The sequence below is a fragment of the Rhamphochromis longiceps genome, linkage group LG1, assembly GCF_057381845.1.
Source record: "Rhamphochromis longiceps isolate RC_006_pf linkage group LG1, R_longiceps_female_GT1.1, whole genome shotgun sequence".
NCBI lineage: Eukaryota > Metazoa > Chordata > Actinopteri > Cichliformes > Cichlidae > Rhamphochromis > Rhamphochromis longiceps.
Window position 1 is genome coordinate 43398901 of NC_140557.1, and position 249728 is coordinate 43648628.

At 41.6% G+C, this 249728-nt stretch overlaps 6 protein-coding genes and 1 long non-coding RNA gene across 14 annotated transcripts; 3 read left to right on the forward strand and 4 right to left on the reverse strand.

Annotated features, from left to right (window-relative positions):
- Window positions 1-42819: 42819 nt before the first annotated feature.
- Window positions 42820-59083, reverse strand: LOC146679301 (uncharacterized). 4 transcript variants are annotated; one of them, XM_085410348.1, is made up of 25 exons: window positions 58946-59083; window positions 56165-56964; window positions 53780-53841; window positions 53443-53481; window positions 52990-53334; window positions 52553-52779; window positions 52075-52176; window positions 51939-51973; window positions 51047-51199; window positions 50746-50874; window positions 50499-50537; window positions 49833-49958; window positions 49191-49317; window positions 48403-48573; window positions 48284-48318; window positions 47885-48049; window positions 47642-47776; window positions 46055-46093; window positions 45833-45973; window positions 45154-45233; window positions 45006-45029; window positions 44522-44775; window positions 43398-43514; window positions 43202-43323; window positions 42820-43110 (listed from the first exon to the last, which is right to left on the reverse strand). In XM_085410348.1, the coding sequence occupies exons 2-25, from the start codon at window positions 56681-56683 to the stop codon at window positions 43036-43038; spliced, it is 3261 nt and encodes a 1086-aa protein (XP_085266474.1). In that variant the 5' UTR covers window positions 56684-56964; window positions 58946-59083; the 3' UTR covers window positions 42820-43035. The 4 variants fall into 4 exon arrangements, with proteins under 4 accessions (XP_085266474.1, XP_085266457.1, XP_085266448.1 ...); XM_085410331.1 differs by having other exon boundaries at window positions 45006-45026; window positions 52075-52311; XM_085410322.1 differs by having other exon boundaries at window positions 52075-52311.
- Window positions 59084-63133: 4050 nt separating this feature from the next.
- Window positions 63134-65024, forward strand: LOC146679302 (serine/threonine-protein kinase pim-2-like). Its single transcript, XM_085410372.1, has 4 exons — window positions 63134-63395; window positions 64406-64586; window positions 64673-64843; window positions 64933-65024. The coding sequence occupies exons 1-4, from the start codon at window positions 63216-63218 to the stop codon at window positions 65022-65024; spliced, it is 624 nt and encodes a 207-aa protein (XP_085266498.1). The 5' UTR covers window positions 63134-63215.
- Window positions 65025-69894: 4870 nt separating this feature from the next.
- LOC146679303 (uncharacterized) lies at window positions 69895-73749 on the reverse strand. The gene is made up of 3 exons (XR_014912157.1): window positions 73556-73749; window positions 73051-73171; window positions 69895-72746 (listed from the first exon to the last, which is right to left on the reverse strand). It is a non-coding gene; the product is annotated as an uncharacterized LOC146679303 (long non-coding RNA).
- An 8571-nt stretch (window positions 73750-82320) lies between these two features.
- Window positions 82321-83731, reverse strand: LOC146679304 (uncharacterized). The gene has a single exon (XM_085410394.1). The coding sequence runs from the start codon at window positions 83219-83221 to the stop codon at window positions 82352-82354; it is 870 nt and encodes a 289-aa protein (XP_085266520.1). The 5' UTR covers window positions 83222-83731; the 3' UTR covers window positions 82321-82351.
- Window positions 83732-86688: 2957 nt separating this feature from the next.
- On the forward strand, window positions 86689-98799 carry LOC146679305 (TIMELESS-interacting protein-like). 2 transcript variants are annotated; one of them, XM_085410449.1, is made up of 8 exons: window positions 86689-86824; window positions 89371-89518; window positions 89975-90065; window positions 91500-91575; window positions 91884-92006; window positions 92093-92156; window positions 92954-93166; window positions 98202-98799. In XM_085410449.1, exons 2-8 carry the CDS (start codon window positions 89383-89385, stop codon window positions 98444-98446), a joined length of 948 nt encoding a protein of 315 aa, XP_085266575.1. In that variant the 5' UTR covers window positions 86689-86824; window positions 89371-89382; the 3' UTR covers window positions 98447-98799. The 2 variants fall into 2 exon arrangements, with proteins under 2 accessions (XP_085266575.1, XP_085266567.1); XM_085410441.1 differs by lacking the exon at window positions 86689-86824 and adding an exon at window positions 86961-87202.
- A 246-nt stretch (window positions 98800-99045) lies between these two features.
- dis3l (DIS3 like exosome 3'-5' exoribonuclease) lies at window positions 99046-129047 on the reverse strand. Of its 4 annotated transcripts, none has more exons than XM_085410406.1 (18): window positions 128820-129047; window positions 126948-127098; window positions 125259-125387; window positions 123257-123392; window positions 121680-121847; window positions 119920-119998; window positions 119636-119809; window positions 116702-116871; window positions 116007-116168; window positions 109751-109998; window positions 107639-107731; window positions 107268-107556; window positions 104579-104814; window positions 103240-103394; window positions 102886-103064; window positions 102650-102795; window positions 101824-101995; window positions 99046-100257 (listed from the first exon to the last, which is right to left on the reverse strand). In XM_085410406.1, exons 1-18 carry the CDS (start codon window positions 128947-128949, stop codon window positions 99940-99942), a joined length of 3135 nt encoding a protein of 1044 aa, XP_085266532.1. In that variant the 5' UTR covers window positions 128950-129047; the 3' UTR covers window positions 99046-99939. The 4 variants fall into 4 exon arrangements, with proteins under 4 accessions (XP_085266532.1, XP_085266541.1, XP_085266549.1 ...); XM_085410415.1 differs by having other exon boundaries at window positions 99052-100257; window positions 123257-123378; window positions 128820-128960; XM_085410423.1 differs by lacking the exons at window positions 123257-123392; window positions 128820-129047 and having other exon boundaries at window positions 99056-100257; window positions 126948-127086.
- Window positions 129048-131326: 2279 nt separating this feature from the next.
- On the forward strand, window positions 131327-243405 carry LOC146679307 (multiple epidermal growth factor-like domains protein 11). Its single transcript, XM_085407090.1, has 8 exons — window positions 131327-131450; window positions 131659-131978; window positions 193125-193230; window positions 200422-200565; window positions 201382-201483; window positions 207321-207421; window positions 240840-240932; window positions 243398-243405. Exons 4-8 carry the CDS (start codon window positions 200450-200452, stop codon window positions 243403-243405), a joined length of 420 nt encoding a protein of 139 aa, XP_085263216.1. The 5' UTR covers window positions 131327-131450; window positions 131659-131978; window positions 193125-193230; window positions 200422-200449.
- The last annotated feature ends 6323 nt before the right edge of the window (window positions 243406-249728 follow it).

The window sequence follows — 249728 nt, forward strand, 5'->3', positions numbered from 1 at the left end:
TAGTGTGTTATTGCAGAAGAAGCTTAATGTGTAGTTTGTAAAAACAATGGGGAAAAAAGGTGTCTGAAGAAGAAATGATAAATGTCCTTTTTTTTAAACATTCACTCGGCCGGCCGTTTGGCACATGACATGTGGCGGAGCACCCTGCTACAGAACTCCGCCAGTTCGAACCCCCCACGAACTCACCGCCACGGCCCTGCGCGGGGGGCGGGGGAAGCGCACTGGCGTTTCCTTTTTGCCTTTTCCTGCTCCAGCCAAGTCCTCCGCCCGTTCTACATCTCTCTCATTACCTTTTATTAGCCGAAAATCCCAATGAGGCTTACACTCATGCCTTTGCCTTTCACCACTTCCTTCATACGCTCTCTTTGCTTTTGGCCTTCCTCACTACACTAAGTAGGATTTTTTTAACGCTGTGTAGTGACTCTTGCTAAGTACATGTGAAGAGATGTTGAATAAAAAAACCTGAAAACAAAACATACTTTTCTTTTCTGTTTTATTGAAAGCACTTTCCAGAATTGTTTCCAATGAAGAAAGAAATAGGTAGGTTTGCATGTGTAATTAGTGTGTTATTGCAGAAGAAGCTTAATGTGTAGTTTGTAAAAACAATGGGGAAAAAAGGTGTCTGAAGAAGAAATGATAAATGTCCTTTTTTTTAAGCATTCACTCGGCCGGCCGTTTGGCACATGACATGTGGCGGAGCACCCTGCTACAGAACTCCGCCAGTTCGAACCCCCCACGAACTCACCGCCACGGCCCTGCGCGGGGGGCGGGGGAAGCGCACTGGCGTTTCCTTTTTGCCTTTTCCTGCTCCAGCCAAGTCCTCCGCCCGTTCTACATCTCTCTCATTACCTTTTATTAGCCGAAAATCCCAATGAGGCTTACACTCATGCCTTTGCCTTTCACCACTTCCTTCATACGCTCTCTTTGCTTTTGGCCTTCCTCACTACACTAAGTAGGATTTTTTTAACGCAGCCGAAAATCCCAATGAGGCTTACACTCATGCCTTTGCCTTTCACCACTTCCTTCATACGCTCTCTTTGCTTTTGGCCTTCCTCACTACACTAAGTAGGATTTTTTTAACGCTGTGTAGTGACTCTTGCTAAGTACATGTGAAGAGATGTTGAATAAAAAAACCTGAAAACAAAACATACTTTTCTTTTCTGTTTTATTGAAAGCACTTTCCAGAATTGTTTCCAATGAAGAAAGAAATAGGTAGGTTTGCATGTGTAATTAGTGTGTTATTGCAGAAGAAGCTTAATGTGTAGTTTGTAAAAACAATGGGGAAAAAAGGTGTCTGAAGAAGAAATGATAAATGTCCTTTTTTTTAAGCATTCACTCGGCCGGCCGTTTGGCACATGACATGTGGCGGAGCACCCTGCTACAGAACTCCGCCAGTTCGAACCCCCCACGAACTCACCGCCACGGCCCTGCGCGGGGGGCGGGGGAAGCGCACTGGCGTTTCCTTTTTGCCTTTTCCTGCTCCAGCCAAGTCCTCCGCCCGTTCTACATCTCTCTCATTACCTTTTATTAGCCGAAAATCCCAATGAGGCTTACACTCATGCCTTTGCCTTTCACCACTTCCTTCATACGCTCTCTTTGCTTTTGGCCTTCCTCACTACACTAAGTAGGATTTTTTTAACGCAGCCGAAAATCCCAATGAGGCTTACACTCATGCCTTTGCCTTTCACCACTTCCTTCATACGCTCTCTTTGCTTTTGGCCTTCCTCACTACACTAAGTAGGATTTTTTTAACGCTGTGTAGTGACTCTTGCTAAGTACATGTGAAGAGATGTTGAATAAAAAAACCTGAAAACAAAACATACTTTTCTTTTCTGTTTTATTGAAAGCACTTTCCAGAATTGTTTCCAATGAAGAAAGAAATAGGTAGGTTTGCATGTGTAATTAGTGTGTTATTGCAGAAGAAGCTTAATGTGTAGTTTGTAAAAACAATGGGGAAAAAAGGTGTCTGAAGAAGAAATGATAAATGTCCTTTTTTTTAAACATTCACTCGGCCGGCCGTTTGGCACATGACATGTGGCGGAGCACCCTGCTACAGAACTCCGCCAGTTCGAACCCCCCACGAACTCACCGCCACGGCCCTGCGCGGGGGGCGGGGGAAGCGCACTGGCGTTTCCTTTTTGCCTTTTCCTGCTCCAGCCAAGTCCTCCGCCCGTTCTACATCTCTCTCATTACCTTTTATTAGCCGAAAATCCCAATGAGGCTTACACTCATGCCTTTGCCTTTCACCACTTCCTTCATACGCTCTCTTTGCTTTTGGCCTTCCTCACTACACTAAGTAGGATTTTTTTAACGCAGCCGAAAATCCCAATGAGGCTTACACTCATGCCTTTGCCTTTCACCACTTCCTTCATACGCTCTCTTTGCTTTTGGCCTTCCTCACTACACTAAGTAGGATTTTTTTAACGCTGTGTAGTGACTCTTGCTAAGTACATGTGAAGAGATGTTGAATAAAAAAACCTGAAAACAAAACATACTTTTCTTTTCTGTTTTATTGAAAGCACTTTCCAGAATTGTTTCCAATGAAGAAAGAAATAGGTAGGTTTGCATGTGTAATTAGTGTGTTATTGCAGAAGAAGCTTAATGTGTAGTTTGTAAAAACAATGGGGAAAAAAGGTGTCTGAAGAAGAAATGATAAATGTCCTTTTTTTTAAACATTCACTCGGCCGGCCGTTTGGCACATGACATGTGGCGGAGCACCCTGCTACAGAACTCCGCCAGTTCGAACCCCCCACGAACTCACCGCCACGGCCCTGCGCGGGGGGCGGGGGAAGCGCACTGGCGTTTCCTTTTTGCCTTTTCCTGCTCCAGCCAAGTCCTCCGCCCGTTCTACATCTCTCTCATTACCTTTTATTAGCCGAAAATCCCAATGAGGCTTACACTCATGCCTTTGCCTTTCACCACTTCCTTCATACGCTCTCTTTGCTTTTGGCCTTCCTCACTACACTAAGTAGGATTTTTTTAACGCAGCCGAAAATCCCAATGAGGCTTACACTCATGCCTTTGCCTTTCACCACTTCCTTCATACGCTCTCTTTGCTTTTGGCCTTCCTCACTACACTAAGTAGGATTTTTTTAACGCTGTGTAGTGACTCTTGCTAAGTACATGTGAAGAGATGTTGAATAAAAAAACCTGAAAACAAAACATACTTTTCTTTTCTGTTTTATTGAAAGCACTTTCCAGAATTGTTTCCAATGAAGAAAGAAATAGGTAGGTTTGCATGTGTAATTAGTGTGTTATTGCAGAAGAAGCTTAATGTGTAGTTTGTAAAAACAATGGGGAAAAAAGGTGTCTGAAGAAGAAATGATAAATGTCCTTTTTTTTAAGCATTCACTCGGCCGGCCGTTTGGCACATGACATGTGGCGGAGCACCCTGCTACAGAACTCCGCCAGTTCGAACCCCCCACGAACTCACCGCCACGGCCCTGCGCGGGGGGCGGGGGAAGCGCACTGGCGTTTCCTTTTTGCCTTTTCCTGCTCCAGCCAAGTCCTCCGCCCGTTCTACATCTCTCTCATTACCTTTTATTAGCCGAAAATCCCAATGAGGCTTACACTCATGCCTTTGCCTTTCACCACTTCCTTCATACGCTCTCTTTGCTTTTGGCCTTCCTCACTACACTAAGTAGGATTTTTTTAACGCTGTGTAGTGACTCTTGCTAAGTACATGTGAAGAGATGTTGAATAAAAAAACCTGAAAACAAAACATACTTTTCTTTTCTGTTTTATTGAAAGCACTTTCCAGAATTGTTTCCAATGAAGAAAGAAATAGGTAGGTTTGCATGTGTAATTAGTGTGTTATTGCAGAAGAAGCTTAATGTGTAGTTTGTAAAAACAATGGGGAAAAAAGGTGTCTGAAGAAGAAATGATAAATGTCCTTTTTTTTAAACATTCACTCGGCCGGCCGTTTGGCACATGACATGTGGCGGAGCACCCTGCTACAGAACTCCGCCAGTTCGAACCCCCCACGAACTCACCGCCACGGCCCTGCGCGGGGGGCGGGGGAAGCGCACTGGCGTTTCCTTTTTGCCTTTTCCTGCTCCAGCCAAGTCCTCCGCCCGTTCTACATCTCTCTCATTACCTTTTATTAGCCGAAAATCCCAATGAGGCTTACACTCATGCCTTTGCCTTTCACCACTTCCTTCATACGCTCTCTTTGCTTTTGGCCTTCCTCACTACACTAAGTAGGATTTTTTTAACGCAGCCGAAAATCCCAATGAGGCTTACACTCATGCCTTTGCCTTTCACCACTTCCTTCATACGCTCTCTTTGCTTTTGGCCTTCCTCACTACACTAAGTAGGATTTTTTTAACGCTGTGTAGTGACTCTTGCTAAGTACATGTGAAGAGATGTTGAATAAAAAAACCTGAAAACAAAACATACTTTTCTTTTCTGTTTTATTGAAAGCACTTTCCAGAATTGTTTCCAATGAAGAAAGAAATAGGTAGGTTTGCATGTGTAATTAGTGTGTTATTGCAGAAGAAGCTTAATGTGTAGTTTGTAAAAACAATGGGGAAAAAAGGTGTCTGAAGAAGAAATGATAAATGTCCTTTTTTTTAAACATTCACTCGGCCGGCCGTTTGGCACATGACATGTGGCGGAGCACCCTGCTACAGAACTCCGCCAGTTCGAACCCCCCACGAACTCACCGCCACGGCCCTGCGCGGGGGGCGGGGGAAGCGCACTGGCGTTTCCTTTTTGCCTTTTCCTGCTCCAGCCAAGTCCTCCGCCCGTTCTACATCTCTCTCATTACCTTTTATTAGCCGAAAATCCCAATGAGGCTTACACTCATGCCTTTGCCTTTCACCACTTCCTTCATACGCTCTCTTTGCTTTTGGCCTTCCTCACTACACTAAGTAGGATTTTTTTAACGCAGCCGAAAATCCCAATGAGGCTTACACTCATGCCTTTGCCTTTCACCACTTCCTTCATACGCTCTCTTTGCTTTTGGCCTTCCTCACTACACTAAGTAGGATTTTTTTAACGCTGTGTAGTGACTCTTGCTAAGTACATGTGAAGAGATGTTGAATAAAAAAACCTGAAAACAAAACATACTTTTCTTTTCTGTTTTATTGAAAGCACTTTCCAGAATTGTTTCCAATGAAGAAAGAAATAGGTAGGTTTGCATGTGTAATTAGTGTGTTATTGCAGAAGAAGCTTAATGTGTAGTTTGTAAAAACAATGGGGAAAAAAGGTGTCTGAAGAAGAAATGATAAATGTCCTTTTTTTTAAACATTCACTCGGCCGGCCGTTTGGCACATGACATGTGGCGGAGCACCCTGCTACAGAACTCCGCCAGTTCGAACCCCCCACGAACTCACCGCCACGGCCCTGCGCGGGGGGCGGGGGAAGCGCACTGGCGTTTCCTTTTTGCCTTTTCCTGCTCCAGCCAAGTCCTCCGCCCGTTCTACATCTCTCTCATTACCTTTTATTAGCCGAAAATCCCAATGAGGCTTACACTCATGCCTTTGCCTTTCACCACTTCCTTCATACGCTCTCTTTGCTTTTGGCCTTCCTCACTACACTAAGTAGGATTTTTTTAACGCAGCCGAAAATCCCAATGAGGCTTACACTCATGCCTTTGCCTTTCACCACTTCCTTCATACGCTCTCTTTGCTTTTGGCCTTCCTCACTACACTAAGTAGGATTTTTTTAACGCTGTGTAGTGACTCTTGCTAAGTACATGTGAAGAGATGTTGAATAAAAAAACCTGAAAACAAAACATACTTTTCTTTTCTGTTTTATTGAAAGCACTTTCCAGAATTGTTTCCAATGAAGAAAGAAATAGGTAGGTTTGCATGTGTAATTAGTGTGTTATTGCAGAAGAAGCTTAATGTGTAGTTTGTAAAAACAATGGGGAAAAAAGGTGTCTGAAGAAGAAATGATAAATGTCCTTTTTTTTAAGCATTCACTCGGCCGGCCGTTTGGCACATGACATGTGGCGGAGCACCCTGCTACAGAACTCCGCCAGTTCGAACCCCCCACGAACTCACCGCCACGGCCCTGCGCGGGGGGCGGGGGAAGCGCACTGGCGTTTCCTTTTTGCCTTTTCCTGCTCCAGCCAAGTCCTCCGCCCGTTCTACATCTCTCTCATTACCTTTTATTAGCCGAAAATCCCAATGAGGCTTACACTCATGCCTTTGCCTTTCACCACTTCCTTCATACGCTCTCTTTGCTTTTGGCCTTCCTCACTACACTAAGTAGGATTTTTTTAACGCTGTGTAGTGACTCTTGCTAAGTACATGTGAAGAGATGTTGAATAAAAAAACCTGAAAACAAAACATACTTTTCTTTTCTGTTTTATTGAAAGCACTTTCCAGAATTGTTTCCAATGAAGAAAGAAATAGGTAGGTTTGCATGTGTAATTAGTGTGTTATTGCAGAAGAAGCTTAATGTGTAGTTTGTAAAAACAATGGGGAAAAAAGGTGTCTGAAGAAGAAATGATAAATGTCCTTTTTTTTAAACATTCACTTGGCCGGCCGTTTGGCACATGACATGTGGCGGAGCACCCTGCTACAGAACTCCGCCAGTTCGAACCCCCCACGAACTCACCGCCACGGCCCTGCGCGGGGGGCGGGGGAAGCGCACTGGCGTTTCCTTTTTGCCTTTTCCTGCTCCAGCCAAGTCCTCCGCCCGTTCTACATCTCTCTCATTACCTTTTATTAGCCGAAAATCCCAATGAGGCTTACACTCATGCCTTTGCCTTTCACCACTTCCTTCATACGCTCTCTTTGCTTTTGGCCTTCCTCACTACACTAAGTAGGATTTTTTTAACGCAGCCGAAAATCCCAATGAGGCTTACACTCATGCCTTTGCCTTTCACCACTTCCTTCATACGCTCTCTTTGCTTTTGGCCTTCCTCACTACACTAAGTAGGATTTTTTTAACGCTGTGTAGTGACTCTTGCTAAGTACATGTGAAGAGATGTTGAATAAAAAAACCTGAAAACAAAACATACTTTTCTTTTCTGTTTTATTGAAAGCACTTTCCAGAATTGTTTCCAATGAAGAAAGAAATAGGTAGGTTTGCATGTGTAATTAGTGTGTTATTGCAGAAGAAGCTTAATGTGTAGTTTGTAAAAACAATGGGGAAAAAAGGTGTCTGAAGAAGAAATGATAAATGTCCTTTTTTTTAAACATTCACTCGGCCGGCCGTTTGGCACATGACATGTGGCGGAGCACCCTGCTACAGAACTCCGCCAGTTCGAACCCCCCACGAACTCACCGCCACGGCCCTGCGCGGGGGGCGGGGGAAGCGCACTGGCGTTTCCTTTTTGCCTTTTCCTGCTCCAGCCAAGTCCTCCGCCCGTTCTACATCTCTCTCATTACCTTTTATTAGCCGAAAATCCCAATGAGGCTTACACTCATGCCTTTGCCTTTCACCACTTCCTTCATACGCTCTCTTTGCTTTTGGCCTTCCTCACTACACTAAGTAGGATTTTTTTAACGCAGCCGAAAATCCCAATGAGGCTTACACTCATGCCTTTGCCTTTCACCACTTCCTTCATACGCTCTCTTTGCTTTTGGCCTTCCTCACTACACTAAGTAGGATTTTTTTAACGCTGTGTAGTGACTCTTGCTAAGTACATGTGAAGAGATGTTGAATAAAAAAACCTGAAAACAAAACATACTTTTCTTTTCTGTTTTATTGAAAGCACTTTCCAGAATTGTTTCCAATGAAGAAAGAAATAGGTAGGTTTGCATGTGTAATTAGTGTGTTATTGCAGAAGAAGCTTAATGTGTAGTTTGTAAAAACAATGGGGAAAAAAGGTGTCTGAAGAAGAAATGATAAATGTCCTTTTTTTTAAACATTCACTCGGCCGGCCGTTTGGCACATGACATGTGGCGGAGCACCCTGCTACAGAACTCCGCCAGTTCGAACCCCCCACGAACTCACCGCCACGGCCCTGCGCGGGGGGCGGGGGAAGCGCACTGGCGTTTCCTTTTTGCCTTTTCCTGCTCCAGCCAAGTCCTCCGCCCGTTCTACATCTCTCTCATTACCTTTTATTAGCCGAAAATCCCAATGAGGCTTACACTCATGCCTTTGCCTTTCACCACTTCCTTCATACGCTCTCTTTGCTTTTGGCCTTCCTCACTACACTAAGTAGGATTTTTTTAACGCAGCCGAAAATCCCAATGAGGCTTACACTCATGCCTTTGCCTTTCACCACTTCCTTCATACGCTCTCTTTGCTTTTGGCCTTCCTCACTACACTAAGTAGGATTTTTTTAACGCTGTGTAGTGACTCTTGCTAAGTACATGTGAAGAGATGTTGAATAAAAAAACCTGAAAACAAAACATACTTTTCTTTTCTGTTTTATTGAAAGCACTTTCCAGAATTGTTTCCAATGAAGAAAGAAATAGGTAGGTTTGCATGTGTAATTAGTGTGTTATTGCAGAAGAAGCTTAATGTGTAGTTTGTAAAAACAATGGGGAAAAAAGGTGTCTGAAGAAGAAATGATAAATGTCCTTTTTTTTAAACATTCACTCGGCCGGCCGTTTGGCACATGACATGTGGCGGAGCACCCTGCTACAGAACTCCGCCAGTTCGAACCCCCCACGAACTCACCGCCACGGCCCTGCGCGGGGGAAGCGCACTGGCGTTTCCTTTTTGCCTTTTCCTGCTCCAGCCAAGTCCTCCGCCCGTTCTACATCTCTCTCATTACCTTTTATTAGCCGAAAATCCCAATGAGGCTTACACTCATGCCTTTGCCTTTCACCACTTCCTTCATACGCTCTCTTTGCTTTTGGCCTTCCTCACTACACTAAGTAGGATTTTTTTAACGCTGTGTAGTGACTCTTGCTAAGTACATGTGAAGAGATGTTGAATAAAAAAACCTGAAAACAAAACATACTTTTCTTTTCTGTTTTATTGAAAGCACTTTCCAGAATTGTTTCCAATGAAGAAAGAAATAGGTAGGTTTGCATGTGTAATTAGTGTGTTATTGCAGAAGAAGCTTAATGTGTAGTTTGTAAAAACAATGGGGAAAAAAGGTGTCTGAAGAAGAAATGATAAATGTCCTTTTTTTTAAGCATTCACTCGGCCGGCCGTTTGGCACATGACATGTGGCGGAGCACCCTGCTACAGAACTCCGCCAGTTCGAACCCCCCACGAACTCACCGCCACGGCCCTGCGCGGGGGGCGGGGGAAGCGCACTGGCGTTTCCTTTTTGCCTTTTCCTGCTCCAGCCAAGTCCTCCGCCCGTTCTACATCTCTCTCATTACCTTTTATTAGCCGAAAATCCCAATGAGGCTTACACTCATGCCTTTGCCTTTCACCACTTCCTTCATACGCTCTCTTTGCTTTTGGCCTTCCTCACTACACTAAGTAGGATTTTTTTAACGCTGTGTAGTGACTCTTGCTAAGTACATGTGAAGAGATGTTGAATAAAAAAACCTGAAAACAAAACATACTTTTCTTTTCTGTTTTATTGAAAGCACTTTCCAGAATTGTTTCCAATGAAGAAAGAAATAGGTAGGTTTGCATGTGTAATTAGTGTGTTATTGCAGAAGAAGCTTAATGTGTAGTTTGTAAAAACAATGGGGAAAAAAGGTGTCTGAAGAAGAAATGATAAATGTCCTTTTTTTTAAACATTCACTCGGCCGGCCGTTTGGCACATGACATGTGGCGGAGCACCCTGCTACAGAACTCCGCCAGTTCGAACCCCCCACGAACTCACCGCCACGGCCCTGCGCGGGGGGCGGGGGAAGCGCACTGGCGTTTCCTTTTTGCCTTTTCCTGCTCCAGCCAAGTCCTCCGCCCGTTCTACATCTCTCTCATTACCTTTTATTAGCCGAAAATCCCAATGAGGCTTACACTCATGCCTTTGCCTTTCACCACTTCCTTCATACGCTCTCTTTGCTTTTGGCCTTCCTCACTACACTAAGTAGGATTTTTTTAACGCAGCCGAAAATCCCAATGAGGCTTACACTCATGCCTTTGCCTTTCACCACTTCCTTCATACGCTCTCTTTGCTTTTGGCCTTCCTCACTACACTAAGTAGGATTTTTTTAACGCTGTGTAGTGACTCTTGCTAAGTACATGTGAAGAGATGTTGAATAAAAAAACCTGAAAACAAAACATACTTTTCTTTTCTGTTTTATTGAAAGCACTTTCCAGAATTGTTTCCAATGAAGAAAGAAATAGGTAGGTTTGCATGTGTAATTAGTGTGTTATTGCAGAAGAAGCTTAATGTGTAGTTTGTAAAAACAATGGGGAAAAAAGGTGTCTGAAGAAGAAATGATAAATGTCCTTTTTTTTAAACATTCACTCGGCCGGCCGTTTGGCACATGACATGTGGCGGAGCACCCTGCTACAGAACTCCGCCAGTTCGAACCCCCCACGAACTCACCGCCACGGCCCTGCGCGGGGGGCGGGGGAAGCGCACTGGCGTTTCCTTTTTGCCTTTTCCTGCTCCAGCCAAGTCCTCCGCCCGTTCTACATCTCTCTCATTACCTTTTATTAGCCGAAAATCCCAATGAGGCTTACACTCATGCCTTTGCCTTTCACCACTTCCTTCATACGCTCTCTTTGCTTTTGGCCTTCCTCACTACACTAAGTAGGATTTTTTTAACGCAGCCGAAAATCCCAATGAGGCTTACACTCATGCCTTTGCCTTTCACCACTTCCTTCATACGCTCTCTTTGCTTTTGGCCTTCCTCACTACACTAAGTAGGATTTTTTTAACGCTGTGTAGTGACTCTTGCTAAGTACATGTGAAGAGATGTTGAATAAAAAAACCTGAAAACAAAACATACTTTTCTTTTCTGTTTTATTGAAAGCACTTTCCAGAATTGTTTCCAATGAAGAAAGAAATAGGTAGGTTTGCATGTGTAATTAGTGTGTTATTGCAGAAGAAGCTTAATGTGTAGTTTGTAAAAACAATGGGGAAAAAAGGTGTCTGAAGAAGAAATGATAAATGTCCTTTTTTTTAAGCATTCACTCGGCCGGCCGTTTGGCACATGACATGTGGCGGAGCACCCTGCTACAGAACTCCGCCAGTTCGAACCCCCCACGAACTCACCGCCACGGCCCTGCGCGGGGGGCGGGGGAAGCGCACTGGCGTTTCCTTTTTGCCTTTTCCTGCTCCAGCCAAGTCCTCCGCCCGTTCTACATCTCTCTCATTACCTTTTATTAGCCGAAAATCCCAATGAGGCTTACACTCATGCCTTTGCCTTTCACCACTTCCTTCATACGCTCTCTTTGCTTTTGGCCTTCCTCACTACACTAAGTAGGATTTTTTTAACGCTGTGTAGTGACTCTTGCTAAGTACATGTGAAGAGATGTTGAATAAAAAAACCTGAAAACAAAACATACTTTTCTTTTCTGTTTTATTGAAAGCACTTTCCAGAATTGTTTCCAATGAAGAAAGAAATAGGTAGGTTTGCATGTGTAATTAGTGTGTTATTGCAGAAGAAGCTTAATGTGTAGTTTGTAAAAACAATGGGGAAAAAAGGTGTCTGAAGAAGAAATGATAAATGTCCTTTTTTTTAAGCATTCACTCGGCCGGCCGTTTGGCACATGACATGTGGCGGAGCACCCTGCTACAGAACTCCGCCAGTTCGAACCCCCCACGAACTCACCGCCACGGCCCTGCGCGGGGGGCGGGGGAAGCGCACTGGCGTTTCCTTTTTGCCTTTTCCTGCTCCAGCCAAGTCCTCCGCCCGTTCTACATCTCTCTCATTACCTTTTATTAGCCGAAAATCCCAATGAGGCTTACACTCATGCCTTTGCCTTTCACCACTTCCTTCATACGCTCTCTTTGCTTTTGGCCTTCCTCACTACACTAAGTAGGATTTTTTTAACGCTGTGTAGTGACTCTTGCTAAGTACATGTGAAGAGATGTTGAATACAAAAACCTGAAAACAAAACATACTTTTCTTTTCTGTTTTATTGAAAGCACTTTCCAGAATTGTTTCCAATGAAGAAAGAAATAGGTAGGTTTGCATGTGTAATTAGTGTGTTATTGCAGAAGAAGCTTAATGTGTAGTTTGTAAAAACAATGGGGAAAAAAGGTGTCTGAAGAAGAAATGATAAATGTCCTTTTTTTTAAACATTCACTCGGCCGGCCGTTTGGCACATGACATGTGGCGGAGCACCCTGCTACAGAACTCCGCCAGTTCGAACCCCCCACGAACTCACCGCCACGGCCCTGCGCGGGGGGCGGGGGAAGCGCACTGGCGTTTCCTTTTTGCCTTTTCCTGCTCCAGCCAAGTCCTCCGCCCGTTCTACATCTCTCTCATTACCTTTTATTAGCCGAAAATCCCAATGAGGCTTACACTCATGCCTTTGCCTTTCACCACTTCCTTCATACGCTCTCTTTGCTTTTGGCCTTCCTCACTACACTAAGTAGGATTTTTTTAACGCTGTGTAGTGACTCTTGCTAAGTACATGTGAAGAGATGTTGAATACAAAAACCTGAAAACAAAACATACTTTTCTTTTCTGTTTTATTGAAAGCACTTTCCAGAATTGTTTCCAATGAAGAAAGAAATAGGTAGGTTTGCATGTGTAATTAGTGTGTTATTGCAGAAGAAGCTTAATGTGTAGTTTGTAAAAACAATGGGGAAAAAAGGTGTCTGAAGAAGAAATGATAAATGTCCTTTTTTTTAAACATTCACTCGGCCGGCCGTTTGGCACATGACATGTGGCGGAGCACCCTGCTACAGAACTCCGCCAGTTCGAACCCCCCACGAACTCACCGCCACGGCCCTGCGCGGGGGGCGGGGGAAGCGCACTGGCGTTTCCTTTTTGCCTTTTCCTGCTCCAGCCAAGTCCTCCGCCCGTTCTACATCTCTCTCATTACCTTTTATTAGCCGAAAATCCCAATGAGGCTTACACTCATGCCTTTGCCTTTCACCACTTCCTTCATACGCTCTCTTTGCTTTTGGCCTTCCTCACTACACTAAGTAGGATTTTTTTAACGCAGCCGAAAATCCCAATGAGGCTTACACTCATGCCTTTGCCTTTCACCACTTCCTTCATACGCTCTCTTTGCTTTTGGCCTTCCTCACTACACTAAGTAGGATTTTTTTAACGCTGTGTAGTGACTCTTGCTAAGTACATGTGAAGAGATGTTGAATAAAAAAACCTGAAAACAAAACATACTTTTCTTTTCTGTTTTATTGAAAGCACTTTCCAGAATTGTTTCCAATGAAGAAAGAAATAGGTAGGTTTGCATGTGTAATTAGTGTGTTATTGCAGAAGAAGCTTAATGTGTAGTTTGTAAAAACAATGGGGAAAAAAGGTGTCTGAAGAAGAAATGATAAATGTCCTTTTTTTTAAGCATTCACTCGGCCGGCCGTTTGGCACATGACATGTGGCGGAGCACCCTGCTACAGAACTCCGCCAGTTCGAACCCCCCACGAACTCACCGCCACGGCCCTGCGCGGGGGGCGGGGGAAGCGCACTGGCGTTTCCTTTTTGCCTTTTCCTGCTCCAGCCAAGTCCTCCGCCCGTTCTACATCTCTCTCATTACCTTTTATTAGCCGAAAATCCCAATGAGGCTTACACTCATGCCTTTGCCTTTCACCACTTCCTTCATACGCTCTCTTTGCTTTTGGCCTTCCTCACTACACTAAGTAGGATTTTTTTAACGCAGCCGAAAATCCCAATGAGGCTTACACTCATGCCTTTGCCTTTCACCACTTCCTTCATACGCTCTCTTTGCTTTTGGCCTTCCTCACTACACTAAGTAGGATTTTTTTAACGCTGTGTAGTGACTCTTGCTAAGTACATGTGAAGAGATGTTGAATAAAAAAACCTGAAAACAAAACATACTTTTCTTTTCTGTTTTATTGAAAGCACTTTCCAGAATTGTTTCCAATGAAGAAAGAAATAGGTAGGTTTGCATGTGTAATTAGTGTGTTATTGCAGAAGAAGCTTAATGTGTAGTTTGTAAAAACAATGGGGAAAAAAGGTGTCTGAAGAAGAAATGATAAATGTCCTTTTTTTTAAACATTCACTCGGCCGGCCGTTTGGCACATGACATGTGGCGGAGCACCCTGCTACAGAACTCCGCCAGTTCGAACCCCCCACGAACTCACCGCCACGGCCCTGCGCGGGGGGCGGGGGAAGCGCACTGGCGTTTCCTTTTTGCCTTTTCCTGCTCCAGCCAAGTCCTCCGCCCGTTCTACATCTCTCTCATTACCTTTTATTAGCCGAAAATCCCAATGAGGCTTACACTCATGCCTTTGCCTTTCACCACTTCCTTCATACGCTCTCTTTGCTTTTGGCCTTCCTCACTACACTAAGTAGGATTTTTTTAACGCAGCCGAAAATCCCAATGAGGCTTACACTCATGCCTTTGCCTTTCACCACTTCCTTCATACGCTCTCTTTGCTTTTGGCCTTCCTCACTACACTAAGTAGGATTTTTTTAACGCTGTGTAGTGACTCTTGCTAAGTACATGTGAAGAGATGTTGAATAAAAAAACCTGAAAACAAAACATACTTTTCTTTTCTGTTTTATTGAAAGCACTTTCCAGAATTGTTTCCAATGAAGAAAGAAATAGGTAGGTTTGCATGTGTAATTAGTGTGTTATTGCAGAAGAAGCTTAATGTGTAGTTTGTAAAAACAATGGGGAAAAAAGGTGTCTGAAGAAGAAATGATAAATGTCCTTTTTTTTAAACATTCACTCGGCCGGCCGTTTGGCACATGACATGTGGCGGAGCACCCTGCTACAGAACTCCGCCAGTTCGAACCCCCCACGAACTCACCGCCACGGCCCTGCGCGGGGGGCGGGGGAAGCGCACTGGCGTTTCCTTTTTGCCTTTTCCTGCTCCAGCCAAGTCCTCCGCCCGTTCTACATCTCTCTCATTACCTTTTATTAGCCGAAAATCCCAATGAGGCTTACACTCATGCCTTTGCCTTTCACCACTTCCTTCATACGCTCTCTTTGCTTTTGGCCTTCCTCACTACACTAAGTAGGATTTTTTTAACGCAGCCGAAAATCCCAATGAGGCTTACACTCATGCCTTTGCCTTTCACCACTTCCTTCATACGCTCTCTTTGCTTTTGGCCTTCCTCACTACACTAAGTAGGATTTTTTTAACGCTGTGTAGTGACTCTTGCTAAGTACATGTGAAGAGATGTTGAATAAAAAAACCTGAAAACAAAACATACTTTTCTTTTCTGTTTTATTGAAAGCACTTTCCAGAATTGTTTCCAATGAAGAAAGAAATAGGTAGGTTTGCATGTGTAATTAGTGTGTTATTGCAGAAGAAGCTTAATGTGTAGTTTGTAAAAACAATGGGGAAAAAAGGTGTCTGAAGAAGAAATGATAAATGTCCTTTTTTTTAAGCATTCACTCGGCCGGCCGTTTGGCACATGACATGTGGCGGAGCACCCTGCTACAGAACTCCGCCAGTTCGAACCCCCCACGAACTCACCGCCACGGCCCTGCGCGGGGGGCGGGGGAAGCGCACTGGCGTTTCCTTTTTGCCTTTTCCTGCTCCAGCCAAGTCCTCCGCCCGTTCTACATCTCTCTCATTACCTTTTATTAGCCGAAAATCCCAATGAGGCTTACACTCATGCCTTTGCCTTTCACCACTTCCTTCATACGCTCTCTTTGCTTTTGGCCTTCCTCACTACACTAAGTAGGATTTTTTTAACGCTGTGTAGTGACTCTTGCTAAGTACATGTGAAGAGATGTTGAATAAAAAAACCTGAAAACAAAACATACTTTTCTTTTCTGTTTTATTGAAAGCACTTTCCAGAATTGTTTCCAATGAAGAAAGAAATAGGTAGGTTTGCATGTGTAATTAGTGTGTTATTGCAGAAGAAGCTTAATGTGTAGTTTGTAAAAACAATGGGGAAAAAAGGTGTCTGAAGAAGAAATGATAAATGTCCTTTTTTTTAAACATTCACTCGGCCGGCCGTTTGGCACATGACATGTGGCGGAGCACCCTGCTACAGAACTCCGCCAGTTCGAACCCCCCACGAACTCACCGCCACGGCCCTGCGCGGGGGGCGGGGGAAGCGCACTGGCGTTTCCTTTTTGCCTTTTCCTGCTCCAGCCAAGTCCTCCGCCCGTTCTACATCTCTCTCATTACCTTTTATTAGCCGAAAATCCCAATGAGGCTTACACTCATGCCTTTGCCTTTCACCACTTCCTTCATACGCTCTCTTTGCTTTTGGCCTTCCTCACTACACTAAGTAGGATTTTTTTAACGCAGCCGAAAATCCCAATGAGGCTTACACTCATGCCTTTGCCTTTCACCACTTCCTTCATACGCTCTCTTTGCTTTTGGCCTTCCTCACTACACTAAGTAGGATTTTTTTAACGCTGTGTAGTGACTCTTGCTAAGTACATGTGAAGAGATGTTGAATAAAAAAACCTGAAAACAAAACATACTTTTCTTTTCTGTTTTATTGAAAGCACTTTCCAGAATTGTTTCCAATGAAGAAAGAAATAGGTAGGTTTGCATGTGTAATTAGTGTGTTATTGCAGAAGAAGCTTAATGTGTAGTTTGTAAAAACAATGGGGAAAAAAGGTGTCTGAAGAAGAAATGATAAATGTCCTTTTTTTTAAACATTCACTCGGCCGGCCGTTTGGCACATGACATGTGGCGGAGCACCCTGCTACAGAACTCCGCCAGTTCGAACCCCCCACGAACTCACCGCCACGGCCCTGCGCGGGGGGCGGGGGAAGCGCACTGGCGTTTCCTTTTTGCCTTTTCCTGCTCCAGCCAAGTCCTCCGCCCGTTCTACATCTCTCTCATTACCTTTTATTAGCCGAAAATCCCAATGAGGCTTACACTCATGCCTTTGCCTTTCACCACTTCCTTCATACGCTCTCTTTGCTTTTGGCCTTCCTCACTACACTAAGTAGGATTTTTTTAACGCAGCCGAAAATCCCAATGAGGCTTACACTCATGCCTTTGCCTTTCACCACTTCCTTCATACGCTCTCTTTGCTTTTGGCCTTCCTCACTACACTAAGTAGGATTTTTTTAACGCTGTGTAGTGACTCTTGCTAAGTACATGTGAAGAGATGTTGAATAAAAAAACCTGAAAACAAAACATACTTTTCTTTTCTGTTTTATTGAAAGCACTTTCCAGAATTGTTTCCAATGAAGAAAGAAATAGGTAGGTTTGCATGTGTAATTAGTGTGTTATTGCAGAAGAAGCTTAATGTGTAGTTTGTAAAAACAATGGGGAAAAAAGGTGTCTGAAGAAGAAATGATAAATGTCCTTTTTTTTAAACATTCACTCGGCCGGCCGTTTGGCACATGACATGTGGCGGAGCACCCTGCTACAGAACTCCGCCAGTTCGAACCCCCCACGAACTCACCGCCACGGCCCTGCGCGGGGGGCGGGGGAAGCGCACTGGCGTTTCCTTTTTGCCTTTTCCTGCTCCAGCCAAGTCCTCCGCCCGTTCTACATCTCTCTCATTACCTTTTATTAGCCGAAAATCCCAATGAGGCTTACACTCATGCCTTTGCCTTTCACCACTTCCTTCATACGCTCTCTTTGCTTTTGGCCTTCCTCACTACACTAAGTAGGATTTTTTTAACGCAGCCGAAAATCCCAATGAGGCTTACACTCATGCCTTTGCCTTTCACCACTTCCTTCATACGCTCTCTTTGCTTTTGGCCTTCCTCACTACACTAAGTAGGATTTTTTTAACGCTGTGTAGTGACTCTTGCTAAGTACATGTGAAGAGATGTTGAATAAAAAAACCTGAAAACAAAACATACTTTTCTTTTCTGTTTTATTGAAAGCACTTTCCAGAATTGTTTCCAATGAAGAAAGAAATAGGTAGGTTTGCATGTGTAATTAGTGTGTTATTGCAGAAGAAGCTTAATGTGTAGTTTGTAAAAACAATGGGGAAAAAAGGTGTCTGAAGAAGAAATGATAAATGTCCTTTTTTTTAAGCATTCACTCGGCCGGCCGTTTGGCACATGACATGTGGCGGAGCACCCTGCTACAGAACTCCGCCAGTTCGAACCCCCCACGAACTCACCGCCACGGCCCTGCGCGGGGGGCGGGGGAAGCGCACTGGCGTTTCCTTTTTGCCTTTTCCTGCTCCAGCCAAGTCCTCCGCCCGTTCTACATCTCTCTCATTACCTTTTATTAGCCGAAAATCCCAATGAGGCTTACACTCATGCCTTTGCCTTTCACCACTTCCTTCATACGCTCTCTTTGCTTTTGGCCTTCCTCACTACACTAAGTAGGATTTTTTTAACGCTGTGTAGTGACTCTTGCTAAGTACATGTGAAGAGATGTTGAATAAAAAAACCTGAAAACAAAACATACTTTTCTTTTCTGTTTTATTGAAAGCACTTTCCAGAATTGTTTCCAATGAAGAAAGAAATAGGTAGGTTTGCATGTGTAATTAGTGTGTTATTGCAGAAGAAGCTTAATGTGTAGTTTGTAAAAACAATGGGGAAAAAAGGTGTCTGAAGAAGAAATGATAAATGTCCTTTTTTTTAAACATTCACTTGGCCGGCCGTTTGGCACATGACATGTGGCGGAGCACCCTGCTACAGAACTCCGCCAGTTCGAACCCCCCACGAACTCACCGCCACGGCCCTGCGCGGGGGGCGGGGGAAGCGCACTGGCGTTTCCTTTTTGCCTTTTCCTGCTCCAGCCAAGTCCTCCGCCCGTTCTACATCTCTCTCATTACCTTTTATTAGCCGAAAATCCCAATGAGGCTTACACTCATGCCTTTGCCTTTCACCACTTCCTTCATACGCTCTCTTTGCTTTTGGCCTTCCTCACTACACTAAGTAGGATTTTTTTAACGCAGCCGAAAATCCCAATGAGGCTTACACTCATGCCTTTGCCTTTCACCACTTCCTTCATACGCTCTCTTTGCTTTTGGCCTTCCTCACTACACTAAGTAGGATTTTTTTAACGCTGTGTAGTGACTCTTGCTAAGTACATGTGAAGAGATGTTGAATAAAAAAACCTGAAAACAAAACATACTTTTCTTTTCTGTTTTATTGAAAGCACTTTCCAGAATTGTTTCCAATGAAGAAAGAAATAGGTAGGTTTGCATGTGTAATTAGTGTGTTATTGCAGAAGAAGCTTAATGTGTAGTTTGTAAAAACAATGGGGAAAAAAGGTGTCTGAAGAAGAAATGATAAATGTCCTTTTTTTTAAACATTCACTCGGCCGGCCGTTTGGCACATGACATGTGGCGGAGCACCCTGCTACAGAACTCCGCCAGTTCGAACCCCCCACGAACTCACCGCCACGGCCCTGCGCGGGGGGCGGGGGAAGCGCACTGGCGTTTCCTTTTTGCCTTTTCCTGCTCCAGCCAAGTCCTCCGCCCGTTCTACATCTCTCTCATTACCTTTTATTAGCCGAAAATCCCAATGAGGCTTACACTCATGCCTTTGCCTTTCACCACTTCCTTCATACGCTCTCTTTGCTTTTGGCCTTCCTCACTACACTAAGTAGGATTTTTTTAACGCAGCCGAAAATCCCAATGAGGCTTACACTCATGCCTTTGCCTTTCACCACTTCCTTCATACGCTCTCTTTGCTTTTGGCCTTCCTCACTACACTAAGTAGGATTTTTTTAACGCTGTGTAGTGACTCTTGCTAAGTACATGTGAAGAGATGTTGAATAAAAAAACCTGAAAACAAAACATACTTTTCTTTTCTGTTTTATTGAAAGCACTTTCCAGAATTGTTTCCAATGAAGAAAGAAATAGGTAGGTTTGCATGTGTAATTAGTGTGTTATTGCAGAAGAAGCTTAATGTGTAGTTTGTAAAAACAATGGGGAAAAAAGGTGTCTGAAGAAGAAATGATAAATGTCCTTTTTTTTAAGCATTCACTCGGCCGGCCGTTTGGCACATGACATGTGGCGGAGCACCCTGCTACAGAACTCCGCCAGTTCGAACCCCCCACGAACTCACCGCCACGGCCCTGCGCGGGGGGCGGGGGAAGCGCACTGGCGTTTCCTTTTTGCCTTTTCCTGCTCCAGCCAAGTCCTCCGCCCGTTCTACATCTCTCTCATTACCTTTTATTAGCCGAAAATCCCAATGAGGCTTACACTCATGCCTTTGCCTTTCACCACTTCCTTCATACGCTCTCTTTGCTTTTGGCCTTCCTCACTACACTAAGTAGGATTTTTTTAACGCAGCCGAAAATCCCAATGAGGCTTACACTCATGCCTTTGCCTTTCACCACTTCCTTCATACGCTCTCTTTGCTTTTGGCCTTCCTCACTACACTAAGTAGGATTTTTTTAACGCTGTGTAGTGACTCTTGCTAAGTACATGTGAAGAGATGTTGAATAAAAAAACCTGAAAACAAAACATACTTTTCTTTTCTGTTTTATTGAAAGCACTTTCCAGAATTGTTTCCAATGAAGAAAGAAATAGGTAGGTTTGCATGTGTAATTAGTGTGTTATTGCAGAAGAAGCTTAATGTGTAGTTTGTAAAAACAATGGGGAAAAAAGGTGTCTGAAGAAGAAATGATAAATGTCCTTTTTTTTAAACATTCACTCGGCCGGCCGTTTGGCACATGACATGTGGCGGAGCACCCTGCTACAGAACTCCGCCAGTTCGAACCCCCCACGAACTCACCGCCACGGCCCTGCGCGGGGGGCGGGGGAAGCGCACTGGCGTTTCCTTTTTGCCTTTTCCTGCTCCAGCCAAGTCCTCCGCCCGTTCTACATCTCTCTCATTACCTTTTATTAGCCGAAAATCCCAATGAGGCTTACACTCATGCCTTTGCCTTTCACCACTTCCTTCATACGCTCTCTTTGCTTTTGGCCTTCCTCACTACACTAAGTAGGATTTTTTTAACGCAGCCGAAAATCCCAATGAGGCTTACACTCATGCCTTTGCCTTTCACCACTTCCTTCATACGCTCTCTTTGCTTTTGGCCTTCCTCACTACACTAAGTAGGATTTTTTTAACGCTGTGTAGTGACTCTTGCTAAGTACATGTGAAGAGATGTTGAATAAAAAAACCTGAAAACAAAACATACTTTTCTTTTCTGTTTTATTGAAAGCACTTTCCAGAATTGTTTCCAATGAAGAAAGAAATAGGTAGGTTTGCATGTGTAATTAGTGTGTTATTGCAGAAGAAGCTTAATGTGTAGTTTGTAAAAACAATGGGGAAAAAAGGTGTCTGAAGAAGAAATGATAAATGTCCTTTTTTTTAAACATTCACTCGGCCGGCCGTTTGGCACATGACATGTGGCGGAGCACCCTGCTACAGAACTCCGCCAGTTCGAACCCCCCACGAACTCACCGCCACGGCCCTGCGCGGGGGGCGGGGGAAGCGCACTGGCGTTTCCTTTTTGCCTTTTCCTGCTCCAGCCAAGTCCTCCGCCCGTTCTACATCTCTCTCATTACCTTTTATTAGCCGAAAATCCCAATGAGGCTTACACTCATGCCTTTGCCTTTCACCACTTCCTTCATACGCTCTCTTTGCTTTTGGCCTTCCTCACTACACTAAGTAGGATTTTTTTAACGCAGCCGAAAATCCCAATGAGGCTTACACTCATGCCTTTGCCTTTCACCACTTCCTTCATACGCTCTCTTTGCTTTTGGCCTTCCTCACTACACTAAGTAGGATTTTTTTAACGCTGTGTAGTGACTCTTGCTAAGTACATGTGAAGAGATGTTGAATAAAAAAACCTGAAAACAAAACATACTTTTCTTTTCTGTTTTATTGAAAGCACTTTCCAGAATTGTTTCCAATGAAGAAAGAAATAGGTAGGTTTGCATGTGTAATTAGTGTGTTATTGCAGAAGAAGCTTAATGTGTAGTTTGTAAAAACAATGGGGAAAAAAGGTGTCTGAAGAAGAAATGATAAATGTCCTTTTTTTTAAGCATTCACTCGGCCGGCCGTTTGGCACATGACATGTGGCGGAGCACCCTGCTACAGAACTCCGCCAGTTCGAACCCCCCACGAACTCACCGCCACGGCCCTGCGCGGGGGGCGGGGGAAGCGCACTGGCGTTTCCTTTTTGCCTTTTCCTGCTCCAGCCAAGTCCTCCGCCCGTTCTACATCTCTCTCATTACCTTTTATTAGCCGAAAATCCCAATGAGGCTTACACTCATGCCTTTGCCTTTCACCACTTCCTTCATACGCTCTCTTTGCTTTTGGCCTTCCTCACTACACTAAGTAGGATTTTTTTAACGCTGTGTAGTGACTCTTGCTAAGTACATGTGAAGAGATGTTGAATAAAAAAACCTGAAAACAAAACATACTTTTCTTTTCTGTTTTATTGAAAGCACTTTCCAGAATTGTTTCCAATGAAGAAAGAAATAGGTAGGTTTGCATGTGTAATTAGTGTGTTATTGCAGAAGAAGCTTAATGTGTAGTTTGTAAAAACAATGGGGAAAAAAGGTGTCTGAAGAAGAAATGATAAATGTCCTTTTTTTTAAACATTCACTTGGCCGGCCGTTTGGCACATGACATGTGGCGGAGCACCCTGCTACAGAACTCCGCCAGTTCGAACCCCCCACGAACTCACCGCCACGGCCCTGCGCGGGGGGCGGGGGAAGCGCACTGGCGTTTCCTTTTTGCCTTTTCCTGCTCCAGCCAAGTCCTCCGCCCGTTCTACATCTCTCTCATTACCTTTTATTAGCCGAAAATCCCAATGAGGCTTACACTCATGCCTTTGCCTTTCACCACTTCCTTCATACGCTCTCTTTGCTTTTGGCCTTCCTCACTACACTAAGTAGGATTTTTTTAACGCAGCCGAAAATCCCAATGAGGCTTACACTCATGCCTTTGCCTTTCACCACTTCCTTCATACGCTCTCTTTGCTTTTGGCCTTCCTCACTACACTAAGTAGGATTTTTTTAACGCTGTGTAGTGACTCTTGCTAAGTACATGTGAAGAGATGTTGAATAAAAAAACCTGAAAACAAAACATACTTTTCTTTTCTGTTTTATTGAAAGCACTTTCCAGAATTGTTTCCAATGAAGAAAGAAATAGGTAGGTTTGCATGTGTAATTAGTGTGTTATTGCAGAAGAAGCTTAATGTGTAGTTTGTAAAAACAATGGGGAAAAAAGGTGTCTGAAGAAGAAATGATAAATGTCCTTTTTTTTAAACATTCACTCGGCCGGCCGTTTGGCACATGACATGTGGCGGAGCACCCTGCTACAGAACTCCGCCAGTTCGAACCCCCCACGAACTCACCGCCACGGCCCTGCGCGGGGGGCGGGGGAAGCGCACTGGCGTTTCCTTTTTGCCTTTTCCTGCTCCAGCCAAGTCCTCCGCCCGTTCTACATCTCTCTCATTACCTTTTATTAGCCGAAAATCCCAATGAGGCTTACACTCATGCCTTTGCCTTTCACCACTTCCTTCATACGCTCTCTTTGCTTTTGGCCTTCCTCACTACACTAAGTAGGATTTTTTTAACGCAGCCGAAAATCCCAATGAGGCTTACACTCATGCCTTTGCCTTTCACCACTTCCTTCATACGCTCTCTTTGCTTTTGGCCTTCCTCACTACACTAAGTAGGATTTTTTTAACGCTGTGTAGTGACTCTTGCTAAGTACATGTGAAGAGATGTTGAATAAAAAAACCTGAAAACAAAACATACTTTTCTTTTCTGTTTTATTGAAAGCACTTTCCAGAATTGTTTCCAATGAAGAAAGAAATAGGTAGGTTTGCATGTGTAATTAGTGTGTTATTGCAGAAGAAGCTTAATGTGTAGTTTGTAAAAACAATGGGGAAAAAAGGTGTCTGAAGAAGAAATGATAAATGTCCTTTTTTTTAAACATTCACTCGGCCGGCCGTTTGGCACATGACATGTGGCGGAGCACCCTGCTACAGAACTCCGCCAGTTCGAACCCCCCACGAACTCACCGCCACGGCCCTGCGCGGGGGGCGGGGGAAGCGCACTGGCGTTTCCTTTTTGCCTTTTCCTGCTCCAGCCAAGTCCTCCGCCCGTTCTACATCTCTCTCATTACCTTTTATTAGCCGAAAATCCCAATGAGGCTTACACTCATGCCTTTGCCTTTCACCACTTCCTTCATACGCTCTCTTTGCTTTTGGCCTTCCTCACTACACTAAGTAGGATTTTTTTAACGCAGCCGAAAATCCCAATGAGGCTTACACTCATGCCTTTGCCTTTCACCACTTCCTTCATACGCTCTCTTTGCTTTTGGCCTTCCTCACTACACTAAGTAGGATTTTTTTAACGCTGTGTAGTGACTCTTGCTAAGTACATGTGAAGAGATGTTGAATAAAAAAACCTGAAAACAAAACATACTTTTCTTTTCTGTTTTATTGAAAGCACTTTCCAGAATTGTTTCCAATGAAGAAAGAAATAGGTAGGTTTGCATGTGTAATTAGTGTGTTATTGCAGAAGAAGCTTAATGTGTAGTTTGTAAAAACAATGGGGAAAAAAGGTGTCTGAAGAAGAAATGATAAATGTCCTTTTTTTTAAACATTCACTCGGCCGGCCGTTTGGCACATGACATGTGGCGGAGCACCCTGCTACAGAACTCCGCCAGTTCGAACCCCCCACGAACTCACCGCCACGGCCCTGCGCGGGGGGCGGGGGAAGCGCACTGGCGTTTCCTTTTTGCCTTTTCCTGCTCCAGCCAAGTCCTCCGCCCGTTCTACATCTCTCTCATTACCTTTTATTAGCCGAAAATCCCAATGAGGCTTACACTCATGCCTTTGCCTTTCACCACTTCCTTCATACGCTCTCTTTGCTTTTGGCCTTCCTCACTACACTAAGTAGGATTTTTTTAACGCTGTGTAGTGACTCTTGCTAAGTACATGTGAAGAGATGTTGAATAAAAAAACCTGAAAACAAAACATACTTTTCTTTTCTGTTTTATTGAAAGCACTTTCCAGAATTGTTTCCAATGAAGAAAGAAATAGGTAGGTTTGCATGTGTAATTAGTGTGTTATTGCAGAAGAAGCTTAATGTGTAGTTTGTAAAAACAATGGGGAAAAAAGGTGTCTGAAGAAGAAATGATAAATGTCCTTTTTTTTAAACATTCACTCGGCCGGCCGTTTGGCACATGACATGTGGCGGAGCACCCTGCTACAGAACTCCGCCAGTTCGAACCCCCCACGAACTCACCGCCACGGCCCTGCGCGGGGGGCGGGGGAAGCGCACTGGCGTTTCCTTTTTGCCTTTTCCTGCTCCAGCCAAGTCCTCCGCCCGTTCTACATCTCTCTCATTACCTTTTATTAGCCGAAAATCCCAATGAGGCTTACACTCATGCCTTTGCCTTTCACCACTTCCTTCATACGCTCTCTTTGCTTTTGGCCTTCCTCACTACACTAAGTAGGATTTTTTTAACGCTGTGTAGTGACTCTTGCTAAGTACATGTGAAGAGATGTTGAATAAAAAAACCTGAAAACAAAACATACTTTTCTTTTCTGTTTTATTGAAAGCACTTTCCAGAATTGTTTCCAATGAAGAAAGAAATAGGTAGGTTTGCATGTGTAATTAGTGTGTTATTGCAGAAGAAGCTTAATGTGTAGTTTGTAAAAACAATGGGGAAAAAAGGTGTCTGAAGAAGAAATGATAAATGTCCTTTTTTTTAAGCATTCACTCGGCCGGCCGTTTGGCACATGACATGTGGCGGAGCACCCTGCTACAGAACTCCGCCAGTTCGAACCCCCCACGAACTCACCGCCACGGCCCTGCGCGGGGGGCGGGGGAAGCGCACTGGCGTTTCCTTTTTGCCTTTTCCTGCTCCAGCCAAGTCCTCCGCCCGTTCTACATCTCTCTCATTACCTTTTATTAGCCGAAAATCCCAATGAGGCTTACACTCATGCCTTTGCCTTTCACCACTTCCTTCATACGCTCTCTTTGCTTTTGGCCTTCCTCACTACACTAAGTAGGATTTTTTTAACGCTGTGTAGTGACTCTTGCTAAGTACATGTGAAGAGATGTTGAATAAAAAAACCTGAAAACAAAACATACTTTTCTTTTCTGTTTTATTGAAAGCACTTTCCAGAATTGTTTCCAATGAAGAAAGAAATAGGTAGGTTTGCATGTGTAATTAGTGTGTTATTGCAGAAGAAGCTTAATGTGTAGTTTGTAAAAACAATGGGGAAAAAAGGTGTCTGAAGAAGAAATGATAAATGTCCTTTTTTTTAAACATTCACTCGGCCGGCCGTTTGGCACATGACATGTGGCGGAGCACCCTGCTACAGAACTCCGCCAGTTCGAACCCCCCACGAACTCACCGCCACGGCCCTGCGCGGGGGGCGGGGGAAGCGCACTGGCGTTTCCTTTTTGCCTTTTCCTGCTCCAGCCAAGTCCTCCGCCCGTTCTACATCTCTCTCATTACCTTTTATTAGCCGAAAATCCCAATGAGGCTTACACTCATGCCTTTGCCTTTCACCACTTCCTTCATACGCTCTCTTTGCTTTTGGCCTTCCTCACTACACTAAGTAGGATTTTTTTAACGCAGCCGAAAATCCCAATGAGGCTTACACTCATGCCTTTGCCTTTCACCACTTCCTTCATACGCTCTCTTTGCTTTTGGCCTTCCTCACTACACTAAGTAGGATTTTTTTAACGCTGTGTAGTGACTCTTGCTAAGTACATGTGAAGAGATGTTGAATAAAAAAACCTGAAAACAAAACATACTTTTCTTTTCTGTTTTATTGAAAGCACTTTCCAGAATTGTTTCCAATGAAGAAAGAAATAGGTAGGTTTGCATGTGTAATTAGTGTGTTATTGCAGAAGAAGCTTAATGTGTAGTTTGTAAAAACAATGGGGAAAAAAGGTGTCTGAAGAAGAAATGATAAATGTCCTTTTTTTTAAACATTCACTCGGCCGGCCGTTTGGCACATGACATGTGGCGGAGCACCCTGCTACAGAACTCCGCCAGTTCGAACCCCCCACGAACTCACCGCCACGGCCCTGCGCGGGGGGCGGGGGAAGCGCACTGGCGTTTCCTTTTTGCCTTTTCCTGCTCCAGCCAAGTCCTCCGCCCGTTCTACATCTCTCTCATTACCTTTTATTAGCCGAAAATCCCAATGAGGCTTACACTCATGCCTTTGCCTTTCACCACTTCCTTCATACGCTCTCTTTGCTTTTGGCCTTCCTCACTACACTAAGTAGGATTTTTTTAACGCAGCCGAAAATCCCAATGAGGCTTACACTCATGCCTTTGCCTTTCACCACTTCCTTCATACGCTCTCTTTGCTTTTGGCCTTCCTCACTACACTAAGTAGGATTTTTTTAACGCTGTGTAGTGACTCTTGCTAAGTACATGTGAAGAGATGTTGAATAAAAAAACCTGAAAACAAAACATACTTTTCTTTTCTGTTTTATTGAAAGCACTTTCCAGAATTGTTTCCAATGAAGAAAGAAATAGGTAGGTTTGCATGTGTAATTAGTGTGTTATTGCAGAAGAAGCTTAATGTGTAGTTTGTAAAAACAATGGGGAAAAAAGGTGTCTGAAGAAGAAATGATAAATGTCCTTTTTTTTAAGCATTCACTCGGCCGGCCGTTTGGCACATGACATGTGGCGGAGCACCCTGCTACAGAACTCCGCCAGTTCGAACCCCCCACGAACTCACCGCCACGGCCCTGCGCGGGGGGCGGGGGAAGCGCACTGGCGTTTCCTTTTTGCCTTTTCCTGCTCCAGCCAAGTCCTCCGCCCGTTCTACATCTCTCTCATTACCTTTTATTAGCCGAAAATCCCAATGAGGCTTACACTCATGCCTTTGCCTTTCACCACTTCCTTCATACGCTCTCTTTGCTTTTGGCCTTCCTCACTACACTAAGTAGGATTTTTTTAACGCTGTGTAGTGACTCTTGCTAAGTACATGTGAAGAGATGTTGAATAAAAAAACCTGAAAACAAAACATACTTTTCTTTTCTGTTTTATTGAAAGCACTTTCCAGAATTGTTTCCAATGAAGAAAGAAATAGGTAGGTTTGCATGTGTAATTAGTGTGTTATTGCAGAAGAAGCTTAATGTGTAGTTTGTAAAAACAATGGGGAAAAAAGGTGTCTGAAGAAGAAATGATAAATGTCCTTTTTTTTAAACATTCACTTGGCCGGCCGTTTGGCACATGACATGTGGCGGAGCACCCTGCTACAGAACTCCGCCAGTTCGAACCCCCCACGAACTCACCGCCACGGCCCTGCGCGGGGGGCGGGGGAAGCGCACTGGCGTTTCCTTTTTGCCTTTTCCTGCTCCAGCCAAGTCCTCCGCCCGTTCTACATCTCTCTCATTACCTTTTATTAGCCGAAAATCCCAATGAGGCTTACACTCATGCCTTTGCCTTTCACCACTTCCTTCATACGCTCTCTTTGCTTTTGGCCTTCCTCACTACACTAAGTAGGATTTTTTTAACGCAGCCGAAAATCCCAATGAGGCTTACACTCATGCCTTTGCCTTTCACCACTTCCTTCATACGCTCTCTTTGCTTTTGGCCTTCCTCACTACACTAAGTAGGATTTTTTTAACGCTGTGTAGTGACTCTTGCTAAGTACATGTGAAGAGATGTTGAATAAAAAAACCTGAAAACAAAACATACTTTTCTTTTCTGTTTTATTGAAAGCACTTTCCAGAATTGTTTCCAATGAAGAAAGAAATAGGTAGGTTTGCATGTGTAATTAGTGTGTTATTGCAGAAGAAGCTTAATGTGTAGTTTGTAAAAACAATGGGGAAAAAAGGTGTCTGAAGAAGAAATGATAAATGTCCTTTTTTTTAAACATTCACTCGGCCGGCCGTTTGGCACATGACATGTGGCGGAGCACCCTGCTACAGAACTCCGCCAGTTCGAACCCCCCACGAACTCACCGCCACGGCCCTGCGCGGGGGGCGGGGGAAGCGCACTGGCGTTTCCTTTTTGCCTTTTCCTGCTCCAGCCAAGTCCTCCGCCCGTTCTACATCTCTCTCATTACCTTTTATTAGCCGAAAATCCCAATGAGGCTTACACTCATGCCTTTGCCTTTCACCACTTCCTTCATACGCTCTCTTTGCTTTTGGCCTTCCTCACTACACTAAGTAGGATTTTTTTAACGCAGCCGAAAATCCCAATGAGGCTTACACTCATGCCTTTGCCTTTCACCACTTCCTTCATACGCTCTCTTTGCTTTTGGCCTTCCTCACTACACTAAGTAGGATTTTTTTAACGCTGTGTAGTGACTCTTGCTAAGTACATGTGAAGAGATGTTGAATAAAAAAACCTGAAAACAAAACATACTTTTCTTTTCTGTTTTATTGAAAGCACTTTCCAGAATTGTTTCCAATGAAGAAAGAAATAGGTAGGTTTGCATGTGTAATTAGTGTGTTATTGCAGAAGAAGCTTAATGTGTAGTTTGTAAAAACAATGGGGAAAAAAGGTGTCTGAAGAAGAAATGATAAATGTCCTTTTTTTTAAACATTCACTCGGCCGGCCGTTTGGCACATGACATGTGGCGGAGCACCCTGCTACAGAACTCCGCCAGTTCGAACCCCCCACGAACTCACCGCCACGGCCCTGCGCGGGGGGCGGGGGAAGCGCACTGGCGTTTCCTTTTTGCCTTTTCCTGCTCCAGCCAAGTCCTCCGCCCGTTCTACATCTCTCTCATTACCTTTTATTAGCCGAAAATCCCAATGAGGCTTACACTCATGCCTTTGCCTTTCACCACTTCCTTCATACGCTCTCTTTGCTTTTGGCCTTCCTCACTACACTAAGTAGGATTTTTTTAACGCAGCCGAAAATCCCAATGAGGCTTACACTCATGCCTTTGCCTTTCACCACTTCCTTCATACGCTCTCTTTGCTTTTGGCCTTCCTCACTACACTAAGTAGGATTTTTTTAACGCTGTGTAGTGACTCTTGCTAAGTACATGTGAAGAGATGTTGAATAAAAAAACCTGAAAACAAAACATACTTTTCTTTTCTGTTTTATTGAAAGCACTTTCCAGAATTGTTTCCAATGAAGAAAGAAATAGGTAGGTTTGCATGTGTAATTAGTGTGTTATTGCAGAAGAAGCTTAATGTGTAGTTTGTAAAAACAATGGGGAAAAAAGGTGTCTGAAGAAGAAATGATAAATGTCCTTTTTTTTAAACATTCACTCGGCCGGCCGTTTGGCACATGACATGTGGCGGAGCACCCTGCTACAGAACTCCGCCAGTTCGAACCCCCCACGAACTCACCGCCACGGCCCTGCGCGGGGGGCGGGGGAAGCGCACTGGCGTTTCCTTTTTGCCTTTTCCTGCTCCAGCCAAGTCCTCCGCCCGTTCTACATCTCTCTCATTACCTTTTATTAGCCGAAAATCCCAATGAGGCTTACACTCATGCCTTTGCCTTTCACCACTTCCTTCATACGCTCTCTTTGCTTTTGGCCTTCCTCACTACACTAAGTAGGATTTTTTTAACGCTGTGTAGTGACTCTTGCTAAGTACATGTGAAGAGATGTTGAATAAAAAAACCTGAAAACAAAACATACTTTTCTTTTCTGTTTTATTGAAAGCACTTTCCAGAATTGTTTCCAATGAAGAAAGAAATAGGTAGGTTTGCATGTGTAATTAGTGTGTTATTGCAGAAGAAGCTTAATGTGTAGTTTGTAAAAACAATGGGGAAAAAAGGTGTCTGAAGAAGAAATGATAAATGTCCTTTTTTTTAAGCATTCACTCGGCCGGCCGTTTGGCACATGACATGTGGCGGAGCACCCTGCTACAGAACTCCGCCAGTTCGAACCCCCCACGAACTCACCGCCACGGCCCTGCGCGGGGGGCGGGGGAAGCGCACTGGCGTTTCCTTTTTGCCTTTTCCTGCTCCAGCCAAGTCCTCCGCCCGTTCTACATCTCTCTCATTACCTTTTATTAGCCGAAAATCCCAATGAGGCTTACACTCATGCCTTTGCCTTTCACCACTTCCTTCATACGCTCTCTTTGCTTTTGGCCTTCCTCACTACACTAAGTAGGATTTTTTTAACGCTGTGTAGTGACTCTTGCTAAGTACATGTGAAGAGATGTTGAATAAAAAAACCTGAAAACAAAACATACTTTTCTTTTCTGTTTTATTGAAAGCACTTTCCAGAATTGTTTCCAATGAAGAAAGAAATAGGTAGGTTTGCATGTGTAATTAGTGTGTTATTGCAGAAGAAGCTTAATGTGTAGTTTGTAAAAACAATGGGGAAAAAAGGTGTCTGAAGAAGAAATGATAAATGTCCTTTTTTTTAAACATTCACTCGGCCGGCCGTTTGGCACATGACATGTGGCGGAGCACCCTGCTACAGAACTCCGCCAGTTCGAACCCCCCACGAACTCACCGCCACGGCCCTGCGCGGGGGGCGGGGGAAGCGCACTGGCGTTTCCTTTTTGCCTTTTCCTGCTCCAGCCAAGTCCTCCGCCCGTTCTACATCTCTCTCATTACCTTTTATTAGCCGAAAATCCCAATGAGGCTTACACTCATGCCTTTGCCTTTCACCACTTCCTTCATACGCTCTCTTTGCTTTTGGCCTTCCTCACTACACTAAGTAGGATTTTTTTAACGCAGCCGAAAATCCCAATGAGGCTTACACTCATGCCTTTGCCTTTCACCACTTCCTTCATACGCTCTCTTTGCTTTTGGCCTTCCTCACTACACTAAGTAGGATTTTTTTAACGCTGTGTAGTGACTCTTGCTAAGTACATGTGAAGAGATGTTGAATAAAAAAACCTGAAAACAAAACATACTTTTCTTTTCTGTTTTATTGAAAGCACTTTCCAGAATTGTTTCCAATGAAGAAAGAAATAGGTAGGTTTGCATGTGTAATTAGTGTGTTATTGCAGAAGAAGCTTAATGTGTAGTTTGTAAAAACAATGGGGAAAAAAGGTGTCTGAAGAAGAAATGATAAATGTCCTTTTTTTTAAACATTCACTCGGCCGGCCGTTTGGCACATGACATGTGGCGGAGCACCCTGCTACAGAACTCCGCCAGTTCGAACCCCCCACGAACTCACCGCCACGGCCCTGCGCGGGGGGCGGGGGAAGCGCACTGGCGTTTCCTTTTTGCCTTTTCCTGCTCCAGCCAAGTCCTCCGCCCGTTCTACATCTCTCTCATTACCTTTTATTAGCCGAAAATCCCAATGAGGCTTACACTCATGCCTTTGCCTTTCACCACTTCCTTCATACGCTCTCTTTGCTTTTGGCCTTCCTCACTACACTAAGTAGGATTTTTTTAACGCAGCCGAAAATCCCAATGAGGCTTACACTCATGCCTTTGCCTTTCACCACTTCCTTCATACGCTCTCTTTGCTTTTGGCCTTCCTCACTACACTAAGTAGGATTTTTTTAACGCTGTGTAGTGACTCTTGCTAAGTACATGTGAAGAGATGTTGAATAAAAAAACCTGAAAACAAAACATACTTTTCTTTTCTGTTTTATTGAAAGCACTTTCCAGAATTGTTTCCAATGAAGAAAGAAATAGGTAGGTTTGCATGTGTAATTAGTGTGTTATTGCAGAAGAAGCTTAATGTGTAGTTTGTAAAAACAATGGGGAAAAAAGGTGTCTGAAGAAGAAATGATAAATGTCCTTTTTTTTAAACATTCACTCGGCCGGCCGTTTGGCACATGACATGTGGCGGAGCACCCTGCTACAGAACTCCGCCAGTTCGAACCCCCCACGAACTCACCGCCACGGCCCTGCGCGGGGGGCGGGGGAAGCGCACTGGCGTTTCCTTTTTGCCTTTTCCTGCTCCAGCCAAGTCCTCCGCCCGTTCTACATCTCTCTCATTACCTTTTATTAGCCGAAAATCCCAATGAGGCTTACACTCATGCCTTTGCCTTTCACCACTTCCTTCATACGCTCTCTTTGCTTTTGGCCTTCCTCACTACACTAAGTAGGATTTTTTTAACGCAGCCGAAAATCCCAATGAGGCTTACACTCATGCCTTTGCCTTTCACCACTTCCTTCATACGCTCTCTTTGCTTTTGGCCTTCCTCACTACACTAAGTAGGATTTTTTTAACGCTGTGTAGTGACTCTTGCTAAGTACATGTGAAGAGATGTTGAATAAAAAAACCTGAAAACAAAACATACTTTTCTTTTCTGTTTTATTGAAAGCACTTTCCAGAATTGTTTCCAATGAAGAAAGAAATAGGTAGGTTTGCATGTGTAATTAGTGTGTTATTGCAGAAGAAGCTTAATGTGTAGTTTGTAAAAACAATGGGGAAAAAAGGTGTCTGAAGAAGAAATGATAAATGTCCTTTTTTTTAAACATTCACTCGGCCGGCCGTTTGGCACATGACATGTGGCGGAGCACCCTGCTACAGAACTCCGCCAGTTCGAACCCCCCACGAACTCACCGCCACGGCCCTGCGCGGGGGGCGGGGGAAGCGCACTGGCGTTTCCTTTTTGCCTTTTCCTGCTCCAGCCAAGTCCTCCGCCCGTTCTACATCTCTCTCATTACCTTTTATTAGCCGAAAATCCCAATGAGGCTTACACTCATGCCTTTGCCTTTCACCACTTCCTTCATACGCTCTCTTTGCTTTTGGCCTTCCTCACTACACTAAGTAGGATTTTTTTAACGCAGCCGAAAATCCCAATGAGGCTTACACTCATGCCTTTGCCTTTCACCACTTCCTTCATACGCTCTCTTTGCTTTTGGCCTTCCTCACTACACTAAGTAGGATTTTTTTAACGCTGTGTAGTGACTCTTGCTAAGTACATGTGAAGAGATGTTGAATAAAAAAACCTGAAAACAAAACATACTTTTCTTTTCTGTTTTATTGAAAGCACTTTCCAGAATTGTTTCCAATGAAGAAAGAAATAGGTAGGTTTGCATGTGTAATTAGTGTGTTATTGCAGAAGAAGCTTAATGTGTAGTTTGTAAAAACAATGGGGAAAAAAGGTGTCTGAAGAAGAAATGATAAATGTCCTTTTTTTTAAACATTCACTCGGCCGGCCGTTTGGCACATGACATGTGGCGGAGCACCCTGCTACAGAACTCCGCCAGTTCGAACCCCCCACGAACTCACCGCCACGGCCCTGCGCGGGGGGCGGGGGAAGCGCACTGGCGTTTCCTTTTTGCCTTTTCCTGCTCCAGCCAAGTCCTCCGCCCGTTCTACATCTCTCTCATTACCTTTTATTAGCCGAAAATCCCAATGAGGCTTACACTCATGCCTTTGCCTTTCACCACTTCCTTCATACGCTCTCTTTGCTTTTGGCCTTCCTCACTACACTAAGTAGGATTTTTTTAACGCTGTGTAGTGACTCTTGCTAAGTACATGTGAAGAGATGTTGAATAAAAAAACCTGAAAACAAAACATACTTTTCTTTTCTGTTTTATTGAAAGCACTTTCCAGAATTGTTTCCAATGAAGAAAGAAATAGGTAGGTTTGCATGTGTAATTAGTGTGTTATTGCAGAAGAAGCTTAATGTGTAGTTTGTAAAAACAATGGGGAAAAAAGGTGTCTGAAGAAGAAATGATAAATGTCCTTTTTTTTAAGCATTCACTCGGCCGGCCGTTTGGCACATGACATGTGGCGGAGCACCCTGCTACAGAACTCCGCCAGTTCGAACCCCCCACGAACTCACCGCCACGGCCCTGCGCGGGGGGCGGGGGAAGCGCACTGGCGTTTCCTTTTTGCCTTTTCCTGCTCCAGCCAAGTCCTCCGCCCGTTCTACATCTCTCTCATTACCTTTTATTAGCCGAAAATCCCAATGAGGCTTACACTCATGCCTTTGCCTTTCACCACTTCCTTCATACGCTCTCTTTGCTTTTGGCCTTCCTCACTACACTAAGTAGGATTTTTTTAACGCTGTGTAGTGACTCTTGCTAAGTACATGTGAAGAGATGTTGAATAAAAAAACCTGAAAACAAAACATACTTTTCTTTTCTGTTTTATTGAAAGCACTTTCCAGAATTGTTTCCAATGAAGAAAGAAATAGGTAGGTTTGCATGTGTAATTAGTGTGTTATTGCAGAAGAAGCTTAATGTGTAGTTTGTAAAAACAATGGGGAAAAAAGGTGTCTGAAGAAGAAATGATAAATGTCCTTTTTTTTAAACATTCACTCGGCCGGCCGTTTGGCACATGACATGTGGCGGAGCACCCTGCTACAGAACTCCGCCAGTTCGAACCCCCCACGAACTCACCGCCACGGCCCTGCGCGGGGGGCGGGGGAAGCGCACTGGCGTTTCCTTTTTGCCTTTTCCTGCTCCAGCCAAGTCCTCCGCCCGTTCTACATCTCTCTCATTACCTTTTATTAGCCGAAAATCCCAATGAGGCTTACACTCATGCCTTTGCCTTTCACCACTTCCTTCATACGCTCTCTTTGCTTTTGGCCTTCCTCACTACACTAAGTAGGATTTTTTTAACGCAGCCGAAAATCCCAATGAGGCTTACACTCATGCCTTTGCCTTTCACCACTTCCTTCATACGCTCTCTTTGCTTTTGGCCTTCCTCACTACACTAAGTAGGATTTTTTTAACGCTGTGTAGTGACTCTTGCTAAGTACATGTGAAGAGATGTTGAATAAAAAAACCTGAAAACAAAACATACTTTTCTTTTCTGTTTTATTGAAAGCACTTTCCAGAATTGTTTCCAATGAAGAAAGAAATAGGTAGGTTTGCATGTGTAATTAGTGTGTTATTGCAGAAGAAGCTTAATGTGTAGTTTGTAAAAACAATGGGGAAAAAAGGTGTCTGAAGAAGAAATGATAAATGTCCTTTTTTTTAAACATTCACTCGGCCGGCCGTTTGGCACATGACATGTGGCGGAGCACCCTGCTACAGAACTCCGCCAGTTCGAACCCCCCACGAACTCACCGCCACGGCCCTGCGCGGGGGGCGGGGGAAGCGCACTGGCGTTTCCTTTTTGCCTTTTCCTGCTCCAGCCAAGTCCTCCGCCCGTTCTACATCTCTCTCATTACCTTTTATTAGCCGAAAATCCCAATGAGGCTTACACTCATGCCTTTGCCTTTCACCACTTCCTTCATACGCTCTCTTTGCTTTTGGCCTTCCTCACTACACTAAGTAGGATTTTTTTAACGCAGCCGAAAATCCCAATGAGGCTTACACTCATGCCTTTGCCTTTCACCACTTCCTTCATACGCTCTCTTTGCTTTTGGCCTTCCTCACTACACTAAGTAGGATTTTTTTAACGCTGTGTAGTGACTCTTGCTAAGTACATGTGAAGAGATGTTGAATAAAAAAACCTGAAAACAAAACATACTTTTCTTTTCTGTTTTATTGAAAGCACTTTCCAGAATTGTTTCCAATGAAGAAAGAAATAGGTAGGTTTGCATGTGTAATTAGTGTGTTATTGCAGAAGAAGCTTAATGTGTAGTTTGTAAAAACAATGGGGAAAAAAGGTGTCTGAAGAAGAAATGATAAATGTCCTTTTTTTTAAACATTCACTCGGCCGGCCGTTTGGCACATGACATGTGGCGGAGCACCCTGCTACAGAACTCCGCCAGTTCGAACCCCCCACGAACTCACCGCCACGGCCCTGCGCGGGGGGCGGGGGAAGCGCACTGGCGTTTCCTTTTTGCCTTTTCCTGCTCCAGCCAAGTCCTCCGCCCGTTCTACATCTCTCTCATTACCTTTTATTAGCCGAAAATCCCAATGAGGCTTACACTCATGCCTTTGCCTTTCACCACTTCCTTCATACGCTCTCTTTGCTTTTGGCCTTCCTCACTACACTAAGTAGGATTTTTTTAACGCAGCCGAAAATCCCAATGAGGCTTACACTCATGCCTTTGCCTTTCACCACTTCCTTCATACGCTCTCTTTGCTTTTGGCCTTCCTCACTACACTAAGTAGGATTTTTTTAACGCTGTGTAGTGACTCTTGCTAAGTACATGTGAAGAGATGTTGAATAAAAAAACCTGAAAACAAAACATACTTTTCTTTTCTGTTTTATTGAAAGCACTTTCCAGAATTGTTTCCAATGAAGAAAGAAATAGGTAGGTTTGCATGTGTAATTAGTGTGTTATTGCAGAAGAAGCTTAATGTGTAGTTTGTAAAAACAATGGGGAAAAAAGGTGTCTGAAGAAGAAATGATAAATGTCCTTTTTTTTAAACATTCACTCGGCCGGCCGTTTGGCACATGACATGTGGCGGAGCACCCTGCTACAGAACTCCGCCAGTTCGAACCCCCCACGAACTCACCGCCACGGCCCTGCGCGGGGGGCGGGGGAAGCGCACTGGCGTTTCCTTTTTGCCTTTTCCTGCTCCAGCCAAGTCCTCCGCCCGTTCTACATCTCTCTCATTACCTTTTATTAGCCGAAAATCCCAATGAGGCTTACACTCATGCCTTTGCCTTTCACCACTTCCTTCATACGCTCTCTTTGCTTTTGGCCTTCCTCACTACACTAAGTAGGATTTTTTTAACGCAGCCGAAAATCCCAATGAGGCTTACACTCATGCCTTTGCCTTTCACCACTTCCTTCATACGCTCTCTTTGCTTTTGGCCTTCCTCACTACACTAAGTAGGATTTTTTTAACGCTGTGTAGTGACTCTTGCTAAGTACATGTGAAGAGATGTTGAATAAAAAAACCTGAAAACAAAACATACTTTTCTTTTCTGTTTTATTGAAAGCACTTTCCAGAATTGTTTCCAATGAAGAAAGAAATAGGTAGGTTTGCATGTGTAATTAGTGTGTTATTGCAGAAGAAGCTTAATGTGTAGTTTGTAAAAACAATGGGGAAAAAAGGTGTCTGAAGAAGAAATGATAAATGTCCTTTTTTTTAAACATTCACTCGGCCGGCCGTTTGGCACATGACATGTGGCGGAGCACCCTGCTACAGAACTCCGCCAGTTCGAACCCCCCACGAACTCACCGCCACGGCCCTGCGCGGGGGGCGGGGGAAGCGCACTGGCGTTTCCTTTTTGCCTTTTCCTGCTCCAGCCAAGTCCTCCGCCCGTTCTACATCTCTCTCATTACCTTTTATTAGCCGAAAATCCCAATGAGGCTTACACTCATGCCTTTGCCTTTCACCACTTCCTTCATACGCTCTCTTTGCTTTTGGCCTTCCTCACTACACTAAGTAGGATTTTTTTAACGCTGTGTAGTGACTCTTGCTAAGTACATGTGAAGAGATGTTGAATAAAAAAACCTGAAAACAAAACATACTTTTCTTTTCTGTTTTATTGAAAGCACTTTCCAGAATTGTTTCCAATGAAGAAAGAAATAGGTAGGTTTGCATGTGTAATTAGTGTGTTATTGCAGAAGAAGCTTAATGTGTAGTTTGTAAAAACAATGGGGAAAAAAGGTGTCTGAAGAAGAAATGATAAATGTCCTTTTTTTTAAGCATTCACTCGGCCGGCCGTTTGGCACATGACATGTGGCGGAGCACCCTGCTACAGAACTCCGCCAGTTCGAACCCCCCACGAACTCACCGCCACGGCCCTGCGCGGGGGGCGGGGGAAGCGCACTGGCGTTTCCTTTTTGCCTTTTCCTGCTCCAGCCAAGTCCTCCGCCCGTTCTACATCTCTCTCATTACCTTTTATTAGCCGAAAATCCCAATGAGGCTTACACTCATGCCTTTGCCTTTCACCACTTCCTTCATACGCTCTCTTTGCTTTTGGCCTTCCTCACTACACTAAGTAGGATTTTTTTAACGCTGTGTAGTGACTCTTGCTAAGTACATGTGAAGAGATGTTGAATAAAAAAACCTGAAAACAAAACATACTTTTCTTTTCTGTTTTATTGAAAGCACTTTCCAGAATTGTTTCCAATGAAGAAAGAAATAGGTAGGTTTGCATGTGTAATTAGTGTGTTATTGCAGAAGAAGCTTAATGTGTAGTTTGTAAAAACAATGGGGAAAAAAGGTGTCTGAAGAAGAAATGATAAATGTCCTTTTTTTTAAACATTCACTCGGCCGGCCGTTTGGCACATGACATGTGGCGGAGCACCCTGCTACAGAACTCCGCCAGTTCGAACCCCCCACGAACTCACCGCCACGGCCCTGCGCGGGGGGCGGGGGAAGCGCACTGGCGTTTCCTTTTTGCCTTTTCCTGCTCCAGCCAAGTCCTCCGCCCGTTCTACATCTCTCTCATTACCTTTTATTAGCCGAAAATCCCAATGAGGCTTACACTCATGCCTTTGCCTTTCACCACTTCCTTCATACGCTCTCTTTGCTTTTGGCCTTCCTCACTACACTAAGTAGGATTTTTTTAACGCAGCCGAAAATCCCAATGAGGCTTACACTCATGCCTTTGCCTTTCACCACTTCCTTCATACGCTCTCTTTGCTTTTGGCCTTCCTCACTACACTAAGTAGGATTTTTTTAACGCTGTGTAGTGACTCTTGCTAAGTACATGTGAAGAGATGTTGAATAAAAAAACCTGAAAACAAAACATACTTTTCTTTTCTGTTTTATTGAAAGCACTTTCCAGAATTGTTTCCAATGAAGAAAGAAATAGGTAGGTTTGCATGTGTAATTAGTGTGTTATTGCAGAAGAAGCTTAATGTGTAGTTTGTAAAAACAATGGGGAAAAAAGGTGTCTGAAGAAGAAATGATAAATGTCCTTTTTTTTAAACATTCACTCGGCCGGCCGTTTGGCACATGACATGTGGCGGAGCACCCTGCTACAGAACTCCGCCAGTTCGAACCCCCCACGAACTCACCGCCACGGCCCTGCGCGGGGGGCGGGGGAAGCGCACTGGCGTTTCCTTTTTGCCTTTTCCTGCTCCAGCCAAGTCCTCCGCCCGTTCTACATCTCTCTCATTACCTTTTATTAGCCGAAAATCCCAATGAGGCTTACACTCATGCCTTTGCCTTTCACCACTTCCTTCATACGCTCTCTTTGCTTTTGGCCTTCCTCACTACACTAAGTAGGATTTTTTTAACGCAGCCGAAAATCCCAATGAGGCTTACACTCATGCCTTTGCCTTTCACCACTTCCTTCATACGCTCTCTTTGCTTTTGGCCTTCCTCACTACACTAAGTAGGATTTTTTTAACGCTGTGTAGTGACTCTTGCTAAGTACATGTGAAGAGATGTTGAATAAAAAAACCTGAAAACAAAACATACTTTTCTTTTCTGTTTTATTGAAAGCACTTTCCAGAATTGTTTCCAATGAAGAAAGAAATAGGTAGGTTTGCATGTGTAATTAGTGTGTTATTGCAGAAGAAGCTTAATGTGTAGTTTGTAAAAACAATGGGGAAAAAAGGTGTCTGAAGAAGAAATGATAAATGTCCTTTTTTTTAAACATTCACTCGGCCGGCCGTTTGGCACATGACATGTGGCGGAGCACCCTGCTACAGAACTCCGCCAGTTCGAACCCCCCACGAACTCACCGCCACGGCCCTGCGCGGGGGGCGGGGGAAGCGCACTGGCGTTTCCTTTTTGCCTTTTCCTGCTCCAGCCAAGTCCTCCGCCCGTTCTACATCTCTCTCATTACCTTTTATTAGCCGAAAATCCCAATGAGGCTTACACTCATGCCTTTGCCTTTCACCACTTCCTTCATACGCTCTCTTTGCTTTTGGCCTTCCTCACTACACTAAGTAGGATTTTTTTAACGCAGCCGAAAATCCCAATGAGGCTTACACTCATGCCTTTGCCTTTCACCACTTCCTTCATACGCTCTCTTTGCTTTTGGCCTTCCTCACTACACTAAGTAGGATTTTTTTAACGCTGTGTAGTGACTCTTGCTAAGTACATGTGAAGAGATGTTGAATAAAAAAACCTGAAAACAAAACATACTTTTCTTTTCTGTTTTATTGAAAGCACTTTCCAGAATTGTTTCCAATGAAGAAAGAAATAGGTAGGTTTGCATGTGTAATTAGTGTGTTATTGCAGAAGAAGCTTAATGTGTAGTTTGTAAAAACAATGGGGAAAAAAGGTGTCTGAAGAAGAAATGATAAATGTCCTTTTTTTTAAGCATTCACTCGGCCGGCCGTTTGGCACATGACATGTGGCGGAGCACCCTGCTACAGAACTCCGCCAGTTCGAACCCCCCACGAACTCACCGCCACGGCCCTGCGCGGGGGGCGGGGGAAGCGCACTGGCGTTTCCTTTTTGCCTTTTCCTGCTCCAGCCAAGTCCTCCGCCCGTTCTACATCTCTCTCATTACCCTTTATTACCTTACACTCATGCCACACAAAGTACAATTGTTTACAATGAACTGTACATGCAACACAGCAGTTTTATGAATATTCAACAAGAGCAAGTTACATTTGGCCCTGGTTTGACAACCACACTGGGGCACATATTCACCAAAACACAGCACACCTTGACAATCTTATCAAGCAGTGCTGTCTTCATCCTCACATGATATGAGTAATCGGATTGGCATTGTAGAAAAATGACACGCGAAGCTGTCAAACACTCTATTTAAAAACTATTAAAATAAGATATTTCTGCTGATGAATACACTGAGCTGGGTTATAGTGCTGTGGCTTATGTTGAAATCTGCTGTGCTGTAGGGGAACAGGCTGTGTTGTCTTGTTGTGTGCATGTTTGAGTTGTGTTTCTTTTGAGATGGTATATTTTTTTCTTAACAGAAACAGACTGTGTCCAGGGTGAGAAGGGTCAGCTGTGATCTGAGCTGCACGCCCCAGTGTCCTGGAGGTGTACAGGTCCTGCAGAGATGGGAGTTTGCAGCCAATCACCTTCTCAGCAGAGCGCACAACGGTTGCCCGGGGCGGCATCGTGGTGGGGGGGCGGCATCACGGGCATCGGCGAAAAAAAAAAAAAAAAAAAAAAATTGCTCGTACTCATGCTGCCCCGACATCAGCCGGCGCATATTGGGAATGGTACAGGCACCGATCGGTTTTCTATCGCCCATTTGCTGGGAGTAAGGGCGCCCTCCGTTTGCGAGGTGCGCCTGCTGCTTCGCAAAATAAACACTGAAGCAGTTTCACAAAACTTAGCGAGCAGTTTGCTGACTGTAGCATGGGAGATGGGTGGTCTCGTAGGGTGTCTTGCATTGAAATCTGCTGCAATGACCCGGTTACTGCGTTCACCAGATATCAACACAATTTCGATCCGCTCCTAACATGTTAACCTCTTCGACATATCAATGGCTGTGAACAAAGAGAAACTTGTAAATAACTCATGAAAGGATAACCAAGCACACCATTGGGCAGAGAGAGTGTTCGCCCGTGGCGCCAAACAGGCTAGGACCGCCACTGTCCCTGATAGTGGCTCCAGCGTACCACACGGTGATGGAGTTGAGGATGGACTCGATGATTGCAGTGTAGAATTGCATCATCGCCCGTGTTGGCAGGTTGAATTTCTTCAGCTCCCTCAGGAAGCACATCCTCTGCTATGGCATCATGGCCTTGGACTCATTTTTACAACTTTTTAATAGGAAAAAAAGATTAATTTTAATTAAAAAATGTTTTGACATTTGTGAAAATGGAATTTTTCCTGTATTCATTTTTTTACATTTGTTTTGGTTTTTATTGCCTTTTGAGTCAAAAGTCTCCAGAGGCAGATGCTTGGTTTCCTGGTATTTCAAGACATTAATGCAATGGAAAGGGATTTAAAAAAAAGAAAGAAAGAAAGGAAACAGTGGAAAGTGAATCTCACATGAAGCGGAGGAGCTCAGAGTTCTCTCACTAGTCTAAATATCTTCAGAAGTGAGTGCAGATAGTAGTGGGAACATTTACTCAAGTACTTAAAATACATAAAGTCTGTGTTTCAGGTAGGTGTTTCCATGTTATACTAGATTCTGCTATTGTCATGGTTGGCTGTGTGGCAGGCGAGCAGAAGCGGTGGACGCAAAAATGCAGGACTCTTGGAGACGGGAATAAACTGAAAACGCAGCTTTATTGCTGGAAGAATGACTGACAAAATAAAACTTACAAAAGGAAAACAAGACTCTAAAGCGAGGTGCTGGAGGACTGGACATTACAAACACACAGCAGGTTGAAGGTACGACGCGACAGGGAGCCCAGGAAAACACAGGGCTTAAATACACAGGGGAGTAATTAGGGAATGGGCGGGCGGGCGGGCGGGCGGGAGGGAGGGAGACACAGCTGGGAGAAATCAGGCTAACGAGACAGGGGAGAGGTAAAACTGAACACACTGACATAAGACATGAACTTTCAAAGTAAAACAGGAAATAAGAAACAAATCACAAAACCGCAAACATATCCACAGTCATCCAGGACACACATACACACACATATACATATATATACACTCTGCACAGTTATGTGTTAAAAATACAGTAGATCAGGTCCATCAGTCAGAAACGGAGCCTGGAGACGTCTGAGACAAAGCTTTTGTAGCTCTTTGTCGACGTTCCTCATAATATTTCTAAAAAAAGGGAAAAGTGAGAAAACAAACATCGTTAGGCCAACAGTGTGATTTTGTGTGCTGAATCGTGTATATGTATGTGCGTGCGTACCTGCAGGTTGTCGTAGTGTTTCTGGCTGCAGCAGTGGAGTTCCTTGGCGGTCTTCTCATTCAGGCAGAAAACAGAGCAGATGTTACAGAAAAATCCTGATTTAGGGACCACAAACTCCTGACCTGCAGAGAAGCAGAAACAGGAAGATTAGACAAGTATTAACAACACATTTGAATTTAGAGTGTGTGTGTCTGACCGATGGGGCTGTTAGGGTTGAACTGAGGCAGTCTGAACTGTGCTACAACACACGGAGACTGAGAGCGAGATCGCTTTGCCTCAGCTCCGACAAGCTCCCTCCTGCGTTTAGCCACAACTGAAAATGAAAAGAGCGACACGTTAATCATCAACGAATCTGCTACAGGAGCCACTGGGTTTATAACATATTTAAACATTCAATTATAACTCAATAATAATTGAACAAATGATTTCGATTTACTTGAAAAGCTGAAACGTTCATCGGCCACTTTATTAGGTACACCTGTTTGACTGCTCATTAATGCGACTCTCTAATCAGCCAATCACATGGCAGCAACTTAGTGATTTAGGTATGTAGACATGGTCAGGTGACCTGCTGAAATTCAAACTGAGCATCAGAATGAAGAAGAAAAATAATTTAAGTCACTTAAACGTGGCATGTTTGCTGAGCTTAGCATTTCAAAAACTGCTGATGTGCTGGGATTTTCCCACAGAAGCATCTCTAGGGTTTACATAAAACCGTCTGAAACAGAAAATATCCAGTGAGTGGCAGTTCCCTGGAGGAAATGCATTTTTGAGTTTAGAGGAGAATGAAATAACTGCTTCACGCTGACCGGAAGGCCAGAGCAAGCCAAACAACCACTTATTACAATGCACAAGAGCATCTCTGAACGCACAGCACATCCAACACTGAAGCAGATGAGCTACAGCAGCAGAAGACCACACTGGGTTCGACTTCTCTAAGCTAAGAACGCAAAACTGAGGGTACAATTCACACAGGCTCAGCAACGCTGTAAAATAAAAACGCTGCCTGGTCTGTTGAATCTCAGTTTCTGCTGTGACATTAGGATGGTAGGGTCAGAAATCTTGGATCCATCCTGCCTTGTATCAAAATCTCAGGCTGGTGATGGTGTGGGACATAGTCATCGCACCAACGGAGCATTTCTTAAACACCACATATATAAAATATATTACTACCACCAGGCTGAATGTCTGTAGCACAGTGAGGAGCACAAATATGAGATCAGAGCCACAAAATATCACAACTTGTCTTTTTATATTCACTTTACTGTGTTTTGGCTGTCAGAGCGGTGTATTTTGCTGATTTAAAGCAGCTCTTTGTACCTTTAATGTCGGCCATGCTCCATCCATCATTCTCCTCTCCCTCCTGTGTCTCGTCATCAGGACACTTGGGCTCTGGCTGCTGTCCAGCAGGGGCGGCTGCAGCATCGGGCTGGGTCCCTGCTTCCTCCTCGGTCCTCTGGCTCTCCGCCTGGCAGTCACCTTTGGTCACTGCATCAGTCGATTCTGCGGTCTTCTTGGTTTTCATTTTGAGGTTGTCACCAGAGTCTTGCAGACGCTGTTTCAGGCTCTTCAAACTGAATTTGAAAGCAAAGATGCCAGTAGGTTACCACGAAAAGAGGTTTGTTGTCACAAAATGTTCATGTGAAATAAGAAATTCCATTTCAAATTCCTAATCTAGAGTTGCTTATATCTAAATCACATGCTGCTCTTTTTGCATCTTTGGGAACTGTTTACTACAGACGACCTTGAGGAGCGTATGGTATATTTGACTCTGCCACTAAAGCTGAAAAAGAAAGATACTCACGACTCAATACGTCCAGCTTTACTGCTATGAAGAGGAGAGAAAGAAGCACAAGGTCAGACAGACATGAAGACACTTTAAAGAAAATGAAGAAACACAGTGTAAAATAAATTTCCTCTTTTTCTCACTTCTGATCGTGGGACACACTTACCAAGCAGATAAATAGTCCTTGGTGACTTTGCTCTCCATCACCTGTGTTAATCCACCAGGTTCGGCCATCTCAATGCATATCTGAGAGAACAGAACGGATATTTGAGCAACACAGTGGTACTCAATGGGTGTGCTACAGGCACGATTTGTGTTGTACAGGGCGATAAAGAATTTGTCCTGGCGAGTTTCTTTACTGCCCTGTACGATAGTACAAGGCAAAGAAAAAAAAATCTTGGAGTTTTAAACTTGCAAATGGGAAATAAGTGCAAACATATTTCTATACTTTTGCAAAGTTTTGATTGAACAATAAAACCACTGAGCAAGAAACACTAAAAGAATAACTTAGCGCTGCCTCAAACTGCAGGGATCTCCCCTGCTCGATGGGCCAGGACAAAAGGCTGAACAGGTCATAAGATTACTACTTGGTTGAGAACTTGGTGCATTTCAGGCAGTCCTTCTTCACCAGTGTTTGCAAAGGCATGTGTAATTCAGATTGCCTGCCGCAGGGACTGTCTGTACATGGAATATTTAAACTTGCTCAACTCGTGTTAAAAAACCACAAAGTCTCCTTCAGACTCATTTAAAATGTTTCTCAATATGAAAAGAACAGCAGACACCATGACAAGCCTTGCAGCCTTCTGTAAAACATAAAACAGTTGCACGTGTTTATGAAATCGTACCCTGTTGGCAAGCGGCAAGAATCTGACAAAAGCAGCGATGGACGCCACCACTTCCATGATCATCATGACAAGGTCCACATTCACCTCGGAGACCTCCACACTCAGCAGCCGGTCCTCCAGAGACTCCGACTCTGGAACATGCTGAAAAACAACCAGCGTTAAGATCAGGGAGACCCGAGCCTGCTGCTTTTACAAGACAGATTTATGTGACTGCTGCCTTACAGTGGTGCTCCATTTCATCATGCTTCTATACATGCTCTCCTGTGAAAAGAGCAGAAGATGAAAGGGGATTACATCAATCGCTGATCCTCTGTTTGTACAATAAATATTGAATAACTCTCCTCCTGGTTAGAGTGTTTTTAATCTTCTATTGAGCACATTTAATAAGATAAATATTGGACTCCACTGTAAGTGAGAAGTGACTCGATCCTGGTTTGCATCTTTGTGGCAAAGGATTCATACTTCAGGACAGTAACGACACAACATATAACAAGGTTTTGCAGGAACTATTTGATGCTATTTGAGTCTCAGTGTCAGGTCTGACGGTGCCCCGACCGGCGCCCTGTGTGTATGTGTGTGTTTGTTCTCCTCTCTCTCGCTCTGTTTCTTCCTCTCCTGCTCCGCTGCGATTGGTACGCGGTCGCGTAGCAATGGGAGATCTCCGACCCGGAAGTGCTGCCGCTCTGAGCTGCTGTCCCACCTGCGACTGATTCCTCGCCAGCTGCTGCCAATCATCCACCGTCGTTGGCAGAGCTATTTAATGGTGTGGCTGAGTGACAGACAGCGCTGGAGTATTGCACCAAGCCTGGTAGTGACTCGAGCTCAGCAAGGGTAAAGCAAGTGTTTGATAGCGGAGGGAGGCTAATCGTGGCTGTTTTGCCTTTTGCCAGGAAGCGAACGAGGCGGAGAGACGGAAGGAGAGACGTCACTGATGCACGGGAGTTGTGTGGACACACGAGGAGAGACGGGGAGAGGAGCACTGAAGGGACTTGCACTATGGATAACTGTGGATTGGCTTCACTGTAAATAAAGACACTGTTCAACTTTAACGAGAGGTCCGCGTCTGGGTTCACTAACTCACCATCCTTAACACTCAGTGACTTTCCGCAACAGTTGTCAGACCTCAATTCCTCTTAACATGTAGCTGTGGAGAGAGCTCTCAGAAAGCTCCTGAATAGCTAGCCCACAAGGAAACTTGAGAGGGGAAACGCTGACGCTAGAAGGTTAGCAGCGACTGAAGTTTCAAAATAAGTAAGGGCATTACTTAATAGTCAGTAAAACACTCTGGAACCTATGTCTGGGTCTTTAAAGTTTACACGGGGCTGACTTCACAAGGAGCTCTGTGGAAATTTAAAGTGGTGGCGGAATGACGTGGGTTGTCGCCTACGAACAGAAAAGTGGATAAAGTTCATGCAGCTTTTGTGCTGCTGTTGCAAAAAGGAAGGAACAAATACAGACGAAGTAACAATAAATAGTTGATTTGAAATTCATGCATATTTTTAGTTTTTCCATTTCTTATTCAGATATTTATCAATGAGTGACTTATATGTATGTATATATTGTATATATTGTGCTATTCCTTACTTCTTGTATCTGTCTGTGTTACTGTTTGTACTGTAACCAATATATTTCCCCCAGGGATCAATAAAGTACTCTGAGTATTCTCATTCTAGTAATATTAGCCCAGAGAAGGATGATGCTGTGCTCACTCCTTAGAGGAGAAATCTGTTTTGATTGGGATCTGAATAGTTTGAGTGAAACAGGAGCATGCCCCCGATTTAACAGCCCCCGATTGCTCCATTTTCATACCTCACTTGTACCAGGAAGCATGTCTTGTAAAACAATGTGGATTCTGAGCGTCCACTCTCCAACAGTAACTGGATTTTTGAGGTAATCCCTGGCGAAATCGCAGCACGCATCCCAGCTGTTAAAAAACACAAAGGCCTGGAGGGGAAAAATGATGCAGAGGAAACATTCAATATCAATCATTAAATTGAATTCAATTTGCAAATGCAAATTTCTCTGTATCAGCCTGCTGGGTCTACTCCTCACCCTCCTCTGCAGTGATAAAACGATTATTTTGTAGTACAGAGTCTGAACAGTCTGATCAGGGACGTAACGCCACACCAGCTTGGTGACATCCTCCTGTCTGTAGTTTCCTTCTGGCAAACCGGTCAACATGATGGTGGAGAACGTAGAACCTTGAGATTGGGCTTTCTGCAAGACACAAGGTTCAAGAACCAAAGTTTATTCGAAGAGAAACTTTGCGGTACTTTTTAAAAAATATATTATTATTACTGAGCACATAGAGAAGACAAAATGAAACCAAGTTTAGCAGAAAAAAAGAAATGTGGTTTTTGAGGTGAGTATTTGGAAAAATGGACACCTCTTGGTATTTACTCAAGGATTCCTGTTTAACACATGAAACCTGGGTTTATAAGATGCACTCACCTCAATGTCATCAGGTTCACTGACAGTTAAATACTCTAGAAGTGTAAAACAGACACAGTTAGTAACAGTCAACACTTTATATCTGGAGGTTAATTTTAGTTTCCAGCTGTTTCTCTCACCTGGGATTGTGAACCAAGGAGAGACAGTGGGGAACACAAAGGGACTAGTTGTCATTGTGATCCAATATGGTGAAGTGCTGCGTTGTGGGATGGTAATATCTTCTGTTGGGACAGTTGCACCATCAACAGCAACCTCGCTGTCTGGCAAAGCTTTGTCTGGCAATCTTGGTGCTGCACAAGCAAAAATAAGTTTTGTTAAAAGTTTTGTGGGGGAAAGAAAAGGAAAAACGAGTGGTGCAAAACAGGTTTTTAATGTTTACAATGATCCAGTAATATCAATGTTTTGACTTTTATTTGAACTTTAAGCACCTTTACAGATACCCAAGGTATCATAGACATCAGAAAAACAACGATTAGTGGGTTAGATCAAATGCCAGACTGAAAAAGTGCAGTTTAAGTAATGGCTCTGGCTCATGTGTCTGGGGCAGAGACAAGCAGAAGGAAATTGACCACTGATGGAGCAAAGATTTCTGGAGGGGCCAGAAAAGAGGTCAGAGAGATAATAAGGCAAATGAGCATCAAAGGATTTGTGGGAACCAGAATCACAGTGTTAGTGGATAAAAGTTGAGGGAATGTGTCACAATGATTGATTGTGAACAACAATAAATCAGCAGTTTTGTCTGCACTTTATCCACAGCCCAGGGGAGACCTGAAAAATTTATTCATGAGTGTTTCACAAACAGAAAGCGAAAGAAAGGTCTTACCAGATGACCTTCCATTAACTTAACCCATCTTTTTGTTTCCGTTTAAATCATATTTGTTTAAAATCCCATTTAAAAAACACTTACGCAGTGAGGTACATCCACACTGTGGTATTTTCAGCCTTGACAATTTGTGGCCGGTGGGCCGTTTTAGAAGGCTGTACCAAACGCCAAGGCGATCAGCATCACGAAGAGACTGAAATTCGATAAACACCTGAAACACAAGAAAGAAAATGTATTCTGAACATTTTACCTTCACATTGTAAATGTTAGAAAACAAGTGCTAAGCACACGTGGAAAGAGTGAACTAAGTACAGCTTTATTGTGGAGTTCACTGGATTCAAGAGTCAGAAATCCTGGCTCAATGATGCACTGGAGCCATGCTCAACATGACCCCTGCACTAATGCTGTAATGTGATAAATACTAGTGCGCATGAGCATATGAAGAATTGCTCAGCGAGCAGCTTATCGGCAGTCTCTCTTTACTATCGCTATAGTTTTGCAGTTGTGCTTTCCTCAAGATAAGTAGCATCCAAATCTAGACACATTATCTCTTTTGAAGGATGGATTTATGAAGGTTGGTGCACGTCCTTTAGTTTGGTGTGCAAGCGGTTAATCTGTCAATTTTTCTGTATGGTTAAGATTACACTTACACAAGCACATATCTCACACAGCCTTTCACAGACTTCTAACACATGCACTTGTTGGCATTTATGAGTGTGTTTATACCTTGTTGAGAAGAGGCAGGTAGTTTCTTACACAATCCATTTTTTTCAAAGCTTCTCTGAGATGCCGGGACTCGCCTGGCGAAATGTTCCTGATGTAGATTAATCGTGCTCCATTGTCAGTCACTTGCTGCATCGAGAAAACCGGGTTAACGTGAAAAAACAACAACCCCACAAACAGTATGACATTCCAAACATTCTTATACTACAGCTCCAAGATCAAGGCCATAAGTTTGCACTTATATTCACACAGCAGGTATGCACCCTGGCAGCTATCTTCATTTTCCAAACAATTTATAATTGCAGCTCTCGCTGTTTTTGATAACACTGGTTGAAAAAGTATTTAAACTAATGTACACACAGTGCCGTGGAAAACGCATTTGGCTCGTTCCCAATTTCCTAATTTTTTGCACAAGTTTCAAATCGTTAAACAAATGTTTAAAAAAAATACAAAATGCATTTTTAAATGAGGATTTCATTTATTCCAGGAAAAGAGTTCTCCAAACCTTTCCTAGCCCTGTGTGAATATCTGAAAAAACGGGTATGTCCCCATTTTTCAAGGTGTTTTGACTTGGATGTGAGTGCTTCCAGTTATGACTTTATACTCTGACCAATAAATCTAAAGGTATTCGAGTGCAGTCTTTGTTTCTGAGATATGTGCGTTACTTACATAGCATAGCCGTTTCATCAGAGACTTATAAAACTCAAGCTGAAAGAAAAAAAACAGTTCAAAATCATTACATCACTTCGGATTCGGTTCGATTTATTTCAGCTTAAAGGTATTTTTTTCTACAAAAAGAAATATTTTTTACATTTATAATCACACTTTAAATAAACAAGCAGAAACAAATATTTTCAAATAATTGTAATAACATCTGTCACAACAGTAGATTGCATTATCTACACACAGTGCTTACCGGCGTCATTAAAATGTTGCCCTTCTCAACCTGCAGTCGAAGTTTAGACCCACTGAGAATAAAATCGTGATTTTCTGATGCTAGCACGATGTTTTTAGCTGCCACTGCTGTCGGCATGAGGGCAAAAGCCTGAAGGAAAAACAAACAACCAAACACTGATTTTTACTGAATAACCATGAAGACAGGCACTCACAAAATATGTATTAACTAACTAAATGTTAGTTAGGTCGTCTTAGAAAAGAGATTTAGAGCGCCATTAAAATGAAGGTCATAACCCAGCCCAATGCAAACTGGTGCTTACCATGCGTGCCTGTGGTATAACGTAGATCGTGTCGTCGTAATACTCAAATCGGTGTCGAGTGAGCAGACCGGCGATGTCCTCCTCTGCGTAACAGCCATCGTGATACTCTGGCAGGTTGCTTATTAACAGCACCTTGTAATCAAGCGAAACAAGCTGTGCAAACGAAAAGAATTTCAGGATCAGTTCACAATTGCAATGGAAGAAATTCCAGACAGAAATCTGAAAAATGCAAACATTAACTTATAAACCTCACTTTGAGCACTGTCTACAACTATGAACACAATCAGGTACCTATTACAAAATGTTTCTGATGCTAATTTTCCTTTACTTCTTTTTTTCTTTCTTTGTTTCACGTAGTGCAGCTCTACCTTGACTCACTGACAAAAAAGGCAGTAAGAGTCAGCTATGAAAGTACTTTTCATTTAAGGTGGATCCATAAACAGTGATAACTGATTCCCAAAAGGCAATGTGTAAACAGCACTATTGCACATGTCAAACTTGGGAAGGAAAAACCTTTTTAAGCACTCAAAACCACCATGTCCTGGATGACTGTGCATATAATTTGAACATGTTAAACTAGCTTTTCAATAAAGGAGTTTTAGTATGTGTTAGTACATGAGATAATTGTTTTATTACAATACTAAATTGGTAACCAAGAATGGTGCAATTCTATTGGTGTCTATACTGACTACAAAATCTCTGGTATTGCGACATCCCTAGTGAATTTTTAACATTTTTCTACATTTACACCTACTTGAGCGTCACCTGACAATGAGATATAACCCAACTACAAACTTGTAAAACAAACTGAACTATTTCAGATCAAAACTTAACCACTTTGATAAAGCATGTTTTTCTTACAGGTATAATTGAAGTGTTTTTTTAATGTTACCTTTGAATTGGGAAGTTTGACTGTCTTGAGACAACCTGTGAAGTGCAGAGCAAAAGAAAAACCAAAAAATAATTATGAAATAGAAAATATCTTCACATTGAGAAATCTTTCATACAGATCTTTGGGGATTTCTTACGGATTCTTTCTGGACGCAGTTGCTCTTGTATCCGCTCCCAAAATGTTGGGTGGGTAACAGCGACCGGCTGATCCTTTGAGATCTTCTCTGCAGTCACAGAGTCTTGGAATAAAGGAAATGTAGTTGATGATGATGTTGATGGGGACGACTTCATCTTGACTAGCTCAGCCAGCAGGGCAGGAGCCAAAGTTTTGACGACAGTCTCCAGGTCAGACTGGTTTGATAAGGACTGGAGAGCTAAAAGGCCACAGGTGCAAAAGAGATTCACACTTTGGTGGGTGCCAAGTCTCGAAAATCATCTACCGTTTCTGAAAGTTTTATAATAGTAGAAAAAACTATGCTGACATTTCTGGTGGCACTGGTCTTTATTTATCCTTTACATTAGTAAAGTTAAGGTTGTGAGGGGGGAGGAGAACTTTGATCTTAGAAAAACTAATGAGTACATACAAAAAAATAAAACATGAAGCAATTTTCAAACCTGATGTTTCCAGCAGTTTCTTTGCCAAGATCTTTGAGCTGCTTGACTTCTTTCGCCTCGGAGATGACCTCTCAGTCGACGATCGCCTCTCCCAGCTTTTCCTCGGTGATGAACGTTTCTCATCTCTTCTTCTCAGTGAGGATCGTCTCTCGCGGCACCTTGAGCGTGATCGATATCGTGAAGAGGAAGGACGGTCATACCACGAGGAGTCAGAATGAGACCGGGACCTGAAAAAAGTATGGATCAAAGAACTTAATAACTCAGAAACATCTCAAAGCACACACCCAGCATGGATACAAAAGGTAAATGCTGTCCACCAATTAAGTTTTTTCAAGTTGATATTTTTATATATATGTTATATTTCACCCTTTAACAATCCACTGGAGAGCTAAATCTTCTTGATTGATCCTAGTTCTCAAAATGTTTGTTGGACAGACCTGCGATTGCGTCTGGACCTGTACAGAGATCGTGATTGGCTTCTGTGTCTCTCCCTTCGGCGGCTGCGTGATTGAGAACAGGAATGACTGTTCCTCCTATTCTGCAAGTCACGGTGGCGACGTGGGCTGCCGGAGCGGGAATGGCTGCTTCGCCTGTCCCTGCTACGCTCCGAGTCACGATGAGTGCGGGGTCTGCGAGAGCGGGAAAGCCTTCTTCGCCTGTCGCTGCTTTGCTCCGAGTCACGATGACTGCGGGGGCTGCAGGAACGGGAACGACTCTCATGTCTGGTTTTCTTCTGGGAAGTCTCAGCAGACGTTGCGGGAGAGGGCTTGGCACCTGACGCACTAACAAGTGCATTAAAAAGAAAAGCACAGTTAAATGAAAGAAAATGAAAGGCTCCAATGCTGGCATGTTTTTTTATTCGCCAAATGACTTCAAATGAAGATATTTACCCTCGCGGTGATGCTATTTCACCGTTCCACTCTGGGTATCTGTGGAAAAACACAGGTACATTTTTGTCAGATGTTGCCAGGTAGAATGTCCTTAAAAATATATTATTGTTCATTAATTCAAAAACTTAGAAATGTATTCAGCCTTTTAACAATAAATCATCAAGGTGCTTTACAGGAACGCAACAAATATGACAAAGAAAAATGAAAAAATACAAATGAACAGTTCTTAGGAAGCTATCCTAGCATTACAACCCCGACATCATTTCGGCACAACCATGGTTGCGCTGCCCCAAAGATATCGGTTCATAATCACGAAGTACAGAGAAGAAAGACTGACTGCTTTCGCAGAAGTTTGCAGTTCTCGATGTGAAGGCTGGTATTCTGGTGGGAGACCCAATCCTAGTGGTCACAACAAAAAACAAACATTTAGACCAGATTCATTATTATCAGGAGCAATGTTTGTCATTGACATCACTTGCTGATAAAAAGGTCACTAAACTTTGCAGTGGCCTTAAAAAAAATCTTAAAATATTAACAGTTAGTCCTTCACTGAACAGAGAAGCATTATAACATTAGCCAGGAGCCTGGATTGCACTTAGAAACCTTCATGGGCCAAAAACAAAACAGGAACAAATAAGCATGACACATTATACCTCTCCTGGGATACAATTTTAAAGATGAAATTATTTAGTATATATGGAAAACACAAGTCAAACATCTGACTACAAACAACCAAAACAAAAGGGTCATCTTAGGCTCTGGATTCTGGACTCTCAGGCTTAGGGCTGGGTTTTTATAATCGATTCATCGATTAAAATTGATTCTGGCTTGGATAACGTAAAATCGATTCATTAAAATCCTGAATCGATTTTTTAATATAAATTTATTTTGCCCAAAATGCCAGAATCTCAGGTGACATCTCACAAAATTTCAAGAACCACCAAACAGTTAAGACAGTAAATGAGAGCAGGAACACGGCTTCTGCACATAGACTTAAACACACAGCGCGACCCGCGGATCAGAATCAGTGAGATGTCGCCTTTCTCACGGTCGGGGCTGAAAGCCGACAGCTCGCTGATTCTGATCTGTCGGCGGGTCCGCGCTGTGTGTTCACGCCCTTTATGAGCCGATTCTAAAGCTGTTAGTTTGATCTCTCTCCAAACAATATTGACCGAACCAGCAGCAAAAGAAGATCCAAACGCTTCACATAAACATCATCATGAATTCACTCTGACTTTTACTGTTTTGCTTCCACCGCGATGCACAGCTCTCTCTCTCTCTCTGTACTTCAAGAACAGTTTCCCTTTCTTCATTATTCGCTTGCTTGTTACGCACAAGTCTAACGCTGTTTACAGGCTGTCGGCCGCTGTTTTTTTCCCTTTTACATTCTTCCGAAAAGAAAACCTCATTTCTGCTGTTCAATACTGAACAAATTAAAACTTTTTAAAATTATTCAAAATGTAAAACGCTTAACTGTGTCTCTAATAAAACCGCTGTAACGTCAGAGGTGATGTTCATATGTTGATTAATGGTTTTCTTTCATTTTTGATGTACTGCAGAACATTTTTATAAAATCCCAGGCCAGGAAAATCACCTTCATGTTTTTCTGTGTTTTATCTTCAGCTACTTTGACACAAAAGCATCTGCTGTGACGCTTACACCTGTGATAAAGTCTTGCGTGTGTCAGCTTCCTTTTGATTGATACAAAAATATGTAAATGTACTGATCTGAATTATAATATTTCTGACTGTCAAAATTTCCCAGATTTAAATCGAATCGAATTAAATCGAATCGTGGATCGAATCGATTCGGGACCTTGTGAATCGGAATTGAATCGATTCTAGAAATCAGTGACGATACCCAGCCCTACTCAGGCTCTTCTTATGGCATCAAAATTTCCCAAGGTTCCAAGAAGGTCGTCTCAGGAGAGGCCAAGTTTGGATTAGGACAAAATGCACCACCAAACACTAACTTAAAGTATGAGCAAAGAAAATTAGTATAACACAAAAACAAGGTGCCTACTGATATAAAATAAAGGACCAAACACACTATTGTTCACTCTAGTGACAAAAGACAAAAAGGGGAACTTTTACATTCAGCAACAGTTCCAGGAAAAGCAAAGCTGAATGAGCACTGTGGAACAGTAGCCCAAGGACAGAGACAAATGAAAAAACAGCCCTCTTCCAACATTTTCTGATGCACAGGTTCTTCATGCTTGCAGATTCTTCCTCATCACGTCATCTGAGGCCTTGGCTCCATTGTTAGCAAATGCCTTGAATGTCTTCGCATGGGTTTACATCAAGTCAAAAGACATTAAATCTATCAATTGCAAGTACAGACCACTGAAGTTTCTGAAGGTCTCTTTGAAGTAGTTTTTTAAATTACAACATCTGGTAGACATATAGTTAAGTTTAGTCTGGACTGTAATCCTTCAAAAGTTCTGTTACAGAATACTGAATTGCAGAAATATGGGAAAATGTGTCCAAATGTTTGCAGTCCAAGTTGGTAGTCTTCCTACAGTCATCATTATGCAGTAATAGTGAATAAAACAAACCAAATAAACTTTAAAGTAGCATCCATGAAGCTTTTTCAAAACCAAAATCCTATAATCGCATTCAAAGTCAAATAATTAAAAACAATCCCAAAACAAAACAAAAAACATTGCGTTTCAAATAAATAAAAACTGACTGAAAGCAAAAACATCGAACAATCTTCGACTTACCTTCATCTGATTACATTCCTTGTTACATAGAGAGCAGGTATGCGGAAAGACCCTAGGTGAAGTGGCAGTGTAGTCTTGCATCTGGGCCAGCACTGGGATATCCTCTGTCACTTGTAAGGTAAAAGGCAGGTTGTCAGGAGTGATCTGATCTTCAGAGTATGAGATTGGATGTTCCAGGTCCTCTTTTTCAAGTCCAAATTGCATAAGGATGTTCACAGCTGTTTCTGAAGTAGACTCTGCAGAGCCCACAGGTTTGGACTTCTTTATGTCCTCTTCCATTGAAGTCTTACTCCCTTCTGGCCTGCAGCTCATTGGCATAGTTAGCAGTGATGGGATTGTTCCTCCAGATTTTGCAGGAGACGCAGATGAAACTCCAGAAGAGCTAAAGCTGGACCCAGGCCCAAGATGAGGAGGTGTCTTATGAGAGTCTCTCTCTGCCTGCATACTCGACTGTCCATAGCGCCCCTGGGCTGAACTTTGTTTCCCAGAGGCATAGGGGTTATATAAGGGATGGGACATGGTGTTAGCAACCTTCAGAAGGTTTAGTAGACTGATGGCTGCAGCTGTCAGGAAAGGGGGGTGTTGTAGATATAAATGGGGCGCGTGTATTGGTTCGGCCACCAATAGCAATGGCGTTATTTATCTGTGTCAACGCAAGGCGGGCTTTCAGCTGAGCCAGCCGCAAGCATGCAGCTTGCTGTCCGATCAGTAAAGAGCTCCCTGGGAGCCTACCATGTAGGGGGCTCTGTTTGTACCCTGGTGCAGGAGAAGGGGTGTAACGCTTCGATGGCAATGGAAAGCTGGAAAGTTAAAAATAAAGAAAACAAAGAAAACAGGTTAATGAGTTGTACTGGGCCTCAGAATCTTGGAAAGATGAAATCCACACAGATGGACCTGGACTGGTGCAAACTGCCATAAGTCATGAACACATCCTCCTACCCCCTAAACATGATCGCAACAAGCAGGATTCACTGCACTGTTAATGTTAGCTATGTTATATTGCTGCCTCTGTTCGGTGGTGTCGAGCCAAACGGACTTTAACGTGTGTTTGAACGAGCTGACGGTTCACTCGTTAAGCTGAAAGAAAGATGCTTTAATCACAGCAGTCACACATGTGTCCACTGTACCATCTGGGAACTCTTCTTGTGTAGCACTCGTAATAACACAAACACTAAATCCTCCTTCTCTGGTGCTGTTGTGTAGCAGTGTGTACACCTGAGACTGTCACCTGTCTGTCTGTCCTGCACTCTCTCTGTTTCTTTCTCTCTGATTGTGGAATAAAAGTATGAACGTGTGTTTATAAGTTACACTTGTGTCTGAATCCTGCAGCTTATCGCACATTTCATTTCCATGTGTGACAACTGCAAGTGTCCAGAGTGAGGACAGACTGAGGGACCCACTGCTGCACATCATCTGTGAGGCTTTGCACCGCTGATGATCCACCAGGACAAACTCAGCAGTGTGTGAGGAAGAGGAGGAGGAAGAGCCAGCAGCAGCTGACAGATGGAGAGAATAGACAGACTGTTCCCTGTTTGTGAAGGACTGCTAGGAAAGTTTAACATAACTGTCTGTGCTGAATCAGTCTTATTAGGTAATGTTCAAATAATGTTATCATCCCAGTGTTTTCAGTGTGAGAGAAAGTACTCAGGGCCTTCAAGTTACACACTATGAAAGGCAGCAACAAGTTCAATGTTCAGAAACCTAAAGTATGTATCAGCAGCAGAATGGAGCTAAAAATAAATGTTTGTTTCAGTTCTATGAAGCTTTGAGGATTTTGGATCAGTAGCACTGCTGTGTTTGTTGCATCATATTGCTGTAATTGTTTATATGCTTTATATATTCTGAGCTAAGTTGATCTATAGTGTTACATCATATTCTATAAGGATGTTATGTGTTTGTAGACTTTCTGCCCAGTTTGACCCATTTAGCAGAAGTCAGCCTGTTTAAGGCTCTGATATCTATTCTGTATGACTTAAAGCAGTTATGACATGGTCTGATTTTCTCACCCAATAAAGGAATATTTCATGTATCAGTCTACTCTTCATTCTATCAGACACAGTTACCACAGCTCGCACATTTTCTTTTTACACATATATGTAAGCATTGAGCCAAATTTAGTAATGCCAGCATATTAAACGAACAATATTTGTCTTTTCTATATGATACATCTATATACACACTGTCAAACATACTTGTCTTTGAGTGAAGATTTAAGGAGATAGGAAATATAAATAATTGTAACTTGAATCTTATGGCGTTATTTTTGTGCCACTATTCTGAGCGCAAGTAAAAAGAATTTGAGCATAGTGGCACTAAAATAACGCCATAGAATCTTTACTGAAGCTCAGTATTTGACACAGAGTTCGAACTCACTGCTGTGATAACTAATAATGATTAAGATAATAACTATCATATTGGCCATATTATATTTACATTACCAAAGTAAGATGACTTTAGTCTCATGAACAACATGAGCTAATTGTTATTTACTAGCTAATCTTAAAATGACTGTTCAGTACAAAAATGAAGCCCAACAATCATGTTTTACACTCGTGTGGTCTCAGCCTCAGATACTTATCACATCACACAAAGCTCATGTAGAAACAAATGAACAAAATATGTTCTACTCCGTTTCTGTCAAACAAAGCTGTATGAAACGTTTCCCGCTTTTAGTATAACGGTTGATAGGCAACCTGGGCAGCGCGAGGGAGGCTAGACCGTCCCATTTCACAAGCCTACAAGCCTGTTTTTGTTTTCTTTACAACAACTCGGTGTACATACCGTGCTTTATATGTGTGTAATCCCTTTCTTCTGGTGTGCTCAAATGTATACTCGCAAAAAACTTCTTGCAATCTACAACTTTGCTAACGGAAAGTAAACGCTAAACGGTAGCCAGGTGACCCAGCGCAACGATTTCCGTTTCAATGGGCTGCCTTCAAAATAAAAGCACGAACGGAAACGGCAAATTTCAAGATACTGTAGTAATTCCACTAAAGCATATTATTAATGTTTTTGCTTTTATTCCACTTGTTTTGTAGTGTATTGCATTTATAAAATGAGGTTGCTGTTGTAAAATGTGTGACTTTGGGATATCCTTTAAGTGTGTGAGCTCTCAAGATTATGTTGCTGTCATTAGAAGGACCACATTGTGTGATTATTTCACCAAGTGTCTGAATAAAATTTGACCAACTAATTTAGTTTGTGTGGCTATTTCTGTGTGTATAGGTTAATAAAATGATTAGGTTCCATTCAGTAATCCAAATCAAGTGAGTAAACTTTGGAAATAAATCAGGAGAGGATACATACACATAATTCGGTAGTAGAACGACTTTTAGCAGCTATATCTTGAAGTAATCATTTTCTGTATGGCTTTATCATCTCACATAACTGTGGAGGACATTAGGCCCCTCTTTTAACAAAAGAAACTGTTTATTGGGCTTGATTGCTATTTAAAAGTCGGTGCTATAGTTCGGATATTTTTTCTTTTCTTGTTGCATTACACAGTTTTACTAAAGTAAATGACTCATTGTCTTGATACATGCTCAATCATCCAGGTAAGTACACTGAAAAAAAGGGATTGGCCAGCTCTTGGATTTACGTAAGCATCTTGCGTGTATTTAACACAATTGCCTCATGCTTTAAAGTTAAGTGTAACTACATAGTGTAGAAACTACATGATATGCAGAGAGGCTAGATTAAATTGTTTATATCATGTTCAAGTGAAGTAAGTCAATAATATATCAATGTTAAATCCCACGACACTGCACGGGTTTCAGACTCGCGCTCTTTAGATCGTGGTTTCAGGAAGGCATCCATCTCAGTCAAGTCGAGCAGCCACCTCTACTGTTTTTTACCAAAAAAAGTAAGTTGGGTGGTTGTTACATTAAAAAAGTCTAACTTGTAATTTGAACACAATAATTTCATGTTTCTATGAACGTAATTAAATCATGAAGAATCTGTACGAAATTCAACAACTTAATTTGTTCTTGTTGAGATGAGCTGATACAATCTAGTGAGAGTGGTTAGTTGCTGAACTCATGAAATTCACAAGATCGCACAAGATTTCAAACTGCAGGAGTTATAAGAGGCACTACACACGCACCACGTGCATGCTATTGCTATTGCTATTTATTGTGTATTATTACAAAACAAAACAATTCTGCATCAAATACAGGAAATCATAGCTTTCCTACATTTCCTAGATTGTTGGCATGGTGGTTAGTGCTGTTGCAAATGGTTGTTTGTTTCTATGTGATAGACTGGTCAGCTGTCCAGGGTGTACCGTGCCTTGTAACCTATCACTTCAGGGTTATTTCCCAGCCCTCCTGCAACCAGGATAAAGATAGAAGGATGGTAGTTGTTGAAGACCCATTCAATTTTTATGGTAACCAGGATCTAGACTTTGTTGAACATTATGTAATATGAAGACAGCATGTAGTATTTAAGTGACCAAGTAGTATTGGGGTAAAAGTTATTGAATACTGTTGAAATAAAATGACAAAATTGTGAAGGATTAAAATATTCCAAGAGCTCAACTTACTTCATCTGAACATGTTTCAATCGCATTTTATGAACACAAAATGCACAGGTTTATTGAATATGAAAAAGTTGTGTTGATTTAACTCAGTTGTTTAAGTTTCTGCCAAAGCAAAACATTTGTGTGCAACCAATGTCCATTATTGAATCAAATAAATCCAACATGGCCTTTTTTTCAGTGTACATCCCCAAAAGTGGATTTTGTTCATCTGGACATAGCGTTTTCAGTGGGAAGAACCTTTTTGTCACTCAGCCAAGTGACTCCTGCAGTGCAAAAAACCGACTCATTAAAACATACTAATTACAACAGCTAATATTCATGCTTTAACATTCCCACATCTTAACATATCTTAAAATATAAGTAAAGTTATTTTTATTTATAGCATTAAACATAACTGACATTTTGGTGCATAGCAAAACTGTCAGTCATACAGTCATAGAGCATGGTTAGCACCCTCATGACTTACCATATTTGCAATGGGCAATTAAAAATGGTACACTCATACTTTTTTGAGGTATAGTAAATATGCTTCAATTGATAGTCATTAATTAAGAGCTGTTAGTGACACTGAGTTAGTCATGACTATGCTTTCTGTGTTTTTTCCCTCCCCTTTTGGTATCCTGTTCCTGCTGGATGAGCCACTTCATGATAATCCTCATCTGATGACTCCGCTGCCTGGTAGATTCTCCTTGCTGCAGGTGTATGCTTCTGCCAGCTGGATGCTGTTACTGGATAGTACACCGTTCCAATGGAGCGGTAGGAACAAATTGAAACACACTAAAAGAAAAGGGTTATTGTTTAAAATTGTGTTTTAATAAATGTGTTAATGTTAATTAAGTGTTCATTGTGTGCTGGAGGTCCTACTGGTCCTATGGTGGAGCAGCTACTACCTCTCCTTTAAGAAACTAGCCTCTGATGGGATACAGATATTTGGGACACATTTCAATTCTTGTAAGGGTTTAAAAAATACACAAACTTGGAAGAGTTGGCTGGATTTGTACAAAATGAGATGGCTGGCAATGGAAAGATGCAATTCGATTGTTACATGTTTAACCCTTTAAAGCCGGTCGGAGCAGGCACGCTCTGTTTTGCGTAACTATTTTTAAATCCCTGTAGAACCGGGAACCGCATAAGCTAGCGCAATAATATTTTTTGCATATGAAACCAGAGGAGTTGTACTTACATCTTATGCCATCAGCTTGTCCTAGGTCACGGTTTCCTTCCACATATAGCTTTGCAAAAATTGCATAAAAAGCGCTTGCAGTAAACATAATATTCCAGAAACACGCTTTGCCGATCCGATCAGCTGTTCGTATTCCAGATGTATTTCATTTTCAATCAAGATGGCAGAGCTGTAATCTTGCTCTAAAATTATATATTGTAATATGAAAATTGTAAAGTTACTTAACCTGTGAGTCCTTGGTAAAGACATTCTCTTCAAAGTGAACGCTGCAAAGATGAGATGCAAGTTTCAAGTACAGTACAAAACATGTAGTTAAGATGATGGTTTTTAATTAGCTGCTGTAAAACAATGTAATAATAAATAAATGCAACATGACATTAACTGCTTTTTAGGTAAGTACTTTATGTACTTTTGGAGAACTGTTAGATCATCCATGTTTTCTACAGTCATTGGTTTGCTGGACAAAGTGGCCCACCCGAGGGGTCCCCTGCCATTGACCAGCAAGCCACCCTGGCTGAGGATCATCTGGTTGCCAGGGCAGAAGGAGCAGAGCATGCCAGGCAGTCATGGAGGTACAGCACTCTAATAAGGTGTCAAGGGGGTATACACCAGGCCTTGGTGGACACGGGCTGCACACAGCTCCTGGTTCACCAAACCCCGCTTTGCCCCGGGACATTATTGGTGTTGCAGTGGGTGGAGGTTACATGTGTACATGGGGGCATTCACAGACAAAACACATGGAATAAAGGCTGCAGTCACTGCCAAAAAGTCAGTGGCTGAACAGAAACGTAAGTAGCAAGCAGCTTAGCTTTTATATTCAGGTGAAGAGCAAAATGAACATTTAGGGTACAGCAGAGAGTAATTTGTGTGACAGCTGTAGTAAAACCCAATTTGTGTTTGTCTGTTTAGGAGACTTCCAAGCGAGATACGTGGAGGAGCACCGGCTTGGAGAAGGAGGATGCGGAGCAGTGTTTGCTGGCTACCGCATAAAGGATCATTTACCAGTAAGTGTTCAGATGGTGGTAGTGAGACAGGCAGTAATGCAGATAAGGGATAATATCGTAAGCTGAGACGTGTGCTGTTTTACACCTTTAATTATGTCATACTGAGGAAATGCTCATCAATGCCCTGTGTCTTTTAGGTGGCCATCAAACACATCCCAAAGGGGAAAGTGTACTGCAAAGTGAAGGTAAATGTGCAAGACTTGCATTGTTTTTACATTAGTGGATTGCATGCAGCGTTCACCTGTGGAACGTCTGTGCCTCATCATCCACTTTGTTAAAATATTTCAGGATGACAACGGGAAGAATCTGTCGGTGGAAGTTGCCATCATGCTGAAGCTTGCAGCTGAAGCAGATGGATCAGTGGAAACATCAGCCCCAGTGTCTCTGTTGGAGTGGTTTGACTTTGGCAGAGAGCTGATCCTGGTGATGGAGAGACCTGTCCCCGCTGTGGACCTGGATAAATACATAGAAGAAAATGGAGGATTTTTGCCAGAGGACAAGGCCAAGGCAAGTTGACTTGCCTTGGAAGAGTCTTAGACTGTACATCATTCAATCAAAGCACAGAGTATTAGAGAAACATTAACCCATTGATTGATTATTGTCTTTTTCATCGTTTCCAGGTAGGGCTGGGCTATATCACACCGTTCACGGTAATACCGGTGTAATTTTGGGCAACGATAGGAAAATGAAATATGGCGATAGAATATGGGTAAAACGCGCATGTGCAGTGCCTTTGTTTACATATGCACATGGCGGTGACGCAGAAAGAGAAGAGCAAAAGTGGATCGTTGAATGAAACGGATGAACCAGAACTGGTTTGTAAAATGCTGCAGCTTCAGTGGTGTGGAACTGGTTTAGCTTTCGTCCGTCAGATACACAACAAAGCACAATTTTTGGTAGCGCATGCTAGCAGGCCGTCGTTATTACCGTGTTGTATGGAAAATACGGCACACTTAAAATCAATCCTTTGATTTTTCTGAAAGTCGACAGAGCCCCTTATAATCCCGTGCGCCTTATGTATGAACTCTGGTTGTGTTTACTGACCTCGAAACGGTTTTATGTGCACGGCGACTTTGCTAAGCTACAAAGCCGCACCGCTCGATGGATTGTCGGAGCATTACGGCTATCGTAGGCAGGCGCCTCGCGGAGTGATACGTACTGCACCTCAACATGATATTACCGTATTGTGTGTGTATAACCTCTTTTTAAGTTTTGTGGATATTATACATGGTTATGCTGAGGATATGTCGGCCAGTTTCCACTGGAAATGCCTTTTGGTTAAACTGTCAGCGAGGAATTTGCACTGTTACATTTTTATATAACTTTAATGGACATAAAAAAACAGCTGCTTGTTTAAGTGAAAATACATTGATGGGGTTTTTTGCACTAATAAAGTTGTGGAGTTGTAAAGTATTTTGTCTAGTGTCAGTTATATCGTCAGTTATATCGTTATCACAACTTTTCAAATGTATATCGTGATGAATATTTTTGGTCATATCGCCCTGCTCTATTTCCAGGTCATTCTGAAGCAGCTGGTTGATGCTGCGAAGCACCTGGAGGATAAACACATCTTTCACCGGGACATCAAGAGTGAGAACATTCTAATTGAGACCGGCTCAGATGTACCGCGTGTTCGTATCATCGACTTTGGACTCAGCTGCTTTTTTAAGGAGCGGTCGCAGTACCGCCTCTTCTATGGTAACATATTCTGCTCTTGCTCTTCACAGATGTCACAGTTTTCGCCTTTTGTTTTAGAAGAAATTGCAATTGTGTCTGTTTATTAGGTACAGAAATGTACTCCCCTCCCGAGTGGTACGGGCGCAGTTGCTACAGGTGTGGACCCACCACGGTATGGCAAATGGGAGTGGTTCTGTACGAAGCGCTTCATGCGGGGGACTTTGACACCACGAGCTTCCTCAAAAAGCGCCTGAAATTCAAAAGACATCTGTCCAAAAGTAAGAAAACGTCACACTTCAAGACTGACTGATGGCTTGGACCACTGGAACTATCATCTTCATGTTTTTTCTCTTTCCTTTCTTTCCAGACTGCCGGGATTTCTTGGACGCGTGTTTAACCAAAGTCCCGGAGACGCGGCCGACGCTGGAGGACCTACAGCATCACACTTGGCTGAGATAAGCCTATCACACACACACACAAACACACACAATTCAGACGTTATCATTTATGTGTGATGTATGAATTACCTTTCTTTTTTTCAGGAAATAATTTTTTTAATTGGCCCACTTTAAATTTCAGTGTTTTGGAATTCCTGTAACCCCCCCAGCCATCCCAGGAAAGGGGATCTCTCTTTGAATGGGCTTTCCCGAGGTTTCTTCCCGTCAATCTGGCCCCCCCAGGGGAGTTTTTCCTCGTCTTCATAGAGAGCTTGGGCTGGCTCAGGAGCTCCATCAAAACTGTCTTTATTTAATTACTCAAATGTAATCATATACTTTAAAGTAATCAAATAAAAAACAGTAAAAATCTAAGACTTGAAGTAAACTTCCATTAAAATAAAACTTGTTTAATTCATCTTTGCTGAGGATACTGTGTTATTACTATTTCAAGGATTATGTCAGAACCGGTGCCATTATGGCACCGGATACTGGTACCCATCCCTACCCATCACTAGGGAACAGAACAAACCAGACATCAATTACAACAAAAATGACACTGACCCAGCCAGCATGACTCGTCTGCCTTCAGAAATGTTTAGCAATATTACGAACTGGGTGATATGCCTTAAAGTAGCTTGTCATGTGTTCAGCATTGTCACAGGCTACATTTTAATTAAAACCACAATCTAGTAATGTTCTGTCTTTAACCTTCCTAATTTGTTTTTTGTCCTAACCTAACACTAAACTGCCAGTGAAAACAAAAGTTACATAAATAAAGAAAATTACGGTCTCACACAGGAGTCAAACCCTAGTTTCTAAATGATGTCAGTAATAGGAAATTCTATCTTTAAAAGAACCCAAATTGTTACACCACTTTGTCAGCCTCGCTGGCGTCAAGAATCATTAGTATGATGCTAAAGCTTTAGTAGAAGTTGCACATCAGTTGGTGTCCCCGCCCCTTATCCCCCTTAAAATCCTAACTTGAAGATGCAGAATTTGCTTCCTAGTAATATGGATGTCATTCATGAAGGTAATACCCAAGCAAATAGCAATTTTATTATGATCTGTGCTGCAGTTGTAAGACCGGGCACTCGAATCTTTCCTAAAACCCTCTCCCCACTCCCTACTGACATTGTCGTGATGTTACTGCTTTCTCACTGCAGTCATGCAATTTATTCTATAAAAAGCTCTTACGGTGTGTTCACACCGAACGCGATAGACGCGAACAGAGCGTCAGGTTTACATGTAAAGTCAATGGAAAAGCGCGATGACCCGCGATTGCGGCTCCCGCGAAAATTCGGAAGCAGATTTGTGTCGCCAAAACGCCAAAACGCCTGAAACGCGCGTCAGTCTAGCGCGTTTGGAGCGTTTGACTCGCGAATAAAACCACGTGCGTGACTTTTTGTGTTGCATTTTGTGCATACGTGCGTTACGCGTCTACCTGGAGTTGGAAAAATCTGAACTCCAGCGTCAAATCGTGCCGCGACAACCAATCAGGAGCCTGGTGACGTGGCTGTGACCTAGGTCAAAGGGGCAGATCCAGCCAAAGCCCTTCATTCTTCAATGGAAGGAAGGCTAATCAACGCCGTAGCAAACAACCTGGAGCTGTACGACACCAGCTGCTTTCTGGACCGAGACAGGAATATAAAGGACCGAGCTTGGAGGAAGATATGTGAAGGGCAACCTGGTTCATTCATTTCTCTTAAGTTTTCTCTTAAGTTTTCGCTGACCCGGGGAAGCCGCACAAAAGCTAGCAAGCCACCGCTATTTTCCCACTGACGTACAAATACCGTTCTGCTTTTATGCATGTTGTCATATAGGAATATATTTTCTTTATTAATAAGCAGCACACAGTGGTCCCGCTGTCACTGCTTCGCTTTTCCGCTGATTTTCTTTTTCTTTTCTTTTTTTTGCACCGTACAGCATTGCATTCTGCAGCCTGATTGACAAATCTGCTCCGTGTCGTGTCTCCTGCGCTTGCCAAATTTATCATGTTTGGTTTTGATAACCATCACGTCCAATAGAAAAAACAGCACAAAAACACCCATAACTATGAGCCTCATTCGGAAATAGACACCTGCACCGCGAGGGAAAAGGGCGCACGAAAGTGGCGGGCAGATGAAGACAAAACGCGGCATAATAATACTTTTACGTTTTGCAATCTACAAAGGTTTGCACTTTGAGAATCAATTGTGAGAACTGTGACCAGGGGCTAGTTATTCTGAGAACCCCTGCTGCAATAAAGGAGGGACCACTGTATATACTTTCTCTGATTATATTCAACCTGTTAGCATTTAATACTGTATTGATAGAGCCAACTGGTTCTGCAGCAGAGCATCCCCTGTTGCTTCTCCTGGCTCCCCAGTCCCTGAGCTCCTGCTGCTGCACCCACAGGTATGTACAGCAAGCACTGATACCTTTTTAGTCGGTGGGATTGCCTTGTGATCACCTTTACTAAATATCTACAACCAATCTGATTATATCCTGTTTTTGTTTTTTTTCACTGTTGAAATTAAAATCTAGTAGCAGCCTTCTCATTTCTTTGTGTTTTGTGCTGTTTTACAGGCCCACAGAGGAGGACGGCTCCGAGGCAGATGAGGGACGGGTCCCAGGACGGTCCATCGGCGGTGGAGCTGGCCACCCTGGAGTCCCTGAAGAGACCACACCAGTCTCCAATGGAGCATTTCCTCCTCAGCCTTGTTCCTGCTCTGGAGAGCAGCTGGTCCTTTTTATTCCTGTCTCTCTGTAAATACTTATATTTTATATATTTATGTTTAATGTTTTTCTGTTTGAGAATTTTAATATTATTTCAAATAAATTTTTATAATGACTGATGTCTCAGTTCTACTACACAGCAAATGTTGGCACACGACTTGACACATGTAGAAGTTATTTCATATTATACTAATGACAAAATATACTAATACAGTGGGATGCAAAAGTTTGGGCAACCTTGTTAATAGACATTATTTTCCTGTATATGCAATAAATATTTAGTGTATATCAAAGTGTGTGTCTCCTATATGATATATGGGGTGCCTTTGTCTGGACGTGCTTCCCATCCAGAGCTGCACAGCACAGAGGGAAGTTCCAGCGCTCCTGGAATCCCTCTGTGATGGAGCGCCAGTCTCCAGGTGAAGGCGCAGCCATGAAGTCGTCCACTAGAAAGTCCCAGATGGCCGTCGCTATTTTCGACGTCGCAAACATTTTCTTAATATGACAGCAGTATGTGTGACGGCTGTGGAAGCATGCACTCGAGACAACCGCAAATCAAAGAAAACGCGCCTTTATTTACAAAATGACGCTGCGCTGTAGGTGCTGTAGGTGTAGTCACTCACACGTGAACCCGTGCACGATTCCCCACAGATAAACAGGGCCAGTGTGGCCCAGTGGCAACGTTATCCTGAGCTGCTTTATAGTGCAAACAAATCCGGTCTAGACATTTTCCTGCACCCACCTGACTTCATTGCTCCACAGCATGATTGGATCATGTGACTGCAACGCATCCATCAGCAGCATGAGGTCACACGTGATTCTAATCTATAGCTGCCCCCACCCAAAACAGTAATAACACTACTGTGTTGCTGAATGTGTGGATCCCATGGTTACAAACGTGCACGAGGTGCTGTGTGTTTAATACCTGAACACTGTCTGTTTGCTAACACGTGACCTGAAATGTATCTCAAATGAAACTTTGAAGGCTCTGAAAATGACTTTTTTCTTTGTTTTAGGGTGAAAATGATCCTTTAACTCACGATAAGCTTTGTTAGATATATTAAGATTCTAAAGTTGGGTAATGTATTGAGTAACTCTGACCTTTGTGTTGGAATCACACACCTGCTCTCACTGTGAATCAAATGACAACAAAGTTTATTACCTATGGAAAATAAACTCTCTCCCTCCATGTTGTAACATCCAGTGCACTTTACTGACAGCTGTTTACACAGAGATTAAATTACAGTTATAAAATTCTTTGTAATTCACATTTTACACATAACCCAGTTTCTCGTTTTGTGAAATATAACGCATGCTTCTGAATAAACTGGAAAGTTATGTGACAGGAGTAACACTGAGTTTGGCCTCTGCTGCTGAACTCATCTGCTTCAGGGTTTAACATCTGGACGTCTGCACACCTTTGTTGTAACAAGTGCTGAGTTACTCTTTTCTTCCTATTTTCCATCAGCTTCTGAAATACGTCCTCATCCTGATGCTTGGTTTGAACTTCAGCGTGCCATCTTAACCGTGCCTAAATGCACAGACCTGCGTCTCTGTGATCAGCTGATGAGATATTTGTGTTCGCGTGCAGGTGAACAGGTGTGTGTCACGGGAGACCCAGCGTTTTTAGTTCTTTGTGGTTTTTGTGTTATTGTACTTATGTGTGTGATTTATTCTATGGTTTCTAGTTTCGATCCCTTGCCCTTCATGTTTCTCTGTGTCCCCTCTGTTCTTAGAGTCCTCTGCACAGCAAAATCGCCAGTGTTAAATTGACACTGTGAGTGTTAAATTTAACACTAGAAAAGTGTCTATATGTGTCCACTCTTTTGAGTGTTAAATTAACACTTTTCAAAGTGTTATATTTTTAACAACGAGCTAGTGTTATTTTAACACTGCACAGAGTTAAAAATTAACACTGAGTAACACTGACCAGTGTCAAAAATATTCTACACTGGTGTTAAGTGTTAAAAATTAACACCGAATAGTGTTGGTGGTACTTTACACTAGCCCTGGTGTTAAAAAATTCAACTCTGAATAGTGTTAATTTTCTAACACTAACACTAGTGTCAGTCAAATCATTAATACCACCAGATTACAATAAACTCCCATTAATCTCTGATATCTCTACTGCTACAATTAACCCCCAACATCCACCCATTACAAAGAAATACAAGACATTAACGTTCCAAAATACTTTGTATTCAGATACACCACAAGTAAACAAGTCATACAAAATTACAGTATGGGACAATGTACATTTTGTCATCAGTGCCATTTGAAAATTGCCTATCATAAGGTCTATAGTACACCAGATCATCTACAGAGATCAGTGCAAAGACATCTAATCCATCCTCAATAACAAATGCATTTAAGTGATCATTGAAATATACTGTTGAGACCTTACAAGTTAGAAGATAAGTATTGAAATCGCTAACAATTATACTGACAATCTTACTGAACAAAGGCATCTCATTTTCAACACCAGAACAAACATACATCCCAACTTGATATTCTGTACCATAACTTTTGACCCAGGAAGTTGTAGAAACAATAGAAGAAACATCAAACATTTTATTCAGTGCTTCACTGCCTTTTAAGCTGCTGGCCAAGACTTCATTAATGGGGCCGAACTGTAATCTTTTAAAATAAAAATTTTCAAAATGAAAGGCTAATTGATTCTGATGTTTTTTTACTAGTGTTTTTGTGATATTTTTAAAGTTCTTTACAGATCTTTTGAAGAACTTGTGCTTTGCTTCAAATCTCATGCACCACATATGTATGAGTGGCCCAATTTTTCTAATGCAGCGTGGGTAATGGATCATTAGGTGGTGCTTTGGAATCAAATTCCGTTCTGGAAAGAGAGATTTGAAAGCCTTGTGATGATCGGCAATCAGATGTTTCAAATAGCAAGTCATGCCATGAGTTATAATGGGTGAAAAAACAATGTTCACAATTTGAACTAACAAAAGTAGCAAGTTCCAATGTCCATCATTTCTGCAAACGATATCTCCAAAAATCAATGGGCTATTCCGCAAAAGACACCATGACTGCACAGCATTAAGCCCAAGATCTTTGCTGTTGTCATCCAGTTTTAGCCCACCTGGCCTGTTCCTTCTCTGTGCATATCCGTAGTTAAAGCTTATAATTCTCTGTGACAATGAATTCAAGGATATCAAAGAGGTCTTAATCAAGTACTGAAACACAAGCTTTAACTCATACTGCACCACTCCCTCTAGTAGATCATGCATTATGTCTACAGCATAGTTGTCTGAAATATGGAACAGCCGAAGTGAATTGAGTAAACAATTTCTTTTTACACCAAATGTTGAGGCCAAAGCAGGATTTTGTTGAATGGCACCACAGTGTTTGTAATGAAGTTCTTTGGAACGCAGTGTTAAGCCTACATGATCTTCACTAAAAACTGACTGCAACTCTGTCTTATCAGTTAAACAAAATCTACAACAATAGTTTGCACTAAATGATTCAACAAAACCAAAAATGCTATGTAAAGCCAAGTTGTCACCTGTAATCTGAAAAAGCGAACCTCTCACAGGTGTGGCTGAAAAGGGCACTTGCATTCCTTCAGTCTCTAAAATCTTTAGATCATCAACAAGTGGCTTTAGGATAGGATCAAACCCATATTTTTTTAAGTCTTCTGAATGAAAAAGGGCTACAAGATGAATGTTCATCACCACAGAATTTAACTCTGGTGGCAAATTTCTCAAAACAAAATAAATACAACCAAGTTTGTGCACCCCCTTTTTTGAGCCTAAAGGATTAGCAGTTTCAAAATCGTCATAGTAGAGCTGGATCTGGAGAGCATGTTCTTGTTGTGAGAATAAACTGTGATTTTTGAAGTAGGAGCCGTCATTTAAATCTCTGTACAATCCCTCCATGTTTAGTTTTTTTTTCTGGAAACTGCTACAAAGTTCACTGTTTCGAAACATAGATGAAAGGGATCCCATGATAGGAACGTACATGAATTTATCATTGACAGGAACTTGCCTGTATGTCCCTGTTGTTCTATCTTTGCGTACATCAAAACGCACACCAAGAACATGCTCTATGGGTTCAACTATTTTCCATTTTTGCTCAAAATATCTTATCCTTTTAGATTCTGTGTTAAGACATGAAAATGGATTTTCAAGCTGATCAAAGCAATCCTCAACTTTTTCTAAGGTTTCTCTTGATGTATCAGTTGACAAACAGTCGACAACAGATTGTTTTGCATGTGCATGGATGTCATTAACCAGTTCCTCCAATGAACCAACTAAACACTGTACAGTACTTTCAGGAACTCCTGATGATTGTACTTGAGCAATAACAGAGCTGCACATGTTCAGTATTTGCCTTTTTTCAACTGGAACCGGTGTAGTTATTGTCATGGGATGAGCCACATTTACAGGCTGTGAAACAGAGGTTCCATCGTTAGGTACAGGCTCAAAATTGTTGATGACCTCAGAGTGAACGCAGTCTCCATGTGCTCGGAATAAGTGCCGCTTGTAACCAGAGTACGTGTGAAAGATAAATGAACATCCAGGCTCTCCACAGGTCAAACGTAAAAACTTTCCTGGGTACAAACCATGCTGGAACTTCAAATGTCTAAATAACACTGAGCAACTTGTGTGGTGTATCTTGCAAATGTAACAGATGAACATTTCCAGTCAAAGTGCTGAATAGTGGATATCTTTAAACCGTACAGTGAAGACTTCCTCTTGTTTCATTGACCCGAGGACTGTCCTTCACGCTGCCAACATCAATGCCATACACTTGATGGTCTGGATGAATGTGTAGAAGTTGTCCAATGCCTTATCAAAGGACACGGCAAATTAAAAAATGTGCCTTGAAAAGTTTTGCCTTGTCAAAACCTGCATCTCCCATCTGTGTCACACAGGGAATGACCTTTTGATCTAGGACAATGTAGAAACTTTGGGTAGAAACTTTGGATGATGTTCTTTCTTTCTCCAACCCACAGGACGAATGGCTGAGTGGGGCCAGCCTTAAGAAAAGCCTCTGTGCTACCTCCCACCTGAGGGAGAGAAAGAAACCAAGTGATTCACATTAAACAAAATTGATAATCTGATGTTGAGGCATTGCTGTTTGAAATTATGACAATATTAAAATGTTTCACTCCGCGCGCACAATTATTTTTGTTTCAATGTGTACATTTAGTTTTAATAGAAACAATGACATGTCAGTCCTGCAACACCAAGCTTGTCTGGGATAGATACATCTGCTGCAGGTTGGATCACCTTGCCATCTTAAAATATCAGCCGTTGATAATTTGCATCTGTTCTCATCAAAAGAGAAATATACAATTCTAAAAAGCATACCTTGATGAATTTCATTAGGTGGTGAGCAGCATCTGATGTGCTAATCTTTGAAGACGTCCTTCCCTTAGATGATGGAGTGAAGTGAAGCAGCAAAAGAGGGCAGCCGCCTCGCAGTCCCAAACTACAGAATAGAAATTAAGATCATCACAATTACTGTCATTTAAAGGACCACAGCAGTCATTTTTCCACGTTATGTAATACCATGATGACATTTTAGACACCTGATAATTTTTCTAATAAGGCAGTTTTCCAGCGCCTTGGTATAAAAATTCATTTCTAGAGACTTAAAATCTTCTGGCCACCAAGTGAAGTAGATATCGAGTCATAACAATAGTAAGATTATGTAACTTTTTTTGTGTTCAAACTACATTAAATGTCATTTCAGGTTTAACATGTTTGTAAGCTTGTTTTCATACCATACAGAAATGAGTGATATATTGTGTTGTGGGAATTAAGCAAATGCTGTAAAGGCATGCAAAATCTACCATTTCCAACTTACACTTACCAGCCTCGTTAGAGTAACGCTGTGCAGAAATGAGCAGCTCATCCAATTCTGTACTCTGGGACAGATTTTTGCAATCTTTGATGATCCTTGGCTTGAAGAATGTTGGCCACTTTGCAAGGAACTTACCAGACACTTCCTCCCCAAAAAACAGCATTGTGAAGTCTTGGTCAATCTTAAACACAAAGTGTAACAACAGAAACAACACATTAACAAGAAAACAAACAAAGGAACCACAAAGCAGTCATTAAATTATTTTATGCCTTACCAAGCCAGGAGTATCCAGAAATCTTGGGAAAAGGTCCAGGACAGTAGAAGCTATGGCAGGTTCTTGAACCACTTTTTGCCTATGTTGAAATGTCACCTTCATGTTGTCTTTGACATGTTTCATGTCAGTTGAGTGCCTCTTCCTTGCATTTATCACCTGACAACGGCCTCACATTTGAACACAAGTTGCGAAGAGTCTTGGGGCTGTCTTGAAAAGCTGACTTTGATTAGTTCATCTCTTCTCGGGAACCAGCATATCACCACCTGCCAAGAGTAAAATAAGGTCCAGCATATAACACCATTTCTTTGCAAAATATCTAGCATGTCTAGTCCCTTTAGACTGAGTTAAAATAAATTTTGTTAAGAAAAACATCCTTGGTCCATTTTTTAAGTAGTACAAGCTGTGTAACATGACTGCAATACAGTATTTTCTCAACTATCACAGGGGTTAGTAGGAACCATATTTCTATTTTATTGTTTTTTATATATTTTAAGCGATAAAAACCCTCCCCACAAATATTCCTGACAATGTAGCGTTTGGTTTGTTCGTTTTTAAATTTCAAATATTGTATAACAAGACAAAACTGCAAATATGAACGCATCCCCCCCTCTCCCTCTTAACTAACCGATGCCTTTAATTGAACTACCAAATTAACACAATGGTCCTCTCTTTCTGGTCAGACACTTTGCAGCACTTCTGCTGTAATTTTATTCATATTTAACAAAATAAAAATGCAGAAATAAGTGTACACATTAGTTTTTGACTCTCACTGAACTAACAAAGCCAATCCCTCCACATGTTTGTACTCTCTTGTTACCTCGGCCAGGTCCGCGGCTCTGAACCGTGGTAATGACACCTCTGGCCAATACGCTGGGTTGTCGGGCTTGTAGCTTTACTGTCAGCGAACACAGTGTACAGTCGAATCTTAACAGCTTTCTTACAAGCAGGCACTCATTTTGGCGGCAGTGGTTATTATTATATTTACATGCTCTCTTCTTCCATTTCTCATCGGTAACAGCTCTTACTTTCTCCCTCTCTCGCGCTCAAACACACAACGGGAGGGGCAGTTCCACACGTTCTCCCCGCAGCACGGACTACACTACCCATGAGGGCCGGTAACACTCTGCCCTCATTGCCTTTATATTAAATCATTTTTGGCTAATGACAAAAAAAAGTCACTTTAAGGGCCAAATTGCATTATACTTCTTCACCTCACCTGACGTGGGCCACGAGTGGCCTCTGGGCCGCGAGTTTGAGACCACTGACCCTAAGGCTTTGGCAGTTTAATTCGAAAATAAATAAAAGGCATTTAATAAAAACTGTGAAATATATTAACATGTAATATTCATTACAGTCTGCCAATAGCCAGATTATGCTAAATGAATATTAGGAAAGAAACTGGTACTTTGCAGAGTTCTAGCTAGCAGTAGCCCAGCTTAACAAAAACCGTTAAAATTCAAATATGACACTTAAAGATGATGTATTTTGATATAAATACTATTTCTTTTACTAGTTATCATGTTACTTGTTCTAACATCAATCTAAAACTTAATATTTAACCGAATAAAACTTACCGCATCAGCAAGAAAAAATGGCGACCGAAGATTCTGGATTGTGAAGCTCCACAGGAAATGAAGGTGTGGTCTAATTTAACACCCACAGTGTTAAAATGCAGTAACGACTAAAATCTACACTTACACTTTTCAGGAATCAACTCCCGATGTGTTATTTTAACTCGATTAAGTGTTGAACTAACTCGGAACTCTGTTGAAATCTACTAACACTGAAAAATCAACACTGGCATTTTTGCTGTGTGCCTTATGGTTTATGTCTCTGTGTTTCTTAGTTGCTGTCTCCACTGTGTCAAGTTCGCGTCTCTGTGTGATCCTTCCTGTTTTACTTTGTAGGTCCGTGTCTTATGTAAATGTGTCCTGCTTTGCTTGTCTCGTCAGTCCTGATTTCTCCCAGCTGTGCCCTCCTTCTGTGTCTCATTCCCCTCGTTACTTCCCAGTGTATTTAAACCCTGTGTTTCTCTGAGTCAGTGTCGTGTCGTCCCTCATGCTGTGTGTGATTCTCCCCGTGTCTTCTGGTATGTGTTACAATTAGCTAGTGATGGCCAAATGAAGCTTTCCGAAGCACTGAAGCTTGTATTGAAAAACGGTTCATTACTCGAAGCTTTTCAACACAGTCCTCTCCGGTGACATCTGGTGGTGAAAATTTTGAAGAGCAGCTTGAATCTGCAAAATAAAACGGACTGCTCAATCATCGCTGCTCACTCAAGAGTGGAGTTCTCTCTGATATTGGGCCACCGTTCCGTTGCTTTGAACATGTAATTGGTTTTGTTTTCTCGATTGGGGGGCTGAAAAAAATGTAATGCGTATTTGCGTAATACATTTTGATCAATAAACTTTCCCTATTTAAACATGCACTATGGTGTGGCCTTTCTTTGCTCATAACTCCTTGATGTTGGTAAATACAATAAGTGAGCAATATATATAATATACATATGAGAATGCACAGCACATTATGGAGTATGCCCCTGCTGTGAAGTCCTGCCTCCATCTACTTGTCGTTTAATCACTGGACAGCTGGACAGGTTCATACAAAATATTAGATTAGGCCAATTGTCCTATACATATTTTTGACCTAGGGGTGGGATTGATTGTGAACTGGAAAGGGAAAATGCTTAGGGAGCTGAGTACGGCTGCATCGTCACTGATTTGTAGAATCATTTTTGATTCGATACAGGATCCGATTCAATTTGATTGGAATCTGGAAAGTTTTGCCTCAGTCAGAAATATTACAATTCTGATCATTTAACAGTATATATCCATAATTTCGTATCTATTAAAAGAAAGCTGACACATGTGAGACTTAATTAGAGATGTAAACAGAGAGTTATGAAACCTGCAGCTGCAGAAGCCAGCGGAAAAAAAAAAGAGGCAAACACAGCGCGGACCCGACGACGCACCAAAATCTGACTCTGACGCGTCGGGTCCGCGCTCTGTGTTCACGTTTGTATGCAGAATCCGTAAACCTGCTCCCAGTTACTGTTTTAGCTGTATGGTGTATAATTCACTTCCTTATATCCGTTTGAATCAGGTACCGAAGCAGTTACGTGCGTAATGAAGCTTCGGACGTCACTGGTCACGTGACTTTTGCCAAACGAAGCAAGCCTCGACACAGTGCTTCTGAACCAGTGTGTTGTTTTTTTCGACACACGCTCCGGAGCGTCAGCTTCAAGCGGGCCATCACTACAATTAGCTCTTCCCAGTTTAGTTTTGCATTGCTTTGGTATCACTGTTATCGTTTGTCACCTGTCAGCAATAAAGCTGCATTTTGAGTTCAGTCCTGTTTTCCTGTGAGTTTGTGTTTGGGTCCTATTTTCCTGCCTGCCACACACCGTTACATGACAGAGTGTACAGGAACACGGCTCGTTTATTCTGCATCTACTTCATTGCCACATTTTGTCAATATTTTCAGTTTGTTTGTTTTTTTCTTGCTTAAAAACGATGGACGTAATCTGTTACATGTGCTTTTTTATGTGATGATTACTGTTACTTGAATACTTGCATCATTGCATTGCGAGCATTGTTAAGCTAAAACCCTAAAAAAGTTCAAGCAGTGGCTGCAAAGGGACTTGTCTTTGAAAGGTAGAGTGTTACTTACTAAAGCTGAAGGGATATCCCGATGAACATATGCTGCTCTCTCCTTACACCTGGATAAGAAAATTAGTAAAGATATTGACCGTATGCTCTTTAATTTTATATGGAAAAACCGTACGCATTATATTAGAAAAACTGTTGTGATGAATAAGTACGAATCAGGTGGGCTTAACGTCTTAGACTTTTCTACTTTAAATAACACTTTCAAAATTAATTGGGCCAAACATTTTCTGATAAGTGATAGCAGAGCTGTACGTTTTAATTTGTTTCCAAACCCCCGCAGTCAGGACATGCTATATTGTATTTAGATAGAAGCTAGCGAGCTAACTCCCTGCTAACTTCTAACTCCGTTAAATATCATAAATTCCGTTTTCATGGATGCCTGGATGCTAAACTCAATTGTTACACCTGGTAGAGCAGAACGCTGATCATTTTATTAAAGATGAAAGACTTTAGACAGTTTTTCAACTCTCAGTAATGCTGAGTGATCGTTTGATATATGGACCTGCAGCGGAGTTTAGACCCAGACACGGCTAGTGACGTCAGACTGAACAACCGGATAGCCAAACTGTTGTCTGTTCCACTTTTTGTTCACTTTTTCTTGCTGAGCCTGAGAGAGCACATGCCTGTAAGTAGTTGCTATCTGTTTTGTAAGCTTTCCCGCGATAGTTTTGTGTAGCAGTTTAGAGGTTTGTGTGGAAAACTTTCTTTTGTGAGGAAAAACGGCCGCGATGCTAACACGTTAGCCCGTCTATGGGATTTCCCATGTAATGTTAGCATTAAGCTAATCGCTAAATGCGTGGGCCTAATAACCAGTGAAAGGGTTTGGATAAGTTTGTGTTTATGTGTTATATACATTGTAGTGCATGGCTTAATGTTTGATGTTGTAAAGAAAATGCAATTTTATTTTTGTTTCTGTACCAGTTTTACAGTGCTTCAACAGTAAACATCTAAAACGTATCCGCTGACTCCTGGATGTTTATTGTGGACCTGTTAGCTATCTGCCAAGCTAGAAACCAGCTTCACACCCTAGTGAGGGCAGAATAGTTTAAATGCACTCACTGTATTGGTACACGGGTGTGGGGCGTGACTCATGGGTGTGTTAGGTGATAAATGTGGTTGCACTCACCTGTTCACGGCACCTGATGTTAATGAGCAGAAAGGTAGGGTGAGCATGAGGCAAAACCTTCTGTTGACTGCAGCTTGAGCGCAGCTTGAATCATTTTGATGCACTTTTTGACTGCAACTTGATGGTTTATGTATACTTATTCACTAAGTTATGCAATAGGCCAATGTTGAAATTTGGCATAGTAAATGGTGCAGTTATTTGTGCAGTCTGTGCATTTGTTTAATGGTTTGAGCCCGTGTGCCGATTTGTATAGTGGACACTTGTATGTGGAATAAAAGTAGCAAATAGTACAGAGGTGTATCTCATGTGTTTACTGTTGCGCGTCATCTGTGTCCTCATGTTTAGCCTGCCGCGGCCGTTGGTTGGAGGAGCCGCAATAGTTTGGAAAGGAAGGAAGCAGTAAGGTCAGTTTCCATTCTGGGTTTTCAGCATTAATAAAGAAACCTGCAACAAGGTGAGTAATGTTTGAGGTCCAAAAGAAATCAACACAGACATTTTTACAGTGCTTTTCTACTCTACCTGAACATTCAAAGCGCTCTATACAGGTTGCCTCATTCACACCTGTTCATAGAAGCCCTTTTTCTGTGCTTTCTATCTAACATTCACACACATTCATACTCTGATGAATGCATCAGAGAGTGACTTGGGGTTAATGTCTTGCCCAAGGACAGTTAGCATGCAGTCTGGAGCAGCCAGGGATCGACCCAAAAACCATCTGATTAGTAGATGACCTGCTCCACCTCCTGAGCCACAGCCGCCCCTTTTAGAGGTAAAGAATGATTTAGAAAGTAAGTACAGTAATTTTTTGAGGTGATTTGATTAAAAAAAAAAAAAATCATTTTTGCTTCTAATTACATAATTAAGGTGTAATTACATCTTCCAACAAATTGATACATAAACGTATCATTTATCTACTAAAAATACATAGGAGCTGGCGTCATGTTGTGGAAGCTGCCATCTTGCCCCACCATCATACACTGGCTGAGATGGGCATCGCTGCTGCGCCTTTTCATGTTTTATGTAAGTGGATTTATACATTACTTTGAATTTAAAGATGTCAAATAGCTCTTTCACACTACATTTGACCATTTCACATTTGTACATGTATATTTTGGTGATCTCTTTCTCAGTATGTTTTTCTTCTTATGGAAATAAGCTAAGATTAAACTGGTTAATGTTAGGCTCCAGTGTCCTAAAAAAATCACACCTTTCCCCTGATAAACAAATTGATTGGATTCTCACATTGTGTGGGAATTGATTATCAATTACAACTTCAATAAGCCACTTCAAAGAAAGTTTCACCTGCGTGGGCAGCAACAGAAAGTCCAGATGTGGAAACAGAAGGTTTCCACATTAAAATATTGATATTTTAATCATTTTGGGTGAAATTGTAGTTTTTCATTAACAGGAACACAGTGGAAAGAAACTATCATTCAGATTGTCTACATTGGAAAGAACTACTCCCTCTTCCGCCTTTTATAGTCATGTGTGAAACACGGCTGTATAAATGTGTGGCAGCCTGTGGCGCGCGCACTCACAACAATGGCTGAGCGTAACTGGAGTCATGTGCGCACGTATTTTACATCCACAAACAGCCGAGACGTGGTTTGCGATACATGTGGCAAGAAAGTGAGGTGTTGTGGCAACACCACTAACCTCGTCAAACACCTCAGAGTAAATCATATCACAGAATATGACGAGCTTACGTTGAGGCGAACTGAAGAGGAGAAGGACGGGTGCTGCTAGGGTGAGACAGACGTCTCTCACGGAGTCCTTTAGTGCTGCAGGCAGGCAAGGTGTTCACATAGTGCACAACTTCAGGTTTGTATTTCTATATGATGAACTCTGCATTATTACGTGATAAGAACAAGTAATCTGATGTCCTGTAATGATTATGACGCTATAATTTGAGATACAATAAAAGAGTAAAGTTTTTGTACAAAGTATCGGATCAGCATCATCGATGCCACCCTGAATTTTACTTGGTATCGGATCGGAAAGGAAATCAGTGGTATCGCACATCACTAGTGATCAAACGTCAGGCCAAGCTGGAACTGATTCCTGTCTTCTGTGACTTCTACAACACTGTCCAATAGAGACACATGAATGAAATGCAGCGTCATTAAAAACACTGACGATCTTTATTTAAAAATGTAATATATTTACATCTGAATAAACTTTTAGGCATTACGCTGACGGACGGATGGATGGACCATGAATGCTTCCTCATCCTTCTTGTCATGCACCATGGAAGTGTCTGAGGGGCTTTTCCACTTGGAATCGGGATACTGTGTCCACACTTCAGAGGTGGAGTTTCCAGCATCTCACCTGGGCCTCATCTGCAAACAATCAGCAGGAGGGCTTCTTAAACCAGCGCTGCCTGCTACTCCTCGCCAGTTTGTTCTGCCATCTCCAGTGGTAACTAGGCTTCCCCTCTGCTCCAGTTCTGGCATGCTGCTTCCCTGTGTTCCCCCTTGTTTTCCCTGTGTTTAGGTCTCCTCTGCCAACATACTCATCCTACCCTCAAACTCCCTTACCCGTCCAGCAACTTCTTCTCCCTCTGTTGCAGAATTCCCGTTGGATTGTTCCCATCAGGAGCCAGGTGTTCAGTCTCTCGATAGCTTTTCCTCTGGTTCCTGCTCTCTGCTGACACTCCTAGCTCGAGCCACGTTCTCCATTCCCTCTCTTTAAACAAAGTCTCATAAATAGTTTAACCCTGTGCATTGAATCTGCATTTGGGTCTAAGCTTTCTATGGAGGCAAGAAATCATCACAGTGACATCTATTCAATTTTTAATTCAATTTTAATAATAATAATAATAATGATGCATTTATAGCACTTTTCGGGACCCCTCAAAGCGCTTTACAATTTTATTTATAGAGCGCCAAATGACAGCAACAGTCACTTCAAGGCGCTTTATATTGTAAGGTATACTTACAAAGAAAGCCCCAACAATCATATGACCCCCTATGAGCAAGCACTTTGGCGACAGTGGGAAGGAAAAACTCCCTTTTAACAGGAAGAAACCTCCGGCAGAACCAGGCTCAGGGAGGGGCGGCCATCTGCTGCGACCGGTTGGGGAGGGGCAAGGAAAACAGGATAAAGACATGCTGTGGAAGAGAACCAGAGGTTAATAACAAGTACCATTCAGTGCAGAGAGGTCTATTAAACATAGTGGGTGAAGAAGAAGCACCCAGTGCATCATGGGAATCCCCCAGCAGCCTAATGCTGGGCATACACTGTGCGATTTTTGGCCCATTTTGAGCCGATTTTTCAGTCGTGCGACCGTTTTGGAGGTCGTCCCGAGTTTGGCCTTGATCGTGTGTCGTGCATCGTCTACATAACGAGGGTAACGAGAAGCGATTAAAACCTCACGACCAGCTCCCGATTGATGATCGGGAGCTGGTCGTAAGAAATCGTAAGAAAATCAAACCTGTTTGAAATCCTGTGGGTCGTCCTGAGGGTGTCACCACAGCGTCTCACACGCGCAAACGCAGAAATGAGAGCGAAGAGACGGAGTAGAACGGTGGTGCGGCGTGTGACCGGGACACAAGCGATGGAGGCACAAACTTCTCACCCCTGCGAGTCAAGCGTACAGTTTGAGCAGGAGCTGAATAACGCGACTGAAAGAAATCGCACAGTGTATGCCCAGCTTATTGAAGCATGGAGGATTCAGGGTCACCTGAGTAGGCCATCAGCCTACTAAAAGGATACTGAAGAAACCCGTCGAAATAGTGTTAGTCTTCATCACTGCTGCTGCTGGACTCATTTGAACACCTCTGAAATTTGCATGCCGGCAAGTATTCCTCTTCTTCCTCAAAGTCCTCTCGGGAACGCTTCCTCGAGCCTCCAGCTTCATGGTTGTCAAGCTCTTCGTGCACATCTTCAAAAAGTTCATCACTGCTGCTCTCAGAGTGGTCGCACACAGTTGAGCTGGTCCCCGAATCAGAGTGTGCAAGCCTGGATTTTTTGCTATTACGACCTTCTTCGTCAACATCTTCCTCTCTGGACCTTTTCGTGGATCCACCAGGCTGCGGTGCTTCTTCTGTTACCTGCTGATTGATGTCCTCATCGGCAATATTACCAACATGAGGACAGCCCTCGCTATCAGTGTCAGAGGCAGAGAAGAAGTCAGAGTCATCATCGCTCCATCTGATTCTTTTGTTTGGTTCCACATCTTCTTCATCCAGCTCTCTAGACCTCCTCCTGGAAACACCTGGCTGAGGGTCCTCTTCTGGGATGTACTGGTGAACATCTACACGGTCTTCAAATGCCTCCTCATTTTCAATGCCACCAACAACCACAGCATTACGATCCTGGTGCTGTTCATTGTTGTCAGCATTGGCATTATTGTCCCTCACATTAATATTTTGAGCGTTGACATTGTCGTCATCGTCATCGTCATCGCTACCGTAGAAGTCATCATATTGTCCCAGTGCTGAAGCTATTAGCTCATGCAGAAACCAACGAATATCACGGAGAGCGAGATACAGATTGTTCACGAAGCCTCCATTAACTGGTTCATTAGCAGGTTGCTGATCTCCATTTGCAAACCTTTGTGGGTTAACCTGTTGGCCTGCAAGATCATTAAATCTTTTAATTAACATCCACAACTATCTGCTGAAAATCAGTTTTTCATCAATTTCTAGACTGAGGACATGTGCTTACCGTTTTGGTTATTTTGTGGTCCGTCTCCACTTGCACTCATTTTGACTACAAGGAACACAAAACAACAATGATCAGTAAACCTCAACTAAGAATGTTCAGAGAATTTGCTTTTTTTGTGATGACTTTAGGCTGCGTCCGAACGTACACGCCTATGTTTGAAAACGCACGTTTTCCTTTTTCGTTTAAAAGAAATCCAGTCCACATGTGCAGTTTTGAAAAAACATCTCCTTCCACATCTAAACGCTAAAAACAAAGTGAAACGCTGTCAAGAACACGCCAAATCTTACAGCATACATAAATGTCATTTTTTTAAAATGACATTTATTCCAAACCGACGTCAGGATTTGGGTTGGGAGAGCGTCTGTGTTGAATGTAGAAGCCACGTCTGATGCCTCTGTGTTTCTAAATGGAGGCACAGTAACTGTGTGTGTATATGTAAGTGTGTCAAAACTGCAGATACTAAGATGAACAGACACAGTATGTTGTCTACAGCTGCCATTGTAGAAACTGATCTCATGTAAACACTAACGTGGCCACAGCGTCAACAGCGGCGCACACTTTTGACATTACCTGAGTAAATGTCCGTTTTCCTCGTCCACACCTAAACACAAAAACGTCGTTTTTAAAAATCTCACCTTTCAGTGACTCAATCTGCTGTTTAGGTGTGGAAGAAAGGCCCAAATGCAGAGACAAAGCTGCGCTTTCAGAAATGTGGACGCAGCCTCAGGTTCTCAGAAATTCTAATAGTTTGTTTGAGAACAAGACTTAAGTCTTCTCTATTTTCCTAAATGAACAAAATAGTCTCAGAAATAATCGTGTTAAAAAGAGCTTCTGTCACTCTGAGATATGATTAAGAACATTTTCTCATTTATGTACATTTGTTTTCCTGAATAATAGATCCACATCATCCTCTCTATGATGGAAAATATAGTCTAGTCTTGCACAATGTAAAGTACATAAATACTGTCCTGGCAGGCAGGAAAATCAGGCTTTATATATTTAAGTAAATGCTCTTAAGTTTATAAAGTGAAATTTGAGCTTACTTGAGTTCTTGGTAAATTACAGAGCAGTTAATCCTCAGGGAAACGTCGAAATGTCACTAAATAGTGGTCTGCTTTCATACGGTTGCAGTGTCTCTTCAGTTTTGTGTTCATATGCTGATGTTTTCATTCAAAACATGCTTAAATGCTGTGATGTCACTTTAGCAGCAAAGACTGTGGAATGTGCAGAGATTCTTTTTACATTTGCTCAGAGTTTGATATCTTTTAAATGGAGACAAAACAAAACAGACAGAAGTGAATCTAAAAGACTAAAGCAGTCAAAGTGTTATTATTTTCATTTATTCTGATAGTTCCTGTAAAGTTCTACTCTAAGAGATTCATCTCGGCCTTCATGCAGGATTAAAGCTCAATAATGAGGACACACACACAAAATATAAAACATTTCTTTATGGTTGTTAGGCAAAGTTATCAAAGCATATATCCACTAATATGCTCTCATTCTTGCTCTGCTCCCTAATTTTTCCCTGGAGGCATCGCTATGGCAACAAAACAACAAGCTGTTTCCAGAGCTTAATATTGAACATGTCTTTGTTATAAACTTTATTTGTACAAATGTGTGATGTTGATGTGCACAACGTGGGATTTAGACCTCGGAGGGTTAATCAACAAATCACGAAAAATTAGCTTTAAATTTGTGTTCATGACGGTGCAGATTTCTGACATTTTGTGTACTTTAAGCATTTAACAATTTGATTGTTTTCTAATAAAAACTGTGTGAAACTCAAGTTAGACCTGTGTTTGTAAATGAACCGCCCATGTTGTGTAGCTTTCTGGATTTTATACTTGTTGGGCTACATATTTATTTACTATACAGTAGATAGAATCTAAACTCACATGTTTTGTGTAAGTAAATAGTTTAATCATGTGGGCTACAGACAGTAATCAAGCTATGGACTATATTGAAATGAGAAACGTGCACACTTACTGCATTTGAATCATTTTAACCATATGTAACCAGCTGCATGTCATGGTCCCGGGACTTCTACCTGGTTTTTTGTGTGTCTTGTATTGTTGTTGTTTGATGTCAGTTTTAGGGTCCCTCGGTTGTTCTGTTAAGATGTTGCTTATTTGATTTCCCCTCGTGACTTCACCCCCTGTGTGTCCCCTCTGTGTATCTGCCAGTCCCCATGCCTCGTTTCTCCTCCTCGTGTTTTATTCCATGTTTTCCCAGCCCGCTATGTCTGTGACCTCCATATTACTTTGTGCAGCTACGTATCATAAAGGTGCCTGTTATCCTGCTGCGACGTGTCTGTGGACTTGCTTTCCACGGATTTTTCCTCTTTTGATTTGGCCTCACCTGTGGTTCTCAGCATCCTTTCATAGCAGGTGTCCTGCCCTTGGTCCAAGGTGCGCCCCTGCAGTGTTGAAACTGTTTTCTCACGATGTTTGCAACCCTACAACCCGTCCTACTCTGTAGTAGAATCAGTGACATTTGACCGTCCTGTTGCTCCCGTTGAATTTTATATAGCATATTTAAAATGTAAAACTTAAAATTGTCCGTAGCCTGCGGACAAATGTACATCTTTTATTAGATGAACACGTGGTTTGGTTATTTGCCTTGTGGTGAAAACGCACTGAGAGAGGACTTTTTATTAGTGATCTTAACAGTATTTTTTTTCATATTAATGTAATTTGTTCATCTAATTGAATATAATCTATTTGTGTATGATTGTCAGTCCAAAGAGGGACAGAGGAAAGAGGGGAACGTGAGGAGAAAGTACAAGGTCAGGAAGAACCAGGTAAGCAAACAGACAGGGAGCAGTGACAGGCACAACGGAAACCGTTTAACTGCTTGAGAGAGTTGACTACCAAAAAGTGATAGACAGATGTGCCAGTCAAGGTGAGGCGACATAGGTGAAAATAAAATGTAAAAAAATCTACAGAGCCATAGTAGTATCTGCAGTAAAGATCTTTTCATCCATTGTACCATAGGCAAAGTTGCAAAACAGTGATGTCATGTATCATGACGAGGACCCAGGCACAGAGAGACTTGATGAAGTTAAGAATCTTGTGATTTAATAAAGAAATTTGCAGACTTGCACAGACATGGGGCGAGGACAACAGACGATGAGGACAGCGAGGTACAGGGGTTTAAATGCACCGAGGAGACAGACAGAGGACGACTGGAGACATGTAGGGATGCAGGGACTGACGAGACGGGGAAGACGTCTCATCGTGATGAGTAAAGTTGATCTTGCCTGGTTGGGCAGCTCTCTGGGTGCTCAGCACCCCCAAAGCTCTGATCCTAGAATCGCCCCTGGGTGAAAGCTATCAGGCCATATTTCATTTTTCAGGCGAAATTGTTTGACAGAATTTGACTTGTCCATTTGGTGGCGCTAATGCACCATGTTGCTGTTTGCTGAGCGCTAATAACAACCACGAGGAAGGAGGCGTTCATTCGTTCCTGTGGAGGGAAAAAAGGCGCATCTCAGCGGCTGAAGCTGAAAGTTGTCGTGTTTCTCTGTCGACTGCTCATAACAGGTATGACAATAACGTTTCCTTTCATTTTAAACAGAGCTGCTGTGTCATGTTCTTGTCACACTTTAGAGCTCCTTCATCTGACAGCAGTTAGCTTACATTATTCATAGCTTACCCAAAGTCTCTCAGTTTGGTTCTGTCTAAACTGTAGCCGCTAACATCATGGTGTCCTGCTGCTGCGGCTCTGACCGTGAAATCCTGCAGAGCCGAGCGGTTTGGGTCCGATCAGCAGCCTGTTTAGTTTGCCACCTTCCTGTGGCTGCGCCTGCGAGCTACTGACGTGTCCGCTTCACGGACGACCCCATTAAGGGCCCAGACGAAGTGATACCTGCCCGATATCCGTGCTCTCTGTTTATTAATAAAAGCCAAACTTCATTAATGGTAAGTGACAGAGATCTGATGAGTTCTTGCTGGTTTGTATCCACAGGAGGATACAAGCAGCTGCTTCTGTTTGCAGTCACCGTGCACCAGTGTTGTTTAATTGTGTCAGTGTTCATTTTTAAACACGTTTTTTAAATCAAATGTTTATGTATACATCAAGATTAATGTTCCAAACAAATGACACTGTACAGCAAATACATACATAGACATGTGCAGCAAAAGGAATCCGAGAAGATGTTTAACTTCTAAATGTTTAAATTGTTTGTTTTATATCCAAAGTCTGTCAGTTTGTCATTCCCTGTTATTGCTGCTGACTAATCACTCAAAGTGACACAACATGACCGTGGGTCTGATTTTTCTGGTAAACTTGTTTAGCAGCCCACTGGAGACGGATACCCTGTTCTTTGAACTTTAATACTGGACAGAAAATCGTCTCCTTCCAGAAACAAAGGGTAGCATTAGAACTTGTGTGAACAGCAAAACAATGTAGAAGATTTCCTTTTGTGTCTGTGTTGTGTCTAGGGCTGCCACGATTTGTCGACTAGTCACGATTACGTCGACTATCAAAATCGTCGACGACTGATTTAATAGTCGACGCGTCGTTTGAAGCTTTGTAAGATCTCAAAAGACGCAGGAATAAGTAGCAGGATTTAAGAGTGTAATAACGGACTGAAACAGAAGATGGCAGCACTGCATGTACAAGGATGCCAGCTGCCGTTAAACCCCGAAGAAGAAGAACCAGGCTGTGTCCCAGAATTCATAGCGCGGCCCAGCTCAGTTTCCAACAATGGCGGCAGCTAGTTAGTTTTAATATTACTCTTATTTTGTGACCCAGAAAGAATAATAAACGTTTAACATATTTTCAGCCGAGAATGTAGCTGTGTAAACCTCAAATATCGGCTCAGTTTATCAGGACACCACATATTTTCAAAAGCGCTCCGACGTTTTCGGAGACGTCTGTTACCCACTAGCTCGATAGCGAGCCGGGGGCTAGGTCACTAGCACGGTGAGAACACCGGACTCCCGGCAAATTGTTTTCAAACCCACCGCCGTCTTTCGCTACTCAGGTTAAATATATATGAGTCACTTAGATAAATTAAAAATGTTGTTGTTTGGCTTTTTTTTTTTTTTTAGTATTTTATTTGTTCCTGAGTAAATCGGTTTGGCTGAGATTAAAGTTATAGTTTTTACACAGCTGAATAAACGTCAAGCAGACAACTGATTATCAGAAGTGTGAGATGCTGGAGAATATACTCCGTTGTCCTGTTATAGTTTAGATAGCAAGGAGTTTATTAAACTTCACCGAAACAATCTGCAAATTTCATTAAAATTGAATAAACTATCATCTTGTCTTTATTTTTAGTTAGCACCTTAAAAGCTTAAAGCTGTAAGCTAATGATAGTTATATAAGAGCAGATGCTGCTGGTGCAATAAGCTGTAGTTTTACGTCCAGTGGATGATGATCTGATTAGTCGACTAATCGCATAAATAATCGGTGACTAGTCGACTATCAAAATAATCGTTTGTGGCAGCCCTAGTTGTGTCACATCATTTTGGCTCAAGAGTTTACTTTATTGCTATGTTTGTTTTTTGCTATTTTATTACTACATTTGTATTGTGCAGCACTTCGGTCTGCCAGGTGTGTTTTTAAAGTGTATAAATGATGATGACGATGATGCTTACGGAACAGCTGAAAGACTTTAAAACAAACCTGTTACTTTAATGATATTTCTGTGGTACTACAGAGTCCAAAAGAAGTATCGCAGTAATAATTCATCCAAATTGTAACTTTTAAATGTCATTATCAGCTCAAAGGTTCACAACCAGTTCATCCCTGATAGAATGTAAATATATACAAATCTATAAATTGTATTATGTATATAACTGTGAAACAAACATAATGGACCATTAATGTATCATAATAGTACATTTCTGAATTTGGGGTATAATTCCAGGTGGGATGAGTGTCTGTACAGCTCCTCCTGTTGATGTAAAAAAAGAAAAAAGTAAATGCCAGTTTTTTAGGTTTTCATGTTGATGTTGTAACACAGTAAAGAATTACTCTTACAGAAATAAATGTCATTTTTTCAACTTGCAGTTAAATTCATGTAACTTAATGCTGATGCTGTTGACGACTGGGGCTCACACCTCTTTTACTTTGTCTCCAGGACCGACTCACCATGGTTGACCCACAGGAAAATAGCCCACAGGACATTCCTGACTATGACGGCATAGAGGATGAAGCTTTCCCCCCACTCCCACCACCACACTCCCCAGGCCGGGGAGGCCAGGAGGAAGGAGACCCTTTTGCAGATGGTAGATGCTGCTGTGCTCTTACAGGATTACTATGAGGTCTTTAAGATGTGATGATTCAGAACTTTGTATTTTAAATTCATGGTTTAATGAAGAATCATAGAAAAATAAGATTCAGGAAAAAAGGCTAATGTGGGAGAAATACAACCTCTCATAGTCCTTCCACAAAGCTTTTTGGAACAGCTTGATAATAATGAATTTGTTAGTTCAGCCTAGAATTAACAAATGCATGAACTGGTTTTTCAGCATCTCTCTGAGACTGGATGTTTCTAACAATAACAACACATGTTTTTGTTTGCGTGAGCAAATGAAACCTATCAGATACTGTTCAAACCAGCACATTTCTTCTGTAACCTCCAGTCTATAATTTGTCTGGATTTAAAGATAAGCTTGAAGTTTGCCACGCTGCCAACAGAATGAGTTAGAAACACATCCTGTTGTCATGTGTTTTCAATGCAGGAGATGAAGGTGAGGTATCACAGCTGGCTGATGTCCCTACTGCTAAAAGGAGAGGCGTGAAGAGACCCCAACCCAAGCTGGACTCCCACAGGTAGCAAAGACATTTATATCACGACAGAGGGTTGAAATGCATTAAAATGCGCATTTAAATAGGAATTTGATGTCATCTTGTGTGAGCTGGGACACAAGGAGGCCAAAATCATTGATTGACGTGTGCAGACTGTCAGTGTTGCAGCCAGGTTGAACACGAGTCTGTGACTGCACTGGTTTTTATCACCGTTTCACTAATAATCGTGCACAGAGGCTCAGAGACACACTGACACACAGAGTTGTTGCAAATGTTTGAAAACGTAAGTTTGTGGAAAGAACTTTGCACAAAAAAAGTGATGTGATATTATCTGAGTGGCGACACCTGTCGTTTCGCAGAGTACTGCAGCGTCTTCTTACGCTTTAGCGGCGGGTACAAATGACTGCATCTGTGTGATGATGGTGCAGCTTCACTCTGCCAGTCATTTAAAGAAGAAAGACTCTAATACCATTGTTGTTTTCATCATTTGGATGGGCAAAATTCCCAGACTGAAAATTGTCAGAGCGTTGGAGACATCCCTGGATGTGTGTGAGAAAGATGTTTCCAGTCTCTGTACACCTATAGTGTGAACCTGGTTAGTATTGCCAACCATAAGTCAGGCTCGTTCCCAGTAGTCTCCCAGTGGGTGTCCCAGTGGCACTCCTCTGTTACTGTTCTGTTCACAATGTTCCTGGACAGAACTAAGTTATACTAAATCAAAGGATGTTAAATAAGCTTTTAAGTAAGAACGTCGATTATACTTAGGATAAAACTTGCAAGCTGTATTAAAGAAAAACATAGATTTTCATTTGATAAAATATTCAAATTAATTGCAACTTTGCTATATAGATATATAGATATCTAGATATAGATATATAGATATAGATATCTAGATATAGATATATAGATATAGATATCTAGATATAGATATAGATATAGATATCTAGATATATAGATAGATATAGATATAGATATCTAGATATATAGATATATATATATATATATATATAGATATCTAGATATAGATATATAGAGATATATATATATATATATATATATATATATATATATATATATATATATATATATATATATATATATATATATAAAATAAATAAAATCGCATAAATAATGCGATGGAGAAATTTGACTATTTCTCATTATACTGCCTTATGTACAAACAGGTGGGAAAAGAAAGGTTGTGGGCACCCTGAAAACCAAACACCCTACCCCCCCAACAAGCTACTGCCTTCTGAACATGGTACATCTGAAGGCACTGACATTTCCATTCAGAGGGTCTGTCTGTGTTGGCCCTGTGACAGGCTGGCGACCTGGCTGCTGGGATAGGCTTCAGCCATCCACGATCCTGAATTGGATAAGCCAAATACGCCTGGATGTGCTGCTAACCCTGCTTGTAATCCATTAATGGTTTAACTTAGTCTTAATATTTTTTCCCAGGCTGATATCAGATCGAGGGCTTCCAGCTCTGGGCACTCTCTTTGACAATATCCAGTTCAAAGGCAAAGGACACGAGGTAGGATATGATAACATCTGTCCCACCAATTACCAGATGTGAATGAACATTGGTTTTTGAGCTAAATCTGTTTGGCCTGTCAGCTTTTAATTAGATGTCCTAAATTTGGTTTGAGACTAAAAGGTCAAAAGTTGCCCTTTCTGTCGTGGTCAAAAATGAGTGAGGGGAACCAGAGGTTGGTTTACCAAATTAAGATGTCTTTTGTTCCAATGACTGGAAGTCATTTTTTAGTGGGAAGAAGAAGCGTCCTATCACACACAGCCCTCTTTCATATCACTACTCACTGTTTTTGATGTTTGCCCCATTAGGCTGCAGACCTGCGGCTGCTGATGCAGAAGATGGAGAACTGGGCCCACAGGTTGTACCCCAAATTGCAATTTGAAGATTTTATTGACAAAGTGGAAAGGCTCGGCAGCAAAAAGGAAGTGCAGGTGAGAGGAAGCAGTAGAATATTTCCTGCAAGCGTGTGGGATTCCTAATGTTCAGAATTTGTAATTTTTTACTCATTCTTCTATAGACATGTCTTAAACGAATACGACTGGACATGCCCCTGACACATGAAGATTTTACAAGTACAGATGGTAAGAAGAAAAATCATTACTGATGGGGATACGGTGGACTAGGGCTGTGCGATATGACCAGAGTCTCATCTCCCGATATAAGAATTCTATCGTCCGATAACGATATAAATCACAAAAATGTAACATTTTCTGTCAATTCTGTGAATCTCGACTTGCGTGAAGTGTTTCCAGCTGCGCGTCATGTAGCTGGAGTCGAGTGTTTTAACGATGCATGAAACGATACATTTTTAGACATGAGTTGTAACGGCGCCGTTTTCTTTGAGTATTTATTACACGGCGTGCTGCGGGGGAAAGCCTGTTCTAACGTTTGAGTCTAAGGTTTATTTTTTAGCACCTGGCAGCTCTGTTTTACTTCTCACCCGTAAACACTCTGCTCTTTCACGTGATTCCGTTTATTTTGAAAAGCCTCAACAGGATCCTGAGCTTTATTCTGAAAGGTTTATGTGGAACATAAACAAGCGGACACGCGATGGTTTTACCGTCGTTGTTGCTAACGACAACGCATAAAAACAGGCGCTTGTCCGTCCGTAGTGTGGTTATATTATATATAAGAGAAAAAGAGAACTTTACTACAGTGACATCAGAACCATGAAGAAATATTGCCGTAAACAGTTTATTTTGCGACACCACGAAACAAACGATAGCGTAAAATGAAATAGACGTTTTTATATCGTCAAACCGTATATATCGTTGTATCGAACAGCCCTACGGTGGATTCACACCTGCAGGTGCACATAGGAAATACTTGCCATATTCCACAGGACTTAATTATCAGCACTGCTTGAAATTGTGTTCAGGTGCTGGTGACGAAGAGGTACAACGTGAACTGGAAACATTTGGGGATCCTGATCTGTTCAGCAGAGAGAGTTTTATTAATGCTCCCCAAGGGCAGATTGCCGAAGCCCTCGCTCCCCCACCTACTCCCTCTCTGACCGAAGAGCAGCAGAAACGCATTGAGCTGAACAGACAGCGGGCCCTGGAAAAGAGGCTCGCACGCCAGCAGCAAATTGGTAAGAATGGCAAAAATGTATCATACAGCTGGGACACAATATAACAGAAATAATTAATGATTCTGCTACAAAACATCCAGCGAAGGTTCATAAGGATCATCTAGCTTCATTGGTGTATTAACTTTATATGAAAATACAAAAAGCAAAACATTGAATGTACAGTATATTGCCAAAAGTGTTTGCTCATCTGCCCCCACACTCATATGAACTCGAGTGACATCCCATTCACGACGTCCGCCTGTGCAGCTATATCAGCTTCAACTCTTCTGGGAGTGTTTATGGGAGTTTATGACCATTTGTAAGGTCAGACACTGATGTTGAAGGCCTGGCTCCAAGTCTCTGCTCTCATTCATCCCAGTGGTGTTCTGGTCAGGACTCCCATGCCAGAGTTCATGTCTTTGTGGACCTTGCTTTGTGCACTGGTGCCCAGTCATGCTGGAACAGGAAGAAGCCATCCCCAAACTGTTCCCTTAAAGTCGGGAGCCAAAATGTCTTTGTATGCTGAAGCATTAAGAGTTCCTTTCACTGGAACGAAGAGACTGAGCCCAACTTCTGAAAAACAACCCCGCACCGAAATCCCCCTGCCACCAAACCTGGAGCTCTGTTGTCCTGGCAACTGCTAAGTTGACTTGTCTATCGGCTTTCCAGATTGAGAACTGTGATCCGTCGCTCCATAGACTGCATCTCTCCTGTTCTAGAGTCCAGTGGCGGCGTGCTTTACACCGCTGTGTCCCATTGCTTTGCGTTGCACTCTGTGATGTAAGGCTTGGACTACAGCTGCTCGGCCATGGAAATGGATTCCACGAAGCTCTGTGCACTGTTCTTTAGCTAATCTGGAGACCACGTGAAGTTTGGAGCGATGGACTCCACAGAAAATTAGCAACCTCTGTGCGCCTCAGTATCCACTGACCCCCACTCTGGGATTTTACGTGATCCACCACTTGATGGCTGAGTTGCTGTCGTTCCCAAACACTTCCACTTAGTAGCAGCAGTCTGCATGCCTAGGTGCTTGATTCTATACAGCTGTGGAAGTTACTGGATCACCTGAATTCAATGATTTGGATGATGGGTGGTGAGTGAATACTCCTTACAATATAGTGAAGTGGATCTAGTGTATATATCCACCAGAAACCCTGAAGGTCGAGTGACGAGTTCCCGTATTGCACAGTTCGTCCAAACCACCAGAGATTCCTCACATTAGTGTGGAGTTTGGTAATAAGAGGCAAAGCATGTAGAAAACATTGATTTCTTTACTGCCTGTCTGATGTCAGCTTCAATTAGGCGTAGTATTTTTGTTTTTGCCTTACACTTGTGATCCAAACTGTTTTTACTTCCTCTTTAGTTAAAGCGGAGCCAGCTGTCTGCGATCTATTGTCTACAAATCTTTAACAGTGACATTAAATCGTTCTTCAGGGTCCTCATTTACCGCAGAAATGATGTAATGTGATTTAAATGAGACCCATAGAAAAGAAAATGACCTGTTGATCGGTCTCTATTATGAGCCTTCACCCATAAAAATGTTTACAGTTTATAACACTAGATGGTGATATGAGACCGTTTCCATTGTATTACCCGAGCATGATTTACTCATCGACTTTAAACTTTCACATTTTAGTCATTAGTCCTCCTTAAGAGGAGCCAATCCACCCCCCCCCCCCTTTTTTTTTTCTGTCCAGTATAGAAACTAAACAGCTGACATCGTTCGGGTAGTGTAGCTTCCAGAGATCTGAAGTTAACGTGAACTCTGGAGGGCAGTCAAAAGCTTAATTTTTTATAATGCAACATACTATTATTTACATACATATTATTTTAATAAGCAGTTTCAGGGTTCGTGCTGTTTTAATGAGTGTTCGATGGAAAACGACAGAGGTGGGACCAAGTCATTGTTTTGCAAGTCTCAAGTAAGTCTCAAGTCTTTATCCTCAAGTCTCAAGTCAAGTCTCAAGTAATGTCAGGCAAGTCAGAGTCGAGTCTCAAGTCACTGGTGTAAAAGTCCAAGTAAAGTCACAAGTCTGAAACTTTGAATTTCAAGTCCTTTCGAGTCTTTAAAAAAAAAAAAAAAAAAAAGTATGTTGCAGTTATGCTAAATGTAAATATTAGACCATGTAATTTTTAAATCTGTGTTTTTCTCAACACATGACAAAATAGTGAACTTAGAAAATATACACAAATTGTGAAATTGCACCTCTTTAAAATGCAGCTCAATTAAACCTAGCTCCAAGAATAATTTTCACCGACAGTTCTGAGATAAGCTGCATGTTATTCTTGGATGCGGTTGTAGGACCGGTGTTGTGCCAAAAAGTGATTGTCTGCCAAAAACTGATTTCCGGTATTTGCCAAAAAGCGATTGCTCATATTTAAAGTGCTATAAGTAACTTGTTGGGCTATAATATGTTAAACATATGTCAAATGCATCCCTTATGGATGACATAAAGTCATCTTGAGCCACAAACAACATTCGTGTAGCAAGATACAAGCCGCAATCAGTTTTTGGCAGCGACTTTTATATAACCTTTATTTATGCAGTAAAAAAAATCTCATTAACATTAAAAATGTATTTTGTAAGAGTAAGTTGCCCAACAGGACAGCAGAAATGGCAGCAAATATTACAATAGTTCTGTAAAAATATTTTAAGTGGGGATAAAGGACCGGATTGGTTATAATGTAAGTACAAGTTGTAAAGATACTTAAAAAACAGATAATTTTTTAATTCTTTATGTAACCCCTTTGTATCCCCTGTTCACCGAAGTCTATTTACGAACATACGTAAAGATATTACACATAAAAAATACACAGAAACACTGGAAATCAGTTTTTGGCAGACAATCACTTTTTGGCACAACACCGGCTTTAAAATCGCATGACAAAAATATCATATACATTAAAAAAACTGCATCACCAACGTAGCCTGGACAACATTTGCTAGTTAGATGAAGTCAGCTATCTCATCGTAGCATATTTATATGCATATTTATAATTATACGGTTCTTGTGAGCGCATACACTCGTGAAGTTTAGTAACTTCCGGTCACTGCAACAAGCCCAGGTACAGTTTACCGACGGATGGGTACAGGACCTTGAAATGCACCGTGTAGAAAGTAAAGACCATCGTACGTATCATAAGTTTACCAGTCTCACAAATCGTCTTCATAAATACACATTCGTTATCCGTTTATTAATATAACCTTTGAGCTTAACGGTAATTAATTAGTAGTGGAAATAATTTCTGGTAGCATCACAGAAATGTAGCAGTGACAATAATACTGTATGCTGTAATCGTACTGGGCAATTAGTGATACAAAACAACTGTTTTATCCTGTGAATAAAAGCATATGTTTTTGTCAATGTACCATAATAACAGAAGCGAAACGCAATATTGTGTCAGGACAATTCACTATTTATGTACAATAAATAAAGGAGCATAGCGCGACAATTTCTGTTCAGCGCCAGACTTGCTTGTAACCTATATCACCAATTATGTTATGAAAATGACGCATTAACTACAACAGCAGACTGACCTTTGTGTAAATGTTTGGAGCAGACTAACCTGTGAGCTGGAGTGTTCTGGGACGTTATATTTGCTCTTTGAATGGCTGCAATCCAGGCCACCCGTCGCGTCTTTGTTACTTCGGAAACATGGCTCGAACAATTTCTCTTCAACGACGTAATCCGATAACAACCGATCTCTTTACCCGTCGGCTTCCCGTGGCTGTCATGCGACCGGCTATTGCAGTTAATAATACAACAGCTTCTTGACATTTTTGTGTTTCTTTTTATCGCTGTATAACTGATTTTAATTGAAAGCCTGCGTGCGCTAGTACCGCTTGCCACGAGTTCCCAGAATCCTTTGCGGTTCTACCCGTGAATGACGTCACATTTTCAATCTCTATATAATATGCATGTTAAATTTTATATTTGGGGTAAAATATCAAGTCTTTTCAAGTAAACCGGTTCAAGTCCAATTCAAGTCCCAAGTCATTGGTGTAAAAGTCCAAGTCAAGTTACAAGTCTTAGAATATTTTTTCAAGTCAAGTCTAAAGTCATAAAATTAATGACTCGAGTCTGACTCGAGTCCAAGTCATGTGACTCGAGTCCACACCTCTGGAAAACGACACTGAAGGAATTTGTACTCTTGAGTCACATGACAGTAAATAATTTCGAGTATGTGTACATAACACAGGCTAATGTTTAAAACTATGATTATTATTTTGCTAGCTATCAAACTTGCTGGAGAAATGATTGAAATGCACTGAGTGTGATAGAGTACGGCAGTGCTAGCACAGCAGTTAGTTATGGCATGGTGATTTATGCAGTGTGCTTTAAACTTGGCTAACATTACTTAGCAGTAGCAGTAATATTAGTGACTTCACTCAAGTGAAAGCTTTAATCGTTAGTCCGACACTTAACTAGTGTTTCATTTTTGGTGGTGTGGGTGCTTCACTAGTTAAAGTACCAAACATCTGTCTCCTGTTGTTGTGTCCCGTAGGAAAGAAGCATCAATATCTGATGAGCAGACTTGTTCATTTGTGCAGATTTCTTCTTTTGTGTGGTTGTTTTTTCCAAGTGGAGATGAGCATCTCTAACAAGTTGATTTGTTCACATTTGCACATCTGCATTTTTGAGAGAAATGAGTTTTTTGAGTTTGTGCACTATATGCATATAAGACAACCATTTCCTTTTTCAGTATTTTTGTGTGGTGCATTTTTCTCTGTTTTAACAAAAGAGGAACAAAGAACATTTAAGTCAACCTAAGACGATTTGTTTTAATTTTTACATGGTCTTACTGAGGTGATGCAAAGTGGAACATGCAATCTGTTTTTTTTGGTAATGTGCTGGAAAAGCTTGATAATGGACCTTGAAAGTGCTTAAAGTGCTTAAAGTGCTTAAATTTGACCCTGAACAATGAGTTTGAACCCTGCAGTTTACAGTTTCATTTTTCATTATCTCAGCTTTGCCTGTCTTTTATAAATCGTAGTAGACTGAGTGTGTCTGTGTTGACTGAAACCATCACTGTTTCTAATTCTCAACCCTTTCAGGCCCTTCAGCCTCTCAGACTGCTGACATGTTAGGAGACAAACCTCCAGCTGCATCCTCACCAAATGTCATCAAAGGTTCTACTGATGGAGATGAAACTGTAGAAGATCCTGACCTCGAGCCTTCCAACAACACCTCCACGCAACAAACCAGCCCGCTTCCCCCCAAAGACTCTGAGCCCGCTGAGGCTGAGACCGGCCTCAGCCCTGAGCAACAGCTCAGCAACGACTGTGTAGAGGGGGATTAAAGTTCACGTGCAGCAGTTTCTGCTGAAAAGCTTTGGCAGTGAGCAGATTTAAAGGTTTCCCAATGTTCGTGCCTGCTCATTCGAGTAATGTTGTGCATTTCTGGTGGTTTATATCTTGAGCACATGTTCCTACTGTGACGTCAGCTTTGGGTTAGCAAAGACATTTATAATCAATGGAAATAAATGTTTTTCTTATTTTTAAAAGTCCAAATCCTAAACGTATTTACCATGTGTTGGTATCTAATGTTACAGAAAAATATTTGAACTGATCCACAGTTCCTGCTCTGATGCATCTTCTTTCTCCAGTTTCACTATTGGCAGAATTTTGGTTGCAAACATGTTTCTATAAAAGGCCTCTGTGTGTGTGTAGTATGTGAGCTGTCAACTGACCATCACCCTCTTCCAAGCATTAAGTGCTCGTTCAATTATGAACAGTTCTTTCTTAAGCTACTGCAGGGACATGAAACGCAACACGATGAAGTGGCTCCATCTGCGCTAATGAAAACACCATTTTTAATTACAGGCCACTGCACACATATTGAAATAGTTATGTACAGTTCATAGTTCTAGAAAACAATCTTAAAATCCACAAACCAAAAAACGGTTCTGATTATTTACCAGTTCAAACAATAAAAAGGTCCTTGGTGTTGGTGTCTTCTATACAGGCTCTTGATATACAAACTATAAGATAAATACATCCTAGTTTTATACATCACTTCCAATACAACCAACCTCAGGTGTGTTCATTACTCTACGGGTTTATTTTAAAGTCTGCTAATGAGTGACATGAAGTTTTATCAGTCCGGTGACCTGTCCAGGGCGGAGCCTGCCTCTCACCCTATGACAGCTGGGACAGATTCCAGGACGTGCAGAAGAAAATGGACGAGTGGACGTTTTATCATCTCCAGAACAATACTCGTGCTGGGTTTTGTATGAAGTGGTCACAGGTAGTACAATATGTGTGAACTCACCAAAAATGGTTCTATAACACAAGACATTTAATTTACACAAGACATTGATCCCACCAGTGAGATATTGAGATCACTGGTGCTGAGAGAAAAGCCTTTTGTTACCAGACTTCTTTAACCTGCTGCAGTTGACTAGTTTCCTGCAGGATTGAACCACATTTGCAGTGAGTACTAGGTCTTGTCAAAGTAACTGCTGACACTTCACTGGCATTAACACGTTCCCTATCCTCCTTACAACTAAGTTTAACTTGATGTGATTTTAAAAACTAACTTTTACAAAACGTATCCACTGATTCGGTTTGACTCTGGTTTCTAAAAAGATGGCGGGACATGTTTTTACTTAATATTGTGTTTGCTTTCCTGTGACTTCACACACTCGTGTGGTTTGTCCACACACAATCTGGAGCTACAAGAATGACCTGGATGACTCAGCACGAGTGATCTTCAATGATCACCGTTCTGTTAGCGCACAGCGTGCAGTTCTCACAAGTGTCTGCTTGGAGGTAAAGCTGGGCTACAGCGTTTCTATGCTGTTGTTGCCGGGAGGCGTGAAGCCCTTTCCAGATCCATCAGAGCCAACTCTCTGATTTCTTCCAGAATAGAGTACAGACTGGGAGTTTTGCTCTGACGAAACTCTCTTTCCTCTTTGGAGAGTTTGGGGCGCCGGGCTGTCTTCTCCTGAGCCAGCGCCTCTTCATTCTGACGCACCACCTCTTTGACCAGCTGACTGCGGCCCTGAGGGCTGGGCTGCTGGGACTTGGCACTGTGGTGAGGCTTGTTGCTGATGACCTCGAGGTTTAGACGGTCAGCGTGGCAAGTTGAAGAGTGGACAGAAATACGAACCTGAAGAGAGCAGAGAACGTAAGTCACAGTATTCCTCAGTTCGATCACTACACAGTAATGGCACCTACTGAAAATAGTCTAATGGAATGCTATGCAAAGACAGGCCCACTTAAGGTTTGTGACGTAATATATAACAGCAGTCCTCTCAGCACTGTGCGCAGCGTCACAGCTAAGTAGACAGTGGTGTAGAGTGGAGAAGTTTCCGACTGTGCCACAATTTTGTTCATAAATAGGATAAATTGGATACGTATGTTACACACACGTATCCAATGTAACAAACGTTCATCCATCCGTACACGAACTTTCTTTACTGTGCTTTCTAACATTCACACGACGTGGAGACTGGAGCAGAGGGGGAGAAAAACATTCATTAACACTGTGACCTCGGTCAAGTGTCACAGTGAGGTTGTTGTTTTGTTGATTTGTTTGTTGAATATCATCATCATCTCTTTGTTTGATATGATCATAGCTTGACAGCAGTCAATGCTGTGGTGGACAACTTGTGTTTGGGCTAATGTTTCTTTCTATCTTGTTTTGGCCACATGTGTCATCCATCATCATCCATCAGTAAGCTATGTTGTTAGCATTGCCTTTGCCCTTTGGCATTTATGACCCCAGGATAAGTCCATGAAAGAAAGAAAAGATGTTGATAACAGTGGAAGCAGCAGTACTCTGTCACTTTTTCATGTCTTAAAGCCAAAGATGTGAGAATAACACACTGTTACTTCAGTTTCTTTTTGTTAGCTAACCTTAGGGTAATGTTTCCTGCTCTTTTTGCTTAAATCACATGCACTTATTCCTCACAATCATCGTGTGTAACATGCCTGAACTTAATATAACTTGACGCCAGTGATGGGCAGCAACGCATAATTAGATTACTTTTTTCAAGTAACGAGTAAAGTAAGGGATTACTGTTGCAAAAAAGGTAATTAGATTACTGTTACTGTCCCGTAAACACGCTGCTCTACTGTGTTACTAAACCGTGAGTTTGTTTGCAAGAGTGTCTCATGACAATGACATAAGTGCATGCGACGTTTGTGGTAACAAACGTGTGCAGAGCAACAATGGATCATTTATCGAGTGCGAGAGAGAGAGTGCGACCGTGCAGCGTTTAAAGGCGTTTATGTGAAAACAATTACCGCCCACTGTCATTTTTTATCTCCCTTTACAAAAAGGTTTGTGTAGAAACGCCACAAACTGGAAGCATTACATTTCTTGTCTTGGAGGAGAGCCCCCCCCCCCACACTTATGTTTTTGTTTTCATATAATATTTAAAAACAATAAACTGAATAACTTTAAATGATTTATTTTCAGGAATCATTTTCGTCTCATTCATCTTACTGACGTTTTGTTACCTTGAGATTAGCTAACAAAGCAGCAACCACACAACACTTTATCACAACAAGATCATAAAACGTCTCTTAATGTTGGACCACAAAAGATCCAGTAGTCGTATGAACCTGTGATTCATATACACTCATGCATATATATTTGGAATCGTCGCCTTTAGGCGCTGCATTGCTGGAAACCTTCTAAAATGATTGATTAGCGTTTTCTGTGACTTACGGTGATGTGGTCAAACAGTTTGAAGGTGGAGGTGCCACAGCTGGAGGTGGTGGTAATGCGGTCCGGGTATTTTCGCACAGTGCCACCCTGCCAATCACAGCTGCCGTCCTGTCCCGCTACCACCACCAGGCCCTCTTTGTTCTTCAGATACACAGGCCCCCTCACACCATACCTGTGAACAACATGGCTGTGGTCAGAGGCAGCCTTACTTACTCAGTGATATTACTCAACCTGCTTTGTGCCCTGTGATTTTAATCATTACATGGATTCTACAGCCTTCTCAAAATGACCACAGGTTACATTTTAATAAACTGTTAATATTGCATATCCCTGTAACACCACAAGCATGGAGAACACTGATGTTATTAAATTACACTTTCCTTGCAATAAACAAGCAGCAACCTCCAGAGGTTAGCTAAGCTAACGTAGAAGTGCCACAAACACAAGGCTGGCTCCAAAGCACCGTCCCTCCCCACAGACTCAACTTCAGCAATGCAATTAACTTATTTAAAGCCTGCTAGAGAAAAGATTCGGGGTTTTAGCCGATTTTCCCTGCTCACAATAAATGTTTAAGGAATTAGTTTAGTAAATTTAAAACTCATTTTGAGGTTTTTTAAGAGAAAATAAAACTAGCGTGTATACTGTTAAATATACATTGATTAGCGTGCAATTACATCTTCCAACAAATTCATTCATTGTCATAAACTTTGAATTCGTCTATTAAAAATACACGAGTGGTTGGCCGTCTGTGAGCTGCTGTACAGCTCCATTAAACAAAGGAAAAGAAGAAGACTGCAGAACAAAACACAGGACTGAAGGTTCTTACTCTGGGATAAACACCAAGACACCGTTGTCTCGAATGGAGTAGACAACAGCGTCAGCCACACAGCACGGGTCTGTCTGAGGGTCTCGTTCTCTGAAAAACAGACACTGAAACAGTGCTGTGGATCGCATTTGGGCTGCCTGTGCTGCCTGCAAATGAAACACAGACGTCAGCACAGCTTCTGTTAATAGAGTAAGAGGTGAATCATTGAAAAACACAAACAATAAAACACCCCTGACCCTGTTCTTGCTGTTGACATGGTGAGCCATTTCCTCCACTTCTTTGTTACTGGCTGGTGCTTTACCAGATACAACGCCCCTCTGCATGTGCAGGGCTGCGGTAAGAAGGCGGTGCACGACAATGTCTGCGTACCGACGGATGGGTGAGGTAAAGTGTGTGTAGCGATCCAGAGCCAGACCTACGACAACGAAGCAAATATCAGCACGTTAGCCTTCTTTCTAGTTCTCAGTCGAATAATTCTTCACAAACAACAGACGTTGGACAAGTGTGTGCAGACGTGTGATGGATGGACTGACCCACAGTCACACTGAAACTCTAGTGCAGCCAATAAAAGCTGTGCAGCGGTATCGTACCATAATGGTAGTATTGGTCTTGAGGATGAGCACCAGTGGAGAAGTACAGAGCCTGTGACATAGCAGTGGTGGCCATCATTCTGAACAACCTGTTCACCAAGGGGTCCTGTGGGTCCACAGCTCGGTCCAGTGAGGCAGCTAAAGCCTTGTTGGACCTGAAGGAACAGAGCCAGAAACCAGGGATGAGTGAGGCCTCTCATCTCAGCAGTCAGTGACACAAAGCTACTTGCATCACCATGTCTCTTGTCCTGGGACCGGTTCTGCTGTTGGTTTAACCCCCCCCCCCCCACAATCCTCCAACCGCACATTCATATTTTGTTTTCAAACTCCATTGCAGTTCAATCCACGCCTCAGATCCTCAGACCTTTTGTAAACAGTTAAACAAATAAAAGTTAACTGTAATAGATTACAGGTTGTAATTAAATAAATCACTGCCTCTTTTAAAAAACAGAAAAACAAACCATCTTTAATTATTTGAGTTGTTTGTTTTGTTCCCGTGTGAGAATATTCAACACTGCTCTCTGTGCAAAACGGGTTTAAAAGCATAAACAGCTGTGGGATCCTGTTTGTCCGGGATTTGAACCGGGGAACAAACTGCGGCAGGATCAGCGTTGTGCCGAGGTCGGCATCGCCGACAGCATGTGTTCCCCCTGCGTGGCGAGCGTTCGCTGGGCACGGAGTGTGGATCCAGGTTACGCCGCCTCCATTACAAACAGTCAGACGTGGAAGTAGTGATGTTTTAGTTTTGTAAAAAAGTGAAACCTGAGTGTCGTTACATTACCATTCAGTTTAAGGGTTACAACAGAAAATGAAATATTTATTGTCCTCTCGTGGTATCAGACGGGATTATTTTAACAAACGAAGGACATTTTGCCTGATAATTATATTTATCCTGTAACTTTACTGTGTAAAGAGCTAAAACCTCCAAAGTTTCAGGAGTAGTTAGTCGTTATAAGAAGTGTTTGTGAACTGAAAATCAAGAATGTGGGATCCTGTTTGTCCGTGATTTGGACAGCCCAGCGTGTGCTCCCGACGCAGGGGAAACTAATTCTGTCGGGGAGACCGACCTTGCCACGACAGCTGTTGTGAAGCTGAAGCCAAAGGCAAGATATGCTTCATCATATGTTCTAGTCTTTGGTTTGGAAGCATATTTGGCTTCAACCTCAACCTGAGCTGAAGGAACATGTCTTCTTCTTGTCTGACTGCTCATGTGACACCTGAGTGTGTCCCCGTGTTATCAAACATTTCAGGTTCACACACTTGTGTGTCTGAACATGATGTGCGTTGGACTACAATATGCATTTCCTCAGTTTCTATACTGAACAGTCAAAAACATTACCTGGTGTCAATGGTGAAACCTTTGGCCTTTGCAGTGTCCACCAGCTGGTTGAATAGCTCCTGTTGTGGTGGTGGGTGACACCTTAGAAGGGCCTGGTTGGGGAAAGCTTCCTGGATCTTGCGGGCCACCCAGTGGTTGGCGTAAATCATGCACTCTGCCACGGTCTCATGGACCTCCAGGGGCTGACGAGGGACCAGGGCCGTAATGTTCCTCTCCTCATCCAGCTGGGCACCCACCTGAAAAGGGAAAATGCTTCTAACGTGACTTCAATGAAAAAGAATATGAAAATGCATCAGTGGGCCACATTTTACTACAGTTTACTTTAACTCAGTTGAACATGCACCATTCCACCGGAACAAATGCTGCACGGAGAACCAAATGTGAATGAATCTCAACCTGAAAACAGTCTACTGTCTTTCCTACGTTCAGCTCTCTATCATACCAGTAAGAACACATATCCCTAACAGGCACACAGCTCTGCTCATGGGCACAGAAACTCCACCGATCTGCTGTTCATGCTTTTTGTTTATAGTGGACAGCCAATCAGAGTTTAAGTTAGCTCAAAGGAAATGTGCCTTAAAGAGAGAACAAAACTTTTCTCAGACTAAGGATGAACTGAGGGGACCCAAAGCACTTCAGCAGGAACCAAAAGAAGCCAGAAAGTTTGGATTTGAACACAGTTTTGGCCGTTTTATATAATAGATCAAGATGAAACATCTGTTGTCCTTATCCTTCAGGACAACAGATGTTTCACCAGCGGTCAATAATCCAGCTTTGTCAAGACAAGAACTTGATTTTTGGGTGGCAGCTCAATCATTAAACACACTTTTAGAAATATATTGGTTTTTCCACTATCCCAGAAGCAACCCGAGAGAATCATTTTTACTTCATATCAATATTCTGTGTGCGTACAGCCATAACAGGAATGCAATAACTGAATAATAAATAAATCCAAGACATCCTATTAGAGAGCATCTTATAGAACAACAGGAATTGTCCATATGAGGTTTTAACAGATGGCCGACCAGCCGCTGTAGATAAATGGCTGTGATCTAATGTGAAAACTGTCAGTGGTTTCACAGTGGAGTGCTTGGTTTCTTTATTCCAATATTCTCACTGAAATGACTTTCTGATAAAATGTTTTCTGCTGAGGAACGTGTTCTGCTTAGACGCCTGATTTTAAAAATAACGTCTCTATTAGACCGTACTATAATTTATTATCGATGAAAAGAAATATATGGTATCCATCTGTAATTCAGTAAATAACACAGCAAAAAACCAAACTAAACATAAAGACCTGGAAGACTCCTGCGTCTAAATTCATTCAGTTATTGTACTGAGTCCTGAACATGTTAGAAATATGGTATCTAAGCAGATTCTTACTCTGGATGGCATTACCTTGGCCTCCAGTAACACTGTGAGGAACCTTGGAGTCATGTTTGACCAGGACATGTCGTTCAACGCACATATTAAACAAATATGTAAGACTGCTTTCTTCCATTTGTGCAACATCTCTAAAATTAGAAATATCCTGTCTCAGACTGACGCTGAAAAACTAGTTTATGCATTTATTACTTCCAGGCTGGACGACTGTAATTCATTATTATCAGGATGTCCAAAAAACTCCCTGAAAAGCCTTCAGCTAATCCAAAATGCTGCAGCAAGAGTCCTGACAGGGACTAGAAAGAGAGAGCATATTTCTCCTGTTTTGGCTTCCCTTCATTGGCTTCCTGTTAAATCCAGAATTGAATTCAAAATCCTGCTCCTCACATACAAGGTCTTAAATAATCAGGCCCCATCTTATCTTAATGACCTTGTAGTACCATATCACCCTATTAGAGCGCTTCGCTCTCGCTCTGCAGGCCTACTTGTTGTTCCTAGAGTATTTAAAAGTAGAATGGGAGGCAGAGCCTTCAGTTTTCAGGCCCCTCTTCTGTGGAACCAGCTTCCAGTTTGGATTCAGGAGACAGACACTATCTCTACTTTCAAGATTAGGCTTCAAACTTTCCTTTTTGCTGAAGCATATAGTTAGGGCTGGACCAGGTGACCCTGAATCCTCCCTTAGTTATGCTGCAATAGACCGTGGCAGCTGGGGGATTCTCATGATGACGCCGAACATCATCATCACCTCTTTGTCATCATTATCACTGACTACATGTTTATAGACCAATCTCCATTTAATCATTAGTTATCATTAATCCCTGGCCCTTTTCCACAGGTGTCTTTTGACCTGATTTCCTCCCCTCGGCTGTATGAAGTGTTTCGGGGTGACTGATACTGAATTTTCTAACCATGATGTCATCTGACAAAATGACCAAACACAGAGGTTAAGTCAAACTTTCACTTAGACAGAAGCTTAGAAGGGAGAATCTTCTGCAGCTGAAATGTGCGAGAAAGATAGTGGTTCCAGTTTTTAATGTGCAGAATGGATTTCTCTCCACTGAAGCTATGTGCACGGTTTACTTTGTTTGATTCACTTCAGATTCATTGAATCATTTTGTGTCGTATGTTAGACGTCAGTAGTGACGATGTGTTAGGGTTAGACACTCAGCTATAACATGCTTACGCTTTCAATTAAGAACATGAACCTTAAATGTTTGCAGTCTTTATTTATATAATCTTACTGTTAAGTACACACATTACCAAAACACACAAAATACTCTATGAAGATACAAGAAACCAATCATACCTCCACTCCTTCCAGCTCCAGCGCTCCTCCTCTGTCCCTCTTTGCCCGAAGATGTCTGGCTACATGTGTGAGCATCTCAAGTGCCTCAGTGAGTTGAGCTAGCTTAGAACCCTTTTCCTGAGGACCCAGGTTGGCCAGTTCCGCTACCTCAACCTGTTCTCCGTTGAGGAGCGCCTGAGCCAGCTCGTAGTGGAGCTGATAGGAGGAGCGGATGAGTGTACGACCATACCAGACCTCTTGGACTTCAAGGGATTCTGCGTCAAGCTCCCAAAGCACGCTCATTGCATACCTGAATTTGAAAGTGTCAGTTACACAACTAGCATGCATTTTAAGCATATGAAAATGAAACGTGTGATGGGAAGTCTACTAACCTGTCAGCACCTCCCAGCAGTGAGCAAAGGTCTGCGCTGAGAATAGCAGGCAGCATGTCATACCTGCGGTCTGCCAGGTAGTAGGTTGTAGCCCTTAAGAAGTGACATAATAAATATAAAAAGGCAATGAGATCAAAGCAGCAGCTTTATCATCTTCTTTCTAATCAAAAGTGAGACATAATTTGAAAATAAGTACTAAATATTCAGAGTTTGTTCCACCTTTGTCATTTTCATCCTTCTGTTTATTAATAAGTCAGGAAGGATGAAATAAATAAGCAAAATGTTTTTCTTATGATTTAATAAATATTCCCCATTTTCTGAAATAGAATTTAAGGCTTCAAACCACAATCATGAGATTTTAATTTACTTCTTTAAAGTGTGGAGGCGAGCTGGACAGGTGGGTGATCTGCACGCTGCTTTGTGGACAGCTATGAAATGTAAAATGGAATTTTAGAGTAAGTCAGAGAGAAAGCAGAGGACCAAAACTACATTAAAAATCACAACATAAAAAATATATAGTAAGATTTCAGTATTATTTTATAAGTGCACGTTGTTAACAGTCTACACGGAGTTTCTCTCCTCACTCGGCTCTCAATCATCTTCTGTACATGCTGCTGCTGCTGCTGCTGCTGCCTTTAAAAAACGACATGCACTTCATGGACCTTCTTACTAATTTATCTGCAGACTACACTTTATCAGATACATTTTATTAGCACTGGGTTAGACACTTCTGCCTTCTGAACACTCCTTTCTTCACTTCCAAGACTCAACAAGGTGCTGAAAGAATTCCGTAGAGATTTTGGATTATAGCGAGATTACACCGAGATGACAGCAGAATGCATTTGCTGCAGATCTGTCGGCCGTTCAGCTGTGACACAAATTTTTTTGGGCTGCTTCCCTGTCACATGGTGTCATCGCTGCATGTTCCCAGGAAGGAAAATTTGTGGAGATCAAGTGCAAGCATTACTTTTGCAGCCCCGACCTTCACTTCATTTACTGCAGATATTTTAAACTCAGTTTTATTCATTTGTACAATACAGCACAAAATAAATAAATAAATCAGAACATGTGCATATATCTGGACATAAACACAGATGAATATCTTCTTGTTCTATTACTGTGGTTCAACTGTCTTGTATCATCATCCTCTTTATTAATAAGATGCACTGAAAGCCAATTATAGACAAACCATTAACATCAGGTACTCAAGGTCACATGCCATCATGTGACCTCCGGTGTTTTCCTGACACCCGTAACTGTACAAAGGGGATCTGAAAACAAATGATGTGTGACACACTGTTCTTTACTTCTACCACTCAGTAGAATAAAACTAATTTAGTTGGAAGCGGACTCATTTTTCCTTTTTTTGCTGCATGACCTTCTGGTTGAATGTTGTGTACAAGTATGGCTGCCATGTCCCGTAGTAATATATGTTTATGAAGGCCACAGTGAAAATCACTCAGGCTTTCCCACAGCGGAAACATTCCCCTGTCCTGTTAATGGCATCGTACTCAAAATGAGCACAAGTTCTTCGTAACAACATGGACCACTGTGTTCTGTGTGTAGCAGTTCTCTACTGTGAGAACCCCAACCACCTTTTAGCACGACCAGCATTCGTCCATTCGCACACATATTCATACAGCGCGTTAGTCTATACCTTTAAGCATTTTCTCTCACATGCACACTCACACTAACGGATGCATCCAGGGAAATTTGGGGGTTAAGTATTTTGTGCAAGGTGACTTTAACATGAAGCCCGAAGGCACCAGGGATTGAACCAACAACGTGCTGACCATTGGTTCAATTCCTGGTGCCAGTGATACTTTCAAAGCCATCATGGACCCTGTGAAGTCCTTCTACATGTGATTAAATGATAGACATTTAAGGCTTAATGCTTCACATCAGACACGAGCCTTATTTAAGGTGGCCCTCTGTGTTATTTATAATTGCGCTACAAGGCATGCTGCTGATGCAACATTAATTCAGGCAACAACTTTCTTGCCTCTTTGTACTTCTGAAAGTTCCTCTGAACACTTATGCAAGATGCTGTAATTTTCTTTTATCCTTTTATATCCCACCTACTCTACCCAACCACTCCAACCAGTTCCTCACCTTGAACGTGCCTCCAAGTCTGTGAGCGAACCCTCTTTGACAAAGTGAGTGACATCAGCAATGTGAACTCCCAGCTCCAGCCTTCTGTTGGGGAGCTTGTGTACAGACAGCGTGTCGTCTACATCTTCACAGCCGCGTGGATCGATGCTGAACACCAGGCGACTGTCCCTAAGATCCCGCCGCTCTGCCACCTCAGAGGGGTCTACCGTCCACGGCTTCTCCAGAGAGTTGACCGGCATCTCTCTCAGCTGATGGCAGACGGACAGGCACAGCTAAACAGCCGCATAGTCTTTTGAACTTTTCACATTTTGTTATGATTCTATACAAAACATTAATAATAATAATAATAATAATAATAATAATAATAATACATTTTATTAAGCGCCTTTCAAAACACTCAAGGACACTTTACACAAAGACAAAGCAAAACACTGTTTCACTTTCAGTTGCTCCCTTGTCACAAGGGGTCACCACACCTGATAGCTCAGCATCTTTTGATACGGCAGAGTTTTATACCAGATGCCCTTCCAGGCACAACCCTGATTTGTATCTCCGGTTGCAATCGAACCAGTGACATTTTGCCTGCAAGCCAGTGTGTAAACCACTGATGAAAAAAGGAAAGAATGAACTATTCCACATATTTAATGATTCTTTAATATTTTGTTGATTTGATAATAATAATAATAATAATGGATTGGATTTATATAGCGCTTTCCAAGGCACCCAAAGCGCTTTACAATGCCACTATTCATTCACACACTGGTGGAGGCAGCTACAGTTGTAGCCACAGCTGCCCTGGGGCAGACTGACAGAAGCCAGGCTGCCATATCGCACCATCGGCCCCTCTGGACAACAATAGCTATATTGCAATCTTTAAAACCTTTGGTTACTATGGTAACTCTCTGATAACCAAGCACTCTCTGATGTGACCAATCACAGAAGCTCTACTGCCACCCCCTTTATAACATAAAAAGTTATGAATGATGTTCCAGTCTATGATAGTGGACTCATCTGTGCTTGTCCTTTGTTACAGCCCATTGCAACCCTTACACTCCTTACAGTGGAAATGCAGTTGTCTTCAGGTGTTGCCTAGGTTTAACTGCCGATTGTCTACACCTGGTGAGGTGTGGCTAAAGGCGTTCCTGAAGTGGTCTAGTCCAATCACCTTCTCCAGGCCAATCAGCATTCATGCTGTGTCCTCGGTTATTCTTCCTTGTACACGCCTCATCTCATCACTCATGCTCCATTCAACCATTCCACCACCAGCTTCCAGGCTCTCGGGGCTCCTGCTCTAATCCTTTTCACAGACGGGGTTCTGTTCCGCTGAGATAGGCCATCTGAGTCTAACGGCAAATCACCTGTTTAAATTCTGTTCATCAGTAAATCAATTTCATTCTTTCAAATAACCTCTCCTTATTAAAATATCTGTACTGTATTTAGTGATGAACAATTGTTAAACTCTGGTGTTTGCTCCCATAATTTCCCTTTTATTTTGACGCTCTCTGCTCTTTCCTCTTTCACCTGATCTCTGACTGCGATTGTTTGGAGGTGAAAACCAAACATCACCTGGGTTTCAGAAAACCAGAGTTACCCTGGTAAGCAACCATTCTCTGTATCTCACTATGGGAGATATAATCTACTTCCAGGTTGTAAGTTCTTTATCCTTAACAAGTTATGGAGCAGGGTAAGCCCACACTAAGGACTGAGTGTGCCAGTGAGGATGCAATAATATCAAAAACGCATAACCTAACAAATGTAATAGATGGTCCTCTGGTGAACTGTGAAGGTCACACTCTCAGTAGCCTTCAACAGCCACACAGACAGATGCACTCAACAAAACAGGAACACACAGATGCTTCAATCTATGCAAAGGAGTGCAAGACACAGAAAAGCGCTATATATGGCTACATTTTCAGCAATTTACCGTTTAAAAGTGGGCCCTGCATAAACAGGATGTGGACCAATTGGTGCATTCCCAAAGTAAATGTGATACGAAAGAGTAGCTAAATGCAGTTTAATAAATGGAAAATAATCCTCTCTTATTTAGCTAATCCTGAAGGAAACATAACACATGTGGAACAGAGTTAGGAATGGGTACCGGCAATGTTCCCTCGAAGCTGTGTGTGTGCACAATTGCGCACTGCTGGCACGGTCTCTGCGCACAGAAAATCTGCGTTGCGCACAAAAAAAAAAAATCTAACCTGAATTGAAATTAAAATCAATACTTTAACAAGTCTGTTTTGCAGTGTTAGTCAGTGACTGGCTGCTCCCGTATGGGATCCAGCCAGTAATGCGATTCACATTCGTATATACGCAGCTAATCAATGTCGTTGACAGGCTCTGACAGCGTCCTTATGTGCCGACACCGGTGTTTTAGCGAGCAAAGCGGCGTGGCGACGTTTAGTGTGTGTCAGAACAATGAGGCGACTGCTGAGTGTTACAGGTGTTACAGCAGTGACACATCTGCTGCTGTCAGGCCTGCAGGTATCAGGCTGTTGTTCTCCTTCATCTCATAGTTGACAGAAATTATTTTTGGAGTGGCACAAATAATTTGTGTGGCATCAGATTTGATGCAATTTGATGATTGTTCTCTAAATAATTTAAAATGTTTATTTAAAAAAACGCCTTGGCTGCATTTTTAGGTAAACAGCTGCAAAAAACTTTGTTGTTTGCATAACTCAGTAACTTTTTTGAAGAAGTAACTATATAATTAATTACCCAACATTGGTCATTATTTACTGTATTTTGCAGACAGAGTTACAGACTCTCTCCCAGACCACAGACTCATCATACAAGTCAGAGCTTTATGAAAAAAAAACAAAAGAAACTTGTGTTTTCAAAATTGGAGTTCAAGTTATTTTTACTTCCAATAGTGTTAACATACTACACAGGTCATGAACAAGATTTTTTTGTTTTGTTTTTTTAAATTTTCATTGTAAGTGGGCTAAAATAGTTAATTAAAAGTAGTCTAACATAAATGTAAATGCTGTAATTTGATTATTTTAATAAACCATGTAACTTGCATGGATTCGATGCTGGCGTCACCACAGTGCACACGTCTGCTGTTGCTCACAGTGGTCCAAGGGATCGCTCAGGGAGTTTGTGCGTTTGCTCAGACACATGAAAAATTAGAGGGAACATTGGGTGCGGGTATACCGGATACGGGTGGCTTTTTTTTTTCTTGAGCTGTGATACACTTTGGATTCTAGCCAATCATTTTACGTTTCCGAGGATAGTAGGCGGGTCCAGGTACGTATGTTCTTTGAGAGCAGAGCTACAGATTAAATGTCCAAGGCAAAGCGGTCAAAAGTCTGGCTGTACTTCACAGCAAAATATGCAAACTCAGCAGCAACAAGTGCTTTAAGGTGATACTGTGATACTGTGCAAAGGAAGTAACACCTCGAATCCGATGAAACACCTGGCAACGCAATAGCGTTTTTTTAAAAGCAGAGAAATGCATCGTATTTGATAGCTTGCTGCGAGACTTCACACCGAGCACATCTGCTGCGGGTGGGTTGCCTGTTATTGGACCTGGAGTTAGCAACATCCCCCAAAAACCCGAAGAGGAGAGTCCTGGCCCCTAGCCCTGCCAGTGTAGCAGAAATGATGAGGATGATGATGCAGCCGCAGCCGTTCTTCTCTGCGTGAGGAGCTTAATGTTGTTCGTGTGTAATTTACGTTGAGTAGGCTAAACACGTTATTACATTAATGCATGTAAGGTGAACTAGCAAACACCGTCGTAGTTACATGCGACTGTCTTCTTGTTTGATAGAGTGATACCATACATGCCCTGTAGCTGCAGAAAAAGCTAACACCGTTATCTTTTTACAAAAAAAACAAACAGCTAAACATGTTTTCCATTATTCACCGGTTCCAAACAAAGTAGGTATGTTGTATCAAAAGAAAAGGCTAACTTGGTTATCATTTTGCAGAAAAAAGAGACTGCTAAAAATAAAAACATAAGAGGTTTTTGGACAAAGTTTGTGTTCTCCATTCTTTAAGCAATTCAATTCAATTCAATTTTATTTATATAGCACCAAATCACAACAAAAGTCGCCTCAAGGCGCTTCATAGATACAGAGAAAAACCCAACAATCATATGACCCCCTATGAGCAGCACTTTGGCAACAGTGGGAAGGAAAAACTCCTGTTTAACAGGAAGAAACCTCCGGCAGAACCAGGCTCAGGGAGGGGCGGGGCCATCTGCTGCGACCGGTTGGGGTGAGAGAAGGAAGCAACGGTTAGAGCACCATTTAAGCACCCGCACAGTTTCAAAAGTACCGGTATCGGATAAAACCTAAACGATACCCATCCCTAAACAGAGTATAGATAAGGAATCTCTCAAATACTTCATAAAATGAGCATGTAGAAAGTGATCTAGCATTCTGAATGTTCACAATGACTCTCAGAGAGAGACCTGCTTCATTTTAAATCAGCCACTCGTGTGCCACGCCCAGAGTGCTGACCATTTGGGATGTGGAAGAAAAAAATCACGCCAAGTCAATGTTCAAAGGCAATGGTCATGGCCAGTAGTGGAACAGAAAAGCTAGTTCTGCCATCAATGGCCTGATGGGCCAGTATGGGATCTATAAAAATGAGAGACAGCTACTCCTCCCTCACCCCACTCAGTATCACTGGTATGAGGTTGAGAAGGGGAAAATGCATACAGGTGCCCTTATCAAGCAGGTGGCCAATGTCCTGAAAGAGCTTAGCCAAGTAAGCTGACAGTAGAGTGACCACATTAAGGGTTATTATGGACCGAGCTGTCAACTTGCAAACCTTTTGGTCATATAAGTCTGTGAAGGTTCTCAGTCATCCAGGTCATCGTAGTCTAAGGAGCTTGGAAAGAAAAGCGTCCAAACTTCTATAAGTTCCTTGAAGACGTTTCACCTGTCAGAAGCTTCTTCAGGTCTAGGAGTAACTGGTGGAAAGAAAGGCTGTTGGCTCTTTTAAAGGGACAGTACCTAACCACTGGTACAGATATGTTGATGACACATGGGTCAAAATCAAAACCCAGGAAGTAGAATCCTTCACTGTTTACATCAACGCTGTGGATAAAAACAAAGCTCACCAGGGAAGACACAAAGGATAACAGTATGCCATTCCTGGACTTTGCCGTGCGCATTAAAGAGAACGGAAACCTCAACATGAAGTTTACTGGAAGCCCACACACACGGACCAGTACCTCCTGTTTGACTCCCATCACCCTCTGGAACACAAACTTTGAGTAATCAGGACCCTACACCACCGGGCAGAACATGTTCCCTCTAAGCCTGAAGGAAAAAAGAGGGAACACACACATGTAAAGGAAGCACTTAAAATGAGACAAGACTCAGCTGTCAGAAGACATAGTTTGAAAGAGAAGTAAAAGAGGCATCTATGTCCACTGTGAGCGACCATCTTTGAACAGAGGCAGCGGCTTACGACACCAACTGTCTGCCATCTATAATCCAGTTTTGAGATCCCTTCCCAGACGCTTCCACTCACATCCTGGGCCATCTGACCTCAGGAAATCACATGATAGGGTGGGGCTAGGATTCACAGTGGGTTCACCCGAATACTTGGCTGATTGTGACCCACACCCATTTTCACACCTTGGCTCGTGTGATTAGGTAGAGGATCATTAGGGGGTCCATCTCTCCTGGGGGACACTCCCATAGGGCTTAAAATCTGGGACTCTGCACCAGTTTCTCTTAGAACTGAAGAAACCTCTCAGATGAGAGGTGAAACATCTTCAAGAAAAAGTCCAGACTCTTTTTTTCCCCAAGCTTTTGGTATATGGAGCTGCTAGGGTTCTTTCACTGCTTGGTGATTTGGTAATAATGTTTTAATAATGTCCAGCTGTTTTTGGACAATTCTGAAGCTTATTAATCCTTAACAATCAAAAACCTACATCCAAAGTACAACCAGAGCTGGGAATTAGTAACAAAAACATATTTTCTGAAATTACTTAACTTACTAGAATCCTGCAAGTTTTATCACACAGGATGAAGCAAATTACTCACCAAAGTATTTCCAAACTGTGTAGATGGGTATTTGCCACCATTTGCGTCAATTATGGTTGAATTTAACTGTTTAATTGCAATTTATAGACATCAAAAAAAATCACATTTTATCATAATATTTATATTCACAATAATTGCTGATGGGTTCACAACAGCTAAATACGAAAGGTGAAACATACTATATAGGCTTGTGGAATTTGCCTTTTAGAGATGTAAAAACTTGAATTTATCTCTAACGTAGGTGCTCTCACCTGTGCGTCTGAGAAAGGAAGAATATGGATGCAGTTCTCTAGGAGGATGGTCTGGACCTCAGTCTCAAGCTCTCCAGCTCGACCCAAAACCCGTACACTATGGCCGTTGGGATAGAATGACGTGCTTTCCCATGAATCAATGCGCACCACAACTCTGTGGTCCTAGGTGAGGATGAGAAGACAGGGATAGAAATGAGACAGCACTTAGTAAACACTGGTCACACTATGAGACAAAAGCATAATGCTATAGTAACACTAGAGACTGGAGCGCAAACAAGATCGGTGTTGCTATGTGCAATGAATTTGCAATATTGTTGGCTTTGAAATGCTTCTTTGGAAGACGGGGACTAATTCTGCAACTACTCTCAGTCAGTTACTTTTATTTAAAGGGTGCAAAACACCAATCAAATGGTGATAAGATGGTCTGGAGATAGAGTCCTGCTTTTCAAGGCAATCACCTTGAAAGCGTTCATCCAGAGGTTGACAGTGTTGTATTCTCAACCTTTGATCGACCAGTTGGTTGCCGTAACTACTTGTAATTGAACGCCGAATGCAAAATATTCACTGCAATCACTGGAAAAGCAGCGTTTTTTCTTTGTTACAAGGCAGGTGCCATCCTATTTTTACTCATGTGACTAAGCCATAATGTACATCATGAAAATAAAATCAACCTATAGATGTAAGTCAAGTCAGACCTGCAGAGCTTCAGCCTGTTGAGTACTGATGCGGATTTTAGGAATACGCTGGTCCCAAGGTATGGTCAGTATCCGCTGGGAATTCCTGCTCTGGGACTGAATCCCATCCCTAGTGGGGAAAGTTACCACGTAGTCTCTCCAGTTCCTCTGCAGGATCCCTACAATACGACCTGTGGGGTTAAATGTCAGACATCAGTACAGAGAGACATTTATGGAGTAAGTGAGGATGGACTCGATGATTGCAGTGTAGAATTGCATCATCGTCCGTGTTGGCAGGTTGAATTTCTTCAGCTGCCTCAGGAAGTACATCCTCTGCTGAGCCTTCTTTATGACGGAGGTGACGGAGGCTCCCACTTCAGGTCCTGGGTGATGGTGGTACCCAGGAAGCGGAATGAGTCCACAGAGGTGATGGGGGTGTCAGTCAGGATGATGGGGGGGAGTGGAGCTGTGTGCTTCCTGAAGCCCACAATAATCTCCACTGTCTTCTGGGCATTCAGCACCAGGTTGTTGTGGCTGCACCAGGACACCAGACGTTCAACCTCCCTCCTGTAGGCAGACTCATCCCTGTCCGAGATGAGTCCAATAGCGGTGGTGTCATCTGCAAACTTGATTAGCTTGACAGACTGGTGGGTGGAGGTGCAGCAGTTAGTGTACAGGGAGAAGAGCAGAGGAGAAAGAACGCAGCACTGGGGGGAGCCGGTATATACATATGTACTACATAATTACATATGTGTTCATTCATAGTTTTGATGCCTTCAGTGAGAATCTACTATGTAGAAGTACCAGGCCATGACAGAAAAACCACTAAAAAACAGGCGTGTCCACACTTTTGACTGGTAGGGGCTTCAGGTGTGCTTAGTGAATACCTCAGGCACCAGAAACCCAAGAAAGAGGAGCAAGAAGAGGAACCATCATGGAAGGACAGGATCCTGCACAGTACCACCAACAGATAAAAGAACTAGCTCACATCCAGAAATCCTACCAGTGGCTGGACTGGACTGAAATAGAGCACAGAGGCACTAATAATGGCAGCACATGAAGCCATAAGTACAAGATCCATAGAGGCTGGGGTCTACCAGACCAGTCAGTCAAGACCCCAGATACAAGCGTAAAGATGCCCCTGAGACAATCCAGCACATAACAACAGGGTGCAAGATGCTAGCAGACATACATGGAACGCCATAACCAAGTGGCCGGCATAGTATAAAGGGAATATCTGTGCCGAGTATGGCCTGGAAGTCCCGAGGTCAAAACAGGAGACGCCCCTTAGTGTGATGGAGAATGACCGAGCTAAGATGCTTCGGGGCTTCCAGATACAGACGGACAAAATGGTGGTGGCTAATCGGACATAGTGGTGGTGAACAAGCAGAGGAAGACGGCTGTAGTGACAGATTTAGCAATCATCAGGAACATCAGGACGAAGGAACATGAGAAGCTAGAGTACCAAGGGCTCAGAGAAGAGCTTGAGAAGATGTGGAGGTGACGGTAACGGTGGTCCCCGTGGTAACCTGAGCACTCGGTGCGGTGACTCCCAAGCTAGGCGAGTGTTTCCAGCAGATCCCGGGAACAACATCTGAGATCTCTGTCCAGAAGAGCGCAGTCCTGGGAACAGCAGAGATGCTGCGCAGGACCCTCAAGCTCCCAGGCCTCTGGTAGAGGACCTGAGCTTGAAGGATTGACCGCCCGCAGGGGGGGGAAGTTTTTTGTCCTTAGGACCTCGTGTGTAAAAATAATAACAATAAGAAGGGTTAACAATGGTCAATTGCCTCCAGTTAGATTAAAATGTATTTTATGTGTTGCATATTTTTTATGTAAAAACACAGGGTGTTCCCATTAGCCAAATTAAAAGTGTGACAAGCTAAAACAGTATTTTTGCACCTGAACTATCCCTCCCTGTTCTAGGTCTGCCACAGCTGAAAAGATTATTGATTATTTGTGCGAGTCCACGTGTATAGTTGCAGGAGTGTTCCTCGCCTTTTGAATACTGGGCCCTGAGTTGTGTGCTTAATTAATTAGTGTTTTTCTTTCTTTCTCTCTTTTGTCATTTGCGAGGTTACACTGGCAAACTTACGGGGCCCCGTCTGTCTCTGTTCTGTTGTGTTTGGTAAAGGGAACTGTATGTTAGTGGAAGCTCAGGATGCGTTCCCTGCCATTTGTGTCTCCTAGACTTAAAACTTTCTTTTGTATTGGACGAAAGAAAAGGTGTCAGACGTAAAAAAAATTCTACAGAAGATGAACAATATCTGCCATGTCATTAAAAAGCAGGAAAAACCAGCAAAGACGTGACACAGAACCTGAGAGATGCATTTGGCCCTTGAGTTGTTCGACGAAACTTCATCGTTATTTGAATCTCTGGAAATGTGGCTGTCAAGAAGCTATTCCCTGACGAATGGAACCATGGAGAAGAGGTTCAGTTGTGCCAAATTACACCAGAACTGTAATAAAAATCAGTAGCAACTTTAAAAAAAGTTTAATTGTGAATGCCTGTCCAGAAAATAGCTTCCAAATGTTATTTCACCCAAATATGTTCTTATAATGTTGCTTCATGCAGGTGATATAAACAAGAATGGTGAATGGACTAATTCTTATACAGCTCTTTTCTACTCTCACCCAATCACCCCATTCACACAAGCACTTCCTTCTATGCGTTTAAGTGCTTACTAAGCAACATTCACACTCACTATACTCCAATGGATGCATCGGAGAGCAACTTGGGGTTAGTATCTTTCCCAAAGATACTCGGCTTGCAGACTCGGGGAGCCACGGATCGAACCATTCATGTGGTTCGATCAAGATGCTTCATTGTTTTCATTACTTATTTGTGAGATATCCTGAACATATTTTAGGCAAATCAGACAGAAAATATAATACACAAAATATCATTAAATACAAAAATAAATCAAATGTGAATGAATGGAGTACAAACATTCCCACCTGTTGGCAGAGGTGTACTCTCATTGTCCTCTCCAGTTTTTTCATCCCCATCAGTCAGGGCTGTGTCCCTCCCTCTCCACTCGTTCTTGGGCAACAACTCCACCACAACCTCGTCCCCATGCACCGCTCTGTTTCGATTTTTTCGACCATACACAAGCACATCCCAAGTCAGATCTAAGATGGATAGGGGGGGGTCAAAGTCGGGAGAAGAGATCAGAAACGTCTAGCAAATATAAGTTTAATGTGTCTGTTCCACCTGTTTTGAAAATGTAAGGCGTTTTCACCTGTGCTCTTGGTTGAGAAGTTCTTCGGCCTGACGAAAGCCTCGTTCTGTGCCCGATGCTTGTTAACATTCAGTGTACCCTAGTAAAAAGGAATGAAACAAGACATTTACTCTTCTGCCACTGAGGTTGTGTTAAACAATCTGGTGAAAAACTCCACTGCCTTCTCTTTGTGACATCTCCATACCTGCTCAGGTACAGTTGGGGAAATAATTATCACTGCTGAATTTGTAGGTTTCCTCAGTTACAAAGAAAGAACAATTATTCATGTTATTTCTTTAATGTTAGTTTCATTTAATGGAGAGCGATAGAATATCAACCAAAAACTGTCTGTGAAGGTTCTCAGTCGTCCAGGTCATCGTAGTCAAAGGAGCTTGCAAAGAAAAGCGTCTGGACTTCTTTAAGTTGCTTGAAGACGTTTCACCTCTCATCCGAGAAGCTTCTTCAGTTCTAAGGTCAAATGGTGGAGAGTCCCAGATATAAACCCAGTGGGAGTTTCCCCCCACAGAGGGACAAAAGGACCCCCTGATGATCCTCTAATCACCTGAGCCAAGGTGGGAAACTGGGCGTGGGTCCCAATCAGCCAGAGTTTCGGGTGTGTTCATTGTGAAACCTGGCCCCACCTTATCATGCGAATTCCTGAGGTCAGATGGCCCAGGATGTGAGTGGGCGTTGAGGCGTCTGGGAAGGGATCTCAAAACTGGATTATAGATGGCAGAGAGTTGGTGTCGTAAGCCCCGCCTCTGTTCAAAGATGGTCGCTCACAGTGGACATAGATGCTTCTTTCACTCCTCTTTCAAACCATCTGTCCTCTCTGTCCAAAATGTGAACATTGGCATCCTCGAAAGAGTGACCTTTGACCTTTAGACGCAGATGTCCATCTGCCTCAGGAAACTCTTTCTCCCCATCGTCACCCTCTGACTACTCCACTTGATACCAAGAAAAGTCTTACCACTGGCAACAAAGGTCTCTACCCCAAATACTAAGCCATGTTTTGCTTGGGGACTCACTGAAAATAACTTGCCAATCCCTTTATGACTTTTTAAAATAATAATAATAATAATAATAATAATGATGTGTTTTTTCTGTCTCTCTCCTTTAAAATTAAACTGCAAGAAAACTTAGAGACAGTTCATATCTTCTTCATTCAATAACAGTCCTGCTCTTCATCTCATTTTCTTTATTCGTCAGCCCCTCAAATACTCCTACCTCCTCAGCACACTCCCTACACTCATCAGTGTATTTCGTTAGTATAGATTAGTATATGTATTAAAGGTACCTGCAGTTTCTCTGAAAAATGAACAGGCTTAAAGCTACTAAAATATTTAAACTTTGTTCCTGCAGTTGTTTTAAACTCGTGTTTTAAAGAGAGATCCGGTATACTTAAAACAGGAGTTAGAGAATTGTGGATCAATATGTTTGTCATTGCACAAGATGATCAGATCTTTAGCATGAATGCTCACCTCTGTTTTCTACACACACACATCACTGATCACATCACATGCTCACAGAGACACATTCACATACACACACATCACATGTTCACTCTTGCAGAGACACACGTTCACATGTGCGTGTCTTATCTGTCGCATCATTAATGTTGATGTTTGTGTGACCACTGAAGTTAATAAAAGGGCTTTGAGGGAAGGCTGGAGTTGGGCTAAGATCAGATGAAGAGCTTCTCCCCTTGCAGCAAGTAAAAGAAAGCGCTGAGTCAGCGGGGTTTGAGCGTTAGACCCAACAACAGGTTGGTACATTTTTACCTGAATGTAACGTTCAGACTTTATACCAGCCTCCAGGACTTCAGCGGGAAGATGTTCGGGAAACTCTTTCTCCCCATCGTCGCCCTCTGTCTCTTGTTGTGCCTGAGAAATGGAGCTAAACAGTTCATGGGCTGCCTGCAGATCTGACCAGAAGCTTTGCAAATAATCCTGGCAAAGGAAAAACACACAGGTCAAGAAATAAATTACTTCAGTTGGCCTTCTTAGTTCCAGTAACATCCCTTCAAGGGCCTAAGTTTTGGATGCTCTTCCACTTAACCTTATCAGGTTCGAGAAAGAGAAATAGAGTAAAATCTTTCAAATTCACCTCAAATCAACAGCCAGATGCTTAAACCTTTTGATACAGTTAGACGTCCTCAGTATTAGTATTACAATAATAGTTAAATAGATATAAGAACTGGTTTCAGAATAAATAAAGCGAGTTTTTGGAATGGGCTTCCCAAAGCAACAACCTCAACCCTGTTGTTAATTGTTGGACCGTGCTTAAACGCCACGACCGTTTTAGGAAACCAACCAATTTAAATGAATTCTACCAATTCTGGTTGAAAATCTCTGTTTTCAGTGACCGAAAACGCCGTTTACGTGTGGACGAAAGGCGCAAACACAATACCCGGGTACGTATGTTTGGATAAAAATATACAAATCTGGCAGCAATGTATCAAAAATGTATCACAATAGAAAGCGATGTAATATTAATTTCACGGCTACTAGCATGTACTGCTCTTTTTCCTTTAAATAAACATCAGACTTGATATCAGTCCTTATTGAGCAATGAGTTTACTCTCTGACCGACTCGTGTTTGCGGCGTTCCAAACACGTTGCCAAGAGGGAAGATGCAGAGTACCTGTGAAGCCAAACATATAATATCAATACCCATAACATGGCTAAAGGCTGTTTCTAACCTCTCTTCTTTACTTTAACTGTCATTTATTGACCATTTTAAATGGCGATACCAGTGTATCGACAAATAGGTAAAAAGTGTAACTGTTTTTTTCTGACAGAGCTCGGATCAATCAGTGCAATTACAAACAAGGCTGTGACCTTCACCTTTAGCGAAATTCTCATTTACATACTAGTTTAATAGTTTTCTGACTCATTGTCACTGTGTTTTATACAACCACAGCATGCTTGCTAGGCTGACATGAATTGAAAAACAAAGTGCAGCTCTCCGTATGTAAACAGACTAAATGCCACATATATTTACATTTTGTCACTTAACCAAGAAATCATGTGTAATGACCGAAAGTTTGACAACAACCACCAATTTCACTTCTAAGTGAGACTGTTCTAATACTGCTGCCAAAAATGTAAGTGTTTCAAAAACCCATGCCTGCTACATGCTACAATAGTCCCACTGAAGATTAGTGAAATAATACAGACCAACCAACTGTTCCATCATATAGGCTCCAACACAACGACTTTAACACAAAGAGCTGACTTTCAGTTTTAGGTGTTCAAACCACGTGTTTCTCTAAATGCATGATGATAAATCCCTGTAAGGTGGCTACATATAAGAAGCCGATATAGAGTAGATGGTATTATAAAGGTATTTCATATACCTGGACGGAGATGACGTACACTCCAGACGTCAGGCTGCTGAACTGAGCTACGGCCTCAGGATCCTCAGTGATCATCACTATATTCATCATTCCTGCCAGGTGGTTGTAGTACCACACTGCAGCTGAGTACACACACCTACACACACACACACACACACACACACACACACACACACACACACACACACACACACATTAAATGAACTCACAAGTTTAGCATAAGATGCATGAAAGCAAATTGCCCGCTAAAGCAATAATCTTTAACATATCCCACTAAGTTTTTGCTGTTTTGTAGGTGGAAGTTATGATTTCACACTACTTGTAATTCAAATGGTGCTTCCACAGAAAGAATATAAAAAATAAATAATTGAGTGCCTTATCTATATAATAAACACATTTCATGAGAACACACTGCACTTCTAGCTTCATTTTTTGGCACAACATAAAAGTTTGTCAGATCGTGATTAACATTACAACCAAGTCTCTATTATTGTGGCTGTGGCTGTAGCTCAGGTGGCAGAGCAGGTCAGTCACTAACCAGAAGGTCGGTGGTTCGATCCCAGGCTGCCTCCTGGCTGCATGCCAAATATCCTTGGGCAAGATACTAACCCTGTGTTTGCCTACTGGTGGTGGTCAGAGGGCCCGGTGGCGCCAGTGTCCGGCAGCCTCGCCTCTGTCAGTGCGCCCCAGGGCAGCTGTGGCTACAATGTAGCTTGCCGTCACCAGTGTGTGAATGTGTGTGTGAATGACTGAATGTAGTGTAAAGCGCTTTGGGGTCCTTAGGGACTGAGTAAAGCGCTATACAAATGCAGGCCATTTACCATTAAAAACACTCATTAAATCCTTTTGGTGCTTTTCTCTATTAAACTGGTATAAATATTAATCACTTTTAAGCTGCCATTCACAAGTCCTCCTGACTTCTTTGTTCCTGCACTTGTTTTCTACCTGAAGTGGAGGAAAAACATTTTTGAAAATGTTAAAATGACCCCTTTACCCATTGAACCCCTATTGGGACAAAACACTATGAATGCTCGATTGACATCTTAGCCAGTACGTGTGCTCTAAGTGCCATATGCATCTGCACCGCTGGCCTGTTGCACAATTTGAAAGAAAGTTCAAATGTAATGTTTACATTTTTAAATCTCCCAGATGAATTTTGCACACGTGTGAACTATACATTTATGTCACTTTCACAAAATATTTTTTAAACCCAGAGACTTAACATTTTTAGAAACACAATTTCCTTTCAAGAGTTGCTGAGCAGAAGTAGTCAGCAGGTGCAGTCAAAGACATTTTGTGTGATTGGATGATTATCAGGATGTCCTAAAAGCATCATTTGAAAAACCTTCAGTTAATCCAGTCCAAAGAACAAAAGAACATATTTCTCCCATACTGGCTTCCCTGTTAAATCCAGAATTTAATTTAAAATCTTCTTACACAGAAAAGTCTTGAATAATCAAACCCCTTTTACACACCCACTTTACTCTCAGGCTGCGGGCTTATTTGTGGGGTTTACAAAAGTAGAATGGGAGGCAGAGCATCAGCCTTCATGCCCTTTTTTGTAGAACCAGCTTCCTATTTGCACACGGGAGACTGATGCCCTCTCACTATTAAGATTAGGATTAAAACTTTCCTTTTTGATTTATAGTTAGGGCTGGATTGAGTGACCCTGAATCCTCCCTTAGTTACGCTGCAATAGGCAAGATTGGGGACTTCCCATGGTGCAAGTATTTCATCTTTACTGAAGAACTGAATATGTTTTATTAGCATAATCTCCATTATAATTAATGAGATTTACAAATTTCACCTAGTGAAACATGTAACGTCACACTTTGACCCAGAAAAACAAAATGAAGTCAAAGAAGTATAAGTAGAAGAAAAAACATGACAAAGAGGAAAAAATGAGAAAGGAAAAGACTCTATAGACTCTATTTCTATGCTACATGTGCTGCAGCAACTTGACTGTACACTTCAGTGAGTGTGGTAAATAATGAGCACTGACCTGGTCTGCCATTTTTCCTGGCTCTCGCCCTTCTCTCGTGGACAGTAAGAGTACTTCTGAAATTCATTGGCAAACAGCACGCAGTCGTGTCGAGGGTCTTTGACAAGGGTTTGCAGCCGCTTGTAATATCTGCACAAACGCACATTACAAAAACAAGTACATTCAATAAAATCATAAATTACACTCAAGAAAGCCTCTCATTAGTTTGGGAGAATGGTGGGGATGTTAGGAGAACGTTAACCCTGAAGCACGAGGGAGAAAAAATAGACCAACGTATGTTGACTTTTCCTAACATAATTTATGTTCCTTTGTTCATTTTGGCTCATTTTTTAAATTCACTCTTGTTTGTAAAAATCAAAATAAAACAAAGACTTGTCTGTCAGATAATATGCATTAGACCTAAACATAAGATCCTGATCTGAAATTATTGAAAGAGGATGACACCTGGCTTTGTTATCCTTTGAGTTTCACAATAAAAGCCCAGTTGGTGAACTAAAGCAGCAGATTGCTTTTTTCTGAAACATGTTGACTATGTGTGAACACTATACTGCACTAACTTTAACGTGGCACATTTCAGAGTACATGTAGTAGCTGTTTCACACTAAAAATGAACACTTGTACTGATCAAACAGATGAAATAAGAAATAAAGGCCTACAAATGCCCCGATCACTAGTTGAGTTAATATAGATGATGTATAGAAAATTCAGCGATTCTGCAAAGGTGAAACTGCAAAGAGAGTCCACGATGAAGCTTTTTTCTCTTTGCTGTGTACGTTAAAGTCAATGGAAAACAGTAAGTAGTGATTCAGTATGACAACTCTGTATGTTTCACCAGATGTCCACCTAACACTATCAAAGTGAAGCCTCATCACATTAATGATGCAACACTCTAAAATGGCTGTGTGAGCACAAATCAGGAATAAACTGGACTGAAACCCGAGTTCACGTGGGACTTCTTATTTACAGTGCTCATCAAGTTTGTCCAAAGCGCTCCTGCATGTTTATGCTGGACACATATTTCAAGTCACAGGCTGCGTCTCTTTCAGCTTTGTCAGCAGAGCTCTGATATAATGAGGCTGACCCCTGGTCAATGTCTACAGACATGTGTAGCTAGGTTAAGCTGGGCACACAGCTAACAGCTTGATTATGAATGCAACTCAACATTTCAAACAGAAATTCAAAAAGAGCATCAGAATGGGGAGGAAAGTCGTTTAAAAGACTTTGAGCACGGCTGGTTACTGGTTGCAGATGAGCTACTCTGAGCATTTCAGGAAGCAGGTGCCGTGTTTGGGGATAGTTAACAACGCAGACAAGTTGCATTCATTTTAATGACATCACCACTAACTGCATTTTAAGACATGCAGTTAGTGGTGACAGGTTAATTGGAAACACTAAATTGCCCATAGGTGTGAATGCAGAAATGCGAGTGTGAATGGTTGTGTTAGTCCTGTGAGACTGGCTGACACATACCCAGGAGGGATGGATCAGCATTTACTGATTTCAGTGGTCAATGTGTTCTTCAACATTACATGACTGTTCAAAACCTACATGATGAAGAACTGAAACAGTTTCCATGTAACAAAGCCACAAATAACAAAAAAGAACATCAGTACTGGCCTGTTTCCTTCCCAGTAAACTCCCCCCCCCCAAAAAAAAAAACAAAAACAAAAAAACCCCAAACAATTGTACCTGCGATTCTTGCTCTGTAGAGCCTGGCAAGCAGTCTGGGTGAAGATGATGCCCTGCAGCTCTCTGAACTCCAAGATCTCCAGGTAGTCGACCACGACAGCAACATCAGGCACCACATAGTGGGTCAAATCTCCGGGCAGCAGCTTTCCATCTGTTTGGGAAGATCAATGTTCAGCGATAAAGGCTTCTTTCTACAGCTCTTTATTTGCTTGATTTCCTATTGGAAATTTTATCAACTGTGCTAAAAGACACTTAAAAGCATCCTTCTTTTACATTTGCTTGTTTCCTACTAAACGTTGCACAGATGACAGGAATCGACGTACATCCAGAGAAATGCGTTTAAATATTTTCCAAAATGTCCCATATAAAGAGTTTATTGTGCTTACACATCACTCTCTTTGAAATACTTGTTTTTACTTTATTTGCACACCAGATGTTCATCAGCATATTATATGGCAAAAACTAAATTTATTGTTACTTTGATATATTTCAGTACCAGTTATTGTAATGCAGTCTATCTTGATTATGACCCATCATATTAACAGTGAGCAGCCTCGCAGCAGTTTTCCAGGCTTTCTAAAAGTCTTTCTTTGGACACTTGATGGTTTTTCATTCACAGTTATTATACCAAACATTTTCATTTAGTTTTAATTTGTTAAGCCTAACCTATGAATCATTCATTAAAAAAAACACCTAACTCGAGGGATGAACCAGGGTTATATCTAGACATTATAACACAGCAAAAATAAATAAATAAATTGCATCTTTTTCCAATTTCTTTAGCTGAATCTATGAAAAATGCCACAGATAATGCAGTCTGACATTCATAAAATAGTATTTTTCACCAACAGGCTGATATCTGCAGCACTATTAGCCTAAAACTTGATATAAACATAAACCTGGCACGTCTTATACAATGGATTTCTTTTTAGGTCTTCAGATATTTCAATAAATTGTTGCACCTATTTTCTATTTTCCAAGCAAAATGCAAAGACATGAGGTGTTGCTCACAATGTTTTCAGGGCGCTGTATAACCTACAAACACAAGGAAGATCTGTATTAAGATGAAGTCAATATACACAATATACACAGAAAAAAACCTTTTGAACTCGTATTGATATTTCATAAAAGTGCTGATCATTCTCATCTCAAACACTAAACTCTCACTTGCATGTTCTCATTAAATATATCTGGTTTAACAACTACTACGAACACTTTATTGAACTTACGATAGCACTGTTGGTTGTGTCAACTTGATTAATATTACACCAGTTCACCTGTCTCTTATCAGCCCCACTCCATGCATTACATGCATATGAAGATGTGCACTTACATTAAGACTGAGAGCAGTGAAAGAAGAAACTGTCATAACCATAAAGCACAGATCAATAACGATTCTGAGCTAAAATTAACTAGTGCAAGTACATTTAGGGAAAACAAAAACATGCTTTTTCAGGAAAGGAATCTTTGAGTGCATCCTGACTGCCTCTAAAGAGTTTCTTCCTCACAGTGAGGAATATCGCATAACATTGTTCTGCCCACACAAGCTACCGATCTGATACCTTTTGGTTTTATATCTTAGACAAAGTCAGACTGGTGCACCCTTGCCTCTTATCTGTGCACAGGTTTCCCATTTAACTGTCATACGAGGTAATTCTAGCTTTGGGTCATACTGTATGCACTTTGCTATTTCACGATTCATGTTACAGTGAAGCAAAGTATAATATAATAAAAATTACGTTATTTTCCTCATGTGATTGTGTACAGCCCCAAACCCCTACCTGCCAGCACTGCGTTAACAGCAACGTTAGATTCTTCTATAGCAGTAAACAAAGAGCAGTTTTTGTGAATGTGACATTTTGCTGATTTTACCATTTACACAGTCGGCCTGACACAGTGAGCTGCAGCAGGGGACCCGCTCTCTCAGATAGTGTTCCCGGACCACTCGGAGCTTCCGCCCCACGCAGCTTTTCAAATGCAGCACTCTCTCCGTTTTAATCATCGTCCACACTCACTAATGAGCCACATACAGCTGCCGGCGCTCGCTAACTTGCTGTTCAGCCAAGACGCGGGAAGACACGGTTGTAAACATTCACGGCAAAGTTCAGCAAAATACGGAAGGAAAGGCACGACCGCTGACGTCATGACGCCCAAGCAGTACCGCGTCTTGCTGCGTTCAAGTGCTGTCGGACGCTCACTCAGGCCAGTAATGGGAATTCGTCTTTTTTGATGACCTCGGTACTGACTCGGATCAGCGATATAAGAGCCAACACTTATATCAACTCTCAAGGCTCCCAAGCTGCATTACCCTTTATCCAAATGAAGCAACGTTAAAGCCTTTAATTCATCTTCATGTTGGCAGTTAGAGTCAAATCTAATCTGAGCTGCTCCCGTGTCTGTATGTTTTCATTTGGCAGTTTTACGCCCAGTGCCCTTCCTGACACAACTATACTACAATACTACCATAAAAGTAATTATAGTAAACCTTACGATTTCCACAAATTTAAACAAAACTACATTAATATCAAAGCATCAAGGAATACTACAGATGTGTATAAAGGCTTCATTTATATTGCACAGTTTCAGTGTTTTAGTGCTAAAACAGTAAATGTTACAATTTTGGTGCTACTTTAATCTCTATGTCATTTAAATGTACTACCAAAGTAAAAGAAAAGTTCTTAAAACATATGAGAGAGACAGAATGTGTATTAAAGATGAATATAGCAGCCGTGACATGGTCATGTCACCCACGAGTCTGTAGATTAGAGTTTGAGGGACTTTTTGTTTGTATGGTTTTATTTGTTTGTTTGTTTTTAATTTAACATATGACACATGGTGGATTTCAAATATGAGGACACTGCATGCATGACTGAGACTGTCAGTCACAATTGCCTGTTTTATACTTAATTAATGGAACCATGATATACAAAAGCATCACTGGCTTCACTTTTCACTATAGTGAGGTTCCAAACTGAAAAAGGGAGCTGAGTGTTTTTGGTCTTGCAGTCTTGGCATTTTGATACCAAACTACAAGCCAAGAGTAAATGCATAGACAGTAAAATTCCCAGAATGGGTGCAGCAGCCAACGACTGGCCAGAAACACCAGAGGAGCGAAACACCAGCTCTTGGTAGACAGAGCAGTCACCCAAGAGTAAGACCAGACTAACCATTCTGTTTACTGGATTGCCTGGATGACCACAAGAAAGCTTATGACTCAATGCCCCACACATGAATCCTGGAATGCCTAGAACTGTACAAGATCAGCAGGACCCTAGAGCCTTCATTAGGAACTCAATGGGGATGTGGCAAACAACAGTAGAGGCTAACTCCAATAGCAAAGTCACCATCAAATGCTGGATTCACCAAGGAAATGCTCTTTCTCCATGGAGAATGGAGCAGTGGTCATTTCCTCTACATGGATGACACCAAGCTGTATGCCAGGTGTGAACTGCCATAGTCCTGCCGAGTCACCTGAATGGTAATAACAAGATCCAGGATATCAACACCTTTGCCCTGCTGGGATAATAAGCAGGCCAAAGGAGGCGATAGAAGCCACCATGCATGGAGGGTTTCACCCCGAGGCTGTACGCTAAACAAAAGGAAGGCAGCCGGTGATTAGTGAGTGTGAGAACCACGCTCCATATGAGACAACAAACATCCACGAGTACATCAGGAAGATAGTCACAACTCACTGCGTGCTTAGCGAATACCTCAGGCAGCAGAAACCCAAGAAAGAAGAGGAGCAAGACAAGGAACCATCATGGAAGGACAGGCCCCTCCCAGAGACCGACGGACAAACCAACCGAACATAGTAGTGGTGGACAAGCAGAGGAAGATGGTTGTAGTGACCGATGTAGCGACATTTTACTGTTGGTAAGATGCTCCTTTTCTCTGAGTTGTTTCAAGTCAAGTCAAGTATTTATTTATTGTCATTGTCAAAGAACAATGAAATTGCGTTTGGGGCTTCCGTGCAACCCGTAAAAAAAAAAAAAAAAAAAAAACCCTTAAAACCCAAGTGTAAATATTTAACCCAGTGTGACTTCAGTGCAATGAGACAATCCTTAGCAACAACATGAGAACAAGACAGGTAATGTTCATAGGACATTCAGACAAAGACCTGAGAAACATGACAAAATGCAACAATGCAACCCGTTCAATATTATTGTACTGTGAGATATGATGGTTGTCTATTTAAGAAAGGGGGGGGGGCAGGGGGGGAATCACTGCTAATCACTTCATCCCTTGTCTTCTGCAATGTCTCCACAGGTCAGAGTGGCTGCAGACGCTGGGGGGCAACAGAAGCACCAGACCATGTGTGTTCAAGGTGTAGGCAGTCAGCATGTGTTTTCTGGGATTACTGGGTAATAGAAGTGGGACACTCTCAAGTGGTCTGGCAGAGACTACTGTGTACCAGTAATAGGCCAGGCATTGGCTTTCCACCAGACCCTGGGCCACCAAAACGTGGTTTGACCTGAGGCATTGCTGGAAGCAAAGTGGGTAGAGGTCAGGTATATTTTTTACTTTACTTTTCTTTACTTTTTGGAGTAATGACCCTGACACTGATCACAACAAAGAAGGGAAATACCTTAAACTTCTATTTGTAACGAGGTGTTTTCATGCTGTTTTATTGCTACTTTTGCTAGAAGCACTTGTTATTATCAGCTAATAGTAAATATTTAGATAACTATAGACGTTATAATACTTTTGACAGGTTTCTTCCTGGAGTGCAGGAAGATGCAGGAGGCTGTTGCAGCTCAAAAGGAATATTTGAAGTTGATCCAATGTGTGTTGTTAAACAGCGGAGGAAGTTGTTGTTAAGCAATGCAAAGTAGCAGGCGAAGTGGGGCATTCCTCTCGCTGCCGCTGCTGCTCTTTGGCTGTGCTGTGAAGAGGAGCTGCAGCAGAGCACCAGCACAGATTCTGCGCTCAAGTTGAGAAGTGCTCCGACACAGATGCTGAGGACTTAACTCGAGTTCATGGACCGGCATCGTTTGAAAAAGTCTGTTTTAAAATGACGCATCCCCGCTAAAGGTAAGCACTAAAAATGATTTTATCATTTTTTTCTACACGCACAGCTATTCGTTTAAGGGGGATATCGAAAAATCACTATTCAGCAGGAAGCAGTTTGTAATGATATTTCCTAATATCAATAATCTCTCTCTCTCTCTATCTCTATCTATCTCTCTCCATATATATATATATATATATATATATATATATATATATATATATATATATATATATATGTGTGTGTGTGTGTGTGTGTGTGTGTGTGTGTGTGTGTGTGTGTGTGTGTCTGTATGTATGTATATATGTGCTACATGAGCACTTTTGAACCAAATTTTGAACCAAATAAGCACAATAAGCTCTTGCTATTTCTTGCGATTTCATGATTTAATAACTGTTGTCTTTCTGGCGATAATATGAGGCTGGCTTCCCCCAAAAGTTAGTTTCATAACTCATTTTTGAGCGGTCCTGCTGTCCCGTCCCTGTACGGTTTGGCCCTGTTTACCGCAAGTCGGCTCTTTGTTAATCTCCCCACTTTTCTGTTCAGTTTACAAGCGCCACGGCTAAACTTCACATCGCTTAACAGAAACACAGTCGACTCTTTTACACGTGGATGTAGTTCACAAATTAAGCAGCTGATTGATCAATTACTGAACCATTGCAGTCAGCTCCTGTTGGTGTTAAAAGGGTGTGACTGTGCACTGAGACGGTCCTCAGCAGTCCGTGTTTCATTAATTGGGCAACAGAATGATTATTGCTGTTGTTGTACATCCACCGAATCCGCCTGAGGAGTGAAAGCACGCAAAGTTTAACGAGCTTGCAGCGCTAGATGGCGATCTTGAGCAAGACACATAAACCTGGAGATGTTCCACGAGGCTTTGTGTGTGCGGAGGTTGCGTGTCTTTGAACGTTACATCCACTGGTTGAAAGAAATAGAATATTTGCATTCGGTGACGATGTAAAGTTCAAAGTCAGTAGAGAGAGAGATATATCAATTTAGAGCCTCACAAAGAACATGCAAGTTCTTAAGAGAGACGCTTTTCAATTTCTGTTTTGTGTTCTCCTTTCAAGTTGTTAACATTTATTGCGCAGCTGTAGTGCTATGCAATATGTCACGGTTGGCATTTGTCACAAACATGCCCTTGCAATAATAGTAATGCAGCTTTTGACGACTCCCGGGCTCTTACTTTAATTAAATGAGTTTTACTTTTTAAGATGAGGCTGTGTGGGTGGCATCGACAGTTCAAGACCATAAGTCCTCAGAACCATGTGCAGGTCAGGGCTGCACCACTAGCACTGCTTTGGCAAGATGATAAGGTTGTAAGAAATCCAAAATGCATTTATCTGAGAAAAACAAAGTAAACGAGAGCGATGTCAGGTGGCTGCAGTCTCACTTAGGAATAGACCTCAGTGTCAGGAGCTTGTCAGGCTTGTGAGTTGCATCAGTGTTTGACAGAAAGGAGAGAGCAGTGTGATGTGCAGATATAGTCCCAGTTGTCTTCGGGCTAGATAATGTTCTGAAATTTGCGATTTAAGTGATCAATTCACGCAACGCTGAATTTAAAAAGAAATAACAAAAAGTTAAGAGAAAAAAAATGAATATAAGAAAAAATATATGAGCAAAGAGAGAACAGGTTCTTATTATATCAAACACCTGTCAATTCACATTGCCAAGAGAAAAAGTGCACATTAAATAAACAATGATAAAAAAAAATCTCATGATTTCTGTTAGATTCAAATAAAACACACAAATGAAAAAAAGCCCAGAGGTCTTGTTTTTCTTTTCATGGATTACATTTTTCCAGTGCAAAGCTTGACAAAATTCATTTATCAAGTTCCCCCTCCCTCAAACAAAAAGAAAATAATTCCTGTTTGTTGCTCATCAAGCAGAAATCTATTCACTTCACTCGAATTCAGTTTCAGTGCCAAATCAGAAGGCGCTTTACATTGTATGATGATATATTTTAACTTGGCAGATGTAACACATTTTTCCACATTAACTAAAACTTGCAGCTATGTAGTAACAGTACATACGGATTTCCTCTGATTTCAGTTTCCAAATTCTGAATATTGACTTGTAAATAATAGAATGTGAAAAAAGGGGGTGGGAATAGAAAAAGTGTAAACTTCATCCCAATCCTCTTCGAGCACGAACCTTGTGTAGATATAGATATTTTCATATTATCTATCTATCTATCTATCTATCTATCTATCTATCTATCTATCTATCTATCTATCTATCTATCTATCTATCTATCTATCTATCTATCTATCTATCTATCTATCTATCTATCTATCTATCTATCTATCTATCTATCGCAGTCATCATATAATATGAACTCTGATGTGCTTTTACAAAACATCTAATTTTTTCTGTTTAGATCAAAGATTATTCTAAATTTCAAATAATGTGATGCACTTTAGTTTGAAGGCTGTTGTGGGTTCATTATTTTATAGCTTTTCTCAAATCATAGCAAAACCACGTTCAACAACTGGATCACTATTCTACTTTTCTGTCTGAGTATAAATACTTTGGAAGAGATGGTTCAAAGCCAAGCCTGTTTTAAGTAGAGCCAAAGCATTACAGTGGTATTTACTGTACTATGAACAAGTATTTCCCCCTTCCTTATCTCTTTTGGCATTTTTTTTATATTTGTCATACCTAAATGTTTCACAACATCAAAGAAATGTTATTACTAAACAAAGATAACCCAAGTAAAAAATAAAGTGCAGATTCTGAATTGTGTTTTAATTTATTAAGGGAAAAAAAAGCTATCCAAACCTACCTGATCTTATGTGTAAATGCATTGGAAGTAAGTTTTGGAACGCTGAGCTCACTTTCACCAGTAACACCCACACCCGATTATTGCCACACCAGCTGAATCAAGAAATCACTTGAAACCTGTCTGACAAAGTGAAGTCGGCTAAAAGGTTGCTAAAAGCATCTCGTGCTACAATCTGAAGAATCGACTAAGAAAGAAAGTCACTGACTATGATGAGAGCCATCATCCAGAAATTTAGAAATCTTGGAGCAGTGGGAACCTTGCCAGGAGTTGCTGGTCTACCATGACTACTCTGTGATAGACAACTCATCCAGGAGATTACAAAAGAACACAACAACAGAAAGATGACTGCTTCGGCTGTATTAATAGGAGTCACTGATTGAGAATCTGTTCTTCAGCTCATACCAAACAACACTTTGACTACTCCATAGGCCGCATCTTAATAGTCCCTCAGCACTGCTGCACTTGTGATTTAGTCCATAATTCCAGTGTTTAAAGAATAACAGGCTGTTGAGGGTACCGAAGTGTGTCGCCAGTAGAAAATAGTTCCTGTAGGCCAGATACCCTCCCATGCATACAAACCAAATAGTCCGCTGTGCCTTGCAATCACAATCACAGCCATTAAATACCTGAGTTGGTACAGAGTATACAGCAGGAAAATCAGAGGAAGCAGAGTGCTGTTCCTCTGGACAAGTGGAAGATTTTTTTTTTCTTGCCCCTACAATTCAATGATGTGTGTGCATCGTGTTGAAAGTACTGTTTGTCAGTCTACTAGCACATTAAACCAGACTTTCCATTTCCATTCCTATTTTGGCACAAAATGCTTTTTATATTCATGCTCATTTTGAGAAAGGGAGAAAATACATTTACATCATCTAGCACGTCAAGCAATGTTTGAAAAAGATAAACGGTTTGGGCAGGAAGAAAGTTCGAGTTTATGCACAAATGTCAAATTCAAAAGCTAGGCAGTGTTGTCCGTTTCTTTCATGCCAGCAAAAAGCCAGTTTCCTGTTACTTTATTTTGTATACTAACATTATTAGTATGACCAGATAAATCAGCGAGATTATTGGTGGGATGCTGCCATGTCCCTGAATTACTGTTGTGTATTTACTAGGTAATAAATTTGGCAGCAGGAGGCTGTTAAATGCTGACTTTCACCTAAGAGCTGCTGGTGGTTGGCATCTGATGTGATCTCTCCATCTTACTGTGGACAGACCATGATACTGTGCTGCAGCAGCTGATTTTCCAGTTTGCTGACCCCTTTCTCTAGGGAATCCTACATATTCTGTCAGATCAATACATGTAATCAGTGCTGATAAATGGGAGAACGCTAGCTGTTGTTCCTCAAGGACATGTCATATTGGACTTCCAGCTCTTGTGGCCTGAGCTTCTTATGCTGGTTATTAGAAAAAAGATGCAGGAAAATGTAATAGCAAGTAGTGTTATATATGGTATTAGAATAACTGGTTGATTGCTAAAAGGTTTGTGTGTGGGTGTAGGGGGACGCTATGAATTATGGAGAGAATTTGTCTAAGAGTTTGAGCTCTGTTCTCTCAGGATGAGGCAACGGCAAAACATCAGCCATGCAATTCAAATAGCTCATAAGGTGGAGGTAAAAAGGAGAGACCATTAAGGCCAGCAGCCCATCGGCTCTCAGCGTCCTATTCATCGTGCAACAAAGGCCGAGTAAGCAGGAAGAAAAGCAACATGAAACATTTTTAAGTGGTTCTGCCTAGTGGGCACTTTAGAGTGGACAGGAGGGAGGGCGATGAGGCTGGCCATTACAAAGCATCATGAATTCTGTCCTTAGGGCAAATGCACGAGTAACACATTATAGACAAAACAGATGGAGGGCTCCCACGTGAAGGGAGAGAAAGAGAGCAGCGTCGTACGAGTGCAGGACAGGATAGGTCGCTAAGGTTTCAGGGGTTGCTGTGACCTGGCAAATTGACACATGCTTTGAAAAATGGAACCAGTGTGTAGTTTGTGTTAGCTGAGGGCATGCAAAGGCTTTCTTGGAGAGGAGGCTCTTTTCACCAGCTTGTGATGGAAGCCACGATAGATACAGCGCATCCCAAAAGTTTCCACAGTGCTTCACTTGTTCCAAATTTTAGTCGTGGTTTTGATTAGAACCATTCTGGTTTTGATTCAGATTCCTCATTCCTCATTCAGTTAAAAGAGCAAGGACAATTCAAATGAAGACAGGGTATGGAATAGCCATGACCAAATGTACCATGTTTCACTCGATAATGTTTGAGTAGTGACACTTTTGATGACTCCTCATGTTTGCAAAGTTTACACTGCCATCTCATCACCTGTGACCTAAAAAATTGTGAGAAAATATGTCTCACAGTATGAAGATGACAGAATGGTGTATAACCATATTTACACAGTTTTTGTATGATTAACTGATTGAATAACCAATACTCACTACCAATTCAGGTGGAGGATACAACCTACAAATAAGTCAACATGGAACAAAGTACAATACTTAACCACATTGAAATAATCTGAATCACATCACCATGCTGTATAAATAAAAAGATAGTATGGTGACACTAGATGACAGGCCATGAACACATCAATATATTTACCGAACTGAAAAATTCTCAAAATTTAGATTTGGCATTTGTATGACCCACCACAAAACCAGTATAAATATTTAGGTGGTATCACCATCCACTACTCAGCTTGTATAAAACAATATCATATCATTCCAAAATTTAACACATCAAGTCCTCTGAGTAAAATTACCTGCTTTACTTTGTAGTTGATGCAGATTTTTTTCTCCTGGTGGTGAAGATGGTGCTGAAAAAATACAAATCAAAACTTTATCATTACAAAACATGTCACTGAGTAATCTGCCATAACATCAATCTCTTATAAGAAATTTTAGCTTGGATTGAAATAAACATTTATTTATGTAAATTGGGAGTAACTATACTGGAAATGATGGTACTTTTGGCTTGACCCAAAGGACCAAAGCTTTTTTTTTTCATTATTTTCTGGGATCTGAAAGGAAGTAGGGCCCAGAGTCTAAATTTACTTAAGGCCCCATAGTACTTTGGACCGGCCCTGGATGAGGTAATCTGCTGACCCGGGCGGTCCTCTCAGCGTTCTCTCAAAAACTGGCCCTGTTCGGGACAAAGCTGAAAGCAGCGTCTTATATGCTCTGAAAGACCCCACATAGAACAAGAAAGCCTAAGCAGCATGGTTGCTGCTATGAACTGTTCCACGGGCAGATCTTCTTAGTTACCAAAGCCATTGATGACGTCTGTTCATCTCCTGAACAACCTGACAGAGTGAGTCAGGCCGCGTGACTACCGCAGCTCCCGCACCGCGACTCAACAGGGCCATTTTCTAGAAATGTCTGAGCACACCTGCTTTCACGTGGTTCCTAAAATGCCCCCGATTAAACGGTCAGGTCGCTGGTACCGGGACATTCCGGTCAACTTACCAGGAACGCAGATAGCGACTCAGAACGTAAAAGGATAAAAGGGCGCGGTTTCCCGCCGCCTTGACTGGAAGACGGGTTGAAAACTTAAATTAACGTGCACAAACACGCTGCGAAAAGTGAGCCACCATGACAAACGCTTTCTTCAGAACATGTTATAAAAGAACGGTGTGGATAAAGACAGCTAATGTAAGAATGGTCACTTACCTGAAAACGTTACCAAGTCTGCAGTGGATGTGTGTCTGTCTCGTTCAACGTGCAGAAAATCTCCCATGAGGCCATGCTCCTCGCGCGCGGTACATGCCAAAGGTCATTAGTCTTACTCAAAGTTTTAAGTTAGTATTGGGGGACAAAATTATATTGATTTTGAACCATTAATAATTAAAGTTAAAGACAATGATAAGTATGAATACCAGTGTCTCAGTTATTTTGAGTACTTTCTATGAGATATATTGAGTAGATTTAAATAATGCACCCTGTGTTTCAAATACAGAATTTTTTCTTTTAAATAAACTTGAACAAAAGAGCTCAGTTCAACTCAAAAACTGGTGTTGAACATTTAAGCATTCTTTTCAGTATTTTCAACTCAAGATAACACTTTTGTGATTTTCAAAGATTTAATCAAGGTCATCTAACTTAGAATTATAATGATATTTACTAAGCCCCTGAATAATTTTTTAGGGTGAATGTTGATATGCACACCTTTTCATAATGAAAGCCACTTTTGAACGTGTTGCTCCTCCTTTGGCCTGGATGACTTTGATCAGCCGTCTAACCGAGCCATGAAAGTGTGCTGGAAGAAAAAATCATCTGAACAAAAAAAATATTTTAAAATACATTTACTGGTTACAAAGAAATTCATTTAAAAATGGTAAATGGCCTGTAATTGTATAGCGCTTTACTTGGTCCTAAGGACCCCAAAGCGCTTTACACAACCAGTCATCCACACATTCACACACTGGTGATGGCAGCTACATTGTAGCCACAGCCACCCTGGGGCGCACTGACAGAGGCGAGGCTGCCGGACACTGGCGCCACCGGGCCCTCTGACCACCACCAGTAGGCAACGGGTGAAGCGTCTTGCCCAAGGACACAACGACCGAGACTGTCCAAGCCGGGGCTCAAACCGGCAACCTTCCGATTACAAGGCGAACGCCCAACTCTTGAGCCACAATCAGTAAATACTCACCAATCATTCACAAAAATGAAAAAACATTGACATTTAACTTCAATCTGCATTACTACCTCTTCCTGTTGGAACAGTGCAGACCACCTTAAAATCCTCTATGCCAGGTTCTTCATTCACCACCTCCTGACGCCTGTAGGCAAATGTACGAGCCATTTTTGTCTCCAGTGTCATTGTTTCTCCTTTTGATTGCTGTCAGCAGTTCAAGTCTCCTTTTCCATTCCTTCTTGTGTTTCTCCCAAAGGAAAGGATGGATAAAAGTTTGCTTCAGCTCTTCTTGTCTGTGAAGGTTCTCAGTCATCCAGGTCATCGTAGTCAAAGGAGCTTGCAAAGAAAAGCGTCTGGACTTCTTTAAGTTGCTTGAAGACGTTTCACCTCTCATCCGAGAAGCTTCTTCAGTTCTAAGGTCAAATGGTGGAGAGTCCCAGATATAAACCTAGTGGGAGTTTCCCCCCACAGAGGGACAAAAGGACCCCCTGATGATCCTCTAATCCCCTGAGCCAAGGTGGGAAACTGGGTGTGGGTCCCCCAGTTAGTGGGTTACTCCCACTAACCCCCCACAGAGGGACAAAAGGACCCCCTGATGATCCTCTAATCCCCTGAGCCAAGGTGTGAAACTGGGTGTGGGTCCCCCAGTTAGTGGGTTACTCCCACTAACCCCCCACAGAGGGACAAAAGGACCCCCTGATGATCCTCTAATCGCCTGAGCCAAGGTGGGAAACTGGGTGTGGGTCCCCCAGTTTCACACCTTGGCTCAGGCGATTAGAGGATCATCAGGGGGTCCTTTTGTCCCTCTGTGGGGGGTCACTCCCACTAGGTTTATATCTGGGACTCTCCACCATTTGACCTTAGAACTGAAGAAGCTTCTCGGATGAGAGGTGAAACGTCTTCAAGCAACTTAAAGAAGTCCAGACGCTTTTCTTTGCAAGCTCCTTTGACTCAGCTCTTCTTGGTTTCTTTATTTTTGCTGCAGGAAAAACAGAAGCTCTAGCTTTGGATTTAACCGAGTTCACAGACTCTGGACATCCCTGTGATTTCAGCAGTCCTGTAGTTTCCCATTTTGTACTTCAGCCTCTGTTTCCACGCAGTCTAATTGTTTTTTTTTTACTAATCCCAGACTTAAATGCATTACAAGTGTCAGAATTTTTTCTGTATTTATCACTTTTGTGTTTTCATAAATATTTGTTTTATAAGCACAGTCCTTGAATACACATGTGACAGTTTCCTTATTCTTCAGATGTTGAAATATATGTTGAAAGAAATTCTCTCTCATTGGAAAGTTGATTATAATCACAAAGGGAGCATGTGACTCTGGTTAGGCCTTTGGTAACTGGTTGTTGATTTGGATGATTTCTTGATAAATGGCTCAGTAAGACATTCCAGGTCTTGAATCAAGATGCACAACTTAAAGTGCATGGATACGAATGGCCCCGTCCATTATGTCTGTGACTTAGTTTGTTCTGCTCGAGCAATTCAGATCTCCCGGAAAACCTCTTGCAGTCTGTGTATCTCCACATGAAGTGCAACACTAGGAGGATAAGAGAGGGACTTTGTTACCTGTATGTTGATGAATTTGAACGCATCCTGGGAAAAATACAATCATGAAACAAATACAGAGAATACTGTGACAACCCTAGAACCATGAAACATTTAAGACGTGTGTCTTCAGGCTTGTTTATATATATAGCTTCAGAATGCATTTTTACCACAACTATTTCATTATTTAATACCCTAGTCAAAAGTTTTATGCTCGGTAATTTTAAAAAAAGCTATCAGAATGACTAATTTTAAATCAATGTCTTATATTATTCCTATTGCAGGTGATTGTTTTACATATGTGCACTCATTTGATGGTCAGAAAGGACCATAAAATGAGATTTAGGAGGTAAAACAAACACTCATTGGACATTAATCCATTCCCCACCACATAATCTGAGGTTGGGTTGCGAGGACAGCAGGCTAAGCAGAGAGGCCTGTACTTCCCTCTTGCCAGCCACCTCCCTACCTGGAGGAATCCTGAAGAGTTCCCAGGCGTGGCCTCAATTTGCATTTTAAAAATTTCTTTCTAAATTATTGGTAGATAAGCCTCACAATGTTACGCTATTCCTTTATAAAGCAAACATGGCTCACCTTAGATTGTTTGATGAAGAGAAGGGAAGAGAGGGGGAGGGTACATATCCATATTTTTATATCTATGTATCAAAACAAAGCTGACACTTGTGAGACTTCGTCAGAGGTGTGAGCATCACAGCAGATGCCGTTTTGCTAAAGTAACTGAGCATGAAACAGAGAAAAACATGAAGGAGATTTTCCTGGCCTGGCTTTTTATAGTAGATGATCCATGAATCAACACATGAACATTACCTGATGCTGCCGAAGCGAAGCAGAGCAAAATTACAGAGGTTTCGAACGATCTGCGCTGTGTTTACGTCTTTGTGTGGAATCCACTTACCTGCTCTCATTTGCTGTTTTAGCTGTTGGGCGGTTGTTGAAATAGTTTTGTGAGCTTTAACCTGAGATTCTGTTGTTTCTGGCAAAATACCTTTATATTTAAAGATCAATCCGGGATTTAATGAATCAATATCGTATTATTCAAACTACAATTGATTAGAATTGGGAAATCCAGTCTTTTTTTTAAACCCACCCCTACTGAGCTACTAGTTGTCAGCCTAGATGCTGGGTATCGAAGTTTCCAGAGTTCCCACATCCGATGTGACTCCCTCCGCTGGGGTTACTTCCAACAGCACCCGGTTCTTATCTCGTGTCCACTTATGTCTTCTTGTTCCAGTAGCCCACTCCTCATCAGAGTGTCCTGGTTCCTCAACACCTGACGCGGACCTTGTTAATCTGGATGTTAAGATCATGACAATAGTAGCTCTGAAAGCAGGAGTAACTTTAAAAATCGAACCATTTCTAAATTGTGTTTCAGCTCATTTCACTAAATATATTTGTTAGTAAATACGTTGTTGCGTAGTTGTTGTGTTTGAGGTGTCTGGAGCTTAATGGCTGGATCATGAACCATAATGATCTCAGTTCAGAGCTGCCATTATAGCCTGTTTTGTGGCTTTTCTTTATCTCTGCTCCCCAATGTCTTTTTAAAAAATTTTTTAATTATCCAGTGAAAGCATCATGCGTTCTGCTTTATGTAGATGATAGTTGATCATTAGCCGGGGTCACTTTGGACAGCACTCTAAAAAGAGCATCTCCTTAATTTACATTTAAATCATGTAATGCAGTTTTCATGAAGAATTTCTCAACACAGTAGTTGCCATTAATGAATAAAGGAACGTACCGATTACTATGTGCTGTGGTGCTTTGAAAGCACCTTGATATTATTTATAAAGTGAATATCTGACAGAACTTTGTTGATATATTTGCTTTCTTTTGCTTTAATGTTAGCAGCAGGGCTGCCAAAACATACTAATTGTGACTGACAATCTTCAGAGGTTTAAAATGCTTGTGGGTCTGCAAACATAGATGTGCAATCATTTAATAAGGATGGTGATAACGTCCTGGCAGCATTAAAGGGTTTGCTTAGATTAAGTTACAGATTAATGGTTTTCTTTGAACGTAAGATCTAATTTGTGCAATTAGCTTGTTGTACTTTTGAAAAGAAGATTGTAATACTACGAAACCATAAACATTTTATATTATAAATATATTATATAACATATAAACTTGCTTTTATTAAAACCTGAAAATAGTAGTCATGTGTCTGTTAGGTCATCAGGAATCGACAGGATTTACAGTTCCTGTCACCAAAGCAGAGCCTCCTCCATTCCCCATAAAGGACAATGTTAAAACAGCTCCCAAATTTCAGCTGAAAACCAAAGTGGCAGGCTGTCATTACACTGTCACCACGTCCATATAATAAACTCTGTTAACATGAAAGTTGAGTATTTTGGGGACTGGAAGTTGCCGTTGTTCACGGTGAAAGATTTTTTTCGATATGACTTATGGATTCACATTGAGCTTCTTTCAGGTCTTTTTCTCTCGTACTGCATTTATCTGAGCACTTTTTTCCCCCGGTTCCGGGTCGCTAACTTTAGTCTTTAATCCTAACTTTAATGCTCTTTTCGTTGTTGTATTTCGCCGTCTACTCGGTATACAGTGGGGCAAAAAAGTATTTAGTCAGCCACCGATTGTGCAAGTTCCCCCACTTAAAATGATGACAGAGGTCAGTAATTTGCACCAGAGGTACACTTCAACTGTGAGAGACAGAATGTGAAAAAAAAAATCCATGAATCCACATGGTAGGATTTGTAAAGAATTTATTGGTAAATCAGGGTGGAAAATAAGTATTTGGTCAATAACAAAAATACAACTCAATACTTTGTAACATAACCTTTGTTGGCAATAACAGAGGTCAAACGTTTACTATAGGTCTTTACCAGGTTTGCACACACAGTAGCTGGTATTTTGGCCCATTCCTCCATGCAGATCTTCTCGAGAGCAGTGATGTTTTGGGGCTGTCGCCGAGCAACACGGACTTTCAACTCCCGCCACAGATTTTCTATGGGGTTGAGGTCTGGAGACTGGCTAGGCCACTCCAGGACTTTCAAATGCTTCTTACGGAGCCACTCCTTTGTTGCCCGGGCGGTGTGTTTCGGATCATTGTCATGTTGGAAGACCCAGCCTCGTTTCATCTTCAAAGTTCTCACTGATGGAAGGAGGTTTTGGCTCAAAATCTCACGATACATGGCCCCATTCATTCTGTCCTTAACACGGATCAGTCGTCCTGTCCCCTTGGCAGAAAAACAGCCCCATAGCATGATGTTTCCACCCCCATGCTTCACAGTAGGTATGGTGTTCTTGGGATGCAACTCCGTATTCTTCTTCCTCCAAACACGACGAGTTGAGTTTATACCAAAAAGTTCTACTTTGGTTTCATCTGACCACATGACATTCTCCCAATCCTCTGCTGTATCATCCATGTGCTCTCTGGCAAACTTCAGACGGGCCTGGACATGCACTGGCTTCAGCAGCGGAACACGTCTGGCACTGCGGGATTTGATTCCCTGCCGTTGTAGTGTGTTACTGATGGTGACCTTTGTTACTTTGGTCCCAGCTCTCTGCAGGTCATTCACCAGGTCCCCCCGTGTGGTTCTGGGATCTTTGCTCACCGTTCTCATGATCATTTTGACCCCACGGGATGAGATCTTGCGTGGAGCCCCAGATCGAGGGAGATTATCAGTGGTCTTGTATGTCTTCCATTTTCTGATGATTGCTCCCACAGTTGATTTTTTTCACACCAAGCTGCTTGCCTATTGTAGATTCACCCTTCCCAGTCTGGTGCAGGTCTACAATACTTTTCCTGGTGTCCTTCCAAAGCTCTTTGGTCTTGGCCATGGCGGAGTTTGGAGTCTGACTGTTTGAGGCTGTGGACAGGTGTCTTTTATACAGATGATGAGTTCAAACAGGTGCCATTCATACAGGTAACGAGTGGGGGACAGAAAAGCTTCTTACAGAAGACGTTACAGGTCTGTGAGAGCCAGAGATTTTCCTTGTTTGAGGTGACCAAATACTTATTTTCCACCCTGATTTACAAATAAATTCTTTATAAATCCTACCATGTGGATTCATGGATTTTTTTTTCACATTCTGTCTCTCACAGTTGAAGTGTACCTCTGGTGCAAATTACTGACCTCTGTCATCATTTTAAGTGGGGGAACTTGCACAATCGGTGGCTGACTAAATACTTTTTTGCCCCACTGTATTTGTATTCTTTTCTTTTTCCTCATTTTTGTGACTTTTCGGACTTGTTTTCAACACTCGACATGACCCCAAGGCTCACCTACACCAGGGACTCCCTCATCCAGCTGCGGCCACAGCAGCAGCCCAGCCTCCGGCTTTTCCGCTCCGACACGGAAATCAAAAAAACTCACAATAACAAGGTAACCAGGAGGGGATTAAAGAAGAGTGGGGTGAGAGCCAGAGTAAAGAGGGAGACACACAAACAACGAGCGCTCCCATCCATTTTCCTCGCTAATGTGCGGTCTCTCCGCTCCAAGCTGGACCAGCTGCAAGCCTGCGTCAATCACCTGCATGAGTACAGAACTGCCGCCGTTCTGGCATTCACGGAATCGTGGTTAAACAACAGCGACGACGACAGCGCGCTGCACATTGATGGCTTTTCACCACCTCTTCGTCTGGACAGAGACTGCGAACGCACCGGGAAGCAACATGGCGGCGGCGTGTGTCTGTATGTAAACAACAGCTGGTGCTCTACAGTCACTGTGAGGCTGTGCACGACAGACATCGAGCTCCTGGCTGTTTCCCTGCGCCCCTACTACCTCCCCAGAGATTTCCCACAGCTTTTCATCATCTTGGTTTACATCCGTTCAAAGCCACTGACTGGGACAGCCTTCTGTCTCCTTCTGATGACATTGACGAACAAGTCAACACGGTGACATCATACATCTCCTTCTGTGTTGACAACATTATCCCCTCAAAAGCAGTCTCCATCTACCCCAACAACAAACCCTGCATCACCAAGGAACTCAAGGAAATCCTTAATAAAAAAAAGAGGATTTTCTTCACCGGCTCTGCTCTGGACAAAAAGGAGGTCAACAGGGAGGTGAAGAGGGCCATAAAAACTGCTAAACTGGAGTATACCACAGGGGACCTCCACTCAGCCTGGCAGGACCTCAAAACCATGGCCTCTGTGAATACTGCGGTCACCACCCCCAGAACCATCCAGGTGGAGGGCAGCAACCCCTCCTCCCTCCCTGACGACCTCAACGCGTTCTACACCAGGTTTGAGACGGACAACATGGCCCAGCTTGAGGAGTCCAGATTCTCACCGAAACCTGGCAGCTCTGCACTCACCTTCAGGACGGAGAACGTGCTGAGAGCCCTCAGGAGGACCAGGGAGAGGAGCTCACCCGGCCTTGACAACATCAGCAGTCGAGTTCTGAGGCCCTGTGCAGGGCAACTAGGAAGTGTGTTCCGACTCTATTTCAACACTCAATCGACAGTCACACCGTCCCCCAGCTGTGGAAACACTCCACAGTCATCCCCATCCCCAAAAGAAACAACACAAAGTCTCTGAATGTGTTAGGTGCGGCTGTGTGCAGACAGGAAAAGGACCCAAGGTGCAGACTCCAGAGACAGATGTAAACTCAAAAACCGTTTTAATGTTAAACTCAAATATAACATAACTGGAAACGATCAAAAAATAAACTAATACCGGAGGACAGACAGAACACACAGCTTGGTAAACGGTAGATCGCGACACAGACACAGAGAAACACTGGGCTTAAATACACAGAGGGAGCAATCAGGGAATGAGTAACAGGAGGGAAACACAGCTGGGGCAAATCAGAACTGACGAGACCAAAGAAGCGTAAACTGAACACACTGAGAAAAGACGGAGACCTTCAAAGTAAAACAGGAAACACATAACACAGACTGAACAAAGACACAGACTCACATGCAGGCACTACAAAGGGAACAGAGACGTGGGAACAGGGCAGACACAAACACTGACTGAACACGGGGATATAGGAACTTAAGATACACATAGACGCGAACTAGACAAGGGGATGCAGGTGATAGGGGAGACAGAGCAACTAAAGAAGACAGAGACCTAAGCCATAAGACAGAACTCAAAGAAACCAAAAACTAGACAGTATAAATAATATCATAAACTCAAAAACCCTGGGTCGACGACCCAGGCATCCTAACAGAATGATCTTCGTCCTGTGGCCCTCACCTCCCTGGTGATGAAGGCCATGGAGAAGATCATAAAACAGTACATCGTAAGAGCAACTGACCCCCTGATGGACCCACTCCAGTGTGCTTACCGTGCACGCAGACGTGTCGATGATGCAAAAATCTTCATCTTGGACTCCATCTACAAACATCTGGAGCTCCCTGACTGCTCCACCAGACTTCTGTTTGCTGATTTCTCTTTTTTTTTTTTTTTTTTTTTTTAAATGACATCAGAAACAGCAGTATGCGACATTACGTGATGGCAGAGCTTCAGTTCATCCTTTGTCATTTTTTTTTTTTTTTTTTTTTTAATAAATAGGACAGGGGGAATGAATGAGAGAGAGAGGGGGAGAGAAAGAAAGAAAACCAAAGGGGAGAAGAGACGGTGAGAAGGGGGGGGAAGAGAGAGAGAAAAAAAAAAACTCCTGGGTCACCTGTATGGAGAAAAAAAAAAAAAAAAAACAAACAAACAAAAACAAACAGAGGAGACAGCAAACAACAAAGAGCAACATAATAATAGAGAAAACAAAGCACCATCACAATAAACTAGCTAGTCATAGATATCAGTATTTACTAAGTAATAAACGATATTGTGCAGCACGCAAGATAGACAGCGCACAGTGTGCTTTGAGGCAGCAGCCAAGAAAGCTTTAGTCCGCGTCTGTGAATACCCATGTGTGCATACCTGTGTGGATCAGCATGCTTGCATTCCAAAGGTTTCTCCATGTAATGATCTGCTAGGGAGTGTGGGGGGGGCCACAGCCCCGTCCTCCAGGGTGTGAAGCGGGTATGGTTTGCTGATTTCTCACCAGCGTTCAACACTCTGCAGCCTCATATCCCGGCCTCTAAACTTTCCACCCAATTTCACCTGATGATCAGCCTGTGGATATTGGACTTTTTGGCCAACAGGATTCAGAAAGTTCGGGTCAACAACTCTCTCTCCGGTCTCTGTTCCACCTCCACTGGCTCCCCCCAGGGCTGTGTGCTCTCCCCCCTGCTCTTCATCCTCTACACCAATGACTGCAGATCCACACAGCCTAACTGTCACCTGGTGAAATATGCTGACGACACAGTTCTCCTGTCACTGCTGTCAGGCCCCTCACAACATCACGGGCCCGCTCTGCAGGAGTTTGTAGAGTGGTGTGACAGCTCCAAACTTGAACTGAACGTGAGCAAAACCAAAGAGATGGTGGTGACCTTCTCCAGTAGGCAGAGAGATCTGGCTGCTTCAGTCACCACCACCATCCACGGGAAGCCAGTGGAGATAGTTGAGGAGTACAAATACCTGGGAACCATCTTTGACAACCTCCTGCAATTCTCTGCCAACACTGAGGAGGTTCTCAGGAGGTGCCACCAACGGCTATACCTCCTTAGGAAACTCAACTCCTTTGGAGTCAGCACAGCCATCATGATGACTTTTTACTACGCCTTCCTGGAAAGCATCATGACCTTCTCCATCACCTGCACACTGCATCAGTGTGCTCTAAAATCATCGGCCTGCCTGTCAGAACTCTGGCACAGGTTTTCAGCCAACAGGCCCTCAGACAGGCAGCCGAAATCATCAACGACCCCTCTCACATTCTTCACTGCTGCATTTCCTGCAGGACTGACAGGAGGAGCGCCACCTTTGTCCCCAAAACCACTCTGCTTTTTAACTCCAGCCGATAAGAACATTTCCCACACCAGAATCACTCTTCTCTTCTTATACCACCGACACTTTATTCACCTTTCAGTCACTTTAATTTTAAAACTGTAATTTTAAAACTGTATATTCTGTGTATTTATTATCTCACTCTCATTGCCTGTTCTTATTGTCCTTATCTTCAACGTTATGCTGCTCTGTTGTTTGTTAATTGCCCTTTGGGGATAAATAAAGTCTTCTGATTCATTTTGATGAGCTTCAGCTCCAAGTTTTGCTTTTTTTTTTGTCTAGAAGGAATTTCAGCAAATTAAGTTTAGATACTTATTTTAGGTACTTGGGCTTTATTGAGCACATTTTTAGTTTTTGGTACTCTTGCTTTTTTACATGTAAGCTGGCTGATATTTACGCATATTCAACAAGTTCACTTTTGAATATTTCACATATTTTTAAGCATTTCAGGCAAAATCTTCAAATTTTCACCTTCACATTCACGTTGCATTTTCACTAGGAAATGCTTACTCTAGTTCTTCTTATAATTTAATTTTGTCATGGTTAATGTTATCATTCTCATTCAGTTTTATCACTTTGGGTTTTTCTGTTCCTCTTGCATTTCCTCATATTTAGTCTCTAGTTCCTGTTTTATTTTGATAGTGTTTTACCTCTACTGTTTAGCTTTACTTCCTCCCTTGCCTCATTGTGTCGGTCATCAACGTCTGTATTAGTTTGCCCGCAGCAGTCTGCACTTCCCTCCTTAACTTGTGTGTTTAAGTAGCCTCAGGTTATCAGCGTTCTGTTGATGTGATGTCTGTTGTTTGTTGCTGGTACTTTAATTGTGTGTTTGGTTTTCTTTGGATTTGTTTTACCACCATTGAAGGTGAGCTCTTTGTTTATTCAGTCTGTCTTTAGAGTCTGCATTTGGGTCTTTATCCACCTGCACATAATGATAAAAGCTTCTTGAGGGAACTGTTGTTGTGATTTGGCTCTATATGAATAACATTGAATTGAATAATAGAAATGCACAAATCTGAACATGTCTAAAGACTTAGGTGTTCAGAAATCCACTCCAAAGTAGCTGATGTGCTGGAAACAGCACAGCAAAGGCACAAGATGTATTTTAGCAACAGCAACACACCTGGAGAAATGTCTACAGATTTCTGTATCCGTATTTCTTGACCAAAACAAATAACAGTGATGTTGAAAGCAGCATTGTGTAATGTCTTAGTTTCCTACAGTTTTAATATATTTTTAATTGATTGTTGAAAACAACTGTCTTTAATTTATTAGACAGCAATTGCTTGAAAGAATTATCAGCGCTGCTTACTTTCCATCGCATTGCTGTCCTTTGAAACCTCAGCTGCATTTTCTATTCTATTCATTAGGTAGGAAATTAAATTGACCATAACCTTAGCTTAGGAAGGCCTTGTCAAGCTCTGCCACAATCCTGTCAGATGGCTCAGTTTATTCGTCTACATCCAATTACCAAATCTCATACAGAGTGAACTGGTTGATGTGGAAAAAAGAATGCTATCAATATTTTTAAGCCCAAAGACCATATCATCTCTGTTTTCTATGATGCATAATACAAAAATGTAGTTGCTTAGATCGTTCTTTATAAGCAGCTTGTTTCAGGAGAATTTAGTGAAACCATTGTTTATGTTTCTTTTGGATGTTTAAAATAAGAATTTCCCTGGGTAACCTTGTCACTGAAGTTTTTATATTTCTTTGAAGTGGGTTATAAGAGTTTATGATCCACAGTTGATGTGTTACCTGCAGTAGATGACTGCAGGCCACACCCCAGATGATTATTAGCACCTACAGTACAATGCACTCAGAACATGTTGACCATATTAGCTGCTGTCAAACTGCTTTTTTCCAAAAACAAAGTGAAGGTATTGCACTATACTGTGTTACTGTGTAAATTTGGTGTTTTATTAGTTTAAAGCATTAAACAACCAATCCTTGTCCACCGTCAAACAAAACTCTTTGCCAAAGTCAAAAGCATTTGTTGCCGTGTGCAATTCTAACATTAACACAGACTTCAAGTTATTATTCTTGTTCAACTAGCACCCTGTCACTTGCATGAACACTATTGATTTATTTTACAGTTCAGGAATTAAAATATCAAAATAGAGAGTAAAAATGCCAACACGTTATCACTAATCAACAATAAACAAAATGTCCATGTTTTTGCAAATTTTATACAAAGAGGTTTTCCTGTTTGGCTTCTAATTTCATTACTTCATCATTTCTGTTCCCCTTTTTCTTGTTCTTGTTCTGTTTGTTCTGTTTTAGGCTTGAACAAGTGTATAAAAGTCAGGTACAATGTCTACTGGACAGGTGATTGTCACCGAGTCACTGAATCCAATGCAGTTGCTGAACTGATCATCAGTGTGTCCACCTCTATAATAGCAGAGGTTTTGTCAGCTTGCTGATCTTAAGCATGCAAATGTTTAATGCAAAAATCTTCCCGAGAGTGGATGTCAGAGCAAATTCTCTCCAAGGTCAGACTGTCTAATGCTCAGACATATTGCAAAAATCCCAAGAGCTACCTCTCAGAATCTACAGGCCTCAGTTGGCAAGTTAAATATGTCATGACCCTCCCACTCAAGAGAGCCATGGCCTGCTATTATTGACTGGCTGGTGTTTGATTTCAGCCAGGCACCCCTAATACTGCAAGGTCTGGAGCTGTCTCTGTTTGAAAGGTTCTGAATCCTATGAGTATTACCCAGCATATGTGTGAGGGGCTACTAGCCCTGCTATGTAGGGGTAGAAGGGCGCACAGGCTGCCTTGAACGACTAGCGGGTGGTGGGATCTAAGTCCGTACCCCCCTCTAGCGCGATTGACCCGGACACTTACTTCAGTAAGAATGGGGTTAGTTACCTGGCAACAGTAGGCACAAAAGGAGGACTCCAGGCCCGGACCTGCAATGATAGCAGCGCCTGCACACGGAATACTAGCACGGTCCCACTTAACTCCGTCGTCCTGTGCCTAACCAAATAACTCGGGTGCCCCTACTCCAAGGCAACCTGGGTCGGACAAAAGCATTCAACAACGACTTTTTAAACCACGTGGCTCTTTTTATTTATCTGGAGAGCCCTCAAAAAAACCAAACTTGGTTAACAATGTCCACAGGGCCCTGGAGAGCAAAGGGAAAACAGCAAGGAGCCTCCCCAGGACCAAAGAAATGAAAGAAATAAAATGAGGTAAAATAAATCAAAACAGACTGGTGAGACCCAGAGTTGGGAGTCCTCGACTCCACACAACCCACCCTAGTCACAGGAAAAACACTCACAACACAGCAGAACAGTAAAAGTTAACACAGCAAATATTCTGTCTAAAATGGTCGACACAGTCTCATCACATCATTTACAATGTCCGACACACCAAAGGAACATTTTCAGTCTTTACAGTTCACTCCAGTAAATTGTCTCTGGGGTGGGACGGACAGATAGTTCTAGGGGTATGTGTCATTAACCGGAGTTGCAGTCTGTTAGGCTGTCCAGAACTTCCACAGCCGGAATAGAATGTTCATTCTCTGGTCCACATCAAAGCAAGGAAATAAAACACAGAAACTGTACCTTTGCCCCTCCTGAAATGGAGCGTAATGAACCCACGGGTAGGTGAAACTTTTACACACAGCCAGCTGAAGCAGGGTGAACAACCGGAGCGTCGTCTGGGTGGCAGGGTACTCCAAACACCGCCGACATCGGGGCCCAAGATGGCGGTCCCGCGGGCTAACGGAGCTACGGCAGTCCCCAGGCCGTGCGAAGTGAGGCCGCCCAATTCCTCTCCCGGAAACTCGCTGGTCCTTCGGCAGACAGCCAGCCGTGCTGTCTCGCTTTCTAAACGTTCTTGTCGCCAAACTCTACTGGCAACGCCGGGAAACTGAGGCCGATTGGAGGGGAGCGGCCGCTAGCCTTAGCTCTCGATTAGCCCCTCTGCTAGCGCTATCTCCGCCGACACTTCGCCCCGACGTTACACCCGTAAGGCCGCTGTAGCCGGAGTCAGAGTGCATACACGGACGGAAACCCAGCCTAGACTCGCTGCGGTACCGTATACTGTCTCGCTAACCTCCCGTTTATACTTTGTTCGGGTCTCTTCCTGACCGCGGCCCTTTCCTAGCGTCTCTTCTCATCCGGACACGTGTGCTTTTTTTTTTGCTCCGCTCGTCTTCTCTCCCACTGCGCATGTCCGTCTTCTTCACGCTACGTCACTCCCTCTTGGCTGCTTCAGGCTGTAAACAACCCCGTGACCGTTTTCTAAGGGTTGTAAATATGTGCCCTCACATATGCTTTAGCAAAAAGGAAAGTTTTAAGCCTAATCTTGAAAGTAGAGATAGTGTCTGTCTCCTGAATCCAAACTGGAAGCTGGTTCCACAGAAGAGGGGCCTGAAAACTGAAGGCTCCTCCTCCCATTCTACTTTTAAATACTCTAGGAACAACAAGTAGGCCTGCAGAGCGAGAGCGAAGTGCTCTAATAGGGTGATATGGTACTACAAGGTCATTAAGATAAGATGGGGCCTGATTATTTAAGACCTTGTATGTGAGGAGCAGGATTTTGAATTCAATTCTGGATTTAACAGGAAGCCAATGAAGGGAAGCCAAAACAGGAGAAATCTGCTCTCTCTTTCTAGTCCCTGTCAGGACTCTTGCTGCAGCATTTTGGATTAGCTGAAGGCTTTTCAGCGAGTTTTTTGGACATCCTGATAATAATGAATTACAGTCGTCCAGCCTGGAAGTAATAAATGCATGAACTAGTTTTTCAGCGTCACTCTGAGACAGGATATTTCTAATTTTAGAGATGTTGCACAAATGGAAGAAAGCAGTCTTACATATTTGTTTAATATGTGCGTTGAAGGACATGTCCTGGTCAAAAATGACTCCAAGGTTCACAGCGTTACTGGAGGCCAAGGTAATGCCATCCAGAGTAAGAATCTGGTTAGATACCATATTTCTAAGCTTTTCAGGGCCGAGTACAATAACCTCAGTTTGATCTGAATTAAGAAGCAGAAAGTTAGCGGCCATCCAGGTCTTTATGTCTTTAAGACATTCCTGCAGTTTAACTCATTGGTGTGTGTTATCTGGCTTCATGGACAGATAGAGCTGGGTGTCATCTGAATAGCAGTGAAAATGTATGCTATGTCTTCTAATGATGCTGCCTAAGGGAAGCATGTATAATGTAAACAGAATTGGTCCTAGCACTGAACCCTGTGGAACTCCATAATTAACCTCAGTGTGTGAAGAGGACTCTCCATTTACATGCACAAACTGGAGTCTATTAGATAGATATGATACAAACCACTGCAGCACAGTACCTGTAATACCTACAGCATGTTCTAATCGCTCTAATAGGATATTATGGTCGACAGTATCGAACGCTGCACTGAGGTCTAGCAGGACAAGCACAGAGATGAGTCCACTGTCAGAGGCCATAAGAAGATCATTTGTAACCTTCACTAAAGCTGTTTCTGTGCTGTGATGAGCTCTCAAACCTGACTGAAACTCTTCAAATAAGCCTCTGCAGATGATCTGTTAGATGTTTGAGATGAAAGGAAGGTTGGAGATTGGCCTATAATTAACTAAGACTGCTGGGTCTAGAGATGCTTTTTGAGTAACAGTTTAACTACAGCCTGTGGTACAAAGCCTATTATTAGAGATAGGTTGATGATATTGAAGATTGATGATGAATTGTGAGATGTTCTGGCTTTACAGAGACCTTTTTTTATATAGAGCAGCAAACTATTTTTCCAGTCTAAATGATGATCTTCTAAATTTATGACATGCCATTTCCTCTCCAGCTTACGACTTATCTGCTTTACGTGTGTGTGTTTGAGAATTATACCAGGGAGTCAAGTACTTCTGAATTGAGGCTCTCTTTTTAACAGGAGCTACAGTATCCAGAGTCATATGTAGTGAAGAGGTAAAATTATTAACAAGATAATCGACCTACTGTTATGAAATCTATTTCTACTGCTGTGTAATCCATTATTGTAAATTTTAATGTTATTAGGAAATGATTAGACAAGAGAAGACTTTCAAGTAACACTGTTAAATGTTCAGTTTCTACGCCATATGTTAAAAGATGATAATATCAATAATAATAATAATAATAATAATAATAATAATAATAATAATAATAATCAGTTGAATTATACTTATCTAATGAACCTGCTTTGAGATAATGCTGATTTTGTTCTGATCTTTGAGAGACGAGAGGTTGGGGAGAGAACAGACACGTCATATACAATAAGAAACTCTTATCTCTGTGCTCCGTGCTGATATAATCCAACAGGAGAGCAGCATCCCCTGGAAATTCAACCCCTCAGGAATATAGCTGAAATCCAAATCTTCTCAAAATTATAATCCACAGGAAAACAGTGGAAATCCAAATCCTCTTGAATGACTCTAACATGGCGAAAAAAGCCCAACAATATCAAACCAAATTATAAGTCCAGGCTTTGGACAGCTGTTGATCTCTCGCTTTCTCCGGAGCTCATCTTCTGAGATGACGTCTGGCTGCTGCTATAACACAGTTTTTCCCGTGTGAGATCAATAAAGTATCTATCTATCTATCTATCTATCTATCTATCTATCTATCTATCTATCTATCTATCTATCTATCTATCTATCTATCTATCTATCTATCTATCTATCTATCTATCTATCTATCTATCTATCTATCTAATCATTCTAGATGTATAGAAATCCACATGTCTGCTGGCAGATTTACAGCTGCAGCCTTCTGGACGTCTTCCTTTGTTGTTTAATGCTTATACCAACACCAGCATCATATATATACAACACATGCCTGTCTTGTTGGAGGAGTCTAGGCTCATTTTTGACCACTGTGAAAAGTTCAGAATCTTTAACAGTCATGTGAAGTCTCATCACGTTTCCTGGTGCCTACACAGATGCAACATTATTTCAACAAGTACACTGCCACAGTGAGGGGCATTGTTTTAACGAGTGGAGGGGTACATTCAATTCAATTCAACTCAATTTCAATTTTATTTATATAGCGCCAAATCTCAACAACAGTCGCCTCAAGGCGCTTTATATTGCACTGTAGATCGTACTATAATAGATACAGAGAAAAACCCAACAATCATATGACCCCCTATGAGCAAACCCTTTGGTGACAGTGGGAAGGAAAAACTCCCTTTTAACAGGAAGAAACCTCCGGCAGAACCAGGCTCAGGGAGGGGCGGGGCCATCTGCTGTGATTGGCTGGGGTGAGAGAAGGAAGACAGGATAAAGACATGCTGTGGAAGAGAGACAGAGGCTAATAACAAGTATGATTCAATACAGAGAGGTCTGTGAACACATAGTGAGTGGCATGTGAGGTGGCTGTTATTCATTCTAAGGCCATGCACAGTAGTGCTCCAACATACAAGTTGTTCTTGTTACTGTAACATAGCTCTCTCTGTGACATTTTACTTTCATCAGTAGCGTTGTTAGCATAATGTCTATAGCAGTTCTTTTGTATGACATGTACAAGTAGTAGTATGTTTTGTGAATATTATCGAGGTTTGACAGAAAAAAAAGCTTCTTTTCTCTTAAAAAAAAGTTGAGAGCACTGCTTGGATTTGCAAAATTGCATCTGAATAAACCATTAGACTTCTGGACCAATGTCCTTTGTGTGGGCCACACCAAAGTTGAGGTGTTTTTGGTGAAAGCCAAACTAAGCACATACTAACTGTCGAGCACAGTGGTGGAGTTGTGAGGATTTGGCTTGTTTTGTAACCACAGGATCTGGACACCTTGCAGTAATCATGTTGACCAAGGCCTTGTCTCGTTCTAAAGCTTGGCTGAAATTGGGTCACGCAGCAGGACAGTGATTCCAGGCACACTAGCAAATCAATGACTCAAAGTCCAGACTGCCACTTGGCTGACATGCAAAGAATCGTACATGAAAAATGCTTTCAAACTTCAACGAGCTCAAGCAACATTGTAAAGAAGAGGATCCAAAAGTCCTCCACAGTGATGTGACAGACTGAAATTGCTGACAAAGGTAGTTCTAAAAACTTTTGGTGTACAGTTGTCCCTCGCTATAACGCAGTTCACCTTTCTTGGCCTCGCCGTTTCACAGATTTTTGTGTGTGCAATTTTGCATGCTTTTTTTAAAAACAGCGCATTGTGTTCTGTGATCTGATCAGCTGTAGAGCATTGTCAATTAGTCTCCTCCGTGCCGTGTCTCCTGTTCAGTACACACTGTTCCAAAAAATAGTAATGTCAAAGTATCGTACTGTATATTTTACAGTTTTGTACTGTCTTTCTAGAATATCATTAAATTTACATAAGTAGGCTGTGATTTTACATGTCAAAGGTAAAATAACATAACATCACTGTATATATACTAAAACACAATTTACTTGTTTTTTAAATATATTTTTTTGTACATATGCATATTTAGATGTATGTATCATAATTTCACAAATATTTGTCTGTTATGTGAGAGAATGATCTGTTAAATTCAAATGTAATACTATGGAAAATTAATGAGAATAATCAATAATTAAAGGAGTATTTGAATTATAATTTTGCTGAAAATTTCACGTCATCTAGGTCTGATTCAATAATTCAGAGGTAACAAGTATATTAAATATAATTAATAGGAATAAAAACTAACAAAAACATGTAAAACATTGCACGGCCACACTGTGCTAATTATATATTTCAAAAAATAAATGTAGAGGTAGGAATTGCAATTAATATAAATCTCAAAGTATTCACAACATTCCTGAACAGAAATAGGCCTCTGCACCTGGGGTGAGGGTGTGGCCATGAAAACAATGTGACATGCCATTGGATGTTGGGACACATAATAACATGACGCTAAGCATCGGCCAATGAATGTGAACTAACAACCACAAGGTTGCGGGTATGGCTGCACTGTAGGAAAAAATCCTAATATAAAAGTATTTTACTGTATTTTACAGTTTTGTTCTGTTCTTCTAGACCAGGGTCTGCAACCTTTTACACCCAAAGAGCCAGTTGGACTCGGTTTCCACGCAAAAGAAAACACTGGGAGCCGCAAATACTTTTTGACATCTAAAATGAAGATAACACTGTATATATTGTTTTTTTACCTTTATGCTTTGTGTGAACAACTAAGGTGTGTTGCTTATGAAATCCTTGAAGTGCTACAGAGAAAATTACATTTTATTTATGTAATGAACACATTTTGAACTCTTAAAGAAATATAACAAACGCAAAGACACCCAGCTGAACTAAAATGATCCGTGTAGCAAACAAAGCTGCTGTGAGCCGCCACCCTCATATCGCCTTTGGGCTTTTGGAGCCTTGACCTGACTTTTAAAAAATAATTGGAAAAAAAGCTCTATGCTGCTAAAAGATGAAAAATAGATATTTACAAAATTCTGCATAAATATGTATTTTACCTGGTTAATGTGTGTTGCGGGGCGTGGTCTGCAGCGCCGCTGCAGGGGAGGCGGACGCACCTGAGCGGGACCCGCAATCACGCCTCGCCACTTTTACGTCTGTGCTCTCTATGCTGTTGTTGGTTTGTGTCTGGCTGCTCCTGAACCTCTGCGCACAGCGTCTGCAGGTCGGGGCTGTACGAAGTCACTTTCATCTTTACGCAGGACTGTAAGCTGTCGTCTGTGAGGCGTGAGCGTGTTTGTCTTTAACATAGTTCACGGTGGAGCTGCTGACATAATGTGGATCCGAAGATCCATAACTGGCCTACCTGGGGTCGAAAGTCTCGATAAATTCACGGCGTTTCGTACACCGGCTGTGTGACGCTTATTTTGAGCGATGAAAAAATAATAGAATATAATTTTATTTTTATATTTCAATATCACAATAATCTTCCAGTTTAGAACTACAAGTTAAAAAGAACTAACATAAATAAAATACACTTCAGCTAAATACTTCTAATTTAATTTCCCAAACCACGCGGAGCCGCACTATAAGCACTAAAGAGCCGCAGGTTGCCGCCCTCTGTTCTAGAATATCATTAAAGTTACGTAAATAGACTGATTTCACATTTCAAATGTAAATTAACGTTAAATCACTGTAATGTAATAAACATAAATTTCATGATTATTAAATGTATCTGTCTGTGCATATGCATATTTAGATTGTTAAAATACATTCACAAATGTATCATAATTTCACAAATATCTGTCCTTATTTCAAAGATCGAACTGTTGAATTCAAATGTAATGCTATGGAAAAGTATATAACATGATTCCTATAAGCTTGTGTTACATCACATCAGTATTATTATCATTGCTATTTAGGGCGATCGTGGCTCAAGAGTTGGCAGTTCGCCTTGTGATCAGAAGGCTGCCTGTTTGCGCCCCGGCTCGGACGCTCTCGGTCGTTGTGTCCGTGGTGAAGACTCTTCACCTACTGGTGAGGGGCCGATGGTGCGATATGGCAGCCTCGCCTCTGTCCCAGGGCATGCAATCCATTATTATTTAAACCAACTGTTAACTGTATATTTCTGTACATTTACGTATTCACCTTGTTTATAGGTAATTTCATTGTTTGATCACGTTAAAATGTTCCTAATTTAATGTCTAAACGCACTTGGAAAAGGCAGAATCCCATGTAAAATTAGTGCAACAAACTGTATTTTCATTACTGAAAATTACTGTATTTTCATGGGAAAGTTATTTTCTGTTATTTTACGGTAGTATTTTGGCGCCCCAGCTGCCGGAATATTACCGTTTTTTTTAAGATCTTTTTTTTTAACAGTGCAGAACGCGTTCAGTTTGTCAAATTTACCTAAATCTTCGATCACTAGCAGTGTGACTCTGAAGTGCTGTACTGTATGTTTGTAAGTTTTCTTCCCAACAAACACAACAATGTGGTTTAAACTTTTTGCACCGTCAAAGGCAGCTGCGTTAGCACCCAAAAGGCAGAGGAAGATGCTAACGATCGCACAAAGTTGGACTTCTGGACATGCTAAAGGAAGGTAGAGGTTACCGCATTTGTCAGATTATAAGGCGCATCAAGTGAAACAAAGTCAAACTTTTTAGTCAAACCACATTGATTCATTAATGTTGAATTGTCTCACAGCTGCTCTGTTCCCATGTTCTGCACCTGAAAACAGGGTTTGATCTTTGGTTTCATTCTATAATACTGGACTTATTTTTCTATGAAGGTGTTTAAACAAGAGAGAAAAGTATGAAAATGTTCATGCCTGTATGAGAAAAGTGTATAAAGTGTGTAGTGAGGGGTTTTCCAGCCTTAAAACATCTAGAATCATTGTAAAAATAAAGTTGGCTACTTCGCGGGTTTTACCTATCGCTGGTTATTTTTAAAACGTAACTCTGTTTTTTACAGGGCTCTCAACACTTTCTTTTTCACTGTATGTATGTTTTGAAATAACATCAGTGTACTGTAAAACATGCTGGGTCTCATGTAATCAGTGTTAAATTGTTGACACTTGTAGTTGCCTGCTCTCTTCTATCTAGAGGTCTTACTGCTCCCTCTGGTTTTCCGTGCACGCAAGACATGGTGCTGTGCTCTACCATAGCAGAAACATCTAAATATAAATTAAATAGGCTGGAAATGAATAACTCTTCTATAGTTGACTATAGTGATCTTAACTGATGATTATTTTTTATTCATATTTAGCTTCTTTTTTGACGTTTGTTTTAACAGCCTGCAGCTACATATGTGATCTGGATGAAAGGCAGACTATATCTCTCACTACATATGGGTGGTGCTGAAACTTGAAGCTGCGCTTTCAAATACTGGATAATCTTTCCAAAAAATTAAGACAAAGCCAAATTTTAACATGAGGCCAAGACAAGTACTTTGTAAACTCCTGCCATATGCTTTGACAGCAGAGCCATTCAGAAAGTTTAAACTGAGATAGAGCTGAAAACTCTGCAGTGATTCTGTGAGTAAATTCAGCGATACGCACATTATTATGCAGAAAGTGCATTTCCCATTAAAAAAATCCCACAGTCTGTCTGAACTTGACCTAACTCTTGTCTTTCCATCACAGGACACACGCACACAAAATAACTTCAGGGTTTTCTTTAATCCCAGTGCCCTCCATTCATTTCTGTGACGATCAATTATTAGCCAGTTTATCTCAAGTGGACCGTCCTTCGCAGGGCTGTGTGTGACTTTTTACAAATAGTGCTGATATGCCTTCTTATGTGTGCAGCTCACCCAGAGGAATATCACCACTAGACTGCAGTCTCTTGGCTTAACTCCTTTTACTGTCTGTCAATAGGCAGAAAGGAGTGGACCACCTCTGAACACCGAACTTCATAGCACAGGTCTGGGCGGGTGCTTAGAGGGAATTACAAAGTTTAGCAAAATTGTGCTGATAGGGAAAAACTACAACTCATGGAAAGTGTAGACCTGGCCAATTGGCCTTTAAATTTTTGGACAAACACCTGACCCTTTCTGATATTGCACCTTGAAATAATGGTGATATTAAATCAGATATTTCAAGCGTTTGCTTTGCCCTCTATGATGAATGGGACAACTTTTCATGGTGTATTGTCGTTATGCTGCCAGCCTGCCTGGCAGCATAAACACCTGAGATTATGAATATGATAACTCAAGAACATGACAGCATAGAGTTTTCAAATTGATATCACAGGTGCATCTACTAAAACTGAATTTGAATCTTTACCTAAGAGGTCAAGTTTTCTTAAAATCTTGTAAATGCAATAACTTGTTAATGAGGGAACGTAGGATCTTGAAATTGATACATAGGTGCATCTAATACAGAGGGTTTACAACATGTTGCAAACCACTGATTTTGCACAAACCAGCAAGAAAAGATTTGACATTGGCCCGGCACAAAAACAGGATCTGTCTGTAAAAGCTTGAAAGGTTTTAAACGAATTCTGCTTCATACATTTTCTTTGGGCAGCATTTGAACAACAAGTAACAATGAAAATGGTAAACAAAATGATCTTCACATCCAGCTGTGAACTACAATCATGAAACCAAAACCCAGGATTAAACCTGGAATTGGCTCAGGAATCCTAAATCCTTCTTCATACTACAGGCCTCGGTGTTTTGAAGCCAACAGGAAATACTTGAAAGATATTTGTCATCAGTTTATTGCTGTTTACTGGGAGAGAGAACAGTTGAACCCATGTAGCTCTTTTTAGTGCAGTGGGGTTTCCTTGAGAATCTCTATATTTTGCTGCTGCTGTCGTGCTCCCCCCAAAACCTTCTTCCACTTTGTTTCCAAATGTTTGGTCTTTTAAAGGTTCTTGAACAGAGCTTTCTCTAGCCCACTTTGCCATAAGGCAGGAGCAGCAAATGCTTTCCCCCTCCACTCTGCCAAAGTGCTGTTGCTTACTGAGAGCAGCCACAGGGTGTTCCTTGCCTACTAGATCCCTTTGCACTCACACTCAGATTTTGAGGATAGCTTGCTCAAGGCAGACTTTAACATATTCTTCACATTTTTATTGTAGCCCTTACAGTACTGTGAGGATACTGGGGCCTTTTTGTTGTAATAGAGGCTTATTACCTTTTAATTATAAAGTAATATTTATGTAACATAAATGTAACCATCTTATGTGAACAGTTGTTATAGGATGGACATGATAAACATATGTTTACAGGTAGTAAGCTTTAAAATTTAAAGTTATATCCACAGTTAGACCTTCTGACAAAGAAGGATATTTTAGGTTGGTTCAATTCCAGTGTAATCATATCCTAATATGCTTAAGCATCAAACAATATTAGATTATTATTATGAGGTTACTGTCACAAGCCAGTATATTCAAAATGTGTAGATATGAGCATTTTATCGCTTGGATGTTAACACCAGTTACCAGTAAATTACCTGTACTATGCAAATAGCTGACCCTGCACAGGTCACCAATCTGCCGCAGGACCAGTGCATACAGACTGTCAACAATTCATGCTCATATGCACACCTATATGCAGTTTAGAACCAAAACTTATCCTAAAGTCATGCTTGTTTGTGGACTGTGGGAGGAAAAGAAAACCCACGGGGAAAACATGCAAATCCCGCAGACTGGATTAGACTAGATTACTGTACAGGGACAGGGTTAACCACTGCACCACCCTGCCACCCCCGAATTAATTGTATTTTACTCTGATATCACTAGTTGAATCAGTGGTAATAACTTTCTATAACCCTATTATTGCCCTGTCCCCATCTTATTCCAATTTTATTACTGCACTAAATTTGGTTTGGGGCAGTAGTTGCACATGGGGAAAGCATGCAGCAGGCAGCGGACATTATTATTCTCTGAATAATTACCTGTGCTGGTCTTACACTGGTTCAGTCAGACATTTCAAAGATTCAATGCCAGGAATCTGCAAGAGTAAAGACAAAACTTTAGGGCTGGAGTGCATGTGCCAAAACACATAATTTTACCAACCCTCAGTCAAGTCAATGTAATGAGGGTGATGTAGGTGCAGACCACAGGAGGATCATGCAGACCACTCTCTTTGTGTCGGTCACTAACCAAAAACGAGTCTCTACCCAGCTCCGTTCAGTCGACCACGAGCCAGAAGATAATAATCAACGTGTAAATTAGCACATAAAACAAAGACATTGTGTCACAGTTAATTTTCAGATGATGTTTGCCTTCACAACAAAACTAAGACATGTCGAGGATAGACCAATTACAAAACTGCCATCCTTCATCACTAATGAAATTCTGATTAGGGTAGAAATATGACACCTGTTAAGTTTAGACATGTTGAACTCCTTTAGTGTTGCCTTTGGGACTGTTGATCCAAGATCTGAAACAACAGAGCATGGGTCCAAAAATGCCTCGTATCCAACCATATAACATTTTACCTGCTATTTTATTCTCATACTGGCAATAAAGCCAACACTTGGAGATGGCTAATTCTGCAAGTTTATGGTTTGGGTTTCCAAAAAAATTCTTTCTTACCATTTTGCCCTGCAAATACAATAAATTGTATGATGATTAAAACAAATGAGGAAAATTATTTCTTAGATTTTTTTATACTGTCTTCCATGTCTCCTCCCTTAGTTCTTTAGACCTGAGCTGACCGCTGTCATGTGTTGGGGTCTGGCTGTTTGCAAATGTAGCAAACTGTAAAACCAAAAGCAAGCAACCAAAACAATAAACAGAGCACCGAGTCCTGCGATGGAAAGCTAACGTAAGCAACAAAAACACAACAACAACACTGAGATGAGTTTATTTTATGCTAGGTCAGCCCAAACACAACCCAGTGCATGAGGTCAAATTAGTGATTATTTATTATTATTTATTATTATTTATATAGCGCCAAATCACAACAAAAGTCGCCTCAAGGCGCTTCATAGATACAGAGAAAAGCCCAACAATCATATGACCCCCTATGAGCAGCACTTTGGCGACAGTGGGAAGGAAAAACTCTCTTTTAACAGGAAGAAACCTCCGGCAGAACCAGGCTCAGGGAGGGGCGGGGCCATCTGCTGTGATTGGTTGGGGTGAGAGAAGGAAGACAGGATAAAGACATGCTGTGGAAGAGAGACAGAGGTTAATAACAGATATGATTCAGTGCAGAGAGGTCTATTAATACATAGTGAGTGAGAAAAGGAAAAACTCAATGCATCATGGGAATCCCCCGGCAGCCTACGTCCATTGCAGCATAACTAAGGGAGGATTCAGGGTCACCTGGTCCAGCCCTAACTATATGCTTTAGCAAAAAGGAAAGTTTGAAGCCTAATCTTGAAAGTAGAGATAGTGTCTGTCTCCTGAATCCAAACTGGAAGCTGGTTCCACAGAAGAGGGGCCTGAAAACTGAAGGCTCTGCCTCCCATTCTACTTTTAAATACTCTAGGAACAACAAGTAGGCCTGCAGAGCGAGAGCGAAGTGCTCTAATAGGGTGATATGGTGCTACAAGGTCATTAAGATAAGATGGGGCCTGATTATTTAAGACCTTGTATGTGAGGAGCAGGATTTTGAATCCTGGATTTAACAGGAAGCCAATGAAGGGAAGCCAAAACAGGAGCGAGTTTTTTGGACTTCCTGATAATAAAGAATTACAGTCGTCCAGCCTTGAAGTAATACATGCATGAACTAGTTTTTCAGCGTCACTCTGAGACAGGATATTTCTAATCTAAGTTTTTACATTCACTTTTAAATGTAAAAACTGAACTTGTAATTTTTATCTTAACTCCAACTTAGACTCAACAGTCCAAGGCCTCTGTGCTGTTTGCTTGAAAACAATTTAGTGCTTTGTGTTAGATTTGTATTGTTGATTGTCATTTATGCTTAGAAATATCTACTCATATATGCTTAGAGTTGTATAATCAATGTCATGTTGGTAGAGGTTTGATCCTTAATAGTCTGCAAAGACTTTGTGTCTGTTTTAGGCTAAGTGCCTTTTGTTTAGATGAACTGCTGGACTTCCAGGGAAGTCGTTTATGGGGTCACACACTGACACCCCCCCCCCCCCCCCCCCCACACACACACACACACACACACACTTACACAACGCACAAGCAAGGTACTCTTTGTTTGTATGTAGACGTCATATGTTAATGAACCTATGCATATTCATGCATATTCATGTAACCTCAATAAAGAGGAGTGTTACGGGGGCGCGGACGAGAGCGACTGGGGTCAAGCGAAGGAGCGGCGCTTGTCGTGGTTCTCTCCCTCATGCATGGGTAACACTAAGAACTTTGGCTGCTTGGTGTTTAATGCTTTTTGCTGTGTAACTGAATTGTCTTGAACGTTCCAGCGAATGGGTTTAAGCTACAAATCCTCACTTTGAAACGTAAAAAAGAGGATTAGACTCTCGTTATTCCTCATTGTAAAGAAGAATTGAAGTGGGCTATAGTAAGCAAGCTTTGTTATTTTCATGGTCAAATGTGTTACCAAGCATTTGGAACAACAGCAGGATGCTGTTTGGGCTTTAATAACTGTTTTATGTTGCATGTTGAGTGGAATGAATGCATTAGACTTCTTTCACCCTTCACCTAAATTGTGCATTATTATTTGCAAAATGCAGATTTACTGCAGATGTTAAAACGGTTTTATTTTTATAAAGCTGCAATCGTTTAAAGGTCCATAACATATGATTCCTTATTCTATATCCTTTTTATGCATGGCATCCTCTGCAGTGAATGTTTATTCAAATTTCTACCAAAACTGCATTATTGAAAAAAGTAGCCAGGGGTAATTCCTAAACCTACAACATAAGCAGCAGGGAGGATTTGGGGTCACGTGATCTAAACGCTTTAGCAAAAAAAAGAAAGTTTTAAGCCTAATCTTAAATGTAGAGGGGGTGTCTATCTCCTGAATCCAAACTGGGAGCAGGCTCCATAGAAGAGCTGCCTGAAAGCCTCTGCTGGCCTTTCTACTTTTAAATAGCCTAGAAACCACGAGCAAACCAACCGTCCAAGAGTGAACTGCTCTATTGGGCTGATACAGTACTATCAGGTCGGTAATATAAGACATCGTCTGATTGTTTTGTAGACCTTGTATGTGAGGAGCAGAATTTTGAATTCAATTCTGGCCAATGAAGGGAAGCCAATACAGGAGAAATCTGCTCTCTCTTTCTAGTCCCTGTCAGGACTCTTGCTGCAGCATTTTGGATTAGCTGAAGGCTTTTCAGGGAGTTTTTTGGACTTCCTGATAATAATGAATTACAGTCGTCCAGCCTGGAAGTAATAAATGCATGAACTACTTTTTCAGCGTCACTCTCAGACAGGATATTTCTAATTTTAGAGATTTGTGCAAATGCAAGAAAGCAGTCTTACATATTTGTTTAATATGTGCATTGAAGGACGTGTCCTGGTCAAAAATGACTCCAAGGTTCCTCACAGCGTTACTGGAGGCCAAGGTAATGCCATCCAGAGTAAGAATCTGGTTAGATACCATATTTCTAAGCTTTTCAGGGCCGATTACAATAACCTCAGTTTGATCTGAATTAAGAAGCAGAAAGTTCGCGGCCATCCAGGTCTTTATGTCTTTAAGACATTCCTGCAGTTTAACTCATTGGTGTGTGTTATCTGGCTTCATGGACAGATAGAGCTGGGTGTCATCTGCATAGCAGTGTAAATGTATGCTATGTCTTCTAATGATGCTGCCTAAGGGAAGCATGTATAATGTAAACAGAATTGGTCCTAGCACTGAACCCTGTGGAACTCCATAATTAACCTCAGTGTGTGAAGAGGACTCTCCATTTACATGCACAAACTGGAGTCTATTAGATAGATATGATACAAACCACTGCAGCACAGTACCTGTAATACCTACAGCATGTTCTAATCGCTCTAATAGGATATTATGGTCGACAGTATCGAACGCTGCACTGAGGTCTAGCAGGACAAGCACAGAGATGAGTCCACTGTCAAAGGCCATAAGAAGATCATTTGTAACCTTCACTAAAGCTGTTTCTGTGCTGTGATGAGCTCTGAAACCTGACTGAAACTCTTCAAATAAGCCTCTGCAGATGATCTGTTAGCTGTTTGACAACTACTCTTTCAAGGATGTTTGATATGAAAGGAAGGTTGGAGATTGGCCTATAATTAGCTAAGACTGCTGGGTGAAGTGATGGCTTTTTAATTACTGCTACCCTAAAGGTATGTGGTACACATACCTTTAGGGTACCGTAGCATATTAAGAAAGATACGCTGACGATATTTAAAACTGAAGCATTAATTAATGTTGGGAGCTCTTCGACCGATCTGTAGGAATCAGGTCTAAAAGACCAAATAAATACTCAAAATGAATTTCATCAATTGATTACTGGTGTAATGCTAAATGAGTGTATTGTGATTGTGCCTTTTGTGATGACTTGTTGGGCAAGATTTGTGTCTAAAAGTGCTAAATTTGACCTCTAGGCCATGTTAGGTTATAATCAGCTGGGGAAGTTCCAAAGTGGTATTCTACAAGAACTCAAAGTCAAATAGCTTTACGATATACTATGCAGCTTTACATAAAATCTATATGATAAGATACATTCCTGATTGAACCTTTAAAGCTTTGTGCTTAATCAGCACCATACTTATGCTTCTAATCAATGTTAACGTTGGTAGGGTGGGGACCAGCCTGTCTGACTGATTAGAGAGAGTGAGCTGTGTGATCTATGGGTCTCTGGGTTTCACAAATACCTCACAGTGGCTCAGTTGCCTGACAGGCTTCACTCATGATTCACACAGCTGGCATTGCAGCACTCCTGTGGGAAAAGTTCCTGCTGGGATGTCAAGTGTTTGCATCAGTTGTTTGTACTTGCAGACCTTGATGAAAGCCTTCATCGCCTTCACCTCCTTCTCTATAGCTTTTGACATAAATACCTTTTAAGTCTGGGATGCGTGCTCTGATTTAAATACAGTAGCATAACAAAGAAGGTGGAACTTGCAGTGTAGAGCGCTTGCGCTGATGGTCTCTGAGATTTTATCACTTTATGTTCTGGGCCATATGCGATAGACACAGGTGATATCAGTCACTGTTGCCAGCCTTTGCCAAATGTGTCGTTCTGATTTAAGTTGCCCACGCCTCTTTCAGTCCACTTCAGTAATTTTGGTCAAGAGAGAGTCTCCATAATAGAAAAGCAGAAACTGGGGCACCCGTGTTTCTGCAACTCCTTATTGTGTATGTGTGAGACTAAGACCACATCAACTATTTATGATCTGCAGACCGCAACCTCATTCAGGCATACGTTCAAAAGAAAAGTAAGCAGCAGTCATTATACAGCTTGTGCTCATTATACAGTATTGTACATTGATCCTGTTTTCATTTGCGAGATGTGTACTAGTTTGTATATAAATTAACACTGCGAGATACTTGGAAAGATTGGATGTTTTCATTAATGCATCATACTGATCATGCTCAATATGTCATCTGCAGAAGCAGGTCAATTATTGAGGGGATTTTTTTCTCTCGTCATGATGGTAGGGGTGATGGTACAAACTGTCTGTTTGCACTTCAGTTTGAGTTTTCTTATATTTCTCTTGCTTTAACCTGTAAAAATTAGATTGTTTGGAACAGCATAGAAATGATCTGTGCTGCCTCTCCAGTTGGAAACATATTATATGAGTGATTTATTTGCAATATACCTGCAGACCTCAAATTTGTAAAAGCAGGATATAAAACATGAGGCCAAAGGATGCAAATGTGTGAACATTTTAAATTGTAGGTAACTGTGACATATGATGTGAAGGCAGTGGTGGTAATCACATCACACTGAGTGAGTACAGGATGGGCAAAGCTGATTTGCTCAGCTGATTAAATGTTGGAAGTTCAAGGACTTAAAAGACCTTCAAGTGTTCACAAAGTTTGCTGCAAAATGGACAGAGCTGGACACGCTGCACTTCAGATTTGTAATAATTCACCCTGTGTGACACTCACAAACTGACTTTAGATGCAAAAGTTATTCATGAGAAGAAAACATTGCTTTAAGACTGGTTCAAGACAAAACAATACGTTTGAATGGAAAAACTGAAAGACTGGCCCAAATTCGTTGTGTTGACATGCAGAACTGTGACCAACCTGAGTGTCGGTAAAATCACCGGAAAAAGCATCAAACTGGGAGCAGAAGAAGGAGATGGCACTGTGTCATGATGATACTGTAGCTTCCCACAGGAACCATTACTGGTGTACAGCACTTGCCATCAGTTGTACAAACACTGTTATGTTGAATGGGCTTAATTGAGCATATGAAGAGAAGATAAGCTGCAAAAATCATCTATAAATATCCACCTTCAGTCAGAGCCTCTTTCATCGTGCAGAGCTACACTTGCTTTAAAACACTAAAGCATTTAGACATCTCTTAGTATTTTGGTTAAAACTAGACAATGTTTTAATGCTTTAATGTGTTTTGGTACATTTAAATATTGAGGCTTTGTCTGTGCAGGCTGTTTTACAGAATGTGGGTCTGTTTGTCCTTCTCAGCGCACTGTTGTCTCGTGGGGATACTCTTTTTCCAAATGGTAGAAAATCTGTACCCCACTTAAGGCTGGTGTAAACAGTGACTTCTCTATGCATTTTTTAGATATTTACATATATATGAAATTTTGCTAAATAGACTGGTTCTTTTATAGCGCTTTCTACTCTATCAAAGCGCTTTACACAACTTGTTCATTCAACAATTTGCACAAGCATTTTTTGTGCTTCCTATCTAACATTCACACACATTTATACTCCGATGGATGCATCAGAGAGCAACTTTGGGTTAGTATCTTGGCCAAGGATATTTGGCATGCAGACTGGAGCAAACTGGGATTGAACCACCAACCTTCTGGTTACCTTCTGGTTAGTAGGTGACCTGTGATCTGCAGTTTAATTTTAACACATATATCTGCACACCTAACATTACATACAACATACTTCAGTTGAACTGTATCCCCATACAAAAGCATGACGGAAACGGTAACTGTGCTATTGTACACTAATCTTTCAGATTGACCAAAGCGTCAAATGTTCAGTGGCTAGAGACTATTTTTGAAAATCCGGTTGCTTAGTAAAGGAGGAGCTGAAACACTAATGCAAGTGAGATATTTGACTTGTGATTTTATAATATAAAGAACTCACAAAGCATTAAAAAAGTTATTTGGCTCATTTAACCCTCGTGTTGTCCTGGGGGTCATTTTTAACCCCAGAGGACAAAAGGAGTATGGCAATCAGGAGGACATTACAAGGGTTAATAGTTCAATATCCAAAGACTCTTTTTTTCTGACAACAGGTTTACACACTTTATAATGCAGTGGACAGTGAACCAGCAGCACGGTGATGCATTTCTCAGCACCGCTGCCTCACACACAATTACTGCAGCTTCCACCCAGTAAGATACATGTAAGGTTAACTGGTTCTAAATTGTTGGATGTGGCAAACTGTGTATAGAATAAAGCACTGCATGAACATGCAGCTAAATGGGACTTGTGGTATAATCTTGTGTTTTTGAGTTTTGCTTTCACTTACTGGTTTCATTTGAACTAATTTTAGGTTTAGGGAGAAAAACAAATCAGATTAAATTCAAACGGATAGCTAAAATCACATGGCAAATCCTTTCATGAGTCCTACACCACTGATGATACTAGAATCTACCTGTAATATCAAGTTTTTTCTGCTCTTGCTCTTGACGAAGGCGGTCGCACTTATCTCCTCTCCTCCTCTCCCTCAGCTTCCCTGCTTAGCCTCTTATGTCCTTGTCTAGTCTCGTGTTTTTTGTATTACTTTTCCCTGGAACACTCTCTCACAGTCTGTTCTCTAAAACCTAAAAGAGGAATTATGGATTGGATCAACTGGTCCCTAAATGCAATTGACACCCCTTTCTCATCGAGAAGTTTGGGCTCGGGTGAGCCTGAGTGCTGAAGATATCTACCCATTTGGAACCATGGTAACAGGGTTCTTGCTGATCGGAGCTGGCTTGGCCCTGACTTATCGAAGAATTAAGGAAGCGGAACCAGCTGTTCAAACCCCCACAAGGCTGCCCGCTGGGATTGGAACGATGGGATGAGGCGTGAGTTTCTCAAAATGGGCTCATTGAGTCAGTCCGGATAAGATCTTGGAGAAGCTACGGCTGCTGTGAATACTCAGAATAAGATCTCTGACTGCAGACTGGATACATCTCGGAAGGGCTCGCTTGGAATAACATCTCTGGGTGCCAATTGGATGACATCTCGGGGAGGCACACTGCCGTGAGTTCTCAGAATCGGCTCCTTGAGCACAAGAAATGACAACGTCACAGAACGCAAGTATGGCGAAGCTCGCGGCTCTTCAACGGGAGATTGAGAGACCAGTGTTGGACTGTAGAACTGCTTTGAAATTCATATGAGCTGTTCGCACTAAAGTAAAAAGCACCATCACTTCATGCGGATACCCCCTTTGGCGCCAGCTGCGGTCTCAAGGCTGGAGCCGAACAAAAACTCCCTGATAACGACTGTGTTGAGTCTGTTCCTTCCCATTCCATGCAAGGCCACCTGGGTTGGCTGGAAGACTGTTTACTTAGCCTGGCAGGGCGAAGGACACTGTCTCAGCTGAACTCTGGACACGCACACACATACATATACACTGATATGCACACACTCATCCCCCCTCCCTTTCCAAACGCCTTCGACGCTTGTTCCCTTCCGATGCTGACGGGGATCAAGGAGACCAGCGCACGCAGGCCCGGATGTGCTGTCTACACTGGCTGTCTCTCACCCTTTACCCCCCCTGTTGCTTGTCATGTGTTTCTTTGGTGTATTAAGAGTTTTTTCATGTGCAGAGGTGTTTTTTTCTGTTCTCAAACTGATCTCCCTGCTGGAGCTCAGTCTGGGGGGAGTTATTTTTTTCTCCTTATCTTTCATGTGGTGCATTTTCCATTGTTATACCTCTGACCTGTCTTCCCCATGTGATGTTTGTGTAATGTATGTATGGTCGGAGGGTAAGATGGCGCCGCCACTGCGTGCAATAGGTCGGCAGCCTTATGAAATTTCCCCTTGTGGGACTAATAAAGGTATATCAATATCAATATCAATGTCTAGTTTAGACACTAACATGTGCCTACTGAAATCTGTCAGATTACCCGGTGTGCTAATCAGTATGTGACTACATCTTTGGCCAAATGTGTCTGAGAGCAGTCTGGTTGATTCTGTTTCATTTTAGTCCAGACTAAGCGATGTCTGGACAATCTAGCAGCAGCGACATGTCAAAATAGCATCTTACATTCAAGCATTCTTAATTGCACAGTTTACCCTAAGCGAAACATTGTAATGATGACATGATCATTGCCAGCATGTTGCAATGTGCATTTAGCTCAAAGCTGTCAGTTCAATTCAGTTTTATTTATATGACACCAAATCACAAATAATAGTCACCTCAACCAACTATATTCTATTATTGACACTCAAGAACAAGCATAGTGGGAAGGAAAAAAAACTCCTTTTTTAAGAGGAAGAAGCATCCAGCAGAGCTGTGATCGGGAGTGAGGAAGAAGAAGAGTAGCAGTGATAAATAACTAGTGATTAAATCCTGTCAGCACAGCTCACATTGTTGCCTCACAGCAAGAAGGTACTGAGTTCAATTCCAGCATCAGGCCGGGGTCTTTCTGTGTGGAGTCTGCATGTTCTCCCTGTGTTTGCCTGGATTCTCCCCGGGTAGTCTGGCTTCCTCTCACAGTCCAAAGACATGCAGTTAGTGGGGTTAGGTTAATTGAAAACACTAAATAGGTGTGAGTGTGGTTGTCCATGAGTTAGCCCTGCGACAGACTGGTGACCTGTCCAGACCTTAAGCCCAATCTTAAAAGTAGAAAGGGCTTAATAGACTGAAGAGTCCTCTACTGGCCAGTCAGCCTGACTTCATAGAGGAGGTGGATGAGAGGAAGATGTTAGTCAAGCTAAACTGTCTAAAACATACATGTGAATGCATTATTTCTCCCACTCACACCCTCTGTATTTATATATACAGTATACATAGTATAGTATTTTGCCTTCTTTATACACCTTTTTTCTTATTTAATATTTTATTTGTTATTTTTCTGATTCATTCTTTCTTTCTGACCCTTGTGCTTCAGTAACAGTGAATGATGTTGCGAGGGCAGGCTTTATTTGTAACATAATTAAAAACGGTGCCGCCTTATTAAGAATGTGAAGAAGAGCAGAGCAGCGTAAAACCTGAGACAGTGTTTATGTTTTCTGTCAAGAATTCTATTTGAAGACGAGTGTGAGAAATGACACTGGCAGAGTCTCCGAACCTTGTCAGCTGCTGTCAGTGTAGAACATTTTACCGGCTGTATTTATGCAGCTTCACTAGCAGAATTTCTCGAATGTGATGGAGCAGGTTATCTCAGTGTTACGGTGCCAATTTAGGGCATTGTGATGTTTTATTGTGTTGCATTTTACATAGATGACAGAGGCTTTTCACTCACTGTTCTGATTCTGCCCTGCATGCTGTTCTTTCTAAGAAGCTATTACTCCGTTGTCCTTGATACTGAAAGTGAGCTACAAACAATGGCTTTCCTATGACTTATTATACACTAAATTAAAGTAAATGTCCCAAAGACCAAATGAACTGGGAGGATTATATAAATGACTCCGGTAAATTCTGCTGTGATTCTTTTCTTCTTTTTCTTTGGTCACTTTAGGGGTCAGCCAGAAACATGGATGTATAATAAAAATATATAAATTATTCACAAGCTCTTGAGGTTGTGAAGTTTACTTGACATATTCAGTAATGTGCATACATTCTTATATTTGTACATTTATTTATTCTTATAATTCTCATATTCCTATTCTTATATTTTGCTTTGTTTCTTATGTTTCTTGTATTTTGCACACGTCTGTTGCTTGTGAAGCTTGCACACAAGAAATTCACTCACATGCTGAACCAGTGTCCCAGTAATGTGACGTGACAATAAAAGGGATTTGATTGGATCAAAAACCTCAGACAATGTCACACAGGTGTGTGTGTGTGTGTGTGTGTGTGTGTGTGTGTGTGTGTGTGTGTGTGTGTGTGTGTGTGTGTGTGTGTGTGTGTGTGTGCGCGCGCGCGCGCGCGGGCGGGCGCTTACTACCAATAAGGAAAGAGGGCGAAAAAGTGCAACTGATACTTAAATATTGATACTGCAGAAAATGTGTTGTGCTTCCTTTCTATTTGGATATGATCAATAACAGGTTACTGGCTTCCTTTGTTACAAGCCTCTAGTTTAAGCCTCTACTCACTAGTTTAAGCTTTGACAGAGCTAAAATTCTCAGTTTATGCTGAAGTGTTTTTAAATCTCACTGCAGCCTGTGATGTCTGTGACCCGAAACATTCGACTCCAGGGTCGTTCTTTTGGCCCTGCAGTTTTGGAAGTGTTACCAGCTGTTTCAGCCAGTAACTGTTTCAGCCAAAGGATAAAACCTCAGCCTATGAAAAGACGTTTTGGGGTATTTTTTTTCTGAAAATCTTGCTGCCATAATTAAACATACTCACTGATTCCTTCATTGATGAAACCTTCATCAAGATGCAGTGATGTAAAATAATAGCCTGGTATATTATCTTGAGAAGTTCTTATGAGGTCAAGAAGGATATCGCTGAAGCGGTCATTTGCTGGATGTCTTTGGAACTTTGTTCGTGGGATTTGTCTACCCCTCAAGTAATTTTGCTCATTAGAGGATCACCAGAGGGATGGATATATTCCTCATGTTGTTGATTGTGTGACCTATAGAGATTTCTGTGCTGTTGTTCAGCCTGTTTAGCAAGTTTAATAAGAGCTAATATTTGAAATCCATTTGCAGTGAAATGCAAGAACCCCTTAATCAACAAAAGCAGCGGCTTTTAAAGATAGAAGGGACTTAAAGTGATCAATTTATTGACCGGGCTCCATCACCATCAATACCACCCCCTCCATCCTTAGCTCCCCTTCGTCTATAGGTAACCATTGATCAAGGCGAGATGAAGGGTGATTGGGTGGATTAGGGTGATTTCACAGATTGATGCATTGCCAGTTTAGCATTTAGCACTTAAAGGCACAGCGACAGAGGAAGAGGACGGGCTGCGTAGGTCACTTTAGTTACCACACACCACCTCCACCATCATAGTAAAAGCTGTGTATTATTTTTTAAACTACAGCTTGGTGAGACAGTCCGTGCAGAGCTGGAGCAAACTGCTAACAGTGCTGATTAGTAAAAATGCCCAACTAATAATATTATTATCAACAAACAAGTCTTATCTCTTTTCTGAACAGAAGTTTCTAGTTGTGAAATACGTTTCATGCTCGTATTGATTTTGAATATTTGTCTCCTCCAAGGATGTTAGGTTGTGTCATTTAGGTAGCTGACAGTAGTTTAGCTTTTTAATTCTTGCTGCTGTTGCAACATAAAAGCATCTCTTCTCTAGTAGTAAACTGCGTGCTGCTCTGCCATCATTTGACTTTAAATTACCAAGTACCAGTGGTCTCCAAAGAGCCCTTGAAGACCGCTGACTGGTCTTTTTTCACTGTCAGGAAACTGTAAGTTTCAATCACAGGGGAGCTGTGGCAGTCCACAGAAGAAGACCCAGAAGAAGACACAGTAAGCGGTGTGGAAAAATACAACAAGCGAGCTTTACTTAAAGATTAACACGTAAAAAGAACAGGGTATTTAAACAAAGCATAGAGTCAGGCAATGGCAGAAATAGTTTATCATGGGAAATTCAGAAAAGACAGAAACACCTAGAAAACATTGAGACAAACTCATCTCCTACTCAGGGGTCCAACTCTGTCTTTACTCTCACTTGGAGCTGAAAAAACAGCCTTTATTTAGGAGCAGGCTTTGACCACAGCTTCTGGACGAACTCTCTTTGTGTTGAGAGAATTAAACTTCATCCCAAAATTTTTTGGTGGCATGTGAACTTTAATTTTAAAGTATTCAATGTAAATTTACAGTTTAAAGTCAAATACAATGGTTGGCATGTGACACATGTTTTTACTTTTATTTGCTCAAAGAAATTCTATTTCAAAAAACCCTACAAGGTCTCTCTCTATCAGTTAGTATGCTTTTTCCACTTTTACATCACGAGTCCACAAAACATTTTGAACACTTGAGTTGTCAGAGACACACACAGACCTGTCCTAGATTCAACACTGAGCGTAGCCTGATCCTGGTTTGAGAATCTTGAGCTGTGTTTGTGCTTTTTGCTTCTTGCTTGCAGCCTCATAAAATCCACATGAATCCATGTGAGTGCAGTGCAGCGCACATTGCACTGTAGCTATACACTGTAAAAAAAATATTCTGTGCATTTATTTTAGTTTTAAATGTAGATAAAATATTGTGTATTTTAACACATGTTCTACATTAAAATAAAATTAGTAGCAATAATAATAATAGTAATAACTTTTTTATCATCATTTGTATTGAGGCAACCCCTCCCATGAGTGATATGGATAGAGATATCCGTCTAGGTCAGGGGTCGGCAACCTGCGGCTCTTTAGTGCTTATAGTGCGGCTCCGCGTGGTTTGGGAAATTAAATTAGAAGTATTTAGCTGAAGTGTATTTTATTTATGTTAGTTCTTTTTTAACTTGTAGTTCTAAACTGGAAGATTATTGTGATATTGAAATATAAAAATAAAGTTATATTCTATTATTTTTTCATCGCTCAAATAAGCGTCACACTTGCGGAAGCCGGTGTACGAAACGCCGTGCATTTATCGGGACTTTCGACCCCAGGTAGGCCAGTTATGGATCTTCGGATCCACATTATGTCAGCAGCTCCACCGTGAACTATGTTAAAGACAAACACGCTCACGCCTCACAGACGACAGCTTACAGTCCTGTAAAGATGAAAGTGACTTCGTACAGCCCCGACCTGCAGACGCTGTGCGCAGAGGTTCAGGAGCAGAAGTATCGTTGTAAACATATCACGGCAGACCCGACGATGTTTGCATGAACACGCTTTTCAGCATCTCTTTATTGACCACCACGCCCCGCCACATACATTAACCAGGTAAAATACATATTTATGCAGAATTTTGCAAATATCTATTTTTCATCTTTTAGCAGCATAGAGCTTTTTTTCAATTACTTTTTAAAAGTCAGGTGAAGGCTCCAAAAGCCCAGAGGAGATATGAGGGTGGCGGCTCACAGCAGCTTTTGTTTGCTACACGGATCATTTTAGTTCAGCTTTCCTTTTGTTATATTTCTTTAAGAGTTCAAAATGTGTTCATTACATAAATAAAATGTCATTTTCTCACTTCAAGGATTTCATAAGCAGAACACCTTAGTTGTTCACAAAGCATAAAGGTAAAAAACAATATATACAGTGTTATCTTGATTTTAAATGTCAAAAAGTATTTGCGGCTCCCAGTGTTTTCTTTTGCGTGGAAACCGAGTCCAACTGGCTCTTTGGGTGTAAAAGGTTGCAGACCCTGGTCTAGTTACTAATAATCAGTGACTAAATATGGACTTTACATTATATTTTACACATCACCAATAAAAACAGTAAAACAGTGGGAGTTTGCAAACAGGAAGTTTGTGCATGTTTTTTAAAACTGCATTTTATTGTGCAGCAACTTTTGCATATGCGTTTGTGATCTGCCATGAAGTGTAGAATGAAAGGCATAAAAATGCATTTAGAAACCAGAAGCTTGAACTAAAACCTAACTGTGCAGAATACCCACAGAGAGCAAAATAAAACAGCAAATTCCAAACTTTTTTGGAGAACAGGGAGCACACAAGAGGACATTAAAGAATAACCTTAAACAGAACAAAGGAAATGATACAAAGGACGCAAAACTAAATGCAAGGCACAGGAGACAAATGACTACGAAAGATAACAAAACAACACAGGCAGCGAGAATCATTAAAATCTGGAACACCCAGAGATAATAAAGTAATAGCAATGATAACAATTAACAGTGAAGGACCAGGAGCGAACACTGAGGAAGGAACATTAAGTCTATGTTAACTCGAGCAGCGGCCCCCAACCTTTTTTCTGCCACGGACCGGTTTATGTCCGACAATATTTTCACGGACCGGCCTTTAAGGTGTCGCGGATAAATACAACAAAACAAATTCAGTACCGGTACCAAAATAAGAAGATGTATTCATTACACACGGGAAAAGACCCAGGGAAACCGAGTTAACGATAAAAAATAGTAACGTTAAAAACCCTGAGAACCGTTAATTTCACATATATGTACATATATATATATATATATATATATATATATATATATATGTACATGCAGGCCCGTGAGTAGTTTAGTACTGGGCTCGGGTGTGAAATTAACGGTTCTCAGGGTTTTTTACGTGAGAACCGTTAAAAACCGTTACTTGTTCCAGTATATATATATATATATACTGGAACAAGAAGGCATCGGTGGGCAAGGGACGAAAACAGGGCGTTGTTGGAATGCTACTACGCAAGTAACCCCGGCGGAAGGGGCTACATGAATAGGATGAGGGACCTATGGATTCTTCGATACCCAACATCCACAATGACGGCGAAACAACTAGTAGCTCAGTGTTCCAACATTCGAAAGAAGGGACTGCTCTCACAGCTAGAGATTGACGAGGTACAACACAAATGCTACTGATAGGTTTGTAGCTTGAACCTATCCGCTGGAACGTTGAGGACAATTCCTGTTAAAAGGGAGTTTTTCCTTCCCACTGTCGCCAAAGTGCTTGCTCATAGGGGGTCATATGATTGTTGGGTTTTTCTCTGTATCTATGAAGCGCCTTGAGGCGACTTTTGTCGTGATTTGGCGCTATATAAATAAAATTGAATTGAATTGAATTGAATATAATTACACTGCAAAGCAAGACACCAGTAGGCAAAGTTCTTCATGTTTCTCGTGCACGGGAGAGACCGGACAAAGCGCCGTTCCTTCGGCTGACCCCAGTTGCTCTCGTCCGTTCTCCCGTACCACTGTTCTTTTATTGAGGTTGCATGAATATGCATCGGTTCATTAACATATGACGTCTACATACACACAAAGAGTACCTTGCCTGTGTGTGTGTGTGTGTGTGTGTGTGTGTGTGTGTGTGTGTGTGTGTGTGTGTGTGTGTGTGTGTGTGTGTGAGAGATCCAGATGTGACCCTGTGAAGACTCCCCAAAGCTGGTGCCAGGAGTCTAGCGGTCCATCTGAACAAAAGGCTCTTATACTTAAACAGATATACGTGTGCTTGCTATACCATAAATCAATAAGAAAAGATACGACCTCTCCTAGGAGGTGTGATCTACGCCGGAACACTCTGTAGAGGGAGTGAACGCACTCCCCCTTCATGCTACACAGAGCTGTTACAGACCTCCTAGGATGAGACATTCTTTCAATCTACAAATGATTATACACCTCTAAGCATATATGGTTAAATATTTCTAAGCATAAATGACAATCAACAATACAAATCTAACAGCTACGGCAAGGAGGAGTCAGGACGCCAGGTCAGGGGGGAGATATCATCACCCCCACCCGAGATTGGGCACATAGCCCCAAGTGCGATAGGAGAAGGATCGTTGAGTGCGAGAGGAACTGACCTGAAAAATAGGATCATGGCCAAGCTTGAAACCTGGATCCCCCGTAGCCGGTTACCAAGATTACGTGAAGTACCCTCAGAAGGTCTGCTAGATGATGTTAATGCAGCACTACGGGCAATACCTACAACCACGATTACCGACACTAACAAGCTGATCTACAATACGGCAGCAGTGATCAGTGAGATGCTTGGCTACAAGTTGAACAGCGACAAGGGGCAGTACCCTCCATGGAGAAGGAGGCTAGAGGGCAAGATCAAAGTAGCACGGAGGGAGGTTAGCCAACTAACGGAGTTGCAGAAAGGTGCGACAAATAAGGTGCCTAAGAAATACAGCAAGCTGTCCATACCTGAGGCCTTGGAAACTGCCAAGCAAAGACACACAGCCTTGGCCAGCCGCTTGAGGAGGTACACCAGAGAGATAGAAGGCAGGAGAATAAACCAGCTGTTCTCCACAGAACCAGCAAAGGTGTACTCTCAGTGGCAAGGGAACAATAAGAGAACAGCACCACCAAGGCTGGAGACGGAGCAATACTGGAAGAGCATATGGGAGAAGGATGCAACCCATAACGGCAATGCTCAGTGGCTAGTGGATCTGAGGGCAGACCACAGCGACCTCCCTGAACAGGGTCCAGTAACCATCAATCAGCCGAGACTGCAAGACCAGACTGACCAACCTGTGCACTGCCTGGATTGATTACAAGAAGGCCTATGACTCAATGCCCCACAGCTGGATACTGGAATGCCTAGAATTGTACAAGATCAATGGGACCCTAAGAGCCTTCATCAGGAACTCAATGGGGATGTGGCGTACAACACTAGAGGCCAACTCCAAGCCCATAGCACAAGTCACCATCAAGTGCGGGATCTACCAAGGAGATGCTCTGTCCCCACTGCTGTTCTGCATAGGCCTGAACCCCCTCAGTGAGATCATTAACAAGACTGGCTACGGATACCGACTACGGAACGGAGCAGTTGTCAGCCACCTCCTGTACATGGATGACATCAAGCTGTATGCCAAGAGTGAACGAGACATCGATTCACTGATCCACACTACCAGGCTATACAGCAATGACATTGGAATGTCGTTCGGACTGGAGAAGTGTAGTCGGATGGTAACAAAGAGAGGGAAGGTAGTCAGAACTGAGGGGATTGAACTACCAGAAGGCAACATTGCAGACATAGAGGACAGTTACAAGTACTTGGGGATCCCACAGGCGAATGGGAACCATGAAGAGGCCGCTAGAAAAGCTGCAACCACCAAGTACCTGCAGAGGGTCAGGCAAGTCCTGAGGAGTCAGCTGAATGGTAAGAACAAGATCCGGGCCATCAACACATACGCCCTGCCCGTGATCAGGTACCCTGCTGGGGTAATAGGCTGGCCAAAGGAGGAGATAGAAGCCACTGACATAAAGACAAGAAAGCTCCTTACCATGCATGGAGGGTTTCACCCCAAGTCCAGCACCCTGAGGCTGTACGCTAAGCGGAAGGAAGGGGGCCAGGGACTGGTGAGTGTCAGCACCACAGTCCAGGATGAGACAACGAACATCCAAGAATACATTGGGAAGATGGCCCCAACTGACCGAGTGCTCAGTGAATACCTCAGGCAGCAGAAACCCAAGAAAGAGGAGGGAGACGAGGAACCATCATGGAAGGACAGGCCCCTGCACGGTATGTACCACCGGCAGATAGAGGAGGTGGCTGATATCCAGAAATCCTACCAGTGGCTGGACAAAGCTGGACTGAAAGACAGCACAGAGGCACTAATCATGGCAGCACAAGAACAAGCTCTGAGTACAAGATCCATAGAGGCTGGGGTCTATCACACCAGGCAAGACCCCAGGTGCAGGCTGTGTAAAGATGCCCCAGAGACAATCCAGCACATAACAGCAGGGTGCAAGATGCTAGCAGGCAAGGCATACATGGAACGCCATAAACAAGTGGCCGGCATAGTGTACAGGAACATCTGTGCCGAGTATAACCTGGAAGTCCCGAGGTCAAAATGGGAGATGCCCCCAAGGGTGGTGGAGAATGACCGAGCTAAGATCCTGTGGAACTTCCAGATACAGACGGACAAAATGGTGGTGGCTAACCAACCGGACATAGTGGTGGTAGACAAACAGAAGAAGACGGCCGTAGTGATCGATGTAGCGGTTCCGAATGACAGCAATATCAGGAAGAAGGAACACGAGAAGCTGGAGAAATACCAAGGGCTCAGAGAAGAGCTCGAGAGGATGTGGAGGGTGAAGGTAACGGTGGTCCCCGTGGTAATCGGAGCACTAGGTGCGGTGACTCCCAAGCTAGGCGAGTGGCTCCAGCAGATCCCGGGAACAACATCGGAGATCTCTGTCCAGAAGAGCGCAGTCCTGGGAACAGCTAAGATACTGCGCAGGACCCTCAAGCTCCCAGGCCTCTGGTAGAGGACCCGAGCTTGAAGGATAAACCGCCCGCATGGGCGTGCTGGGTGTTTTTTCATATATATATATATATATATACTATGACTTTTTTCTCAGATTTCTTTCCAGTGGTCCTAATCCTCTTCCGTAGTAAAGTAACAGCTCTGTTCTGTAAAATATATGTGAAACTGTCAAAGACGTGTTTGGTTTGTGTGCAGCTAAGTAAATGACAGTCGTAAGAGTCCTGTGTTCTTCTGTGAATGTTTCCTCTCTAGTTGCAGTAACAGAATCTTCTTTCTTTCCAATAAAAACCTGCTTGTATTTCATGCTCCACAAAAACCTGCATACACAGCTTTTACAACCTCGACCCTGTCGTCACCAGTGTTGGGACTAACGCGTTATTAAGTAACGCGTTACAGTAACTACGTTATTATTGTGGTAACGAGCACGGTAACTAGTTATTATGCCAAAATCAGGAACGCGTTAGTCGTTACTGGGATTTAGATAGGGTCGTTACTCGTTACTTCGTGTGGTGGCTATCGCGGAGCTTCCACAGATTCAGTAACATTAGCAAGTGGTGGAGGCCAGCAGGTGGATGAAGGAAAAGGGACGCAGAAGGAAAAGAGACCCGAGGCGGCCGCCGGTCCAAGTGTGAACTGAACTTCAGGTAAGAAGTTATGACCTGCAGTCTCTCTGGGTCAGATATAAACCAAGTTTAGGTGGAGTTTATTTTCGTTATTCTGACTTTTTCCGTACTGCGTGCTAGCTAGCATGACGGAGTTTCTATACAGCTGGGTGGGTGCTATGAAGTTAATGATGTTTAACTTTATTTTGTTCATAAGTTATTAGAGTTGCCAACCGTCCCGTCTGGTATTCAGAGAAAATATTACGCGTTCCTTATTGAGGTGAAAAGGAACAGTTTGTCCCGTAATTCAGCTACAATGAAAAAGGCACAAAGCTGGAGTTATTCTGTGTTTACGCTGCACAGCTGCCTCTTCTTCTCTCATTCTCTCCCCTCCCTCTCCCGTTTCTACTTCAATCATGAAAACTGATCAGTGATCAGCTGATCGGCTTTTCTCTCTTGTGTGTTTATCGCTCACTTTGCGCCGAAAGAGGAAACCAGCCGATGTCGCGCTAAACAACAGCAGCACGTTTAAGCTTGATCAGCTGTTGTTAGAATTTATTTAATATTAATTTCTAGTATCAGCTGATGTTTGCTGGAGCCACAGCTGTAAAAGCTGCTGGTCATGATATGGTTTGGTTATCTGGTGAGAGGGAAACATGAAGATGAAACCAGGAGATGTGCTTACTGGATCATCAGAGCTAAACAGGTGATGGAGAAACAGGTTTACCTTTTAGGTGACATGAATGAGTTGAAGGGAAGTTATGAACTGTTTCTGAGAGACAAATAACCCCAGGATCCTTTTCTAAGTAGCTGACAGCTGGTAACTGTGCAGGTGCGGATCTAGCAAAGTGTTGCCAGGGGGGCAGGTAGGGCATTAAAAGGGAAAGGGGGGCACAAAGAAATACTTTTCTTTCTTATTCTCATTTAAAATGTCTCACTTTTAAAAAATAATTATCTGAGTCTTACAACAAACGATTGATAGATTGATGCATATATACCATCAGACAGTGTACAACACTGTCACAACAGTGTTTATTATCATTCAAAGGCTTTGTGATTTTTCCTATAATGGTGGGCCGGTCTCTAGTCACAATGCCCAGGCTGATTTTTTTGTCCCAGTCCAGCCCTGTATGCAGCTCATCTGCAGTCTGGTGTTGCCTACATCTTCCTATTCGGAAGGCAGAATTTCCGAGTTCTGAGTACAATCGAAAGCACCACGACTGCAGTTTTTGTGTTGGATGTAAAAGGCGCACATGACGCTGTGACATAGGCTAGAATCATGGCAGCAGTCAATGACGGTCCAGGCGTGGGATTTCTCTCGTGGAAATATGCACATTATCTTTTTCTTTCTATTGGTAGGTGGCACAGTGCACTGTGGCAAGTAAGCAAGCTAGAAGACTGGCAAAGTTATGGAAGCAACACATTAACAAGAGAATTCTGAGTAAAACCAAAGTTACTTTCCCTAGTAACTCGTTACTTTGAAAGTAACGAGTAACTTGAAGTAACTGAGTTACTTTTGAGAGAAGTAACTAGTAATGTAACTAAGTTACTATTTTAAAGTAACTTACCCAACACTGGTCGTCACTGATCTATACAAAGTAATCCACCAAGGTCCCACTTGAATTTTTAGAATAGAAAAGAAGTAAAAATCAAGTCAAAAGCAGACATTCATTCATGGTTTCACCATAATTGGAAAACATTCCAGACCGAATTGAAATTGTTTTGTTTGAAAGCTGTTTTTTAAACAATATTTAATACTTTGCAACTTGAGTTGGTTTGTGTGCAGCCTGACTGATTGTTGGTAGGCACAGAACTATGAAACAGAACATAATAAACAGTCTTCACCAGTCACAATAGTGGAGCTGGTACGGTTTTTACTTTGTGTTTGTGTGTCCTTAAGACAAAACGTGAACCTGAAGACACTTGCTGTGCTTTATGTTTCCCCGTCTCTGCAGAGCCACTGAGCAAGATACATTCAGAAAACTTTACAGGTGTGTAGTTCACATCAAAATGAGGACTCTGTATATTATTCGACCCAGGAATACTGAGTACTTATATAGCCAGCGATGATCTTGCTATGAAATTGCACCAGCCACGACACCCTTCAATATACTGATTGATGACAACTCGAGTCATTACAACATTATTACGTGAATTCCTGCTCCAGATGCGTGTCTCCATGAACATAACAACACCAGCTATGCTGCTGTGGCTGGTAAAAATTTACTAACGACCTCTGACTACTCATGGAAGTGAACTTCAGGATGCTGACAGGTATTACAGTTATATGGATGCTTCAGGCAGAGATCCCAGTTTGTGTTTTTGGAGTTGGGCTTCCAGTGTTTCTTCATTTTTTAAAAATTGGGTCATTTAAAAAAAAAGAAATCATAAACATACCTCAAATGTTGTCCTCTGGATGGCTTGTAAATGCTTCAGGTGCAGCAGACAAACACAGACAAAAAACTTGGTGAATAAGGATCAGCATCTTCGAATTATGTGTTTTAAAGGTACGCTACAGAATCTGATGGCAAAAGAACAAAGATGTATGACACATGAGTGTTTCTGCCATGTGTCTCTCAATATAATCCTTAAAAAACCTCTAAATATAGCTGTGATTTTCAGTGTATGCCTGAATGTTTCCCCAGTGCTGCATAATAAATCAGACCCACTTCCTCTATAAACTCATAATACTAGTGTCTGTAAGTCTTCTCTGCAACTCTGTGTATCCTCACTATCTGACAGCGCTGCGCTTTAAAACGCTCATGATGAGACATTCATCAAGGCTGGAGGAATATTGTTACAAAACAATAAAACAGTGTTTTTATTGATTTTTCTGTCACTTTCAGTTTGTCGTTATGAGAAACAGTAACCACTGAAAACAAAGCCAACACATGTCACTGACAGAAAAAAAGGCAGTAATGTATTATGCAGAAGATTTAAGAACTAAAGTGCAGATGCTTCCAAAACCAATATATTGAGTCATTTTCATTTTTATTTCAGTTAATTTCAAAGTGCAACAATTAGAAAAAAGCTACTTCAACTTGCTGCCATTAAACTAGTTCTCATGTCAGCTTTTGAAGCTGCAGCACTCGATATGAAGTTTTGAGAATCATGGGGAAACGTGCCACAGCTCTGTGCATTTAAGCCAGCGGTCCCCAACCTTTTGTGCACCACAGGCCGGTGTAATGTCAGACAATATTTTCATGGACCGGCCTTTAAGGTGCCGCCGATAAATTCTACAAAATAAAATAATACGACCTCGACCAAAACTGTGGTATTTTGTAAATATAATAAGAAACACGAATTCCCTGTGTAATTGTGTAACTTTATTAGCAGCGTCCTCCTGAAATGCACCAACAACATTGAGAGTAACATTCTCCTCTCTGCCCCTTAATGCTCTCTGGTCGCTATGGTTACGCGTAAATATTTCTTTCAAAATAAGACGCACAACTACAACACGGGAAAAGACCCAGGGAAACCCAGTTAACGATAAAAACCCTGAAACCATAAATTTCACACCCGAGCCTCAACTCTCACGGCCCAGAGCCAAACGACTCACGGACCAGTACCGGCTTCCCCACTGAATATATTTGATGCATCATGGGAAGCCCCCAGCAGCCCAAGCTTATTGGAGCATAACTAAAGGAGGGTCCAGGATCACCTGATCAAAATCCCAAGTCCAAAACTGGAAGGTGGTTCCACAGAAGAGGCGTCTGAAGGTTCTGCCTCCCATTCTACTTTTGAATACCAGAGGAACCACAAGTATCCAGCAGCTTCTGAGTGAATTGTGGTATCATGGTGATATGGTACTATGAGACCTTTAAAATAAGATGGGGCCTGATTATTCAAGCCCTTGTATGTGAGATGAAGGATTTTAAATGGAATTGAATGTAACAGTGAACCAATGAAGAGAAACCAAGTCGGGAGAAATATGCTCTCTTTCTCTTGCATATCATGTTTTCTGTCTTATTACTTTAGACTCGTGATTTTTGGATTGGGGCACCAGGGGGCATCAAATCATTTGTTCATCATTGTTAACCATCCCTTTCACATAATAATACTTAAGTCTCTTATGCACAGTCCTTTGCTTTGGATGGTTCAGCCTGGGTATTTAAACTCATCTACCTTCATGTTCTCTACGCCTTGCACACTTTCTGCTCCTCACATTTTCAAAACAGGCTTGTTCCTTTTGTTGTTGTTGTTTTTCCATCACTGTGTGCCTTTAAACATCAAACCAATTCCAGCCTAAATGGAGGGAACATGATGCATATAAGACAATCCTACTGGGTATCCGTCATCAAGGCGTATCACATACAAAGGGATGAAAGAAGGAAAAACATAATTATTAGACTCCTCTTTGACCTCATCTATCAACCAGACCAATCAGAGTCACTCCCACCTTAAACCCATGTGTCGCTCCTGCCCCACACCCCACCACACTCATACATGTCCTGCACAAGCCTCACATACTTCTGCCGCTCCTGACTTCCTCATGCAGTACCACAGTTTTTCTCTTAGCAGCCCCTCACAGACTGCCTGTAGATGCACAAAGACATTGTCTTGAACACTACTTTTTCTTCTGACACACTTTGAGTACCGGTATCACGATGTGGGTGTGTGTATGTGTGCGTATATCATATTAAAGTAACAACAATCCTTCAAAGGCTATTACAATGTTAATGTCATTACAATGACATTAATGATGTCATTAATGCACTAGTATTATCTCATCTAGAGTACTGTTTAATCATTTGGTCAGCAGCTAATAAGACAGATCTGAACAGACTTCAGTTAGTCCAAAATAGGGCGGCCGGATTGGTGTTAAGGTTAATATTATACAGATATTGATAAAATGCACGATAAACTTTCTTGGCTTTCTGTACAAGCTAAATTATACTATGGTTTACTTGTATTTTTAAAGAAAGCAATACTGGTAAACACACCACACTTTTTTATGCTCAGTTGCAGCATCCAGATGAAATACATAATCATGCTACACGATTCTCAACTAACCACAATTTAGTAACTCCTTGACTTACTAAATTGTAACTTTTTGAAAAACTCTGTTATATTTAGAGCATCTTTTCAGTGGAATAAGTTGCCTTATGCAATTAGAGAATTGGCTTCTATTCATAATTTTAAAAATCACCTAAAAGCCTATTTAGGCAGTTTTTAAATTTATTTGTAAATATTGTCAGAGGGTAATGTCACTTGTAATGGAAATTGTGTATTTTGTTTGAGTGTTTTTTACAATTTTTAATATTTACATGCTTATATTTTCAGAATTGTAAAACCTTATTGTGGATGTAAGAGCCAAATTATGTGGACATTTTGCATCCAACTTATTGTGTAACATTTTATTCGGTGGTATTTGATGGTTTGGGCCCCAGGAAGACTAGGAACCACTGTTGTGGAAGCTAATGGGGTTCCTTACAAATAAACAAACAATATTGTTACATAGCAACGAGTATCGATGCCCCGGCTAGCTTCTCATTTTTCTGATAGTTCAGTGGAATCCTAGTTGTACAAATATTACACTGTAAAACCTAATAAGTTCACAGAACTCAAAAATTGTTGTGTAACAGATTACACAACAATTTTTTAGTGATGTTTTTAAAAGTTTTAAGTTTAACTAAAATAAAAATTATAGTTGCAGTTGCCTTAAATTACCTCAATGTTAACTCATAAATGTTGATATTCCTCAACTTATAATTAGGGAGTAATAAACTCAAAATGTTCAATTTTTTCAACTTAATTAAGGTGGGAAATACACTCAAAATATTTTACATATTGCAACTCATACGATGTGGGAAATAAACTCAAACTTTTTCATATTTTCTAACTTATAATATGGGAAATAACACTTAAAATCTTCAATATTTTTTAAAATACTGTGGGAAATACACTTACAAATAATTCTAAACTGTTTACCCAGTAAATTATAATCAGCTAAAAGTGTTAGAAAACATGAAAGTAACAACACTAACAATTTAACAACTTTTTATTAAACACAATGTGCTTTTAAAAAGGCACAAACAACAGAGCTCACTCATAAAAAAGTGCTTCATAAATAAAACAAGAGAAAAAAGACTCCAAGGGTCTCCATCTCAATTCTAAAATTCAATAACATTTTCAGTATTAACAGCAATTGCAGCTATTAGAACATTGATGCATTTAACACTTACTGTACCTTGACAGCTGCAGCTCACTTTCTTTTTTAAAAATACATAAAAAAAAAAAAAAACAGTACTGGTTTCCACTGCTGTACTTATAGGGAACAAACATCAAGGCAGTGCATTTACGTATTAGGCAACAGAACATTAAACATGAATAGTGAACTGAACAGTCATTCATCTTAAATGTGAGGTAGAAGAGGCAAATGATTAGGAAAAAAACAAACAAAAAAGCTTCCTCAATACTCAGCTTAACAAGTAGTCCATTCTGAGTGATTCACTCATTGAACAAATCATTCTTCAGCATCAGTAGACGCCCTTTCAGTGGTTTGTTGTCCTCAAGGCACATCACAACCTTCTGGATAAATGTGAATGTAAGCTCAAGTTTCTTTGGGTATTGTAGGTCTAATGCATAGATGTACCCAAAGAGCAGGAGAAATGACTCAGCCAGATTTGTGGGACCATTCACAAGTATTTCATCCTCAACGACAATGCAGATGCTTTCGGGACTGAAGAGGGCCGAATCAGTAGTGTCATCCGTGACAACTGTCAGCAGAGCCACAGGAGTGTCAGTGAGGTCTGGACCATCTGCTGACTGCAAAACAAAAATAATACAAGAATGAGTTCAGCCCCACAAGGACACAAATCATGCTATTGATTAGAGGTGTGAATCTTCATAAGTCGCACGTTTCTTTTAGGATTATAATGTCAACGATTTAATTTGATATTGCGATACATCATGATGCATTACAATAATCTTAATTTGGGTTTGGTTTCAAAACATATGTGTAAATAAATGTTTTCAATAATAAATATATGCCAAGATATTTGTTTTTGTTATTTACCAAACATTTCTCTGACCACAACATGGCACCTCCAAAAAAATAGAACACTTGAATTTTAAAAAGGGAGATAGTTTTTATCTGCAGATTTTTTTTGTATAATAATCTTTCAACTATTTTCATGTTTTCTGGTTTATGCGTAACAATCTTCTTGCAATCTTATTCAACAATAGTTGATATATGGGAGAAAACAAGTCAGATGAGGACTGTGTTGAACATCCTTCCTGATATACACCCTGGTTCTCCTTGAGTTCTGAGCGATGTCATATGGTTGATGCTGAGGCCAGTACACTTACATCACAAGTCCTGAATAACGTGGAGGCATCTTCACGCAGGTACACAGGAAGTGCACGAAGGACGAGGGCCCGTCTTGTATTTACATCATGCTGTTCCTAGATGAACACACAATATCTATTAGAATAGTATTTACACAAATGCAGAGTAAAAACAAAGTGTTGGATAGCCATGTTCTGATTGTCATTGTTATAGATCAGGGGTGTCCAAACTTTTTGTGTAACGGGCTAAACCTGTCAATCTAGAAGGGTAACCCAAAAAAAATCTAAAAATTTTGAATAATTCAAGGCAAAATTCTCTAGTTTCTTTGTATTTATTTTTTATTTAAATTGGGACACAAATTATAAAACTCACCCACTGACAACTGGTGAAATGTTGACTCTCTGTAGCGCTCTTTGCAGTCTGATATCTGTAAACAATATGTGCACAAAGACGACTTATTAATGTTCAAAAACATTTTTTGCACAGCACACACACACAAGTAGTCAGCTGATCTCATCTGATGCAGATCTGCTCCTTGATCAAGTGACATTTGTCCGGATTTTTGGCACGAGTGACGTCGAATCAGCACCGCAGCTGGATGGCCCGATTTACATACCCAGCGCAGCTGATACTCACTACAATAATTTACTAAGATTATATGCACTCCTGTTATTAAGTCCAGTTCAGTCTGTTAATGTTAACCGTTTCAAACTAATGTTGATAGGTGTGTTGCTAAGCTTAATAACTTAAATAACAAACTTGAAATTTACCCGTCCTATTTTCCCTTTTATTGTTTTTTCTCTGTGCTGTAAATCTTCTGTCTAAGAAGAAATCTGAGGCTGCTGTTCTGAAAATAAGCTACCAAAGCTTTTTCTGAATGAATCAATAAAGATCCATTTATGGAAAGCTGTGATGAAAGCAGTTTTGTCTTTAATTATATTCAACAATATAACATATTCGACCACTTTTAAGTGATTTTGTGATCTTTAATACACTTTAATACACTAAAGTTAAGGTTATTTACCTAATTTCTAGTAAGTAGCCCTCAGTGAAAAAAGTTTGGACACCCCAGCCTTACAGGTTAGGGAGTATTTGTGATCCGCGCAGTCTGCATCAATGATTCTTTCTTAGCCTGGGAGCAGAACGCGGCTCTTTATTTTCATTTCATTTCAATTTATCTAGCAAAGATCGATAGGGTCTGGCTTAAAGGTGTCAAGGAGGCGCCTCAGTCTGGCTGGTTGAGCCTTGTCGAATTAGCGCGAACAATTTAGCTGAACTTCGTTCGTAGCACCGAGTTCGACCAGTGTATAATGTTAGGCTGAATCAGGCGATGCATTTTTCCGCAAGCCTTGACTTGTAGAGCTCGCTTAGTGGAATACCCCTCTAAACTGTTAAAAGGATTTCGAGATTATCTCACAACCACACATTTGAGACTACGAAAAAATACAAACATGTGTCTAATTACCATCATGATAACACACTCATGTTGTTTATTATTGTTCGCTTCATGCTAGCACACACACACAGCTCAACAGCGTAAACTACTGACTGTGTAACACGGACACTTATTGAAATAAGTATACTCACAATACGCACGTACATTACCGGCGAATACGACAACCAGTGGAAAGTTTTAGTAGAAAGTTCAAATGCATGGAGCTAGAACTGCCACCGTCAACTTCCCGGGAAAGAATACAATGCATTATGGGAAATGTTGTCCCCCACGGAAAACCGCCAAAACCTTACATCATTCTAATTTGAAATAACATTACGTATTTGTCACATTAGAAAACTTCTAAAATTACAATTACTTGGATTCGAATTCATTTATAACAAACATTCACTGTGCACAAAGTACGAATATATTTCCAGTAAAAAATAAAAAAGAATGTTTATCGAAATTAAATTTAAACAAAACAAAAACACGTTAGACTTACCAAATTTAGGGCAGTTGATGAAAAAAAATAAGGTGGTGGTCGTGGTGGGTTGAAGTTGGGGACTCTTAATCCACACGGGCTGGCCAAAACTTCCCCGTATCAAGGTAAATTCAAGATGGCTGACTAAGCTTTCCTGAGGGAGCGACAAGACTCCACCCACCAGAACGTCACTAATATATGCTTCTTAAACTTTTTGAGCGTTCCAAAAAATTTAGCTAAAAAATATTGAGCCCTATTCAATTAAAGCTGCATAAAAGCCAACAGAGCTCAATACTTTATAGTTTGCTCAACTACAAAACGACATTTGAGTGTTATGAGCTTATTAGTTATGAGCTAGAACAACTGTTAGGGATTACAGTGTAGGTAGTTTAAAAAGTCCAAAAAGGTTGTATATTTACTGCAGATGAAATTCAGTTTATAATTTAGGGTTCTGTCTAATTCCTGGTACACTGTTTCACAGTTTCAATCTAGTACTTTAAGAGAAACAGAAATTATTAGACACTATTGTGTTATTCTATTAAATGAACACTATAGGCAGGACAGGGCTGATAACGTTTTCCATCTACCTCTAGCATTAGCTTTGTTATTAGCCATTGCCACTAGCTGCTATCTTATTCATGGCATGGAGTCGATCCTGTTCTGCACACCCATTCATTTTGTTTTAAGACTCCTCGCTGTACCTTTGGCTGAAGACAAATCTATATAAATCTTGCCGGATGTGTGGAGAATGAATTCGGCGCTGATCAGACACCTACATGACGGTGCTTCATGAGGAATAAGAATCTACTGAAAGTGTGTCAAACTATCCCATAGCGCTGTATATCCACACACCGCCTTACTGCAGACACACATTCTAATTCACATTACTGTAGTTCTTTGGTTCTGATGTTTTTAATGTTCATAAAACTGATAAAATATGACAGAGCTCAGGTAAAACTATTGCTGACTGAATGTTTGAGGGTTTTGACTTATCTTACAGTTTAATCCTAAGGAATATCAGATGGAAGCTCGAATGTATCTGCTGAAATTGAATTAATTAGAGGAAGTGAGTTCTCTGCAGTTTTGGTGTCCTTAGGTGCATTTGACTACAAGGTGATGATTAAGACGTTGTGGTGAAGCACTTGGATAAAACTAAAGTGTGAGAGACGAAGCATACAAGAACATACATTTTCTGCTCTTGTTTTCCTAGAAGGAAATGAATGAAATCTTCTTCTCACTGTTCAACTTCATTTATTTAATAAATATTTGTTTTTTTATGTCTTTGTCTTAAAACAGGCATTCTGAGGTCCGTTCACCATCCTCCAATAGTGGGTCATTTTTTCCTGTAATAGAAATCTGTTTGACAGCATTTCACCATCCATCACACCCAGCCTTGTTCAAGGTAAGCAGCACCATAGGTACCACTTCATTATTCTGATATTTGTAATAATCTAATGAGGCAATACTTTAAAATTCAACCCTTGTTATGCTATTTTTTGTTTAGCTTTGGGCAGAGGCGGAGCCAGACATTTGAAACACCTGGGGCTTAGCCCAAAAGGGTAGTATGCATGTGGGATTTTTTTAATTTTTTTTTTTTTTTTTTTGGGGGGGGGGGGGGGGGGGGGGTAGAAATGACTGAAAGATTAATAGGCTCTGTTTTGAGTTTTGTTCAAAACAGAATGACTTCATATAGGGAAAAATATATATCACATGTGCAGGACACCTTAAACTAGTTTTTTAATTAAGCAGCAAGGCAGAACAAAGTCGGGGCTGCATCAAGACACGAGGACTAAACCCCAATTCAACCAGACCCAGAACTGATCCGGAATTAAAACAGGACTACATCAGTTCAAAATCAGGACTACTGAGGACTTAACCAAGACAGAACCAGAATCAGAACTAGATGATAGTAGCACTAAAAATCATCATAGACCTGCACTACACTTGTTTTTTTAATTCTACCAAAGTCCACTATTTAGATTGAGAAACGTTTATATAATTATTTATCCTTGTTGTGCAAACAAGCCTGCAAAACTTAATAAATGTAGAATTTGAAAAGTAACAAACCTAAAAAGAAACACTAGGTACGAGATACATGAGGACCTATGATACGGTGATACTTTTGGTAAACAACCATTTGACTAACATGTGTGTCTCACCTGCTCTTGTTCATCTCCCTCTCTGTTCCTCTCTCTCCCTCTTTGTGCTGACAATCATCAAATAGACAGTTGAAACCAGATATTTACACACTCTTCAGATCAAAACACAAACACTTTTTTAATTGTAAGATCAAATCAGACTAAATGTTTATTTTTTTAGATTGATAAATATAAAAACATATTTGTTAAATTTAAGAAAGAGAGAGAACCTATCTGTATTTCTTAATTGCAAATGGCACCAAATTGTATTCAAACTGAGCCACACTTATGGAGCTCCACAGTTCTGTTCCTGGTGTTTTGGTTGACATCTCTTGATTTTCCCATGTCACAGAAACAGGCTCTGTGTTTTGCCTTATATGCATCCACAGCTGTGCCACCAGTTTACTCACATGGACTCTACGAACCAATCAGAAGCTTCTTCAGCTCAGAATGGAATCGTCTGCAGTTTTCTTATTAATTAACAATAAACTTAGTGTATATGTACTCCTAAATTTGATGAAAGTGATAAAAAATAGAAAGCTCTGTCTCTCTTTATTCTGACATTTAACTAATTCAAAATATATTTCAATATTTATCTAAAACAAAAGTTTACTCTAAATTGATGTTGTACAGTAAAAATGTTTTATGTTTTCTCCCTAAAGTGTAAATATCTGGTTACAAATGTGAATATGCTGTGTACTGAAATCCCTCTTGTTTTGCATAGAAATATACTGAACAACATACAAAGCATAATATATAAAATAACATTTACCAGAGTTTTTTTCTTTGAAAGAACCCTCTAATGTCCATTCTTATATTTCAGTACATAACTGAAACCGATTTAGTCGGGGAGGGTAAGAACTGAAAATATGAAATAAACACACGTAAGCTAAGACTCTCTAAAAAAAATAGCATTTGTTCGGCTTTTCATTTCGCCATTTGTTGATTCACTTGAAGAGCAAGTAACGTAATATGGGTCAAGTGATCAGTTTGATATCAATCTTTCGTGATGCACCGTCATATTTACATTATTTGTACGGTACGAATGATTTGCTTTGGTACCTGGTCAAACTTAAGCTCTCCTTAGTATGGCTGGCTCCGTTTCTCCAACAGCACACACAGGCAGCAGCTGCCCCGCCCCCTCGCTCAGTCGCTTAGTGCCTGAGCTCGGATCATACCAATATCAGGGGGATTCACGCACAGTCGTAAATTCCCACAGTGTGCACTATGTGCTTCGAATATTGTGTGTACTTTTTGTTTTATACAGTTGTCAGCCAGACATCTAACTATGAAAAAATTACACTCCAAAATACCCCGGGCTTCTGACAAAACAACCCGGGCTTAAGCCCCGTAAGCCACCCCCACGCTCCGCCCCTGGCTTTGGGTATATATTAAAATAAAAATACTTAAACAGTGTGTTGGTTGCTTTCAGAGTTAGAGGTCATGTGTGTGTGCTCTGTATATTGATTGGTCTGGGTCATGTTTACCTTTGACACATATAAGCATTAGCATTATGGGAGAGGATAAAATACCAGTATGGAAATATATTGTATTGGTTCCTGTATCAATATTTTATTGATCGACTGCTTTAGGACTCCTTGTGCTTGCCCTAATAATATGAATGAATGTAAAGTGAAAGGAAGCACACTACAGGAGTGCAGAATTATTAGGCAAGTTGTATTTTTGAGGAATAATTTTATTATTGAACAACAACCATGTTCTCAATGAACCCAAAAAACTCATTAATATCAAAGCTGAATGTTTTTGGAAGTAGTTTTTAGTTTGTTTTTAGTTTTAGCTATTTTAGGGGGATATCTGTGTGTGCAGGTGACTATTACTGTGCAGAATTATTAGGCAACTTAACAAAAAACAAATATATACCCATTTCAATGATTTATTTTTACCAGTGACACCAATATAACATCTCCACATTCACAAATATACATTTCTGACATTCAAAAACAAAACAAAAACAAATCAGCGACCAATATAGCCACCTTTCTTTGCAAGGACACTCAAAAGCCTGCCATCCATGGATTCTGTCAGTGTTTTGATCTGTTCACCATCAACATTGCGTGCAGCAGCAACCACAGCCTCCCAGACACTGTTCAGAGAGGTGTACTGTTTTCCCTCCTTGTAAATCTCACATTTGATGATGGACCACAGGTTCTCAATGGGGTTCAGATCAGGTGAACAAGGAGGCCATGTCATTAGTTTTTCTTCTTTTATACCCTTTCTTGCAGCCACGCTGTGGAGTACTTGGACGCGTGTGATGGAGCATTGTCCTGCATGGAAATCATGTTTTTCTTGAAGGATGCAGACTTCTTCCTGTACCACTGCTTGAAGAAGGTGTCTTCCAGAAACTGGCAGTAGGACTGGGAGTTGAGCTTGACTCCATCCTCAACCCGAAAAGGCCCCACAAGCTCATCTTTGATGATACCAGCCCAAACCAGTACTCCACCTCCACCTTGCTGGCGTCTGAGTGGGACTGGAGCTCTCTGCCCTTTACCAATCCAGCCACGGGCCCATCCATCTGGCCCATCAAGACTCACTCTCATTTCATCAGTCCATAAAACCTTAGAAAAACCAGTCTTGAGATATTTCTTGGCCCAGTCTTGACGTTTCAGTTTGTGTGTCTTGTTCAGTGGTGGTCGTCTTTCAGCCTTTCTTACCTTGGCCATGTCTCTGAGTATTGCACACCTTGTGCTTTTGGGCACTCCAGTGATGTTGCAGCTCTGAAATATGGCCAAACTGGTGGCAAGTGGCATCTTGGCAGCTGCACGCTTGACTTTTCTCAGTTCATGGGCAGTTATTTTGCGCCTTGGTTTTTCCACACGCTTCTTGCGACCCTGTTGGCTATTTTGAATGAAACGCTTGATTGTTCGATGATCACTCTTCAGAAGCTTTGCAGTTTTGAGACTGCTGCATCCCTCTGCAAGATATCTCACTATTTTTGACTTTTCTGAGCCTGTCAAGTCCTTCTTTTGACCCATTTTGCCAAAGGAAAGTAAGTTGCCTAATAATTATGCACACCTGATATAGGGTGTTGATGTCATTAGACCACACCCCTTCTCATTACAGAGATGCACATCACCTAATGTGCTTAATTGGTAGTAGGCTTTCGAGCTTATACAGCTTGGAGTAAGACAACATGCATGAAGAGGATGATGTGGACAAAATACTCATTTGCCTAATAATTCTGCACTCCCTGTATATTGGTAAAGAAAAGGAGTATAAAATATTATGAAGATACACAGTATCACTACACAGCAGTTTTTCAGTGCTTTTTATATTTGAGGACAAACATCCGTCCTTTTTCTGCCTCTTATCCGGGTTCGGGTCGCGGGAGTAGCAGCTTGAGCAGAGAAGGCCAGAAGGCCAAACTCCTCACTGCATCTCTAAGAGAGGCCAGCCACTTTCTGCTCTGCTGCCTGGTCTTTACTCTGGATAATCACGTTTTGTAGGGGGGTAAAATCCAATTTCAGTTACGCCCTCAAGTCTTTTTGAGTATGATGCTACAAGCTTGACATCCCATTTTTGGGCAGTTTCTCCTGTTCTCCTTTATGGATCCTCTTAAGCACTTTAATTTTGGATGGGGAGCACACAGCTATGTTCGTATCTCTTCACAGATGTTCAATCAGGTTCAAGTCTGGGCTCTGGCTCGCCCACTCAAGGATATTCACAGAGTGGTCCTGAGGGCACTCCTTTGTTATCTTGGCTGTGTGCTTAGGGCAGAAATGGTTTCAGCATCGTTCCGCAGATCTGTGTCCTGAAACATTCCCGTACTGGAGGTCTACAAACAGTTCCTCATACTTCATCACTTGGTTTGAACTCTGACATGCTCTGTCAACTCTGGGACCTTATATAGAAAGATGCCTTTCCGAATCATGTCCAACCAACTGGATTTGTCACAGGCGAAACATCTGACAGGTGATCAGCGGAGACAGGATGGACCTGAGCTCAATTTTGAGTGTCATGGCAAAGGCTGGAAATGCTTATGTACGTGTTATATTTTTGTTTTTATTTTTAATACGTTTGCAACAATTTTAAGCAATTAAAAAAAAACTTATGGAGTTTTGTGTGAAATGAATTGATTCCATTTGGAATGAGGAGTAACAAAATGTAATTAGTGGGTTTATGTGTTTTTCTGTAATGTTACCAGCAGAATGATGGAGGGATTATAAAGCACAGAAGGGAATAAACTGGGTGACAGACCCATGTAGCATGAGAGTCACTCCTACTGAACAGGTGTCTCCATGTTACAAAAGAAAACAGCACCAGGGAAGAAAACCTCAGCTTTGTTGTTTCATCCATTTTTAAGTTCGTATGTTTTTCTTGTTATTACACTCGAGCAATTTGTCCCATCTCGGATGTGAGTGATGTAGCTGTGGACATTAAACTAATGTCATCACTGTCCATTCATTATTCACTGTTTCGGTGTAGTCACAGCTGTCTGCAACAATGTCCACATAGCAGACACCTGTAAAAAACACAAACTTGCTTGTCTGACTTCTCAGCATCTTCTCATGGCACGGCTCATATCACACTAATGGGAACGCTCCACCAGTTGTCCACAAACGAACATTCAATTGTCATTCTTTTACATGACAGCGTGGCTGGGAGAAATTGGTTTGCAACACCTCCGTCACTCATTTATCCATTCATCATCACCGTGATTTTCCCGGGCTGTCAGTGTGTGCGCCTCTGAAAAGGCCTGATGTCATGAGGAAAGGGTCTGCTGTTGAATTTTATGTCACTATCATCCCACAGCTGCCATCAACAATGCTCCCAGAAAGCATTAATTGTGCAAACACCCAGAGGATGTAGGCTCCTGGGTGGAGACGTTCATCCTCTCAGGCTGCTAAGAATTTAGACTGACAGGAAAAACTCGTGGTAATCATTGTGCTGGATATTCTTTTTTTGCATTGAATTGTACCATTGCATAACAAAGGTGATACATCTAGCGGTGAGAAATGACACTAAATTACTGTTAGTGTAATTTATGGGCACTGAAATTCTGCAATTTCTGCATTTTTAGGGAATAATTGACAGTTTCCTTTATGGTTGTAGTGACAGACACACAACCCTACAATGAGTTGTTGCGTTTCCTCAATGGCGTTCTCAGCATTGCAAGCTTGCTCTACTATTTAATTTTGCACAGTACAGGAGATTTCTGCATTTCTACGCTCTTTTCTTTTGATATGTATTCATCTGTCTTTCCCGTGCTGTACAGAAAATTACAGTGGATCGCCCCAAACACAATTTTAGCTACCTTGTGAATTGGTTGTTATATCGTTCTCATCTTATTAAGAAATGTTAGTATTTACTCCTCGTTGTGCTTTTCTTGTTTGCGTCCACTGAATCTGACATCGAGTTGTCATTCTGGCATGTGTCAGTTTTTCAGCACGTGTCACAAATATTTATCGTAATTACACTAGTTTGTTTCAATGCAAAGCATTTTTGTTTAGAGGGAAGAGTGAATGGTAGATGTTCACTTTCATACATAAATACATAAAGACAAGAAGTTGTGGTGTTTTTAGAGCAAAATCAGCCACATCAGTCTTTGAAGTTTTTCATGAATCTCTTTGTTAAAGTTGAGTTGAATGATACAAAACCAACTGACTGTTTATGTAATCATATGTGAAAACGCTGAGCTACAGTAACACAGTAACCTTTCTTTATGTGTCTGTCTTCTCCTTCTCATGCTTAAAGTGAAATTACAAGTCAGACACCAGTGTATCTTACCTATTATATCCAATATTAGGGTTTGAGAAAGCATGTTTTTTGATTGATTTATATATGTTACTGTTGGGCTTTATGGGCTCCCTTACAGGAATCCCTGCTGCTCGTTGAATAGGAGGGTTAGCTTTCCTATACCCCAGAAAACCTGTTCTTATTTTGCTCAATATGCTACGTACCATTCATTTGAACATGTTTCTCTGCCATTGCTATAACAAGCCAGCCCAGCTAAGACGAGCCTATTTTATCCCCAATTCAATCTCCAAAGATTCAGAACAAGCACAGCAAAAATCATTACGAGGGTGGTTTTGTGTAACCCTGTACGTGGTGGAGGGAAAATCTCAGAACTACACCATTATTCTCCTTAAATAATAAAATTCACTTTGTGTGTCAGAAGCTATGTCCGCATGTGTTTCTGTAAGTTACACAGTTACAGTGAGCTGTTGAGACCATCATGTATTTGGGCCTCAGCTAGTTGAATGACATCATTTGAAATTTTGGGTGGAAATGAGTGTAGATTATATACACTTGTCAGTTATGTATTTAAAAAATGTTAATCTCTGTAGTGTTCTATAACTGTTGCTCTCAAAATATCCTTTGAAATCCAGTGCAGAAGAAATAAAAAGCAGCATAGACGTGTTAAAAGTTATCAAAACATAAAGTATAAATGGTGAACTCGTGTTCCTCACTGTTTTCGTTTCCTTCCCTGAGGACAGAAGGAGGAACCAAGGGAGGAGGAGGACGATGGCTACCGATGGAGTTTCTCCCCAAGCTCTGCTGTGGCTCAGCCTGAGCGGTTTGAGCTCCCTGGTGTCACCCCTAAACCCCGATGATCCCAATGTGTGCAGCCACTGGGAGAGGTACGTTTCCCCAGTTGAGTCTCTTCAATATTCAAAATGATATTTAACAAAAGAAATACTGCAGTGAACTAATGGACTGCCGCCACAAATCAAAGCTGAGGGTTTGCCAATAATCAAATGCAAAAGGGAAAAGGTTTACTCCTGGGGACATATCGAGGCTGTAAATTCAAAGAGATGGTAATGTGACTGCTTGAGTGGTCCCAGCACTCAGCAGTATGTTGGGTAAAAGCACAATGCTGTTTCTGATGAGAGCTACGGAGAGTGCAGGTGCTGTGATCGATAATGTCTCTGTGTAATCAGTAGGAATTGTGCAAATGGATATTACTGCTGATGATTATTACAGCTTTGACTTCTCGCTAAAGGTTAGACTCAGTTCAGTAACCTTTGTTCAACACAATGAAAACACAGAGTGAGCTCGCTGCCAGCTACGGAGGGTAAGGAAGATGAGTTTCTTGATAACAACCTGAGCGGTTGTGAACTTTAAGGAGAGTAAATGTTTTTTCCCCAGATGACTCAATGGCTATTAAAAGTTTTTCATATTTAAAAATTAGATTTATTCTAACCGTTGTATTTATAATGAGATCAGTGCTTGACATCCTAATAACCTGCTTTTGGATATCATTGACTAGTTGAGGAAAGAAAAAAGGTTTCTATTGTGAAGTTGGACTTACATTTATGTTATATTTGATGTTTGCAGTTAATACAAAAACGTATTTTAATATATTACATTTAATATTCGTGTATTCGATAATGACACAAGATTATCCAGAATTAGAAATTCATCCTGTCAAGCTGTTTTTTTCCCTGTTCCTCTAGTTATGCAGTGACTGTGCAGGAGTCTTATGCCCATCCATTTGACCAGGTTTACTACACCCGATGCACCGACATCCTCAACTGGTTCAAATGCACGAGACACAGGTATGCACAAAGCAACTCTCTTTGTTTGCAGTATTTTACTGTTTTAATTCCTTTAACATTTAATATTTTAGGGATTTTAAAAGAAGCTTTTTCATCTGCTAATTTTGTTCTGCCTAAAAAAATACAAAGAATTATTTCACTGTAAGACTACAAATGTGAAAGTAAAAATACTAGAAATGAAAGCTACAACTAAATAACCTTCCTCACTGATAAATAACTGTGATCAATGACTTAAAGGTATAATATATACATTTGTTCCAGTGGACAAATGAACAGATTTTGCTAACAGTTATCCTAAATGTTTCATTCAGTGTAGCTGTTTGTTTCAGTGACATTTAGATTATAATGCTAAGCAATGCTTAACAATCTTGACAAAGGTTTTGGCCTCCCGCCTGGATCAAATATTACCAGATATCATTAATGGTGACCAGGTTGGCTTTATTAAAAATAGGTCCTCAGGTGATAACATTAGAAGACTTCTTCATCTCATGCACAGAAGCGAATCTAACCTAACCCCGGTTGCGGCCTTCTCGCTAGATGCTGAGAAGGCCTTTGATCGGGTGGAATGGGGCTTCCTTATGACGACCCTCGCAAGGTTCGGGTTTGGGCCTGGGTTTTGTAATTGGGTCAAAACTGTATATGCAAGTCCAAGGGCAGCGGTTTTGACAAATGGATTGGTGTCAGGGTTTTTTCATCTTACTCGCGGGACCCGACAGGGGTGCCCTTTGTCCCCGTTGCTTTTTACAATATTTCTGGAACCGCTGGCCTTGGCTATTCGAGCAAACAGGGGTGTCAGAGGCGTTCATGCAGGGGGTATGGAACACAAGTTGTTTCTATATGCTGATGACATCTTAGCAGTATTGACGGATCCCATGCAGTCTCTACCAGCGCTACTCACGTGTGTTGAGTCATTTTCAGGGTTGTCAGGTTATAAGATAAACTGGGACAAGTCAGAGGGCATGCCATTGTCAGCATCATGTCATTCTGGATGCGTTACTCCATTCAATTTTAAGTACTCACCTTCAGGTATGAAGTATTTAGGAATATTATTAAAACCCGACTTGGAGGATATTATGCTTTCAAATGTGGAACCTCTCCTCCTAAAGATAAAAACAAATCTGGATAAATGGGGTGAATTGAATCTTACACTATGGGGTAAAATTAATGTGATTAAAATGATGGTGGTCCCACAGTTCAATTATGTTTCCATGATGTTACCTGTACGGATTCCTTTGCACATATTTGGTCAAATTGAGAAGTTAATCAAAGATTTTTTGTGGAATAACAAGAAGCCGAGAGTGAATATAAAGAAAATGTGGGCCTCTAAAGACATTGGGGGAATGGCCCTCCCAAATGTGAAGTTGTATAATTTAGCTTTTGAATTGTCAAGACTGGCCAAATACTGGACAGGATCGGGCTCTGAGCTGAGCTGGATGAAGATCGAACAGGAACTAGCGAGCCCCTTCACACCTTTGGATGTTCTCTCGCAGGGCGCGGCAACTAATGGACAAGACTCTCATAATAACCCAGTGCTCAGGTATTCCAAAGCTGTCTGGGTGGAGGTGCACAAGTTGTGTGGAGCATCTCATCTAAGACAACCTTATGCCTCGCTATGGAACAATATTGCTGTAAGGATTGGGCGGAAAACTGTGTTCTGGAAGGAATGGCTTGTCAAAGGCATACGCAGGATAAGTGATCTTTACTCAGGGGGAGTGTTTATGTCATTTGCTGAAATAACCCGAAAATACAGTTTGACAAGAGAAAATAATTTTTGGAAATATTTACAAATAAGGGATTGTGTTACCAAAGGAAAATTTGCTCAAAGCTCGAATATGGTTGTGGAGTTTTTAGAATTGTCCAGTACAGCACATAGGGCGGCGGTTTTCTACAAACTGTTTAACAATCCAAAAAAAGAGATATGTGAAAACTTGAGGGTTATATGGCAGAGGGATCTGGGTTGTGCAATTTCTAAAGAAGACTGGCGCAGAATTTTGTCATTCTCTGATAAATATATAAGAGAGGCCAGGGGTAAATTTACTCAGTATAAATTAATACACAGGTGGTACTTCACTCCATCCAAACTTTATAGAATGGGAATTAGTCCCAGTAATGTATGCTGGAAATGTAGTTCAGATCCAGGGACATTTATGCATGCTATTTGGGAATGTGGGAAAGTTTATCCCTTTTGGCAAAAAGTATTGGACAAAATAGGAAGGTGGATTGGTTTGATGATACCCCTGTCACCAAGACTGTGCTTATTAGGGGATCGGTCAGTATTACCTGGGGTTTCAAAATATGACTTTGTGGTTATAAAGGTGGGGGTGATCGCAGCGGCTCGAGTTATTCTCAGTGTATGGAAGGAACCGTCTCCTCCAGAATATAATAGGTGGAAAGAAACTATGCTGAAAATGGTGTCGTATGAAAAGCTCTTGGCTAGGATTAATGATGATAGGGAGGGTTTTGACGAATCGTGGGGACGTGTTTTTGGCTGAGATGGTTGGAACTTATTTGGTCAGGGCAATTATCTTTAGTCATGTTGTACGCTTGCTGCACTGTTTGTTTGTGTAGGCACTCAGTAAGGGAATGACTTAAAGATTTGAGTTAACTGATTTGAGTTTTTTTTAATTTTTTAATTTTTTTTTATTATTATTATTATTATATTTTTTATATATATATTTTTTCTGTTGTTGTTTGTTGGTTGTTTTGTTTGTTTTTGTGTTGTGAAATGTTAAAAACAAATAAAGACTTCAATTATAAAAAAAAAAAAACAATCTTAAAAATAACTTTTAATCAGATTCTTTTGATCAGGAATAACAATGCTGGACTAAACTAAACAAAACTAAACTCATCGTATTAGCTGTAGCTGATGTTAAGTCAAAGCTCAGGATTCTGATATCACTAACAAATTGCATTATGGGACAATTGTCTGAGTTGTAAACATGGACTATAGGGAGACAGATGTTGCTTCTGGGTCTAAAACTCGTCAGAAGATGAATCACGATTGGAAGCAGCAGCAAAGAGCTAAGGAAGGTCACTGAGTCAATAATTCATGGCTTAGGTAGTAATTGTCTACCAATTGCTACCATACTGGTAAGCAGTGTTGGTCAAGTTTCTTGACCAACACTGCTTACTGATTAATTAGTTAATTAATCAGTAACTAATTACTGATTACTTCCCCCAAAAAGTAATCCTGTTACTTTACTGATTACTTATTTTCAAAAGTAATTAATTACTTAGTTACTTAGTTACTTTTTAAAAACACGATTTACAACCTGAATAGGTGATAAAGCGATAGATCTTTCAGCCAATTCTACTTTTTCTGCATAATCCATCATACAAAATGTAATCAAATGGAAAAGTCTCTTTTTAAAACTTGTTTTATCAGTTTTAATCTTTTAACTTTATGCATGAAGCAAAAATTTAATTATCTGCAACATTCTCTGACTTGAATAAATTAGTTTAACATTTAAACTTATTTTCTGCACATTCCAGCACATAAAATAAAATATTTTTTGTGTTTTCACTCACTCTTTCAAACAGATGCAAGTAAAACACAGCAGAAAATAAATAAAGTCAAAGACTCAGCGGTCCTGTTGCTCTATTTTCACCTGTAAAGCAGGAGTGGGGTAGGCGGAGGTTTACCCTGGTGCAGGTGTGCCGCGGTCAGTGGAAGAATCCGCGAGTTTCTCTGTGAGTTTCCCATTACGTCGTAGCTACTCGGTGCTTGTTGGAAGTTTAGGGGTTTTTTTCGCTGTAAAAAGAAGTTTTCTTCCCACGCACAGCGGACACTAATGTTTTTGTCACTTTTTATGGAATCAAACTCAAAGTAAGGTCAGTACTTCCACGCTTTAAACGCTGCACGCTCATACTCTCTCTGCACTCGATATGTGATCCACTGTTGATCTGCACACAGCTGTTGTCACGAACGTCGCACTCGCTTACGTCACTGTCATGAGACATTCTTGCAAAAAAATCACAGTTTTAGTAACGCAGTAACGCAGCGTTCCTACGGGAAAGTAACGGTAATCTAATTACCGTTTTTGCAATAGTAATCCCTTAACTTTACTCGTTACTTGAAAAAAGTAATCGGATTACAGTAACGCGTTACATCTCTGCTGGTAAGTAATAATAGTAACACATTCAAGTGTTTTATTTGCATTCAACAGGATTTATGCTATGCTACACACCTTAGATGTGACAGTTATCTTTGCTGTAGCAACACGACAGCACAGTCAGAATCAAAGAGAGACTTTATATGTTTTCTAAAAAAAGGGTTTAAACTGACAGACTGACACAATCAGCTACAGAGTAACATTTCAGTGAGATATATGAACTTATCAGAAATATCTGGTATTATGTGAAAAATCTGCCAAGTGTGGTCACCATAAACCGTGAGATCAGTATCTCCAAAAATAAAGTGAACGTAGTTTGGCTCGTTTAAATGGCACTCCTCGTTTGCTTTAGGTATATTCAACAGCCACTACAGCTGGAAACAACTTAAATTGAAAATATGATATTTAGTTTTTCACTGAAATAAAATACAGCAACACTGCATTACTTAAACTTCTCATGTACATTTCTAACAGCTGCATTTTAAGTCATTGGTCAATACCTCATTACTTTATGGCTTTATATATAAAACACATTTTAGATATGAGTAGATATCACATCTACTTATATATACAGTATATAGTCATAGTCTCTTGATGCTGAGAGCAGCTCGGTTGCTGACAAACAGAGTTTGCATTGTACGGTCAGTAAGAAATGCATTCCTGCCCGTGCACTGCTGGCTCTGTTGTGCGGGCGCCGGGTCTATTATGTAACTGACGCCACCAAAATTAACAGGAAGCTTGCATTAGAGCCTCTTATTTTGTGTTTTGTTTGGGTTTACGGCAATGCGTGAAATTACCAAAATTAGACAGAGGATAGCCTAACATAGGAAACGGACAAGAACACCTTGTAATCCACTTATTTCAACAAAGTAACTGTATTCTAATGATCACCCTTTTAAACGGTAACTGTAACACAATACAGTTACTCATATTATTGTAAATACGTAACGTCGGTACATGTATTCTGTTACTTCCCAACATTCTGATGTCATTCTGATGAGCAACTGTTGGCATATCAGCTTCGATAATAATAATAATAATAATGGATTGGATTTATATAGCGCTTTTCGGGGCCCTCAAAGCGCTTTACAATTCCACTATTCAGTCACTCTCACATTCACACACTGGTGGAGGCAGCTACAGTTGTAGCCACAGCTGCCCTGGGGCAGACTGACAGAAGCCAGGCTGCCATATCGCACCATCGGCCCCTCTGGCCAACACCAGTAAGCGGTAGGTGCAGTGTCTTGCCCAAGGACACAACGACCAGGACTGTCCAAGCCGGGGCTCGAACCAGCAACCTTCCGGTTACAAGACAAACTGCCAACTCTTGAGCCACGATCGCCCCATGATGACCACATCAAGCTTTGTAGCGACTAGTTTAGTTTATCTAAGAGCTGATCCGTTTAGCTTAAACTGAAATATTAGAAAACATCCTTGTCCTTGAATGAGTGGAGAAACTCCCCTAAACATTTAAGTGCTGCTCATCCTTTATAAGTGCAGTGACTACTGTGTTCTTAAGCGACCTTTGAGTGACAATGCTGAGTGATGACATGTTCAAAGGCTTGTTGTGGGATGTTCTGGTGAAAGTGCATTCACACGATCATTTTCTGTTGTTGTGAAAATAATTCACTGCAAGCTTACATTTTTTGTTTTATACATCAGTGTGGTCAGCGCCACACATCTTTTAACATTAATACCTTTACTGTGTTTATGTCACTTGCACAGGATCAGCTACAAGACCGCCTATAGGAGAGGTGTAAGGACCATGTACAGACGACGCTCTCAGTGTTGTCCTGGCTTCTATGAAAGTGGAGAACTGTGTGTTCGTAAGTCCTGCAGATTCCTTAACACCATTTTAGCCTTTGTGTCTTTTCTACAACCGGAGTAAATCACGTTACCTCAAACAGATTCAATTCAATTCAGTTTTATTTTTACAATCAAATCACAACAACAGATGTTAATGAGTTTGTAAACTCATTACTACAAACCACATGACAATGTTCAGTCTGCTCACAGGGCAGATGTGCCTGGAGTGGGAGCAACAAAAGTAAATAGAGGAAGAAGTTGGTGAGTTCTTAACTATTGAAGAACACGGCGAATGTACGTTCATTAGACGGCTACATACAGTCCTTTGCACATCTACAGTACCTATCCACATCGAGAATGCAAAGCATGCGAGGCATGTTTTTTAGCTCAAACTTGTAATGCAGACCTGTTAGTTGGTGAAGATCAAGGTTGGGTTATGTTCACACTGTAAACGAATTGCTCTGGAGTCCAGATAAAACTGTACCAAGACTATCCGGTTTGTTTGGTCTGGACCTAAGTGCAATTACTTTGTTCATAGCTACACAAATGAATCAAACCAAGGGTGAAAATGAACCACTTTGATATAAACAGACAAAATACTCCAGGTCTGTAAACAACCTAGCTCACACCTAGGGATGGGTATCGAAAACCGGTTCTTGTTGAGAACCGGTTCCCACTGTTTCAATTCCTTGGAATCGTTTGCCATTTTTGCAAACGATTCCCTTATCGATTCCAGTCGCCCCGAATGACGTCACCACGTTGCAGAGCGTCATTTACCTGGCAGGAAACGGCGCCTAAGTGGCTCAGACGCTCAAAAGTTTGGTTATACTTTACGAGAACGGATGACAACAGGGCAACTTGCAATACTTGCAAAGTAGATATTTCATTTAAGGGAGGAAACACTACGAATATGCAAAAGCATTTGCTCACAAAACACGCGATGACCTTAAATGAATGTCGTGTTTTTAATTCTGGACTCGTGAATCTCAACCCAGCAGCAGCAGTAACGTTTGCACGTCCTCTCCTGTTAATGCGGCAGGTAAATAATCAACAACAGTGCATATTATGTTAGCGCGATCTGCCTTATTACAAACCTGCCATTACTGTGCATTTAGTGACCATGATGAGACAGAGTCTGGCTCAGATGCTGGCAGTTCTCGCTGCAGTCTACCGGTAGCGTCTCCTTTCAGGCCAGGATAGACGAATGTCACCGAGCAGTGACTCAGTTTGTGGTCAAAGGTTTGCACCCATTTGCCACAGAAGATGATTTTCAGTAAGTGAATGTGTTTAATTGCAGGCAGGGACATTACTGGATATTCTTGTGTAGTTGCTTCAGAATAATTTATGTTATACTTTGTTATTGCTACAGGAGAATATTTATTTTATTATTTTACATTTACAATTTTTCCCCGGGGACCCTGTGACACCCCATTGAAGAGCCGTAGGCTGGATCTCTTAAGATCTCACTGTTGGGTTTGTAAGGCCATGTTACTCCTAAATTTCTATCTTGTTCAAAGAGAAGATATAAAACAAAATTCTAAGCTAATCGACCTTAGTGTTCTCCTTTTTAAAAAATAAGAATCGATAAAGAATCGAATCGTTAAACAGAATCGAAAATGGAATCGGAATCGTGAAAATCTTATCAGTACCCATCCCTACTCAAAGTGTGCATTTTTGTGTTTAACAGACTAAGTCAGTCTACACTAGAAGAGTTTTATATAGATGCCACACCATTTACCTGTGACATGTCATGGTCCTGGGTCGGTGACCCAGTGTTTTGAGTTTTGTACATTTATTTTTGATCTCATCATGGTTCATGAATATTAGGGTTTTGGTTTCTGTTTTGCATTTCTAGAGCTCTAGTTCTCCTGGGTTTGTGATTTCTAGATCTTAGGTTTAGTTCTGCCCTCGTGTTTGTTCTCTTGTTCCCCAGTCAGTCATGTCTCATGTCCTTCCTGTCCTTGTACTCGGCGTTCCCTCTGTTCAGTGTCTAGTCTGTGTCTGCCGCATGCTTCCTGTTTTATTTTGACAGTCCTGCTCTGTGTTCAGCCTCTGTTCTCCGTCTCGTCTGAGTAATTAGTACCAGCTGTGTCTCCCATTTCCTGATTACTCCGTCTTGTATTTCAGTCCTCTGTCATCCCCTGCTCTGCGTTGCATTATACCCTCTTTGTGCTGTGTCTCCTCCCTTCGCGTCCTGAGTATTCTTAGTTTCTAGGTTCCTGTTCTCCGGTTTTAGTCCTGCATTTGTGGTTTTGGTTTGTTTTTGTCACGTTTACTGCTATGAAGAGTTTCTCCAGCAATAAAGCTGCGCACTAAGTTAAATCTCTGTTTGTGAATCCGGCATTTTGGGTTCCATGGTCTACTGCGTCGATATGGACATGATTTATTTTTATTTATTATATTTGAATTTATTTTACTCCACAAACGAATGCGCACAGTGGTAAAATCCAAACTTCATCCAGGACAGAAACAACTGCTAACATGCTAACACAAAGGTATTAAGCTAGCCAAGAACCCAGAGTGCCGTTAAAGCTGAGCATACTGACACTAAGTAACCGGGTAATAAAAGTGGTGATGAGCAGTCAGACTGCAGGCTCTGCTCATTTTTCTACAGTAGAGTCACTGTGGTGACGAGTTTACACTCTTTGTGTTGGTTTTCATCTTTGCTTTGTGCTGACGGCTTTGTGTTCATACCCAAATACTCATAGAACGATCACACGGTTGTCCTAATAATTTGTGTTGGTGTGTGGGGCCTCTAGGTTTATATTGTTAATTGGTAATTATGAGACCGTGTGTTTCATATCATTTTACAGAGAAACATGATGTAAAAGCAATGTAATGACTAGTATAATGAATTACTGTCTCCAGTGAATAACTAAGTCACATACTGCATTACTTTAAAGAAAAGCGTTCAGTGTAATACATGACCTTTAAAAACCCAATGAGAATTTATAAGAGAATCAACAACGAATCGAGTCGATAAGTGATATCGATATTGAAATCACAATCGCTAAATTCGTATAAACTCCCATCAGTGATTATAGTCCACATAAATGACTGAACATGTGTCACATTTTTCCTGCTAGTTTCTTCTTAGACACAAAATATAGATGCTATAAAAACCCAACAAAAACACACTGTGGTTGATCAAAACCAAAAATGTTTGTTTGTTATCAGACAGCGCTTTCTCCTTAATATTCCAACCGCAAGAGAACATGTGTTATGCATAACGTGTCAGTGACAAACAAAACCATTTTCCTGTCATATGCATTGTTATTTTCAAACTTTTTCCACTTGATGCACGCACACAGTATGCAGGCTTGTTAAAATTGCAGTGTACCTTGTGGAACAGTCGTTCAATCTCAGTAGTTATCTTTTCACAGTTACCTATATCTGCTGTCAAAATGAAGATCAGTCGAGCTCTGTAACAAAGTCAATGTATTTCTACCCAAAGTGTGACCACAAGCAGCTGGAAGGAAACCTGGTAAAAGAAAAAAGAAAGACACTGAGCAAAATCTCAAACAAACTGCAAAATGTTTCTTTAGACATCAGGCAGCTCTGAAAACTGCAAATCCAAACTGTTTTCAGAGCTACATTTGTTAGTTGTCTTTGGTCATTTGGATGAATTCATCAGGTGAATCAAATAATTTTGCATTCAAGTTGAAGAGAACCTTCATTCAGTATGTGTGTAAAAGATTGGCCTTATCATCTAGCTGTGTTCCCCGCTTCATGGGAACAGTCCATTACACAATTATTTCTGTCTGAAGCTCAAACTTTGCCAGTCAAAGTAAATAACAGCTCTTCAATCAGTTAAAAACAAACAATTAAACTGAGCAGATGAAACAACAGATGTTGTTTTCAGATCTACATGTGCACGATTCTTTATTTAAGTGTGAATCCAGTCTCATTAAGCTTCTGCTCTTAATTGTTAAAGAAGAATCCCACAACATGCTCTCCTGGTTCTGTCACACATCTACTTATGTTATCACGTCTGACAGTTGTTCAGACAAAGAATCAACTGAAATCCTTCGTGTTTTTACATTTTTTCATGATTAAAATGCAATTAAAAGTGATCCTAAAAAGACTTTTATTGAATTGTGTTCACATGTTTTAATTAATCCGGGTAAAAAGTTGCAACCTCACAGTGTTGTAATCAGCAAAGCATAATCTCCACCGGGGTTTTTAAATGGCCTTGTTTCCATTTGCATGCAGTGTGGCACTACTATATACAGCTTTCTTTAGTTCAGTGTGAACAAGCAAAGGCCGCAGAATAACTGGGCCCTCAAAGGGGCATTAGAGTGCCATCTCTGTGTGAAAGTTTATAAATCCTGGGGAACTATGGCAAAACAAAACTGCTTATTTGTTCTGGAATAAATAAAATATATAAACTAATTTTCTAATTTTACTCTAAAATACTTTTTCTCCACTAAAGCCATGCAGTATTCACCAGGATTAACAGAATGCAGTGACTTAATTTTGTGTACCTGTGGCCAACTGGTAAAGACAAAGCCAAGCTAAGTGGCAGAATTACTGTTAACAACAATGCGACCTAGATTTAAAGGGCCTGACAATGCTCCATAATTTATTAACTTTTAGTTGTAAGGAGGAGAGAGCAGTGTAAAGAACAGACTGGGAGCAAAGACAATGCTATGAAACAATTAATGTAATTTCCCCAGAAATAAAAACAAATATACAGTTAAGGTAGCACTGAATGAAAAGATTACATGACTAAAAGTAATAAAACTGGTTAAACAGTTCTCTAAAAGAAAAAGGGTGTGGCGCGAATAAGGCACGGCGGGACCACATATCGTTATTCAACCCGTTCTCACTCCCAAAGCGTAACATTTTACGCTAGGTGACAAATCGTCACCATATTACGTTTTCGGCTACCCACCACGTTCCTAAATGACGACCTCGGAAAAAGAGGAAATATGAGAACCGTCTGGACTGAACCTACACATGTTCGCTCTTATTCTTCAAATCGCTTAGAAACACGCTATTTAACATCATTAAAGTCCTGGTTAAGGTCAGGAATAAGGTTATGGTCAGGGCTAGGGATAAGGTTAGGTTTAGGGCTGGAATACAGGGCTGGAACGTCTACTCCCGCGGGAGCGTCATTGCACTGGATTCCAGCCATAACCCGCCGCGTACCATAAGAACGCCGAAGGTCTCCTTTCGCGTTCCTCAGGAACGCCGCGGGACGTGACAAAACGTCGACATGTTACGCCTCGGGAGTGAGAACGCTCTGCGTTATTTCGAGCCATCTTTACTTGCTGCGGCTGCAGCTCACAGGCTGCCAGCCGCACTTGAACCACACCAACGTGTTTTAACACGGCGGGCGTGATTGCGGATGCCGTGCTGGTGCGTCCACACGGCACCGCAGACCACGCCCCACCACAAAGGGAAATTATTTCAAATTAATATATATATAAGAATATAGCAGTCCCAAACACACAGAACAACACCAGTCCAGTTAGTACGTGAGCATTTACCACACAGTCCTACACTCTATCCAAGTCCAGTGGCTGTTCTGAAACCCATTTTCTCCTTGTTTCTATAACAGTGTAAATCAGCGGTCCCAACCCCCGGGCCTCGGACCGGTACCGGTCCGTGAGTCGTTTGGTACCGGGCTGCGAGAGTCGAGGCTCAGGTGTGAAATGTCTGGTTTTCAGGGTTTTTATCGCTTTTCAGCGTTATTTTGTTATCGTTTTTATCGTTAACTCGGTTTTCCTGGGTCTTTTCACGTGTGTTATGAATAAATCTTTTTTTCGGTACGGGTACTAGTTTTATTTTGTTGTATTTATCCGCGACACCTTAAAGGGCGGTCCGTGAAAATAATGTCGGGCATAAACCGGTCTGTGGTGCAAAAAAGGTTGAGGACCGCTGGTGTAGACCATAACCGAATAGCAATCCTTCCTCAACTTCTGTCAACTAGTGTCAAGCTTCCTTCTGCAGTTGAAAATTGAAATGAAAAAATGTTATGAGTGTCTAAACCGAAGGCAAGAGAGTGAAACTCAGGTGCACATTCTTTATTAAACCCACACACAGAACAACTTGGAGCTTATGATGGTACCAGGTATGGTGAGAGATCTCCAGTGTTGTATGGAAGAAGGTGGGTTTAGTCAGCTCCTGTGACTGACAGAGGTACAAACTGGAACAAGGAACAAAGACAGTAGTTTACAAAATAAGCCAAGAGACTGGTCTGTTTGCCACAAGGAGCAAGCTGATAAGCTGGTAAAGTCTGAGTGGCTGAGCTGACCTATTTTGTACTTCAACTGACTGGGGTGATTAGACAAGGTGATCCAACCGGGGAGTGTAAAAGTCTTCAAACTAAAGAGCAGAGAACGTCTCTGACTTTGAGAATAAAAACACAGACACAGACCAGAGGCTGACTATGATAGAAAAATGCTGCAAAAGCACAGAAAACACAACAGAAGCTGAATAAATCACATTGAAAGTAGAAAAAAATTGGGTCAGTTTATCTGTTCGTCTGTCTTTTTGTTTCACTAGCTGGGCCCACGTCCTCATTTTAAGTTTGACAGCGTTTTAGTAGGTAAAAGTCGATGCTTTGACATGAATTGAGCTGCGGTTTGGGGAAGGCCTCGAAGAGGACTGGCAGATCCCCGTGTACTAAATAGAAGTGAAGAAGTTGAAGAATGGAGAGGAAGGAGGGAGGGTGGGAAACGAGAATGATCAGCTTGCAGAACTGGGGGAACCCATATAGATGGCAGCTGGAAGGAGCGTGTTTGGAGTCGTGGTCCTGCTGCTGAAATTCCCATACATAATCTCCAACAGCAGTCTAACTGTCACTTCAACATATCATTTTCAAAGTTTGTGTGAGGGCAGATACCAATAATAGCTCGAGCTGATTTAATAAAATCAGGTGTTGTTCAAGTTCCCAGGTGAAAATCAGTAAAAACTCACATCGACAAACTTCACAACAATATAATAATTTATCTTATCTTATCTTATCTTATCTTAGGCCTCGGGGGACATGAGTACCTAGGTTGGCTTGACCTTCATTGTTAGTGCTAAAGCTCAGAGTTGACTTGAAAAAATTAGAAACCATATCGACTAATATGTCATATGAAAGGGCACAGAAAGAGGTGTACAACACACTTTACATTTTTTAAATACAGAGTCACAGTGACACAAGAACAGGCATCATGAAACATCGTGTTCCCCCTCTGAGAGGAACAGCGCTCTCTGAGTGCTCTTCACTCAGTTTGACTTTTCTTTCATCACAATGATCCCAAACACACTACCAGTGCAGTAAGAGCAAACATGGTGTGATCTTTTTGAGTTAACAAGTTACAAGCCATTAATTAATGTATTGATCTTAAATACGATCAGTCTTTCTCCATGATTTTCCCAGCACCAGAAATAGACTATACTATATATATACTATATATACTATACTATACTTTAATACGCATGTATTAAAGTTACTATTTAAAGAATGAAAAGCAGTGTGTAATCAAAACACTGTGAAGAATTCAATCATTCAGTCAGCAACAGTCAAAAGTCACATTTCTTTGACTTTGCAGAAATCAAGAGCCCATTATTTTCCAGTCCTCTGCAATTTTAAAGAGCGTTCAGCCTAATATGTTTTTAACTACGGCCGACTGTGTAGGGCAGAGGGCGGCAACCTGCGGCTCTTTAGTGCTTATAGTGCGGCTCCGCGTGGTTTGGGAAATTAAATTAGAAGTATTTAGCTGAAGTGTATTTTATTTATGTTAGTTCTTTTTTAACTTGTAGTTCTAAACTGGAAGATTATTGTGATATTGAAAAATAAAATTATATTCTATTATTTTTTCATCGCTCAAATAAGCGTCACACTCGCGGAAGCCGGTGTACGAAACGCCGTGCATTTATCGAGACTTTCGACCCCAGGTAGGCCAGTTATGGATCTTCGGATCCACATTATGTCAGCAGCTCCACCGTGAACTATGTTAAAGACAAACACGCTCACGCCTCACAGACGACAGCTTACAGTCCTGTAAAGATGAAAGTGACTTCGTACAGCCCCGACCTGCAGACGCTGTGCGCAGAGGTTCAGGAGCAGAAGTATCGTTGTAAACATATCACGGCAGACCCGACGATGTTTGCATGAACATGCTTTTCAGCATCTCTTTATTGACCACCACGTCCCGCCACATACATTAACCAGGTAAAATACATATTTATGCAGAATTTTGCAAATATCTATTTTTCATCTTTTAGCAGCATAGAGCTTTTTTTCAATTACTTTTTAAAAGTCAGGTGAAGGCTCCAAAAGCCCAGAGGAGATATGAGGGTGGCGGCTCACAGCAGCTTTTGTTTGCTACACGGATCATTTTAGTTCAGCTTTCCTTTTGTTATATTTCTTTAAGAGTTCAAAATGTGTTCATTACATAAATAAAATGTCATTTTCTCTGTAGCACTTCATGGATTTCATAAGCAGAACACCTTAGTTGTTCACACAAAGCATAAAGGTAAAAAACAATATATACAGTGTTATCTTGATTTTAGATGTCAAAAAAGTATTTGCGGCTCCCAGTGTTTTCTTTTGCGTGGAAACCGAGTCCAACTGGCTCTTTGGGTGTTAAAGGTTGCTGACCCTAGACTCTAGGGTCAGCCCAGTCACAGGGCAAAACCTGGAGAGGGCCTGTGGGTTCTGGTGGTACAGAGCTCATTGTCTCAGGTTCATGTGGCTGGAGTAGCAGTGGGGACTTGGCAGGCTTTGGATTCTCTGGAGGCTTGGGATGCACAGGGTTCACAGTCTCATCAGGACCAGGATGACGACTACAACATCTGTTCTTGGGAGTTGGTGGAGGGGGACCCAGAGTGGGCTCCTCATCCTCCAACCACTGGTTTGCCAAGAATTAAGTCAGCAAGGATCAGATTGAAGCAATGGGCAGCTAGTCCTCCAACATAAAGTACAAAAGGAAACTAACAACTACAAACTACTGAAACCTGAAATTCCTCTTTCTTGAGGATGTCTTTCAGATACTGTTCATCTATATATATTTTTGGTGGCGCGTCTTCTTATGTGTTCGATTGTTCAGCTTCCTCAGTTTTGTTTAAGAAAACACTCCACACTATGTTAAGATTTGTCAAGTTTAAGCCCTTCACGAACCCTGTTGTTAGTGTAAATATACTATTCTATGCCCATCACACTGCATCTTTGACATTTTTAGCAGATTCAACTAAAGAAATGATGCAACAAAATAATTAGGTACATTTTAAAAAAGGTTCTTCTTCTATGCAGCTGGTGTTCAGGGAACAGGTTCTTTTAAGTCATGAATTGTGGCTTAAGACTATTGTATAGTACAGAACATACATTACAAAAATGACTACTATGACATTAAAATTGGTACATATTAATTACACACAGTATTTGCAGTATAATTTGTTCTTTAGTAAATAAAACTGGTAACATGAAGACTGTTAACTGTTAACATTAGCAGCACAAGCAGTTTTACTGGCTTTTTGTTTTTTTTATTCATGTACCACAATTAAAAATGAGGTTTTCACCATTGATTGATGTTAATTGATACTTGCTCATACAATGAAGAAGCAGCAGAGGAGTAGGCAGAGTATTTATTGCAGTGGAAATGCACTTCTTCTAGATTTATTATTAATCTTCAGCTCACATGACCAGAGTGAGCTGAACTACTACTACTACTACTGCCTGTGTGCTTAAAAACTGCAAGAATGCAAAGCAGCATTTACACCTTCTTAGTAACCATCGAACTGTTTATAGAAGCGAGATCCTGAAAATGTACAATTACACGAATTTGTAACTCAGAACATTCAAAACATTCAAACACGTCCACAACAATGTGAACATTAACAAAAGAAAATTTCAGTGACCATGCTTTGTATTTTTCTGGACACCCGCATTTATTCGGTAAGAGAACCCAATTATCCACCCCAGATGGTAAACTCTATAGCACAGTGTTTTCTTTTCTTGTTGATGAAAAGCCGTGAAAGAGATTCCCTGAAGGGGAGGGGGGCACAAAGACGAGTATATTGTGTCTTTTATTCAACATCTACATGTAAACAACTTTAGTCTCTCCTGCATGGCCTAGACAAATACCCTTTGACTCCATTGTGTGACACTACATCCTCCACCTTCACACACACACACACACACACACACACACACACACACACACACACACACACACACACACACACACACACACACACACACACACAGCGTTTTTCTCCCATTGGCTGTAGTAGGAATGCCGGAAGCTAATTCTTAGCTCTTAACTACAGAAACATGGCTGCCTGGTCTGCTAACGTTAACATCCTGGGACAGGTCTTTTGTTGTGTGATATACACAGCTTGAGCTAATTGAAAGAAGAAGAAGAAAGGGGAGCGTTTGATTTGAGTTGGGGGCTTTCCCTATGTTTCCTGGCTCTTTTGTTGGCTCTGTTTTTATGTCCAGTTTATCTCTCAGATAAACATGTGATTCTGTGCAGGAGAAGTTTACTTACAATACCTTTTTAGGTGAACTTATGGATGATTCTTTTCTTGCAGTGCTTTAAAAAAAATCAAATCTCTTTTTAAATCTCTGCCTGAGGCCATTGTATCTTTCTTTGGGGTCATTTCTCCCTGGCTTAGCCTGTTCTTCATTCTTGTTAGAACTTACTGTCCTGTCTTCCAGATGCTGAACGATTTTTACTTTGACCTTTGGCCCAGAGAAGCTTTAATCAAACCAAACACACTAATGAATGTTTATTTATACACACATACATACACATATACATGCACACACATACACACACACCTCAAGCTGATGCCTCAAGATATGTCATAAGCAAAAGTGCACGCACATGAATGAGAGGCGGAAGGCGATTGTAGTTAACAGGGTATTGCCAACTATCCTGCTAATTGCCAACTTTACTTTTGTCATCATGTCATGTTTAGGATTAAAAATAAAAAAGATTAAAAAAGTTTAATCAAATGAAATATTGATATTTTTGTATGGGAATTGATCCTGTAACATGAAATGCTGGTAATGAAAGTATCAATATTTCAGGATCGCGTTGCACATCATGGCAAATCAGTCAGTGAGTGCGACCGTAGACAGCAGTGAGGAGGAGACTGCGAGTGTGTCGCAAAGACACATAAATAGGGGCGACCGTGGCTCAGGGGGTTGGGAAGCGCATCTGTAACCGGAAGGTTGCCGGTTCGATCCCTGGGCCCTCTGTCCTGATCGTTGTGTCCTTGGGCAAGACACTTTACCCTACTTGCCTACTGGTCTCGGCCAGAGGGGCCGAGACCAGTAGGCGCGATATGGCAGCCTCGCCTCTGTCAGTCTGCCCCAGGGCAGCTGTGGCTACAACTGTAGCTGCCTCCACCAGTGTATGAATGTGAGAGTGAATGAATAGTGGTATTGTAAAGCACTTTGGGTGCCTAGAAAAGCGCTATATAAATCCAATCCATTATTATAAATATGACTGACACCCGTAAACGAAGCAGCATCGGGCTGCAGTTTAAAGAAGAAACTCAAGTCAAATCAAGTCAAGTGGCTTTTACTGTCATTTCAACCATGTACAGTAGTACAGTGCAGAGTGAAATGAGACAGCGTTCGTCTGAGACCCTGGTGCTACGTATGATATATAACAGACAAACAGGACTGCTGAAAGTGCAATGTACAAAACAACTGAAGAACTGAAGAAACCTCGTGGATGAGAAGACAAATGTCTTCACAAAGAAGTCCAGTAGCTTTTTTTCCAAGCTCTTTAAACTACCATGAGCGCGATGACTGAGAAACTACAGAGACATACTCCTGTCTTGACCTAATCGTATAGTAATAATGTCATAGAAGTGGATAAAAAAAGGGTTCTTGTTATTTTCTGCATTGGAAACAAGTTATGAAGTCAAAGTTTTGAAGTCATTTAAAAAGAAGACACAAGCAAAGCGGCCAGGGGCATTTAAATTGTGTCATCTGTGTTTTTCTTCTTTAATCTAAAAATAATTATTGAATTTTACCTCTTAACAGCTACTATGTCACCAGCAAATTACTTAGGGATTTGCATTTTAGCATTATGCTAAGACTGTCAGAAGTTTTAGTATCTTATGAGCAGTGTTGGGTAAGTTACTTTAAAATAGTAACTTAGTTACATTACTAGTTACTTCTCTCAAAAGTAACTCAGTTACTTCAAGTTACTCGTTACTTTCAAAGTAACTAGTTACTAGGGAAAGTAACTTTGGTTTTACTCAGAATTCTCTTGTTAATGTGTTGCTTCCATAACTTTGCCAGTCTTCTAGCTTGCTTACTTGCCACAGTGCACTGTGCCACCTACCAATAGAAAGAAAAAGATAATGTGCATATTTCCACGAGAGAAATCCCACGCCTGGACCGTCATTGACTGCTGCCATGATTCTAGCCTACGTCACAGTGTCATCTGCGCCTTTTACATCCAACACAAAAACTGCAGTCGTGGTGCTTTCGATTGTACTCAGAACTCGGAAATTCTGCCTTCCGAATAGGAAGATGTAGGTAACACCAGACTGCAGATGAGCTGCATACAGAGCTGGACTGGGACAAAAAAATCATCCCGGGCATTTTGACTAGAGACTGGCCCACCATTATAGGAAAAATCACAAAGCCTTTGAATGATAATAAACACTGTTGTGACAGTGATGTACACTGTCTGATGGTATATATGCATCAATCTATCAATCGTTTGTTGTAAGACTCAGATAATTAATTTTTAAAAGTGAGACATTTTAAATGAGAATAAGAAAGAAAAGTATTTCTTTGTGCCCCCCTTTCCCTTTTAATGCCCTACCTGCCCCCCTGGCAACACTTTGCTAGACCCGCCCCTGCACAGTTACCAGCTGTCAGCTACTTAGAAAAGGATCCTGGTGTTATTTGTCTCTCAGAAACAGTTCATAACTTCCCTTCAACTCATTCATGTCACCTGAAAGGTAAACCTGTTTCTCCATCACCTGTTCAGCTCTGATGATCCAGTTGTCACGGCGGGGTGCGCCGATGTGTGCGGAAGCAGGACTCAAGAGCAGATGATGACGAGGGATAGTAATGATTAACAGAAAAGTGAACCTTTATTGCGATGACGGCAGGAAATAAACCAAGAGACCAAAGCAAACAGGCAAAACACTAAGAAACAAAACACTAAAGGTACTAAGACCAAAAACTATAACTATGACCGAGGTGGAAAATAAACAGGCTATGACTATGACCATGATTCTGGTGAGAATAAACAGACGAACTGACAATGGCATGAAGAAAACAAAAGGCTTAAATACAGACATGAGGTGATCAGGGGAAGTGGCGACACATGGGGGAAAACAGCTGACAGACATAAACCTAATGACAGGACCAGGAGAGGAAAGCTAAATACAATGAACAAAGAACACATGACATTGTCAGAATAAAACAGGAAATGACAACACAACTTAACAGACCTAATACGTGATGAAATAAATAGAAAACCCCAAAACATAGAAAACCCAGGAACAATAACTGCCTAAACTAAAGGCAAATAGGAAATAACACAAAACTAACAACATCTCAAAAAATGAGAACAATACAAAGAAAGCTCAAAGTGCTGGGTCGGAGACCCAGCCTGTGACAGAGCCCCCCCCTTAAGGGCGGATTCCAGACGCCCCAAAACCTCGAAAAACAAAACCAAAAACAACCCACCAAGGGCGGGCGGCGGGGGTCCAGGTCGGAGGGCCAGAAACAAGGCCAAAAAAACAAAAAGTCCATCAAAATCACAGGAGCGCAGGGAACAGTTCATGACTCCTCAGGGGGCCGACCCGGAGGGTGACGGTCCAGAAAGTCATAGTTCATGCGATCAGGGGGCCGTCCGTGCGGACGGCAACGGCGGCGACACGGAAACGGTTCAGGGGGCCGACCGTGCGGACGGCAACGGCGTAGAAACAGTTCAGGCGGCCGACCGTGCGGAAGGCGGCGGCGGCGCCCAAGTGTCAGGCGTACCGGCCGAGGCTTGGAGGGCACAGGACCAGGCGACGCTAAAGCAGAGGCTGAGGCCGGACCAGGCGACGCTGAAGCACAGGCAGAGGCCGGACCAGGCGAGGCTGAAGACTCTGACGAGGCCGGACCAGGCGAGGCTGAAGACTCTGACGAGGCCGGACCAGGCGAGGCTGAAGACTCTGAGGCCGAAGCCGAGGCCGGACCAGGCGAGGCTGAAGACTCTGAGGCCGAAGCCGAGGCCGGACCAGGCGTAGCAGAAGACTCTGACGAGGCCGAAGCAGAGGCACAGGCCGGACCAGGCGTAGCAGAAGCACAGGCCGGACCAGGCGTAGCTGAAGACTCTGACGAGGCCGGAGCTGAAGACTCTGACGAGGCCGGAGCTGAAGACTCTGACGAGGCCGGAGCTGAAGACTCTGACGAGGCCGGGCCAGACGAGGACGAAGGCTCTGAGGCTGCGGCTGACGAAGCACAGGCTGGAGCTGCGGCTGACGAAGCACAGGCCGGAGCTGGACCGGGCGAAGCACAGACCGGAGCTGGACCGGGCGTAGCAGAGGCAGAACCAGGTGACAGTGAGGCAGCCACAGGTGGTGAAGCAGAAGGTGGCTGGACGGGCTCCTCAGGCCCTCCAGCTGACGAAGCATGAGGCTGAACGGGCTCCTCGGGCCCGCCAGCTGACGTGGCGTGAGGCTGGACGGGCTCCTCGGGCCCCCCAGCAGACGTGGCTTGAGGCTGGATGGGCTCCTTGGGCCCTCCAGCTGACGAGGCTTGAGGCTGGATGGGCTCCTTGGGCCCTCCAGCTGACGAGGCATGAGGCTGGATGGGCTCCCCGGGCCCTCCAGCTGACGAGGCATGAGGCTGGATGGGCTCCTTGGGCCCCCCAGCAGACGTGGCTTGAGGCTGGATGGGCTCCTTGGGCCCTCCAGCTGACGAGGCTTGAGGCTGGATGGGCTCCCCGGGCCCTCCAGCTGACGAGGCATGAGGCTGGATGGGCTCCCCGGGCCCTCCAGCTGACGAGGCATGAGGCTGGATGGATTCTCCTGAACCTCCGGCAAACGAAACATGAGGCCGGACGGGCTCCCCGGGCCCTCCGGCTGACACTGAAATCGGCTGCACCAGCTGTACCTCCGTCTCCGGCTCCAAACCGGCCTGGATAGCAGTACCACAGCAGCTTAGCTGAGCCTGATGGCTAGCTTTTCCAGGGCAAACAGTCTCTGTATAGCCGGGCTCATTAACCGGAAAAGTAGTGTCAATTTCAACAACTTCCTGAGAGAAAACATGAGGAGCCAAAATGTAATCACTCACTTGCGTTTGTGATACGGAGCGTCGGTGGCGCGCACGCCGCTTTTTCTTAGGAGTGGAAGACGGCGGAGCGATGGGTGGAAGTCCTTGGTAACTCCGAGGTCCCCCGAGAGCCAGTCGAGTTCCCCGGAAAGAGTGCTCGTGCTCCGGAATGAGCCACGGCTTCCACCGGAGCTCCTCCTCCACGAGAGCGCAGAATATAGACTGGCGCTCGTCGTCGTCCAAGTCTATGGTGTGCGGCGCTTCCTCGCGCTGAACTGTGACAGGAGTATGGCGAGACTGTGATGAGGGCGTGGAAACTGGTGAGCTGAGAGGTGGTGACGCTGCGGCGAATCTCAGCGAACCGACACGAACACACTCAGGTTCCGGAGGCAGCAATGGAGATGACTGATTGTGGGGTTGTTGTGACTGGTGGGTGCTGGAAGCCATTTCCTGACTCGACAGTCCCTGGGCCTGCAGCATCTCCTTTATCCTCGTAAAGGCATCAACGATGGCAGGTGAGTCCGGGAGCTGGAGAAGGCGGGGATCCCTCTCCATAATAGCTTCAGCAGTGTTAATCATTACCAGCTTGCTCTTCAAATCGGGCGCTGTGAGGACGCGGTTGAGGATCGCTTGGATCTGAGCCATCTCCTCCAGACACTCGGTGAGAGCAGAGTCTGCTGGGTCCATGACTGGTCAGTTCGTTCTGTCACGGCGGGGTGCGCCGATGTGTGCGGAAGCAGGACCCAAGAGCAGATGATGACGAGGGATAGTAATGATTAACAGAAAAGTGAACCTTTATTGCGATGACGGCAGGAAATAAACCAAGAGACCAAAGCAAACAGGCAAAACACTAAGAAACAAAACACTAAAGGTACTAAGACCAAAAACTATAACTATGACCGAGGTGGAAAATAAACAGGCTATGACTATGACCATGATTCTGGTGAGAATAAACAGACGAACTGACAATGGCATGAAGAAAACAAAAGGCTTAAATACAGACATGAGGTGATCAGGGGAAGTGGCGACACATGGGGGAAAACAGCTGACAGACATAAACCTAATGACAGGACCAGGAGAGGAAAGCTAAATACAATGAACAAAGAACACATGACATTGTCAGAATAAAACAGGAAATGACAACACAACTTAACAGACCTAATACGTGATGAAATAAATAGAAAACCCCAAAACATAGAAAACCCAGGAACAATAACTGCCTAAACTAAAGGCAAATAGGAAATAACACAAAACTAACAACATCTCAAAAAATGAGAACAATACAAAGAAAGCTCAAAGTGCTGGGTCGGAGACCCAGCCTGTGACACCAGTAAGGACATCTCCTGGTTTCATCTTCATGTTTCCCTCTCACCACATAACCAAACCATATCATGACCAGCAGCTTTTTTGCAGCTGTGGCTCCAGCAAACATCAGCTGATACTAGAAATTAATATTAAATAAATTCTAACAACAGCTGATCAAGCTTAAACGTGCTGCTGTTGTTTAGCGCGACATCGGCTGGTTTCCTCTTTCGGCGCAAAGTGGGCGATAAACACACAAGAGAGAAAAGACGATCAGCTGATCACTGATCAGTTTTCATGATTGAAGTAGAAACGGGAGAGGGAGGGGAGAGAATGAGAGAAGAAGAGGCAGCTGTGCAGCGTAAAGACACAGAATAACTGCAGCTTTGTGCCTTTTTCATTGTAGCTGAATTACGGGACAAACTGTTCCTTTTCACCTCAATAAGAAACGCGTAATATTTTCTCTGAATACCAGACGGGACGGTTGGCAACTCTAATAACTTATGAACAAAATAAAGTTAAACATCATTAACTTCATAGCACCCACCCAGCTGTATAGAAACTCCGTCATGCTAGCTAGCACGCAGTACGGAAAAAGTCAGAATAACGAAAATAAACTCCACCTAAACTTGGTTTATATCTGACCCAGATAGACTGCAGGTCATAACTTCTTACCTGAAGTTCAGTTCACACTTGGACCGGCGGCCGCCTCGGGTCTCTTTTCCTTCTGCGTCCCTTTTCCTTCATCCACCTGCTGGCCTCCACCACTTGCTAATGTTACTGAATCTGTGGAAGCTCCGCGATAGCCACCACACGAAGTAACGAGTAACGACCCTATCTAAATCCCAGTAACGAGTAACGCGTTCCTGATTTTGGCATAATAACTAGTTACCGTGCTCGTTACCACAATAATAACGTAGTTACTGTAACGCGTTACTTAATAACGCGTTAGTCCCAACACTGCTTATGAGTGAAGTTACCATGAATTTAGGGCTTGCAGAAGATTTCCTTTTGCAAGCCCTAATATTTAAAAATCCCATTTAAAGAGGTGACAAATCTACCCTATGTTTAATCAAACATTGCAAAAAAGGAACATTATATAATGCTGAGAACACCAGAGGAGAAAGATTAAAAGAGCTTTTTGTATTCAGGACAAAAACTGTTTCACTGGGATGTTGCAATCTGCTCTACTGACAGCTGTGCAGACAGATCAGGCAGTGGAGGATGATGTCAGGTGTGCCCTTACGGTTGGTCCCACTGCAACTCTGATGTTGTTCATACCTCTGCTCTCATTCTTCCTGCAGGAGCAGATTTAAGGGCACTAAAGACCACCTCTTCATGCTAAAACAATAGCAAGAATTGGGTAGCGATTAGCTAATTTGAAGTATATTAATCTTTCTGTACCCATGGTTGATGTAATCCTCCTTGTAGCCATTCCTGCTTCAGCCCACAGGATGAAAGGATTAGCCACCTCTTTAAAGATTTATCAGCTCTGCTTGAGGATTACAAGAGCATTCGCTTGTTCGCTATCTTATTAAAATTTGGAACATTTTATCTCTCTCGCCCTCAGAAAATATGATGGATAGCATAAAGATTGAAGCTAGAGGCTGATCATATACAGTGCCCACCGCAATATTTGCAAAACACAACTAGGCAAACAGGGCACTGTTTGATTTAGATGTGTGATGTTGGGTTTTTTAACTATTAAAATCATTTTTATCATGCACTTCTGTTGTCTTCTGTGACATTTCAGGACTTTTGATGTTGCTGAGCAGGTCAGTGTTTTCATGTTTCTTTGCATTATAGTGTTGATTTTGCACTTCTGACATTTTTGCTGACTGTGGTAGATTTATTTGAGTTTTCAGCTTAATGATGACCTCCAAATTCAACAATTTGAATCAACATCAGATATTGTGTCTGCTTCATTTGTCATGACTCTACTGAAAAGAGTAAATAATATCCTTTGCTATAATTCTTAAAAATTTCATGAATCATTTTTGGAACACTGCTGGTGCTAAGGTCTGCAATTTAATCACACACTTATCTGTTGATCTATGATCAACTGTTGTGGTGTACACAGGCAGGACTATAAAAATTATATATAAATATCAGTGCTGTCAATAGATTTAAATTTTTTTTTAACAAATTAATGGCACAATTTTCTGTAATTAATTGTGATTAATTGCAAATATTTGACCAATAGCCTGGTTGCAATTACATTATTTCAACTTTATATTTAAGCTTGTAACTGACATTTATGCAACATAATGAGGTAAATGGAGAATAAACACAAAGAATGCTAAATGCTTAAATTCAAAGAGAAATCCAATAGTTTTCTTCAGTCTTTTAACACAGCTTCTCTCCTGTGAAATACAACTTTTTGAAAACCTATATACTAATAGCTAAGTATACACTCATATATATAATATATATTAGTGCTGTCAAACAATGAAAATGTTTAAAGAGATTCATTATAGGGTTACTTCATTTTGCATGAGCAAACAGACTCGAGAAAAGAGGGAAAATATAGGCACTTAACTTGTTTATTGAACATCTTGAACCTTCATGTAAACAAAAAACTCTGTGAACATTTATCCACTCTCTCTCTGTCACTCTTCGGGAGGCTTCAAGTCCTTGAGACGAGGAACCAAAGCGATGTAAAGCGCGTGTTCTCAACGATATTAACAGGTCTGCATTTTGTTGCAATCCACTTGGCAATTGTGTCAGTTAATATGGCCGACCGTGGCTCAGGGGGTTGGGAAGCGTATCTGTAACCGGAAGGTCGCCGGTTCGATCCCTGGGCTCTCTGTCCTGGTCGTTGTGTCCTTGGGCAAGACACTTTACCCTACCGCCTACTGGTGTTGGCCAGAGGGGCTGATGGCGCGATATGGCAGCCTCGCTTCTGTCAGTCTGCCCCAGGGCAGCTGTGGCTACAACTGTAGCTGCCTCCACCAGTGTGTGAGAGTGAATGAATAGTGGCATTGTAAAGCGCTTTGGGTGCCTTGAAAAGCGCTATATAAATCCAATCCATTATTATTAATATGTCCGAGGTCGACTTACCGAGCCCCCGATGCTCCGTGATTGGTTTGGTGCAAGCTGGGTGACACGTTAGCCAAAGTGCTAGCAGCATCCCTGACTAACGTAGGCTTCGCTTCAATGTGATATTTTAAGATGGAAGTGCTTCGGTGAAAAGAAAATTCCTTCTTGCACAATGTGCAAAATACTTTATGTCGGTCGACTGTTCCATCTTGTTATTTTTTTAATACTGAAATTTCCCATCGAGAGGGCCAATGTGTGTTTATCATCTTCCATATTGAGTTGATTGGTTCAGCTGCCCGTCACTACCAGATCAACTGCCCATTTGCACATGTGCGAGGGTAACTCTATTTGGACAAACTGCCCAAAATGCGCTGACAGAAACATTTCAGGGATTTTGAGTCATTCTGCACTGCAGTTGCGTTAATTGCGTTAAAAATTTTAATCGCGTTGACCATGATGGCGGATTAATTTGCATTAACACGTTTAATATTGTTTTCTCTGGGAGCGCTCTTTTTCTGCTATCTGTCCTGGATTAGCACTAGATGCAAACTGAAACAATAATGCTGGACAGGAATTTATCTTCATTCCAGGCCATTCAGTTCACACAAACCGACGGACTTGTTATTTTCTAGGCTTAACCTGTGTGTTTCTTAGAGCTGTCAGATAACAACACCATATTGTCAATATATTATTATTGTGGTCATAAGAAATTTAAAAAGGTGTTGGTCAGTGTTCATGATTCATGAACAATAACAAAGAGACTAGGTGAAAAATCCATTGGTGAGTTCCCAGAAGAAAAATCCAAGAACAAAGGTTTGTCTCATATTTTGATCATCCCCAAAATATTTTAGGAAAATATTCAGTGGACTGACAGCTGAACTTTTCCAAAAGCTTTGGTCCCATTACGTCTGGTGTAAAATAACATCATCTGGATCTGGTGTTAAGCCGGCACTGTTGGCTGACTTCTGGCATGGTAAGTGGTATTTCATTCAGATATGGGCTAGGCCTGGTGTAGATGGCACTGTTTATTTGATGGCATGACACATCTGGCTAGATTGTGGTTTGGTTTATCTCGCCAAGGCTCATAGAAAACAGGTCTGGCCTGGATCCGGCAATAAGCTGGCACTTCTGACCGGCTGGTGTCATGGCAGGGTGTCTGTCAACCAGATGTGGGCCAGGTCTGGCAATGATGGTACTATTTATTTTCCTATTTCAGTTAGAAGACCTAAATGCCATGTTACTATATTATACTGCTATGGTAGCCAAATGCAGATTTCACAGTTTTGTGAGTGTACACTTTATCCAAAACCTAGTGAGGGTTTACTTATGTTTACCACCAGGTGGCTGTAGCTCAGGAGGTAGAGAGGGTCATCTACTGATTGGAAGGTTAGTGCTGGTTCGATCCCTGGCTCCTCCAATCTGCTTGTCAAGAGTGTGAATGTGTATAAATGCACTTAGTTTAGAGAAAGTGTGTGACTGGGTGAATGTTGCATGTTGTATAGAGCACTATGAGTAATCTGGGAGAGTAGAAAAGTGCTATATAAGAAGCAGTCCATTCGCTGTCTGAACATGGGTTTCATCATGTTTCTGTTGTGCTATTATGTTCCAGCACATGTTGTTATTACATGGCTTGATTAAGGTACACATTAGGCTGACATCTGGGGCCAGAGCTGAAAGTGTTCTGGGCCAGCACAGGACCAGCAGTGTGTCTGCAACAGGCCCATGTGTGGGCCAGATCTGGCAAACCAGATCTGGGCCACCAAAGGGCCGTCATTCTTTGCGGTATGTGGGCCATGTGTAAGCACATTATGTGGGCCAGATCCAGGCCATACCAATTTTGCTTTGGGGGTAGTCAACCAGGGTAGTAGCATGATGGTCTGGGGCTTCACGACCTGGACAACTTGTCATAATTGACAGAACCATGAGTTCTGCTCTCAATAAGAAAATCCTGAGGGAGAATATCCAACCATCAGTTCATGCAGGCCTGAAGGCAAAGTGCACTTGAGTTATTCTGCAAGGCAATGATGAATGAACAGCAAGTTCATCTCTGAGTGATTCAAAAAAAGGAAGATTTTGGAGTGGCCTAGGTATGTACCACTGATCTTAAAACCCATGGAGATGCTTTGACATTCAATTTATTTATTTATATAGCGCCAAATCACAACAAAAGTCGCCTCAAGGCGCTTTATATTGCACAGTAGATACAGAGAAAAGCCCAACAATCATATGACCCCCTATGAGCAAGCACTTTGGCGACAGTGGGAAGGAAAAACTCCCTTTTAACAGGAAGAAATCTCTAGCAGAACCAGGCTCAGGGAGGGGCGGGGCCATCTGCTGCGACCGGTTGGGGTGAGAGAAGGAAGACAGGATACAGACATGCTGTGGAAGAGAGACAGAGGTTAATAACAGATATGATTCAGTGCAGAGAGGTCTGTTAATACATAGTGAGTGAGAAAGGTGACTGGAAAGGAAAAACTCAATGCATCATGGGAATCCCCGGCAGCCTACGCCCATTGCAGCATAACTAAGGGATGATTCAGGGTCACCTGGTCCAGCCCTAACTATATGCTTTAGCAAAAAGGAAAGTTTGAAGCCTAATCTTAAATTAGAGATAGTGTCTGTCTCCTGAATCCAAACTGGAAGCTGGTTCCACAGAAGAGGGGCCTGAAAACTGAAGGCTCTCCCTCCCATTCTACTTTAAATACTCTAGGAACAACAAGTAGGCCTGCAGAGCGAGAGCGAAGTGCTCTAATAGGGTGATATGGTACTACAAGGTCATTAAGATAAGATGGGGCCTGATTATTTAAGACCTTGTATGTGAGGAGCAGGATTTTGAATTCAATTCTGGATTTAACAGGAAGCCAAAACAGGAGAAATCTGCTCTCTCTTTCTAGTCCCTGTCAGGACTCTTGCTGCAGCATTTTGGATTAGCTGAAGGCTTTTCAGTGAGTTTTTTGGACTTCCTGATAATAATGAATTGCAGTCGTCCAGCCTGGAAGCAATAAATGCATGAATATTTCTAATTCTAGAGATGTTGCACAAATGGAAGAAAGCAGTCTGACATATTTGTTTAATATGTGCGTTGAAGGACATGTCCTGGTCAAAAATGACTCCAAGGTTCACAGCGTTACTGGAGGCCAAGGTAATGCCATCCAGAGTAAGAATCTGGTTAGATTTTCAGGGCCGAGTACAATAACCTCAGTTTGATCTGAATTAAGAAGCAGAAAGTTAGCGGCCATCCAGGTCTTTATGTCTTTAAGACATTCCTGCAGTTTAACTCATTGGTGTGTGTTATCTGGCTTCATGGACAGATAGAGCTGGGTGTCATCTGCATAGCAGTGTAAATGTATGCTATGTCTTCTAATGATGCTGCCTAAGGGAAGCATGTATAATGTAAACAGAATTGGTCCTAGCACTGAACCCTGTGGAACTCCATAATTAACCTCAGTGTGTGAAGAGGACTCTCCATTTACATGCACAAACTGGAGTCTATTAGATAGATATGATACAAACCACTGCAGCACAGTACCTGTAATACCTACAGCATGTTCTAATCGCTCTAATAGGATATTATGGTCGACAGTATCGAACGCTGCACTGAGGTCTAGCAGGACAAGCACAGAGATGAGTCCACTGTCAGAGGCCATAAGAAGATCATTTGTAACCTTCACTAAAGCTGTTTCTGTGCTGTGATGAGCTCTGAAACCTGACTGAAACTCTTCAATAAGCCATTCCTCTGCAGATGATCTGTTAGCTGTTTGACAACTACTCTTTCAAGGATGTTTGATATAAAGGAAGGTTGGAGATTGGCCTATAATTAGCTAAGACTGCTGGGTCTAGAGATGCTTTTTGAGTAAAGGTTTAACTACAGCCAGCTTGAAGGCCTGTGGTACATAGCCGATTATTAGAGATAGGTTGATCATATTTAAGATCGAAGCATTAATTAATGGCAGGACTTCTTTGAGCAGTTTTGTAGGAATGGGGTCTAAAAGACACGTTGATGGTTTGGAGGAAGTAATTATTGAAGCTAACTCAGAAAGATCAATTGGAGAAAAAGAGTCTAACTTAACATCAATGGTACTAAGAGTAGCTGTAGATAATATTACATCTGTGGGATGATTACTGGTAATTTTTTCTCTGATGATAAAAATTTTATTTGTGAAGAAGTTCATGAAGTCATTACTAGTTAACGTTAAAGGGATGGTTGGCTCAACAGAGCTCTGACTGTTTGTCAGCCTGGCTACAGTGCTGAAGAGAAACCTGGGGTTGTTCTTATTTTCTTCAATCAGTGATGAATAGTAAGATGTTCTGGCTTTGCGGAGGGCTTTCTTATAAAGCAGCAAACTATTTCTCCAGGCTAAATGATGATCCTCTAAATTTGTGACACGCCATTTCCTCTCCAGCTTACGAGTCATCTGCTTTAGGCTACGTGTTTGAGAATTATACCACGGAGTCAGGTACTTCTGATTAGAGACCTTAGTTTTCACAGGAGCTACGGTATCCAGAGTCGTACGTAGTGAGGAGGTGAAATTATTAACAAGATAATCGACCTCTGTTGGAGTAGCGTTCAGTTAGCTGCTCTGCTCTGTGTTGGTACAGGGCATTGAAGATGATAACAGTGGGTGGATTATATTCTTAAACTTAGTTACAGCGCTTTCAGAAAGACATCTACTGTGATAAAGTCTACTCTCCACCGCTGTGTAATCAATTATTGTAAATGTAAATGTTATCAGGAAATGATCAGACAGGAGAGGGTTTTCAGGAGACACTGTTAAATGTTCAGTTTCTATGCCATATGTTAAAACAAGATCTAGAGTGTGATTAAAGTGGTGGGTGGGTTTATGACCTTGAAAAAGCAGTTCATGCTCAAAAACCCCTGAATGTGGCTGAACTAAAACAATTCTGCAAAGAAGAGTGGGCCAAAATTCCTTCACAGCAATGTGAAAGAGTCATTGCACGTTATCACAAATGCTTGATTACAGTTGTGGCCATAATGGTGGCACAAACAGTTATTAGGTTTAAGCAGCAAATACGTTTTTACAAAAAGAGCTGCAGGTTTGGATAGCCTTTTCCCCTTAATACATGAAATCATTAAACAAATGCATTTTCTTCAGTTGCCATTGTCTAATATGATCTGAAATATGCAAGTATGGCAAATACAAATGCAGGAAAAAAAGGAATTACGAAGGGAGTTCAAGTGTTTTTTTTTCACAGCACTTTAACTTTACAAAAGCTGTACAAGAAACTCAAACACGTAATTATTTGCAATATTTTTTGTGCTGTGTTATCTGACTCTTCGTTTTACTATATGGGCAAAAGAATTTGATTGTCTGCTTTCGCACGCATATGAATTGGACCTTTCTCTAAAATTTAGTGCTTTCTTCACCTGCATCTGTGTGTAGATGTTGCATGTGTGTGTGGGTGTGTGAATTGGGGGCTGTAGGTACACAGCAGGCAAAGGCTATGTCAACACATAAAGTCTATAGGGAAGTGTGCTAAAGTCTCACTTTAGCATTCATCATCCAGTTTTTTTTTATAGTGCATTCATAAAGTTGTGATTTTTTGTTTAACAGGCTTGAATTTAATTAATTTAGTTAATTCTTATCTGAATTTGTGTTGATGTATTTGACCTTACTTACCACACACATCTTTCTGTATTACAACCAGCAACTCCATCCTAATCTCAGTCTGTGTTGAGAACTATGTAGGTGTGGATGCAAGGATTTCTTTCCTAATATTCAAAACAAGCTGTAAAATTTAACACACTGCTGCTATAAATTTAGAGAGGATGACCCCTCTGGGACTAAAATGCAATAAAACCCAGCTTTACAGAATCCGATCTAACTCCTGTAGCCACTCTGTCCACATTTTGCTCCCTGCTTGCACACTTCTTTGCAACTTCCCAAACTCAGCACTTCACTTTGTGTTCACTGCGTGGATTTTAACACTTCGTAGCCTTAAAAAACAGGTCAGAGTGTTGAAATACTTTATGCAAGAGAGGTTGTTTTTTCATTTGTTCCTGTGCACATTTATATGCACGTCAAGCTGCCTGCTTCTGTAAGAAAGCAAACAGAGCCAGGACTATGGCACATCATATCTCTGTGATGGAGGAGCTAAAGTCTCCAAGCTGTCAGCCCATCTTCTTCCAGCACAATCCCTACCTGATGTATGATGCAATATTCATACTCTGATCCTACAAAATGAGTTGAAGGAGATGTTACATAAAATTCAACATTTTACTTTTAACACATTGTACTAAAGATAAATATGATTCTTTTTTCATTGTTATTCCATTATGCACTATGGGTGTTTAGTGTGATGGGTTAAATTACCGTTACTATAGATATGATTGTTTTTGAATTACTGAATTGCTGTGTGTCATAGAATGTGTCAAGAATAGGCGTTAGCGTCCTTTACTTGCAGAAAAAGGAACAATTACTGAATCTTCCGGAATGCACTGGGCAGGGTACACCCTCAGCACATTGCCACTTCGACCCCATTCACAACCATACTGGTTTTGGGATCCTGTGCAATTAGAGATTTTCACAGATATATCCTCATGCTGACAAAGGGTTACAGCATAGAAAACAAAATAATAAATTGATGTGAAACAGTGTAACTCTGAGTAAAACTCCCCAATTTGAATAAATGTTTCAAAAATGTGTTAATTAGAGAGTTTTTTATTTCCAACATTTTTATTGTCTTGTTCCTCTGGCAAGTAAAAATCACACCTGACTGTAGAAACATTACCATCACCAGCTATTTATTAATGTGCCCATCTCCGAGTTTGTGAGTGTCCTCCCCACAGAAACAACACCATGATTTTATTCTACAAGCTCTTATTATGACCTAAAGTTTTATTAACAATAACTTGAGAAAGCTCTTTCTCAAAGATAGATGGGTAGTGTGCGTACATCCATCCATCCATCCATCCATCCATCCATCCATCCATCCATCCACCTTCTCTCGCTTTATTTGGGGCCGGGTTGCGGGGGCAGCAGCCTAAGCAGAGAAGCCCAGACCTCCCTCTCCCCAGCTACCTCCTCTAGCTTATCCGGGGAAACACCAAGGCCTTCCCAGGCCAGCCGAGAGATATAATCTCTCCAGCGTGTCCTGGGTCTGCCCCGGGGCCTCCTCCTGGTGGGACATGCCGGAACATCTCACCTAGGAGGCGCCCAGGAGGCATCCTTGTCAGATGCCCGAACCACCTCAGCTGGCTCCTTTCGATGTGGAGGAGCAGCGGCTCTACTCTTAGCCCCTCCCGGATGGTTGAACTTCTCACCCTACCTCTAAGGGAGAGGCCAGCCACCCTTCGGAGGAAGCTCATTTTCGCCGCTGTGCGTACATCTATATAAAATCATATTTTGATCTTGGAAATATGATATCAACCCAGATACTAACTCTAGATGGTTGGAGTTGTTTTTGACCAGGTTATGTCAATGCTTCAATGCAACTACCAGTCAAAAGTTTTTGAACACCCCAATTTTTCCAGTTTTTTATTGAAAATTATGCTGTGTAATGTCTCATTGCACTCTGAAATGAAAGCACAGTACAAATAAGCAATTAGAGTTAAAAAAGAAATCGTGGAATCAATTTATAGACCAAAATGTATTCTAAACCTTTGACTCATCAAAGTAGACACCTTTGGCAGCTTATAACAGCTGAACACATCCATCTCATTCTTTCTAAAATAGAAATCAAATATTCTTCAGAAAGTTCTTCCCATATCTGTTGCAGAAGTTCCAATAAATGTGTGGACGTTGTAGGTTGCTTTGCTTTCACTTTTCTGTCCAGTTCATCCCAAACCAGCTCGATGGGGTTTAAATCTGGAGACTATGTTGTGGGTCATTATCTTGCTGTAGGATGAACCCCTGACCAACTAGGCGCACACCAGAAGGTACTGCATGGTGCTGCAGAATGCTGTGGTAGCTGTTTTGGTTCAGGGTGCCTCTAACTCTGTACAAGTCACCGACCCTGGATCTAGCAAAACAGCCCCAGACCATCACACTTCCTCCTCAATGTTTGACAGTTGATGGCACACACTGTGGAACCATCCTTTCACCTTCTTGATGGCACACAAAGATCCTACGTGATGAACCGAAGATTTCAAACTTTGATTGATGAGCCCATAATACCTTCTTCTAGTGTTCAGTAGTCCAATTGTGGTTTTTCATGGCCAAGGCAAGCCTCTGTCTTATTCTGACGTCTTAGCGATGGCTTTCTTGCTGCAACTATATATATAAAACCTCAAGAACAAATCTTTGGGATATTATATTTGTTTTTTTGTTTCATATGAAAACTGACTTCAGTCAGTCACTCATGCTTTTTGGACATGTTTCAAACTTTTTTTTTCGGGTTATAAGGCGCACTGTCGATGAATAGGTGTGTTTTCATACATAAGGCACACGGGATTATAAGGCTCATTAAGCAAAACAAAACAGTCAGATAAGTCAAACTTCACTCAGCTCATTCTTCTTGCTTCCTCCACTTCTGTAACATTGATTCATTACTGCTGAATTCTCTCACAGCTGCTCTATTCCCATGTTGTTGCAGCATATTAATGACTAACCTCGTATTGTGGATGGATTTTCTCAGTTGTTCTCCTGACTGAAGTTTGGTCCATTTACAGCATCCTGCTATGCGATTGCATTTGTCTCTAACTATCGGGAACCCTCATGTTAACTTTTAGCGAGTGCAAAAAAGTTAGTGTTCATCCTCCAGCTTCACTGTGTTTATGTTATGCTAACATAGCTGTGTAGCTAGCGATCATGTAGCACATCATTATATACCAGCTAGCCCAACTTCAGTAACCCTACAAACGTCACTGCTGTTTAGTTTTCTGTCTTCATTTATGTTGGAAGTGATCTTCAGAAATCTCTCAGTCAGAACATGCTATATCGTGTTTAGGTGGAAACTAGCGAGCTAACTTCCTGCTAACTTCTAACTCTGTTAAATTTAATAAATTCTGTTTTCATCGATGCCTGAATGTTAAACTTAATTGTTACACCTGGTAAAGCAGCAACGCTGATCATTTTATTAAAGATGAAAGAATTTAGACAGTTTCTAACTCTCAGTGATGCCGCAGTGTTTGTTTGACTTTGGGACCTGAAGACTTTTTATAGCTAATATAGATAACCACCTTAAAAATATTCTGCAGTGGAACAAAAACAAAAGAAAACCATGAATCAACCTGATCCTGCTGAAGTGAAGCAGAGCGAAGTTACAGAGGTTTAATTAGAGACACAGTTAAGCATTTTGCAATTTTGCATAATCTGAAAAAGTTTACATTTCTTTTGTATTGAACAGCAAAAATGAGGCCTCTTTTGTTGGAAGTCAGTGAAATTTAAAATGAAAATAAAAGTAAGAGGGCATTCATGACGATGTTTATGTGAAGCGAAATGTGAAGTGTAGTTTGGATCTTCTTTTGCTGCTGGTTCAGTCAAATTTGGTTGGAGAGAGACAAAACTGCAGTTTCAGAACACAAAGCGCGACGCATCAGAATCTGTGAGCTGTTGGCTTTCAGCCCCAACGGCGTGTACGTGCAGTCGGGTGAGAAAGCCGACATCTCACTGATTCTGATGCGTCGACGGGTCCGCCCTTTTTGTTTAGATCCTTGTGCAGAATCAGTGTCAACATTTTGTGAGGTTTAACCTGAGATTCTGGCGTTTCAGGAAAAAATAATTTATATTTAAAAATCGATTCAGGATTTTAATGAATCGATATCGCGTTATTCAAGCTAGAATCGATTTTAATTGGAAAATCGATAATCAAAACCCACCCCTAAGCAAACCAGAATTCATACATAAGGCGCATCAGATTATAAGGTACATTGTTGATTTTTGAGAAAATTAAAGGATTTTAAGTGCGCCTTATACTCTGAAAAATATGGTACTATGTGTTGTGCCCTTAAACTCACAAAATGACAAACTAGGTTTTGGTGTTTTAACCAAAAACTGCCGGATGAATAAAACATCATACTCAGTACTGGAACTCTTTAACAGTCTTTCTCACTTCGTGCTAGAATTACTCCATATTACTGCAAGAACTTGTTTGACTGTATCCGACTCAAGGGTTTAGGTCTCTTCCCTTAATTTTTCATCCATCAAACCGAGGCCTTGAGTTTTAGGTTTCCTGAAAAATGCTCCACTTGTCTGATATATCAAAGTTCTATTAAAAACATCTCAGTGTGCTGGTTAATCTAAAGTTTAATGTATTACTTTTTATAATCATTAAAATAGTGTTTTAAGAGTTCGTTTTAGCTGCTCAGTGTGCAGTTTTTCTGTCTTGACTGCTCATACTGTTTGTCTTTTTGTCCTTTTCACATTGCTTTTTGTCCTTCTCGTTGCAACATTGGCTAGTGACCACCTCTGACCTTCTAGCTAATAGCTGTATGAGATAATGCCAGAGTGACGCACAGTTGCCCTGTAAAACTCTGCATCATTTATTATTTTGTGATAGAATCATTTTTTAACCTTTAGATTGTGCATTATGGCTTTCAACTGTAGTGTTGTGTCACAATGAAATATTATAGCAGTTGGAAGGTGATAATGGAGATGTCAGCACTACCTTATCTGTTTGCTGTACAATGCAGATAATACGCTTTGCTCGCTAGACTGGCTGGTAGAATATCTCCATATCTAAGCAAAGTAGAAAATATTATGACTTACTGTTACATTAGGATGTCAAAGAGCAAGTAGTACGCCAGGGATGTGCAGAGAATTTTTAAGGGGAAAATGACAAACAGGCACTGGTAATGTCATGTTTGGGAGTACAGAGCACAGCACTGCATATTAAAAAATATAGACACAAATTATGTAAATTAAGAAAAACCTTCATTAATTTGCTGCAGATACTCAACAGAGGCAAAAAAGCAACACTATCAAGGATTTTGTCTTTTTTTTTTTCCTTTTTATTTTTAGTGGCCGGTAGTTACCAGGGAGTCATTGACTGGTTTCCAGGGCTGCGTGACTGAGGCTTTAGCAGCTTCATAGTGAATGCCAGCAACCTTCAACAACCTTTGCAACTGGCCAGGAGGAAGTCATTGTTGTGGTTATTTAATGTCCTTAAAGAAACAAACATTATCCATGATTCCATGACAGATCTGAGGATGTGAGGGCAAATACTGTGTCTTCCACCTCCAAGTAACATCACCTGCCTTTATGTCTTTTGCACACCAGTTCCAGCTACTAGATGTGACAGATTGAAGCAAAGTAGTATTAGAAACTAAAACAGTCTTATAGATAATCAACTTTAGCTCCTACACTCATTTTCGCCTAGTGAACAGTGATTGCCACACAGTTGCCAACTGGTTCTACGCCTGTGTATTCGTGGTCTTAGTTTAATTTATTAGGATATTATCATTAGCTGTAAGAATGCATATTCATACTGAGGTCTTATAAAAACTTTACATTGTGACAATACACAATAGCAACCGAGAAACAGCTCAACTGGAACACCAACAGACAAGAGAAGCAATACCTCCATCCTACAATATAAACTAGGTATAATGGGTATAATACTTCATTTAAAAGTATTATATATTATATATAGTATTATACTATGTTGAGTAAGCTTTCTGAAAACTAACATTGATTCATGTCATTCATTTATTTAATTAATTAATTACTATAAAATCTATCTATTATCTATTCTATTAAAAGCTTGGCAAAATGATTTTGTTTTCATATTTTTGTAAATATGATTTTACTGGTTAATAGTCTCTACTATCTGCCGTCATAGTAAATTCCATTTCTTCATAGCGTGATGACCTTAAAGAAAAAAAGAATAGTAATATATATTAAATATATTTATGTGTTTAAATTAGTGCTGTCAGCGTTAATCTCGTTAAAATGGCGTTAACACCGCAACCACATTAACGCAGCAGCACTAGTTTAAATAAAAAAAAAAACATTAATCACTTCAGTTTTTACAGCAAAACATTGAGAATAATTTTATTATGTAGCGATATTTTTTTACCGTTAACTCAGTTTCCCTGGGTTTGTGTTATGAATAAATCTTATTTTTTGGTACCAGTACTGGTTTTATTGTGTTGTATTCATCCGTGACGCAGGAAAGACGGGTGGACTTCCTGGTGGAGCTTGCAAGAGAGTTGGCTCACTCTCATGTAGCTGGGAAAAGGGCAAGAAAAGAACAGTTGCTTTGGACACAACCCTCCACACCTAGTCCTGGAAAAAGAGCCATGTGTCAGGTCAAACTCAAATGCAAGAACAATCATGCCACTGTGCGATGTGTTCACTGCAACAGATACACATGTGGTAAATGCAGACTACAGATACCGTGGCAGTGCCAGGATTGTGAGTGATTGCTGAAAATGTTGAAATGTACTCACTCACTTTTTATTATTATTTGTAAAAATGTGTACAAATGGTTGGGGTTTTTGTACTGTTTTTATCAATAAAGGACATACACCCATGTGTGTTGATTTCTCCCTAAGAAGACAAACTGAAACACAAGTTTCCTTGTGGCTCAGGAAACTAAACACTCCAAGTTGGTGACTTTTGGAGATTTATTTTCCTGGATGATTGAGAATGCATCAAGACGAACACAAAAGGAAGTTCACCGCTTTTAGCAGCTCCCCCCAGACAAACAAAGAGGCAGTTGGCAGTTAGAAATCAGCAATCGTTCACACACCCCCACTCCCCTCCAGAATTCTCAGGTAACAACCTAATTTACATATGAATTGATGACTAGCCAATTTAGCTTCCACTTGGCTGAAGCTAAAGCCTAGCTAAAAGGTAGAAAAGCCAAATGGCTGCTCTCTGGGACTCTAGAAAAGGACGGTCCGTGAAAATGTTGGCGAACATAAACCGGCCCATGGCACAAAAAAGGTTGGGGGCTGCTGCTATATAGCACTGTTACTGTGTCTATTGAAATAAAAATAAATAATAAAGTATGAAGAACATATTTAATCTTTTAACAAATGCATGAAAATATTGAAAAATCTGTGATTTATGATTATTTTAATTTGCGTACTTCTTCTAACTCAATAGAATTTCATGCATTAAGAGACGTAGCTGGCCCTGTCTAACAATTGTATGGTAAGATTCCCAGGAGCTTGAGGCAATAGCAGCACTACTAACTGTGTTTACACGTCCGTTACAGTAGATGCTACAAGTAAATGAACACACAGTGTCAAAAAATCTTCAGTAGTAATTATTGTGTCTTCATTGCACTAAGGGATTGTGTAATCAACTGTTGAGTGCTAGTGTATACACTAATCAGGCATAATATTATGGCATCGGTTAGTAGGAACATATTAAAGTATATCCCTAATATGCATTCCTAAGATACAATATGAGGTAAAAAACAACAAAAGTTAAAAGAAAGTCTCCAATAAAATAAATATTAAAGACTCACCACGTATTACCAGCAGTTAGTGTATATGTCTCTTCACACCTGAGAGTGTATCTGAGTTCTACAGGTGTTTGCACTGTCAGCATTGTATATCCGGTTGTTAAAAGTGATCTGCGTTTTGTTGTTGCTTCCATTGTTTTTCCACAAAAATATGCATTATGAGATGAACATTACCATCTGCTGGAGGGCAGAAGAGAAGAAGAATCAGATTAAGACATTATTCTCCAAACAGACTTTTCAGTAGAAAATTTCCAAGCCAGACTTTGTGCTAAGCTGGAGTGGATAGTGTCAGACTTGCACTAAAGACTGTAACATTGAAAGATATTAACATGAATTAAATAAGCTGAGGGAACGGGGATTATGATTTAAATGACAAATGGACTTGATGTAAGGTTTTATGACTCAAAGAAAGAACTTGATAACTTCTTATGTGTTATAGTTGCTTGTTTGACATTTGTTTCAATGTTGTTCTTTCTTCTCAGCACTGTGCACAGAAGAGTGTGCCCATGGACGATGTGTCTCTCCTGATACTTGCCAATGTGAGCCAGGATGGGGAGGACTGGACTGCTCCAGTGGTGAGTACTCAGCAGACAAACAGACAGTAAATGGAAACATTACTACAAAGCATTGCATTACAAGCGTAATGTAGCATAATGTAGCTTTGAATAACAGTAACAACAGTAACAACAGTAACAACAGTACCGCAGTCGATAAAAATAAAATTGGCCTCATCCTTTTCTATTTTTGTCTACTTTTCTAACCTGTTTGGTTTTGTAATATTTGAACATAACAGTTCATAGCATTTCTTAGTATAACTTACCATTACATGGCTTTGCATAACATAACACAACATTGTATAACTGTAGAACATTTAGAGACAAACTATCCGAATTTCAGGAGCAGGACCACTCCTCCAAACACGCGCCCTCCTGTTCTCATCTATATGACCCCCAGTTCTCAGTTACTTCACTTTTCACTGACAGACTGACAGAATTTGTAATCCTGATGTGTAAATAACTAGTGGTGACACAGAACGTTAATAGCAAAATGATCAAACACTTCATGAAGACCAACCAGTCATGTTTTTTAATGTTAATGATTTTATTTATATTTATATCTGTATGTTAAAGCAGAAGCTGCTGTAGCACAAGCTTCCATTGCTAGTTGTATTTGTTGATTTGCTGAACAGCATAAAAACATGTGAAAGGAGTGTTTTTTCTGGTATACGGACCAATATAATTTCTGAGCAGTAGCTTGGTACAAGGCTAAGGGATCGGAAATTAGTAACATAATTTAAAACATCTTATAAAAACAGGTGATGTGTATTAAAACCTTTTAAATATATATATTCCATTATACCAGGAAAACATATATTTAAAAAAAATCATTGCTTCTAACAATTTTGAAACCTTTAAAAACATTAGATTTTGATCTGTGGCTATTACTTGTTTTCCTGCAATAATCCAGCCTAAAACATGAGCAGCATTTAACTATTAGTGACACAGCATAAAATTACAGATTGGCAATGTGTTTAAAGGGACAGCTGGCATTAACCTTATGTCACGAGAGGGCAGAGGTCAATCCCTGTTGATTGTGCAAATCAATACATTTTGTTTCGTTTACCTTTAGCTTCATACAAATGCAATATGTAGGAAAATAGAAACACATGCAACATGAATGCAAATACATAACACTGAAATAAGACAAAAAGCTCAAATTCACAAGCTGCTGTCCCGTGCATTTAGCCAGAGGTAAAGAGTGAAGTGGACATTGTTGACAGGTGTGTCTAATATACGATGCTGGGCTGCATGTTCAGCTGTGCTGGGATTTTTGTCTTTACGCGCTCATTATGGAGAGAAAAACTTTTTATCCATGTCTGGCTGACAAAGTTTAACCATTACATGAGACACAAACAGCTAAAATATGCTTTGGCTTTGAAAAAGCTACTCAGAGCTCATCAGTAAAAAAGCATGTAAATGTAATGTGTCAGAGGCATTGTCTGTTTCCATGACAACAAATGGAGGCCTGTTCCATAATGCAATGCAGACAGAAGAGCTCACAAAGAAACCTCATCGTTGGCGTCAGTGTTTTATGGACTTTGCCTAACTTCCAACAACCTTGTGGAGCGAGAGAAGTGAGGTTACTTAAAGCCTTATAATCACAGGCCGTTTCCTGTAGGTGACTGAAATCCTTCTGTCAGCTGTATCATGCACAGCAGAACAGAGAGACAAAAACACCTTTTTTAATCTAGAAGTTATACCAGAGATATGATAAGAGAGCCACATTGCATCAAGGAATTCTGAATTTAAACCATTAAGCTCAATGGTCAAGCTCAAGAAAGACCCTAAGGCGAGCTGGCCTTAGGGTCTTTCTTTTGGTCCCCAAACATGAGAATCATCTTCATACCCTCAGAATTATGGAATCTCTCTGGGATTCCTCTGAGAAGATAGAAGGAACCAAAATCACAGAAGAACTCTGTAAAGTCCTTCAAGATGCTGGAACATCCTAAAGTTGAACCAAAAGTTTATTTTAAAAATGTGCAAACACAGAAAAAGAGCAAGATGCGGACAGCCAGGCTCCAATTTCATTCTCAAACTTCTTGCAAAGCTAACATTTCAACCCTCTGTCTTTCCTGTCTGTACAGTAACATTGCAGGCATTTTCACATTTTCAGACATTATGGAAAGAAATGGTTTTAAAACATTTTTACAACAAATTTTACACATTATGAGATTATGAGCAAAGTCTAGACATACATGTAGAATAATTGTCATGGTCCTGGGTCTGATAATTATTAATATTGTGCAATATTGTGGCACCCTGCTTTCCATGTTCATTTATTTCCTGTTTTACTTTGACAGTCCCGCGTCCTGTGTTACTGTATTCTGTTTTGACAGGGAGGAACTGTCTCATGTGGGTGATCAGCTGTGTTCACTCCTGTTCCTTATTTCCTCGTTACCCTCCTGTGTATTTAGTCCTCTGTCTTCCTCCTTCTGTTGTTGGTTCATCTGTGTTTCTTCCCTTGTGTTTCCAATTTTCAGGTTTCTAGTTTCATACAATATTTAGTTTTCCCAGTATAGGTTTCGTTAGCTTCATCCTAGTCATTCTGTGCTTTTTGTTTGTACTTTGATTCAGCCAAATAAAAGGCTCGCTTTCTGTTCATCACCTCACTCTGCCTCCATCGTCTGCTTTTGGGTCTACCTTCTCCTCACTCCACGCCGTCTGCCTCTGCAAAAATAAAAGTAAAAGCCCTTTTGCACTAGTACCTACTCGGTTCGGGTCGAGTCTGCTCGACTTGGTTTTTAGGGTTTTCCATTAGGTGGTAGTACCTGGTACCAAGTACTGTGTTAGTACTTTCTCTGCTGGGGTTCCAAGCAATCTGAGTTGATCCAAAAATGTGACGTCAACAGGCCGCATCGTGCTGATTGGTTGACTTGACAAAAGTCAACACTGCCATTTTTGAAACCCGACGACGAGGGAAATGGCTGCACCAAAACCCACAGCATGGTCCAGCTATTAGGTGCAGACTCGTACCATGGTGGGGGTGTTTGTATATTGCCTCCATGTCCTGTTTCTTCACAGAACTTTCGGCCGTGTTGCTGTCACGACTCCGGGCACATTGAGGTGGTACGCCATTGTAATGGAAAACAACAGAAACCGAGTCAATTCAAGTCAAGTCACGAGGCAGAAGTCTTCTGGTGTTTACTATTTTAGCCTTCATGTATCTTTTGCATAGTTCTTAACAAAGGCTATGAGTAAACGGATGCAACTGTGTCACATCTGGAAAATAATTCTCGCTACACAGAAGTAATCTCTGTTGATTGAAATGATATACTTCTGAAACTGCCTACGCAGCAGTTTGCTTCTCATGTGCCTGATTCTATAAAGAATCTTTATCATCTTAAATTTCTTCTTTGCAGCATTTTCTTTCTTTTTATCTGATCCTTTTTGCACATGATAATCTTTGTCATTATAATCACAACCCCTGCATTACATGATAATTTTCATCAGACTTTTTCCTTATCTGTCGTTAATTTCTTCTCTTTTAACTGTTTCTGAAGCTTCTCCCAGAGTCCCCTGTTCTGTCTTTGCTTTCTCTCGTCCTGCTCCTTCTCTCACTGCTTCAGCCCTGCTTTGTCTGAGCTGTTTATGCTGCCTGGCAGAACAACAAAGTTCTTCACCTGGACAGGGCTCTAGAAAGGGAAGGTGGCTGAGGCTCACACATTGCTACATAAACTAATCTGATTAGCTGCAGAGGAAGACTTAACACAGGCTTTCTTTTTCATTGTTCAGTGTTTTTAGTCACTTGAAGTTTGACTTACTTGTTAGTCACAACTTGTGTTCGACAAACATAAGACGCATTTTCTAACACAACAAACATGTACATCACAGTCACATGGAAAGTATGTCTGCATACAATATTATATTTAGTATATTTAGTAGTTCAGAGCAAAACGTGTGTAATAAATAGATTTTGACAAGAGAAATATTTTCAACATGAAATGCTATAAAACCCTGTAAGTCAAAGTTTTTGCAAAGAAAGCGCCCCCTCTTGGTGACACTAGGCCATTGCATGAAACGTGTTCATGATGGAAAGTACCTCGACTTAGAAGCAGGAAAGGGAACTGCCAGTAACTAACTGGCACCTGGCTGGGGACAGCAAGTCTAAGCATGTGTTTCAGTAAAAGCAGCTGTTGATCAAAATTACTTTAAAGCTAATTTGCGCATCGAGTGTATAAAATGAGAAAGAGGGGGTTACAGTATACCTCACCCATTTAAAGAAGCATGTTCAGATTACACACAGAGCAACATTATTTTATTTTATTTACATCACGTTTTCTGGTTGCTGTACTCACAAACAAAACTGTATAACACTGACGGTCTTTAGGACCTTTGGGTTAAAAAAATGGGTTATACAGTGTTCAGATCATTCTGCTTACAGGGATTACCTACATACACTGAGCCCTTTATTTAAAATGTTGCTCACTTGACCACAATATATCTGACATAAGAGTTAAGAGTTAAGATAGAACTTTATTAATCCCTCGGGTGGGTTCCTCTGGGAAATTCGACTTCCAAAAAAAGCACAGCAACGACCAAAGTTACAGTTACAGAACTGTTATATATATATATATATATATACACATACACACACACACACACACACACACACACACACACACACACACACACACACACACACACACACATACATATATAAATACAGAGACAAATATAAATAAAATATACAAAGGGGATAAATAGAATAAATAGGAATAAAAAAATAAAAATACAAGTGAATTGCACATTTCAAGTATTGAGTCTATTGCACTGTTGACTATTTACACAAGGTATTGTACAGTGAGGTGCAGAGGCACTACAGCTTAGTTGTTCCCCCCTCCTTTGTCCTCCTGTTTCCCCTCCCTCTCCCCTCCAGAGAGGAGTTAAACAGTCTGATGGCGTGTGGGACAAAGGAGTTTTTAAGTCTGTTAGTTCTTGTCTTGGGGAGAAGCAACCTGTCACTGAACAGACTCTTCTGGTTGTTTATGGCCGTGTGCAGAGGATGCCCAGCATTGTCCATAATGTCCATCAGTTTCTTTAATGTCCTTTTCTCTGCCACTGTCACCAGAGTGTCCAGCTTCATGCCGACCACAGAGCCAGCCCTCCTGATCAGTTTCTCCAGCCTGGATGAGTCCCTCTTTGCTGTGCTGCTCCCCCAGCACACCACAGCATAGAAAAGTACTCCAGCAACCACTGACTGGTAAAACATCCTCAGGAGCTTCCTGCAGATGTTAAAAGACCTCAGCCTCCTGAGGAAGTACAGTCGGCTTTGGGCTTTTTTATACAGGTGCTCTGTGTTGCATGACCAGTCCAGTTTATTGTCCACCCACAGCCCGAGGTACTTGTACTTGTTGACCACCTCCACCTCCTCCCCCTCTATCTGAACTGGCAGTGGACCTTCTCTGGACCTCCCGAAGTCCACAACCAGTTCCTTAGTCTTTGAGGTGTTGAGTTGCAGGTGGTTTGTGTGACTCCATGCGACAAAGTTTCTCACCAGACTTCTGTACTCCTCTTCTTGATCATCCCAGATACACCCCATGATGGCCGTGTCATCTGCAAACTTCTGAATATGGCATAATTCAGAGTTGTAGCAGAAGTCAGAGGTGTACAGGGTGAAGAGAAGAGGGGACAGCACAGTTCCCTGTGGTGCTCCTGTGCTGCTGACCACTGTGTCAGACGTGATGTCCTTCAGCCTGACGTACTGTGGTCTGTCGGTGAGGTAGTCGGAGATCCAAGCCACCAGGCAGGGGTCCACCTCCATCCTGTTCAGTTTTTCCTGAAGCATACAGGGCCGGATGGTATTAAAGGCACTGGAAAAGTCAAGAAACAGGATCCTGACCGTGCCTTTTCCCCCATCCAGGTGTGAGTGGGCTCTGTGTAGGAGGTACAGGATGGCATCCTCCACTCCGACACCCACCTTGTATGCAAACTGTAGTGGGTCCTGGGCATGTTGTACCTGTGGTCGGAGGAGGTTGAGGAAGAGCCGCTCTAGAGTCTTCATAAGATGTGACGTCAGTGCCACCGGTCGGAAGTCATTCAGCTCATTGGGCCGGTTCTTTTTGGGGACCGGGACGATGCAGGATGTCTTCCATAGGGCGGGCACTCTCCCCAGTCGCAGACTGAGGTTGAAGACTCGTTGTAGCGGCTCCCCAAGTTCAGCAGCACACGCCTTAAGCATCCTAGGACACACCTTGTCTGGGCCTGCTGCCTTTCTGGGGCGAAGCTTCCTCAGTTGCCTCCTGACCTGATCCACTGTGACACTGGGAGATGTTTGGGAGGAGGGGAGGGGGGGAGATGTCTTGCTGCTGAGAGAGGGATTGGAGGAGGGGGGTGTCATGGTGTCAGGAAGGGGGGGAAGCGAGGGAGGCAGGAGAGTGGGGAGAGGACTCTGTAGTGAAGGTGAGGGTGGGGGGGTTGTGGGCTGGTCAAACCTGTTGAAGAAGTTGTTGAGTTCGTTTGCCTTCTCCACAGTCCCCCCCACTGTGCTTTTCTTGGTGTTGTGGCCTGTGATGGTTTTCACACCATTCCAGACCTCCCTCATATTGTTCCTCTCCAACTTCTGCTCCACCTTCCTCCTGTAGGTGTCCTTTGCTTCCCTCAGGCAGCGTTTCACCTCCCGCTGTGCTGCTTTCATCTCCTCCTTCACTTTGCTCCTGAAAGCCTTCTTCTTCATGTTGAGGACAGCTTTGACTTCCTGTGTTACCCACGGTTTGTTATTAGGATAACACCGTACCGTCTTAGCAGGGGCGACTGTGTCCACACAAAAGTTGAGGTAGTCTGTAAGACAGTGTGTCGCCCCCTCTATGTCCTCACCATGTGGGCTCAGGAGCACATCCCAGTCTGTGGTGTCATAGCAGTCTCTCAGAGCATCCTCCTTTTCTGGGGTCCATCTCCAGATGGAGCGCGTTGTGACAGGCTGCCTTTGGACGAGGGGTGTGTATTGTGGCTGTAGGTAAACCAGGTTGTGGTCTGACTTCCCTAGTGGGGGGAGGGGGGTGGCTCTGTATGCATCTCTCACATTAGCATACAGTAGGTCAATTGTCCTGTTGCTCCTTGTGGGACAATTCACAAACTGGTGAAAAGCAGCCAGAGTAGAATCCAGTGTGGCATGGTTAAAGTCTCCAGATATAATAATGAAAGCCTCGGGGTTTTGTGTCTGAAGTCTTGCTGTGACTGTGTGTATTTTCTCACAGGCAGCTGTTGCGTCGGCCCTCGGAGGGATGTAAACACACACACAGATCACATGACTGAACTCCCGAGGTAGATAATATGGCCGCAAGCTAACAGCTAGCAGCTCCAGGTCCGGACGGCATACCGAAACTTTAACGGAGACGTGTCCAGGGTTACAGTATCTGTTGTTAACGTAGACAATGAGTCCCCCACCTCTGCTTTTTCCGCTGGCCTGCGTGTCCCTATCGGCTCTCACAGATGTGAAACCGCATAGGTCTACGTTAGCCTGCGGCGTTAGCTCGGTTAGCCACGTCTCCGTGAAGATAAACAAGCTGCACTCACGGTATAGTCTGTGGTTGTTCAGAGCGCACAGTTCGTCAATCTTATTCTGTAACGAGTTCACGTTGCCCATGATCACTGTCGGGATTGATGGTTTGAATCGCCTCCGGTGATCCGCTCTCCTCGCTCCAGCTTTGCAGCCTCTGTAGCTCCTCTTTAGCTCGGCCGGGATGTTGTGTCGCATGCCGGTCTGTCCCTTTGTTTTTAGTGCCAGCAGCTCCGCTCTCGAATAAATGAAGGAGCTGGTTCCAGAAGTTTTGAAAAGTGCATTATCCATCTTGTATCGCTATATCTAAGAGGTATAAGTAGAGGAAGGTGAAAAAAACTTTGAAAAACCTAGTCTAAAAAAGTTAAAGTTAAGAAAAAAGGTGCGGTGTTGCAGAGCTACTTGGAAAGGCTGCCGTCACTCCAGCGCCATCTTGCCAGGATGGAAAATACAAGGAAAATACATTCTCTTTTAAATTTAAAGCAAATGAATCTCATTTTATTTAACAAACTGAAGGTTGAAGTGATATTCAAGGTCACAAAGTAGATTTTGTTTATCTGCCTCTGTTATATGAGTTCTCGTGACCGAATCATTGTTCAGCACTTTCCCAGTGAATCGGTTTGTAACATATGAAGTGAAATTGTGTCAATTCTACTGATTTGGATTAGATTAAGTGAAGTGGCTGGGTGATATTTAAGCCTTTAAATTCATTCATGTTGCTGGTGCATCATACAGGACACTGCTGAGCCATTCTGTATTAGAAAGTAATATGATTTGAAACAGCGTAGGACAAAAGTGACCACAGGATTCTTTTCTTTGTGCAAATTGTGTAAAAGCATGTAGAAAACAAACACATTGCTCATTAGGACGAGCTCGACATCCCCATAGGAGAGACGCTTCTGTCTCACGGTGCAGCATCTTTACAGCAAATTACATCCTTCCACAGGTAATGAGAAAATGACAAATTGTACGACGAGGATGTGTGGAGGCAGAATTTTCACGCTGAGCTGTTTTAATCTAACACGGGAGAAAAATGTACTCCCCGATGTTCAGAGTCACCTGTCGTACAGCCACGTTATCCACAAAGCAAGGTGTGATGCTGCTCTGTGCAGAGCTTTGCTTTAACACTAAAATATACAAGAGGGAGGAAAAGGAGAGGGAGGAGATGCATAGATGAGTGCAGGAACAAAGAGACAGGTCGAGAGATGTTACAGACAGCCAAACTTCCAGAGAGAACCAGACACATTAAATTGAGTTTGACTTTCCCTGTGTTTACTTCCACTCCCTTCCTTAAACAAGGACACAAGTGGGCCATC

Coding starts and splice junctions, on each gene's coding strand:
- LOC146679301 (XM_085410322.1), bottom strand. CDS start 56,683: ATGTCCCATCCCTTATATAACCCCTATGCCTCTGGGAAACAAAGTTCA. Junction 49,318..49,832: donor ACCTGCCTCTTCTCAACAAG/GTATAAACACAC, acceptor CTTGTGTTTCAG/GTGTTTATCGAATTTCAGTC. Junction 43,515..44,521: donor GAGCATGGCCGACATTAAAG/GTACAAAGAGCT, acceptor TTTCATTTTCAG/TTGTGGCTAAACGCAGGAGG.
- LOC146679302 (XM_085410372.1), top strand. CDS start 63,216: ATGCTGAAGCTTGCAGCTGAAGCAGATGGATCAGTGGAAACATCAGCC. Junction 63,396..64,405: donor TGCCAGAGGACAAGGCCAAG/GCAAGTTGACTT, acceptor CTCTATTTCCAG/GTCATTCTGAAGCAGCTGGT. Junction 64,587..64,672: donor GCAGTACCGCCTCTTCTATG/GTAACATATTCT, acceptor TCTGTTTATTAG/GTACAGAAATGTACTCCCCT.
- LOC146679304 (XM_085410394.1), bottom strand. CDS start 83,221: ATGTTAATTAAAAGATTTAATGATCTTGCAGGCCAACAGGTTAACCCA.
- LOC146679305 (XM_085410441.1), top strand. Junction 89,519..89,974: donor AGGAGACCCTTTTGCAGATG/GTAGATGCTGCT, acceptor TTTTCAATGCAG/GAGATGAAGGTGAGGTATCA. Junction 93,167..98,201: donor CGCACGCCAGCAGCAAATTG/GTAAGAATGGCA, acceptor CAACCCTTTCAG/GCCCTTCAGCCTCTCAGACT.
- dis3l (XM_085410406.1), bottom strand. CDS start 128,949: ATGATTAAAACGGAGAGAGTGCTGCATTTGAAAAGCTGCGTGGGGCGG. Junction 116,169..116,701: donor AACAGGCTGAAGCTCTGCAG/GTCTGACTTGAC, acceptor ATCCTCACCTAG/GACCACAGAGTTGTGGTGCG. Junction 107,732..109,750: donor GACTTGGAGGCACGTTCAAG/GTGAGGAACTGG, acceptor TCACTTCTTAAG/GGCTACAACCTACTACCTGG.
- LOC146679307 (XM_085407090.1), top strand. CDS start 200,450: ATGGCTACCGATGGAGTTTCTCCCCAAGCTCTGCTGTGGCTCAGCCTG. Junction 201,484..207,320: donor TTCAAATGCACGAGACACAG/GTATGCACAAAG, acceptor TCACTTGCACAG/GATCAGCTACAAGACCGCCT. Junction 207,422..240,839: donor AAGTGGAGAACTGTGTGTTC/GTAAGTCCTGCA, acceptor CTTTCTTCTCAG/CACTGTGCACAGAAGAGTGT.